Genomic DNA, 239,584 nt, shown 5'->3' with positions numbered 1-239,584 from the left:
CCGATTGCTATAAGAAAAACCCCGATTTTTAAATGTTAACAAGGAATTTAAAACACTTTCAACCGCGGACTACAGGCATGAGCCACTGGTTTAAGAATTTGCTGGGTCTGGGAAGGTGGCTCAGTGGTAGAGTGCTTGCTTCGCACGCATGAGGCCCTGGGTTCAATTCCTCAGCACTACATAAACAGAAGAAGCCGGAAGTGGGCCCTGTGGCTCAAGTGGTAGAGCGCTTGCCTTGAGCTGAAGAGCTGAGGGACAGCGCCCAGGCCCAGAGTTCAGGCACTACGACCAACAAAAGAAAAAAAAAAAGAATTTGCCATCACTTCTGATGATGGCTTTCCAATAAAGTCTCCTTGGCACAGGATAATCCAGGAAGGTTTCTGATATTGTGAAAGAATCGTGTGATGGTTTTTTATTTTTCTCGTATTCAACATGTCCTTGGGCGGGACCTGGCCCCCCTGCTGGGTTGTGATGGGATTCAGTGGAAGGTTTGGAAGAAAAGGTGAGGAAGAAGAACCCTCTGAGTGTACCCTGAATCCTGGGACACCCCTGCCCTAGCAGAAACGTGCCCCAGAAGGTATACACCTCCACAGACACAGATTGAGCAACTGCTGTGTACAAGGATCAGAATTAGGTGCTACGCAGGCATTGTGGAACTACACCCTTCTCCAGGGCTGGCTGAGACATGGATTCCTGTGCTAACTTGCCTTCCTCTAATTGCCTGGCCTTGTCTGCTGTTTATCATCTTTCTGAGATTGGACACTCAGCCTCAACGTTGACACTCACGAACTAAATCCAGTGGAGAAGGTTAGGAAGAACCTTGAGCGTCTGCTTAGAGAATCTGATCTACATCTGAAAGGCAGCAGGAGCCACTGGAGGTTCTTAAGCAGGGGAGTGACATGCTGAAAAGGAAAATGGAGAAGGCCACCTGGGCAGAGATAACATAAACCACCCAGCTGTGCTGCAAAAGACCCAACTGAAGCTTAGACAAATCAGGAGTATCACCACTAGCTCACCACAAAGCTTTCTTTCTTACTCTAGTCCATGGACAGGGGCCCTAGCAAGGCCTTCAACCTGTGCAGATGCACTGGGCCCCACACTTACTTTAATGCTCTGCTGCCACCAAGCTTGCAATTCTTAAGAATTTTGAACAAGCCAGGTGCCAGGGCCTCATGCTGTAATCCTAACTACTCTGGAAGTTGAGATCTCAGGATCCCAGTTCAAAGCTAGCCTGGGCTAGAAAGTCCATGAGACTCATCTCCAACTAATCAGCAAAAAGCTGGAAGTGGAGCTGTGGCTCAAGTGGAGGAGTTTTCAGAAAAAAAGCTAAGGATCAGCACCCAGACCTTGAGTATAAGACCCATGGGTGAGTGTGTGTGTACGTGTGTGTGTGTGTGGGTGTGTGCACACGCACATGAGAATTTTAAACAAAAGACCCTGTGTTGCTGGGTGCTGGTGGCTCATGCTTTTAATCCTAGCTCAGGAGGCTGAGCTCTGAGGTTCACAGTTCAAAGCCTACCCAGGCAGGAAAGCCTACAAGACTCTTACCTACAATTAACCACCAGAAAACCAGAAGTGGAACTGTGGTTCAAAACTATAAAGCACCAACCAGTCTTGAGCATAAAAGCTCAGGGACAGCACCCAGGCTCTGAGTTCAAGCCCCACAACCACTACCCCGACAACAACAAAAGACTCTGTTTTCCTTTGTATACCTGACTCCACAGATTATCTAGCCAATTCTTCCAACAGGAATCCTTCCTTCTGATCCCTGCTCCCCTCCTCCTCATCTAAACCCCACTCCGCCCTCTCCCTTCCAACTCTAGTCACATCAACTTGTCATCAGATCTTGGTTGTGTTCCTTCAGGACATTAACACAGCTTGTTCCCCTGGCCTGGATCTCCCTCTCCCACTGCACCCCAAGATCAACTCAATTCTTTTTATTTATTTATTTTTTTGGCCCGGTCGTGGGGCCTGAACTCCGGGCCTGGGCACTGTTCCTCAGCTCTTCAGCTCAAGGCTAGTGTTCTACCACTTGAGCCACAGTGCCACTTCCGGCTTTTTTATGTAGTGCTGAGGAATCGAACCCAGGGCCTCAGGCATGCAAGGCAAGCGCTCTATCACTGAGCCAACTTTCCAGCCCCTCAACTCAATTCTTAATTCAACAGATTTTGTTTTCCCCTCCAAGATCTGAACATAATTATCTCCTGAGAGACATCTCCTATGACTTGCCAGGATCATCTACTCAGAAAAACCTTAGGGTTAAGTATAGTTTTGCAAGCCTATAATACCAACTACCAGGGAAGCAGAGACAAGAGGATAGAAGTAGAGGCCAGCTCAAGCAACTGTATGGGGAGAGTGAGTCTAAAAAATAAGCTAAAAAAGGAATAAGAGCCTCACATGCATAAGGCTCTGGGTTCCATCCCAGGTACCAGAAGTTAGAGTAATAGGTCACATGGATGACAAAGAAGGTGAAGCCATCTTTCACTTTTCTTGGCTCTCCCAAGAGGATGATGGGAAATTTTCAGGAATGCTCAGACTACATCTCCAGTAGGCTGGACTCCATATCTAGCCTTATCCAGCAGGAGCCCATTAGACTCTGGACCTTCTTCCCCATAGAAGAACAATCTTAGAGAGGATTGGGAGGGAGGTATATTTTAGAGAACCAAGTTTTGTGAAAAGGAAGCAAGAATGAAGTTATTTCAGATGTCTGTCAGAAATGGGGTCTTGGGTATTTGGGAACTTTATGTTTACAAAGGTTTGTCCCAAGCCAGGTGCTGGTGGCTTAAGTTTACCTAGGAGACTGCAATCTGGAGAATCATGGTTCAAAGCCAGCCCAGGGTTCAAAAAAAAAATCTGAGTCTCCATCTCTAATTAGCTAGCAAAATGTCAGACTGAAAGCATGGTTCAAGTGAGGGCACAAAGCCCTGAGTTCAAGCCACAGGACAGAAAAAAAAAGTTTGTTCATTGACTACTATCAACCAAGGGAAGAAGTATTTCCTTCTTTTAACTACCAGAGATAGAAAGAAAGGACAAGATTTATCCAAAATCTAGCCTCTGGTCAACTTTATTTATCCTGGCAAAATAAGATCAGAAATAGTAAAACTTTTATTTTTTTGTCAGTTGTGAGGCTTGAACTCAGGGCCTGGGTGCTATCCCTGAGTTTTTGTGCTCCAGACTAGTGCTTTATCGTTTTGAACCACAGTACCTCTCCCAGTTTTCTGGTGGTTTATTGGAGATAAGAGTCTCACAGATTTTCCTGCCCAAGCTGGCTTTGATCTGCGATTCTCAGATCTCAGCCTTCTGAGTAGCTAAGATTATGGGCATGAGCCACCTTGTGCCTGGCAGAAACAGCGAAACTTCTGACTGGCTCATTAAAAAGATCCCATACACAGCACAGGGATCTGAGCTAAGTTGTGCTCGTGTGTGTGTGTGTGTGTGTGTGTGTGTGTGTGTGCGTGCATGTGCGTTCAAATGTAAGGCCTTAAGCTTGCTAGGCAGCTTCTCTATCATTTGAGCTGTGCCTCCAGCCCAGCATTTTGCTGGTTAATTTGAGATGGAGTTTCAAGTTTTCTGTCTGTGCTGTTTTTGAATTTCAATCCTCTGGGTCTCAGCCTCTTGAGTAGCTAGAATTATAAACATGAGCTAAAGAGACTAAGCTCTCAGCTCTTTTTGGCTTTGGTTATCTTCAGATCGGCTCTCACATTATCCCCATATACCCAGATCAGCTTGGCCCTCCATCCACCTCGTTAGGCTATTTATGCCTCCTGCGTAGCTGGGATCTCAGAGGTGCATGCCAGTGTCTTCTCAGACTCTCTTCCACATGCAAAGATGTCAGAAATGGGAGGGTTTGAAGGAGGGTGGCCTAAGAAAGCCCCGTCTGTCATCAGATGCCACACAGAGAAGAAACTCTGGACTACAATGGAGATAATGTGATGTGTTAATGAATTATCACTAGTGACGTGGAAGATGCTTAGCATGGTGGCCAGGAGGGACTTGGGTCATGCTTGACAATTTCAGGCTGCACACTTCATCTTGTCCTCAGGAGCAAGTGGCTTACTTCTGTATGCCTCAGTTTCTCTATCCATTAAAAGGGCTCATCATAGCTGGGCCTGTAATCCTAGCTACTCAGGAGGCTGAGATCTAAGGATCTCGGATTGAAGCCACCCCAGGTAGGAAAGACCGTGAGAGTCTTATCTCCAATCAACTACGCAGAAAAAGCTGGAAGTGGGGTTGTGGCTAAAGTGGTAGAGTGCTAAGTTGAGGGACAGCACCCAGGCCTTGAGTTTAAGCCCCCGAGGGCATGTGCAAACACACACACACACACACACACACACACACACACACACACACATTAGAGTTCTGAAGCCTGTTGGAAGTCAGTATGAGTGGAATGGGGTCCCCCGCCCCCACCCTCCACCCCCAACACACACACACACTGGCCATGGCTCCAGGAAGTTCCTCTGCTGCCACTTGCTATTATTAGGTCAAGCAGTCTTCATGTCAAATCCAGATGGGGAGAAGAGCAGGGCCTGGCCTGGCCTAGCAGGCTGAGGGCTGGGAACATGGCTGGGAGGCTGGGTTTGGGTCTGAGCCCCACCCTGCTCCTCTGCCCTCCCTTGCCTGCAGCTGGTCCAGCAGCCACGTCTACACTTGGCTCTGAGGTTGGTGCAGAGAATTCCCTCCGCCCCTCCTTCTCTCCCTCCCTCCCTCCCTCCCATCATGGCCGCCTCCTCTGAGAAGCTACTCAGCCCTTCTGCAGCCTCAGCACTTTCCTGCCCACTCCCAAAGAAGCCAAGCCTGCAGGGAGCTCAGAACCCGACACCGCTGGCCTCTGGATGCTGCCTGCCTGGGCGAGGGGACAGTCGCCTTCTCATCTGTAGGTCTTCCTGCCTCCACTGAAGCTCACTGACTCAGCCCGGGGTGTAAGGCCCACACACCTGGTTGGCATCTCAGCCCTACCAAAACATGCTCAGACAACTTGGACCAGGAACTCTCCCTCTCTTTCTGAATCTGTTGCTTTCTCCGTGTGTGTGTGTGTGTGTGTGTGTGTGTGTGTGTACGTGTGTCTGTCTGTCTATGTGTACATGTACTAGGATTTGAACTAGGGCCTCATGCTCACTCAGGTTTTTCTGCTCATAGCAGATGCTCTACTACTTGAGCCACACCTCCACTTCAGGCTTTTTGGTGGCTAATTGGAGATAAGAGTCTCATAGACCTTCCCTTCCCCCGGCTGGCTTTGAAACTGTGATCTTCAGATCTCAGCCACCTAAGTAGCTAGAATTACATGTATGAGTCACCTGCACTGGGCTGGAACCTTTCAGTTTTACCTAGAAAATAGACATAATCTTGGCACCTAGTTCTCAGAGCTGTGGAGAATGAGTGGATGGCATGGGGGAGGTACTTGTGTCATTTATTATTGTTGCATCACATTGGTGAGCTAGGTCTGAGGAAGACAAAGGCAATTTGGGAAGCTGGGGATCTGTGTGTGGACCTGTCCCTCCCCCTCTCTGAGACTCAGCTTAGCTGTCTGGATCATGAAGAGACCATCTAGGAGTCCAGCTGTAGTATTTTCAAGTAGTGAATGGGGTCATTTAAAATAATCTGACAAGGCCAGTACAGACAGAGCACCCAAACAGTTACTGCTGGTGTACAGTGACTAAGAACAAAGTTGGGAAGCTGGGCACTGGTAGCTCATACCTGTAATCCTAGCTACTTAGGAGGCTAAGATCTGAGGATCACGGTTCAAAGCCAGTTGGGGCAGGAAAGCCCCAAAATTAACCACCAGAAAACCAGAAGTGTATCTGTGGCTCAAACTGGTAGGGTGCTAGCCTTGAGCAGAAAGCTAAGCTCAGAGACAAGCCCTGGGTAAAAAAAAAAAAAAAAAAAAAAAGAACAAAGCTGGGTACAGTAGCTCACACCTGTAATCCCAACAACTAGGGAAGTGAAAATCAGGAGGATCTTAATTCAAGGCTAGCTGAGTGTAGTGGTACACTCTGGTCATCCCAGCTATGATGTTAAACATAAGTAGGAGGATGGAGGTCCAGGCTGGCCTGGTTTTGCAGAAATGCAAAACACTGTTCCAAAAATATCTAAAGCAAAAAGGTCTGGGTGAGTGGCTCAAGTGGCAAAGCACCTTCATAGAGAATGAAAGGACCTGAGTTCAACTCCAGAGGGACTAAAAAACAAACAAGTCACGGATGTGGCTCAGCCTGTGACTTATAAGATGCAAGCTAGCCGGGCGCTGGTGGCTCACGCCTGTAATCCTAGCTACTCAGGAGGCTGAGATCTGAGGATCGTGGTTCAAAGCCAGCCCGGGCAGGAAAGACCGTGAGACTCCTATCTCCAATAAACCACCAGAAAACCGGAAGTGGCGCTGTAGCTCAAGTGGTAGAGCGCTCGCCTTGAGCTGAAGAGCTGAGGGACAGGGCCCAGGCCCAGAGTTCAAGCCCCACGGCCGACAAAAAAAAAAAAAAAAAGATGCAAGCTACAAGGACCACAGTGACAAATTGCCACACGTGGATTACAAAGGATGTGCAAGTGAGGATCCGACCCACCAGATGACAACTGCACGGTGCCCCTGCCATGGACCTAGATTCTCCCCTCACCAGACACCAGGGGATCCTTTAGCAGTCATAGAAGTCCAGCCTGGCCCAGCCAGAGTTGTCTCCTTGGTCTATGATGCTGTTCTGGAGTCCCTTGCTGCCTAGCAGGCATTTCAGGACCCACTTCCCTTCTCCAACACCGGAAGTTTGAGTGACAACGTTGCCCAGAGCAACAGCAGCTTGATGACATCACGGAGGCCATGGCCTTGCCAAACTGGTTTGAGAACGAGGTCCTTCCTCCATCCTCCTCCTTGGGCTGTGACCTTGGGAACCTCCAGTTTTGCTCACGAGGAGGCTCGCACATCTTAGACCCATACCAGCAAGAAACAGTTCTAGGCCCGATGCAGTGGTGCATGCCTATAATCTAAGCTATTCAGAAGGTGGAGATAGGAGAATCAAGATCCAAAGCTGACCTGGGCAAAAAGCATGAGACCCTATCTGAAATACAAGCTAAAAGCAAAATGACTTGGGGGTATGGCCCAACTAGTATAGTGCTTGCTTCCCAAGCAAGAGGCCCTGAGTTCAACCCCCAGTACCACCAAATAAAACAAAACCAGTTCTCCTCCAGGGCCTCTGTGTTCTGGCCTCACCTCACTTGCCCAACCTCCCTACAAAGTCCTCACCACTCTGCCTCCCTTTCTCTACTCACACTCTTCCCCAAGCTGCAGGTCTTAACTTCTCTCCACAAACCAAAGCAAGTGAGGGCTCCGCTCTCCATATCTTCTGGAGTCCAGAAACCTTGTCTCCATGTAGCCACTGCGCTGTGAGACTCCAATCCCCCACCCCCACCTCACTCCACCACTTGAGCCACAGCTCCACTTCCGGCTTTGTGCTGGTTGATTGAAGGTAAGAGTCTCATAAACTTTTCTGCCCAGGCTGGCTTCAAATCTTGATCCTCAGATTTCAGCCTCCTGAGGAGCTAAGATTCCAGGTCTGAGCCACCAGCACTTAGCATATAGATCCACATTCTGATCCACCCGCTTGGTATGATACTCATTCCAAGACTAGAGTCTGGAACAAAATTTTATCCTTGGCTCCTAAGCTGCTCCAGAGACCCTCCACTCAGCCAGTCTGTGTCTGGAAGAATCAGAAGCCTTCCTGTTGTAACCCATTGTTTTAGGATGACCTGGAACTGACCAGTGCCATCCCTTCTTTTTCTAGACAAGCAGCTGGAGGACTAGGCCTCCTCCTTCAAGTCATTCACCCTGCTCACTTGGCATTCAAGGCCCTTCACAGATAGATCTAACCTTCCCCCAATTCCTCCACCCATAGCTCCTTCTCTTCCTTTTCCCATTTACAGTTCTTCTACCAAAATACCCTTCCATGCCTTTTTCCCTTATCTGTGGAGTTTCTTTTGCACTCATGTTTAAGATCAGTTTACACATTAGCTCTTCTGATAAGCCTTCCAGGATTCCTCCAACACCTCCCAACACACATACTCATCCAAGAAGCAGCAAGGTAGAAAGAAGCATCTTCAGCTTTAGGTAGAATTCAACTGTTTATGTGTCACTACTGGCCCAGGATGTCTTCATTTCCTTAACCTTCCACTTCCTCCTCTGTTGGATCAGACTCTCTCTTGCAATGGTTGTCTGACATGCAACAGATGCTGGACAAATATCTCCTGATGTTTACTCTTTCCTGGGCTGTGGCTGTAAGAGTTCTCAGTTTCAGCACTAGAGTGCCCTTTGATCTCTAGATTACCGCTATCACCAGTCACCTCACTCCCTCTCCTGGCATCACCCCCTTGCCAGGAGGAAAAGAAAAAGGCACACAGCTGGTTTGGGCTGGATACCAGCCCTAAAGGGCTTATCTGTGATCTGCATTCCCACAGTGGCACAGCCAGCAGTGAATGAATGCCAGAGTGAGACACTAAATCCATGCAGACAGACACCTGTACAATTCCTCAGCAGAGTTACAGAGCTAGTATGGAGATGGCCATTCATTGGAGCCTACAACTGCCACTCAAGCAGGCCCTGAGACTCTTAAGGGGAATATAGGTGTGCCCTACAGGAAAGGGCGGTCCCAAGAGGTATGCAGTTCAACACAGTTGGCCTTGGAGGGCTCTCTGAGGGCCTGGGACCTTGAACTAATCCTCCAAACTAGGCTCTGTCTGAGGCTGGGCACTATTGGCTCATGCCTGTAATCTTAAGTACTCAGGAGGCTGAGATCTGAGGAGCAAGATTTAAAGCCAGGCATGAACAGGAAAGTCCATTAGAATTTTATCTCAATTAACTATCTAGTAGAGCATTAGCCTTGAGCAGAAAAGGGACAGCAAGCATCCAGGCCCTGAGTTAAAGATCTGGTACCTGCACCCAAAAACAAAAAAAAAAAAAAAAAAAGAAAAGAAAAGAAGGGGATGGAATTAGATGACAGATGGGTGGATAACAGTCCTTTCCTTGGATGTCTGTATTGGAAGATTGTTTTAAGGTGAATCATCCCAGAAGCCACATTTTAAAATATCCAATATTGGAGTCTTTATTATATAGTTAACAGCTGCAGGTAGCCAGTTGTTACAAAGGCCTGCAGCACTCAAATACACATAACACAGCTAGCAAACATGCTAAAGGGTAAAGAAATAACAAAAACAATACCAACAAGCCAATTCAGCTTCAATGGAGAGCTGAGTCGGGACGCCATGATGACTGGAGACAGGAGACAGGACAGGATCTCGGAGACACGTGTGACATGGAGCAACGGCAGCTAGGCTGGTCCGGGCCTAAATAGGTCGACGGAAGGGTCAAATCCTCAGGAAATTCCCAGTCCCAGGCACTGGACTGACAGATTTGGTAACCTATCAGCCAAGAGCCCGCCCCTGCCTCCAGGGATCCGGACACACCCATTACCTGGGAGGCAGCTGATGGCAGGGGGTTTTCTTTCCCCAGCGTGAAGATGAGATTCCAGACCCTACAATCCAACAGGTGGCCAATATAGGGACTTCCAGACCTGGCCTCCTTACTTCAAGATCATGATGGATCTGAACCTAGGGTCTTCAACAGGAACATGGCCCCACAATCCTGTGCTACAAAGCACAGATGCTAGACTCAGAAGGTGGCATGAATCACAGCTCCACTACCTGTGGGCCTTTGTCCTCATATGTATAATAGAACAACAATGCAGGTATCACTTAATTATGACGATTCACACGCTTGGTGCATGACAAGTTCAAATGAAGTGAGTTGCTATTTTTATTGTATGTATTTGACAGTCAGGACTGCCCCCGACTCCATCAGCCTAAGCTCCACCTTTCTTTGGTCGCCAGTCCTCACCCTAGGGTGGCTTTCCCTAGTGGATCTAAGCTCCATTCTCCCTGATTAGACTCCTTGTTTGATCGTGGAAATGTTCTCTCTCCCTCCCCCCTCTTTCCCTTCTTCCTTCCCCCCCTCCTTCCCTCTCTCTCTGTCTGTCTCTGTTTCTCTCTGTGTGTGTCTCTCTCTCCTTCCCCCCCTCGGTCCCCGGAGGTTCAGCCCGGTGTCAAAGTGCAGCTAGTCACTCAGACCCTGCTCTCCAGGGACCCAGACCAGGTGTCCCCAAAGTGGCCACCTTCGAGACAGAACACTGACGTCAGAAGTGGGTGGAGTCGGGGGGGGGGAGACAACTAGTTCTCACGAACAAAGGGGAAGGCGGGGAGGAGCCATCCTGATGGCTTCGGTGCTCCTACGATTTCAGGTCACTTGTCAGCTGAGGGAACCCACCTCGACCTTGTAGATCCTGCATCCAACCTCCCGCATGGACGCCCATCCGACCCCGCCAGACACAGCACAGCAGCTCCAAGACTACAATACCCGACATCCTTAGCGCCGGAGGGCGGGGCCTCTTCTCGGGGAGTGGCCTTCAAATTGAATTTCCCCAATGAATAGCGAGCGTGGGAGGGGCCAAATCAAGGATTGGCTGGGGCGACGGGACAGGGCGGAGTCAGAGAGGCTGCTGGCGCGGCTGGACAGGCGGCTGTAGCAGAAGTCCAGCGGACGGTTGCTGAGCAGACCTGGGGTGCCAGGTCGCGGCGCCTCCCGCTGGACCGTCGCTACTCCATCTATCGGTCTCCAGCGAGCTAAACCGAGCCCGCGCCGGACAGGCAGCCTGGACTGAGAGGTGGGTGTGCGGACATCGGGGCAACACTAGAACCCTCACCCCCGACGGGTTCAGGGAGGGTGGAACATGGATATCTAGACGGGGCTCTTGGAACCCTCAGACCTGGAAGCCCTCTCCCCAGCCAATCACGGGAACTCTGAGCCACAGAATATTTGGCGGGGATCTCTCACAGGCTCTACGCCCCCCAGGGTTGTTCATTTATGGGGGGCAAACACCTTCAGGGAAGCTCCCACAGACAGATTCACAAGCCCTCTTCACAATCTCCAGGGGACTCAACTGTATGACAGGGAAACCTAGGACTGGGCAGGGGCAGAGGTGGGAATCCCTAAGGAAGAAGAGCCTTCTCACAGTCCCCTAAATTAGATACTGTCCTTCAGAAGAAGAAGGAACAAGCCAACAGAAGAACATGCAGAATGTCCACAGAACCTAAGGCTTGTGACTCCGAAGGGACGCTTTTGGTGAGGCAGGATTACCCAAAGTAGGGAGAACAAGACACAGGGACCCTAACGAAAGAGTTTGGGAAGTTGACACCCATCTGAGCCTACCAGGATGGAAGAGGTAAACAGACTTAAACAGGCAGGACCAGGAAACCCCAACTGTGTGGATTTAGGACACCCCCAGACTCAGTCACTCAAGATGGGGTGACTCGTCAAATGACTGTTTGGGAGAAGAAAGAAGGGGTGACTGAAAGGATGAATCAACTGGGAAGTGGGGGGGGGGGGAATCCTGAGGCCATTTCAGTCACTTTATATTAACTAAGCTGATAGGTATGCTGGGCCATGGGCTTTCAAATTTCACAAAGACATTGGGGCTCAAGGAAAAAGGAGAGAATTGCTCTGGGAGCCTGGAGTGGGGTTTAGAGGTCCCAGAGGATGGAGATGGGACCAGAGGGAAGTGGTGGATTGGGGTGGGGGGACTTCAGAAGGCGGAAGTCTGTATGATTTTTATTAGGTTCCTTCCTGCCCTTTGAGTTTTTGAGTTCATCCTTCCTACCCCACTCACCCTATGACAAATCTCTGGCCCTGTTTCCCATCTTCTTAAGTTTGCCTGAAGACTAGAGGTTGAGGGGGTGGGTCAGTTTCTAAAGGACATACCAGCTGGGAAATGAATTGGAGGTGTGTGAACTGGCAAAAGGAGCCGAGTGGCTTCATGAGATCAGGACAGTTGGGAGGAGGGAAGAAGGGTGTGCTCAGTGGGCTGGCTCCAAGAATTGATAGGTAGGTATGTAGCTCCCATACCTGGGGTGAATGGGAATGATCAAAGCAGATAGGACTAGGCTATGGGCTCAGCCCATAGCAGATGGTGAGCATATAGAGTGAGGGAGGGGGTAAAGGGGAGACTGGGAGGGCCCTAAGAACGGGTGGGTGGGGCAGGAAACTGTGGAGACTGGCTGTGCACCCCCTGGTGGTGAACACGGCTTGGGTGGGCCTCAATGGATCCGGCTTCTCAGTCCAGGTTTATGCCCCTCTCTTTCCTGTTTGAGGCTTAAAACAGAATGCCAGCCTAGACCACACAGCAGACTGGCAGTCAAGCTGGCAAGGCTAGAACAGGGACACCTATTCTTGAAACTGAATTGGTGCGTTTTCCAGGGAACCACCCTAAGAGAGGAGACCACTCCCAGCTTGGAGCCACATCACAGGACAAACTCATGGGTTAGAGGGAAATGCAGGCACCAGAGCCCAAGTGCCTGTGGTTTCTAGAAGCCTCAGCAGTCCTAACTCCTGTCTGTCCCCTGCAGAATTCTCTTGAGCTGGTGTCAGGTGCCATAGGCCCTGGGATCTCACCAGGAGGTGATACACACAAAGCTGGAGGCCTGCAAGATGGCAGATGATGCCTTGGCTGGGCTGGATGAGGGAGCCCTCCGGAAACTGGTAAGTGGCCCCATATAACACTATTGTGAGGCCAGAGATGGTAGTGGGCAGTCAGCTGACAGAAAGAGGTGATGTAGAGTTGTCTGAAGGGAGGGTCAGGGGACCAGGGTCATGCTAGTTCCGTTTGGCTGATGCAGAGGCCCCTGTGGCATGTGCCTCCTGTCCATGCCAGGTGCTAAGGCCTGGTACCTCCCAGTCCCCCCACCCCCACCACCTGTTTAAACAGTAACTGCTGGGGACTCGCCCATGTGCAGCCACAGGTGTGGGGAGGCTGAATCTGCCTCTACCCAGCAACAGCCTGGGCAGGACCCACCCCTGGACGGTGGCCCAATGATAATGATTAATAATAACAGGGCACAGCAGGGGGTAGGCTGGAGGCTGGGACCCCAGCTCACAGAATGCTCACAACTCCAGAGAGCTGAAACCACCTGCCTGAAGGCACCCAGTTTGGAGTCGTGCCAGGATCCAAACCCCCGAGCGAGGGCCATGGGGTAACCAAGAGAAAGACAAAGCTGGAGGAACCCATAAACAGACTGTGCGCGGTGTGACTTTTGGTCCGACATTTTCCCACTCTGAACCTTTGTTTCTTTACCTGTAAAATGGGAGGGAGAGGTGTGTGAACACAAAAATCTAGGTCCCAAGATTGGCATACGAGTGGAACAAGGTATGGGCCCAGGTTTTAAGAAGCAGGCGGAAAGGATCCCATCCATCCCCCAACACACACACACACACACACACACACACACACACACACACACACACACGCGCGCGCGCGCGCGCGCGCGCGCGCACACATAACTTCTTCCCATCCCGTGCTCGGAGGGCTGTGGGGTAACCCAGTATGGCGGGCTGTGCCCACCAGCAGAGCCAGGCAGCGGATGACTCAGAGGAGCCCAGGGCCCCGCTGCCCAGTCTCTGACCCTTGCCCAGAAAGAAAATTAAAGATTTACTTTCCCTATGTTAAGTGATCCACTCCACCCTCATACCATATTCCACTGGAAGCAAAGGCTGGAGCCCACTCACCCCTCCCCAGCAACTGTGCCTTAGGCTCAGGGGGCTGGGCAGGCCATGGGGGGTGGGGGGGGGGGGGAGACGTGCAGAAAACCTGTTGCCTCCCCTTGGGTATCTGTGGCCTCCAGCTGCCCCTGCGGGCTAGCAACCTGGAGGAGACGGCGCTGCGTTTCCCAAGGTGCCCAGCGGACAAGGCAGCTCCACCTCCAGAAGTGCAGAGTCTTTTAACCGGGGTAGCAGAGCCAGCGGGCTTCAGACACAAAACCAGGCCGGGTCTCCGCGCATGCCCATCGCTCGGGATCCACCCTGAGGCTCGGGGTTCTCCAGCCGCCAGACCCCCCGCCCGCTCTCACGCAAGCTCAGGGCGCTGGGTGATTTCCAGAAGAAACCGGAGCGGTGATTTAAATCCAACTATTCCGCCCCCCGCCCCTCGGACTCGTGACCGCCTGTAACCAAAGCCCTTGCCCACCCCGAGATCGAGCCCCGCGCCGCCCGCCGCCGGTGCGCCCCGGCTCTGCCCTCCGAGCGCGGCCCAGGCCCCGCCGGCCTCGTGGCAGGAACCGGGGCGTCCCGAGCCCGACTCCTCCCCGCGGGGCCGGGCCTTATAAGGCAAAGCTGGGCCCGCTCCGCCCAGCTGCGCCCCCGCCGGCTTCAGGATCTCGGCAGCTGTTTCCGGCCGCGGCTCCCGCACATTCCTGAGGACGGGGCGGGGGGCTGCGCGGGATTGGGGGGCGCTCCTGAGGACGCCCCTCCGCCCTGGGCTGCAGCGCCAACGCCCCCGCGGGGTGACCCGGGGAAGCGGCCGGGGCTGTGGGCTCGGTTTCCCCTCTAGACTGGGACATTAAGCGGGGGGTGGGGGGGGGCTTCCTGTCTGCCCCCCCACACGCCCGCCGGGCGCCCCGCTGAGGCTGGGACAGGCGGGGAGGGGGGGCAGGCCGGCAGCGCCCCCTGGAGGCGTCGTTCCACGCTCTGCGGGTCCCCCCCCCCCCCACGAGAAATCAAGGCCCTGGGATGGAGCGGTGGGTGCAGATGGGGAGACTGAGGCCCACAGGGAAGCTGGACCTGCCAGGCGTCCCCAAGCAAGGCCAGCCGAAAGCGCTCGGAGACCCTCCTCCCTTCCCCGGGAGGAGGAAGCACCCTCTTTCCTCCCTGGAGAATTTCACTAAGGCAGTTTCGGAAACCTCCCTTTTCCCCTTCCCCTTCCCCCTGGTGGACAATGGCCCTTTGTACTTCTTCCCTCCCTCCCACAGCCCCCTCCACACACAGCCGCCCCGTGCCTGACAGGGTGGGGTACGCAGGACACAGCGGAGACACTGTGGTGTGACCTTAGCCTGCAGGCCCAAAGAGAAGGGTCATTCTGGGAGGTGACCAGTGGGGCTAGATTCATCCCTCAGCGCTGCCCAGGCCAATTTGAGGGAATCAGAGGGAGGTTCCCAATTTCCCCATGGAGACTTAGGTTCCCAGGGATTGCAGCAATGGCCAAATTTCCAGGTTAGGCTTTTTTTGTGGGGAAGGGCGGAGGCGGGAGAGAGAAGGACCTCCCCTTTGGAGCTCAGAGCTCAGGGTTTGGGGAATGGGGACCCAGGAGGCAGAGGGCTAAGCATTGTACCTCTGGGCCTCTACCCCCCAATCTCTAAGTCTTCTGCTGAGCCCCCTTCTCCCTCACTGCTGAAGTACATCCCCTTAGGCAGGCTTTGCCATTCTTAAACTAGACGGGAAGGCTCCCCAACATAACAAACAAGTCTAAGACAGGTCCTGGGGGCCGAAAACCTGGATTGATCTTTTGCTTCTGGTGATTTGACCATGAGCAAATGACTTCTCCCCGAGCCTCGGTTTCTTCTTCTGTCAGATAGCATAAAATATGTAGGGATTTTGAAGAGGAGGACAGGGAAGGGCTTAGCAAAAAGTCTGGCACAGTTTCTCAGTCAATATGCCCTGTCCTTCCTGACCTCCCTTTGCTCTCTCTCCCTTTTCCTGATTGGCTAGCATATATATATAAGGGAGATTCCCCGCCCCCCTCCGCCAATGCCCCCAGGTCCTGCTCCATCCCTATCTAAAAACTCTTGAGTTAGGGGCCATTGTCCCATATGACTAATAAAAGGATATGCCCCTGACCACCCAGCCAGAGCTGAACTGGGACTGATAGGGGGCCTGAGCTTCAGGGGACCCATTCATAGTTTCTCAGCCATTCAAAGCATGGAGGGTTCAATGTCACAAACTCCACACTCTTCACACTTACCCAGTTGGCTCTTGGAAGTGTTGGGTCAGCACGTACTTTATTAAAACCTGTCTATCTGGGATCTTTACCATCTGGCTACCTACCCCATAGAGCAGGAAGGAAGGATGATGGAGGGGGAAGCCAGAAAGGAAGAGGAGAGGGGGTTCCTTGGCTCTGAACTCTGAATGATTTGGGGCCAAGTGGAGGCAGAGGAAATCTGCCTTTACTCAGGCCTATCTGCCTATCAGACCCAAACCGGAAGCATAGCACTGGGCTGCCTTCCTGGAGGGGCCCAGGCCAGTTCTCTCTCCCTTGAGCAACACAGGATCCCTGTAAGACGGTTCTACCCAGTGATTTGGGGGAGGCACCAGGATTGGCTGACTCGGCTCAGAGAAGTTACCCTTTTGCTAGACCTGGTTAGACCAGCCACACCTCACATCCCAGAGACTTGAGAAGTGAGAAAGGGGTGGGAGCTCCTGTCCCCCATAAACAAACACCTTCTCTGCAGCTCTGGTAGCCAGAGAGCCAGCTGCAATCTCTCTGGGAGATTGATCCTCCCTGGCTCTGCTCCCATAGTGACTAGTGCTAGGCAAAAGACCGTGCAAGGAATATCTATCTATCTATCAATTGATCGATCGATCGATCGATCGATCGTACCCCAGGCAGGCAGGGGGACAACTCTTGAGCACCTGCCCCTTTCTCACTTCCCTTTCTGTCATCCTCTCCAGCAGGGCTGTGGTGCTGAGACTACTTCATGGAAACAGCCAAGAACCCTTGTTAATATAGGGGTGGTCTTCCCTCCTTCTGCCTTTCCTGGCTCTTGGGGTTTAATGAAGGGTTGGGGTGGGTGGGCAGGAGTCAAGTCACAGGAAAGGGTGCCTAGCTGCTTGTTACCTGATCAGGTGGGTGGCTGCTGACTGAGCACTCACAAAAGGTGCTCTGCAAACCACAATGCACAGCAGCCTTGCCAAGATCCCCGGTGCCCTGAGCTGGGTCACCCCTCTGGGACTCTGGGTGGGTGGGCAGGCACGTGAAGAGCTTGCAGCAGAGGGAGTAGAGACAGGCCACTCATTGTGCCCTAAGCAGAGTAGTGGGCAGCTGGTGCCAACCCTTCTCTGATCCCCACCCCTCTCCCCACCCCTTCTATGACCAAAATGACCTGCCTCCCTCTCCCCTGCCTCCCTTCACAGCTAGAGGTCACAGCGGATCTGGCAGAGCGGCGGCGCATCCGCTCGGCCATCCGGGAGCTGCAGCGGCAGGAGCTGGAGCGAGAGGAGGAGGCCCTGGCATCCAAGCGCTTCCGTGCGGAGCGGCAGGACAACAAAGAGAACTGGCTTCAGTGAGTGACAGGGGGGTGGCTGTGCAGGTGTGAGAGGGAATGCGTGCTGGGCAGGTGTGGGCACAGTAGAGTATAGACACTTGAAACACACAGGGATTTGGTGGCCCTGGTGGTGATTGTCTGGCCCTGGGGTGTGGTTAGCACATCTGGGCAGTGGTTTTATTTACTTCTGGATGGATGCATGCATGCATGCATGGATGCATGCATGGATGTCAATCATGGGGCTTGAACTCAGGGCATGGGCGTTGTCCCTGAGCTTTTCTACTCAAGGCTAGTACTCTACTACTTTGAGCCACAGCTCCACTTTCAGTTTTCTGGTGGTTAATTAGAGACAAGATTCACATGGACTTTCCTGCCCAGGCTGGCTTTGAACTGTGATCCTCAGATCTTAGTCTCTTGAGTAGCTAGGATTACAGGCATGCACCATCAGCGCTTGGCTCTGGGCATTGGTTTTGGTACCCACATCAAGAGTATAGATGAATCAGTGTGCAGCCAGAGGGGCTACAGAAACAACTCTAGGCCCCTCTGCCAAGGCTTAGGGTACCCCCACTTGGCCATGGAAGTGGCGATTACAATCATGATGTCCCCACAGCTCTGAGCAGCGGGAAGCTGAGCAACGGGCTGCCCTGGCACGGTTGGCAGGGCAGCTGGAGTCCATGAATGATGTGGAAGAGTTGACTACACTGGTGAGGCTCAGGCCAGGGCAGGGGAAGAGGGGACAGGACAGGCGAAGGCCTGTGATCACTGACCTGCCTCTCACCCACAGCTGCGGAGCGCCGGTGAGTATGAAGAACGCAAGCTGATCCGAGCTGCCATCCGCCGTGTCCGGGCTCAGGAGATTGAAGGTGAGTGTTTTGTCTTGGTCCCACTGCTGAGGGATGCTTACAGCATCTCCCAGCCCTCACCTGACACTTGCCTCTGCCCTTCCAGCCGCCACCCTGGCTGGGAGATTGTGTAGCGGACGTCCCAACAGCAGCTCCAGAGGGGACAGAGAGGAGCGGGTGGCACGCAGGCTGGACCGGCGTGAGGTAGGGAGTGCCGGCATGGTGGGAGGTGGACAGTGTCATGTGCTCATAGACGCCAGTAGTACAGAATGCCCATGTGTCTTTGCTGCACTGGTATTTGACTGTGAGGGGGCGTCCAGCCTGTGTCCGGGGGGGGGGGGGAGGGGGGGGGGGCGGGGAGGGGGGGAAACACTGGAGCTTTTTCTCAGGCCTCTGATCACTTTCAGGCCCCTCTCCCACCTCTTCCTCTTTGTACCCCCACCCTGCCATCTTACCTGAAGCCAGAAAGATCTCCTGAAATTCAAGTCTGACTTAGAACACCCTCTGCACCCCTAAACCTGCCCCCAGGCAGCCCCTCACCCTCCAGACAGCCCGCACATCCTTACCTTGGCTCAGCAGGGTCTCAGCGTCAGGCCCCAGTGCACTGTTCCCAGAGTTCTTTCTGTTTGCCAAGAGTATGGGAAAGAAGCCAAGCCATAGTTCCCCAAATGACCAGCAGAGGTCGCTGGATTTCCAGGCCTGGCAGGGGCTAAAGCCAGAACCAGGAGCCTCTCTGCTCCAGGCATCTATTGGGGAACCAAAGTCTCCATGAATTTCCTCGCCATCCCCAGCCATTGGCATGGCTGACCCTGTCTGAACCGCCTTGTCTAGGCCGTGCCAGGAGATTAGAGGAGTAGGGGTCAGAGACTACGCCGTCCTTATGAAGCTGTACTCACAGGAAGCCAGGCCCCGCCCCTCTGCTTTGCATGCCCTACCCTGAGTACCTGCCAGCCTGGCCCTCCATAGGCTCGAGTAACAGTAGAGATCAGGGAAGCCTCGGTTGCATTTTATGGGTCCCCCGCAGGTGCCTGAACAGGAAGAACAGGAGCAGCAGACAAAGGTCCCAGAGTCAACCCCAGCCCCTAAGGACACCAGCCAGGATGTGCTGAGGGCCCCACCTGAAGACACACCCAGCTCACCTGCCTCCCCCGACAGTACACCCACGGTGGCTTCTCCAGAGCCTCTGCTTGAGCCTGCTGGGGTCCCTTGTCCTGCTGCTGAGGCTCCAGGAAGTCCTGAGCCACCTCTCAGCCCACCACAGGCTCCCAGCCCTGAGCCTCCAGTGTCACCATCACCTTCCAGCCCTGAGAGGCAGCCGGAGGACAAGGTGAGTTTGGACGAGGGACAGGGTTTCCAAACATCTGAGCCAGCCTGGGACACTGCCCTGCCTACGTTATGTCTCCTCTGTAGCTCCTGCCTGGCTCCACAGAGTTTCCAGCTACCCAGAGTCCCACCAGGGGCCCCTCCAGTACCAAGAGAGCAGGTGAGGATGGATCTCAGCATGGGTAGTCACGGGCATCTGTCTTCCCCTGGCCCAACCTCTTTTTCTGCCTGGACAGCTCCAGCTTCCTCAGGTCCACACAGTCCTGGACACCCCCCCCCCACTGCCCCTGTAATGTCCCCGCCCCTGGCCAGGCCCACCCCTGCCACCCATGGCCAGAGGCCTCCCTGCAGCCTTGAAAGGCAACAGGCCTTAGGCACATTCTTCTCCCCAATAAGGGAGTGCACCCATCTCCCAGCCAGATCTCATGGGCAGTGCTGGCTGGGGGGGGGGGGGGGCTGTCCCCTATTCCCATCCCTAGGGAGGACCTGGCCACCTTCCTCCAGCCCAAGCCTAGCCCTAGCCCCTAAGAGTACCCAAGTGCCCCTGAGGTCAGTGCTGGAGGAGAAGGAGGCCCTGTAGGGAGAGATGCCATTGAGCAAGCAGGCCTGAGCAATGGATGATGTAGGGTGTGATGGGAGGTCGTGGGATACAAGGGGATTGGGGGGTTATGGCCATGTAGCAGGGAGACATATGAAAAGCGGACCTGTCCCCATCATTCCCTTTCCTTTCTCTCCCCGCCAAAACTGCCAGACCTAGCTGGACCCCAATCCTGTCAACGCTCCTTGTCTGTGCTCAGCCCCCAACAGCCAGCCCAGAATCAAGGTACTGCCCTGCCTATTCTTCACCAGCCACAATCTCTGGGCAGTCCTGGTCCCATCCAGCCACTGACAGAACCTCTTGTCCCTTCCAGTATCCACCCCTCTTGCCAGCGGACCTTCTCCCTTCCAGCGGGCTGGCTCTGTGAGAGATCGTGTCCGCAAGTTTACCTCAGATTCTCCTATGTCTGCCAGGCTGCAGGATGGCCCACCCCGGGCAGCTCTCACTTCCCTGACCCCCACAAGACTCCTGGGCCCCTCCCTCATCAGTACCACTTCTGCCTCCTCCTCCAGCAGCTCCTCCTCTCAAGGCCCTAGTAACACCTCCTCCCGATTCAGCAAAGAGCGAGGAACAGCTCAGCCCCTGGCCCAGCTTCAGAGCTGCCCCCAGGCGGAGGGCCCAGAGGGGCGGAGCTTGGCTGCCAGGTCCCTTGAAAACAGAGCAGGGGGGCCCAGGACCTGCTCAGAGGAGCCCAGTGCCCCACTACCCGCCAGCACTGCAGAATCAGGGGGCAGTATGAAGACCACATTCACCATCGAGATCAAGGATGGCCGTGGCCAGGCATCCACAGGTCGGGTGCTGCTGCCTGCAGGCAACCAGAGGGCAGGTAGGCCTCCCCCCCCTCCCCCCCAGCTCTGCACATGGGACAGGTGCTGCTGGCCAGGGCTCAGGGTGTCTCCAGAGGGTGCACTAGGGACAAGAGTGCCATTGACCTTGGCTGGCACCACCCCATTACCGCCCCTGACCCTGACAGCATCCCTTCTCCCCATTCCAGAACTGACACTGGGGCTGCGGACGCCCTCTACCCTCCTTAGCAGCAGCAGTAGGAGCAAGAGCACCATCACCCATGTCAGCCACCCTGGGCCCCAAGCCCGGCTGGGCAGTGTCACCCGTGTCACCACCTTCAGCCATGCCTCTCCTGGTAGCCGAGGAGGCTACAGCATTAAGGTGAGCCCGTTGCTTCTCGCCTCCTCAGCCATCAGCGTCACTTATAGTGCTTTAACGGTATCACAAGGTTCCTCTGTTTTGCTTCTCTTCTACTGGACACATAGAGAAACTGAGGTTCAGATCTGGAAGGAAAGTGGCCACAGGCAGTTAGCTGGTGCCAGAGCTAAGATGAAACCATCAACTATCTGCCACCAGACTTTCTTCTTCCCACCATGCTGAGCTTTGATCTTGTTTCAAACTTGGTTGCTTCATGCCAAATAAACAGATGGGAAGACCGAGGCTGAGAGAGGGTGGCTAGGGCTTGCTGCCCCTTGCTGCTTCCACCCCATGCTGGCCATCATTCCTGAGTGGCTGAGCGGCTCATCGGCTCATCCAAGATCATCCATTAGAAGATTAGAGATGCGTGATTAGCATCTGCGTCAGAAGCATTGCTGGGGACTGCCAGGCAGGGGGGCAGCAGTCAGGTGAGGCAGCAGCCTAGCAGGTGCCACGGGAACTGAATACACCTCATCCTTCCATTATTCATTCCCAAGCGGGGAATGGCCTGGCCAGGAGCTCAGCTGGGGAGAGGATCCCCAACAGGCCACCCAGCTGCCCAGGTAATGTCCTCTGTGCTGAGCTGGAGACTGAATGGTTGAGGTGAGGTACTAGAAATATCTTTGGGTCTTCTGAAATGACCTGGAAAGAATGAGGGGCAAGAAAGCTCTCTTCCTCCACCAAAGCAGGTCCCAGCTAAGCTGGGATGTGGTGGCAGGAGAGGTGGTTGCAGCTAAAGCCAGTGGAGTGGATGGAAGGTACCAGAGTAAGATTTGAGTCTGGCATCACCAATTTGCCTCAGTTTCTCAAACTAGGGGAAGCAGATGGTGCATCTATAAGGAATTTGCTAAAAATCTGGAGTTGCATCTGAGCACCGTGGGCAGGCTAAAGGACATTTATCTTAGATCCAAATCTATTGTAAAAGAAGATCGCTCAAGAGCTGGCTTCTCTGTGCCTCTGTTTCCCCCAGCTATTCAAGACTTTCTAACAGCTTGGTATGAGGGCAGAGTCAGGCTGTGGAGTGTGGTGGACTGCATTAATATACGCAGTTGCTCAGACAGATCTAGTTGCTCCTCCCTACCTCAGTTTCCCCTACCTGTGAGGCACAGGGTCCAGGTCACACTATTCCATCAGAACCCACGCAGCTTGGCTGTGCTGCAGGTTTGTGATCTCTGCAGGGGCCAAGGCCAGGCCTGGCCGTCTGCCTGGTTGAGCAGGCCTCCCCTCCCCCACTGTCCCCCTCACAGAGGCGCCCAGAATAGGTTTCTATTTGGGCCGCAGCCTCCAGCTGGCTGTTGGCGGGCTGAGAGGCCGGCAGGGGCGGGGCAGGCCGGCTGCCCTTGCCTTCGCCCTCAGACCAACTGCAAAGACTCCGACACTGCCAGCCTAGACAGCAGCCCCTGCCACCGTCCCACCATTACGCCCCACAGAGTCCCCCCTAGTGCTATGCCGGGGGTGCCTGGACCTGGGCCTGGGCCTGGGCCTGACATGGCTATGCTCTTGGAGGAACGATTGAGCCAGGCGTTGCAGGAGCTGCAGGCAGTGGCTGAGGCAGGCCGGGCAGCAGTGACCCAGGCAGCTGATGCAGCCCTAGCCACCATGCAGCCAGTAGCCCAGGCAGCTGAAGAGCTGCAAGCAGAGACTGCAGCCCTGAGCCGGCGGCTGGATGCGCTGAGCAGGCAGGTGGAGGTGCTGAGCCTACGGCTGGGGGTCCCACTTGTACCGGATCTTGAACCTGAGCTGGAGCCCAGCGAGCTCTTCCTGGCTGCTGCAGACCCAGAAGCCCTGTTTCAGGCGGCTGAGGATACTGGGACCCCCGTGGCCCACCCGCCTGCCTTCAGCACCCGCCGCCGCTCCTCCACCGGGCCCACCCACACCAGCAGTCTCGTAAGTCCCACAGTAAGGGGAGAGGGTGGATTTGATATAGGCCTGGCTTCTGCTCAGTGGCCTTCTCTGAGCCTCAGTTTACTTCTCTGTACAGGGGACTAGAGCACTAGAGCTCCAAGTCTGAAATAAGATGTCAGGCTCTTGCCCTGAGGCACGTGTGGGAGCTGTCTTGGCAGCTCCTGGCATAGCCTAGCCCCTACCCCCACCCTTGTATGCATCCTCTCCCCCCCCCCAACCCCCGCATCCCAGCCAGAAACAGCTGCCATCTTGGCTCTCCTTAACCGGGTGGCAGACAGAGTGTCCCTGCCAGGAGAGGCGGAGCTGTAATAGTTGGCCTGGGACCTTGGCTTCGAGGGGCTGGAAAGATACCTTGGGATGTGGGGGGTTAGGCTGGGGCAAGAGGACCATTAGTGTATGGTTCCTAACAGGGGTGGAGGATGGGGGCAGATGTGGTACAGAGGAGAGCTTCAGCAAGGTCTTGGCTGAGGGCAGCCCCCAGTCAGACACCTGGCTAAGAGCCCTAGGGCCTGGGTGCAGCTCCCTTGACAAGGGAGTACGGATAGGGGCCTGCCAACATGGCCTAGGACCTGGTAGGATGCAGCGAAGCCTGACTACAAGGGAGCTGGAAATGAAGCAGTAAGGGGGAAAATGAAGTTAAGGAATTAGACTGCTTCAGCTCAGACCCCAGGCCACATTGCACACATGGTGGGACTGTGAACAAATCAATCAGAGGCCCTGAGCCTCAGCTTTCCCTTCTGTTGAATGGGAATAAGAAAAGCCCTAGCACTTGTACAACTGATTGCTACTGATTGGAAACTATATCGCTGCTGCTACCAATAGGATTCCTGTGATTCTGGCTGTGTGGGAAGCTCTGGGATAAATTGTCACTGTCTCTTCCCTCGGTTTGACACCATTGTATAGCCACCCTGGGGCAGGCAGGCTGGCAGGCTATGATGGGTTTCAGGTATATACCTGTTTAAAATCCATACACTCTCCCCATCCCCAAAGACGGAGCCAGAGCCGGTGGAACCCCCCTCTACAGCAGTGGAAGTGGCTAATGGCACAGAGCAGACCCGTGGGGACAAAGCCGCAGAGGGACGGAGTCCCCTGAGCCCTGAAGAGTTGCTGGCCATTGAAGATGAAAGCGTCTTAGACAAGATGGTATGGCGGATCTGTTGGGCTAAGGACTGGTGGGGGGTGGGAGGAGAGCCTTGGTCTCTGAAGGCCCCGGATGTAGAACGATATCTCTATCTGCAGCTAGATCAAGCTACGGATTTTGAGGAGAGGAAGCTCATCCGGGCTGCACTTCGTGAACTACGACAAAGGAAAAGAGGTAGAGAGACAGTTGCTTAACTTAAATTTAGCTGCTTGCTCACCCAGCTGTTGTGCTCATTCATGGACATACCAGCAACATAACTGCCCTGTGCAGATTCTCCCTACACCCAGCCAGTCTTTGCTCCTGCAGCTCCCTCCCCTAGCTGCTTCTCTTCTTCTGAGACTCAGTTACTGTCTCTCAGCTCCTCTCCTGTGGCCCATTTGCTCTCCCATTTTTGTCAACCAACAACTCCTTCCTTGAATCCAGATCTTTCTCTTCCTCCTATTCCTCCTCCGTAGTTACTCTTCCCTCCCCAAGAGCCATTCATGGCTACCTTCACCTGTGTCCCTACCCACCTTTCCCTTTCCTGAACCCAGCTCTTTTCTCCCCCTGACCTTTCCTCCCTGGACTTTGCTGTTCTCTTCCTGGTTCCAGATTTATTTACTTCTCCAGATACTCTCTTATTCCATGCTTCTTCCAGGGCCACTGCTGGCCACTCCAGCCAACTGTGCTCCTTTCCTAGCTTCTCTGTCAGCTGCTCTTTCTTTGCATTTGACTTGTTTCTCAGATACCTCCAACTTGTCCCTCCCTAGATCCAGAGAGCACTTCTTCCAGCTGCACTTTTTCCCTGTAAGGCCCATTTGACATCCTATTCAACCATGGTGCTCACCCAACTCCTTCCTTGGAATCAGCTAGTCCCTCCCTAGGATTAGATACTCCCACCAGCCTCAGCTTCTCATTCCCATAGAAACATGGATCCAACTACCCTTTGGCGGCATTCCATATTTCCAGCTGTCCTATATTACCTGCATCCATCACCACCACCACCCCCATTCACACCATGCTCTGTTCCAAGCTATAGCTGCTCCCCTCCCCTTCCACCATCCCCAGAGCAGCCTATGTTACCTGTGTCCTTGGTGTTTCTAACAAGCTGCCCTCCACCCCCATCTTGTGTGCCCTGTGTGCTGTGTGGGCACTGGGCGGCCCTTCTGGGGATGCATGGGGGCATTCCTACCCAGACCAGCGAGATAAAGAGCGGGAACGGCGGCTCCAAGAGGCCCGGGCCCGGCCAGGGCAGAGCCAAACCAACACAACCACAGAGACTACCACAAGGCACAGCCAGCGTGCGGCCGATGGCTCGGCGATCAGCACGGTGACCAAGACTGAGCGGCTCGTCCACACCAGTAAGGGGCTAGCCTGGGCTCCGGGTGGGTTCACGTTGAGTCCTGGTGCCTCTCACACCTGTCCTGTCATCTCTTCTCTCTCCAGGTGATGGCACAAGGACAGCCCGCACCACCACAGTGGAGTCCAGTTTCGTGAGGCGCTCGGAGAGTAAGGCCACCAGACAGCGCCCCGTGCCTTCTCCTCTCACCTCTTCGGGGGCTCTTCCTCAAGTGCTCTCTTTGCATCTTCAACTGCCGTTACTTGCTCTTCTCTGCCTGTGTCTATACCACCCCTCCCTGATACCTGATGTGCACCCCAGGCCCTCAGCTCTCTCTCAATTCCTCTTTGTTGCAGATGGCAGTGGTAGCACCACAGTGCAAACTAAGACCTACTCCTCCTCTTCCTCTTCCTCTTCCTCCAAGAAAATGGGCAGGTAAGCACTAGTACCCACGCTGGGGTACAGTTTCACTGCATATTCATTCTGTAGAGGGGCAGACGGATGCTAGGCATACAGTCAAGCAGGGGAAAATCAGGTCAGGCCACATCTGCTTGCTTTGTGATCTCATTTAATCCTCAGCCACCCCACAGGGGAGGTGGATGCTCGGAGAGGCTAGAGTCTTGCTTATGGCCTGAGTGGCAGCCATAATATTGAGCCCTTGATGAGGCCTATCTACAACACTGAGCTGCCTGCAGGTCATAGAGCACCTTTATGCCTTGAAGTGTTCGTGAAACAGTAGATCTCCATGCTCACGAGGATGGTGGAGCCTGGCAGAAGGCAGGAACTGGGGTCAGGTGTCATGGCACATACCTGTAACCCCAGCTAACTAAGAGGCAGAGGCGGGAGAATCAAGGTCCAAGATCCTGGAAAAAGCACAAGACCCTATCGGAAAAGCAAACGTAAAACAATAAGAGCTTTGGGGGGAATGGCTCAAGTGGTAGAACACTTACTAGTAAGCACAAGGCCAAGTTTGAGCCACATTGAAAAAGAAAGGAAGAAAAGATGGAAGGAAGGGAAGGAGGGAGGGAGGGAAGAAAAGGAAGGAAGGGAGGGAGGGAGGGAGGAAGGGAGGGAGGGAGGAGGGAAAGAAAGAAGCAAGGACTACATCAGTATCCAGCAGAAAATCCTAAATTCTAGGGTCTTGGATTTTGGGACGTTTGAGTTCCAGCTCTGTCCTCCTACCTTCTGAAATCTTAGGCAAGGTCACCTCAACTTCTTTAAGTTTAGTTAAGAAATAACTTGAATCCCTCTCTCCTCCCATGAAGTTGAAATAGTATACTAGGGGGTTGGAGGCATGGCTCCGGAAGAGAGAGTTGCCTAGCTTCTGGTGAGCCTGGACTCCTTCCCTAGGTCAGCAGAAAAGAAAATGGCACACAAAAAAGACTTAAGGGGGGCTGGAAAGGTGGCTCAGTGGTAGAGCGCTTGTCTTGCATGCATGAGGCCCTGGGTTTGATTCCTCAGCACCACATAAGCAAAAGGAAAAAAGCCGGAAGTGGTGCTGTGGCTCAAGTGGTAGAGGGTTAGCCTTGAGCTGAAGAGCTGAGGGACAGCGCCCAGGCCCAGAGTTCAGGCCCCATGACCGGACCAAAAAAAAAAAAAGACTTAAGGCATTGAGCTACTATTATGATGATGATTACTGGTCTTGTACTGGTCATTTTTATTCATTGATAGTGCCCAGATCCTGAACTCACCTGTGTCAATGCAAAAGACCTTCTCAGAAAGCTGCAGGGGGCTAACCTGAGTGGTAGAGCTTGGCTCCCCAACTTCTTGTCCTTTGAGTCTCAGTGCGTATGTGAAAATGGATGTTATGAGAACCTTCCTACCTCATTGCCCCAAGTTGCTGGTGGTGAAGATGTGGGGGGCTCTTGACACAATACCAGGCCCCTCCATCAGCAAGCAGTAATGGAGCTGCTTGCTCCTCCTCTTCTGGCCTAACAGCCATTTTCCCACCCTCCAGCATCTTTGACCGAGAGGACCAGGCCAGTGCTCGGCCTGGTAGCCTAGCAGCACTTGAGAAACGCCAGGCAGAGAAGAAGAAAGAGCTGCTGAAGACACAGAGTCTGCCCAAGACTTCAGCATCCCAAGCACGCAAAGCCATGATTGAGAAGCTGGAGAAAGAGGGCACTGCAGGGTGAGTAACAGAGGGGTAGGGGGCTGGGCAGCATCTTAGGGGATGGGCAGTCTTAGAGGGTGGTGCCTGATGACATCAGAGGAGGGGCCTGAGTGGTGGTGGGCGGAGCCAGAAAAGAGCTGCTGGGTTTTGTGGTGGGACTGTCATGAGAGTTCAAGCCTGTGTGCCCACTCTGGTGATGACCCCTGAAGTCTTGTAACCCTAACCCAACACCTCTTCCCTCATCCCAGCAGCCCAGGAGGGCCCCGCACACCTGTGCAGCGCTCCACTAGCTTTGGGGTCCCCAATGCCAACAGCATCAAGCAGATGTTGCTGGATTGGTGCCGAGCCAAGACTCGAGGCTACGAGGTGAGCTCTAGGAGACCCAGTGGTCCAGGGTGCCCCCCCCCCGCCCCGCCTCCAGTACCAGAGCTTAGGACACCCATTCCAGAAGAATACGCCCTGCTGTAGCTGCCCAGCCACCCCATTCACTGTGGGGAACACCGAAAGCCTTTTGGGGATGGGGAAATTGAGGTTCAAAGTGGACATGTCAGGGGAAGGGAGCTCAGGTGCTTGAGAACCTTATGTTCTATCCCCAGTCCTGCAAAAAAAAAAAAAAGCAAAAGAAAAGTCAAGCTTGGTGTGTAATGATGTATAAGGAGCTCCTGTTTTTTTTTTTTTTTTTTTTTTTGTTGGTCATGGGGCTTGAACTCTGGGCCTCGGGGCTGTCCCTCAGCTCTTCAGCTCAAGGCGAGCGCTCTACCACTTGAGCTACAGCGCCACTTCCGGTTTTCTAGTGGTTTATTGGAGATAGGAGTCTCACGGTCTCTCCTGCCCGGGCTGGCTTTGAACCGCGATCCTCAGATCTCAGCCTCCTGAGTAGCTAGGATTACAGGCGTAAGCCACCAGCGCCCGGCGGAGCTCCTGTTTAAAAGGAAGAAAAGGAGGGAAAAGATACATGGTGTGCCTTAAATTCCAGAATAAGGTCAAGTGGCAGGGTCCCTTGGATCAGGGGTGTGGTTCGAGGTCCAATTCCATTCTTAGAGTTCCCTCCTTACACTGTGGGAGCACTGGGTACATTCTGTGGTCTTGAATGACACTAGGCTTCTTGGTAGTTCTGTCACCCTAAACCACAGACATGGGAGCTGATAAACTGAATTGGAGGCTGCTGCTCACTTACTGGGCAACCTTGAGTAAAGTTTCAGGGCCTCTTTGAGCCCAGGTCCCTAGGTCAGGTATGCTGATACAATGGGTAGGGGCAGCGGGCATGGAATTGTTGCCCCTCCCTCCACCCTCATTCCCTTAACATCTCCACACACACACACACACACACACACACACACACACACACACACACACACACACACACACACCCCACCGTGGGGGAAGTCCTGACCTGTCCTCCTACCACCTGTAGCATGTGGACATCCAGAACTTCTCCTCCAGCTGGAGTGATGGGATGGCCTTCTGTGCCCTGGTACACAACTTCTTCCCTGAGGCCTTTGACTATGGCCAACTGAGCCCACAGAACCGGCGCCACAACTTTGAGGTGGCCTTCTCATCCGCTGAGTAAGTGGGGGCCCACAGCCCAGCTGCTGTCGCCTGGGCTCGGCTGCCCCAAGACCTTCCCCCTTCCTGGAAGGGACCAGCTGTACTCTGGGTCTGCAGCTGAGGCCCCCTTCCCCAGAGAGCCCCTGTCCTTCCCCGCCCACCTGCTGCTGAGTGTGCCCAGTGCCCGCCGGAAGGAAGGAGCGGCAGGCCAACCTACCAGCCCAGGCCAAAGCCTATCAGGTGGCCCTGCCCATCTCCCCTCCCCTCTTTCTGCTCCTTCTCCTTCCTTTCTCCCTTCCTCTGTCCTGCTCTCCTCCAACTCTCACAAGAGCTTCCTGCTCCCACGGGATCCCGGCGGGAGATTCCAAAAGGAGGCTCCTGACCCTGGGCACCGTGCCCGCTCAGCCTATATAGATGCTGCCAGAGCTTATATAGGACATAGCAAGCCCTCCACTTTGGAATCGTTACCCCTTCTGCTCACCTCACCCTAGCACCCTCCTCCATCTCTTTAATTTCTCTCCCCCATTCTCGTTCTGGTTCCTTCCAGATTTTTTCCTCCTCCCCCACTTCCTCTCACGCCTCCCTCACCCCCCCCCCTTCCCTGGGGCACAGCCCTTTCCAACCTCAACGCCAGTATCATCCTTCCCTACCCTCCTCATTCCCGCTTGTCCCAAGAATTCTTTGCACCTGTGACTGGTTTGTCCCCACCCCTGTCTGCATCGCGCACCGTTAGTGATGGGTAGTGAGCAAGCACGTCCACTGTGTTGGGAAGGGGCATGCGGGGGGCTGGCAGACTGCGGCACTGAGAACGTAACTGAACTCTTGTCTCTGTGTGTGTGTGTGTGTATGTGTGTCTCTGTTCTCCTCCCTTTTCTCTTCTTGGCCTTTCCCTCCCCTCCTCCCCTATCTTCCTCCCACTGGGCCCTGTCCTCCCCTGCCTCCCCTTCCTGGCCCCCTACCCTCCCCAGGACCCATGCGGACTGCCCGCAGCTCCTGGATACAGAGGACATGGTGCGGCTTCGAGAGCCTGACTGGAAGTGCGTGTACACGTACATCCAGGAGTTCTACCGCTGTCTGGTCCAGAAGGGACTGGTAAAAACCAAAAAGTCCTAACCCCTGCTGGGGGCCCCACGGTGAGAAACGCCACCTCTCCCACCTGCCCTGTTGCACTGGAGTCTGCTCATCAGGGGCATAGAGAAGGGGCTGGGAAGTGGGGGGGGGGGGTGCAGGGAGACCCTTGTAAAAGCCAGAGGAGGCAGACAGGACCCTGTTTTCTGGTACTTCAGGGCTCAGCAGGTAAAACCATTTGGTTTTAGCAAGGATCATTGATAATGAGCTAGGTGAGGAGGATTATGATGGGGAAGATCGGGAGCCCAAAGGGTACCCAATCCCCTGTGCCCACGTGACCCCCACAGGCTGCAGGCTCAACTGCTAGACAGAACACGGCAGTAGGAAAGGAAGTGGAGCCTGGGTATGAGGTTGGAGGAAGGGGCCACAGTTACAGCATTAAACTTCCTCCTGAGGACAGCACAAATCCTGAAAGCTTTCCCAACAGGGTGGCTGGCTGGCTGGCTTCAGCTTAGCATTCTAGAACAATCCTTGGATGAAGAGAAGCCTGAGAAGAACTAGATGGCTAGAGTAGCATCAGAAGTAGAGGGGTCAGGATTCCTGATAGGTCTGTTTGGGAAGGGAAAGGTGGGGGGGGGGACCAAGAAGCTGCTCAAGCTGGTAATATGGGGTTCTGGAGATTTGGTGGTGTCTTACCCCCCAAGGTGAGGCACTTGGGAACAACGGCCAGTTTGACAAGAAAAAGTTTCTGGCTAAGGATTATGGATTTTCCCAAGTCAGCTACAGCTTCCTTCTGTATCCCAGTAGAGAATTCCAGACAAATTCAGAGAAGGGGAGAGGTAGGCTCAAGAGGATCCCCAGGGGTGGAGGGTTCCAGATCAGATCCAGGGCCCCAAACTGAGATTCCAGATATCTTCATTCAGTGACTCTTTTTCTCATCCCAAGAGTTTCCCCAACAATTTTCTAGACAGAAAAAAAAAAAATAGAGATCCATAAGGGAGTAAAGGGCTTGCCCAAAGTAATGAGTCGGGAGCAAAGCCAACTAGGGTGCCCTCAGATGCCTTTCCACAGGCATGGGTCATTGTGGGAACAGCCCACGCATGCACCCATAGTCAGAGGTGCAGGTAAGGGAAGATGCACTTGGTACCGTGTCTAGGTCATATATGGACTGAAGAGTCGCTGCCCAGTAACCTAGAGGGGGAAAAGACCTATTGTGAACCCCAATCTACTTGGAAAGTGTGACTCAGCTGTACTGTTGTACTGTTGCTGCAGTTGCCTAGTGTTTGGCCTGTCACTGGGGCAGCCTGAGCCCTGAGCCATGCTGCCCCAGTGTAAACAATGGCTTTATAAGGTCTCCAGGGAAGGCACCAGGGGTGGGAGGGAGCTCCAGGTTGGGGGAGGGAGGCCTTGGGATCCCTGGGAAGATAGCCACCGCTGGAAGACACTTCAGAAAGAGGCTGCCTTGGTACCATGATACAGCTGGAGAAACAAGCCCAGTGGTGGGGCAGGGATGACCCTAAGGGCAGGCACAGCAGCAGCAGAGCCAGGTACTTGTCACTCATGTGAAGTGTTTTCAAGGTTTCAGATAAGGTAGGGAATGACTATATTGTTTATAAAAAGGTGGAAAGAGTCCCAGAACAGAGCACATTGTTATCCAACAACCACAGAAGGGAAGGTCAGAGTTAGAACTTGAAGAAGGAAAAAAAAAAAACACAGAGGTTCTCCGCCTCCCAGGTTTCTTCCTTGAAAGAATCCAGTGAAGCTAAGAGAAGAACCCAGCCCCACCACAGTGCTAGGTTTGGTTGTGAAGGTCTGAGGCTCTTCCACATCTTGGAAATGGGAGTCTTCCTTGCCCTTGCCTTTCCTGCCGAAGCAAACTCAGTCAGCAGCAATGACAGGCTGCTTGCTGTGTGCCAGGTGTGGTGGGCAGAAGAGCACAGGGAATAAAGGGGAAGAGGTCTTATTGGCAGTATGGTGATGTAAGACCTGGAGGTAAAATCTGGAGGCAGACAGATACTAGATTTGAGGTCAGCCTGGACTACAGAGTGTGACCTTATCCAAAAACAGAAGTGAGGAGAAAAAAAAGTCTATGAGAGAACAGGAAATAGAGCCAGAGAGCCCACTCTGCTTTTAGAGTTCTGGATTGTCTATAAGCCCCAACCTACTCCATCTAAGGACAAGGGGTCTTGAGACATACAGCATCTAGGGCTGGGGCCTGTGTCCCATCAGGGCCAGCCCTGCATCAATTGACGAGGCTTGAAGCAGAACAGCTCTCTCCTCTGACTCAGTTTCCCTATGTGTAAAGTATAGCTGGCACTCTTAAGGATGATCAGATAGGCCATCACCCCGAGTATAGATGGTCCAGTTGGGTACTGGTAGGGGCCCTCAGTCTAGTGAAAGCAGGTGACAAGGGTTAAAGATCCACTTCACACACACGCACACGCACGCATGCACGCACGGCCTCAATTTCCAGCAGCAGGGCTGTCCCTAAGGGAAGGAGAAGGGCTCTACCACCTCTTGGCAGAAAGCACCAGGTCATACAGTTGGTAGATAATCATCAGGGGCCCAGAGGATCATGGGAGCGAGTCTTGGTGCTGGCCATGGAGGAAGATTTGCCAACAGTGAATGCCCCCGGGTTGTACTAGCCCAGCTGACAGGCCTCTGTCAACTGGAGTGCGCCATGAGCGTGAGCAGGAAGCCTTCTTCCAGAGGGAACGTGGGCTAGGTCTGTAGCCAGGACTGGAGGGCTGACTCTTGCCTGACACGGGTGGAACACCGCCTTTTCCCCCACCTCACCGGCCTAGCTTCTCCTACCAGCATGGTTGCCTTTGGGCTTGGGCTGGTGGGGTCGGGGCTTGCCGCCTTCCTCCAACGCTTCATTGATGAAGACTGGAATGTAAGAACAGCTGGCTGCCGTACTTTCGGGGTCGAGGGGTGCAGAAGGCTGGCTGCGCTGACAACGCCCCCTGCTCCCCGCTTCCCGCAGGATGCTGGTGGACTGTGTACCCCTGGTGGAGGTGGACGACATGATGATCATGGGCAAGAAGCCGGACCCCAAGTGCGTCTTCACCTACGTGCAGTCCCTCTACAATCACCTGCGGCGCCACGAGCTGCGCATGCGCGGCAAGAACGTCTAGCGCCTCCCTCCCGCCGCCGCCGCCGCCCCGCCCTTCCCGCACTGCCCGCTCTCCGCGCGCCTGCGCACCGCCGTCTCGTCGGCCGCGACTGCCTTCCCTGCAAACACACGCCGCGTTTTGATAAATTATTGATTTTCAACGATCCGGACTCCACTCTCTCTGCCTCTGTCTCGAGGAGGGGGGGGGGGTCCCCCAGCTCGCGTGCCCGGGCTGGTAAAGCTATGCCGGGTCTCCGGATGGTCTTGCCTGTGCTCGATTTCTCATCCCCGCCCGGAAAAGGAAAGCGAAGAAGAATCTCAGGAAAGGCGGGAGCGTTTTAATGGAGCTGGACCGGGGCGGGGGGGGGGGGGGGGTGTGGCGCGGAGAGACGGGAAGCGGGAGGAATGTCCCCAACCCCGTTCCTGCCCGGCTCGGGGACCCAGCGTCGGCCCTCAGCGAAGGAGCTGCTCCCGGGGTGCTGAGCGCTTCATTCTGTCTCCGGGGCTCAGGCAGGGTGGTCCTAGCTCGCCGTGGCTCGGGACTCCACTACAGGTCGGCGCGGTCCGAAGCCTCCTGGGGGGCCTTAGCCGGCGCCCACACGTACTCGGGGGGCACCTGCGCGTCCGGCGACGACTTGCGGTAGAAGCCGAGCTCCTGCACCAGCGCGTTGATCTCCTCGCGGGTCATTTCGCTAAGTGGGATGCGCTGGGGTAGGGGAAGGGGCGGGGTCAGCGCCCAGGCCACGCCCACGGCCCCGCCCCCGCCCGCCTCTCCAGGCCTCACCTCCAGCTCCGCGAAGCGTCGATCCAACAGCACGAGCTCAGGGTCTGCCCCAGGGAGGTGTTTCATCACCAGGTTGTGGCTGGAGGGGTTGTTAAGGCGGGTGGGAGTGGGCAGAAGGAGTTGGTTTGGTGATGTGAACCGAAACTGCCTCTTCTGCGCGCACACTGGGGCCAAGATCGCCATTTACAGGGAGAAGATTTAGGATTTAGAGCTATAAAGGGCCCTGCTCTCCATCAGTCAGCCTCTCTTGCTTATCCAGTTTGGACACCATCTCAGAATCCTCTGGACAGTCAATGTCAGTCAATTCCATTTGCCAGAGGAAAACCCCTGCCATCTCTATCTTCAAAGGAGTTTCTCCCTGGTGCCCTCCTTCTTCCCTTCTTCCCCCAAACAAAAGGATACTAGAGTGGAATGTCCTGGGTGACGAAGGCCTTCACCTGAGGGAACAGAGGAACAAAGATCATGACCCCTAACCCCTTCCCATTTGGAAAATAAACCCTGCGAGGTCTTACAGCAAGTCAGGCCGAGGCTCCTGACTCCATGAATTCTGCCCCCGTCATTGAGACCACATTGCCCACTCCACAAGAGGCTCAGGGTCACAGAAGCGGGGACCTCGTCCTTCAAACTCACCTCCTTTAGGCGATTCAGCTGTCATCCTCCACAGGTCTGGTGACAAAAAAAAAAAAAGAGGCATGTCAGGAGGCCCATACACATCTGCAGCCCAGCACTCCCCACCCAAGACCGTAAAGAGCAATTGCCAAGGTGAGAAAGAGACAGTGGACCCTTGTGCACAGGAGCTCTGTTGCACAGGAGCTCAGGCCTAGAGACACCAGGGAAAATGGGAGTAAAGCCAGAGACCCATAGGGGGCTTGCCAGCCCTGGGGCACTTGCCTACACACCCTATTTATTCTTGCCACTCAGTACCCAAGAGACAAATATAATGACCCTGAGCCTCTCAGGCCTCTCTAGTCCTGACCTTTGGTCTCAGAAACCTCAGAGGATAGGCAGACTTGAAGGAAATAGCTCAGAACTGCCTAGGCAGCTCCCATTAGGAGCACCTGCCATCTGGTCCCTACCCTACCCTAGACTAGCTCTGCCAGCCACCTGCAGCTTGGCCCCACAGACCATCTGGTTGCTTCCCTGACTTGGGAGGATGGGAGGACTCCTTCAGGGGAGTCCACTTCCTAACAGGAGTCAGGACCCCAGGACTACCCATTCCATACCTACCTTATCCTATCATCTTTTGTCAGAAAAGGAAGGGGCCCAGAGAGAGGCTACGGTGGACTGCGAGGGGAATTTCCTGGGGGCAGCTGTGAAATGAATTATTGGTAATCAAGTTCTCAGTGCCCCCCGCCCATTTCCCAAGCTCCTGCATAGTGGAGGAGGCACCCAGAAAGACTCTCTTTCAGAAGAAGGGAGAAAGACTCCATAGAGCTCCAGGCCCAGAAACTGGGCCAGGGTAGGAATCCCGGAGGGAGGGGGGGGGAGGATTTGGAGTGATGGGGTTGGGGATGAAGTTGGGTTCTGATGGGCAAGTTTGAGAGAGTCAACGCCTGGTAAAGAGGGTATTGGGTCCAATGTGTCAAGGGTCCACTGTGAGGCCAGATTGTGTCCAAGGGCCTGCAGTCAGACCAGATTAGAAGCAGAACAAGGGTTCAGAATGCAGGGCCACAAGATCCACAGTCTCAGCCTTCCTCTGTGGAGACTAAGCATCCTAAGGCTGGAGAGGGAAATGGAGGGTCTCAGAACCATGGAAGAAAAGAGAGGGGAGACTGGGAGGTCTGAGTGTTTCTGGGGCCAGAACGAGCCATGATCCCAAGAATATGATATTGCAGGGTTGTGGGCCCCGGGTGTTGGGAGCTGGGGGCTGGCGAACTCACCTCCACCCGGGCCCGGGCCAGGCCTTGAAGGCGATTCCAGTCCGGCCGGTAGCTGGTGGCGGCAGTGGCTGGAGCCACAAGAGCCGCGAGAAGCAGTAGCAGAGGCGGCGGCAGCAGCAGCAGGAGGTTCATTGGTACCTGGCCGGCAGTGAGTGGATCCGCAGGCTGCAGGAGAAACCACCCGGCCGCTGCGCCACGTCTTGGCCCTCAGGCTTGGCCCCGCCCCTACCAAAGCCACGCCCCGCGCTAGCTAGGTCTCCGGGCCGCCCCGCCCCCTAACACCCCCCCCCCCCCCCCGCCTCCCCCCTCCCCGGCGGCCTTCCTCCCTCCGGACTCACGTGGCTTTCACTTCCCAAGTCCCAGAAATGTCCCTGCTTGGTCCTCTGCGGACTGTGGATGCGTCGAGACAGAGCCACCTCGCGCCACCAGAGGGTGCAGGCAGACCGTGGGCTTCAGATCCTTAAATTAGGACAGGGAAAGTGAAGGCTGGGGGAATCCTGGTTTGTACTTCTGATGTCTCTGGATGAAATTTCTATCCAAGTTCCTTTCCATTGCTCAGAGCACCCATCATAGGAGCAATAGGAATATTGCCTATTCCGTGGGGAGGCGGGGGGGGGGGGGGGGGGGGGGGGGGGGTGAAGGAGGAGGCTCAAATAAAAGAGTTACTATGTAATAAAGCTCATTGGAACAGTATCTAGTCCTCCCTGGCTTTCATTCTTCCAGACTTCTTCAAGGCCCCTGGAACTCTGTTTTGCAGCCTTAGGAAGCAGGCTCAGAAAGGTGAATGAATTGTATTGTGGAGATGAGATTTAAGCCCCAAAACATTCCTACACTCATCTCCCCAGATCAAAGATGAAGAAATCTAGGTGATGTTTTGCTCCTCATGTCTCCCACAGACACAGAAAGTACAGTCAGTCCTTTGTCACAGCTGTGAGTCCCGCCAACCAGGACTTGAAAATCTTAGAAGTTAGATTTGCATCTGTACAGAACACACACACACACACACACACACACACACACACACACACACACACACACACACATCATTCCAACCAATAAAGTGTAACAATTACTTTATAGCATAAAGTTACATGGGAAGATGTATGAATGGATGTAGGTTATACACAGATACTAAGCCACTTTATATAATGGACTGAAGTCCTTAGATTTCAGGTTTTTGGATGGGGAAAGGGCAGAAAACCAAACCTTGGCAGATACCAAAAGATCACTTAGCTCTTTCTCACTGGATCTAGAGACTCCTCTCAACATTGAGCCAAGACTGCATTACGATTCTTCTAGATTAGGTATTTCTGCATATCTGGGCCTCTTCTATTTAAAAAATAGACATTAAAGGGCAGCAATGTGGTTCGGTAATAGAACCCTGCCTGGCAAGTGGGAGGCTCTGAGTTCAAACCTAAATGCTGCCAGAAGATGGAGGAGGAGGAGGAGGAGGAGGAGGAGGAGGAGGAGGAGGAGGAGGAGGAGGAGGAGGAGGAGGAGGAGGAGGAGGAGGAGGAGGAGGAGGAGGAGGAGGAGGAGGAGGAGGAGGAGGAGGAGGAGGAGGAGGAGGAGGAGGAGGAGGAGGAGGAGGAGGGAAGAAACATTGAAAATGTGATTTTAGCCTGGTGCTGGTGGTTCACACCTGTAATCCTAGCTATTCAGGAGGCTGAGATCTGAGGATTGCGGTTCAAAACCAGCCCAGGCAGGAATGTCCGTGAGACTCTTATCTTCAATTAACCACCAGAAAACCCAAAGTGGCACGGTGGCTCAAGTGGTAGAGCACTAGCCTTGAGCTGAAGAGCTGAGGGACAGCGCCCAGGCCCAGAGTTCAAGCCCCACAACCAAACACACACACACACACACACACACACACACACACACACACACATTCATGATAGACACTGGTAGCTCATACTTATAATTCTAGCCACTTAGGAGGGTAGGATCTGAGGATAGAAATTCAAAGACGGCCACAGCAGATACATCCAACAGACTTATTTCAAATTAATTGGCAAAAAGCTGAAAGTAGAGATATGGCTCAAGTGGTAGAGCTCTTCCTTGAGCAAAAAAGCAGGGAAGAGTTTGAGACACTAGTTCAAGCCCCATTGCTATCACACACACATTCCGAGAGACAGAGGCAGAGACAGAGAGAGAAAGAATACTGAATTTTATAACTACTTTGGCAAAAAGATGAACAGAATCCAGGATGGGATCATTTATTATTATTGTTGTTGTTGACTTCCAATATTAAAAAAACAATTAAGATAAAAACATATTTTATGGACTCCTGAAAGTATTGTGGGCCTTCAACACGGCACCTACCATGCCTCGGGGATAACTCAGGGCTGACTGAACTCTTGTTTTACACCTCTTCCCTTTTCTAACTAGACTGTATAAACATAAAAATAGCAGACTTAGGTACCCTGAGTGCTTGGACTTTGATCTTCCCTGCGTGTTGCTAGGAATGCTAGGCACCTACCACTGCATCCAGGTATTTATTGAGATGGAGTCTCAAGAACTTTTATGCCTCTCTGGCTTTGAAATTCAGTCCCAATTTCTGCCTCCTTAATATCAAGGATTACAGACTTGCGCTACTGCACTGGATCCTGTTGTACTTCTCATGGCATCGCCTTGTCCTGCATAGTGGCAAGATAAGCTGAATCAAGAAGCCAGTAAATGATGAGGAACTACAGCCTTCTTCTTCATTTTTGTCTAACAGATAGGAAGTCATCTTTAAAAAAAAAAAAAATTGTCAGGAAAGAAACCAAGCTTTCTTTCCCAAATCCTCAGCCAAAGTGTCCTTATATACTCCAATCAGATGTCACAGGATTGTTCATTGGCTTAACTAATTGAGGCTGCGGCGTGGGGCAGGGAAGCATATTCCAGTTTCTGTGAAGAGAGCAGTGGAGAGTGGGTGTGAAGGCACACACCTGTAATTCCACCTACTTTGGAGGAAAATACTGAGAAGGTCAAGGTTTGAGGGCAGCTCAGGCTAAAAGGAAGACACCACCACAAAAAATAAGCTGGGCTTGATGGTTCATGTCTTTAGTCCCAGACACATGATTGATGTAGGTAAGTAGGATTGTGGTCTGGGACTGGCTCTGCGAAAACTTGGTGCCCAACATAACTAAAGTTAAAAAGGGCTGGGAAATGGCTGACCCTGACCCTAGCTCAGGATCCTAAGTTCAAACTCCCATGTCAAAAAAAAGTAACTTCAATGGATTTTGTGACATATAGTAGCCAATAAATTTTATAAAATACATATATGTGTGGGCATGTGTACACATAAATAAACATATATATATATAGGTATGTATATAGGTACCAGTGGCTCATGTCTGCAATCCTATCCACGCAGAAGGCTGAGATGCAGAGATCTCAGTTCAAGCCAAAATGTGCAGAAAAGTCTGCAATACTACATCTCCAAAACAACCAGCCCCCCACTCCTCCCCCTCCCAAAAAAAATCAGGGTAGAGTGCCAGCCAAGCAAGCAAGCTGAATGACAGTGTGAGGTTTTGAGTCCAAACTACAGTTCCAGCAAATAAGTAAGGAAAAAAGAAAATAAATAAATATAGGTGTGAGTAGATCCCCTCACCTTTGGGGGGAAAAAAAAAAAAACTCTGAAAGAAAACAATTAAAAAATGATCATGTTGGTATCTGAAATTTATATGTAGATTTTTGTCTTTTATTCTTTTTCTCTGCATTTTCTAGAACAAGTCAGTTTTAGCTAAACCTTGTTTACACAACAATGAATTGCTCTACCTCAGCCCCTACCTAGCCCAGCAATGGCCCCAGAGTCCCTGGAGCCAGAGGCCCCACAAACCTGTGGTTTTTCTGCTGACAGAGGCCCAAACCCCAGTGCCCTGAGGGCCCTTGCTAATCCACTGGACAGATGCCACCAAACCACTCTCGTTGCATTAGTCTTGACACTGTGGCCTGTTGGGGCCACAGCTCAGGCTGCTGAGGGTTGACCAGCCTGCCACTGGAACCAGAGATGGAGACAGTAGCCACAATAGTAAGTAACAGGAACATTATGTCTTCAGCAGCAGGAGAGGCCCAAAGCCTCTCAGGATAGAGCTCTGCTCGTAATCCATGCCCCTTATTATAGGCACATGCCATCTAGGTCAGCAGCCTTCCTCTGGGGAGGCCCAGGACTGAGGTTTAGTTTGTGAAGAGGTCAGGCTTAGATAGGACCATGGTCAGCCCTCAGCTTACCAGCAGGTTTAAACTAGTCATGGTGAAACACACCAATATTGCCAGTTGTGAGGAGGCTAAGGCCAGAGGATCGCAAGTTTGAGGCCAGCCTGGGATAGAGTGATAGTTTGCCTGAAAACTAACAAACATACAAACAAATTAAAAACAAAACAAAACAAAAAAATGTAAAGCCAGGTGCAAGTGACTCACACCTGTAATCTTAGCTACTCAGAAGGCTAAGAGCCAAGGATCATAGCTCTAAGCCCAGCCCAGGAAGGAAAGGCCATGAGACTCTTATCTCCAATTAACTACCAAAAAGCCAGAAGTGGCTCAAGTGGTACAGTGCCAGCCTTGAGCAAAAAACCTAAGAGACAGCACCCAGGCCCTAAGTGCAAGCCCCAGGAATGGCACTAAAAACAACAAACAAACAAATAAAAACACAAGGTCAGCTGATTTAGAACTAAGTTAATTAAAACTAGGCTCAGTTTATGATTGTGCTTAGTCTCCAGTCTGTGCCAGGATTAAGGCTCAGTTTGTGACCAGGATCTTGGGTTGGTCAATGGCTAAGATCAAGGCTAAGTCTTTGACCAGATTCAGGGTACAGTCTGAGATCAAGGCTCAGTATATGACCAAAGTCACCAGAATTTACATGACCCAGGGTCAGATTCAGTCTTAGATTGGGGTGAAGTCAATGATTAGCAGAGCTTAGGGCTCTGTTAGTGATCAAGATAAGGCTAATGTTCCACTAGAATCAGGATTCAATCTAAAACAAAAGGTTATTCTGGATTGTGGTTAGAGATCAATGTATGATCTAGGCTCAGTCTTAGGTAAGGATCAGTGCTCAGTCTAAGTCCAGAGTCGAGATCTCAAATTGAAATGGGCCTTTTTTTTTTTTTTAAATCAGGCTTAGATCTGGGCTCAGTATGTTATTGGAGTCACAGCTCAATTCTCAGGTCATAGACCTCAATCTGGAGCTGGAATAGAGGCTTAGTCTGGTCATGAGATCAAGGCTCAGTCAACACCAAGATTAGTGTTCCAATTAGCTGTGGGATCAGGGCCATGACCAGGGCTTGTTCTGGCTCTATGCTGTCTTCTGAGTTCCAAGAAAGAAGTTTCTGGAAACATGGGAGCCTGGAGAAGGCAATGCGAGTCCCCCACCACTTTCCCCCAGGCAAACTGAGCAAGAGTCTGGTCCCTGCAGGAAGTTTCCCCTTGCTTGCTGAGGCTGGGTGTCCTACAGTCTTCTAACCTACATGGCTCTGCTGCTTGAGATCCCCTGCACTAGAATAAAAATAGCCACTCACTTCAGAGCAGCTGACAGCGGGTGCTGGGCTGCCTGGGAGGAGGGGGAGCCAGAGAGGGAGGAGGGAGGCCTGTGCTCAGCCCCAGCTGTGTGACCTTGGGAAAGTCACCCCTCCTCCTCCAGCCCATTTCCTGAGTGGCAGCCTTGGGAGGTGCAGATGACACCTGCCCCAGAGGGTGGGAACCAGCCAAGCTGGTCACTGACAGCATATGGCACTTGTTACCAATAGGGAAACTTGGTGTGAAGTCTCAGGGAGAAGAATTGCTCTTTTGTGCCCAATTCCCTTCATCCTGCCACTTTCCCACAACCCTCTCCATCTTCCCTAGGCTTTTTCCACAGTGACCACAGCATGACTTTCGTGGTGGGTCAGGAGCCCCCCTGGAAGGAATAAGGGAGAGGAAGGAAGGGAAAGGATTGTTCTCAATTCTGGGCTCCTAGTAGATCTAGTCTGAGCCAAAAGGCTAAGAGGGCATAAGTCCACCATTTGCATTCTTTCCATGCCTGCCCAGCCCCACCCAGACCTTTGCACCTGCCATTCTCCCTGCTTCCCCAGGCATTTCTTCTCTTCCATTTGGCATCCTAGACTCTCTTTCCAAGACAGGATTCCATATTCATCTGCAGGGGAGACTTGTCTACTGTCTCCCCACAAACACCAGCCACTACTGGGCTATCATTACTTCTCCGATCCAGTGGGAGACTATGGCCAATCTCACTGTGATGGTCTGTCACCCACCCGTGTCTCCCTTCCCCTAGCTTCGCTGAACCAAACAGCGAGCCCCAAGAGTTTCAGGAAGGGGTTTCATGAGCTGTAAGGCTGTGTCTTGGTATACTGCCTCGCCCTGCAGTGGGAGGGGAGGGAGGCAGCCAGAAGGGGCTCTCCACCCCCAAGAGACAGCCGTCTCCAAGGGGGCGGTTCTCCCTGGCAGCTGCCCCCGGCCTGCCGCCCTGAGCCCCAGAGTCTGTTATCAACCCTCTTAGTCATCAAATCAGGAACACAAATATAGCTCCTACCAGGGCTCAACTCTCTGCAGGGGTCCACCCCCCACCACCCCTTCTTTCTCCTTCCAGGAACCCAGTGGTTTACTCCAGGCCTCAGTTTCAGAATCCACCAAATGGATGAGCTGGAGTAGAAGATGATGGTGATGATGGTGATGATGGTGATGATGGTTGTGAAGATAGTGGGGATGGGCAGCAGTGTTTACCTGACCTTGCTTGTTCTGAGCTCTAAGCTAAACATGTCCTATGTGTTCCCTTGCTTCATCTTCACCACAAACTTAGGAGGTACCTACTGTTTTCTTTTGTTTGTTTGTGAGGGGTTTTTTTTTGGTGGGGGGGTTGGGGGGGAGGTCATAAACTCTGGGCCTGGGCGCTGTCCCTCAGCTCTTTAGCTCAAAGCTAGCGCTCTACCACTTGAGCCATAGTACTACTTCCAGTTTTCTGATGGTTTATTCAAGGTAAGAGTCTCAGGGATTTTCCTGCCTGGTCTGGCTTTGAACCTCAGATCTCAGCCTCCTGAGTAGCTAGGATTATAGGCATGAACCACCAAAGCCCAGTGTATCTAATCTTTTTAATGTTTTATGCAAATCAGGACCTCAACCAGGTAAGTCAGTGGCCAGGCCAGAAACAAAGTCCCTGATGGCCATTCTGCTCTCCAAAGAGGGGGATGATGGGAAATTCTGTGTTCTTTTTTTTTTCTCTCCTCCCTGGGGCAGAGGAGTCCTCTGCAGCATCATGTGCATGGCATTCGCCTGTGTTCCAAAGGATGCTAGTGTCGCTGTCCCAGCCCTAGCATGGTCCCTGGGGCCTGGATCTGCCTCCCATGTACTCCAGAACTGACACAGAAGTTAGCACTCTCCTGTGGGGGAGGGGAACAGTTGTATTTTGCTCATTTGTTTTTGTTTTTAGTTGCACCTTTTGTGAAATGGGAATACAAGGACTGGGCAAGGGCAATTTATCTTTCTTACTTCTATGGAGACCTGAATGTCACCACAGCATCCACTCTCCCGTTCAACTCCATCCTCTAGTGTGTCCACTAGAGTGTCCTCTAGTATGTCCACTAACATAACCCTCTGCCCCGCTCTCTTTCCTGTTCTCTTCTCCATCTAACCACCAGCCTCCTTATCTATCAGCTGATCACCTGATCACATCAGCCCTCCATCTTCACAGTCATCGAAGTCATCAGATCCACTGTCAGTCACCATCTCTGCCATCACTGTCCACAAAAGTGTCTACCCCAGCACCCTGACATGGCCTGTATCTTTACCACACTGCAAGCTCCAGCCTCACAAAGACCTTCCCGCGGTGACCCTGAGTACGGACAGTCCAGCCAAGATGGGAAGCCCACTCAGGAGACAAGCCTGAGGCATCTGTCTATGTGCTTTTCATAGAGGACTAGAGGCCCATGACTGCTGACCAATAGGGAGTGCAGGGCACCCAACACAGAACTCACAGCATTTTTTTTTTTTTTTTTGGTTGGTCGTGGGGCTTGAATTCTGGGCTTGGGCGCTGTCCCTGTGCTCTTCAGCTCAAGGTGAGCACTCTACTGCTTGAGCCACAGTGCCACATCTGGTTTTCTAGTGGTTAATTGGAGATAAGAGTCTCACGGACTTTTCTGCCCAGGCTGGCTTTGAATCGTGATCCTCAGATCTCAGCCTCCTCAGTAGCTAGGATTATAGGTGTGAGCCATTGATGCCCAGCAGTCACTTTTTTTTTTTTTTTGCCAGTCCTGGGGGCTGGCCCTGAACCTGGGGCCTGGACTCTGTCCCTGAGCCCCTCTGTGCTCAAGGCTAGCGCTCTACCACTGAGCCACAGCACCACTTCCTGCTTTTCCTTTTTATGTGGTACTGAGGAATTGAACCCAGGGCTTCATAGATGCTAGGCAGGCACTCTACCACTGAGCCACATCCCCAGCCCTCACAACACTTTTTATGTGAACTGAGTGAGATTGGTCCTCTCTAAGGAATCTACCATTTGTGTGTGTGTGTGTGTGTGTGTGTGTGTGTGTGTGTGTGCACGCATGCACACACATGTGCACCAGTACTGGAGCTTGAACTCAGGGCCTGGGTGCTGTCCCTTAGCTTTTTCACTCAAGGATGATGCTCTACCGCTTAAGCCACCTTTCCATTTACAGATATTTAGTGATTTATTTTTGGTGATTTATTGAAAATAAGAGTCTCTTGGACTTTTTTCTGGGTTGGCTTTGAACTATAATCCTCAGATCTTAGCCTCCTTAGTTACTAGGACTGTTAGGCATGAGCAATTGGCATCAGGTGAATTAATTTTTATTTTAGATAGGAAAGGATAAAAGATAGAACTAAAGCCCATAGGGCTTGGGGTTTAGCCCAGCAGAAGGGTGCCGGCCCGGCGCACACAAGGCCCTGGGTTCGGTCCTCAGCCCTGGAGAAAAAAAAAAGAAAGAAAGAAAGCCCATATCCATTTGGCCAAATTTGCCTTCATAACTCATTCACTCTTCTATTTCATTCATTCATTCAACAGACATTTCTCTAGGTCTGTTGGGGACCATGTTGTCTTCCAGGTCTTGCCCATTCGAGCTCCAAGGCCTGGTATTTGTGATTTTACTTCATTGCTGTTGTTTGTGCCAGTAGTGGAACTTAGGACCTTGTGCTTTTGCTCAGCTTATTTGCATACTCAGCACTCACGACTGGGTGCTGTACCACTCAAGGCACACCTCCAGTCTGGCCTTTCGCTGGTTAATTGGAGATGGACTTTTCTGCCCAAGCTGGTCTGGAACCATGATCCTTAAATCAATATACATGAGCCACCAGCGCCCAGGTCTAGGTCTGTTTTGGACACCTCTGCCAAATCGATTTCCCCAATGCTAGCCTTTTCTCCACCCCACTTTCCTTCCCTCACACTTGGCTCAGGCTAGACTTGGATTGGAAAGTTATTTTTCTCCCCGAACCTTAAGAGATGGTCACTGAGTAAGTACCTTCCAGGACCATACATACCTAGTGAGTGCTGGACTGAGGAGAGCTGAGCGGAAGGGGGCGGGACAGGCCTCGTGTGGAGGCATTTGAACGCAGTGAGGGCTGTCTGCAGAAGAGAGCTGGGGCTGAGATGGGAGAGCATTCCAATGGCTGGAGCCTGGCTGTCTGGTTCTAAAGTGGGAAGAATAGAACTGGGGGGGGGGCATGGAAGGAGGGGGAGCTAGAAGTGGTACTGAGGCTGGAAAGTGGGGCAAGGGTACCTCCCCACACCCCGCAGCAAGGCCTGGAGTCAGAAAGGCTATGGGATGGGGCAGGGCCTCGGGTGTCTCTGAGGCCTTGGTGCTGTACTACTTGTCTCTGCCCTACCTGTAGGTGGGTCAGTACCCCTCCCTGGAGCCTGCAGCCTACTGGCTGGAGGATGAGGGGGGGGGGGTAGAGAGCCTCCTCCCACCCCCAAGCCTCCATTTGGGACTATGCCAAGGCTGATGGGCACTCTCTGTTCTGCATGGCCATTCCGGCCTCAGCAGCCAGCTTGAAAGACTCCCCAGGGAGGAACCCACCTTGCCCTGGCCACCTCCACGCTGGGAAGTGGGCGCCTGTGCCTTTAAATTCTCAGCAGGTTGAAACGGGCTGATGACATCACTGGTTCCTGGGAGCTGCGGAGCTGGAGCCTGAGCCCAAGGGAGCCGGGCTGCCTGCCGGGGGCTGCAGAAATGGAGGGCCGGAGCAGTGGGGACAGCAGGAGGCTAGGGACCCCGGGGAGCTTGGGCCCCTCACCTGTGCTCCATGGGCCTTCTCAAACTGGTACACCCTCCAAGGTAAGAGACACCCCCTCCCAATCTAGTCCTCCAATCCCTGATCATTGGGCTCACACCCCCACACACACACTGCAGGCACCCTGCTGCCCCTGCCTAAGGGATTGGCACTCCTCTGTGCCCGCCAAGCAGGAGCTAGACAAAGAAGTCGCCCTGGGGAGGGTGGAGGGCACTGAGCCAGCCATCTCCAGGAAAGCACACGAGAGCTTTGGATGGAGGGTTCGGAGACTCAGTCATTCTCCGGCTTTGCTGTGTGACCTTGGGCAAATTGCTCATCCTCTCTGAGCCAATGCAGACACAAGGGGGTGGTGGGGTCTTGTTTCTGAAGACTGGAACTATGTGATGTCTGGGGTGTGTTAGGTTGTGAGTGCTGGAGGCGGTGTGGTGGCTGGCGGGGAGGGGGGGGGCAGGCACAAAGTGGGACACTTGCCTCCAAGAAGGACGCCCCAAATGCAGACTCTGTAAGAGTTGAGTTTGAGAAGGGAGGTATGTGGAGGCAGAGTTCCAGGTTCTCTGAAGCGAGAAGGACACGGGACAGACAGAATTGCGTCTCTGGAGGCAGAGATGAGGCCACTGGAGGGTGAATTTAGACCTTCTTCTTTCCTCTCTGGCAAAGGATGCTTTATCCAAGGACCTCCAAAAGACAGGATGGATGGGCTGTGGAGCACCCTGCTGCTACCCCCTTGCCAGACACAAGGGCGAAACCTCGCTTGTTGTCCTTCCAGACTTGGGAGAGGGTGGAGGGGTTACAAGGGCACAGCCTGGGTATGGAGGAGATGTACCAGGATCAACCATTCTTGCTACAATAGACTCATTCTTCTCCATGGAACTCTTAGAAATACTGGGCTCGTACATGTAGAGGTGATGACACTAAGGACCCTTTGCCCAGATTGTTCATTTTACCAAGAGGGAAACTGAGGCCCAGGACAGAGAAGTGTTGCTTGAAGTCACATGGAACGGGCCAGCTCAGTTCCCAGTTCTTGCTTGTGCTTGGAGCTTTGGGAATGGCGGAGGACAGGCAGGGGACAGGAGTTGGGGGATCTGGTGCCCTATTGGAGTGTGTTGGGAGGGAGGGGGGACGGAAGCTGAGTATATTTGGGCACTGTGGAGGAGGGGAGAGAGATTTAACAAACTGAGTTCTGTGTCCCCCTTGGGTGTGAGGTCAGTAGCCCTTGCTCCAAGTACTGGAGAAACTGGAGTAAGAGACCTGCCCAGAGAGGCTGCCCATTGTAGGCAGAAAAATCAGGAAAAATTCGATCTCATATGCTGCCTTTAAAAGAAAAAATCATTTTCTCTATCTGTGAAAGAGATTTTCAAGTGTGAGGGGCCAGGATGTTGCGTCTTTTCTCTTCCCAAAGAGAAACTGACCTGCAGCAGAATGGATTGGCGTGAGATAGTAGGAAGGACTTCCTTGTGCCTTGTTGGTTGGTTTGTTTCAGTTAGATAGGGTGTACTAGTGGAAGCTGAGGTTCCACCCTCTAGTTAGGGACACTCTGAGTCATTCATTGACTTGTCCTTTCCAAGGTGGACTCAAGTTTTCAGCACCCAGCCAAGAACACAGCCCCGGTACCCTCAGAACCCAGGCTGGCTCTGGCACCTGTGGGACCTCGAGCAGCTACATCACCTTCCTCAGAGGGGCCAAGGCTGGCTCTGGCATCTCCCCGGCCCATCCTGGCTCCACTGTCTACCCCTGGGGGACAGAAAAGAGCCCCTGCCCCCCACAGCTCCAGTCCGGCCCCTACATCTGTGAGCCAATTGGTGGTATCTGCCTCAGCGGGCGCCAAGCCTCCCCCAGCCACCTCAGCTTCAGTCTTAGCCCCCACATCACTGGGGCAGCTTGTAATCTCAGCCTCAGCAATGCCAAGGCAGCCACCAAGCTCTCTGGGACCCAGTCAAGCTCCAACCTCCAAGGACCAGAAGCCATTGTCACCCACCTCCATGGGATCTAAACCAGCACTGGCAGCCTCGGGCCTAAGCCTGGCCCTGGCTTCTCAGGAGCATCCTCTTCCATCCCCCTCCAGCCCTTCCCCGGTGCCTAGTCCAATTCTGTCTCCTTGTCAGGAGCAGTCTTTGACTCCAGCATCTGCAATATCAGCCCCAGTTTCTATGGGATGGACACCAGCTAAACAGAGGGATGTCCCAGCCCCTAGACCTCTTCCCCCTTCTGAGGGTCGTCTCCAGCCTCCAGCTCAGGCATCTGCTCCTACCAGCTCCCCAGCCTTAATCCAAACCTCCCCAGACCCCCGGGTTTCTCCTTCCTTCCGAGCCCGGCCTGAAGCCTCCCGCAATAGCCCTGAAGATCCTGTCCTGCCACGCCCACCCCACACCCTACCCTTGGAGGTGGGTACCAGCCTTCCAGAGTCTGGCACTCGCTCCCCTGGACTGTTGTCACCTACCTTCCGGCCAGGAACCTCCTCAGGCCAGACTGTGCCCCCACCTCTGCCCAAGCCACCCCGGTCTCCCAGCCGCTCCCCAAGCCGTTCCCCAAACCGTTCTACCTGTGTTCCCCCAACCCCTGAGGTGGCTCTCCCCAGGCCTGGCACCCAGGGTGCGGGGCCTGACACCCAGAGACCAAAGTCTGGCACCCAGAGTCCAGGGTCTGGCACCCAGAGTCCAGGGTCTGGCAGCCAGGGTTCAGGGCCTGGCACCCATACTGCAGGGGCTGGCAGGTGCCTGAGTCCTAAGCTTCAGACCTCAGAAGCCCCAGTCGCCATCTCTCCTACATCCATCTCGGCACCCTCCTCTTGGTCAGCTCAACCTACCTGCAAGAGCGACCCCGGATTCCGGTGAGGGGTTCTTTCTCAAGAACAGTCATTGGGGCTTGTGCTTGCAACACTAGCCAGTCTTTACAGGGTGGTGATGTATTCTCCTGGTTTCCTTTTAATGATTTCTCCTTGGGAGGGCTGTAGGCCCCAGTGGGACTTTTAAAAAGACAGCATCTCTTTCTAAGGGATGGCTCCTTCCTGTGTTTGTTTCTCCAGGGAGAGTCTAGTAGGAGGGGTGCTGGGCCCACTGTGGGTAACAGAGCCCAGCAGTGAACCTTCCTGTGCCTCTACCTCCCCAGGATCACTGTGGTTACTTGGAATGTGGGGACCGCCATGCCCCCTGATGATGTCACCTCTCTCCTCCACCTGGGTGGCGGCGATAACAGTGATGGTGCAGATATGATCGCCATAGGGTGAGGGGCAGGGGTGGGGGGGGATCCTTTCCTGAGACCCTGGGGCTTCCTAGACCCTCACCTAGTGGCAGGGGCTTCTAAATTGCCCCTCCAACCCGATGGCCACCTCTCCCTCATGTCCTCAGGTTGCAGGAAGTCAATTCCATGATCAACAAGCGCCTCAAGGATGCTCTCTTCACTGACCAGTGGAGTGAGCTCTTCATGGACGCTCTAGGGCCCTTCAACTTCGTGCTGGTAATGCATCCACTCCTCCCTCCCTCCTCCCAAAAAAAACCTCCACCCTTTGGACAAGCAGGGACCCCTGTGGAAATCCTGGCCCGTTTCTGCCTTGATTCATCAGAATTTGACGAGCAGGAGGAAAAGCAGAGGTGGGAGGGGGCGGGGACACATCGTCCCCACACCTTGTCCCCTTCCTCCTGCAGGTGAGTACAGTCCGGATGCAGGGTGTCATCCTTCTGCTGTTCGCCAAGTACTACCACTTGCCCTTCTTGCGGGACGTGCAAACAGATTGCACGCGCACTGGCCTGGGTGGCTACTGGGTGAGCATGGGAGCGGCCTCCAGAAGGGGTTTAGTGGGGAAAGAGGCCCAAGGATTGGCCATTGATTTGTCCCGCGATCACCAGGCTTCTGCAAGGTCCCTCCAGAACTCTGCACGCCTTGGCCCCTGCTGCCTGCCCTGCCCCTAACACCACGCCCCTTCTCTAGAACACGCCCACGTGTCTAGGCCACGCCCCTTCCCTCCCCGCCCTGCCCCAGGGCTCTGCCTCTTTCCCTAGGATCTAAGCCCCGCTCAACGCCACGCCCATGCCCTAGACCACGCCCCCTTCGCCTCACTGCCCTGCCCCAGGGCTCTGCCTCTTTCCCTAGGATCTAAGCCCCGCTCAACGCCACGCCCATGCCCTAGACCACGCCCCCTTCGCCTCACTGCCCTGCCCCAGGGCTCTGCCTCTTTCCCTAGGATCTAAGCCCCGCTCAACGCCACGCCCATGCCCTAGACCACGCCCCCTTCGCCTCACTGCCCTGCCCCAGGGCTCTGCCTCTTTCCCTAGGACCCACCCCGTCCAAGCCTCGTCCACCCCTTCGCCCCCCCAATTCTCTCCCACCTCTGGCCTCGCCTCCTTGCCCAGGCCACGCCCATGACCTGTCAACCCCCGCCTCCCGCCCCATAGGGTAACAAGGGTGGAGTGAGCGTGCGCCTAGCGGCCTTCGGGCACATGCTCTGCTTCCTGAACTGCCACCTGCCAGCCCACATGGACAAGGCCGAGCAGCGCAAGGACAACTTTCAAACCATCCTTAGCCTTCAGCAGTTCCAGGGCCCCGGAGCGCACGGCATCCTAGATCACGAGTATGGACCCGGCCGGGACTGTAGCAGGGATGCTTGATGCCTGTCTGGGAGGAAGGGTGGGTGGCAGGTGGCATTTTGATGGAGAGGGGTGGAGCTTCGCTGAGGGGCAGGATCTTCCTGGGGATCCCAACCGAATTTCCTCTAGACCCCGCTCTCCCCACTCCCCTCTGCTCCTTGGCTGGCTGGAGGGTCTGGTGCCGCCCACCCATCCACTGCATCGCCAGAAGCGCCAGTGCCATCGTGTTGGATGGGGCCCAGGAAGGATCTAGACTGAGCCCTTCCATCCCATGGACCTCCCCCAACTCCCATCTGTGAACAGCCTTGTGTTCTGGTTTGGGGACCTGAACTTCCGCATCGAGAGCTATGACCTGCACTTTGTCAAATTCGCCATCGACAGCGACCAGCTCCATCAGCTCTGGGAAAAGGACCAGGTAGGGAATCCTAACCCCTACCCCACACTCCCAAGCACACAAAGCATGTCCCGGGATACACGTGGACCTTAAGTTTTGGTCCTTGCCCTCACCAGCCACCTCCCACCCCCAACACACTCAACTTCCAGATGCTGGAAAGCCTAAGCTGTTGTCCAATTTTGCCCTTCTGGAACCCCACAGCTCAACATGGCCAAGAACACATGGCCCATCCTGAAGGGCTTCCAGGAGGGACCCCTTAACTTTGCTCCCACCTTCAAGTTTGACGTGGGTACTAACAAATACGACACCAGGTGAGCAGCTGGATGAGGTGAGGGCATAGGCTTTTGTTTGCTTTGTGACCGTCCTGGGACTCCAACTCAGGGTCTGGTCACTGCCCTTGAGCTTCTTTTGCTCAAGGCTAGTAGTGCTCTACTACTTGAGCCATAGCTCCACTTCTGCCTTTTTGGTGATTCATTGGTAATAGGAGCCTTACAGACTTTCCTGCCTGGTCTAGCTTTGCCCCCACGATCCTCAGATCTCAGCCTCCTTGAGAAGCTAGGATTACAGACATGAATCACCAGTGCCCAGCTGGGACATAGGCTTTCGTGTTCTAGAAAAGGGAGACTGTAAGGAGAGGGGCAGGAGGCAAGGCTGGGCCTGTGCTTTGAACACTCTCTCAAGTCCCTTAAACTCAGGCTATGACCACCCACTACAGTGCAAAGAAGAGGAAGCCAGCCTGGACAGATCGTATCCTGTGGAAGGTCAAGGCTCCAGGTGGAGGCCCCAGCCCCTCAGGACGGGAGAGCCATCGGCTCCAGGTGACCCAGCACAGCTACCGAAGCCATATGGAATATACAGTCAGTGACCACAAGCCAGTGGCTGCCCAGTTCGTCCTACAGGTGAGTTCTTAGCCCCTCTCACCTCTCTCTCTCTCTCTCTCTCTCTCTCTCTGTCTCTGTCTCTCTCTCTGTCTCTGTCTCTGTCTCTCTCTCTCTCTCCTGAACTTTTTGCTCAAGGCTGGTGGCTGGTGGTGTTCTACCACTTGAGCCACATGTTCAACTTATGGCTTTTTGGTGGATAATTGGAGATAAAAGTCTCACTTTCCTTCCTGAGGTTGGCTTCAAACTTTGATTCTCTGATCTCCACCTTCTCTGAGCACTAGGATTACAGATGCAAGCCACCAGCTCATCTTTCTCTTCCTCTTAAGATGTCTTTGGACTGAGCTGAGCATCCAGCTGCACACCAGTCAGCCTTTGCACTTGGCCTGTCCTTAGGTGAATCATGGGGAGGGGAGGATGTTATGATCTCTTATTTTTATATGAGGATGCTGAGGCTCAGAGACACATACCTTGCCCCAGGGTCACACAGCCATTATAAGGAAGAGTTAGGAGGCAAGAAAAAAAAAAAAAGGTGAGTGGTAGTAGAACATTTGTCTAACAAGTGTAAGGCCCCAAGTTCAAACCCAATGTGTGTGTGTGTGTGTGTGTGTGTTTGTGTGTGTGTGTGTGTGTGTGTTATCAGTCCTGGGGCTTGAACTCATGGTCTTGGCACTGTCTGTCCTTTTGCTCAAGGCTAGGGTTCTACCACTTGAGCCACTGCTCTACTTCTGGCCTTTTGGTAGTTTACTGGAGATAAGAATCTCCCAGACTTTTGTGCTTGGGATGACTTCAAACCACAATCCTCAGATCTCAGCCTCCTGAGTAGCTAGGATTATACTCATAAGCTACTAGTGCTTAGCTTGAGATTTAGGATTGAAGTTCCTGGTTGCCAACATAAAAAGTGATCATCTTTCCAGGGCCCAGGCCCTGAGTTCAAGCCCCAGGACTGGAAAAAAAAAAGTGATACTATTAGAATGTTAGAAACCAGATGTCAGAGCTCATATTAGTCCAGCTCTCTCTTTTCTTCTCAGGGAGAATCTGGGGCTCCTATTGAGGTTGGTATGGGTTCCATGTTACACAAAAGCTCAGTGACAGAGCACAACAGGGTAGATTCTCATCTCCCAAACATGAAACCCAAACTCTGGATTCTCCGAGTCACTGGATCTGATAAGAGTCCTGACTACTGGAGAAGGTTTGCCTGGTAGCTTTGTCACGTGGTCAGTCAGTGGGACACTGGCCAAAATCCTCAGCTAGCAATGGAAATCTGCCTGTGCCTGGCTTCCTGTGTCCTTGGATAGTTTTAACCCTCAGAGACTTCCCCTTGAGAATTACTTTTTTTTCTCTCCACATTGTCCTTCCTGCCTTGTCCAGACTTCCTTCCTTCCTTCTTTTCTTTTTTTGAGCTATATCCCCAAGTAGCTTTTTTATTTTATTATTTTATTCTGGTGCTTATACTGAGGCTTGAACTCAGGGCCTGGGTGGTATCCTTGAGCTTTTTTGCTCGTCTAGTTCTCTACCACTTTGCGCCACAGCTCCACTTCCAATTTTCTGGTGGTTAATTGGAGATGAATCTCGTGGACTTTCCTGCCCAGGCTGACTTTGAACCATAATCCTCAGATCTCAGCTTCCTGAATAGCTAGGATTACAGGCATGAGCCACCAGCACCCAACTAAGGCCTCTGTTCTTGAGAAAAGATTACCTAGCCAAGCTCCAGTGGCTCAGGCTTGTAAGCCTAGCTACTCAGGAGGCTGAGGCTGAGGATCACGGTTCAAAGCCAGCCTGGGCAGGAAAGTCTGTGAGATTCATACCTTTAATTAACCACCAGAAAACCGGAAGTGGCACTGTGGCCCAAGTGGTAGAGCGCTAGTCTTGAGCTTAAGAGCTCAGGGACTGTACCCAGGCCATGAGTTCAAGCCCCATGACCAAAAAAAATTACCTAAAAGGGAAGCTGTGGCTCAAGTGGTAAAGCATGAGCTGTGAGCAAAAAAAGCTAAGGGACAGCACTCAGGGCCTGAGTTCAAGCCCCAGTACCAGCACCAAAATAAAATGAGAAAGCTACTTGGGGTTGGGAATGTAGATCAGTGGTAGAACATACCCCTAGCATATGCCCCAGTGCCACAAAAAGAAAAATGAAGACAAAAGTGATACAAGTTTTGTTTGTTGCTGTTATTAGGATATGAAGTCAGGGCGATGTGCTCTCGCTCCCAACTGTGACAATCAGCCATGCCTAGTGTTATGGATTTTTGCTGGTTAGTTTTGGAAATAAGAGTCATTCAGATTTGTCCGCTTGAGCTGGCTCTGAGCCTTGATTCTCAGATCTCAGCCTCCCGAGTAGCTAGGATTACAGGCATAAGCCACTCAGCACCTGGTTGTTTGGTTTATTAGTTCTGCTGAGGGAGATTTCATTGTTACTCTACACATTTACAATATGTTCCAGTCAATCTTACTCCTTCTAAAAAGAAGAGTTTTTTGTTTTTAAGTTACCATGAGCCAGGCATGGTATGTATTCCCAGCAGTCTGGAGTCTAAAGGAGGGAGGATTGAAAATTAAGGCTACCTACTAAAGACCTACTTTATACCAGGTGCTTTACAGATGTCATTTCCTTGAATGCTGTAAGGACCTGGAGATGTGCACGTTTGCTTTCCTGCTTTCCCAGCGAGAGAAAGCGAGGTTCTGAGAACATAAGCCTCTACCCAAGATAACACAGTCAGAATAGGCCTGAACAGCTTTGACCTTGCAAGGCTTTGGAGGACATTTTCACATTGGTTAGGAACCTAGGGACAGAGAGAGAATGTACTGGTTTCTTCTGGAACAGTTTCCCTGAACAGAAGCTGAGGGAAAGAAACTTGAAACCAGATCAACAGGGGAGTAGACAAAGACCTGAGCTGGCACCATCTGAGGGCCCTTCCCCTAGGGACACAGGTGGCCAAGGCCCTGGCTGCCACCCCAGAAACACTACTACCAGTCAGGACACACACACACACACACACACACACACACACACACACACACAAACACACACACAGTCACTTAGCTTGGCCAGTCTTCGGAAACACATATTCATGGTTATAATTTGTCTTCATGTGTTGGTAATAGATCAATTGTTCATTGGACTTTCAGACTTTATATAGCCAAGCACTAGTGGCTCACACCTGTCATCCTAGCAAATCTCGAGTCTGAAATTCAGAGGATCACAGGGTGAGGTCAGCCTGGACAGAACAGTCTGAGAGACTCCATCTCCAATTAACCAGCAAAATCCTTGAAAGTGGAGGGGTGTGGCTGCTCAAGGGTAGAGCGCCAGAGTTCAAGGCCCTGAGTTCAATCCACAGCCACAGCACAAAACAATGCAAAAACCTTCAGATAGGAAAAGAAATATTGGGATGTTCACACAGGACTTTAGTAGCAGAGCCTGAGGCCTCTAGATACCCACCCAGAATGTTGTCTATTTTGCTAGGACCACAGGCAAATCATTTATTCAGTATATTGTTAGATGGGGGAAGTTTATGGGATATCCAGTAAAGCAGAAGAATAACCGCAGTGTTAAATAAGAACCCTCAAGTTTACAAAGAGCCCTGGGTTCAACTCAGAGAGGCTGAGGGATTTATTTGTCCATTATATAACCTGACAATGACAGAGCCTGGGCTAAATCAAGGGTTTGATAACTTCAAAGCTGGATTGCAGGGCCAGGCATGGTGAGTCACGCCTGTAATCCCAGCTACTCAGGAGGAAGTGGTAGGAGGATCCTAATCTGAAGCCAGCCTTGGGCAAAAAAGTGAGACCCTATCTGAAAAAAATAAGTTAAATCATAAAGGGCTGGTGGGGGGTACTGCTCAAGTAGTAGAGCACTCACCAAACCTAGCAAGTAGGAAGATCTGAGTTCAAAACACCAGTACAGAAAGAAAAACAAAAGCTAAGTTCTTACTCACCTATTCAAGAGGCATCAAATAGAAGGAACCCTGGACTGAGAAATAGAAAGTTTGACATTTATCCTAGACCTGGTTGTTGTTGTTGTTGTTGGTGGTGGTGGTGGTGGTGGTGGTGGTTTTTTTGGTCATGGGGCTTGAACTCTGGGCTTGGGCGCTGTCTCTGCACTCTTCCGGTTTGTAGTGGTTTATTGGAGATGATTCTCGCAGACTTTCCTGCTCCTGAGTAGTTAGGATTACAGGTGTAAGCCACCAGCGCCCAGCCTAGTGTTTTGTTTTTTTTTTAAATTTAATGCCAGTCCTGTGGCTTAAACTCAGGGCCTGGGTCCTGATAGACTAACAGTCTACCACTTGAGCCATAGCTCCATTTCTGGGGTTTTTTGAGAGGTAATTAATTGGAGACCAAAAGACATGGGTTTTATTGCCTGGATTGGCTTCAAACTGTCACCCTCAGATCTCGGCCTCCCAAGTAACTCGGACCACAGATGTGATCCTGGGTGACAGCCCCGGGATCTTAAACCTGTTTCCCCTCAGTTTTGCATTCTGTGAAATGGGCTCACATGCCTTCCTCTCTGCTGAGAGTCTTCGGTGCATGGGATGCTACAGGATGTCCTCTGATGTCACCCTCTGATCCTGTTTTTGCCTGGGCAGTTTGCCTTTAGGGACGATGTGCCATTGGTGCGGCTGGAGGTGGCGGATGAGTGGGTGCGGCCAGAGCAAGCTGTGGTGAGGTACCGCATGGAAACTGTGTTCGCCCGCAGCTCCTGGGACTGGATTGGCTTGTACAGGGTGAGAGGGGCGGGGCTGGGTGGAGCCTGGTCCTAGGGGAGGAGCGGGCCTGGCGGAGCCTGGTGCACCGTTGGATGTGACATCTGATCGGATGCTGGCACTGGGGCTCAGGGCCCTGCTCGCTCTCTCTTCAGGTGGGTTTTCGGCATTGCAAGGACTACGTGGCCTATGTCTGGGCCAAACACGAAGATGTGGACGGCAGCATCTACCAGGTGATTCAAAGGAGGGCAGGGTGGGAAGGCGAAGTCCCCACACCCTGGTGACCTCAGGACTCAGCTAGGGGTTGGGGGGGGTGTCTTGAGGCTGCTCACCTGACCCCCAGCTCCGGCCTGTCCCTTTGCCCCCCCCCCCCTAGGTGACCTTCAGTGAGGATTCCTTGCCCAAAGGCCATGGCGACTTCATCCTGGGTTATTACAGCCACCACCACAGCATCCTCATCGGAGTCACGGAACCCTTCCAGGTAAAGGGGCCTGAGTGGGGGACCCAGGGGGACCCCTTCACTCTGCTGCCACTGACCAATAGGCCGACCTCCCGTGATCCACCTCCGGACCTCGGGGGCCAGGCTGAGGAGCGGGGTGCCTCGGTGATCAGTGTACCCCAACTCGCCTTTCCCCCCCGCCCCTCCCCAGATCTCGCTGCCTACCTCAGAGTCGGCCAGCAGCAGCACCGACAGCTCTGGCACCAGCTCGGAGGGCGAGGACGACAGCACCCTAGAATTACTCGCACCCAAGTCCCGCAGCCCTAGTCCTGGCAAGTCCAAGCGCCACCGGAGTCGGAGCCCGGGCCTCGCCCGCTTCCCCAGTCTCGCCCTGCGGCCCTCCTCGCGAGAACGCCGCGGTGCCAGCCGGAGTCCCTCGCCGCAGAGCCGCCAGCTGCCCCGGCCGGCCCCTGATCGGGGCAGTGGCGGTGGCAGCCGGGGCAGCAGCGGAGAAGGATCCTCAGGGCTGCCTGGCCCCTGGGCCTTCCCCCCGGCGGTGCCCCGAGGCCTGGGCCTACTGCCAGCCTTGCGATTGGAGCCCGTCGACCCCGGTGGTGGCTCCTGGGGACCCGATGGGGAGGCTCCCAACTCGGACAGCCTGTCTCCCAGCCCCCAAGGCCGGCATGGGCTGGAGGAAGGGGGTCTGGGGCCCTGAGGGTAGACAGCAGGGGCGCCCAGGTGGCCACCCGCCCCCCTCCCTGCCGCCTCGATGGCCCACAAACCTGCCTGCCTCTCCTGCTGCTGCCCCAGCTGCGTCCCCGCCCGCCACTCCGTCCTGCCCAGGAGTGGCCAGCTGGGGTCCCTTAAAACTCAGTTCTGGCACCTCAACTGTGACAATCAGCAAAGCCCCGCCTGAGCCCCCATCTGGGTTGGGGGGGGGGGGATGTTGGTAGATGTCCCAATTGCAAAGGTCAGCCATTAGGAATTAAATTCTCCAGCTTCACTTTCTGACTTCTTCCAGATTTCTTAGCCGTCTGTGGATGAGGATAGCTAGTATAAAACGGGCTGAAAAGCAAGGGAGTGACAGCACTAACATTTACTAAGCACCAGCTGTATACAGGATATGTGTCTGGTCCTTTAATCTGAACCATAACCCTGTGGGTCGGTGCCCTTCTTTACACCTAATTCTCAGGTGAACAAAGACCTCAAGAGGTTTTACCAGTGTGGGTGGCTCACGCCTATAATCCTAGCTACTCAGGAAGCTGAGATCTGAGGATCACAATCCCAAGCCAACCCAGGCAGGAAAGTCCATTAGACTCTTATCTAATGAACCACCAAAAAGCCAAAAGTGGTGGTGTGGCTCAAGTGGTAGAGTGCAGCCCTTGAGTGGAAAAAGCTAAGAGTGCCCACAGATCTGAGTTCAAGCCCCAGTCATGGCAAACACAAGAAAAGGATGCCAATGTCTCAAAACCAGAAAAACACATTGGCTCAGTGCTAGAGGGAATCAAAGTTTACTATGTGCCAAGCCCCCCCCCCCATAAGTTCATTTATCCTCAGCAATTCTATGAGGTAGCTCATGGTTATGTTTGCGACCCTCTTTTTCAGAGGAAGAAACTAAGGCTCATCATAAGGGAGGGCAGTCCTCTGCCCAAGAGCATAGAGGAGGTTTGAATTTAGCTTTAGGGTAGAAACAATGGTATAGGTCTGGCTAAGAAGGCTGCAGCTGGGTTTGAAGTTTTAGCTCGGTGGAACAGCACTTGCCTGGTAAGCGCAAGGCCCTGAGTTTGGGGGTCTCAGCTTTGAAAACACAAAAAGCCATAATAGTTATTAAAGGAAGGGGTTCCCTGACTGGTCACTGGTGGCTCATGCCTCTAATCCTAGCTACTTAGGAGGCTGAAATCTGAGGATTCAAGGCCAGCTGGGGCAGAAGCATCCACAAGATTCTATCTCTAATGAACCAGCACAAACGCCAGACAGGAAGTGTGGCTCAAGTGGTAGAGCGCCAGGCATGAGCGAAACAGCCCAGAAAGAGCATCAGGCTCTGAGTTCAAGCCTTGGTATCAGTACAAATAAAGAAACTGTAGCGGCACCAAAGAAAGGAGTTGAGATGGCCTCTCCAGTGTCCCCTACCCCAGTCTTGGGTTCAGATTCAGGCAGTGAACATCTTTAATTTCCCCCCTCTGCCCTAAAGTGTCATAGCCAAGGTTCTGGGGTTTTCTTAGGGAGATTTTTGGCTCATGTATGTATCATCCAATGGGTACCTCTTCAGGGTACTGCAGTTAGTTACTGCCCCCTCTGCCCCAATTCTATCAGTATGGAAAGGTCCCTACATCAGAGTGAGTTTCCTGATTATCAACCACATGCAAGAACGGAGGAGTTGTTTCACCAGCAGAAGGTCACTCAGCAGAGCAGGCAAGGTTCCTTCATCCAGCCTCCTGGTTTCTATACTCCAGGTCTAACCTAGGGAGAGGAGGCTAATATTCCCTAGGACCTGGGACAAGAAATAGCTGGAACTGAGATTCCCTAGTTCTAGAATCATTGCTGTCCTTTGCTGCTTTGGGCTGCCTCAGTTAGCTGGAGACATTTGTTGTAAAATGACATGGAGGTCCCTAGGGGCTCTGAAAGCCACATCTGCCCTTTGTCTGGGCTTTTAGAGCAGAGCTGGAGTCGTCTCTGCTGAAGCCGCTGTAAGTGCCGAGCTGTCACTTTGATGGCCTTAGGGACTCTGGAACAGCTGTGGGGAGGAAACAGGGGGACAGTGGTCAGGGCCAGAAGAACCTTACTCTGCAGAGTGAGGGTTTGATGCCCAGAGAGGATCAGGGCTGGGGCCAGGGTTGCCAGCAAGGAAGAGGGGATGGGGGAGAATAAGCTGAGCTGGTACCCGAAAACTTTTGCTACACTAGTCAGCTAAGGAAGCCTGAGCCAAGGACTAGACCTCAGTCCTCATTCTGCAAAATGGGAATTATTAGCGATTCGCTTGAAGAGAGATTAAATGTCAAAGTCAGATCAGGATAAGGAAGGGCTCAGGCCCGCTCAGGAGGTAGAGGAGGCTCAGGGCCAATCGGGGCAAAAAGTGAGCCATCTCAACCAACAAGCCTGGCAGGGTGGAATGTGCCTGTAATCTCACCTCTGTGAGATGAGTGTGGTTCCAGGCTGGCCTGGGACAAAACTCTAGACCTTCAAAAAATAACTAAAGTAAAAAAGGGCTAAGAGCATGACTCAAGTAGTAGAACACCTACTTAGTAAGTGAAAGACCCTGAATTCAAACTGAATTACAGGCATGAACCACCAGTGCCTAACTTGCTTTGTGTGTGTGTGTGTGTGTGTGTGTGTGTGTGTGTGTGTGTGTGTGTGTGTGTGTGTGTTGGTACTGGGGCTTTAACTTAGGGTCTAGGCCATGTCCCTTAGCTTCTTCCACTTAAGGCTAATGCTTTACCACATGAGCCACACTTCCAGTTCCTTGCTTTGTTTTTTGAGATAGGATCCCACTGTGTAGCCCAAGCTGGCCTTAAACTCAAGACCCTCTAGCCTCAGCCTCTTGAACGCTGGGATTACAGAAGTGTACCACCACACCCAACTTTCCTATAACCATTTTACAAATAAGAAAATGGAGTTCTGGCAAGGGGAACTACCTAGTCAAGAATACCCAGAAATCAAATGACACAGCAGCCTAGTGTTGGTGGCTCACGCCTGTAATCCTAGCTACTCAGGAGGCTGAGCTCTGAGGATCATGGTTCCAAGCCAACCTGGGCAGGAAAATCCATGAGACTCTTATCTCCAATTAACCACTCAGAAAAGAACTGGAAGTGGTGCTGTGACTCAAGTGGTAGAGCACTAGCCTTGAGCAGAAAAGCCAGGCAAGAACTCAAGGCCCTGAGTTCAAACCCTAGCATTGGCACCAAAATAAATAAAATAAATGACAGTGAAGATGCATCCTCCTATATGCCAGACGCAGAGCTGGCCTGGGAGTAGCATGTATTGGGGAGGGGCCAGGATAATGGCATCTGAGGCTCCCTGGGCCCAACCCAGACTGGGGAAAAGCCGTTGATTTCTGGTTCTGCCATCACTTACCCTTTGACCTCTGCACAGTCCACTGGAAGGGCCAGCTGGAAGCAGGTGGTGCCCAACAGTTCCCAAAGCACGTTGGTGCCTGCAGGTGGGCTGTGCAGCCTCAGGAAGCGTGCCACGCTGAGAGCAGAGGGCAGGCTCAGGTGGGGACAGGATCTCATCAGCCCAGAGCCCCTTCACAGAGCCTGGCAGCAGACAGCCCACCCTATGCGACATATAGCAGGTCTCACCGGCGTGTGCAATTGCAGGAGAAGAGGGGACTCCGGGCACTGTTGAGCAGCTGAAACTTGGTTTCCTGGGGTCCAATCTGATGCTTACAGCGGTCCAGGTACCGGAAGCTGCGGCAAGCCTGGTGGGCATCTGGGGGGCAGGGGTAGGTAGTGAGTGGTCAAACCAGGAGCTCCACCAATGTTGGTTATCGTTGGTGGTTCATGCCTCTAATCCTAAGTACTCAGGAGGCTAAGAACTGAGGATCATGATTCAAAGCCAGATGGGGCAGGAAAGTGTGTGAGATTCTTATTTCCAATGAATCATCAAAAAGCTAGAAGTGGAGCTGTGGCTCAAGTGGTAGAGTGCTAGCCCTGAGTACAAAAGCCCACGGACAGTGTCCAGGACCTGAGTTCAAGCCCCGGGGTTGGCACAAAAACAAAAACAAAATACATCATTCTTGATTCACTTTGATTTCGACTTGAGCCATGCCCCAGCCCTTTTTTGCTTTACTTTTTGTTTTGTTTTGTCTTGTTTCGTTTACCGATAGGGTCTTGTAGTTTGCTCTGGCTAGCCTCAGTCCAAGATTTTCCTACCTTCACCTCCCAAATTGCTATAATTACAAGCGTGTACCACCATACCTGGCTTTTTGTTTGTTTTCAAGTGCTAGGGATCATACACAGGTTCATTGTTACAGATAAACAAGTGCTCTAACCACTGAGCTCCACCTCCATCCTTTTGCATGCTGCATTTCAGAAACCAAACAAGGTTTGTGAAATTGGAGTTTTAATCGGAAGGTAGGGTCTTTAGGGTCTGAGCATCTCCGGGTGATGAGACTTTGTTAGTTGAGATTATAAAACAAAAATAAAAATGGAGCCCTAATGGCAGGGGAAGGGGTTTAGTTTGGAATGAATGACCCATTCTACTTGGTGGGCTAATAAAATTCTTCCTTGCAATATATCCAGTATTACTGGGATTTGAACTCAGGACCTGGTTGCTGTCCCTTAGCTTTTTTTTTTTTTGCTCAAAGCTAGCACTCTGCTATTTGATCTACATCTCTACTTCTGGGTTTTTGCTGGTAAATTGAAAATAAGAGTCTCATGGACTTTTCTATCCAGGCTGGCCTTAAACCATGATTCTCAGGTCTCAGCCTCCTGAGTAGCTAGGATTATAGGCATGAGCCACAGGTACTTGCAGTATATTTTGATGGGAAAGTTGAAGCACTTGGAGTAGGAAAAGAAGCTACACATTTTCCCTTCCTACCCAATATTCTTTGCACACTGGTAAGGACACAGCTGAACTTACCATGAAGGCTCCAGAGGCCGGGATGGGAGTCCCCCAGCTGGGCTGTGATGGTCATGTCACTCCTGGAGGCCACAGGGACTTGAAGAACTGTGGTGTTAGCTGGGCTGGGCTGCCCAGACCTTGTGTGCTGTGTTCGCCTTTTCCAAGGACGTTGGTCCCTTCTCTGTTTGCTGGGGGCTGGGCTCTGGGGACTGGGCGTCAACGAAGTGTCTGGGGAGTTCCAGGAGGCATTATAGCGAGTCCTAGGCTGGAGGTGGGCAAGGGGCACGAAGCCATAGGTCTTACACCTGGAAGGTGGTAGTTGGAAGCAATGGATGACTCAGAATCATTGATCCCAGAAGCCCCCAGGGTGGTCTCCATGGAGACCAACCCTCTGTCAATTCCATCCACCATCCTACTGGGTTGTCAGGAGGCACTCAAGAAGAGACTCCACCCTGGGCCCCACCCCAAAGGAAGGATGAGTCTGCCAGACCCCAGTGGCTCACATCTGTAATCCTAGATACTCAAAAGGCTGAGATCTAAGGATCCAAGTTCAAAACCAGCCTGGACAGGAAAGTCTAGGAGACTCTGATCTCGAATTAATCTAGCACAAAAGCCAGAAGTAGACAAAGAAAGGGCGAGCCTGACAGAAAGGACAGACAAATGGACAGCAATGCCCCCTCCCCCCCAGGCTTTGGAGCCCCAGTTGCCCACTGGTTAGGAAAAGAAGTGGGGGAAGCAGACACATACCCACCCCACCAGTACCACGCCACGCATGCCTCCTGCTCCTTCAGCACAAAGCAGGGAATCTCCAGCACATTGAAGAAGGCCACGCCCATGATGTCAGAGATGGAGTCGCTGTGGTTCTTCAGGCATTGCTGGAACCTGCCCAGAGCTGGCATTCAGGTCACTGGATCACAGAAAGCCTCTCCTTCCTCCTGCAGCCCATCCTGCCACCCAGCCCAGTTGGTTTGAATTCACCAAGAGTTCCTTCACCTTGGGCCTCAATTTTGCTCATCTGCACAATGGGATCTTGGGGTTTTCCTTGGAATCCTATCTTATACCTGGGAACTGGGTAAACTCTGTTCTGTCCCTGAGCCCTGGGCCCTCCTTGCCTGCCACCCACCTGGCATCACAGTCGCAGTGGGAGATAGTATGGAAGCGGAAGTTCCGGATGCCATAGTTGTACTGCAAGGGTGAGATGGTATGTGGGCAGCGGTCATGTTCACGGCAGCAGAAGTCTGGGCCCCGGAAAATTCCTGTATGGGAAGGGGGTGGTGGAGGGGCACACACTCAGCAGTGAACTGGGCACTTTTAGAAGATTTGCCCATCTGGCATCAGAGGGGAGAATCCTGGTTCTCATCCCAGCCCTCATATAACCCCTTTCCCACCCCTAGACATTTTCCTGTGAGACCCCCATAGTTTCAAAGCTGACAAAATTTGCAATCTCTTCTGGGCAGCTCCCAGTGCCAGCCAAGCCACCAATAAATACAGGAAAACAATTTCATTGGATAAACTATACCCAGGCTTCTCAAGTTCACACCCTAAATAAAACTACAAAGCTATGATCGTGTGGATAATGGGAGGGTGAATGGGAAGGGTGCAACCTTATTAGCACAATGAGGCATGGGATGGTTAAGATGCCAACCTGTCTCAGGTGCCAAGTTCTCTCACCACCCTCCATGCAGACAAACAGCAATCCGTCATGATCCAAGCAATAATGCCCCATTTACTAGGCATTTCCCACATGCCTGGCACTTCCTATGTCCAAACTCATGGGAGCCTGCAAAAAGCAGTGTCACCTTCGTTTTACAGGTGAGAAAGCCAGGCATGGGAATACATGCCTATAATCCCAGCACTAGGAAGGATCATGAGTTGGAGGCCAGCCCTGGGCTACCTAGAGAGATCCTGACTAGGGTGGAGGATTCCAGTTTAGCAAAGGGAAGTGACGTCCTCAGCTTGAATGAGCTGACCTGAGATTTGAACCCAGACCTTTTTTTTAAAAAAAAAATCTAGTACCTACCTCTCTTGGGTACTGGCTTTTTAGCTTAGCAGACCCTGGACTCTCTCTAGTTACCCTTTTCTTCATAAGGGTGATTAACGAGGGCTCCTGGGTTTGAGTAAGACCTCTTTCTCTCTCTCTCTCTGCCTCCCTCCCTCCTTCTCTCCCTCCCCTCCCCCCCCCTTTTTCTTTTCTTTTTTTTTTTTTTTTTGCCAACCCTGGGGCTTGAGCTCAGGGCCAGGGCGCTGTCCCCGAGCTTCTTTGAGTTCAAGGCTAGTCCTCTACCACTTGAGCCACAGCACCATTTCTGGCTTGTTCTGAGTAGTTTATTGGAGATAAGTCTCATGGACTTTTCTGCCCCTGCTGGCTTTGCACCACAATCCTCAGATCTCAGCCTCTTGAGTAGCTAGGATTACAGGCGTGAGCCACCCGGCTGAGTCAGACCATTCTAATCCATGCCTTCATGTAAATTCCCACGGTGACACTCATAGTCACCCCCATTTTACAGACAAGGAAATGGAGGTTCAGAGTGACTAAGTCACTCCCCTAAGGATACAGCCTGGGAGAAAGGGAACTAGGGCTGAAGCCTGTACCTTCTCCATCAGACACCCAGCTCACACCCCCCAGGGCTCACCCAGCTCCGAGGTGTTGGTGGCCGAGTCCCCAACTCCACACCACAGCGTGCCAGGTACTGTCCAGCCTCTCTTCCTTCGCAGGTGCCCTTTGCCAAATGTTCCCTTCTTCTCTGCTGCCCGCTTCTCCCTAAGCCCTGTGGGGCTCCCCTGGAGTCTTCTGCAGGCCTCCCACTGGCTCTCAAGAGTGGCCAGGGCTCTCTGTACCTCAGGTCCAGGGGTGTGGATGAAGGATCCTCGGGTGGGCTCATGAACACAGAGGGTCTTGAAGGTGGTGATGAGTTCTGGTTCACCCAGCCGGTTACATACCTGCAGTCTTCCGTAGTCATCCCACTGGGCTTCGAACAGGGCCAACCCCTGGGCATCCTTGCTCAGAAAGCTCAAGGAACCCAGAGGTCTGCCGGGGGTGGGCCTGGCCAAGTGGCAGAAGGTGCTGTCCCAGCGGAGGGTAAGAGAACCCCCCGGGAGTACCCCTAGGAAGCCCAGCACCCCTAGCAGTACTCCCAGAGCTCCCATTCTGCACCTGGGCCAGCCTGGCCAGACAAAGCCCCCGGGATGCTTTTCCCACGAGGCAGCAGCAGAAGTGGCCGGGGCAGCAGCAGCGGAAGCGATGCCCTGTGCGGCGGGGCCAATGAATGAAGCTGCAGGCGGAGGAGGCAGGAGACTGGGATATGGGGTGATCTTGGGCTTGTAACCAAATCCACCGGCCGGGCAGGCTGCTGATTGGCTGAGGAATGCACCTGGCAGGCTTCTGATTGGCTGAGAAGTGCGCCGGGCAGGCTGCTGATTGGCTGAGAAGTGCACTTGCCAGGCCCACGCCTCCACTCACCCCGGCCCTTCCCCACCCGGGCAAGTCACCTGCTGCCAGCCCTGCCTGGAGTGGGGTCTGTGGGAGGCAAAGCCCGGGCCTCTGAAAACGGGGATTGAAGGTGGGAGAAGACTAGCAGAGGGGATTCTGTGTCTCCTTAGAAGGAAGAAGATTTAGGAATTTGGAGGAGATCTTCCCAATCTGTGGTGACTGCCACACCCAACTCCATCCCTTTGGCAGGGCGAGGGCTCTAGGGCAACCTATCTGGGAGTTCACAGGGATTCTGGGAAATAAAGTACCTGTCCCCAGGCCAGGCCCTGCTCCTTCCTAGTCCTGGTTCTTAGAAAGGCTCTGGGATCAGCTAGAGGACAGCACCCTGGGACACAGCTGCAGTTCTCCTGGTATGAAGGGTTAGGACACTGGAACAGAAGTTGAAAACAGCCTAGGCTGGACACTGCTGGCTCACACTCATCCTAGCTACTCAGGAGGCTGAGATCTGAGGGGACTGTGGTTCAAAGCCAGCATAGGCAAGGAAGTCTAATCTACAGTTAACTACCAAAAAGCCAAAAGTGGAGCTGTGGCTCAAGTGGTAGAGTTCTAGCCTTGGGCAAAAGCACTAAGGGACAGCACCCAGCCTCTGAGTTCAAGCCCTGGTATTTTCTGTCTTTGTGTCCCTAAGTCTCTGTCTCTGTCTGTCTGTCTGTCCTCTCTCTCTCTCTCTCTCTCTCTCTCTCTCTCTCTCTCTCTCTCTCTCTCTCTCTCTCTCTCTCTCTCTCTCTCACACACACACACACACAGACCCTATCTGAAAAACAGTAAAAAAGATTGAGGTATGGCTCAAGTGGTAAAATGGTTGCCTGGCATACTTGAAGTCCTGGAGTTCAAACTCCAATACAAAAAGAGGGAAGAAAAGACCATCATTTTGGCACTTTCTCCCACCATAGAAACTGTGGCTACCCTGTCCCATTTTTCTTTACCCTACTCAGCCCATCCACCACCCCCCAGGAAGGGTGGGGGCTAGCATAGCAGGGACTCAGTTCTCAAGGTAAGACAGATCTAGCTTGGGTCCTGGTCTGTTGTGATGCTGGACTTCAGAAACCAACTCCTCTGAGCCTTAGTTTCCTCTTCTGTATAATGAACATAATCATAGTAATTCATCTCATAGCATGTTGGGTAAGACTCTTAGCAAAGGGCCTGACATCCAAAAGCACTGTCACTGAAGCCTCAGGACATCCTGAGCAGGAGAAAGCAAGTCCCAAGGTTTCATCTTCCTTCCTTCCTTCCTTCCTTCCTTCCTTCCTTCCTTCCTTCCTTCCTTCCTTCCTTCCTTCCTTCCTTCCTCCTCCTTTTCTTTTTTTATTTTCTTTCCTTTTTTCTGTGCCAATACTGGGGCTTAAATTCAGGGCCTGGGCACTGTCCCTTAGCTTTATCACTCAAATCTGGCATTCTACCACTTGAGCCACAGCTCTACTTCTGTTTTTTTGGTGGTTCATTGGACATAGGAGTCTCACAGACTTTCTCACCCTGGCTGGATGCTAGGTTTACCAATGTGAACCACCAATGTCAGACAAGTCCCAAAGTTTCTGAGCCACCATATATCCAGTGTCTACCAGCTCTGTCAGGACAGGGTCTGTGGGACAAGTGTTGAGGCCACTGTGGTTGATCTGTGGAATTTGGGGCTTGTCCCATCCCCCTACTTGGGCCTCAGTTTCCCACTCTGTGTAGTGAGTGCCACAGTGAGGTTGGTACCTGAGATGTCTTCCTGTCTGAGAGACAGGCTGGGGCCTGCTCAGGCCTCCAGGAAAGGGTGTTGCTGAGATTTCTATTCATATTCCAGGCAGCCAGGCAGCCTACACACCAGGCCAGGTGCAGTGTATCCCACTAGGAGCCCCTTAGAAGACACAGGGGCCAAACCAGCAGGACAAGATGGGCTGGGCAGAAAGGGATCTAAGGTTTTTTCTGGGTCCCTACCCACCTTTGGTGAGGCTAGGTACAGGGCAGGTGCCAATGGGGAATGGGGGTTATGGGTCTTAGGGAGAAGACATCCCTTTCCTTCTCCATCTCCCCGCCAGTTTTCCTTCCTTCCTTCCTTCTGTCCTTCCTTCCTCCTTCCCTCTCTCCCTCCCCACTCCCCCACCTCTTTTGGAAATAAGGTCTTTATGTAGCCCAGGCTGGCCTCTAGCCAGCCTCCTGCCTCTGCCTCCCTCTGCCTCTCTAAGGCTGAGATTATGCACAACCACACCCAGCCTCATCACTCTGTGTCAAATTTGGCTACTATCTATCTCTCTGACTCTTGGCTTTTTTTTTCCTTTTTGGTCGATCTTGAGCCTTGAATTCAGGGCCTGGGTATTGTCCCTGAGCTTTTTGGCTCAAGGTGAGTGCTCTACCACTTTGAGCCACAGCTTTACTTCTGGTTTGCTGGTGGTTAATTGGAGACAAGAGTATCACAGACTTTCCTGCCCAGGCTAGCTTTGAACCACTATCCTCAGATCTCAGATCTCAACTTCCTGAGTAGCTAGGATTATAGGCATGAGCCACTGGCTCCTGGCTCTCTTGCCTGGTGGTTATCATAATTTCCCTCCCCCTCCCCTCCTTTTTTTTTAGTAGGTCGTGGACCCTGAACTCGGCCTGGGCACTGTCTCTGAGCTCTTCAGCTCAAGGCTAGTGCTCTACCAATTGAGCCACAGCGCCACTTCTGGCTTTTTCTGTTTATGTGGTGCTGAGGAATCGAACCCATGGCCTCATGCATGCAAGGCAAGCACTCTACCACTGAGCCACCTTCCAGCCCTGTGTCCTCTCTCTTTTCCTCCTCTCACCTTTCTGTCTCTCTAACTCTACTTCTCCATCTCTTTTCCATTCCTTTCTCTTTCCTCTGTCTCTTTTGATAGTTTTTCACTGACTTTCCCTTTAACTCCTTCTCTTCTTTCTTCTTCCCTATTTCTCTTTATTTTTCAGCCTGTCTGCTCTAAGGCTGTCTCTCTGCTTCTTTCTCTTTCTGCTTTTCCTTGTCCCTCCTCCCCCGTTACTTCCTCCCCCCCCCCTCCCCAAGCTGGGATTCTTAACCAGGTCCTCATTCACGCTAGCAAACTTCTGCCATTGAGCTAAACCTCAGCTCAGTCCAGATCTGTTTCTCCAACCTCAGTACAAGCCTTTGAACACAGTGCTTTGCCTCCCTCAGCCTGCTTGGCAGTCACTCTGCCCCTTGAGCCACATCCCAGAAGTGGTCATTTTGCTGGCTACTTTGGATATAGTCTTTTAAAAAGTCTCAACTGGTGGCCAGGTGGCTCCCAGTCATACTCCTAGCTACTCAGGTTTGAAGCCAGCCTAGGCAGGAAAGTCCCCATGAGACTCTTATCTCCAATTAATCACTCAAAAACCAGAAGTGGTGCTGTGACTCAAGTGGTGAGCAAAAGAGTTCGGAGAAAATGCTCAGACCCTGAGTTCAAGCCCCACAACTGACACACAAAAAAAAAATTCTCATGGACTTTTCTGTTTAGACTGGCTTCAATCCTTGACCCTCTGGATCTCAGCCTCCCAAGTGGCTAGGATTACAGGGGTGAACCACCAGCACCTGGACCGTATTTTTCTTCTCCCTCTCCTTAGCTCATTTCTGCCACTCACCCTGCTCCCCGTTTGCCTCAACTTCTGATGCTTTGTTTTTCCATCACTCTCCTCCCTTTCGTCTCTCTCTTCCCTCATTGCTCATTCCTTTCTCCATCTCCTTTTGTCGCCTATCCTTTGAGCGTGCACACGTGTGCGCGTGTGTGTGTGTGTCCCTCTCTCCTTTCGGGGTCTCCCCTTTTCCCTCTCTCTCTCTGCCATCTTCTCTCGCCACACCTTGGCCCTCCTCCCAGTACCTCACAGAGTTCTAGGTATACCCCACCCTTCCTTTGCATTTGCCAGAGACTGAGACTCAGCGCCTGACCCTCCCTGGGAGGGGACTTCTCTTTAGTAGTTGAGATGAATGTATTGGAGGCTCAAGAAGCAGGGTGACTTGCTGGAAGCCCTTTGACAAACCAGGAGAGAAATCAGATCAGACTTCCTTGGCACCTGGAGACACCTTCCCAGGACATCCCCCCCCCCCATGCCCATCCCCCTCTTCTGGCCTTCCCACCTCTGGGCCTTGCTCCCCACTGGTCCTCACAGGGTGCCTTCCCTCTGGGCTTTGGAGCTGGCCCTCCCAGCCTTACCCAGAAGGCTCTGTGCGTGCTCTGTGTGGGAGAATGGGGCGGGCAGTGCCTAGCTCCAGACCTTGCTGTGTTCATTCAAAAACCAAGCAGTGACTGCATTTCCTGTGTACCAGGCACTGGGTGAGACCCTGGAGAGGGGCAGGGAGGGGGAAGGGAGGGAAAGGAGGGGAAACACATCCCCTGGGAAAATGGGGTCTGCCAAGCCCTGAGAAGGAACAGCCCCCAATCTAGTGTCCATTGGATCCTTCAGGAAGACACTGCCAAGTATCACAAGAGATTTATTGAAGGAAGTGCTTGGAAAAGATGAAAGCGCAGGAAGCTGGACTGGGCAGGGAAAGCCTCCGGATCATGCTTCAGTGCTGACATCTCTGAAAAGAGAGGCCAAGGGAAGGAGGTTGGGTAAGAAGAGTCTTGCATTGAGAAAGTCCCCAGCCAGCTAGCTGGGACAATGCTGCCAGGATTTCCCATGGACAAATCCCAGGCCCTAGTGACCCCATTGTGGCCAGTCATTGGCCAGGGGGCTTCTCAAGAAGACTGTGGTCTCTGCCTCCCCTCCCCCCCATGCTGTTTCAGATCCTAAAGGGGCTCCTGCTGGAGGTTGTCAGCCAGCTCTTCTCTTCTCCTGATGGCTGCTGCGTGTGGGAATTTAGCCACCCGTGGACTAGGGGGAGCTTTCGGTACAGACCAGGAGAGGAAATGGGGAGGGAGGGAAGGAAGGAAAAGAAGAGGAGGAGGAGGAAGGGAGAGGAGGAGGAGGAGGGGGAGGAGGGAGGAGGAGGAGGAGGAGGAGGAGGAGGAGGAGGAGGAGGAGGAGGAGGAGGAGGAGGAGGAGGAGGAGGAGGAGGAGGATGCAGCCTAGAATGCAATTTTCTTCAATTTTCCAGGTTACCTGTATGACTCCCAGGTAGGAGTTTGCCCCTTGCCTGCCTGATCTCAACTATACCCAGCCCTAGATCTGAGGCATAAAAGACAAGACCCTTCCAGATATCCAGTTGATGGGGGAAGGAACCCAATAGATTCGATCCAACCGCCTTTTTTTTTTTTTTTGGGTCCGGTCGTGGGGCCTGAACTCTGGGCCTAGGCGCTGTCCCTCAGCTCTTCAGCTCAAGGCTAGCGCTCTACCACTTGAGCCACAGCGCCACCTCCGGCTTTTTTCTTTATGTGGTGTTGAGGAATCGAACCCAGGGCCTCAGGCATGCAAGGCAAGTGCTCTACCACTGAGCCACCTTCGCAGCCCCCCAACCCCCTCTTAAACTAAAATAGAAAAGACAGGAAGTCAGAGAGATTGTGGAAACCATTTGACCATCAGCAGGCACTGTGGCTCATCCCAACAGTGATCAAGAGGACTGCAGTTGGAGGCCAACCCTGGGAGGAAAAAAAAAATTAGCAAGACCCTACCTCAATCAGTAACCCAGGCTAAACACCGATCATCCCAGGTATGTGGCAAGTGTAAATAAGAGGATCATAGTACAAGCTGGCCCAGGTGAAAGTGAGACTTTATCTCAAAAATAACCAAAACAAGCCCTGTGCTGGTGGCTCACACCTGTAACCCTAGCTACTCAGGAGGTTGAGATCTGAGAGCCCAGTTTGAAGCCAGCCTGGGCATAAGACTCTTATCTATGAGACATTTATCTCCAATTAATTCCCCAGAAAACTGTAAGTGGAGCTGTGGCTCAAAGCAGTAGAGTGCTAGCCTTGAGCAAAAGAGCTCAGGGACAGCACCCAGGCCCCAAGTTCAAGCCTCACAAATGACCAAAATAAAATAAAATAACCAAACAAAAAAGGGCTGGGGGTGTGGCTTGAGTGATGAGGGCCTGCCTAGCAAGTATGAGGCTCTGAATTCGATCTCAGTGCTATAAAGAGGAGAAGAAGGAGGAAGAGGAGGAGACCATTTGACTTCATTGGGCAACATTAGAAACTGTGGTGATTGAAAAATATGCACGCAATGCCAGGCACCAGTGGCTCACTTCTGTAATCCTAACAACTCAGGAGGCTGAGGATGAGATATGAGGATTGGGATTTGAAAAGTCCCTGAGATTCTTCTCTCCAATAAACTTCTCTCCAATAAAGCCAGAAGTAGTGATGTACACAAGTGGTAGAACACTAGCCTTGAGCACAAAGAGGTTCAGGGACAGTGCCCAGGTCCTGAGTTCAAGCCTCTGTACAGGCACACAAAAAGTAAATAAGTGGGGCTGGGAAGGTGGCTCAGTGGTAGAGCGCTTGCCTTGCATGCATGAGGCCCTGGGTTCGATTCCTCAGCACCACATAAGCAAAAAGAAAAAAGCCAGAAGTGGCACTGTGGCTCAAGTGCTAGAGCGCTAGCCTTGAGCTGAAGAACTGAGGGACAGCGCCCAGGCCCAGAGTTCAGGCCCCACGACCAGACCCAAAAAAAAAAAAAGTAAATAAGTGTACAAGGGCCATAGCTGTACAGCCATCACCACTATAGATTTTTCATTGTCCCCCCCCCTAAGAAATCTTGTACCTACGAACAATTATTCTGCTTCCCTTATAACCCATAGTAACTAAGAATCTTTATCTCCATAGAGTTACCTATTCTATACATTTCATATAAAGTCACGCGTTGTTTAACAACTGGGCTAGGTCCTGATGAATGTGTTATTAGTTGATTTTGGTCATTGTGCAAACATCATCGGGTGTACTTATACAAATCCAGATGTTACAAGTCCATCACTTGATGTAGTCTGTTGATGCAATCAAGAGACGTGTTAAAAATGGGGTGTGGTGGCTTATGCTTGTAATCTTAACTTCTCAGAAGGTGGAGATCAGGAGGATTAGAGTTTGAGGCCAGCCCAGGCAAAAAGTCAGCAAGATCCTTACGTCAAGGAGCAAAGCTGGACCTAGTGGCACATGCCTGCCATCCCAGCTACATGGGGAGAATAAAGCAAGAGGATTAAAGTCAGGCCAGCTCAGGAGAAATAAAACAGGACCCTATTTGAAAAGTAACAAAAATGATAGGGATTGATGGAGCAGTTCAAGTGGGAGAGCACCCGCTTAGCAAGTCTGAAGTCCTCAGCTCAAACTCCAGCACTGCCAAAAAAGAAACAAAAAAATGAGGTCTAGGTATTGGCCTTCCATGGAACAGGGCTTTATTATAGTAAACTCTTTTTGTAAGTAAAAGCACTAATAATATAATGATAAACGGTGTAGTAAATACACGAATGACTAACAAATAAGATCATCATTTATCAAGTTTCACATGTGTGCTATATTCTCATAGGATTTGCTGTGCTGTAGGTTTAGCTCCACGATCAACTCCAAAGTACACGAATAACACATTGTGCTACAACTTTATGATGGCTGCACTATTGCTAGGCAATAGGAATCTTCCAGTCTCATTTTCATTTTATGGGACCATTGTGTTTTATGCAGTCTGTTGCTCATTGTTATGTGGTACTTAGCTAACTATAGAAGCATGTGATTTGTAATCATTTTCTTTCTTTCGTTCTTTCTTTCTCTCTTCATTTCTTTCCTTTCTTTTTTTTTTGCAGGGGTGGAGGTGGGTGGAGGCAGCACTGGGAATTGAACTTAGGGCATCTTGCTTGCTAACCAGGTTCTCTACCACTTTTTGTATTGGTTATTTTCAAGATAGGGTCTCGCTTTTTGCAAGGACTAGCCAGGCATGTGATCCTCCTATTTTTACTTTCTTTTTGCTGTGAAGATGACAGGTATGTGCCTCTGAGTTCCCATCATTGTGCTTTATCCCACTGTGCACAATGCGATCATAGATGAAGTCTCAAGAACTCTGTGTGTGTGTGTGTGTGTGTGTGTGTGTGTGTGTGTGTGTGTGTGTGTGTGTGTGTGTGTGTGTGTGTGTGTGTGTGTGTGTGTGTGTGTGTGCCAGTCCTGTGCTTAAACTCAGGGCCCTGGAGCTTTTTTTGCTCAAGGCTAGGTTTCTACCACTTGAGCCACAGCTCCACTTCTTCTTTCTTTTTTTGGGCGGTTAGTTGGAGACAAGTGTCTTATGGACTTTCCTGTCTAGACTGACTTCAACCCTTGATCCTCACCTCTCAGCCTCCTAAGTAACAAGGATCCACCACTTGTGGCCTGATAGGTGGCATGTTATGATTGGCTTTCACATTAGCATAATGTCCCTGAGAGTTCGGTCTGTTGTAGCATGCAACAGTGTTTGATTCCTTTCTATGACTAAGTCACAGCTCATTGTATGCATACTCGACTTTGTCTATCAGTTCATGAGCTGGTGAACATTCAGGTTACGTATGTTTTGGCTCCTGTGAATAATGCTGCTGTGACTATTCGTGTATAAGTTTTTATGGAGACATATTTTGTTTCCCTTAGTTATATTCCTGGGAGTGAAATTTTTGTTGAGTCATATGGTCAATCTATATTTAAGCTTTTTAGGAAGTGCCAGACTGGTTTCTAAAGCGGCAGTGCCATTTTGCATCCTCATCAGCAGTGTATAAGAGTTTTGGTCTCTACATCCTTGCCAACATGCGTAATTGTCTGTCTTCACTGTCCTGTGGGGAAGTGGTGTCTCATTGTGATTTTTACTGGCATTTTCCCGATGGCTTATGTTGTTGGGCATCAACACATGGCTCATCAGCCATTTGTATATCTTCTTTGAGTAAACATGGCTAGCATCATTACTGTAACCAAATTCTAGATCAAGATCAAAAGAAGCCTTGAGCCAAAACCACTCAATGAAGAAACTCTTGAATTCTTAATCTTCAGAAACTGCATGAGGAGGGGCTGGGAAGGTGGCTCAGTGGTAGAGCACCTGCCTTGCATGCCTGAGGCCCTGGGTTCGATTCCTCAGCACCACATAAGCAAAAAGCAAAAAGCCGGAAGTGGCACTGTGGCTCAAATGGTAGAGCGCTAGCCTTGAGCTGAAGAGCTGAGGGACAATGCCCAGGCCCAGAGTTCAGGCCCCACGACCGGGCCCCCCCCCAAAAAAAAGAAACTGTGTGAGGATATGTGTGCATGCACACACCCTTACATTTTACAGTGCTGAAAACTGAACTCAGGGCCTTGTGCACACCAGCTACCAGAGAGCTATACCGCCAGACTTGTTTTAAAACAAGTTGGTCCTTTTTTTACATAGTAATAGATGACTAATATAGAAATCATTTCATTAAAATAAGGAAGACATCACAAGTGCCTATAATTAATGCTACTGAAAGCCCCAGCTCATGCAATAGCATAAGAAAAATAAATAGAAAATTGTGTGTGTGTGTGCGTGTGTGTGTGTGTGTGTGTGTGTGTGTGTGTGTGTGTGTGTGTGTGTGCATGCCAGTCTCAGAGCTTGAACTCAGGGCCTGAGTGCTATCGCTGAGCTTTTTTTTTTTTTGGGTCTGGTTGTGGGGCCTGAACTTGCGCCTGGGCGCTGTCCCTCAGCTCTTCAGCTCAAGGCTAGTGCTCTACCACTTGAGCCACAGTGCCACTTCCGGCTTTTTTTCTTTTTGCTTATGTGGTGCTGAGGAATCGAACCCAGGCATGCAAGGCAAGCACTCTACCACTGAGCCAACTTCCCAGCCCCTCCCTGAGCTTTTGTGCTCAAGGCAAGTGCTCTACCATTTGAACTACAGCGCTACTTCCAGTTCTCTGGTGGTTAGTTGGAGATAAAGAGTCTCACAGAGTTTCCTGCCCAGGCTAGCTTTGCAACATGATCCTCAGAGAAAGATGTACTCTGTGAAATTTTGGGTTGGTATGATCAGAGGCATAAGCTCACATTCCTTCCTTCCCTTTTCAGAAATCCTGAATCCTGGGAGTCTAACTCACACCAGAAGAAAAGCATTAAATGAGGACCAGGAAACCCAGAGAAACGTCTGATTATAGAATCTGAGCATCTGGTAGACTAAGTGTTAGCGAAATGAGCTCCCTTCCCATAGCTTAGTACACTCCTTCCCCTCTCCACATCTTAGCATGCTCCCTTCCTAGGCAACCCTAGGCCCACTTAGTAAAAGCAATAAATAATCAGACTCCAACTCCCTTCACCTTGGGATGGCACTTCTCTGGGGCAGCTACCACCATACAAGGCAACAAGAGCCCAGTAGAGTGACCTTCAGGTCTGGGCAGTTGCAGGGCCCCTTATCTACTATTTGGATAGCAGCCATAAATCCTAATTCACCATGATGAAGCCCCTGGCCCACACATCCACACCAGGGTCTCCGCCTCCTAGCCCTTTCTAGCCCCTCCTAAGCCTCCTAGGTTATATAGGTCACCTCAGTCAATACCCAGCACTTCTTCTCACTTCTCCCTTGTGAGAAGGGGTCTTGCTGGCCCCTTTCTCAGCAATAAACCTTTCTTTGTTCTCTGTACCTGGTGTCTGCGTGGTTCTCTGACACAGTCTGAATAATCATTAAGCAATCACTCAATCATTCCTATTTCTATTGCTAAGTTCTATTCTAAGTTCTCCAGCATAATTTTGTTGTTGTTGTTGTTGTTGTCGGTCATGGACCTGAACTCTGGGCCTGGGCACTGCCCCTCAGCTCTTCAGCTCAAGGTGAGTGCTCTACCACTTGAACCACAGTGCCACTTCGGGCTTTTTCTGCTTACGTGGTGCTGAGGAATCCAACCCAGGGCCTCATGCGTACAAGGCAAGCACTCTACCACTGAGCCACTTTCCCAGCATAATTTCAATCTTTGAATTTGCCCAAGATCAGGGGAATTGAATAGCTTGGACCGTCCTCTCAATCTTTTGGGGCTTAATCAAGGCTCTCCTTGATTTCCCAAAGTGGAGACCAAGGAGATTGGAACAGGAAGACTTTTGGGAAAGCATTTGGATCCTGCAGGAAATCCCTGGAGTTTGAATAGCCTCTGCTGCCACCTATTGGCCATCGAATGCCAACACTTTCCCTGAGAAACAATTCAGCTTCTGGGGTCCCTTAATGACTGCCTAGTCTTTGCTCTACCTTCTGACTTGCTATGTGACCTTGAACAAGCGATTTGGGGGGGTTTTGGCTCTCAGGTTTATCTCTTTAAAATGCTCTTTTATATACTTCCTGTCCCAAGTGGCAGCAAGTCTGATCTTTCTGAAAACAAAACAGGCCAGATCCTTTCTCTGTCTAAACCCTTCACCCAGTTGAAGTCTGGCAAGTCCCGTGTGGAATCTGAGCCTGGGTGACCTTATTCACGCCTCGCTCCTCTGTACGAACGACACAACTACACTGACATCCCCACTGACCAAGCTCAGTGCTATTCTCATCACCTAACGCACTCTTCCCTGTCCTTCACCTACCCCATCCCTCCTCATCCCTCAGGTGTAGGTTTAGCCACCCTTACAGGAAGTCCTCCATTCCACCCTCATGTCCCCACAGGACATAGTTCAAGTCTTCATTGAATACTGGTTAGTTGAAGCCTCAAAAGAGGGTGTAAGACTAGACATGTAGGGCAGGAATAGAGAGCTTATTTAGCAATTATGAGGACCTGGGTTCCATCACCAGCAACAAAAAGGGGATTCCCACCTATAATCCTATCTACTCAGGAGACAGAAATCTGAGGATCTCAGTTTGTAGCCAGCTCAGGCAGGAAAGTATATGAGATTATCTCTACTAAACTACAACAAAAGCTGGAAGCTATGGCTTAAGTGGTAGCAAAAGAAGTTCATGGACAGCGCCCCAAGCCTTGAGTTCAAACCCCCTCCTCCCCTAAAAAAGGAGGGCTTGATATTACGCAAGGAGAGAGTTATGACCTTGGGAGAGGTCAAATGTCAGGTCAGATGATGCTGAGGAACTCTGTATACCTACAGAACCCATAGGTTTGGCACCTCACCTGATTTCCAGTTCCATTCTACCATGATTGGGCAGAAGTTGTGACTGTTAGCCATTTCTCCAAGCGCTTATTTTACTGATGAACAGTCTACATCAACCCTCAACAACAGAACATAAATGTACATTCACACGTTCTAGCCATAGTTTAAAAAGTAAATGAAGGGGCTGGGAATGTGGCTTAGTGGTAGAGTGCTTGCCTAGCATGCATGAAGTCCTGGGTTCGATTCCTCTGTACCACATACACAGAAAAAGACAGAAGTGGTGTGCTGTGGCTTGAGTGCTAGCCTTGAGCAAATGAAGATCAGGAATAGTGCTCAAGCCCTGAGTTCAAAGCCCTAGGACTAGCAGGGGGGAAAAAAGTAAATGAAATGTGTCTGACAGGGTGATTGAAGCTTGTTTTGATGACACTGGAGATTGAACTCTGAGCCTCACATTTGTTTGTCAGGCACTCTGTCATTTGAGTCACACTTCAGCCCCCTTTTTCTTTTCGTTGGTCATAGTGTTGTATCCCAGCTCCCGGAGCCAGTGAGACTCGAACCCATAATCGGGGAAAGAAGTCACCAGCACTCAGTGAAACTGGCTGGAAGCCTTTTTATTAGCCATGTGGTATCTATCCCCAGCTTACAGAACTAGAGAGCAGCCCCGTTTGGTTTTCATGGGTGATCTTTATAGGAAAGAGTTTCACATAGGTGATGTTTACCAGAGCAAGCAAGCAAGGTTACACAAGCAAAACTTAGCTTTGAGTCACAAGAGCACAGGCAAAACATAATTTTGACTTAATCAGCATGGTCAATACTATCAATGCTGTTGACATTATTCCAAACAAAACATAACCTTGGGAAGGGGTAGTGTATTTTAAATCTCAAAACATTAGAAACTTATTTGCATGGTTGGGGGTGCACTGAAGTTTTCTTTACAGAAATGATTTGGGGAGGGGGTCGGTTGTGGGGCCAGAAATGATTTTTATTAAAAACTCCTGACTAATACAGTAACCCAGTACAGCTGGTGATAAGCCTCAAGGTTGTCAGTGGCCTTCAGCAAAATTTGTAGTAAACTGCAATGCTACCAGCCTGGGACACAGGAGAGAAGGAGAGGTGTTTGCTTTTTTAGCAAGGGTGTTTCTGCCTTTTCCAAGCGAAAGGGACTCAGAGGAAGAGTAAGTTTCCTACAGCAGGAGGGACTAAGGCTAGACAAAACAGAAGGAACTTTCTGCCACTCAGATATCACAATGAGGCTTCAACTCAGGGCCTAGGCTCTGCCCCTGGGGTTTTTTGTTTGTTTGTTTCTGCTAAAGGCTAGTACTCTACCACTTTGAGCCACAGCACCATTTCGGAGTTTTCTGGTGATTTATTGGAGATAAGAGTCTCATGGCCTTTCCTGCCTGGACTGGCTTTGAATTGTGATCCTCAGATCTCAGCCTGCTGAGTAGTTCGGATTACAGGTGTAAGCCACCAGCACCTGGCTATTTTTCTTGCTAGTATTCGAGGTTTGAGTCAAGGCTTTGTGCTTGCTAAGCGTGAATTCCACATTTAAAGCACTCAGTATAGGCCACCATCTTAGACAGTACTGCTTTATATCCCAATTCATGTGGTGAGTGGATATGAGAATATACTTATTTTTGAAATCCTACTTTGGAGGGTGACGATCAGGGAATTGAAGCTCGAGACCACCCCAGGCATAGAAATTCTCCAGACTCCTTCTTAAACAATGGTTGAGTGTGGGAATGCACTCCTGTTATCCCATCTACAGAGGAAGCACAATAGCTGAGCACAGTGATTTGAATCTGTCATCCCTGGTAACACAAAGGAGCACAGGAGGAAGACTACAGCCCAGGACTAAAGCGAGATCAGACCTTAAACATAACGAAGGCAAAGCCAGCCGGGCAGGGAAGTCTGTGAGATTCTTATCTTCATTTAACCACCCCAAACTCAGAATGGAACTGTGGCTTGAGTGGTAGAATACAAACCTTGGGTAATAAAGCTAAGGGACAGTGCCCAGACCCTGAGTTCAAGCCCCAATAGTGGCACAAAAAAATAAAGAAAGAAAAGAAAAGAACTAATGCAAAAAAGACTGAGGGCATGGCTCAAGTCATAGAGTACCTGCTAGCACTCTGAGTTCAATCCTTAGTACTGAAAAATAGGTGATGGATGATAGAAGAAATGTAGAGAAAGAAAGAAAGAAGGAGAGAAAGAAAGAAAGAAAGGAAGGAAGGAAGGAAGGAAGGAAGGAAGGAAGGAAGGAAGGAAGGAAGAAAGAAAGAAGGAAAGAAAGAAAGAAAGAAAGAAAGAGAATCCCAGCCTCTGCCTGTCCTTGCTCTTGAGGGTGTAGGCTTGACCCTAGCAAGCCAAACATTCTCCGGTTACTGTGGCTTATGCCTGTAGTCTGGCTACTTAGGAGGTTGAGACAGGAGGATTATATGAGTTTAGGAGTTCAAAGTCATTTTTGGCAACATAGTAAGACCTCTTTATAAAAAAATAAAGTGAAGCCAGGAGCCAGTGGCTCATGCCTGTAATCCTAGCTACCCAAGAGGCTGAGATCTGAGGATCACGGTTCAAAGCCAGCTTGGACATAAAAGATGAGATGAGACCCATCTCCAATTAACCACTCAAAAACCAGAAGTGGCACTGTGGCTCAAGTGGTAAAGTGCTAGCCTTGAGTACAAAATGGCTCAGGGACAGAGCCCAGGCCCTGAATTCAAGCCCCATGACCAACAAAATAAATAAGTAAATAAAAATGAAGAGGAAGTTAAGCCAGGCACTGGTGGCTCACACCTGTGATCCTAGCTACTCAGAAGGCTGTGATCTGAGGTTCACAGTTCAAAGTCCAACTGGGCAGAAAAGTCCATAAGACTCTTATCCCTAATTAACCACAGGAAAGCCAGAATTAGAGCTGTGGCTCAAGTGGTAGAGTGCTAGCCTTGAGTACAAAATGGCTCAGGGACAGAGCCCAGGCCCTGAATTCAAGTCCAAGGTCTAGCACAAAAAATTAAAAAATACAGTAATATTTGCATAAAATTTGAATTTGAGATAAAAAACAAATATTCAGTATACATATATCCAAAGTGATATTGGGATGTATTTATTCTAAAAAAAAATTTTGAGCCTAGTATAGTATGTGTGTGTGTGTGTGTGTGTGTGTGTGTGTGTGTGTATGTGTATGTGTGTGTGTGTGTGTGTGTGTGTGTGTGTATCAAATATCTGGTATTTATGTAAAATTCAGATTTTACTGGGCCTCCTGCATTTTACTTATCTAGCAACCCCCCTTCTAGTTCATCCTTCAGAAGCCCAAGGAAACGGTGGAGGGGGGAAGATTCCTAGCTGTTTTGGGGGCAGAGGGCTTGATAGTAGGGTACAATGGGCTTTGAGCTATCCTAGGACCCACATGAAGAGGACAGGAAACCGAGGGTCTGGGAGTTAGGTGACATGTTTGAGAGCACAAAGCAAAGGCTTAAGTTATTTGCCTGAGATCCAGTGACTAATATTCATCTAGTCCTGCTACTAATCTGCCCACTTTTTCTGAGGAAGAGCTGAAACTGGGACTCTAAGAGTGGTTGAAGGCTTAGGTTCACTCCTATTCACATACATGCTCTTCCTCTCATGAGGAGAGACTCACTGCAGGGGATGGATAGGGTATGGTAACGTTCAAAAGCATTTCCCTCCAGTCCCCAGGCACCAGAGAAGGGAGGAGACTGCTTACCTCCTATCCGGGCTCCCCCCCCCCCCAACTTGGTGGCTATTGAGATGCTGAAATCTCTCTCCCTGCACTGAATAGATGAGAAGATGAGACCCAGAGAAGATACAGGATGGCGCCTAAAAAACATCAGAGATGGGCACCGGTGGTTCACACCTGTAAGCCTAGCTACTCTGGAGGCTGAGAGCTGAGGATCGCAGTTCAAAGCCAGCCTGGGCAGGAAAGTCTGTGGGACTCTTATCTCCAATAAAACACTTCAAAACTGGAAGTGGTGCTGTGGCCAAAGTGGCAGAGTGCTCAGGGACAGCGCCCATGAAGTTTGGCCATGAAATTAAAAAAAAAAAAAAAAAAATCAAGCAGAAGGGGCTCAGGCCCCTTGAGCGCCCTCTCCTGGCAGATGAGTGTGAGCCTTTAGGTCACCACCCATCTAGATCTTCAATCTTCCTGTTCCCCAAGCCCTGTGGCCTTTGCTCCTCCTAAACCTGCTCAGTGGCTCCTATTTGTCTCTCTATCCCTCTCTTTGTCTCCCTGGAGAAGTGGGAATGGCTGAGTGTGGGCTCCCATCTCCCCTGGTCCCAGCCCCTTCCTTTCTTTCTAGTTCCAGCCCCTCAGACACCCTGCTGTCTGTACCAGGGAAGCAAAGCAGCATTTCAACAAGAGCTGATTTTGTAGGCTGAGTCTAATGGTGAGCTTGAGTCTTGCTAGCCCAACAACCTCAGGCATGTTACTTCACTTCTCTGGCTCTCCAGTGCCTCATCTGTAATAATATATTACTCACAAATGCTGGGCCAGCGATTGCTATTAAAGGAATATGGAGGGAGAAGAGAAGGATGGAGAAAGAAAGTCAGGGCTATTAAAATGAGAACCTAGATCTGGGTACCAGTAGCTCATAACCTAGCTACTAAGGAGGCTGAGATCTGGAGGATAGTAGTTTACAGCCAGCCCAGGCAGAAAAGTTCACTCAATTCCCATTCCAAAATAAGAGCAAAAATCAGGACTGGAGGTATGGTTCAAGTGGTAGAACATCAGCCGAGCAAACAAGCTGAGCACGCCCAAGGCCTTAAGTTCAAACCCCAGTACCCACAAAAGCAAACAATAAAGAGAACTCAAGATATTCAGATCAAACATGAGAAGAAACAAAAATATTTCAATCTTTAAATTTCTTTCCTACCAAACTGTAGTATTTTTAGTTTTGTTCTGGCTTTTTTTGTTTGTTTTGTTTTGTTTTTGTTTTGTACCAGTGCTAGGGCTTGAACTCAGAGGACCTGGACACTTTCCCTTAGTTTTTTTGGCCAAGGAAACTGCTCTATCACTTGAACCACAGCTCCATCTCCTGCCTTTTGGTGGTTAAAGAATCTCTTAGACTCCCCCGCTCTGCCTGGCTTTGAACTGTGATCTACAGATCTCAGCCTCTTGAGTAGCTAGAATTATAGGTATGAGCTGCTGGCACCCAGCAAATCTTGTCTTATTTTGTTTTGATTGTGGTACTGGGGTTAAAACTTAGGGCCTCATGCTTGCTACCATTTGAGTCCCAGCCCCAGAAGAAAGCTTTTAAATCAGCACAATTTGTTATAAATGTCAGACATCATAATCTGTGCCAGGACTTGGCAGGATCAATGCCAACATCACCAACAGGGCTTCCAAGATCTGTAAATGCCTTCAGGAGCTAAGCAGAGGAGTTATTACTCAACATATTTTGAGGTTGAATTGCTTCCAAGTTTGATAGTTCTAATTCTGTCATTTCTTGGGGAAGTTTTTCATAGCAAGATGAAATAAATAGTGCTGGTTTCCTAATGGTCAAGCTTCAGGACTTGGGTGATTACTTTCCAGAAAAGAATGGCCTCATTTCTTTTCTTCTTCCTCCCTCCTCCTCCTCCTCCTCTTCCTCCCCCTCCTCCTCTTCCTCCTCTTCCTCCCCCTCCTCCTCTTCTTCTTCTTCTTCCTCCTCTCTCCCTCTCTCTCTCTCTCTCTCTCTCTCTCTCTCTCGTTGTTGGTGGTGGTCATGGGGCTTGAATTCAGGGCTTGGGTGCTATCCCTGAATTTTTTTTTTTTTTTTGTAGGTCATGGGGCTTGAACTCGTGGGACTGGGCAGTGTCCCTAAGCTCTTCAACTCAAGGGGCGTGCTCTACCACTTCAGCCACAGCACCACTTCTGGTTTATTGGAGTTAAGAGCTTCACCCTTTCCTGCCTCAGTTGGCTTTGAACCATCGTCCTCAGATCTCAGCCTCCTGAGTAGCTAGGATTATAGGCGTGAGCCACTAGCACCCAGCTTGTCCCTGAACTTTTGTGCCCAGGCTAGTGTTCTTACACTTTGAACCACAGCCCCACTTCCGGCTTTCTGGTGCTTAATTGGAGGTAAGAGTCTCACGGACTTTTCTGCTTGGACTGGCTTCAAACCACAATCCTCAGATCTCAGCCTCCTGAGTAGCTAGGATTACAAGTGTGAGCCATCAGTGCCCAGCTTTTTTGTTTGTTTTTTGGTTTTATTTTTTTGGGGGGGTTATGAGGGGGGTTGAACTCAGGGCCTTTTACTGGGTAAGATGCTCTACCACTCAAGTAGAGATGAAGGCTCCACTTGAACTCAGGGCCTAGGTCCTGTTCCTGAGCTTCTTTGGCTCAAGGCTAGCATTCTAGAGCTTGAAACACAGCTCTACTTCTGGCTTTTTGGTAGTTTATTGGAGATAAGAATCTCACAGACATTACTGCCCAGTCTGACTTTGAACTGCAATCCTCAGATCTCAGCCTCCTGAGTAGTTAGGATTACAAGCGCGAGCCACCACGCACTGGCTCAGCAAGTTTTTCTTAATCATGGCTAATAGGCTCAACACCTTCATATCTTTTCAGACTTAAAACAAAATCTTTCCATAATGATGATGCTCTGAGGTTTTCAAAGGAAATACTAGCTCAGATAGGATTTTTTTTTCCTTTTTGTTGTTGCTATTGTTGAGACAGGTGTGAGTGAGATGAGTCCCTTCCCATAGCTTAATCCACTCCTTCCGTTCTCCACAGTTTAGCATGCTCCCTTTCTAGGCAACAATAGGCCCAAGTAGTAAAGGCAGTAAACAATCAATTTCCAACCCCCTTTACATTGGGCTGGCACTTCTCTGGGGCAGCTACCACCACATAAGGCAACAAGAGCCCCTTAGAGTGACCTTCAGGTCTGGGCAGTTGCAGGACCCTTATCTACTATTTGAATAGCAGCCATAAATCCTAGTCTGCTATGAAGAAGGCCCTGGCCCACACGTCCACACCAGGGTCTCTGCCTCCTAGCCCCTTCTAGCTCCTCCTAAACCTCCTAGGTTGTATAGGTCACCCCATTCCTCCCTTCTCATTCCTCCCTTGTGAGAAGGGGTCTTGCCAGCCTCCTTTCCCCAGAATAAACCTTTCTTTGTTCTCTGTACCTGGTGGTTCTCTGGCAAAGTTTAATTAATCTTAATTTGCCAATAACAGGGGTCTTACTATGTAACTAAGCAGGCTGGCATTGAATTCTCTATCCTTCTGTATCAGCTTCCCCAGTGCTGAGATTACAAGCATGAACCCCTATGCCTGGCTCAAGCAAGAATTTTAGTTTGCGTCAGTCCTGGAGTTTGAACTTAGAGCCTTGCTTTCTCACTCAACACTTAATGTTGACATTCTACCACTTAAACCACAACTCCACTTCCAGCTTTTTGCTGATAAATTTGAAAGAAGTCTGTGGGATTTATCTGCCTGATATGGCTTCAACCTTCAACCTTCAGATCTCAGACTCCTGAATAGGACTATAGGTGAGAGCCACCAAGGCTAGCGCTCTACCACTTGAGCCACAGTGCTACTTCCAGCTTTTTCTGCTTATGTGGTGCTGAGGAATTGAACCCAGGGCCTCATGCGTGCAAGGCAAGCACTCTACCACTGAGCCACCTTCCCAGCTTTTTTTTTTTTTTAATGTACATTGAAGTCGGGTGCTGGTGGCTCATGTCTATAATCCTAGCTATTCAGGAAGCTGAGATCTAATGATCACAATTTGAATCCAGCTCAAACAGGAAAGTCTGTGAGACTCTTATCTCCAATGAACCACCAGAAAACCAGAAGTGGCATGGTGGCTCAAAGAGCTAGAGTGCTAGCCTTGAGCAAAAGAGCACAAGGACAGCACCCAGGCCCTGAGTTCAAGCCCCATGACTGACCCCCCCCACCACCAAAAAAAAAGTACATTGAGAAGTTCCTGTGTGCTGAGCCTATTCCACATTCCTCATAATAAGTCAGAGCACACTGTGGTTTATGGAGTTGGCTTGTCACTTTTTTTTGCCAGTCCTGGGCCTTGAACTTAGGACCTGGGCGCTGTCCTTGAATTACTTTTGCTTAAGGCTAGCACTCTACCACTTGAGCCACAGTGCCACTTCTGGCTTTTTCTGTTTATGTGGTACTAAGGAATTGAACCCAGCGTGTCATGCGTACTAGGCAAGCACTCTACCATTAAGCCATCTTCCCAGCCTGGTTTGTCACTTCTTATGGGTGGGAGTTGAAGCAGGATTTCAATCCTGAGGAACATCTCACCATAGACTATTAAAAAAAAGTGGTGGGCTGGGAAGGTGGCTCAGTGGTAGAGCGCTTGCCTTGCATGCATGAGGCCCTGGGTTCAATTCCTCAGCACTACTTAAGCAGAAAATAAAAGCCGGAAGTGGCACTGTGGCTCAAGTGGTAGTACGCTAGCCTTGAGCTGAAGAGCTGAGGGACAGCGCCCAGGCCCAGAGTTCAGGCCCCACAACCAGACCCCGCCCCCCCCCCCCAAAAAAAAATAAAATAAAAGTGGTCTGTGCTGGGCACCAGTAGCTCACACCTATAATCCTAGCTACTCAGAAGGCTGAGATCTGAGGATCATGGTTCAAAGCCAGCCCAGGCAGGAAAGTCTGTGAGATTCTTTTTTTTTTTTTTTGGGTCCGGTCGTGGGGCCTGAACTCTGGGTCTGGGCACTGTCCCTCAGCTCTTCAGCTCAAGGCTAGCGCTCTACCACTTGAGCCACAGCACCACTTCCGGCTTTTTGCTTTTTGCTTATGTGGTGCTGAGGAATTGAACCCAGGGCCTCATGCATGCAAGGCAAGCGCTCTACCACTGAGCCACCTTCCCAGCCCCGTCTGTGAGATTCTTATCTCTAATTAACCACTCAGAAAACTGCAAGGGGAACTGTGGCTCAAGTGGTAGAGTGCTCCCCTTGAGCTGAAGAACTGAGAGACAGTGTCCAAGCCCAGAGTTCAAGCCCCACGACTGACAGCAACAACAACAAAAAAGTGGTCTGTGTCAGGTGCTTCGCTGGGGAAGGGAGGATGAGGAAATGGGGGCTTTGCTTTGGATTTGCATGCTACCCAAGAGGAGATCCCATGAGAAATCTGACCTAGAAGGAGGAAAGAGTGGGCTGAGGGTACAGCTTTAATCTCATTATGGGCCATGATAGCCAATTATTTTTGTTTCTCATTTCTGTGGTATGGATAAGGCCTATATTCAGACATCATTATAGAGGCTGTTTGTTCATGTCTTGAGCCATAAGGGTTCCAGCATAGCCTTGTTTGGTGTGTTCTTTTATTTTTCTTTCAGTCTGAGACTGGGACTCAAACTCAGTACCTGATGCTTTCATTCATTGGCTAGGTAGCCAGTGACTGACCAGGTAGCCAAAAACTGACCCACATGCCTCCAATCACAATGTGGATATTCTTTGACTTTTGTTTTGTTTTTTTTCTGGGGCTTGAACTCATGGCCTGAGCACTGTCCCTGAGCTTGGCTCTCTACCACTTGAACCACAGCTCCACATCTGGCTTTATGGTGGTTAATTGGAGATAAGAGTTCATGGACTTTTCTGCCCAGATCCTTTGAGCTGCAATCCTCCTGAGTAGCTAGGATTACAAGTGTGAGCCACCAGTGCGTAGCTTCTGTGACATTTTTATGCTCAACAGAAGGATAATAAGGTCCACCTGTGTCAGACCCACTCCAGGAAGTCAGCAATGGGTCTCAAATCTGTGTTTGTGTGATGGAAATATCCCCCACGACACTTCTGTCCACAGCTGGCTGATTAGGCATAAAACACTTATGAGTTTATTTTATCTACTATGAGTACTTCCTGCTCAGACTCAATCCCTAACAGTCTTTGGGTTATTGTTAGGTCCTTACAAAACGTTTATTAAGTGACTTAAACAATGAAAGACTTTAAGGATTGCTGAGTACAATTCTTAATGTGTATGATTTAATATAGTGTGTACTAACAGTGAATACATAAAGCCATAAGCAAAATGTTACTTCACTTCAGGCCAAGATACAATTTGGAAATCACACATCAAATTTTGTTCTCCTGTCTCTTTAGTCTCCTTGTCTAGGTGGTACTGGGTTTGAAATCAGGACCTCAAGCTTGCAAGGCCAGTGGTCTACACTTTGGCCATACCCCCTAGCCCTTTTGGCTTTAGTTATTTTTCAAATAACATCTCTTACTTTTGTGGGGTTGCGGGGGGGGGGGTGGTCTCAGACTACAATTCTCCCATATAGCTGGGATGACAGGAGTGAACCACCAAGCTTTGCTCTGGAGCTAGAAAAATTCCTCAGTTTTTCATGACCCATAAAACTATTTTGTGGGTTGATCTCATAATTTCTCATGAGATGTGTGTGTGTGTGTGTGTGTGTGTGTGTGTGTGTGTGTGTCTCTGTGTGTGTGTATACCAGTATTAGGGCTCGAACCCAAGGCCTGGATGCCATTACTTTGCTTTTTCACTCAAAGCTGGTACTCTACCACTTGAGCCATACCTCCACTTCTGCCTTTTTGCTGGTTAACTGGAGATGAGTCTCATGGACTTTTCCTTCTCTGGGCTGGCTTCAAACTATGATCATCGGATCTCAGCCTCCTGAATAGTCAGGATTTCAGGCACAGCCACCAGTTCCTGGCTGTCATGACATTTAAATCATGCACTTTCAGGAATGCTAGGTAAATACTCTGCCACTGAGCCATACTCCTGGCCTGACAAAAGAGATGTGTGTTCTCTGAGTATTTCATTGGGAGGCACACAATCTCTACCTGACCTATTATCAGTCAAGTTGGCCTTGATCTTTAGGATTCATTTGTTCTACTGGGATACAAATACTCTGTCATTTTATCAATTCCCTTTGTAACCAATGAATAATTTGTAGACGACATTTCTGTGTAACTATCCTGTTTCTCATCTCTTTCTTGGGGGTGGGGGTAGGGGTGACCACTGGGGAATCAAACCCAGAACACTGCATTTGTGAGGCAAGTGTTTTGCCACTGAGCTACATCTCAGCCCAACACCCTATTCCTCTAGTTCACTATTCATTTGTGATTTGTCTAACTCTATCATGTTTATTAATGGGTATTCTAATGAAATGAAGAGCCTGCATTTTTCCTATTGTTCTTTTATGTCAATTAAAAAATCATAAGCCGGGCGCCAGTGGCTCACACCTGGAATCCTAGCTAGTCAGGAGGCTGAAATCTGAGGATCATGGGTCAAAGCCAGCCTGGGCAGAAAAGTTTGTGAGACTCTTATCTCCAATAAACCACCAGAAAACCAGAAGTGGCACTGGGGCTCAAGTGGTAGAATGCTAGCCTTGAGCTGAAGAGCTGAGGGACAGTACCCAGGCCCCAAGTTCAAGCCCCACGACCATCACCACCAACAACAAAAATCATAAACCAACCATAGGTGTTTTCCCTTCCTTTTCCTTCCCTCTCCTCCACTTCTCTTTTTTCTCTTTTCTTCTTTCCTTCCTGACTGCTATGAGGTGATCTGCTCTGCTTCACCATGCTTTCCCTGCCAAAGCAGGCTGGGAATCCAGAACCAAGAGACTAAGGTACTGGAAGAAAAAGAGGACAAGTTGCAGCTAATGAGTCCATTACAGCCCAGGTATAGGATGGAAGTCATCCTGCTGTGGAGAAGCCTGGTGGAGAAGGAATGGCTCTGGCTGAAAGCCAGTTCTGTGCCACTTCTTGGCTGATAAGACTCACCCATTGCCCAGGACACTGGCTCCCACTGCCCTCAGGTGTCAGCGTCTGGCCAAGCATCAGAATGACAGCACACACAGAAGGGTGTGAGGGCGAATACTTTGAAAAGGCAGAACAGACAATTAGGAATGCCTCTGGTGAGGCTGTTACTGAGAAGTTCCAGGAAGAAAGTGGACTGTTGACAAAAGGAGGTGATTAATGTGGAAAACCTCAATGCTAAGTGGCAGTAATGCAACCCCAGCTGGGACAAGTACATGAGGTGTGTGTGTGGGGGGGGGGGGGGTCTATGTGTTACTAAGGGGGACTGCAGGTCTCTTAAAAGCTTGAGCAGATGAGATAGAAAATCTCCAGGCTCAACAGACAGAGAGGAAAGGAAACAACTGAGCAGAAGAGAAGCTGGAGGGGCTGGGAAGGTGGCTCAGTGGTAGAGCGCTTGCCTTGCATGCCTGAGGCCCTGGGTTCGATTCCTCAGCACCACATAAAGCAAAATGAAAAAAGCCGGAAGTGGCTCTATGGCTCAAGTGGTAGAGCGCTAGCCTTGAGCTGAAGAGCTGAGGGACAGCGCCCAGGCCCAGAGTTCAGGCCCCACGACCGCCCCCCCCCAAAAAAAAAAGAGAAGCTGGAAGTGGCAGCCATGACAATGGCCCACGACACTGCCCTGAAGCAGGTCTACATGGTGAGGTAATAGATCCTTGCTCACCAGGATGACTTCATGGCAGAAAGATTAGATTAGTAATGAGCTCAAGGTAGGGTTCAGGAACTGGAGAAGTATACCTCTTTCTTGTGCTGTAGTCATTCTGGGAGGAAACCTACCAAGTACAGATGTATTAGAGATTATGGGACTTGGTGATTGGAAGCTTGGGCCTGCATGTTATGGTGACCTTCAGTGCCTTCATTATCTGTGTGTACTTCAGTGACCAGCAAGGCCAAGAGTTCCTCAGAAGTGTGCCAGTGAGCTGCCTAGAGTAGCCATCATGGGGGACAATTTGGGTACTCACAGACACTGTCCCCAACTCAGTGGGTTAAGCTCTATTGGAATCTAGGGTCCCCAGAATAAAGTAGGGGGACTCTGAGAGAATTCACTTTGGTCCTCTTTCGGTCCTGGATAAGACTGGGTTAGAGAGAACTAACTGCTGGTGGGAGCTGAGGTCAGGTGCATTTGGAGCAGAGGACATTTTGCTGCTTACCAGAAAGAAATAACTGCGCACCAGAGCCACATGGCCATGAACCAGTATGGAAGGCTCAGCTTGTTCTATAGAATGATGGGTTCTCTATGTTCCACCTGTACAGCAGTGCCTCAGCTACACGGCACACTAGGGGCCTGCCCAACCTACAGCAGAGTCAGGTGTCTGAACTGAACACACCACTGTACTGTAATAACTTTTATCATGTAACCAGAAGTTAAAGCAGTTTGTGTGTGTGTGTGTGTGTGTGTGTGTGTGTGAGAGAGAGAGAGAGAGAGAGAGAGAGAGAGAGAGAGAGAGAGAGAGAAAATGGGGTTTAGAACTCATGGCCTTGTACTTGCCAGTTGGGAGCCCTACCACTTGAGCCATGCTTCCAGTTCAGGCTTTTTGCTGGTTAATTGGAGATAAGAGTCTCTGAGATATGTCTGTCTGGGCTGACTTCAAATTGGCATCTTCAAATCTTAGCCTCCCAAGTAGCTAGGATCAATAGGAATGAGGCACCAGCACCCATCTCATTTCATTATCTTTCATAGGAATTTGATCTGAAGCAGCAGCCCACCCTCCAGGATTGGTAAAGTTCAGGATTTTTCGGTAAGAAAGTTTGTGCAGGTCCTGGGGCTTGAACTCAGGTCCTGGGTACTGTCCCTGAGCTTTTTTGGTCAAGGCTGGCACTCTACCACTTGAACCACAAAGTCACTTCCAGCTTTTTGGTAGTTAATTGGAAATAAGTCTCACAGACTTTCCTGCCCAGACTGGTTTCAAATCCTGAACCTCAAAGTCTCCTCAGTAGTTAGGATTTCAGGCCTGAGCCACAAGTGCCTGCCTCCCATCCTTCTTCTTAGCATCCTTACACTTGTGCAGAAATATGTCCCAACTTTATTCAGTACTTCCATGACCTGAAATACTGGGACTAAGCAATGCCATCTTGTTCCCAACGCCATCTTAAGGCCATACAGGGGAAACTTCACTCAGTCCAAAAACAGTAGATGTGAAATAGGTCACTCATTGAATTGCAGATGTGTCATGTTTAGCTCCAGGAAAGTCTTGCTCCAAGGTTTTCCTGCCCTAAGCCCCTTGCCGCCACCTAGCTTGCTTTGCTTATGTAACACTCTTGTTAGGTTTAGTTCCCTATCTGCATCAGGTGGTTTTTGCTTTTATTTATTTTTTTTGGGGGGGGGGTCCGGTTGTGGTGCCTGAACTCTGGGCCTGTCCCTCAGCTCTTCAGCTCAAGGCTAGCGCTCTACCACTTGAGCCACAGCGCCACTTCCGGCTTTTTCTGCTTATGTGGTGCTGAGGAATCGAACCCAGGGCCTCATGCATGCAAGGCAAGCGCTCTACCACTGAGCCACCTTCCCAGCCCCTGGTTTTTGCCTTTATAAGCTTTGTGCTAACAACATTTGGAGCTGCAGGTTCATTGAGCCATCAATGCCAGCTTTCTTCTAATAAAGACTCCCGATTCGATCTCTCAAAACGTGGCTTCTCTTCCCAGGCTCTTGGAAAAAGCTACTGAAGGGTCACTGGGTTGTTCTGCTTCCGGTCCCCAGGCGGAACCTTAGAATTCCAGTCCGGAACCGAGCCCACAGAGTGGAGAACCAACCTTTTCCGGTTGTTTCCGGAAGTCCCTCCAAACGGGGGCGTGGCCGCGTCAGGTGACCGGAGTCGGCGTAGGAGGGGTCGGAGGTACGATCTTCCTGACTGACGCGGCGGTCTGTCTGTAGTCAGCGGACGTACGGACCGGCACGGGCGGCTTTGGCAGGTATGTGAGGGGCTTTGCGGGGGACAGTGGGGGGTGGCGCGGCAGACCCCGTTCCGCCTTCCCGGAACTAACGGACCGAAACACCTGAGCTCCGGGGGCCCGGAGACCGCAAAGCCTGCCCGGCCCGGGACTAGAAGAAAAGGGGGACCGACGTTGTGTTTTCCTGGGCCAAGAGTAGAGACTGGAGAAGCTGAGGCCTTAGGGAAGGGAAGGGAGGGGGTCCTGCGGGTTCTCTTTCTAGGCAGAGAGCCCACCCCGACTCCTTGCCACTCCCCCCTGGGGGACCGCCTATTTCAGGGTCGTGCTGGGAGCGACTTGGCCCTGTGTGGAGAGCTAGAGGGACCGAAGAGGGTGGGAAACAGATTTGGGGGTGACCTGGGGTTCGACCTCGGCCCTTCTCCCATGACAGCTAATTGTGCGTCCTAGGCCAAATCTCTCACCTGTGCGCTGAACCTGAATTTTCCTTATTAAACGGGGCTACGTGTCTCGATCTTAAACCCCGTGGCTTCGAAATTGCCTAGGATGCCGGCTTTGCTTCTGGACTTTTTTTTTTTTTTTCTCTTACAATCGGACCACTTGCTGAGAGACTGGGTTTGGAATCTAGGAAGCGTTGTTCTGTACAATCCCTTTGCGATTGGGTTCTGTCCCTACTGCTTTTTTGGAGCTTCCTTTTCCCGCGGTGACTACTAGACGGCCTTTCTTCGTTCGAGTGGAGACAGTTCAAGAACTTTGAAAGAAGTGGAGTGTTTCGCCTGGGAAAGAACACTGGACAGGAAATAACTGTCTTTAAAAACTGGTTGGGGGTGTGTGTGGAATGTTATGGCCCAGAGGGCTTCCGCTTCGTCTTTAAGAATTAAACCGAGGTAGAACTTTACGGGAAGACCAGGTTTTGCTTAATGTAAGAAATTTTTAATGGGGGGGCTGGGAAGGTGGCTCAGTGGTAGAGCGCTTGCCTTGCATGCCTGAGGCCCTGGGTTCGATTCCTCAGCACCACATAAGCAAAAAGAAAAAAGCCGGAAGTGGCACGGTGGCTTAAGTGGTAGAGCGCTAGCCTTGAGCTGAAGAGCTGAGGGACAGCGCCCAGGCCCAGAGTTCAGGCCCCACGACCGGACCCCCCCCCCCAAAAAAAAAGAAATTTTTAATGGAAAACTCATTATAGGTGACTAGTAATGGGCCAGACCTATTGCCTCCTGTGTCTCTGTTTCTGTAATTACGTTTAATCTATCTGGTGCTCAATCTGCCCTCAAAGTTAATGTAACATTTCTTTGCCCTGCTTTCTTTTCTTGACACCTCCATCCCACTAGCCTACATCTTCCTGTAAGTAAGGTCAGCTCTTGATCTTATGTAAAATCTCTTCCTGGTTGCCCTGTGTGCCATCTTTCTCTTTAAGGACTTTGGAATGACCCATCTGATAGCGGTGTCTGAAATATTGTTGGCTGGATAACTAGACAGGAACCATTTCACTAGTTAGTAGCTTATTTTCTGAAATGTCTCCAAGATTTTGTGTACCAGAAGAAGCTGGTAAACTCTCACAAACAGAACGGAGGGTTCTTTGAAGTTGTTCCATCCAGTCTTCTCCTTGGAACAGAAATCCCTCTTTAATCCTTTCTGGAGCAGGTTGTGGTTGTATGTAACTGAGAGAAATTTTGCAGTTCATAGCCTAGCCAGCACATAAGAGCAGTCTTTTTATGAACTTGGCCTGCGTGTCAATTTACAAATGTTGCTTATAGAATTTTTTTCTAGGCCTCATTTGTTTGTTTGGTGCCAGTCCTGGTACTTGAACTCAGAGCCTAAGTTCTGTCTCTGATCTCTTTTGCACAAGGCTAGCACTTTACAACTTGGGCTACAACTCTACTACCAGCTTTTTGTGGTTAATTAGAGATAAGAATCTCATGGACTACTTCTGCCTGGGCTGGCTTCAAACTGTGATCTTCGTATCTCAGCCTCCTGAGTAGCTAGGTTTATAGGCAGGAGCCACCAGTGCCCAGCTTTTAGTTTACTAATCAAATGCTAATTTTCCTTATTTTGTGCTTTATGAAACTTATTTTTTCAGTACCTGATAGAATGTTTAAGAATGCTTTGTTGTCTTGTAGAACAATGATTCTATATTATGACCCAGTTCAGCTGACTTCCCTAAACAAAGGTGGAGGTCAGGCCAAAAATTCTTGCCTGTGTTTTTCAACTTGTTTGTGTTTCTCAAGATTAAAAAAAAAGTTGTGAATATTTAGTTTCAGATGTTATGAGTGCTGGATAAAATGCTCTTAATTTGTTAGAGTTTTTTTAACTTCTTTAGAGAAATAATCTGAATTGGCGTTTTAATATGTGTATTCTTCAGGCCACTAGCCTGAGGAGAGACCTATGACAAAAGATCTGATGGTAAAAATGAGTTTGGAAACAGCTACATATCATTATTCTTTCCTAGAGCATCTAAGCCTATAATACCATTTTTTATAATACCATATTAAAGGCATTGATAGGACCTGAAATGAAAAGTAAAATTTACGTGCTAGGATAATAACTTGTTTAACCTAGTGTTGCCAAATTTATTTGAGGTGATTTTTTTTCCTTTATACACATTGTGGGCCAAATCTAACCCTATTGCTTGTTTTTGCATGGCCTATGAACTAAGAATGTTTTTTACATTTTAACCAAAAGAATAGGGCTCTGTGGCGTGCATGCTTGCAATCTCACCAGTTCAGGAGATGAAGAAGGATTGTGGTTTAGCCAGTGCTGGTGGTTTACACCTGTAATCCTAGCTACTCAGGAAGCTGAGATCTGAGGATCCCAGTTCTAAGCTGCCCAGGCAGAAAAGTCCCTGTGAAACTCTTATCTCTAATTAACCACTCAAAAACCCAGAAGTGGCACTGTGACTCAAGTGGTAGAGCACTAGCCTTGAGCACATAGAGGCTCAGGGACAGTGCTCAGGCCCTGAGTTCAAGCCTTACAACCAACAAGAAAAGAGGATTGTAGTAATGGCCAGCCTTAGAAAAAAGTGAGACCCCCCCATCCCAGCAAATAAACTGGGCATGATGATACAGTCTATAATCTCAGCTACATAGAAAGCATAGGTAGCATCAATTCATACCCAGCTCTGGGAAAAAATGCAAGAACCTATCTGGAAGAATAATTAAAGCAAAAAAAAAAAGAAAAATGACTGAAGGCATGGCTCAGAGTATAAGATCTCAAATTCAAATTCTCCCAAAGGAGAAAAGAAGAAATTAGACATTGATAAAAATACTACTAATAATTTATATATTTTATTCAATCTGTGCACTTTATTACAGGCTCATGCCTGTAATCCTAGTTACCCAGGGAGTTGAGATCTAGAGTATTATGATTTGAAGCCAGTCTTTTTCTTTCCTGACTGTAAACTTATTTTAGTCTTGTGAGTTCAGTCTTACCTCAAACGCAACAATCCTCCCTCTTCAGCCTCCTTAATATTTGGGATCACAGGTATGCTCCATGGTGCCCAGCAACTGCAAACTTTTGAACCATGCCTAACCAATTATTTAGTAGAATACACCAACTTTTTCAGATTTAATTCACATATCACACAATTTGCTATTTTATTTTATTTTTTGGGGCCAGTCATGGGGCCTGAACTCTGGGCCTGGGTGCTGTCCCTCAGCTCTTCAGCTCAAGGCTAGCACTCTACCACTTGAGCCACAGCGCCACTTCTGGCTTTTTTCTTTTTGCTTATGTGGTGCTGAGGAATCGAACCCAGGGCCTCATACATGCAAGGCAAGCACTCTACCACTGAGCCACCTTCCCAGCCCCACAATTTGCTATTTTAAAATGTCCAACATAGTGGCTTTATATACAAGGTTGTATTCATAGTCATCACCAGTATGTAATTCCAGAATGTCTTTATTACCCTCCAAAAAAAAAAACTGCATACCTTGATTTGTGTATACTGGACATGTAGCAAAAATGGAACCACTGTGCAGTACTGGCTCTTGCCTGCAATCCTAGCTACTCAGGAGGCTGATATTTGAGGTTCAAAGCCAGCCTGGGCAGGAAAGTCTGTGAGACTCTTATCTCCAGTTAGCCACCAAAGCTGGAAGTGGAGCTGTGGCTCAAGTGGTTGAGTGCCAGCCTTGAGGGAAAAAGTGTGAGGAACAGTGTGAAGGCCCTGAGGTCAAGCCCCAATACCAGCACAAACAACAACAACAAAGTTTACAACGTGTGGCTTTTTGTGTCTAGCCTCTTTGTTTAGGCATGTTCTCAAGGTTTGTCCTTGTAGCAGTATGTGAGCATGTTTTTAATTTTTTGTTTTTCTTACTCCAGTCTTATGCCTAACAGATATGAAGTACTGTCTTGCTATTATTTTCTCTTGCTGATGCCTATTGACTGATGATATTGTCTTTTTCATGTGCTTATTGGCATCTAGATATCTTATCTGGAGAAATAATATTTTTTCAGATCCTTGCCATTTTGTAATTAGGTTCTCCGTCATTGTGTACAATTTTGAACTGAAATGTTCAGAGAGCTTGCAGATTCCCCTGAAGGCGCTGGAAGTGAAGTGAGAATGAGCTGAATGGCAGGATGGGGTAATGCCGGCAACTTCCTGACTGAATACTGTTGGATTTGGACATGCTGAAGCACAGAGTAAGTTGTCCATTTGAGACTGCTGACCAGGCAGGGTTTGGCACTATCCCAACCACTGCTGACCATGCAGAGCTGGGAGCCTGGCAAGCAAAAAGAGCACTAACTCGTACTCAGAAACAACAGCAGCAACCCAGAAGTGATGGGGTCCTTTGGTTGGGGAGCTTGTCTGGCATTTGTTTAGGGGCAGATAGCAGAGGAGCTTATGATGGTGCGAAATGCTCAGGACTGGTAAACATCTTGGCCAGCTGTTCATGAGTACAGAACGAGTGGTGTGCTAGGCTGTCTCTCACCTTCTTCCCTCTCTCCTTCCTTTTGTTTGTTTTTTCAGTGTGAGACATTGATTGCACAGAAGGCTTTGCACGAGCTAATCAAGTACTCTAACTTAAGCTAAGCCTCCAGCCACCTGGACTTTTTTTTTTTTTTTTTGGCTCTACAGCGTTATTTGGCTGTAGCCATCCCATCTTAGACATACACTTGCAAACAACTCACTTCCCAGTAATTTAAACTCTAAAAGTACTATATGCTTATTTTAGATATTTTGGAAATATAGACAAGCCGCCTCCTCCCCATTGCAATCATCCCTCAGTCCATTATCTGAAAAGAGCCTTTGTTGCCAGCCACGGCTGGCTCACATCTATAATCCTAGCTACTCAGGAGGCTGAGAGCTGAGTACTGAGATAGGAAGCCAGTCCAGGTGGACAAATCCTTGAGATTCTTATCTCCAAATAACCAGAAAAAAGAGAAGTGGAGGTGTGGCTCATGTGGTAGGGTGCCAGATGTAAGCAAGAGTGAGAGGCCCTGAAGTTCAAGCCTCAACACCAGCACATATGTACACAAGAAGCCTTTGTTACAGTAGCTCTTTTTCCTCCTGGTTGCTTACCATTGGGTAATTTTTTTTTTTTATTTTTGCCAGTCCTAGGGCTTGAACTCAGGGCCTGGGCATTGTCCCTGAGCTTATTTTGCTCAAGGCTAGCATTCTACCACTTGAGCCACAGCACCACTTCTGGCTTTTTCTGTTCATATGGTGCTAAAGAATTTGAACCCAGGGCTTCATGCATGCTAAGCAAGCACTCTATCACTAAGCCATATTCCCAGCCCCCATTGGGTAAATTTTTAAATGGTTGTATCATTCATTGTACACAGTTCTCTCTTACCTTTTCCTGTCACACCTCAACCATTCCTCTGGCCCTTTCCACTTAGTCATTTTTTTAGATAGGGTCTTGTGCTTTTTGCCTCGATCACCAATCCTCCAACCTACATCTGCATTGCTGGGACATCTGACTTTTTTTTTTTTTTTTTTTTTTTGGGGTCCAGTCGTGGAGCCTGAACTCTGGGCCTGGGCGCTGTCCCTCAGCGCTTCAGCTCAAGGCTAGCGCTCTACCACTTGAGCCACAGCGCCACTTCCGGCTTTTTTCTTTTTGCTTATGTGGTGCTGAGGAATCGAACCCAGGGCCTCAGGCATGCAAGGCAAGCGCTCTACCACTGAGCCACCTTCCCAGCCCCCATCTGACTTATTTTTTGAGATAGAGTCCTACTAATTTTTTGCCTGATTGGCCTTCAACCACAGTTCTATCTCTGCTTCCCAAGTAGGTAGGATTACAGGTGTGAGGTATCTTAATACTGTTTTTTGAGATTTGAGATAGGGGTTTCACTCACTATGTTCCCTGTACTTCTGGATTCAATCAATCCTCCTAACCTAGCTCCCAGAAGGTTTAGTCTCCTGAGAAGCTGGAAATGCAGACAGGTGCAACTGCCTTTGCCAGGATGCGTCTTAACATTTTATTGTAGATGCCTCCAATCCTAAAAGTTTATTTATTTCTAGGCTATTTCCTTATTCAGTAAGCCAATAAGCTTTATTCAACATGTTCTCTAGTAAAATGTAATTTTGATTTTTTAAATAACATTTAAAAAGATCTTTATTGAGCCGCATGCTGTTGGTTCATGCCTGTAATCCTAGCTACTCAGGAGGCTGAGAGCTGAGGATCATGGTTCAAAACCAGCTTGGGCAGGAAAGTCCGAGAGACTCTTTATCTCCAATAAATCACTGGAAACAGGTAGTGGCACTCGCCTTGAGCCGAAGAGCTGAGGGATAGTGCCCAAGCCCAGAGTTCAAGCCCATGACCAAAAAAAAAAAGCTCTTTATTGTGATAAAATGTATACAAAAATTGCCATTTTACTCATTTTTAAAGTACAGTTCATTGACATTAGGAGAAAAACAATGTTCTGTAATGGTTATTGCTATTCCAAAATATTTTCATAACCCCAGAGTAAACTCTGAACTTGTTTAAGCAATAACATTCCATCTCCATCTTTCACACCTCTGGTAACCATCAGTCCCTTCCCTATCTCTGAGTCTGCCTTTCTAGGTATTTCCTACAAGGCAATGTACAATAGGTTATTTTTCATGGAACTGTAAGCACTTTTCCCCAATTTTTTTGTGTTAAGGTAGAAAACATTAAATCTTTTTTTTTTTTTTTTGATGCCAGTATTGGGGCTTGAATGCGGGGCTTGGGTGCAGTTCCTGAGCTCTCTTGCTCAAGGCTAGCACTCTACCACTTGAGCCACAGCTCCCCTTCTGGCTTTTTTAGTGCATAATTGGAAATAAGAGTCTCATAGACTTTTCTGCCCGGGCTGGCTTTGAACCATGGTACTCAGATCTCAGTAGCTAGGATTACAGGTATGATCCACCAGCCCCTAGGCTCATAAAATCTATGTTTAAGTGTACAGTTCTCTGGTGTTAAGTACTTTGATCTGTTGTGGAAACATCCTATCTATCTCCAGAACTTTTTGCATTTTGCCACACTGAAACTCCATACTCACATCCCCGCAAAAAGTTTGAGACAATACTTAACCTTTTCAAAAAGTACTGGCTCAATTATGTAGTATTTCCAGGTGTAAAGAACATCTGCTGAAGAATGTTTCGTCCTTGTAGGATACTGGTGTTTCCAAACCTTTACTACATTGATCTGTGTTGATTGCTCAGCTTAAAGTGCTCTTGGGTCAGATCCAGCCACTTGTACTTGCTTGTAACTGCTGAGGTGCCTAGCCCTGTGCTGAGTAAGGCACCTGGAAGCTGGGAGTGAGTAAACACAGAGTATTGGAGCATGGCCTATTAGGTATGTTGGCTGGGATTGGAAAGCTTTGCCTCTGACTGTGTCTGTGCCATGAGTAAGTGACCTAACTACTCTGGGCCTTAATTTCACATCTCAAGGGATGCAAATCATGGTACAGTAGTGTTTGCTTCAAGGCAGGCTCAAGAGATTAAATGCAAAAACTAATTTTAAATACAGAACGGACTGTTAGCTGATGTTGTTGTAGTGCTAAGAACTACAACATAACCCTGATTTTAATACTTTAGGGAGGAAGATCTGACCAGTCTGGATCAAGCTGTCCCATTCTGGATTTCCTCTCAGGAAGTAAATATACACAGTTGAGATGTCTGGCCTAATCTTTTTTCCAGAAAGGATGCTCATTCAGAGAGGGACGTTGTGACTGCCTCAGTTAAGTAGTAGCTAAGCAGTAACTTAGTATCTGTTGGTGGTGACTTGGCTCTGTGGGGAAGCAGGGCACCTTCAGTAAACTCCAGAGAGACCTTACTGCAGAGGCAAAGAGGGGTTGACGTTTCTTGAACATATCACTTTGAACCAAGCACGGTGCTACCCTTTACTGCTTTCTGTCTTCACTACAACTATTTTGTGAGGAAGGTAATGGTCTCATTTTCACAGATAAGTAAAGCAAAGACTGAAATAGGAAATAGCTTGTCTGAAGTCATAGAATAAGTGGCAGAACTGAGATTTGAACTCAGAGCTATCTGGGTTGTACCATGCTAGTCATTATACCATACAAGTCTGTAGTCTAGAGTTTTTGGTTCTTTTGGCAGTACTGGAGTTTAAACTCTGGGTCTAGTGTTGCTAAGCAGAGATTCTACCACTTGATCCCTCCTTCGCTTTAGTTTTCACATAGGGTCTCACATTTTTGTTCAGAGATGGCTGAACTAAAACTAAAACTAAACTAAAACCACAACTACAACTACAACTAAAAGTCTTCTATCTATAGCCTCTCACATAGTTGAGACCACCCACTAAATGATTAACATGGGGTCTTATTGACCCAGCTGGACTCAAACCATGATCTCCTGGGGCTGGGAAGGTGGCTCAGTGGTAGAGCACCTGCCTTGCATGCCTGAGGCCCTGGGTTCGATTCCTCAGCACCACATAAGCAAAAAGAAAAAAGCCGGAAGTGGCGCTGTGGCTCAAGCGGTAGAGCGCTAGCCTTGAGCTGAAGAGCTGAGGGACAGCGCCCAGGCCCAGAGTTCAGGCCCCACGACCGGACCCAAAAAAAACCAAAAAAAAAAAAAACATGATCTCCTGATCTCCACCTCCTGAGTTGCAAAGATTACAGGTATGGGCCACTGTACTGTACCTGCATGCTATTTTTTTTTTTCATGAGGCTTGAACTCTGGACCTGGGTGCTGTCCCTAAGCAATTCGGCTCAAGGTGAGTGCTCTACCACTTCAGCCACAGTGCCACTTCCAGTTTTGTGGTAGTTATTTGGAGATAAGAGTCTTAGGGACTTTCCTGCCCAGCTGGCTTTGAACTGTAATCCTCAGATCTCAATTTCTTGAGGAGCTAGGATTACAGGCATGAGCCACCAACACTCAACCTACATGCTGTTCTTTAAAGGCAAAAGTCATAAGAAGTTAGGGAGTGGGAGTCAAAGATACACAGTGGGAAAAAAGCCTTTTCAGTCATTGATGTTGGGAAGAATGAGCATCCATATGCAGAAAACTAAAAGTGAATCCCAGTTTGTCACCATGCGCTTGTACCAACTCAAAGAGGATCAAAGACCTCAACATCAGACCTGAAACTTTAAAATTACTGCAAAAGGGAGTAGGAGAAATACTAGAACTCATAGGCATAGTCAGAAACTTTTTGAAAAGAGTCCCAAGGGGCATAGCAGACAGGTGAGAGACTTGACAAATGGGATTAAATAAAAACAAAAAGTTCCTGCACAGCTAAGGACATAGTTACTAACTTAGAAAGACAGCCAACAGACTATGAGAAGATCTTTACCAGCAATACATCTGACAAAAGCCTAATAGGCAAAATACACAAGGAGCTCAAGAAATCAACTCCACCAGAGTTAATAAACCCATCACTAAATGAGCAAAGGAGCTAAGGAGAGAAACTTCTCAGAAAGAAAGTTTAGAATGGCAAAGAAGCAAATAAGGAAATGCTCATGTTTCCTGGCCATAAAATAAATGTGAGCTTCTATCTCAACCCAATTAGATTGGCCAACATCATGAATTGGAACAACAAATGTTGGTGAGGATGTGGGGGGAAAAGGAACCCTGTTGTACTGTTGATGGGAATATAAACTAGCACAACCACTCTGGACAGCAATCTGAAGGTTCCTCAAAAAACTAAACATAGATCTATCTTCCTTATGACCCAGCCATACCACTCCTGGACATCTACCCAGAACATCACAAGCCAGGATACCAGAGAAAAAGACCAGCGCAGCCCCCCTGGAAAAAAGTTACTCCTCTCTTGGTCATAATATTTGAAGGCCAGAACTCAGAGGGCTAACCTAAGGACTTGAACACTGTTCAGACTATTAAAAAATACTACTTTTTTTTTGGTACCAGTCCTGGGTCTTGAACTCAGGGCCTGGGAACTGTCCCTCAGCTTTTTTTTTCTCCCTCAAAGCTAGTGCTCTACCTCTTTGAACCACAGCTCCACTTCCAGGTTTTTGGTGCTTACTTGGAGATGAGTCTCACAGACTTTCCTGCCCTTGTTTGCTTCAAACTGTGACCCTCAGATCTCAGTCTCCTGAGTAGCTAGGATTATATGCATGAGCCACCAGTGCCTAGCTCTGTCTCAGATTTTAAAGTTAGTTTCTGTAACGTCCCAAGTTCCAATTAGCCTACTCATTTCTCACTCCAACCTCCTATGAGTGTGATGTAGGCATTCATAGAATTTGAGCTCGTCACTGCCAACATGTGGTTTGGTGGCACTCTAGACTTGCACAAACAGGCTCAGGTTGTCATGGGAATAAATATGTGCCCACCAGGGATAACCTATGTTGGGATTATGTCAGCTATTTACCACCCAGATTTGTAATATTTATTTATTTGCCAGTCCTGGGGCTTGAACTCTGGGCTTGCGCACTGTCCCTAAGCTTTTGTGCTCAAGGTTGGCGTTCTACCACTTGAGCTATAGCTCATATGGTTAATTGGAGATAAGAGTCTCACAGACTTTACTGCTTGGGCTGGCTTTGAAGCAGGAGCCTCAGATCTTAGTTTCCTGAATAGCTAGGATTATAGGTGTGAGCCACCAGTGCCCAGCTCAAATTTGTCATCTTTGTAGCTAAGATCAACACTTCTGGGCACCTCTGTGTATTCTGGTCCAGGGATTCTTTTAAAAACAAACAATTCCTAAATTCCTACAGTGCTCTAGAACCTAGGATCTGAACCCCAGAGTCCTCCAAAGAGACTTCTTCATGAGGACAAGTTCCTCTGTGGCACCTGCAACAATACTCAGCTCTTGTGTTTTCTAGCTTGTCTGGTTCCTGAAGGGCGGACCAAAGGTAATGAGAGTAAGGATGCTGGGCTCATCACCTTTAGGCTCTGAACTCCTAACAGATTATCAAGTATTGCAAATCAGGGTGCCTTAGTTTTCAGCACCGTATTGTCATCCTAGATATCTCAAATTGAGAAATGTTTTTCAAAACTAGGTGTGTACTTGTTTCTTAAGTGATCAGCAGTATCCCAAATGGACCAGATGCTGGCTGGTATAAGATCTCAACAAGCTTGTTCCCTGCCCCAATTTATATCATCTCTCTGTAGCCACTGGGGCTTGTGGCTTAGGGCTGTGCATTCTGAAGGACAGGGCTGAGGTTTTCAGTCCCTTTCAAAGACTCTCTTCTGTTAATATTGCTCTTGTGGTAGTGTCTCATTCTAGAGCTGGGTTTCTGAAGCTACATTCATTAGAAAATGGCCTAGGATGGGGGGGGGGGGCAGGGTGCATATTTAAGCAACAGGGATTCTTAGGCCTGATCTAGCTCCTGTTTAAATCACTGAGGGGAGCTCAGAATGATACACTTTTTTGGGGGGGAGCAAAAATCAGGTGCTTTTGTTGGAGCCCCTTATGAAGAATTCTTATCCATGTGCCTCTTTAGCTCCTGTGCTAATAAACTTTAGGGCCTGGGCTTGACCTTGCTTTTTGTTGTAAGCCATCCAGCTAGTAGCACTAGATAGGGAATGTAGTTGCCAGTGAGGAAGTGAAGGAAGAGGTGGCTGTGTGATGAGTTTGCTCTCTACTCATTTGGAAGAGCACAAGTTACAGCGCTGCACAACGAATTTGAGGAAAAATGAGCCTAGGCACTCACTTTAGTAAAGCTGTATGTTAATGGGATAGTTTGTAAAAGTATAAACAGTGCTGATGTTGTGTTGGAAAGTCTGTTTGGCACTGAGTGGCAACATGGCCTTAGGCAGTCCTCTGCCCTCTCTGGCCTGATGTCTTTATTGTTAAAATGGAGTAGCAGAAACTGAATAGGCTTTGAAAACTAGAACATAGGTCAGGTCAAAGTAAAGAATGGCCATGCACAGTGGCACATACCTATAGTACCAGCACTCAGGAAACAGGTAGGAAGATCACTTGAGCCCAGAAGTTGGAGGCTAGCTTGGGCAACATCGTGAAACCTTGTCTCAAAAAAAAAAAAAAAAGACAGGGACACACAACTCACCACAGTGAGGTTGCTATATAGTCGTCAAAGCTCTTTAAGGACAGGATGGCAGCCTAGTATTCAGGGCCTATTTCCCTTTAGCTCTGTCCAATTTCTGAGCCACCCAGCACCCTCTATTCTTTAGCCACTAGCCTAGTCTGTTGGGCCTTTGAAGGCTGTAGCCACATTCTTTTATTCTGCAGGCACTCAGTAGTAGTAGGTGCTCTTATGTTCCCAGGTGAGGCTACTCATCTCTTCCTTGTCATCCTGGTGTAGCAAGGGCCTGCTCAGGGTCAGGAAGGAGGTCAAGAGTCCCCGGGGTGTGTGTGGGGGGGGCGGGGGAGGGTGTGTAGCAAGGTCCTGCTCAGGGTCAGGAAGGAGGTCAAAAGAGTCCCCGGTGTGTGTGTGTGTGTGTGTGTGTGTGTGTGTGTGTGTGTGTGTGTGTGTGTGTGTGTGTGTGTGTGTGTGTGTGTGTGTGTGTGTGTGTGTGTGTGTGTGTGTGTGTGTGTGTGTGTGTGTGTGTGTGTGTGTGTGTGTGTGTGGCAAGGTCCTGCTCAGGGTCAGGAAGGAGGTCAGGAGTCCCCGGGGTGTGTGTGTGTAGCAAGGTCCTGCTCAGGGTCGGGAAGGAGGTCAGGAGTCCCCGGGGTGTGTGTGTGGGGTGTGTGTGTGTGTGTAGCAAGGTCCTGCTCAGGGTCAGGAAGGAGGTCAAAAGAGTCCCCGGGGTGTGTGTGTGTGTGTTTGTGTGTGTGTAGCAAGGTCCTGCTCAGGGTCAGGAAGGAGGTCAAAAGAGTCCCCGGTGTGTGTGTGTGTGTGTGTGTGTGTGTGTGTGTGTGTGTGTGTGTGTGTGTGTGTGTGTGTGTGTGTGTGTGTGTGTGTGTGTGTGTGTGTGTGTGTGTGTGTGTGTGTATAGCAAGGTCCTGCTCAGGGTCAGGAAGGGAGGTCAAAAAAGTCCCCAAGGGTGTGTGTGTGTGTGTGTGTGTGTGTGTGTGTGTGTGTGTGTGTGTATAGCAAGGTCCTGCTCAGGGTCAGGAAGGGAGGTCAAAAAAGTTCCCAAGGGGGGTGTGTGTGTGTGTGTGTGTGTGTGTGTGTGTGTGTGTGTGTGTGTGTGTGTGTGTGTGTGTGTGTGTGTGTGTAACTCAGAGTCATCAGCTATATGCAGAGAGGTTGTGAGAGGCTGGCTTAGCCAGAACCAGAAATGCATGCCTGCACCCACTCATGCAGCAGATACTTACATAAGATTCTTGAATCTGGAGAAGGAACCACAGGGTCAGGTCAATCTAGATTTGGAACCTATAAACCAATCCCAATATCAGTCCTGAAGCAAACACCAAGCCAACCTGTTACTATCTCCCGACCATTCTCACCTGCCACCTACCATCACCCTTATTTTCTCCTTATACCTGGGTATGGGAGGTGCAGAATCTTGCAGGCTGTCCATGTAGGGTGGTAGACCATGCTGTATGGTAATGATAGCGCCTTCCCACTTTGGTATGACAGCCTGATTCTCAATGGTCTTGTAGAGTTCACCTTTAATGGAGCCATGAAATTCAAGTCATAGCCAGTCTATAGTAGAATCAGGATTTGAACTTGGAAAACTGGAACAATGGGGAAAGTTGTTTTTTTTTTTAACTGTATGACTGCTATTTGATTTCAAAAGTAATTTATATGGAAGTATCAGCTTCATAAACCTAAAGGACTTAGAAAACATATCATTACTACTAAGCCCCTATGGATACAGAGATAATCACCACTAACAGTTCAGTATATTCTTCCATAGTTTTAGATACTTTCTTTTCTTTTATTTATTTTAAAGTCACAAACATTTTTTAATCTTCACAATGATAGTGATAGTTATCTCAATCTATATTGCTTATGAACTCTATGGCCCTTAACAATAAAACTATTTTTTACAAATTGGTAATATGTACATTTTTTTCCTTTTGCTTAATATCGGCTGTTCCCTCTTTCTCTCTCATTCCCTCCCTCCAATCACTGCCCTTGAGTTGCCAATGCAGCTGATGGCCCCCTTTGCAGTAATTTTTCACCTGCTTTCCACTGATTCTGTGATCTGCTCACACCTTCCCTCAGGTGTGCATGTGTATACATCATGTATGAGGTAAAGAATACAGAGTCATCTAAAAATGATAGGACAAATTAAGAAGAGGTCCTTTGTTTCCTTATCTTTGGGGTTCTTTTCCGTATGCTTATTATTTTATATACAAATGAAGGGGTGCTTGGATATTGCAATTTGGTGCTTTTCTCCTGAGACTCCTCTTTTGGTCTCACTGTTTATGGGTAACTTGAGTCCTGTTTTACTTGGTCATTGCATTTTAATTTTAACATCCATATATCAGAAAACATGTGCCATTTCTCTCTCTGATCTTGGCTTACCTCATTCAACATGATTTGTTCTAGTTCCATCCATTTCCCTGCAGATGCCATTATTTTATCCTTTCTAATGGCTGTGTAAAATTCTTTTTTTATTTTTTATTGTGAAAATATTGTACAGAGGGGTTACAATTACATGGGCAAGGTAATGAGTACATTTCTTATCAAGCATTGTTGCCTCCTCCTTTGTTTCCCCTTCCCATCCCTTCCCATTTCCCCATTCCCTCCCCCCAGGCTGTGTAAAATTCCATTGTATATAGGTACCACAATTTTTGGAGCCATTCATCTGTAGTGGGACATCTGGGTTGTTTCTATATCTTGGCTATTGTGAACAGTGCAACAAATGAACATGGAAATACAGGTGTCCTTGTCGTATTCTGGTTCCTGTTGCTTGGATGCCTCGGAGTGATATGTCTGCATTGTAGAGTCTGTCTACATTTAGTTTTTTGAGGAACTTCCAGATTGCCTTCCAGAGTGACTGTATTAGTTTACATTGCCACAAGCAGTGCAGTAGGGTTCCTCTTTCCCCACATCCCCTGAATTTAGGATATGGGCTATTCTAACTGGGGTAAGGTAATCTCAGGGTTGTTTTTGTTTGCATTTTCTTTACGGCCAGGGTTGATGAACAATTCTTCATGTGTTTCTTTGCCATTTTAATCTCTTCTGAGAAGTCTTGCTTTATCTCCCTTGCCCACTTAATGATTGGTTTGTTAGATTTGTGAGGGATTAGTTGCTTGAGCTTCCTGCATATGGTGGCTATTAGGCCTTTGTCTGATATATTGCTGGTAAATATCTTTTCCCAATTGGTTGGTTCTCTTTTTAGTTCGATAGTTATGTCTTTAGCCATGCAGAAACTTTTTTATTTTAAGCTAGTCCCATTTGTCGAGTCTCTTTCCAATTTGTTGTGACCCTGGGACTCTGTTCAGGAAGTTCCTGCCTGTGCGTGTAAGTTCTAGTGTCTCTCCTACTCTGTCCTGCAGTAGTTTCAGAGTTTCAGGTTTGATGCTGAGGTCTTTAATCCATTTTGAGTTGATATTAGTGCATGGTGACAGGCTGGAATCCACTTTTAGTTTTCTTCATGTGGCTGCCCAGTTTTCCCAGCACCAGTAGTTGAAGAGGCTATGTTTCTCCATTGTATGTTTTTGGCTCCTTTGTTGAATATCAGCTGATTATAAGTATGTGCTTTTATTTCTGGGTCTTCTATTCCATTGGTCTTTGGGTCTATTTTGGGGCCAATACTAAGCTGTTTTTGTTATTATGGCTCTATAGTAGCTTGAAATCTGCTATTGTGATACCTCTTGCATTGTTTCTTTTGTCTAGAATTGCTTTGGCTATTCTAGGTCTTTTGTTGTTCCATATGAATTTTTGGGTTGTTTTCTCTATTTCAGCAAAGAATGTCATTGGGATTTTGATGGGAATTACATTGAATTTGTATATCATTTTTGGCAATATGGCCATTTTCACAATATTGATTCTACCTAGCCATTGAAGTAGAGGTGTGGCTCAAGTGGTAGAGCATAAGCTTTGAGAAAAAAAAGCTAAGCAAAAGTTCCAGGCTGGGAATGTGGCTTAGTGGTAGAGTGCTTGCCTAGCATCTATGAAGCCCTGGGTTTGATTCCTTAATAACGCATAAACAGAAAAGGCCAGAGTGGCTCAAGTGGTTGAGTACTAGCCTTGAGCTCAGGGACAGTGCCTGGGCCCTGAGTTCAAACCCCATGACTGATAAAAAAATATTATAAATATGCTATTTTGTAACAAATGCCTACACAGGAGGTTAAAACCTAGAAGATTGCAATTTGAAGCCTGCCTGGGCAGAAAAGTTCATGAGACTGAAACTCAGCAAAAAATGCACGTCTTAGAGGTTTGGGTCAAGCAAAAAATCCAAGTGAGAGCACAAGGCATTGAGTTCAAACCTCAGTACCAACACATACCCAAGTAGTAACTTGTTTGTTAAGAAACATTAAAGCAGTATAAGAATATAAAAATTTAAAGTTCCTTGGTCCTCATACTATCAAGAATAACTGTTATCAACAGTTCGTTTTATACATTCTAGACATTGATATTAACAGGTTGACTTGGCGTTTGCAGCAGGACAGATACTGGGATAGGTTTATAGGTCTCAAATCTAGATTGACCTGACCCTGTGGTTCCTTCCCCAGGCTCGACAGCCTCATGGAAGAAGGTACAAATGGAGTAACATTGGTTTAGATGAAATAGGGAGGCCACTGCTAATTAGATCTCACACTTCTGCATCTGAATCTTTGAACTAGGCTGGACCCACTGCCAGATGGGTGTTGATCTTTCAAATATTGTTAACCTCCACTGACAGTTTTCTATACAGGACTCTTTCCCCCAAACTACCCAGAGACTGACACTATACGCAGTCCATTTCTTATAAGACAGTGTAACTTCTAACAGCACCACTCCTAATTCCTGAATAATAAATGATGAGTGATGTAGTTTTCAATCCCTGTGCAGTTTAAAGCTATAAATACAGTTGCCAATTGTAAAACCTTGGGGGTACATTTTCAAGACCACTTGAATCTGCCTTTTCCTAGATTATGATCCTACTTAGCCTCAAGTAAATGTACTTTCTCTGTTGGCAACTAGGTTAGTTTTACTTTGAGTTGACAATTCCTTAAATATCAGCAATATACAAGCTAAATCCAATTTTTGTCACTTGTTTTACAAATTGCAGTTTCCAGTTGATTTGTTTGCATCTGGATCTAGTAAGATCTATGTAGTGCAATAATTGGTATACCTCATTATCTCAACCTGTAACTCCTAGCCCATGTTATTTACTTTTTGGTGAACTTCGTTTATTTGTCCTGAAAATGGGACTAGTAATTCATTTTTGTGGCTTAATTAAAAGTCTTAAGTTTTAGCCAGGCATGGTAGTATGTACCTATAAACCCAACACTGAGGAGGCAGAGTGAAGTAAATTGTGAGTTGCAGGCCAGCCTGGTTCCAGAGGAGACCCTGTTTCAATAACAAAAGAGCTGTCTATGTTTTCAGGCAAAGATACTTCATTGGTAATGCTATGCACACCCTATTGCATCACTACAGAAGCTATGGTTAAGATTGATAGATATACTTGCCTAACTTTATGGTATCTCTCCTCATCTGTTTATGTTGTTGGGGAGTTTCCTTGTTTGTTTGTTTGTTTGTTTATATACACATAACTATATGTATACCAGGTCACCCTCAAACTTTAGATCCTCCTGCTTCAGCCTCCAGAATGTTGGGACTATAGGTGTGTGCCCTGTACCTGGATAGTTCTTAGTTTTTCTTTTAAAGGATAGGAAAGTTTGTTGGGAAAAGAATACACTTTCAATAGACTAAAAGCAGGTCATCTCTAGAATAAGAATAACCTAGTTCTAGATTTGAAAGGTTGGGGACAGGGAAGCACTGAGGCTGGAAATACAGCTCAGAGGTAGAGTGCTTACCTAACCTATATGAGGCCCTGGGTTTGACCCTCGGGGGATCCACAAAGGGGAAGAAAGAAAAAGACCTAATTCAAGTTCTTAGGGCTATAATGACTAGAAAAGCAGGCTCTGTCTTTATATGACAAGAGCAGATGTATATGGAGGAGAAAGTTTGGTCAGGGAGAAGGTTGTGGAGTTGAGTGAGACTAGCAAGCCACTGCTCATGACAGCAGCCAGCGCTCTTCTGGGACATCACGCAAAATGATGTAACTAAGTGAAAAAGTGCTAGAGAGAGGCTCCTCTCTCTGCTCAAGTCACTAAGGTGCTGCTGTAGTGAGAGATACTCAACACCAAGCTCCAAGGCTGCCCTGTGAAAACTCAGTGGAAGGCCTCTTGGACTAAGGAAAATTGGTCCTCATCTCTGTGTACTTGGGGAAGCTGAAATCAGGGTGTTCTACAGGTGTTCTGGTGGTGAGTCCTAGATTTGTGGAGGGGCTGTCTGCTTTGGGGGCAGTGGGTGAGATCACCTGGAGCACACAGTCTAAGCTGGAAAGAAGTGGGCACCTTGGAGACTATGTCATTCCGGGCCTCATTTCGCAGATGGGAGAAGAATGGTCAGGGCAGGGGAACTTGGTTCCTCCTAGCAATCTGGAGGCTGGCAAGGTCAGCATGCAAGCCTTCAGTTCTCTGAGGTAGCCAGACATAGTAGCTATTTCCTTCTTTTGCAATCTCTGAGATGATGAGGATGACAGATCAGTTTTTAATGTATACCTAGAATTTCTAGGTATCCCTGGTGTTGATGTCATCTTCCTGGTTCTACCCTGGCAGGACTCAACAGTACTCTGTTTCTGCTGCTATTTGGTGGTCAGCTTGATCTGTGGTGATAAAGTGGGTTTTTTGTTTTTGCTGTTGTTTTTGGTTTTGGTGTTGCCCCTAGGACTTGAACTCAGGTCACTGTCTTTGTTTTTTATGCTCAAAGCTAGTGTTCTACCACTTGAGCCACAGCTCCACTTCCAGCTTTATTGGAAGCTAATTGGAGATAAGAGTTTTCAGGGACTTTCTTGCCTGGGCTGGCTTCAAACCACGATCCTCACTTAGCTCTCAGCCTCCTGAATAGCTAGGATTACAGGCATGAGCCAACAAGGCCTGGCCATAGTAAAATGGTTTAAATACAAATGAGCCCTGGTCTCATCTCCCTGTGTGAGTCAGCTAGCCAATATAACTCAGGCTGCACTTTTCCAGGAGAGAGTGGATCTAATCAAGATAGCCCAGAGCATAGCATGAGTTACAGATGACTTCAGGTGGTATGAGAATAAACAACTCTTTCTTCATTACATATGTATTTATCTTTCACTTACAGTGAGTAATCCTGATTTTCCCTTTATAATAAAAACATAAACTTTGTCTTTAAATGTGTTGAGGATAAAATGTTGACATATTTAGACAAAATAAGGGAGGTTGTATTCCAGCATGGCAGAAGGAGGCATGTAAAAGATTTCAATGAAGAAGGCCATCATCTGGTTCTTCCTTGCTTCCTTTCACAGTTACAGGAATTGCTTTATATTCTGCCATTCACCAGTCACCATCCCAAGGAGATAAATCCCCTTCTGAATAACACAGAGGCTGTCCAAAGTCAGAGGACAGCCTGAAAGTTTGTCTTAGTTGAGCATATATTTATCATCTTGGTTGGTTATTGCATATGAATATAAAAACAAGTAAAACATCTTCAATTGAAACCTTCTGGAGGCTGCTCTGTTGCAATTTGTGTATTTGTGAGATATCTCTGGGCCATGTTCAAGAGAAGTTTCCATAGCTGTTGTTCCTGTAGCCCCTGGGAAGTCTATTCAGGGGTTCAGTCATAATCAGCTTCTGGCATTGAGAGAAGATGTGGGTGTTGGCATGGAATCCAGGGGAAGTATGCTGCAGAAATGGGCAATTGAGGGCTTTCTGCCTTTCAGGATTTTCCTGGGAAAAATCTTCACTGAGCACTTTGCTGACAACCAAGGATGGCAAGCAAGGGGCCCTCAGCCTCTGCATCCCCTGAGAACTCAAGTGCAGGGGGACCCAGTGGGAGCAGCAACGGCACTGGTGAGAGTGGAGGGCAGGACAGCACCTTCGAGTGCAACATATGCCTGGACACCGCCAAGGATGCTGTCATCAGCCTGTGTGGCCATCTCTTCTGGTCAGTACCCCTGCTGCTATCTCAGAGGATACACTGGCAGCTTTAGAGAAGAAGACTTCTTTGTGTCCACTTTGTTTCAGGGGCAGAGATCTCAGTTCCCATCCCTGCTCTGGTATTAATGAGCAAGTCCTGTCTCTAACCTAGGCCTCTCTCCCATCTCTCCAGTAAGAATCTTAACTGTTCAGAGAGCATTTACTACCTGTCCCTTGCTGTGTTGAAACTAAAGTAAATGTAGCATAATGATTATAAAACTCAGACTGCCTCTGCCATTTCCCTACTAGATTACGTTGGACAGGGTGCTTACACATGCTGTCCCACTTGTAGGGTTGTTTGCCAGTGATACCCCAAAACATATAAAAAGCTTAGAAGAACACAGGGCATGCAGCAGATAGTGTGCGTTTGCTATGACCATAGTTATATATGTGCGTATAACAAGTGCAGTGGCAGGGTCAGTGTCCTGTCCACCTCCATGAATACAAAAGCCCTGGCTGGCTCTGAGAATCTAGGTGAAAATTAAATTGGTTCATTTTCTATTGAGATTTTGAACTGAACCTTTAAGAGTAGGGAATCTTTGAACATAGAGAGGAGAGAGTGGCAGGTAAGGTGAAGGAAGTGTGCCTGAGGGCCAGGCTTGGGCGCTTTTGGGCTCATCTGAGTCCATGAGGCTATTGTATGCCCCTTCACTGCACCCTGAATAGGAGATGGATATGTTAGGAAACAAGAATATGGAGAGTTAGGCCAGATTATCAAACCTTGATTTAACTAAAAGGACGTAGAGGTAATTTACATCTTGAGAGAAAAGTGATCCAAAGTGGATTTATTATTGTATTAAGAGAATAGGACAGACATTGTGTTCCTGTATAAAGAAATTACTGGGGCTGGGAATGTGGCTTAGTGGTAGAGTGCTTGCCTAGCAGGCATGAAGCCCTGGGTTTGATTCCTCAGTGCCACATAAACAGAAAAGGCTGGAAGTGATACTGTGGCTCAAGTGGTAGAGTGCTAGCCTTGAGCACAGAGAGTTCAAGCCCCAGAACTGGGGAAAAAAAATCACTATGATCAGCCTTATTCTAGAAACAGGATCATCAGGGCATCATAAAGCAAGGGACAAGGTTAAGACTTAGAAGACCAGGTACTGTTGGGAAGAACATAGATTGTAAACTAAAGGGTGATGTCCGTAAGTAATTCTGTTTTCTCATCTGCGGAGTGGAAATAATTGTACTTTCTAGTAAGGTAATGTGAACATCCCATGACATTAGCAGATGAAAACCTTTTCAGTCATCACCTAGTACAGTAGTTGCTTAATAAATTGGAAGAATCCTTACCATTGTTCAGTTCCTGAACTTTCCTCTGAGAGTCATTCATTCATCTCCATTTCTTGCCCTCATCCTTTAAGGAAAGCTGACAGTGGAGGTCTATTATATATGGGGTGTCCCCTACTGCCTTCCAGTGACATCATGGGTCCATGTGGGAGTCAGATGTGAGGCATCTGTTGTGTTTAGAAAGATTGTATATAGCCGGGTGCCAGTGGCTCACACCTGTAATCCTAGCTACTCAGGAGGCTGAGATCTGAGGATCGAGGTTAAAAGCCAGACCAGGCAATAAAGTCCATGAGACCCTTATGTCCAATTAACCATGAGAAAACTGGAAGTGGTTCTGTGGCTCAAGTGGTAGAGTGCTAGTCTTGAGCTGAAGAGCTCAGGGACAGCATCCAGGCCCAGTGTTCAAGCCCCATGACTGACAGAAAAGAGGAAAGGGAAGGGAAGGGAAGGAAAGGGCAGGGAAGGGAAGGAAAGGAAAGGAAACAAAAGGAAGAGAGAAAGGAAAGAAAGAGAGAAAGAAAAGGAAGAGAGAAAGGAAAGGAAGAGAGAAAGAATGAGGGGGGTATGGGAAGGTGGCTCAGTGGTAGAGTGCTTGCCTTGCATGCATGAGGCCCTGGGTTCAATCCCTCAGCACCACATAAGTTGAAAAAGCTGGAAGTGGTGCTGTGGTTCAAGTGGTACACCACTAGCCTTGAGCTGAAGAGCTGAAGGGCAGCACATTCAGGCCCCATGACCAAGGATGAAGGGGAAGGAAGGAAAGGAAAGGGAAGGGAAGGGAAGGGAAAGGAGGAAAGAAAAGAAAGACTGATTGTAGATCTGGGCTGCAAAGATAAGCTGGCTAAGGAATTGGGAAAGGAGCTATCTCTGAGTGCAAGATTTACCCAGTGAGAGTAGACTCATGGTATGTGAGGCAAAGAAACCACTTCTGCATTTTCTAATCTCCTGGTACTTAGTAGGAGTGCAGTCAGTACTTGTTGAATGAATAAATGAATGAATGAAAAATACTAAAAATCTGGCATTGTACACCCTTTCTTTCAGTTCTGTGTCATTTTTTAATATGCAGTGTTAGGTTTTTAAAAGAACAGTGAACTAGAAGTGCAAAGACTTTTTTGCCCAGTCCAAGTAGTTGCATGTTTTTTTTCTTTTGTTTTTTTTTTTTTTGCGGGGGGGGGGTGGTCTGGTCGTGGGGCCTGTACTCTGGGCCTGGGCGCTGTCCCTCAGCTCTTCAGCTCAAGGCTAGCGCTCTACCACTTGAGCCAAAGAGCCACTTCCGGCTTTTTCTTTTTTGCTTATGTGGTGCTGAGGAATTGAACCCAGGGCCTCAGGCATGCAAGGCAAGCGCTCTACCACTAAGCCACCTTCCCAGCCCTACTTGCATGTTTTGTTGTTGTTGTTGTTGTTTGTTTTGTTTTTTTGTCGGTTGTGGGGCCTGAACTCTGGGCCTGGGCACTGGCCCTCAGCTCTTCAGCTCAAGGTGAGCGCTCTACCACTTGAGCCACAGCACCACTTCCAGTTTTCTAGTGATTTATTGAAGATAAGAGTCTCACGGACTTTCCTGCAGGGGCTGGCTTTTAACCGTGATCCTCAGATCTCAGCCTCCGGAGTAGCTAGGATTATAGCATAAACCGCCAACGCCCAGCTGTTGAATGTTTTTGAGCCTGGGTTTCATCTTTTGAAAAAATAAAAACATTGAACGACAACAATAATAATAAAACATTTGGCAGCAGCTCTGTAAGCTGAAAGTAGTCAGCTCCCTGTCCTTTCCATTACTTAAAAATGTTTTTAGAATAGAACTGAACTTTTGAGTTGCTCCCTGCTAGCACTGCTCTCAAGACTGAGGGAAGCCTGAACATTTTGTTAAAGTGGATTTGCCTACCTGGAAGTCCACAGGACTCTTTGAACTCAAGGAACCCATCCACTTCAGGCATAAGACAGTATGAGTGTGCACGCATGCATGTATCCTCTACATGACAGAGCTCCCGTGAATCCTCAGGCCAAGCGTACTTAACTTTTATATTGGATTCCTTCAAAGGCAATAACTTCTCAAAGGCTGACTTGTAGATAAATTGAGTGTGAGTGGTTTGGGGGTCTGTACATATAGAGAGATTCCAAGAGTGAAAACTAGATTCTTAGCTGAACTGTCTTGTTTTTCCTGTGATTGTAGCTCAGTAATTCTACAGAGCCTCAGTGTGACCACAATAGCTTTCCCATTCTAATGTTCCCCCACTTACTCCTCAAGTGTTTCTGCTAATAAAAATATTTTTCTTTTTTTTCCTCTCCTTCCTCTTCCTTGATCACTGGTTGCCCTGGGGACTCACAGTTGGCCATGTTTACATCAGGTAAGATGAATTTCATTTTACTCTGTCTTTCATCAGCTGTGGTTGCACAAGACAGCCCTAGTCTCAAGAGACTTCTGTCAGAAGCTGCAATCTCCCTTTACCTGGACTCATTTGCATACTAACCCTTTTTACACACCTGTCCAGTGACAGGCACTTGATATAATAAGGGGGTCATTCTGGTACCTGAGTTGGTCCTCACTCTGCTACTGGTGGCCATCTTGGCTTTGGTCACTACCTGTCTGTGTCTTAATTGCTCATTTGTAAATTGATCTGCATTTGGTAATATGTTAGCTCCTTTACATTGTAAGAACTTGCCTCTATAAAAAGCATCTCCTTGAATATCAACATTCACCCACACACGCACTCTGAAAGATCTTGAAAATGTTAAGAAAAAAGGAACTTTTTTGGTATCCAGAGTTTATATAAGCGAGCAAAGTCTGCTTTCTCAGCTTTGGCTTCTTATGAAAACCAGTTGGTATTTACCCAGGACCCAAACTGGCATTCACAGCTGGGTGTGAATAATCATCACTGCCAGCAACTTAGCTCCAGGGTTGTTGGCAGTAGAGTGCCACCCTTATAGGAATGTAGGGGAAGGACAAGCTTTAGACTGCTAGAACCTCAGAGTCTGGATGGGAGAGAAAAGGAGAGCTATGGATAAACATTCTGGCCCCAATGGAACTGAGAGCCAAATGTTTGCTGCAAGGTGAAGAGCACTTATGTTTTGAAGCCATTGCCAAATAAAGAAGGATATAAAATGATTAAACACTTATCTAAGTGTTAGATCTTAGATTCACATTCATATAAAGCTTGAATCTTTGGATGCAGTTTATGTTCCAAACAAATATTGAGGCTCTGGGGTATATCTTAGAAGTACTAATATATACTTAGAATGTGCAAGGCCCTGGTTTTGATCCCTTACACCAAAATAAATCAAGATTGAGAAAATGTACATGTAAAATTATACATTGTCTAGGAAGGCATTGTAGCTGTAGCATAGTTTTAATCATCTTGTGTGTGTTTTTAAGAAAGTTAAGGCCAGGCGCCAGTGGCTCTCACCTGTAATCCTGGCTACTCAGGAGGCTGAGATCTGAGGATCTCGGTTCAAAACCTGCTAGGGCAGGAGAAGTCCCTGAGACTCTTATCTCCAATAATTCACCAGAAAACCGGAAGTGGCCCTGTGGCTCAATTGGTAGAGCGCTAGCCTTGAGCTGAAGAGCTGAGGGACAGCGCCCAGGCCTAGAGTTCAAACTCCACGACTGATAGATTTAAAAAAAAAAAATTTTGCCGGGCGCTGGTGGCTCACGCCTGTAATCCTAGCTACTCAGGAGGCTGAGATCTGAGGATCGCGGTTCAAAGCCAGCCCGGGCAGGAGAGACCGTGAGACTCCTATCTCCAATAAACCACCAGAAAACCGGAAGTGGCGCTGTAGCTCAAGTGGTAGAGCGCTCGCCTTGAGCTGAAGAGCTGAGGGACAGTGCCCAAGCCCAGAGTTCAAGCCCCATGACCGACCAAAAAAAAAAAAAAAAAAAATTTTTTGTTGATTGGTTCTGTTTTTGGCCCTGGGGATTGAACTCAGGTATTGTACTTGCTAGGCAGGTGTTGTACCCTTTGAGCCACTCTGTCAGACCTTTTGGCATTGGTTGCTTGGAATTGTGTGTGTCTGTGTGTCTGTGCGTCAGTGTCTGCCTGCACACGCACACACATGCATTCATATGCATGCATGCATGTGCCAGTTCTGTAGCTTGAACTGAAGATTTGATATTCTTTTTTCATTGTGAAAATACTGTACAGAGGGGTTACAATTACATGGGCAAGATAATGAGTACATTTCTTATCAAGCATTGTAGCCTCCTCCTTCGTTTCCCTTTCCCATCCCTTCCTATCCCCCCACCCACCTCCCCACCCAATCCTCCCTGCTCCCCCTCCCCACCCCAAGACTTGATATTCTTGACAGCCCCAGGCTTGTAGCTCCTTCCTACTATATGACTAGTAGCCCCTCAAAAGAAACAAAGCATGAAGGAGCCTGTTTAATTATGTGTTACTTAAACACAATTTTGATCTCACCATTATTTATTGCGTGTTAGAAACAGAGTCAGTTTCCTCAAGGTATTTCCTGCTCGTGTACTTTAAGGCATCTGGCCCTGTTCTCCTGCTTGCTGCCTCTGACTGAAGATTCTGTGGTGGCCGTGGGCCTTTCATGCATTTTTCTTCCTTGTTTGCAGTGGTTGGAGACCAGACCTAACAGGCAAGTGTGTCCAGTATGTAAAGCTGGCATCAGCCGAGACAAGGTCATTCCTCTCTATGGCAGGGGTAGCACTGGGCAGCAGGACCCCAGGTAAGATCTTGAAGCACATCACATACTCCCTTCTGTTCTTGGATATAAATTCACTTCTACTCAGCACCTTCTAACCCTTCCCTTTGCTTGATTCTTGATGACTGCTCACTCACTTTTAAGGCAGTCTGATCCCAATAACAGCTGGCTAGGAAGGACGGGATAGGGGGGACGGGAGAGAAGCCAAGTTGCTTCTTGCTGGACTATAGTAGTAGTATCTAACGTATGTGATGATCTGCTAGCAGACAGGCAGCGTGCTGGGCCTGGGGATGCAGCAGTGCCTGAGACGACATCACCGTTGCATGTGCCAAGTGCTGTGAGAGAGCACTTGTGTATTAGGAGAGTCTCCAGGGATTGGGTTCATCAGCAGTGATGAAGAAAAGTATGGCATGACAGGGAACCAGGAGTCTGGATGGCTCGCTCTGTGGCGTGTAGGATTTGGAGTTGTGAGTGGGCTCAGAATACTCCAAGCACAAGTACTAAAGTTCCTTAGTGCTCTGGTACCCCAAACCTCTCCAGAAGCATCTTGTCCCTTTTCCAACCATACTCCAGACTAGGCTTGTTTTAAAGGGCTTGCCCTTTCACTTTTGCCAGTCTTTGTACTGTGCTCTGCTGCTTCTGCCTTCCCCAATCCTGCTTAGACAACCACTGCATCCTTGCCCTTCCTTTGCTAATTAACTTCTGCCTGTCTTTTATGGGAGCCCTTTTATGGGAGCCCTTTTATGGGAGTCTTTCTTCCTCCCTTGACTCCCTCTCACTCTGTTCCCCTCACATTCTGCTAATCCTTCCCACCTACTGGCTAATGGGTAATAAGCCCTCAGCTGAGCATTGGTGAGATGGGTGGTAGGAGGGGCATGGAGTATTGGCCCAGAAGTAATGGGAAGTAAGACTGAGGCAGATGAAAGACACCCTGAATCTCCCTCATTTCAGATTACTCCACTCTGCTTCTCTTGGAACTTGGGATTTCTGGTGCCTATGAGCAGGGAAAGAAAATGGGAAGGCGACTTCATCTCTTAGTCTGGGTCAGGATCTCAGTTGCAAGAATTAGGCTGTGGTGCAAACCTGATAAATATCTGTTTTTCTTCCTGTTTCCTTTATATGATGTTGAGGAAAACAGTTGCATATAAAATAATGAGTTAGTTTTTGGTTTAATTCCGCATAAGTTTATGTGCATGACAAGAAAGATCTTGACCTTCTGGATGAAGAGTTCCTAGCTATCACAGGTAGCAGCTCAACACAATTCTGTGGTAGACTTACTTCATACCATTTCTTTTCAGAGAGAAGACCCCTCCTCGTCCCCAAGGCCAGAGGCCAGAGCCGGAGAATAGAGGGGTAAGCAACATTCTAGAAGCTTCTAGAAATGAGCCTCTTAAAAATTTCCCTTTTAACACATGGTTATACATGTAAAACTAATTTACAAAATATAAAAATGAAAAGACTAGAGGAAATCACTTATAGTCATACCATCCAGAGATAACTACTGGAAACATTCTGACCTTCCTTCCCTTCCCCTCCCCTTCAATCTCTTTTCTCTCTTTTCTCTTTCTCTTATAAAAAGTATTATTTAGTTCATGTCTTGTTTTGTTTTGTGCCAGTCCTGAGGTTTGAACTCATGGCCTGGGCACTGTCTCGGAGTTTTTTTGCTCAAGGCTAGTGCTCTATCACTTGAACCACAGCTCTACCTCTGGTGTTTTATGAGTTTCACAGACTTTCTTGAGAGGGCTGTCTTTGAAACATGATTCTCAGATCTCAGCCTCCTGATTAGTCAGGAGTACAAGCATGAGTCACTGGTACCTGGCTTCCTGTATTTATGTATGTACACTAGTATTGGGATTTGAACTCAAGGCCTGAGTGCTATCCCTTAGCTTTTCTGCTCAAAGCTAGTGCTCTACCATTTGAGCCACAGCTCCACTTTAACTTTTTGGTGGTTAATTGGAGATAAGAGTCTCATGGACTTAGCCGGGCGCTGGTGGCTCATGCCTTTAATCCTAGCTACTCAGGAGGCTGAGATCTGAGGATCGCGGTTCAAAGCCAGCCCGGGCAGGAGAGACTGTGAGACTCCTATCTCCAATAAACCACCAGAAAACCGGAAGTGGCGCTGTAGCTCAAGTGGTAGAGCGCTCACCTTGAGCTGAAGAGCTGAGGGACAGCGCCCAGGCCCAGAGTTCAAGTCCCATGACCGGAAAAAAAAAAAAAAAGAGTCTCATGGACTTTCCCACCTGGACTGGCTTTGAACACTGATCCTCACTCAAATCTTAGCCTCCCAAGTAACTAGGATTATAGAGCCACTGATGCCTGGCCTGTTTTTCTATCACTTTTAAAAAAACAATATGTGGCTCCTGTTTTGTAACTTTTAAGATTTTTCTTTTATTCTACAAGTAGTAAGTCCCTTTTGCATGCTGCTTATTATTCCAGGCAGAGGTGATTTATCAGGGGACACAGATAAACTCCCTGCTCTGTTAGAGATCACACACTTGGAATAGTTTCAACAATACAGCTTAAGATGTTACTGCAAATATATTGCCAAGCATATTTTATTTAATGGCTAGTGTTCAGCTGTGTGGACTTACCATAATTTATAACTAATTCATTGTACAATGGTTAGTAGCTGCTTTCCCCCGCCACCTTTGGCAGTATTGTGGTCTGAACACAGGGCCTCCACTTGCTAAGAAGCTCTTTACCACAGAGATATACCTCCAGCCCTTCTTTTTTCTTAATTGAATGGGGACATTTCTTAGAATAGGATTTTATTTTATTTTTTATTTTTATTTACTTATTTTTGTCGGTCATGGGGTTTGAATTCTGTGCCTGCACACTGTCCTTCAGCTCTTCAGCTCAAGGCGAGCACTCTACCACTTGAGTGATGGCACCACTTCTGGTTTTCTCGTGGTTAATTGGACATAAGAGTGTCATGAACTTTCCTGCCTTCGCTGGCTTTGAACTGCGATCCTCAGATCTCAGCCTCCTGGGTAGCTAGGATTACAGGTGTGAGCCACCAGCACCCAGCTAGAATATGATTTTAGAGTCAAGGGCTTGGATAAAAATTGAGGGTCTCTTTGTCAGCTCTTGTTGAATGATTATTATATGGGCAGAGCAATATTTTAAGAGCTTTATATATATGATTTCATTTAAGACATACTATTCAAGGAAACTGAGGTGCATATAACATGAGATGAATGCCTTGTACAGGGCCACAGACAAGGCTGGAACCCAGGTGATAATGGAATCCCTGCTTCTGACTACAAGACAACAGCCTTTATCCCTCTCAGGCTCTGGTTGCATTAGCAATTAAAAGAAACCAGAAGCTCAAGGAAGCCAGAGGCCCTGGCATACCAAAGTTCTAGCATTCATTTGCACCTGCAGCTGTTAATACTTTTTGCATATTCTGTCCCAGGAAAATAAACACACCAATGAGATCTTTGTGGGATCTTGTAGATACTGCTAGAAGGGATGCATGGTCAGTCTTCAGGACTGTACAATAGAGCTGTAGTTCCTGATGAAATAATTGCACCTTCCCCGGTAAGATAGCCTTAGTCCCAGGAGCCCTGGGACTCAGCCATGCTGGGTCTGAGCAGGAGACATTTCTGCACTGAGGAGATGGAAACCAGTTGGTGTTCTTCCCAGTAGGTTTGCCCTCTTGCAAATCATCTGCTAGGTCTTATAGGTAGTGCTGCTCAGCAAGAAGTGTTAGGGTTACTAAGTATGGGACCAGTATGCCTGCCCACTTTTGTGACCTGTAAGAGATCTACAAATGTCACTTTTATTATTTGTCCTGAAAAAAAATCTCACCAATAATACAGGGCAGGAGAAAAAAAAACTTTGAAAGACATGCACAGTAATTTAAGAGCCAAAGGTTTTTGTTTTTGTTTTGTATTTTTCTCCATTAAATGACCTAGTTTTAGATCTAAACTCTACCTCTTGGTCAAATTATGTCTCCAGATATGAATGGGGCATCAATAAAATGCACGTGATGCTAATATAAGAGCCACTTGCTCATGCCTGTAATCCTAGCTACTCAGGAGGCTGAGATCTAAGGATCACAGTTCAGGTGCTGGGAAGGTGGCTCAGTGGTAAAGCGCTTGCCTTGCATGCATGAGGCCCTGGGTTCGATTCCTCAGCACCACATAAGCAAAAAAGAAAAAAGCCGGAAGTAGCACTGTGGCTCAAGTGGTAGAGTGCTAGCCTTGAGCTGAAGAGCTGAGGGACAGCGCCCAGGCCCAGAGTTCAGGCCCCATGACCGGACCAAAAAAAAAACAAAAAAAGCTAAGGATCACAGTTCAAAGCCAGCCCAGGCAGGAAAGTCTGTGAGACTCTTTTTTTTTTTTTGGTCAGTCATGGGGCTTGAACTCTGGGCCTGGGCGCTGTCCCTCAGCTCTTCAGCTCAAGGTGAATACTCTACCACTTGAGCTACAATGCCACTTCCAGTTTTCTAGTGGTTTTTATTGGAGATAAGAGTCTCACAGGCTTTCCTGCCTGGGCTGGCTTTGAACTGTGATCCTCAGATCTCAGTCTCCTGAGTAGCTAGGATTACAGGGTGAGCCACTGGCGCCCAGCTTATGAGACTCTTATCTGCAATTAATCACCAGAAAAACAGAAGTGGCGCTGTGACTCAAGTGGTAGAGTACTTGCCTTGAGCTGAAGACTTGAGGGACAGTGCCCAGGCCCAGGGTTTAAGCCCCATGACGGACCAAAAAAAAAGGGCCAGGCCTGGTCATAGACACCTGTAAACCAAGCACTTGAGAGACTGAAGCAGGAGAATGGCAAGTTTGAGGTCAGTCTGGGCTACACAGAGAACACAATCTTAAAAATAGTAAGGAAGGCTAGGTGCCAGTGGCTTACACCTTTCATCCTAGCTACTCAGGAGGCTGAGATGTAAGAATCACAGTTCTAAGCCAGCCCAGGCAGGGAAATTCATGAGACTCTTATCTCCAATGAACCACCAGAAAACTGGAAGTAGAGCTGTGGCTCAATGTAGTAGAGCACTAGACTTGAGCTGAAGAGTTTAGACACAGTGCTCAGACACAGAGTTCAAGCCCTATGACTGGGGAAAAAAAAGAAAAAAAAGGAAGGACTGGGAATGTGGCTTAGTGGTAGAGTGCTTGTGTAGAATGCCTGAAGCCCTGGGTTCAATTCCTAGTACCACACAAACAGAAAAAGCTGGAAGTAGCTCTGTGGCTCAGGGACAGTGCCCAGGCCCTGAATTCAAGTGCCAAGAGAAAGGAAGAAAGGAAGGAGGGAGGGAGGGAGGGGAAAGAGGAAAGGAAAAGGAGGAAAGCAGGGTGCTGGTGACTCATGCCTATAATCCTAGCTACTCAGGAGGCTGAGATCTGAGAATTGCAGTTCAAAGCCAGCCTATGCAGTAAAGTCCATGAGATTCTTATCTCCAATAAACTACTCAGAAAAAAAAATGCTGGAAATGGCGCCGTGGCTCAAGTGGTAGAGTGCCTTGATTTCAAGTCCAGGACTGGGCAATGGGGAGAAAGAAAAAGGAAAGAAAAGAGGAAGGGGGGCTGGGAAGGTGGCTCAGTGTTAGAGTGCTTGCCTTGCATGCATGAGGCCCTGGGTTCAATTCCTCAGCACCAGATAAGCAGAAAAAGCCAAAAGTGGTGCTGTGGCTCAAGTGGTAGAGCACTAGCCTTGAGCTAAATTGCTGAGGGACAGCACCCAGGCCCAGAGTTCAAGCCCCACGACTGATCAAAGAAAAAAAAAAAAGAGGAAGGGAGGGAGGGAGGAAGGAAGGAAGGGAGGAAAGGAAAAAAGAGAAAAACACAAAACAATATATATATCCAAGCATTTAACCCTGTGCTCAACAGAGTTCACACTTGGAAAACCGGACTTGAGCTACGTATGGTGACTCAAGCCTATAAACCTGCTTCTTGGAGCAGAGATTGGGTGAGATCTCATTTTGAGGCTAGCCTGAACAAAAGGAGGTTTATGAGACTATATCTTGACCAAGGGCTGAGCACAACTGTGTACACTTGTCATCCCAGTGATAGATGACATTCCAAATAGATCTCAGTCCAGACAGGTCTGGGTTTAAAGTAAGACCTTACCTCAAAAATAACCAACAGGGGCTGGGAAGGTGGCTCAGTGGTAGAGCGCTTGCCTTGCATGCTCGAGGCCCTGGGTTCGATTCCTCAGCCCCACATAAGCAAAAAGAAAAAAAGCCGGAAGTGGTGCTGTGGCTCAAGTGGTAGAGCACTCGCCTTGAGCTGAAGAGCTGAGGGACAGCACCCAGGCCCAGAGTTCAGGCCCCACGACCGAACCAAAAAAAAAAAATACCACATAAAGGGGCTGGAGGCTTGGCTTAAGTGATAAAGTACCTGCCTAGCAAGTGTGAGGCCCTGAGTTCAAACTCCAGTACTGCCAAAAGAGGGTAGGTAGGGGCTTGCTTATTCCGTCTGTGGTTGTTCCTACTGAATCCTTTCATGAGAAAGATGATGTGATGAGACATAAGCAGAGGAAAGAAGCTGACACTGACACACTGATGGTGGTTATTTGGGAGGACCCAGGGAGGTGACTATGAGATGGAAAGGTGGCGAATAGGAGGCATGTCTTTATCAGTTATTCCTCTGATGTGTGAATTTCTTACAACAAGCATAACTCTTTTAGCAGAAAAAGTAGTTTCTCGTCTTTTGGCAGTATTGGTAATTGAAATCAGCACTGGCTGATTTTTTAATATGATTGTATTATTATTAATGTGGTATATAGAGGGGTCACCATTTCATAAGTTATGTAATTAGTTGTTTTTTTTTTTTAGTCAGTCATGGGGCTTGAACTCTGGGCCTGGGTACTGTCCCTTCAGCTCAAGGCAAACGCTCTACCACTTGAGCCACTTCTGGTTTCCTGGTGGTTAATTGGAAATAAGAGTCTAATAGACAGACTGGGAAGGTGGCTCAGTGGTAGAGTGCTTGCCTTGCATGCATGAGGCCCTGGGTTCGATTCCTCAGCACCACATAAGCAAAAAGAAAAAAGCCAGAAGTGGTGCTGTGGCTCAAGTGGTAGAGCGTTAGCCTTGAGCTGAAGAGCTGAGGGACAGCGCCCAGGCCCAGAGTTCAAGCCCCACGACCAGACCCTCCCAAAAAAAAGTCTCATAGGCTTTTCTTGCCCAAGCTGGCTTTGAACCACATCCTTAGATCTCAGCCTCTTGAGTAGCTAAGAGCCACTGGTGCCCAGCTTACTTTTTTTTTTTTTTTTGACAATATCATCCCTTTCTTCACTCTCCCCCAGTTTCCCACTCCCATCCCTGCCCACAAGTTACATAGTTCATTTTCCATGTAGTACATCCTAAATAGCATGATGGCATTTGTTCACCTTTCCTCCCTCCCTTTCTGCACCCCTTCGTTTTTGTTGGTTGCTTTTGAAGTAAGATTTCACTTTATCATCTTGTTAGTGGAGCCTGATTTATGACCCCCTCTTACATGTACTTCTCTGTGTAGTTGGGGATGACAGGAATGCAACACTGTGTCCAGCCATTGATTGAGGTGGAGCTTCACAAACTTTTATGTCCAGCTGGCCTCCAACTATGATCCTCTGATCTCTACCTCCCAACTACCTAGGGTTACAGGCTTGAGTCACTACACCCAGCAGAGTTTCACATATTTAAAATTCTGTGTGACAATAGAAAAAGAAAAGAGTAGTAACTTTTTTTTTTGTCGGTCATGAGCCTGACCTCTGGGCCTGGGCTGTCCCTCAGCTCTTCAGCTTAAGGCTAGTGCTCTACCACTTGAGCCACAGCGCCACTTTCAACCTTTTTTTGCTTGTGTGGTGCTGAGGAATTGAACCCAGGGCCTCATGCATGCAAGGCAAGCGCTCTACCACTGAGCCACCTTCCCAGCCCCAAGAATTATAACTTTTTTGTTGGTAGTTCTGGCCTTGTTTTGAGACAATGTCTCATTATATAGACTAGGCTGACTTCAAACTCAGGATCACTCCTGCCTGAGCTCCCAAGTGCTGGGATCATTGATGGGTACCAACATGACCAGCTTAAAAGACAGTTTTCTTAATTCATTTAGTTTTGGGGGGGATCATGGGGCTTGAACTCAGGTCCTGGGCCCTGTCCCTGAGCTTTTCTGTTCAAGGTTAGCACTCTACCACTTTGATCCACAGCTCCCTCTGGTTTTCTGGTGGTTAATTGGAGATAAGAATCTCATGGACTTTCCTGCCTGGGCTGGCTTTAAAATGATATCCTCATATCTCAGCCTCCTGAGTATATAGAATTATAGATGTGAGCCACCAGTACCTGGCCTTAAAAGAAAATATACGGGGAGGGGAGGTGGGAGGAGTATGGGAAGGGATGGGATGGGAAGGGGAAACAAAGAGGAGGCAACAATGCTTGATAAGAAATGTACTCATTATCTTGCCCATGTAATTGTAACTCCTCTGTACGGTATTCTCACAATTAAAAAAAAAAGAGAAAATATACTTAGATGTTGTCATGTGTTTGTCACAATACTGAAACAATTTTATCTGATAACTTAAGACTTCTATTAGTCACTGACAGTTTTTTTTTTGCTATTACAGATAGTGTATAGTTTATTTTGATGCTCCTTCATAATTGGAAGTGATTCCCAGTTGTGTTTTATAAAGCATGCCTAGAAAACAACTTCAAGCCCTATGAACCCTAACGACTTTGCTCAGCAGAGCTTTTGATAGGGGCTCATCCTTGTTGGCTCATTTAAAGTTAAGCTAGGAGGGCAGAGGCCCCACCATAGTTACTCTGCATTGGGATCTAGATGGGTGGAAACAGGTGGCAGAGGGTAGGGAGAAGGCATGGGTGCCACATGTGTTAGGACATGTGAGATGTTTAAACATTTTTAGTTTTCTTCTCTGAACTGCATTTCTTCCACACAGGGGTTTCAAGGATTTGGATTTGGAGATGGTGGCTTCCAGATGTCTTTTGGAATTGGGGCATTTCCTTTTGGGATATTTGCCACAGCATTTAACATAAATGATGGACGGCCTCCTCCAGGTAAGCCTAACTTCCTTGGGAAACCAAGAAAATACTAATCCTGCTTGAAATCTCCTTGGAATTTGGTAGTATCTAAATTACAGGTGATTCTTACTCTACAAATAACCAGCCTTTTCAAAATGTCTTATTTCCTTCAGACTACTAGTACTCATGCCAATGATAGTGAGCCCTTCTCAAGTATCAGGTATCTGTATAATGCTCTCCATTCCAAACTCAGGGAATCAGCACAATCTTCCCATGAGCATGTAGCTGTGTCTCACAGGTCAACATTTTCAGAAATGTTTACCAGGATCTAAAGTCCATAAAGTAAAAAAATATCAATGATACTCAATTGAGAAAAAGCCTAGTCCTCTATATGTACTCCCCACCTTGACCCTGTGGAGGCCATGAGGGATGAGGTGACCCACCAGAGTGAGGACCTCTGTGCTGTGATGTCTCATTAGCTTCCCTCAGGACACAGCATATGGCTCACTCCAAGCCTCAGCCCTTTGCGAACTGTGCTTTTGATGCCCTCGCTGCTGTTTCTCCCTCCAGCCACTTGCCCATCCCAGCTGCATTCAGAGTAGAGCAGAGCCGTGTGTGGGGAGCATCCTGGGTTTTTAAGACATTGACACCCCTGCAAGATCTGTGTTATGGAGTCTACACTTTGGAAATAACCAGTGTATGGATCTGGTCAGGACCGTATAACCCTGAGATGAAATTCCACTCAGAAGTTATCTGCCTTACTCTGATCCTTGGCACATAGTAGGTGATCAGGAAGTCTTTATTGACTGTCTGCCTGCATGAGTTTATCAGAGCACCTAACTAGGGAGGGCGTAGTATAGCACCAAGAGAGATCAAAAGCACCCTTCATGCTTTAGAACATGGAACATTTTCCCCTGTTCATGTGTTATCTTCTCAAGAGGCCCTAGGAGGGGCCTTCCTCAGGAGGAAGGTCAGATACCAGTAGAGCCAGCCAGAGCCATCCTGGTAGTTTGCTTCCTTCTAACATAGTCCAAGGCTTAGCCTGAATTCCCAGTCAGTTCCTTAGCCAGGCTAGATTCTGGATCTCCTTTTACTCTACCACAATCACATTTTCTTCATCATGTTCGGTACAGTTCGCCCAGCCTGGATGATGATTCTCTTGCCCTTCTTCCTCCAAAGTCAGGACAGGGATCTCAAAATAGCAGCTTTTCTCTGAAGGAAGAAGAGGAGAGAGATAGATCCTCACCCCAGTTTTACATCTGTGTTGCCGTGGGGGTCTGAGTCCTATCCAGGAGAAGGCAGGCTCGGAGTACCCCTGGGCAGTGTGTAGAGTGGCAGGAGGTTGCTGCTGCATCTCTGCCACTGCCCAGGAGCCTCTCATCTGAGCAGGACATGCTCTGTGCTTCAGCAGCTGCTTACTCAAAATGGGAAGAATAATACCTACCAACTCACATGCAGAACAGTACAGAGATGGTGCAACAAACCATAGCTTTTAATTACTCTTGTTCCCTCTAGGACTTTCCTGCTAATCAACTTGTTTATTTGTATTTGCTGGCCAACCCTCTTTTGGGATAATGGGAGACCTTGTCCTCATTATTCTATTGCTTCACATATTTTTTTTTTCTTTTGCCTCCATTCATTTGAGGGTTGGAAGTAGTTCTAGTATGCAGGAATCTGTTGTAAGGAAACAGAACTTGCAGCCCTCTACTTGTGGCCCAAAGGGGCAGTGTTACCCCACAACCTTCTGATAGCCTTCTCTCTCTTTTGTCTCTCTAGCTGTCCCTGGGACACCTCAGTATGTGGATGAGCAGTTCCTGTCACGCCTCTTCCTGTTTGTGGCCCTGGTGATCATGTTCTGGCTCCTAATTGCCTAATGCTGGGCTCCATAGCCGGGCCTCTGGTCTGGTAATGTGCCACTTGTTCTCCTGGATAATCTTGACCCCTGAACTCAGTGGGGTCAGTAACCCTTCAAGGAGTCTTGCTTCTCTTAGGCACATGGAACTCAAGACCAGTTGGCAAGGACCCCCACCGCGTGTCCCTACGCATTAACACCCTTTCGCAACCTCAGGCCTTGGTGCTGAGTCCCTCTCATGGGTGGCACCATGAAATCCTGTTCCAGCTTATTCAGCAGGTCCTGACTCTTGACAGGGAAGAGATGGGAGGAAAGAAACTGTGAGGGTTTCTTTCACTGGAGTTTTATATTACAAAAACAAAGGGATGAACCAAATGGTATTTATGGAAACTTTTTTCATCTCTAAATATCCCTTGGTAAGTGACGCCCCACAAGCCAGCCAGGGCTCCTCGCACAGGGAAGTTCTGCCTCCAGATCCCAGTGCTGCTCTGTTCTTCTCCCCTCCCTTTCCTCAGCCCAGACACAGGAAACTGCTGGCCCATGAAGAGGATAATTGCATCAGCAGAAGCTGAGGTCACTTCACGAATCCACCAGAGATGCGAAGATCTGTTCCAGGCTGTGGACCTTGCTCAGTGTGTGTGGTTCCAGAAAAGAGCTTAAAGGACCTCTTGCAGAGCTTGTCCCTGAGGAGACATGTTTCACTCTCAGGTGTCCCCCTAATCAGCTGTCCCCTCAAAATTGTGGGCACTTGTTCCCCTCTTCCAGAGGGCAAACAGTCAGATTACACTGAAGCTGAGATTGACTGCCTGCGTTAGGAAAGACCTCAAGTTCCAGCCTTTGGTGGGGTTCAGAGCTCTGGTGCAAGAACCACCAAACATGTAGCACAGGCTCTGAATGCATCCTCTCTCAGAACTTGCTCAGAGGAAGCTGGAGGTTTTCCCAGCTGATATAGAGGACCACCAGCGTCAGAAACCAAGTTGTTCTTTATAATGAGGCAGGGAGTGGGGAGACCGCCACCCTGTGACCCTGCTTTGAGTAGGGCTTGATAGAGCTCCCCGAAGGCAGGGAAGCCTGGGACTCTCAGCAGCAACCCTCGATGCTCTGTGAAGACAACATGGCAGGGCCACCGACCTTCAGGACATGGATACGATATGGTCTTCCTTCCTCTGGAGTCCAGATGGAATTATCCTTTCTAAACCCTTGATTTTTTTTTTTTTTAATTTCACAAGCTTTTTCCTCTGCGTCTATAGTTGTGAATCAAACAATTAGGTCACTGGCCAGGCTCATCAGAGAAATTTCAGCTTCCTTGAGACCTTGGTGGTGATGGAAGGAAGACTTCCACTAGGAGCCTCTTGCTCACTTCTCTAACCCACTCTGCTCCTAGCTCGCCCTGCAGTGCTCAAGAAATAGGACAAAGCCTTCCCTCATGTTTTGTTTTTGTTTTTCTCCCAAAAAATTTTGACTCAAGACCTTGGATGACACAAGAAGCCCTCCTCCCCTCTGCACAGTGATGTCCCCCTCCGTTGCACCTGCCAGTGCCCGAGTTCAGTGTTGAAACAGACAAAATACAAAGTATTGAGTAGGTGATTCGTTCATGAGTCCACTTGGTAGGAATTAGCCACCAGCTTTACAGTGTGCTGCTGGATTTTAAACATTCTTAGGCATCTCCTCAAGTATGTTCTTCTTATTACCTGAAAGCCAAAGTTTCAGGGGCCATTGGAATGTCTCTGCTCTAAAGAAAGAATTGATGAGATCCCTTTGCAGTGGCCCCAACCAGTAGAGGGAGAACTTCAGCCCGCTGAGCTCAACAGAAATGGATTTGTAGAAGACTTGTGGGTAGGAGGACAAATCATTTGGATTATGATGAAATGGAGTGAGCTCAGGAGAGCACCAGCAAAGGCATTCAGAAACACACTGGAGCAAAGCTAGGTTGGCTGTTTGCCCTTTGATTGTGAACCTTGTAAGTCCCCACTCTTACCCTGTGCCAGGAGCTGGGTCAGGAGAGCCAACTTAGGACTGCTGGCTCAGCCCTAGCAGGCACCTTCCCGCCCCTTTGCAGATTCACCACCCAGCCCTCTACCAAGGCATTTTTCTTCTTTCCTTCTGTGTGTGTTGTCTGTGTTCTTGCCCACCTCCTACCCCGCCCCCAACCACTCTTGTGGACAAGGACCAGGTCCCGACCACAGTCAGAAAATGCAATATGTATAGCAGCACACTTGACCAGTCACTGATTTTTCACTGTTGTGAAAGTGATTTGATTTAGAATTAAACAGTTTTACACTACTTTGAGTTTGGACTTTTATCTGTATCATGGAGAAAAAAGTATTTGGGGAGTAGGTACATCGATCTGGCTCTGGAAAGCAGCTCTGTCAGCCTTGCTAATGTTCGTGGTAACTGAGGCTGAAAGTCTTCAAACAGCTTTGGATAATTAGATATGAAAAGTATGAGCTGGAGGCCTGGCTTCATTCGCAGTCCTGCCCAAGGAACAACCTGTCCAACAGGCAGCCCAGGTCCTGACAAGTTCATGAAATTCCTAAGCTTGCCAGCAACAAGCTGCTGTCTGCCATGGCCACTGAGAGCCTTGTAGGGAGTCACAATTCAGAGTCAAACTTCCTATGTTGAGTGACAGGGTAGGTGGGCCCTCAGCCACTCCCTCTCTCTGAACAGAGGCTGTGCCCTTTCTGAGGTCCTTCAGAAGCAACGTAGTGTGAGATGAAAAATGTTGAAGTTATGAAGTTATGAGTTTGCCTCAGCCACTGGCTCCAAGGCACTGGAGCCATAGGTCGTCTTAACACACAACACACACACACACACACACACACACACACACACACACACACACACACACACACACACACACACACACACACACACACACACACACACACACACACACACACACACACACACACACACACACACACACACACACACACACACCCGCTGCTGGAAGGAGTTCCATTCTTCCATGTAGACCTTGACCTAAAAGCTCTCAAGCTGAAAAGTGCCAAATGCAGTGGAGAATGCAGAGGTGAGTGAACTTCAGGAATTCATCAGCCCAATAAGAAAAGAACAGAAGTTCTTTTTTCAATGGAAAACAAAACACAGTAAAAGTGGACAATGAGGCCTCCATGTACCCATCACCCAACCCCAACAACCACCAACTTTTAAGTCCAACTATTGTGTTGTCCCATATCTCCCTATCTAAGTTGTTTCAAGCAAATCCCAGCCATGCCATCTGTGAATACATTTCAAAGATAAGGATTTTTTAAACATAGCCAACATACTATTTACATACTGTAAAAATTAATAGTTCTCTAATCTCATATCCAGTCATTGTTCAAATTTCCCCAGTAATCTTATGACTCATTTATATAGCTTTTGACCAGATACAGTAGTGCACACATGGATTCCCAGCTTCTTGGGAGACAGGTGAGAGGAACTTGAGTTCAAAATCAGCCTGGGAAATATCACAAAACCTTGTCTCCCCCCCCCCCCAAAAAAAGGGTGCTGGTGACTCACGCCTATAATTCTAACTACTCAGGAAGCTGAGATCTAAGGATAGCAGTTCAAAGCCAGCCCTGGCTGGAAAGTCAGGGAGACTCTTAACCTCCAATTATATACTCAGAAAAAGCTGGATGTGTCACTGGATCAAGGGGTAGAGTGCTGGCCTACCCCATGCCCTGAGTGCAAACCTCAGTACTGGCACACACAAAAAAAGTCTCAGCACTCAGTATGCTAAGGAAAAAAACATTGGGACTGTGTAGTAGGACTCGGTCTCAAAAGTTAAATAGAAGCCCAGTGCTGGTGGCTCATGCCTAGCTACTCAGGAGGCTGAGATCTGAGGATTGCAGTTCCAAGCCAGCGCAGAGAGGAAAGTCTGTGAGACTCTCCAGTTAATCATCATAATATCAGAAGTGCAACTGTGGCTCAAAATGGTAGAGTACTAGCTTTAAGTGGAAAAGCTCAGGGACAGCATATAGACCCTGAGTTCAAGCTCCACAACCAACAACTGTTAAATGGATACTTAGAATTGAGATCCAGATCACTTGTTCGTAAATTTTTGTTTGTCTGAAATTTCTTCTTTGTTTGGTTGTTTTTCTTGTGATAGGGTCAGGATGTATACCCCAAGCCTCCAACTTAATGTTGTCCTGCCTCAATCTTCCAAGTGTCTATATACTTCCAAGTGTCTATATACAGTGTGTGTGGGGGCGAGCATGTGTGCATGCATGCATGTACATACTGGTTCTTGGGCTTGGACTCAGACCTGGGGGCTGTCCCTGAGCTTGTTTCGCTTAAGTCTAGCACTCTGCCACTTGAACTACAATTCCACTTCTGGCTCTTCGGTGGTTAACTGGAGATAAAGTCTCACAGACTTTCCTACCCAGGATGGTTTCTTACCATGATCCTTGGATCTCAGCCTCCTAAGTAGCTAGCATTACAGGTGTGAGCCACCAGCACCTGGCTCATAGTTTATCTTTAAAAGAGAACAGGTCATTTGTCAGATTGCATTTCCCATTGGCTCGGTTTTCCTGTTTGGACATCATAATGTTATTTGATAAATTCCTCTTATCTATATGTTTCCTGAAAATAGCTTAACCCAATTCAACCTTATTTGTGGAAGAGGGCAAGTAGGACTATGTCTTAATAACATATACTTATTCCATCTTACCAGGAAGTAGGTCTTACAGTTCCTCTTTATGCTGTCAGCATCTATAAATTATATTTGTCTTCATGACATATTTGTCCAATAGAACTTTACAATTATATAGATATTCTGTATTGGTTCAGACTAGCACATTAACCTCTAGTCACATGTAATTATCCAGCACATGGAATGTGGCTACTGGACCAAACATTTGATTATTTCCCATCTGTTTCCATAGTTCCATTTCATCTTTTTTTTTCTTTTTGTCAGTTAAGGGGCTTGACTCAGGGCCTGGGTGCTGTCCCTGTGCTCTTTTTGCTCAAGGCTAGCTCTCTACCACTTTGAGCCATAGTGCCACTTCTGTTTTTGTTTGTTGTTGTTGTTGTTTTTGTCGGTCGTGGGGCTTGAACTCTGGGCCTGGGCACTGTCCCTGAGCTCTTCAGCTCAAGGCAAGCACTCTACCACTTGAGCCACAGTACCACTTTGGTTTTCTGGTGGTTAATTGGAGATAAGGGTCTCATGGACTTTCCTGCTTGGGCTGGCTTTGAACTGTGATCCTCAGGTCTCAGCCTCCTGAGTAGCTAGGATTACAGGCATGAGCCACTGGCACCTGGCACACTTCTGGTGGTTAATTGAAGATAAGGGTCTCATGGACTTTCTTGCTTGGGCTGGCTTCAAACCACGATCCTCAGATCTCAGCCTCCCAAGTAACAAGGATTACAGACATGAGACACTGGCGCCTGGCTTCATCTTTATTTTTTTCTCCCATATTAAATAGCCACATGTGACTCTCATAGCAGACAGTGTAGATTTACATTAAATTCATAGGAAGAATGTAAAATGACATAATTGAAAAAATATTTCTAGAGTTGAGAAACAAAAGGTATGTTTGTGGCCAGAGTGGGACACTATCATTACAGAGGATTTGGGGGGCTCGTGGGGAGCTGCTTGGGGACCTGGTGGCTGTGGAAATGGTGGGAAGAATGCAAGGATAAAATGTGCTTAGGGAAAAGCAAAGACCTAGAGTGAAGGAATAGGCTGCAAAAGAAAATGTATTCCTTCAAGAAGACTTTGGTCTTTAATTTATAGACAAAGGGAGAGAGTGAAGGGTTTTGGTTTTTGGTTTTGGGTTTTTTTTTAGGCCAGGAACTGACAGAATAAAAAATAGTTTTGGAACATTAATCCATCTTAAAAGAGATGAGGGCTGGGAAGATGGCTCAGTGGTAGAGCACTTGCCTTGCATATATATGAGGCCCTGGGTTTGATTCCTCAGCACCACATAAGCAAAAAGAAAAAAGCCAGAAGTGTTTCTGTGGCTCAAGTGGTAGAGTGCTAGCCTTGAGCTGAAGAGCTGAGGGACAGCGCCCAGGCCCAGAGTTCAGGCCCCACAACCGGACACCCCCCCCGCCCCTCCTCCCCCACCAAAAAAGAGAGAGAGATGACTCCTGACTAGAAGGCAGAGATTGGCTCAATAGGAAAACAAAATGACTGGAAGCATCGGACTAAGGACAAGTAGAACAGTACCCTCAAGGTGGCAGAACCTTGAGGTGTTTTTTCCTTTTTTTTTTTTTCTTATTCTTGGTTGCCTGTTTTGTCTTGAAACAGTTTCTTGCCCTGTTGCTGTACAGCCTGGCCCTGAACTCCAGAGCTCAAGCAGTCCTCTGGCCTCAGCCTCCAAAAAATAGCTGGGACTATAGGCATGCAACACCAAGCACTACTTGAGTTGGTTTTCAAGGCTCAGGTCTTCAGAATGCTAAACACAGAGACTTCATTGTGAATTAGCCTTGATATTCTGACCTTGGCCACTGACCAAGCTACAATCAGCTAAATTAACTAGACAAGTGCCTTAAGTTCTAGAAACCCAGTATATATCTTGCTAGCCCTTTCTTTCCCTCTAGAAATCTCCCTTGATTGCACAAGCGATTTTGGAGTGTTCTTTGGGTCCACAATGGAATGATATCTCTTGACTATGTCATTTCTACAGATGACTGTTTCCTTTACATTTCATCTGGGGAAGTAAGCTACCACCACTCTGGGCTGGTGAGGATCATGAGGATGGAGTTAGGAAGGAACAGAGATGGAAGAGCCTGGCTGTAGAACCTAGGAACAAAGAAGACAGCGAGGGAACCTGATCTCAAGGCTGCCAACATCTCAATGTCTGAGAAAATACAGTGCCACCTCTTTTCGTATGCAGGGTGAATAAAATCCCTGCCCCCCTGTTTGCTAGTTATAAGGTGGCATGCCACAAGAGCTTCATAGATTCCTGTCACTTTAATTCAGTACACATCTGTGTTTACTATAAATCACGAGATTTCCTGAGGAATCATAAAACCAACTGCTTAAGAGAGTTCCCAGGAATTAAATGAGGCACAGCCCTCCTTCCCAACACAGGATATCAGGAGCTACCTGCCGCACCCAGAGGAAAAAAAAAAGTCTCACCTGTATCTGCTTTGACATAGCTGGTCTGGGCAGGAAGGAAGAGAATTGGGCTGGCCTTTGCTTATCCAGTTGCTGAGATCAAAGGCAGTTGTGTTGAACTTTGTCTGTGGTGAGCGCATGGGGGCAGAGGCAGGACCCCTTTCCCTGGGTCCCATCCCTACCCCTTCCTGATCAGTCAGATACTTTTCCCATGACCCATATCTGATTTAGGGGAAATAGCAGTTGCCAAAGACCCATCATGAGAAAATCACATGGGAGGGTCATCAGGGACTAGCTGAGGAGGCCAGCCTGTCATTACATGGAGCACCCCAATCCCTGTCCAAACCAAAGAAGTATCTGCTGTCCTAACTATGATGCTCTGTCAGTCTGCATGGCTATTTAGTTCCAGGTGTGTTTCTTTTGGCTTATGTGGAAGGTTTTGGCTGCTACCAACATTTGTTAAATGGGAAAGTTCACATAAATACTAGAGTTGACGTATACACCCCATATCCACAGTTTAGCATCTATGATATGAATTTAACCTAGGATCAAAACTGTGAAGGGGGAAAAAGCCTCTATTCCCTAAATAGGACAGTACAACAATTCTATAGCATTTACATTGTTTTAGGGTGTGTGTGTGCTGTTACTGAGGCTTGAACTCGGGGCCTAGTTTCTGTCCCTTAGCTGTGTGTGTGTGTGTGTGTGTGTGTGTGTGTATGTGAGTCTTGGGGCTTGAACTCTGGGCCTGGGCGCTGTCCCTCAGCTCTTCAGCTCAAGGCTAGCACTCTACAGCTTGAGCCACAGCACCACATCAGGTTTTCTAGTGGTTTTATTGAAGATAAGAGTCTCATGGACTTTCCTGCCTGGGCTGGCTTTGAACCTCGATCCTCAGATCTCAGCCTCCTGAGTAGCTAGTATTACAGGCATGAGCCACTGGCGCCCAGCCTCCCTTAGCTTTTTGTATCAAGGCTGTGACTCTATCACTTGAGCCACAGCTCCACTTTGGCTTTTTGCTGGTTAATTGGAGGTGTCTCTCATGTACTTTCCTGCCTGGGATGACTTCAAACCATGAACTTCAGATCTCAGCCTCCTGAATAGCTAGGATTACAGGTGTGAGTCACCAGTGCCTAGCTGTATTAGGTGTTTTTTTGTTTGTTTTGTTTTGGAGGGTTGTGTGTGTGTGTGTGTGTGTGTGTGTGCACCAGTCATGGGGCTTGAGCTCAGGGTCTGGGCACTGTCCCTGAGTGTCTTTTGCTCAAGGCTAGCACTATCACTTGAGCCACAGCACTACTTCTGGCTTTTTCTGTTTATGTGGTACTGAGGAATTGAACCCAGGGCTTCATACATGCTAGGTAAGCACTCTACCACTAAGCCACATTAGCAGCCCTAAACTAGGTTTTATGAGTAACCTAGAGGTGGTTCAAACTAGGATTGTATATAGATTTCATGCAAAGAGTATGCAATGTTATATAAAGAACAGGAGCATTCCCAGGACCTTTCTTATTCATATTTATTCATACTCTTGGTCCAAATACTACTTGCAGTGAGCTTTCCACTGGGAGTCTAGGGATCAGTATTCCCATCCAAGATCTGCATCTAATAAATCAGAACCATTTTGAAGTCATTGAACTTGACCTTATAACCCCTCAGATTTCCCCACGTGTAAAATAGAGCACTACAGGTGCACCAGAGTGTGCATTCACACCTGCAGCCTGTCCATAACCCAGACACCCGGAGAAACACATCGCTTGAGCTAGGGGGCGCCAGAGAACACAGCGGATACCAAGCCAAGGAAGGTGGAAACCTGATGTCAGGGGCGGGGCCTTTCAGAGAGGGGCGGGGAAGGTCTAGTTTCGGGGGGCGGGGCTTAGCAGGGCGGGGCGGGGCTTAGCAGGGCGGGGCGGGGCGTCGGGCCGAAGGGCGCCTGAGTGCCAGGTGCGGTTTGGTCCTCACGGAGTGCCGTAGGCGGCGCATCCGCTGGTGCCGGGGGGCTAAGAATCCTGCGGTACCTCAGGCTGTGGCGGGAGCTGAGCCGCGGCGGGGGTGGGGGAGGAGAGCTCCTGCAGCTCCCCCTCTTCCTTCACCCCATTTCCGCGCCCTGGAACGATGGCCGCGTTGGCGGGTAAGGAGAGGGCTGCCCCACCCGGTCCCTCCGTTATCTCTGCAGGGCGCGGGGCCCTTGGCGCCGGCGGAGAGTCGGCAGCCTCGCGGGGTTGGCCGGCTTGGTTGGATCCTCCGGGGTCCTCAGAGGGGCACTGCTCTCCCCGGGGACTTGGAGGTCGGGCCGGGGTGGGGTGGGGCGGGGAGCCCGGGAACTGGGGACAGAGGGAGCATCCGGAAGACGCTGGGCGCCCCCGGGGGCGGGCGGACGGCTTCCTAAGAAGCGAGGTCCCCCCCCCCCCCAAGCCGGCAGGAACCCGGCTCTGCCCGGAGTCCACGCTCAGGTTTCCCCCGATTAAAATCCTCGACGAGAACGTTTGCCAGAACCGAGATTCCGTCAGGGTTATGGAGGGTATGAAAAGGATCCTCTTAGGGTTTGGGATCTTTAGGGAGAGGCAAAGTTTTTTTTGTTTTTTTTTTATCAGGTTCTGGGGGGTTGGGGTGGAAAAAGAACGAAGAGGGTTGTGACCAAAAAAAAAAAAACTCAACTTCTAACGGGATACCTTATCTTGAGATACCTGGGGATTTCTTTCTTGGATTCAGTAGCTCTTTACTACAAGAACTAGAGTCAGAGTAGTAGGGCTTCCTTGGGGTTTAGGACCTGGACTGCGAGGAGAGAGATTGGATCATTCTTCTTGGGATTCAAAGATAATCAGCTTCGAATGGGAAAAGTAAGACCCTGAAGTTCCAAGTTCTTTGGGATCTTGGCCACCAGCGAGATGTGGACCAGACCTTTCCTGGAAGGAAGTTGCTTAAGGGTGAAAGGTGCCTCTAAGAGTTGGGTTACGGGGTGCCTTGGTGTAAGACTCCACACCACACCCGCTGTCACCTCACACATCGCCTCTTCCCCTGCCCCAGGAACCCTGTGTCATTTTTTCCCAGCCATCTATGTGGAGGCCCAGCATCGGATGATCAACTTCTAAGAGCTTTCTAGAGGTGCCAGGAGGGAACTGAGAAGGAGGATGTGTGGATATCAGCCTCCACTTCCTGGCTTTCGGCCTGTGGACAGTCACTTCCTCTAGCCTGAATACAAGGACCAGGGAGCCAGTGGGGTCACTTCCTCACCATGGGAGCATGGGATTTTCCTTCCCACTGCTGCTGATAATAGGCTTCTCAGAAAATTGTGAAAAATTTCAAAATGCAGTAGTTTCAGGGGAAGGGGGGTGGCTTGGAATCCTTGTGCTCTACTACTGAATTACATCCCTAACAGCCCTTCAGTGCAATTCGCCCTACCTTGACCCCAGACTGGGCTCTAATTTGGTATCGTATGCTTTTGCTTACAGCTGGCACTCCACCACTTGAGCTGAGCCTCCAACCCCAGTACTTTTATTTTTTTAAATCAGATTTTCTCTGAAAGAACAAGAAGCCTTCTGAAAGCTTTTGGATGTAACGTGCATTCTTTCACACAATAGTATTTGTTGTATACTTTTCTGTGACTAAGGTAACAACTGAGATACTCTACTAGTTGAGATAAACCATTGAGCGCCCCAGGGCTCAGAAGTGTGGATAGAGAATTCTTTCCATGTAAAAGGGGGTTTTGCCCAGGTACTGGTGGCTCACACTTGCAATCCTAGCTCCTCAGGAGGCTGAGATCTGAGGATCACAGTTCGAAACCAGCTAGGACAGGAAAGTCCACGAGACTCTGCAATAAACTACTCAGAAAAAGCTGGAAGCAGCACTCAAATTGACCAAAATGAAAGCTTAGAGACAGCGTCCAGGCCCTAAGTTCAAGCCCCAGGACTTGTACACAAATGTGTGTGCACGCACATACACACACACATACACATACATGGATGGGGGGCAGATCTTTAAGGCTGTCAGTTTAGCAAGTTTATGCTGATTCCTGAGGATAAGTAAAAGTTTGTGTAGCAAAGAAAAGAAGAAAAACATTCCAGGCAGCAGCAACTGCATAAAAAGACCTGAGGAGCCTGTGGCTTACACCTGTAATCCTTGCTATTCAGGAGGCTAAGATCTGAGGACTGCAGTACAAACCCAGCTGGGGAAGGAAAGTCCATCAGATTTTTTATCTCCCATTAACCAGCAATAAGCCAAAATGAAGCCTTGGTTCAAGTGGTAGAGTTCTAGCCTTGAGCAAAAGAAAAGCAGAGCAAGAATGCAAGACTGACTGGCAGCCATGGAACTGACAAAAACAGAAAGAGATCTGAGGTTGGAAGGTATATGTTGCACTTCAGGAGCTGGAGAAGTTCAATTTGTTGTTGTTGTTTTGTAGTATGGGAGATTAGACTTAGGGACAGGCTGTAAACTCCTGGATTCAGGCAGTCTATCTGCCGTAGCCTCTCAGCTAGCAAAAACTATAGGTATGAATCATTGTACTTGATTTAAAATGGCTTTTTTTTGTGCTTTTTCATGCATGAAAGAAAAAACCTGCATATTGGAGAGTGGAAGGTATAATAGAATGCGGAAAGATTGTCAGGAAAATCCTCCTTAACAATATTTTGTTCTCACTCAGTCTCCAGTTCCCCAGGATTGAGAACGAATTTCAAAACATTTAGCATTGTATTACTTTGAATCACTTATACATTTAACACCAATTATGAGTAATACAATCTTGGCAACAGTACCCCCAATTTATTTTTAAACATAGGCATATGCATACATGACCAGTAGTTTAAATTTATATTGAAAACCATGAATTTTTCATATTTACAACAGTGCTTATTCCCTTCCCCCCAATTCTTTCCTCATAAATTTAAATGACCCTTAAGTAACCCTAGTTGATTTTATTTTTTATTTGTTTTTATTGCTAAAAATACAAATGAGCAGTATGTGAATTTTTAAAATATTTTTTTTTTCTCAAGACAATATATCGCCCTATTACTTGAGCCACAGCTCCACTTCCAGCTTTTTGGTAGTTTATTGGAGATAAATAAACACATGGATTTTCCTGCCTGGGCTGCCTTCAAACCACGATCCTCAGATCTTAGCCTCCTTAGTAACTAGATTACAGGATTGGAGCCACTAGTGCCTGGCACATATAAAAGATAACACACACACACCTTTTACAGAGCTAGGAATTAAGCCATGGGGGTTTCTATCTCTGAGACCTTTAGCTTTAAAAAAAAAAAGAAACAACAAAAACCAGGGAGGGGGCTGTTTTTAATATGTAGAAACTAAGGCTTAGACCCAGCTTGTTCAAAATTTCATAGCCAAGTGGGATCAGAGTTCACATTTTCCAATTTGAAGTTAGTGCTTCATTTGAAGTTAGTGCTTCATCAGGACTGTATCACACTGAAGAACAAGTTGGTTGCCTGGGTACTCAGAGCAGGAAGCAGGACTTAAGCTTTTACTTGTTATTCTGTTCAAGTTATGTTCTAAGACACCTCAGATTCCTCTTGTGTAACCAGAGAATCAACAACAAAGAAAGCAAATATTTACTGAGTGACTGTGTTGTCTACAGGACTGGGCTGGGTCAGGTTTTACCTCTTCAAATGTTAACAGATGTCAGAGCCAGGAGAGATTTTTGAGATAATGCATAACCTCCTTGTTTTACATCTGAAGTTAGAATGTGAGACTCCAGGAGGAAAAATGGACTTGTTCAGGGGTAAAACAAGACTATTATCAGACTTCCTAGTGCTTTTTCCAGTTCCTGGCTGTTTAAGACATTTACTAAGATACATAGTGAGTCCTTCATAAATATTGTTGGACATAAATAATGTGGAATTTGTACCTTTGAGAAATTCACTGTCTAGTTAGGATAATAAAGAAACAAACTAGCCACATACTGGTGGCTCGTGCTTGTAATTCTAGCTAATCAGGAGACTGAGATCTGAGGATCACACTTCAAAGCCAGTCCAGGCAGGAAAGTCCTAGAGACTCTTACCTACAACTAACTACCAGAAAACCAGAAGTGGTGCTGTGGCTCTTAAGCTGTCCTTGAGTAAAAGAGATCAGGGTCAGCACCCAGGCCCTGAGTTCAAACCCCATGACTAGCCAAAAACAAAACAAAAAACCCGTTGCTGTTTGCCCATGATTCATGCCTGTAAAATTCTGGCTACTCAGGAGGCTGAGATCTGAGGAGTGGGGTTCAAAGTTGGCCTAGGAAAGAGAGTCCTGAGACTATATCCATTTAACTTGCTGAAGAACAGTACCCTGGCCCTGAGTCCAAGCCCCAGTATCAGCACGTGCGCACATGCATACACACACATACGCACACAAATCTTGTGAGGCCTATATGTAAAAATCATACTATAGAATATCACAACTGAGGGAGAATTCTGTTCATGCATTATTTCACAAATACATATAGAATACCTACTGAGTGTTAAAGGAGGGAGGGGACGGTCAAGGGAAGCAGAGGAAGGCTGAGAGGGTAGGTGAAGTCAGGCTGACGATTGTGGAAAGCTACAGCCTGCAGTAAACTACTTTAGAGCCATGGAGTCACAGTGTAGTCACAGGGTACCAACCTGGAGATGGGTACAATGGTCTTGAGTTGAGATTCGTCATAGCAGTGGAGATGTCAACACTGTCCAATAGGAGATGCCATAGCACACGATTAATTCGCTGTGGATGTGGATGGGGTGGAAGGACCAAGATAGGATCTAAGAGATCTACAGGCTTCAAAGCCTACCCAAAATCACTTCATGTTCAAGGGACTCTTTTTTTTTTCTTTTACTGGGGCTTGAACTCAGGACCTGGATGCTGTCCCTGAGCTTTTTTGCTCAAGGCTAGTACTCTACCACTTTGAGCCACAGCTCCAAGAGTCTCATGGACTTTTTCCTGCCCCAGCTGGCTTTGAACCGTGGACCTCAGATTTTAGCCTCTTAAGCAGCTAGGATTACAGACGTGAGCCAACATTTCTTCAGCATTGCAGTGAGAGGACCTGAAGAGCATGCATGCACATGCACTCACACACACACACACACACACACAGAGCTTTATGTGTAATAAAAATGAAGACTCCTTTACCTATCATTTTACATCCTTTAGTAGCCAAGACATAAAAACATTGCCTGTTCCCATTAAAGTCTTCACCCTAGGATTCAATTTGGGGAGGTTTTTCTGCAATAATTTTTCAAGGGAAGTTTTAAACATAGTTAACAGCCTAAGCTTTGAAGTCCTTATCTCATGGAATCTTTCTATTCCACTAATTAATACCTGAATAGTGCTAAGGCACTACTGTCTGGCACAAGGCAAGGACTCAAAGTAGTTTTTGTCTGACAACAAGTTGAGAACCACTGTGTAAGTCTATGGATTGAGTAACCTAATTTCTATGAAAGAGATTCTTTGCAGATCTTCCCCAGATTTAAAAAAAAAAAAAGCATACTCAATCCCAGTTAAGTAAGCATCCCGTTAGAAATGGGAGCCTGCTGGGCGCCGGTAGCTCACGCCTGTAATCCTAGCTACTCAGGAAGCTGAGATCTGAGGATCTCCGGTCAAAGCCAGCCCGGGCAGGAAAGTCTGTGAAACTCTTATCTCCAGTAAACCACCAGAAAAACAGAAGTGGCACTGTAGCTCACGTGGTAGAGTACTCTTCTTGAGTTGATGAGCTGAGGGACAGCGCTCAGGCCCAGAGTTCAAGCCCCACGACAGACAAAAAAAAAAAGGAAAGAAACGGTAGCCTGAAAGTCAGGAACCTTCTGTCTCATTCTCTCCCTACAGTGTGTCCTATTACAGTGCAGAACTGGCTCTGCCCCCAACATGTGGCTTGCCCTATCTGACATTTTTCTACATGTCCTGTCCCTCACAACCCAGGAGTATGTACCGAGGTTCCTGGTAATTTCTGGTCTAACCTTGCTTCACACATAGTAAAGATTTGCTACATTTGTTTGGAAAGTATTCCCTTCAGATTATTTTAAATGTATTTTTTGTGCCAGCCTGGGCTTTAACTCAGGGCGTGAGCACTGTTCCTGAACTTTTTTGCACAAGGGTAGTGCTCTACTATTCAAGCCGTGGCTCCACTTCTGGCTTTTTAGTAGACAGTGCCCAGCTTCCCTTAAGGTTTTCGCTTATTCAGCTCAATCTTTTGCCTGGCCAACCCTGTAGATATACATGCAAGAAAGAAGAGAGTAATCTACAAATATATCCAAACAGGTGCCCAGCACTATAGAAGGTGTTTGTACATGGATTATGATACTTCTTTAAGTCTGCTGAGAAAGATATAGTATTATGCTTTTTTTGCAGGGAGGGGGTGGTGGTGTGGTGCCAGTTCTGAGGTTTGAACACATGGCCTGGGTGCTGTCCTTGAACTTTTTTGCTCAAGAGTAGTACTCTACCACCTTAGCCATGGCTCCACTTCTGGCTTTTTAGTAGATAATTGGAGATAAGAGTCTCCTGGAAGCTGTGCACAGGTGGCTCACACCTATAATCCTAGCTACTCAGGAGGCAGAGATCTGAGGATCGAGGTTCAAAGCCAGCCAGGGCAGGAACATCCATGAGAACACTTATCTCCAATACACCGCTAGAAAACTGGAAGTGGCACTGTGGCTCAAGCAATAGAGTGCTCACCTTGAGCTGAAGAACGCAGGGACAGCGCGCAGGCCCAGAGTTCAAGTCTCACGATGGACAAAAAAAAAAAAAGATAAGACAAGCTCAAAAAGGATGAATAATCTGACTTATGTAACTGTAATCTCTCCGAACATCACCTTTATAATAATGTTAAATTTTTTTAAAGGATGTATAGGGGCTGGGAAGGTGGCTCAGAGGTAGAGTGCTTATCTTGCATTCATTAGGCCCTGAGTTCGATTCCTCAGCATCACATAAGTAGAAAAAGCTGGAAGTGGTGCTGCGGCTCAAGTGGTAGAGCACTAGTCCTGGACAGTGCCCAGGCGCAGAGTTCAGGCCCCCTACTAACCTCCCCCCCCAAAAAAAAGGATGTATAAATTGCCTAAGGACCTAGAGTTGGTAGCAGAGCCAGGCTTCAAATCCAGCTCTTAACCAATTCTTTTGTTTGACACTCACAATATTTTCCTAATAAGCCAAAGAAGGGAAGAAAGAAACAATAGCAAAAATTAAACTATCCTTAGGCACCAGTGGCTCCTGCTTATAATCCTAGCTACTCAGGAGGCTGAGATGTGAGGATGGTGGTTCAAAGCCAGTCTAGGCAGGGAAGTTTACAAGACTCTTGTCTCCAACCCCCAGAAAACTGTGTGGCTCAAAGTGGTAGAGCGCTAATCTTGAGTGAAAAAGCTCAGGGACAGCACCCAGGTCCTGAGTTCAAGCCCTATGACTGACAAAAAAGAAAAAAGCAAAAGCATGAAACTTTTTAAGATGCCTGTCTGTGCCTTCACCTGAAAAGTGAGAGGCCCATGGTTTGGTGTTGTAGACTCTGAAGGAAACATTGATCCTTCCTTTTAATAAAGAAGAATCTAAGGTCCAGAGAAGTTCAGAAGCTCCTTTGAAAAAAGATAATAAAGTCATCTGATCTTTTGTCCTGAAACACCACTCCCTTTGGTAATATTTGGTGAGCTTGTGAGGAAGCAAACCCTTTGGGATACAGAGTAGAGTATGTGGAATAATGTGAATCATTACTATTAGCCTTGCCAGTAATCACCTCATTAAACATCTTTTTTTTTTTTTTTTGTCGGTCACGGGGCCTGAACTCTGGGCCTGGGCACTGTCCCTCAGCTCTTCAGCTCAAGGCTAGCGCTCTACCACTTGAGCCACAGGGCCACTTGCAGCTTTTTTCTGCTTATGTGGTGCTGAGGAATCGAACCCAGGGCCTCAGGCATGCAAGGCAAGCGCTCTACCACTGAGCCACCTTCCCAGCCCCCATCTTTTAAATTTTTTCATTTTGGTTGCTGCCCTGAGATTTATACACCTGAGTTGCCAGTTCCCAAGGGGTCCAGCAGTTGCCATTATTGTTGTTTTATGCTGCCCCAGGTTGGCTGAGATTTGTTCCTGGTTCTCATTGTCTTGGGGGAATATGAGATTCTTCAAAGATTTTTCTCAAAGGAAAGGGTAGGATGTATGCGTGTTGGTTCAGGCTGCAGCATTAGAATCTCATGAGCTCTCAGTCTTGGAAATTTCTCATCACTTTGAGTCTGAAAACAACTATGCAGCAACGCAACTTAGACCAAGTTTGAGGTGAGTGTTAAGCACTGGCTTTGAGCTGAGGTGCCAGGCCAAACACTTACAACTGAATGGCTGTGAGGTCTCGAATAGATTTGAAGTTGTCCGAAACTGCACAGGGTAATAAAAATGCAACTGGCCTGATAGTCTTGGGACATGGATTTGAGTTCTTATGAAGACCAACTTTCACCAGCTGTGTGATGATTTGGCAGATGTTTCCTCCAAGCCAAAATGAAATGGTTGGATTAGATTAGGTTATTTTAAGTGTTTAACAGGCCCAGATGGTGATACATATACCTGTGACCCCAGCTCTTTGTGAGGCTGAGCAGGGGCTTGAAGAGTTCAAAGCTGCCCTTTATATTTAAAAAAAAAAATAGAATAGAGTGAGAGAAAGATGAAGGGAGGGAGCGAGGGAGGAAGGAAGGAAGGAAGGAAGGAGGAAGGAAGAGGAAGAGGAAGAAAGGGCACGCAGGCAGGCAAGCACTGGCACTCTAGCCATACAAACAATTTTGTCATCCTAGTGTTCTCTAGTAAGATTTCAAGATTGTTCTTGTAGGTTTAATCATATAGCTGATTATTAACTTGGGCAAGAAAAGGCATATGTAAAGTAAACATAACAAGATTCAAAAGACCCTAACAGAAGCTTTGCAGCGAGGCATTTGTAATAGTTCTTGCTTGGTTCCTTTTCTATCTTGTTGTTGTTGTTGTTCTGAGACAGGGTCTTGCTATATAGCCCAAGCTAGTCTTGAACTCAGGACCCTATGTCACCCTCCCAGATGCTGGATTACAGGCATGCAGCACTATGCCTAGTTCTCACCTTGTTTGTGTTGCACATTTAAACTACCCAACAAGCCCAATAATAACTGAAGGTAGGTTTTTTGTTGTTGTCATTGTTATTTTTGGTGGTTGTGGGGCTTGAACTCAGGGCCTGGGTGCTGCCCCTGAGTGAGGTCTTAACCTAAATGCTAATACTCTACCACTTTGAGCCATAGCACCACTTTGGGTTTTTCTGGTGATTAATTGGATATAAGAGTTTCATGTGAAGTTGCACTGTAGCTCAAGTGGTAGAGCGCTAGCCTTGAGCTGAAGAGCTGAGGGACAGAGCTCAGGCCCAGAGTTCAAGCCCCATGACAGACAAAATAAAATAAATTATTAAAAAAAAAAAGTGGGGCTGGGAAGGTGGCTCAGTGGTAGAGTGCTTGCCTTGCATGCATGAGGCCCTGGGTTCGATTCCTCAGCACCACATAAGCAGAAAAAGCTAGAAGTGGCGCTGTGGCTCAAGTGGTAGAGTGCTAGTCTTGAGCTGAAGAGCTGAGGAACAGCACTCAGACCCAAAGTTCAGGCCCCATGACTGGCAAAAAAAAAAAAAGTGTCTCACGTACTTTCCTGCCCAGGCTGGCTTCGACTCATGATCCTCAGATCTCAGCCTCCTGAGTAGTTAGGATTACAAGCCAGCAGCACCAGGCTTGAAGGTAGGTTTTAGTTTCTTGTCTATTGTGTGTCGGACTCTGGGCCTGGGCACTGTCCCTGAGCTCTTCTGCTCAAGGCTAGTTTCTAGTTCCTTCCTTCCTTCCTTTCTTTTCTTTCTTTCATTGGTCGTTGGGCTTGAACTCTGGGCCTGGGCTCTGTCCCTCAGCTCTTCAGCTCAAGGCGAGCGTTCTACCACTTGAGCTACAGCGCCACCTCCAGTTTTCTGGTGGTTTATTGGAGATAAGAGTCTCACGGGGGCTGGGAAGGTGGCTCAGTGGTAGAGTGCTTGCCTTACATGCATGAGGCCCTGGGTTCAATTCCCCAGCACCACATAAGCAAAAAGAAAAAAGCCGGAAGTGGCGCTGTGGCTCAAGTGGTAGAGCGCCAGCCTTGAGCTGAAGAGCTGAGGGACAGTGCCCAAGCCCAGAGTTCAGGCCCCACCACCAGACCCAAAAAAAAAAAAAAGAGTCTCATGGACTTTCCTGCCCGGGCTGGCTTTAAACCTCAATCCTCAGATCTCTGCCTCCTGAGTATCTAAGATTACAGGCGTGAGCCACCAGCACCCGGCAGCTTCTAGTTTTCTAAACACCTGATGTGTTCCTTATGTGTTCTTTATTATTAGAGGATGCTGTGGAAAATTACTTAATCAGGCTACCTTTCCAGACTCTGTCAAACAGTACTCACTATAGATAAGTTTGCAAATAGGAGAGGCAAATACTGAGGGAGAGGTGAATAGCCTGGTACAATGAGATTTTTTGTAGAGAACAAACTATCTGGGCAGTCTGGGCTTCACAGAAATCCTCAACATCACATTTCTCTCTGTCTCTGTCTCTCTATCTTGTGTGTATGTCTCTCTCTGAGACAGGTTCTCACAATACATCCCTTGCTGTCTTTAAACTCAAAATCCTCCTGTCTCAGCCTCCCAAGGTCTGGAGTACAGACATTCACTAGTATATTCTCTTATATTTTCTGAAATTAAGGTTGTGAGAGATTCAAGATCATTGGTTATCAGGATTGTGAGTCAAAGAGGCCCAGGAGCTGGGTACAGTAGAACATACTTGTCTTCCCAGCTACTCAGGAAGCTGTGGCAGCAGGATCATGAGTTTAAGGCCAACCTGGAGCCACACAGGAACATTTTATCTTTAAAAAATAAAGCAAGCAAGAAAGATGGATCTAAGGAGGTTGAAGGTTCTGTGTGAATAGCTTTACCAGAGTGCTTTCTAATAGAAAAGCAATGTGAATGTATAACAGAGAAACTGAAGCCAGGTTTACCCACTTACCATAGGTTGTTATACTGGGAGCCAGAACATTTAACTCTGCAGTGAAATCGTCTCAGATGACCTTTGAAGATTATCTTGAGAACTCACTTTTTTTTTTTTTTAAATTACTTGGGCTTGAATTCAGGATCTTGTGCTTGTTAGGCAAGTTCTCTATCATTTGAACCGGAAATTGCTTTTATAGCTAGCGATTAGATCCAGCCTTTCAGTCAAATTTACTTCCAAGGGAGTAGCTATTCAGTACCAGCCTGGGCTAGGCCCAGAGAGAAGAGATGGTCATGATGCAGTTCTTGCCCCATAGAACTTAGTGAGGAATTGGAAAAGAGCGAAAGAGGACAGGAAGAGATAGATATATGCATAGCAAACTATAATTAAAGAACACAGGGTAGCTAGGTGCCAGTGGTTCACACCTAGAATCCGAGCTGCTCAGGATCTGAAAATTGAGGTTTGACGTCAACCTGGGAAGAAAAGGCAATGAGACTCTTATCTCCAGTTAACCACCAAAAAATCCAGAAATGGAGTTGTGGCTCAAGTAATAAAGTGCCTGCCTTGAGCAAGAAAGCTCAGGAATAGTGTCCAGGTGCTGAGCTTAAGCCCCAGTGCCAACACACACACACACACACACACACACACACACACACTAAATGGTGTAAGGCAGATACAGACAAAAGGAAGCAAACATTGCTGGGCTAAGTATAGTAAAGAGTGAATAATTTGTGTGACTCTCTGGGTGCAAGTAACTGGAAAACAGAGCAACTAAATGTAGCTAGAGTCCTTTTGGAAGGGATGATGAGAGAGAAAGTTTCGTAGAGGTCACTGGGTGAAAGGTGTTCACTGCTTTAATAAATATTAATTGAAGTTCATGGGTCACACTTGGTTCCTCTAGTCCTTTTTGTTGTGCCCATATTGGGGCTTAAAATCAGAGTCCAGTTGCTATCTCTTAGCTTTCTTGCTCAAGGCTGGCACTCTACCCCATGAACCACAGCTCCACTTGTAGCATTTTGGTGGTTAATTGGAGATTAACCTGCCTGAGCTGGCTTCAAATCATGATTCTCAGATTTCAGTCTCCTGAGTAGCTAGGATTACGGTTTGAGCCGTGAGGGCTTACCTGTTTCCTCCTAGCCCTTTCAAAGTAAGAATAGTCAACTTTAAAGATGTGTGAGTTTTTGTTCTTGTCCCAGAGCCTTTGAACATGTGTCCTGTCCCCAGCCCCCATCTCCAGTGTTCTCATTCCCCTCTCCCTTTTTTGTCCAGTTAATACAAATTCATCCTTTAGAGCTCAGCTTGGAAATCACTTCCTGAAGGAGTGCTTTTGCTTCACCCCTGTTTTCCTAGGTGTGAACTTGATATCTCCTTCATACCCTTGCCTCAGTTATGAATATAATTCCATTATTGTTTTTTGTGTGTTTAATCTCCCTCTGTTTGCTGCCTCTTTCCTTCCCCAGCAGTGTTTGACGCATAGCTGGCATGCAGTAAATGTCTGCTGAAAGAATGGCTGGAGCATGTCCATTGAATTTAGCAATAAGCACTCAACTGGTGACCTTGTGTGACAGTTACACAGAAATGGTGGGGGTGGAAGCCAGGTTGCAGTTACAGTCAGTGAGTGGGAAATGAGGAAATGCGAGCAGTGATAGGTAGATAGCTTTCTCATGGGCGTGGCTGTGCAAGGGAGTGAGAAAAATGAGGTTCAGAGTTGTTTTTAAATGGGGAAGACTTGAATGTTTTGTTTTGTTTTGTTTTGCTGGTACTGGGGCTTGAATCAGGGCCTGGGCACTGTCTCTGAGCTTTTCTCCAGTCAGCCTGTCATCTTACCACTTGAGCCACAGCTTCAATTCCAGTTTCTGCTAGTTAGTTGGAGTTAAGAGTCTCATGAACTTACCTGCCCAGGCTGTCTTCGAACTGTGATTTCCAAATCTCAGCCTACTGAGTAGCGAGGATTATAGGCCTGAGCACTGGTGCCCAGCGTGAGCTTATTTAAATGGTAATGAAGAGGAGCCAAGGCAGGGGTACAGGTAGAGAAATACTGAAATTGGGCATCTTCCAAGAGATGGGATAGGATGGAATCCAGAATGGGAGGGGCCATACTTAAAAGAGCCCATGCTCTGTAGACACTGGAGAGTCTTGACTTCTGGGCTGGGAGTCTGGGTGAGCCAACTAAGATTGTCCTACAGACTGAGAAAAGGAGCCTAAGACCTGAATTAGGACCAGAGTGAAGGAGAGAAGCCTACTACAGAGACACTTAGTGTGTATCAGGGAGCTGGGGAGAGGTAGAAAGGGTCCTTGATTTTTGTGTCCTTCATGCTTGAATTTCAAAAATATGATTATATTGCTATTATTAAGGTGTCATACAGAGAGATTACCATTTGTTGATTGAATTTTTGATGTTTCTCTAGACTGGAGAAAACAGGCTCTCAGAGGATGTGGCAATTACAGGTTTTCTCAAATAGCTTCACAGTGGAAAGTCCTGATCCTTTCAAATTCTGGAAATGGCCAGAAGTAATTCAGAGCCAAGATGTTATATTGTGGAGAAAAAGTGGGTGGTCAGGTTAAACACTATTCTTCGTGGGTTAAAAAGTAAAAAACAAGGAACAAAGTGTTGGCTCTAAAATAATGAGATTTGTTAGGGTTGTGGCAGGACAGCTCATAAACTAACACTGATAGTTTTTCCATGTAAGGAAGCCAACAATGTTTCAAGCAGGTATTTCAGAATTTGGAAGCTTCACGTCTGTGTTCATTAAAAACCTTTTCACTGGGGTTGAGGGTGTGGCTCTGTGGTAGAATGCTTGCCTAACATACCTGAAACCCTAGATCTGATCACCAGCAATACACACACACACATATTCATTGTCTTATTCAGTGTGTAACCTGACCTGGGCCTGGTTTGAATGAGACTTACCTTCACCTTGGAGTTTTGTAGAGTGATGGTATGTTCTTTGACCCTTGACATTCTGCCCTCCAAAAGGCAGAGAGGTCCCTCTTGAGAGCAAGAATTTTATTTTTTTAAATTCTATTTTTTGGTACCAGTCCTGGGGCTTGAACTCAGAGCCTGGGTGCTGTCCCTGAGCTCTTTTGCTCAAAGCTAACATTCTTACCATTTGAGCCATAGCTCCACTTCCAGCAGTTTTGCTGATTAATTGGAGGCAAGAGTCTTACGGGCTTTTCTGCTTGAGCTGGCTTTGAACTGCAGTCCTCAGATCTCAGCCTTCTGGGTAGCTAGGATTATAGGCTTGAACCACCAGTGACTGGCAAGAGTAAGAATTTTAGATCCAGGAAGAATGATTGATGAGCTATAGAAGTTTTATTTCTAGGGGAGTAGTGGAGTCCAGCAGATTTTAAATTCTGTTGGCTCCTTTAATTCTCCTCTGGCATCTGAGAGCAGCTGTCTGTGCACTGGCCGTCTCAAATGGTACAGAGCTATCTTGAAGTGCCCGGAGCCATGCTTTGTCTATTCATGGCTCCTGTGGCTGTGAAACAGGGTTCAGTGACTGTCACTGTGCCTGTAGCAGTCTGGAGTTACCCAGAGAGAACAAAGCTGCATACACAGCATACAAGGGTGTCTTATAACCATCTTTCTAGGGCTGAGTCAGGTACCACAGCTTGATTTCAGCTGCCCTCTTTATTTCAATAAGTAGGCATTAGAGCGACACCAAAAATGTTTGGGGTGTTTTGTTTTGTTTGGGGCAGGGGGCGGAGGGAGGAGGACTTGCACCAGTCCTATGCTTTTGTCGATAGCTGAGCTCAGTTCACACAGACCCTGAGCATCTTTTCTCAGCCTTTGATAAATCTTCCCCATCTTTCAAGGTTCAGCTCAAGTGTTCACATCTTCTACGGAGGGATGAGCAGGAGTTCCCATGGGGGAATGGAAAGAGCTGAGGTTTTCATGAGCCAAACCTCAATGTGAATGTTCCATCAGCCACTTAATTTGTCTTGTACACACCCCGGGTCCCAAGCGTCAGTTCTTACTCCATTAAATAAGTATGGTATTGTGGTCACAAATAAGTTGTTTGTGATAGCAACCAGTACAGTTCTTGGCATGCTTTTATACCCATAACCTGACTTCCAATGAACTAGATATTTTAAAGTACTTTTACCTCTGAAATAATATACAAGTGAAAAAATTACACTATGGGCCAGGTGCTGGTGGCTCACACCTGTAATCGGAGCGACCCAGGAGGCTGAGATCTGAGGATCACAGTTCAAAGCCAGCCCAGGCAGGAAAGTCCATGAGATTCTTATCTCCAATTAACCACAGCTCCACAGTGGAGCTGTGGCTCAAAGTGGAAAAGTGCTACCCTGAAGTGAAAAGAGCTCAGGGACAACGCTCAGAATCTGAGTTCAAATCCTGTGACTGACCAAAAAAATAAAATTACAGTATGCCAGGTGCCAGTGGCTAATACCTGTAGTCCTAGCCACCCAGAAGACTGAGATCTGAGGATCAAGGTTCAAAGCCAGCCTGGGCAGGAAAGTCCTTGAGATTCTTATCTCCAATTACCTACCAAAAATCAAGCTGAAAGTGGAGCTGTGACTCAAGTGGTAAAGTGCCAGCCTTAAAGCTAAAAAGCTTAAGGACATTAGCCCATACCAACACACACATACATATACACATGCACACGCACCTGCACTCATGTACGCATGCGTTACAATATAGAAAAGCAGTTTTGGTTTTTTTCCAGGAGATTGGCTGCTGAAAGAGCAGAGGTGATGTTATCTAGCCATTTGCACTGTAGAACACAGTGAGAAGGGGACTAATAATGTTGGTTGAATGAAGAGCTAGATGATGAGAAATCTGAGAAATAGTAAAAGGCAAAAACATGTTTAACTCAAAAGAGAAACTTCTGATATTAGCTGGGGACACAGGAAGGGCTGACACAGAAATGAGGGAGACTTTCTTCATCTGCTCAGAACTCCAGCATGGGCTGGGAATGTGGCTCAGTAGTAGAGTGCTTGTCTAGCATGCATGAAGCCCTGGGTTCAGTTCCTCAGTACCACATATACAGAGAAAGCCAGAAATGGCACTGTGGCTCAAGTGGTAGGGTGCTAGCCTTGAGCAAAAGAAGCTCAGGGACAGTGTTCAGGCCCTGTTCAAACCCTATGACTGCCAAAAAAGAACTACAAAGAAAAGGTAAAAGTTGTATGAAAACGGTGTTTTGTTTCTTTGAGGCAGGTTCCTTTTTTTTTTTTTTTTAAACAGTGGAAACGGGTTATACTGTGGGGGGATGAACATACAAAGAAACAAAAAATCACATGGTACATTATAAATACGTTTGAAACAATAGCAAGAAAGAAAACACAACTTGTGTCCCTATCTTGGGGTTCATTTTGAGTCTGGTTCTTTTATGTAAACCTAGGTTATCCTCAAACTCATGATCCTCTGCCTTGGCCTCTCAAGTGCTGGTATTACTGACACTACCATTCTTGGCCAGAAAGGCTGGTCTTGTTTCAGTAGTACAATAGACACAGCTGTTTGTTATTATTATTGTTATTATTATTGTTATAGTGGGTCATGGAGCTTGGACTCTGGGCCTAGGCACTGTCCCTAAGCTCTTCAGCTCAAGGCTGGTGCTCTCTACCACTTGAGCCACAGATCCACTTTTGGTTTTCTGGTGGTTTATTGGAGATAAGAGAGTCATACAGGCTTTCCTGCCTGGGAATCACAATCCTCAGATCTCAGCCTCCTGAGTAGCTAGGATCATAGGTGTGAGCTACTGACGCCCAGCTTATTTTATTTTTTTCTGGTACTAGGTTTGCATTCAGGGCCTTGTACATGTTAGACAGGCATTCTACCACTCTCCCAGCCCTGCTTTGTTGTTGTTGTTTTTAAATAAATTGAAACATTTTTTCCCGGTTATGGGGCTTGAACTCTGGGCCTGAACACTGTCCCTCAGCTCTTCAGCTCAAGGTTAGTACTCTACCCCTTGAGCCACTGTGCCACTTCTGGTTTTCTGAGTGGTTTATTGGCGATAAGAGTTTCATGGACTCTTCTGCCCAGGCTGACTTCTTGAACCATGATCCTCTGATCTCAGCCTCCTGAGTAGCTAGGATTACAGGCATGAGCCACCAACACCCAGCAAAGTGAAACTTCTGAGGCTGTAAGTTCTCTGTGTCTCTAAAGATAGACTTAAGTACTTTCTAGAGATCTTGTCAAAAGGGACATGTCATTGAGTGGAGCCGTGGCCTAACTCTTTCAACAGGAGATTGTGTTGACTCAGTCTTATTCTTCATGGTCAAATCCCTTCCCTCTGCTCCCTGCTACCTCAGGCCTCTAACCCGTCTTGTTGTTGTGTGCAGGTGAAGAGGCCTGGAGGTGTCCAGGCTGTGGTGACCACGTCGCTCCTAGTCAGAGGTGGTATAGGACAGTCAATGAAGCCTGGCATAGCTCCTGTTTCCGGTAAGTGAATCTGCCCTCCTCTCTTTACCTGTGTACTACTGGCTTCAGACGATCTTGAAACAATTTTCATATTCTGAAAAACAGAGAAACAAGCTTCTGACTTAAATGTCAAATTTGAGTGGGGGGGACGAGCGGGGGGACACAGTGAGAGAAGTGTTCCAAGGAAGAAGAACTCCAAAACCAGGTTGAAGTAGAAGAATCACTACCCTGCCAAGTACTGCAGGTATGGGGAGCCCTTTCCAAGGTTTCCCCCATCACCTTCCCTTGATACAGATGAGGAAACTGAGACCCGGAGTCACTTCCATGTATGCACTACTGCTTATATTAATGCTCAAGGGTTGTTTTTAATGTAGTGGGCAATACTGGATACCTCCCTATGTGCCTTTTTCTTTTCTTTTTGTGCCAGTCCTGGGGCTTGAACTCGGCCTGGATGCTATCCCTGAGCTTTTGTGCTCAAAGCTAATGCTCTACCATTGGAGTCACAACTCCACCTCTGTCTTTTTTGGTAGTTAATTGTATGTAAGAGTCTCACAGACTTTCCTGCCTGGGCTAGTTCAGACTGCACCCCTCAGATCTCAGCCTTCTGAGTAGTTAGGATTCCAGGTGTGAGCCACCAGCCCTGCCTTTTTTTTTTTAAATGCCAGTACCAGGGCTTGAACATGGGACCTCTTGTTCTTTCTTGGCTTTTTTCACTCAGAGCTCATGCTCTACTGCTTGAGCCATGCCTTCAGTCCAGCTTTTTGCTAGTTCTTTTGGAGATGGAAGTTATAAACTTTCTGCCTTGCCTGGGTTGACTTCAAACTGAGATCCTCTGGAGCTCAGCCTTCTGAATAATTTAGATTATAGGCACAAGCTACCAGCACTCAGCTAGAATCCTGTTTTTTGTTTTTTGTTTTTTTTGGGGGGGCGGGTATCCGGCCGTGGGGTCTGAACTCTGGGCCTGGGCACTGTCCCTCAGCTCTTCAGCTCAAGGCTAACGCTCTACCACTTGAGCCACAGCACTACTTCCGGCTTTTTTCTGCTTATGTGGTGCTGAGGAATCGAACCCGGGGCCTCATGCATGCGAGGCAAGCACTCTACCACTGAGCCAACTTCCCAGCCCGAGAATCCTGTTTTTTAAATTAACTTTACTATAGCTCAGATTATTGTATAGAAGTATCTCAATTTCTTGAAACAGATTTAAAATGTTACAATTGGCTCATTCTCCTTATTTTGGACTATTAATAGTCTATTGCATAGACTTGTTGAGATTGATTTGAATGATATATGCAAAGCACGCTGTACATGGTAGGCACCCACCAAATGGGTCTTCCTTTCCCTGTTCTGTTGGAATCCTCAAAGGCGGGTGCTTGTTTTTGTCTTCCCCAGAACCTAAAAGACTGCCCAGCCCACAGGCATTCCACATTGGCAGAATGCTCTTCATTCTGCCTACTGGGGAAGCTGAGTGGGCATGTCTGGCCCCCAGGGTCTGAATGGGTGGGACTACAGTGGTGTCCTGAGAATAAGTGAGACTGTAAAAAGGCCCCCAGGGCTGTAGATTCCAGCTCCCACGCACAGCTCTTGTCGTAAAGCATCCCCTGTGCTGATATCAAATAATTGAGGTGACCTTTAAGTACTTGGCCTCCCCTTGGGAGCTAGGGGGCAGAGGGCAGAGGAGGAGCCTGGAAAGATCTGGCTTCTAAAATTACTGGAGGCTAGGAATGTGGCTCAGTGGTAGAGTACTTGCCTAGCATGTATGAAGCCCTGGCTTCGATTTTCTCAGTACCAGATAAACAAAAAAAGCCAGAAGTGGCTCTGTGGCTCAAGTAGTAGAGTTCCAGCCTTGAGCAAAAGAAGCTCAGGGACAGTGCCCAGGCCCCAAGTTCAAGCTCCAGGATTGGCAAAAAAGAATTTTAATTAAATGAAAGAGCTGGAGAGGAATCAGCATTCCCATGCTCTCTTAACTTTAACTCGGAGCTGTCATCTTCTCTGTGGTTCTGATTTGCCTTCATTCCCCCTCCTCTCACTCCTGGGGAAGTCACTTGGACTTTTTCTGTGCTATTTAGTATGACAGGAACAGAGTGTCAGAGTCCTAAGGGACCTTCTGGAGAAAGCCTTTGGTTTGCCCTTTCATTTTAGAGCTGAGGTTGACAAAGCAGTAAAACTGACTGAGTTCCAGGAATGGGTCTTGCCTTGTCATCTTACTCTCATGGTCCAATTTGCTCCTGCCATTTGCCTATTGGTGCAATTACTTTCTGTCCAAAATGAGCAGGACAGAGTAGAACAAGCTTATCCTTCGAATTTCTGGATTCTTCCCAAGCTAAGGAATTTCAGAACTAGAAGGGACTACTTATCTGTATGATATAACCCATTCACATTATAAATAAGAGGATTGCTTGGGTCACTCAGACTGTGGGTGACAAAGTTGGCCTTAACACAGGTTCTGGATCATTTATAGGTTGAGTCAGATGTTAGCCTCTGAGAGGTTGTGTGTGTGTGTGTGTGTGTGTGTGTGTGTGTGTGTGTGTGTGTGAATGAATGTGAGAGAGAAAGAGGGAGACAGACAGAGAAAGAGAAAGACAAACATAGAGAGACACAGAGAGATACAAATGCATGGACATAAGAAAAAAAGGCCAAATGCTGGTGGCTCAAACCTGTGATCCTAGCTAATCAGAAGGCTGAGGTCTGAGGATCAGATTGAAGCCAAACCAGGCAGGAGAAAGTCTGTGAGACTCTTTATCTCTAATTAAGCAGCAAAAAGCTAGCCTGTATAAAAAAGCTGAAGTATAGAACACAGGCCTCAAGTTCAAGCCCCAATACACACACACACACACACACACACACACACACACACACGCACGCACGCACGCACGCACGCACACATTACTCAAGACATAAGGGCACTTATAATCCCAGAGGCTAGAAGGATCATGAGTTTAAGACCAGCCTGGACTGGGCAAGAAATAAAAGGAAAGAAGTAAGTTGTGTTAGCATGGTGAGTATAAGTGGTAGAATGAGGGTGTCTGGTTTTAACTCCTGACCTTGCATCTTATTACCTGACCTTATGTGACTTCCCTGAGCTCCAGACACTACGTTTGTAAAATGAGGATACGAATATCACTCATCTTACATACTCTTTAGGAATAAGTCAATCATGATGCCCTAAATAAAGTGCCTAGCAGATGACTCGCCACTTCAAAAAAAAAAACCTTGATAATAATGATCAGCTGTCACTTTATATTGTTTCATATGTATCTGTTTACATTTATTTCTCTTATTACACAGTCATTGCTCATCTGGTATTAAGGGCAATTTTGAACTATTTTGGCACAGTTAAACCAAAGATCGTGCCTGAGGGGAAGGTGGAGCATCTAGGTTTTATCTCCTGGCTATAGCTTCATGTTGAGGACAGAGACTAGAATCCAGCTCTTTAGAGTGTCTTCCAACTCCTGAACTTTCCCATGGTAAATTCAGATTAGATGACATGGCTCCCTCCAGTGGAGCTCGCTAATTTGCCCTGGGGAGAATGGCTGTCTTTTGGAGCCAATTGGACTTCTGCCCAAATTGGAGGAAGATGTTCAGGGCTGGGAAAGAACTGTGTTTGTTCAAAGCCAGAGGTAACTTGGGTTATAGGGCATGAGCCTGAGTGATTTTTTAAGATCTCTTCCAGTCCAGCTTGTCTGTGATGCTAATAAAGTTACTTAGATGTGTGGGTGTAGGCCTTCTGGAAGTCGGACTTTCCCTTCTGAGCTGTTTGCAAAGAAATTCAGACTCCATGGCTCCCTTCCAGCCTTCTCTTACCCAGCTGAACTACAGTTACCATGAAGGAAATGACTTTTCTTCTTCCCTTCCCCTAACACCTTTGTTTTCCTAGTGGCAGGGTGGGGCTGGGTTTGGAATGGAGACCTTGCTGGGGTCTGGCCCAACGCTCCCCCCATTCTTCTCCCCTACTCTGCAGTCACATCCGTGATTTTGCCTCTGATAGCATTCCACAAGAATCTCAGGTCTCCAAGATAATAGGAAATCTTCTTATGGCTTTAAGGCTGGGACTTGGGACTGTGTGCATAGAAGCCAGCAGACAACCCTCCTGAAACTAGCCCTGTTTATAATTGTGCTGCTGCAGTGGGGCACTTTGCCAGAATCCTTCCGAACTGGACACATGGGTAGCCAGTCCTGCTTCCTCTCCCCTATCTTCCCACCAGGCCTATTTAAACTCTGAGTCCCTCTGGCCTTGCTTCAAACAATGCCATTGGTTTTAGATCTGGAATCATGCTCTCTGAAGTTCTCTGGACCTGGCTCCCTGTCTTACTGGGGAGGACAGGAGAGCAATCAGAGTTCATGACATCTGTAGCTAAGGTTGAAATGTAGAGCTTTCCTGACTGCTTGATTGAGTTTTGGTTGTTGCTGTGGATATGGTGTTGGAGATGGAAGCTGGGCCTTTATGTAAGTACTCTACCACTGAACTATATATCCTTGACCATTTTTCAGGTTTTTGTTTTTGTTTTGTCAGTCATAGGGCTTGAACTCTGGGCCTGAACACTGTCCCTTAGTCCTTCAGCTCAAGGCTAGTGCTCTACCACTTGAGCCACTGAACCACTTCCAGTTTTCTGAGTGGTTTATTGGAGATAAAAGTCTCACAGACGGGGGGGGGGGGGGGGGGGGGGGGGGGGGGGGGTGCGCGGGGGGGGGGGGGGGAGGCTGGGAAGGGATGTGAAGGGTAAACAAAGGAGGAGGCTGCAATGCTTGATAAGAAATGTACTCATTATCTTGCCCATGTAATTGTAACCCCTCTGTACAGTATGTTCACAATAAAAAAAAAAAAAAGTCTCACAGACTTTCCTGCCCAGGCTGGATTTGAACCCTGATTCTCAGATCTCAGCCTCCTGAGTAGCTAGGATTATAGGCATGAGCCACCAGCACCCAGCTAGGTTTTTTGTTTTGTTTTGTTTTGATTTTTTGTCAGTCATAGGGCCTGAACTCTAGGCCTGGGCGTTGTCCTTCAGCTCTTCACCTCAAGGCTAGTGCTCTACCACTTGAGCCACAGTGCCACTTCCAGCTTTTTCTGTTATGTGGCCCTAAGGAATTAAACTAGGACTTCATGGATGCAAGACAAGCACTCTACCACTGAGCCACCTTCCCATCCCTTTGTTCGCCCCCATATCTCCGTTTTGTTTTTAATTGATACATAAAACAGAGTACTCTATGACATTTCAGTACATGTATACAGTGTGTAATGTTCAAATCAATCTCTTCAAACCTTTTTTCATTTCTTTGAGGTGAAAACATTTGAAGTTCTTTCAGAAGAAAGAACATCCTGAAAATATGCAGTATTATCATCACCTGCAGCCACCCAAAAGTATCAGTTCAGTCCCTTGTTTTGTTTTTGTTGTTGATTATGGAGCTTGCTCCAGGCCTGGGCACTGTCCCTCAGCTCTTCAGCTCAAGGCTAGTGCTTTACCACTTGAGCCACAGTACCATTTCCAGTTTTCGGGTCATTTATTGGAGATAAGAGTCTCATGGGGGCTGGGAAGGTGGCTCAGTGGTAGAGTGCTTACCTTGCATGCATGAGGCCCTGGGTTCGATTACTCAGCACCACAATAAGCAAAAAGAAAAAAGCCAGAAGTGGCGCTGTGGCTCAAGTGGTAGAGCGCTAGCCTTGAGCTGAAGAGCTGAGGGACAGCACCCAGGCCCAGAGTTCAGGCCCCATGACCGGACCCAAAAAAAAAAGTCTCACGGCCTTTCCTGCCTGGGCCGGCTTTGAACTGTGATCCTCAGATCTCAGCCTCCTGAATGGCTAGGACCATAGGCATGAGCCACCAGCGCCTGGCCTTTTCAGGTCTTTTGTTGTTTGTTTTTTGCCAATCCTGGGGCTTGAGTCTGGGCCTGGGCACTGTCCCTGAGCTTCTTTTGCTCAAGGCTAATGCTCTACCACTTGAGCCACAGCACCACTTCTGGTTTTTTCTGAGTAGTTGATTGGAGATAAGACTCTCGAGACTTTCCTGCCTGTCCAGGCTGACTATGAACTATAGTCCTCATATCTCAGCCTCCTGAGTAGCTAGACAGTTTTGTTTGTGTTTTGGTTTTTTATTGTTATTTTTTGTTGTTTTTGTTTTTGGTCAGTCTTGGGGCCTGAACTCTGGGCCTGGAGCTCTTCAGCTCAAGGCTAGCGCTCTACCACTGAGCCACAGTGCCACTTCCAGCTTTTTCTGTTTATGTGGTGCTGAGGAATCGAACTAGGGCCTCATGCATGCAAGGCAAGCATTCTAATACTGAGCCATCTTCCCAGCCCTCAGTTTTGTTTTAAGATAGGGTTTCAGTATGTTTCCCAGGCTAGCCTCAAACTTGGGAATTCTTATGCCTCAGTCTCCTAAGTAGCTGGGATTATAGGCATACCACACTATGCCTCGCACTTGGCACATTTTTTTGATGATCATTCCTGCGCCATCATCACAGGTGTTTGAACTAGGAGGAAAGATCCGAGGAAGAGGAAGAAGTTGCTCTTGTCTTTGTTGACCCTAACTTTGGTCACATTGCCAGATCTCATTCCCGTGAGCATTGGCCAATTTAAGGCTCGTGTAAACTTTCAGACCTCCTTTCTCAGAACCAGAAACACAGACTATTTGAGCTTTCTCTTGTGAGATATAATTGATTATGCCTGTGGTCTGTAAAGGGGTAGTGCCCACAGAAGACTGGTCATTTCACCAAGTGATAGACCATTTCCACTCAATTTGTGAAAACGGATGAAGAACAGGCAGATGTAGCAGCAGTATGTTATAATGGCCAGCTGACAGCAGGGTACATTCATTCTGATGCTTTTTGAAGCCACATTCAGGTTGCCTTCCTCTCACTGATAGAATCAGAATTACAGTAATAGCAATTTACTGAGTGCCACACCATGTCCTTATTAGCATTTTGTATGGCTTATCTCATTTAACCCTTCCGACATCCCAGTAAATGTAGTACTCATCTTACCTATTTTAAAGATCAGACACTTGAGCCGTGTGTGGTGGCACACACCTGTAATCCTAGCACTCAGGAGGCGCAGACAGAAGGTTGTCACCAGCCTGGTGGTCTAATAGCAAGTTTGAAGACAGCTTGGGCTACATAGTCATACCCTGTCTCAAAATATAAACAAACAAACAATAAAGGAAAGTTACTTTCTTCAAGTCAGAGCTAGTTAAGAACATATCTGGGATTTGAACTCATGCATTTTGCCTCCTTCTTTTCAAGAGTCTTAGCATTCCTGAATATGAGCATGCCCTTTAACCTCAGGCTCAGTTTCCTCTTCTATAAAAAAGGGTGAAAACCCTCAGCCTGTCTGCCACATGCTGATATAACCTCAGGTAACAGTGATAAACTTTCTAAAGTGCTGGTGGAAAGTGCTGGTGGATTTTTCTGGGTCTCTAGTGGTAGGTGATGCAACACTGCCATCTGCTGTTGAGCTGTGGGCACTGCTGCTACATTTATTGGCTACATTTTGATTCAGGCTATGACCTTCTCCGGAAACTGCTTGTTTGTCCAATTTATCTCAAAGGAAACAACCAGCCAGTAGATCATTGTAGTTGCCTGGAGCCTGCTTGACCGAGGAAGGAAGGACAGGCACCTGGATCTTCCCTTTGTCCTCACAAGAAATTCCCGCTTAAACATAGCGTGGGACTCTTCTGTTGTAGTAGCAGCACATGACCTTCAAGGTCCATTAATTCTGCTCCCCCAGAGAAACCCTGCAGTTACTGTCCTGAAGAAAGTATAGAGGTGGAGAGAGCTGGATCATTGACATTAAGCATTATATTAAAAACTTTACTTACTGATTTAACCCTCAAAAATGTCCTGTAACTTTACACAAAGCAGGAAGGTCTAGAAGGTAGAGTAGTGTGTATGTGTTGTATGCATATATGTCAGCTAGGAACTGAATCATGCTAAGCACATACTCTACTACTGAGATGTACCTCCACCTCACCCAGCTGACTTTGGCTCCCAAATTCTTTTTCCCTTCTCCCACTGAACTCCCATGAAAGAACAGTAAATTTAAAGTCAGAATACCTGATTTTTGACTGAGCCAAGCTAGCTATATGTGTTGGCAAGTTCTTGAGCCCCATGGAGCTATCTCTCTCTCTCTCTTTCTCTCTTTCTCTACCTCCCTCTCTTCCCTCCCCCCTCTCCCTCTTCTCTTCTCTCTTCCCCCTCTCTCTCCTCTCTTCAGCTGGTACTCTACCACTTGAGCCACGCCTTCACTTTCAACTGGTTCATTGGAGATTATAGGTGTGAGCCACTACTACCCAGCTTACTTTCCTGTCTTGAGTATCAGATAGATCCTTATAATGCCAAATCCAAAATGTTCCACAGTCAGGCACCAATAGCTCATGCCTGAAATCCTAGCTACTCTGGAGGCTGAGATCTGAGGATCATGGTTCAAAGCCAGCCTAGGCAGGAAGGTCCACGAGACTCTTATCTCCAATAAACTACTTAGAAAAAGACAGAAGTGGTATAAAATGTTCCACAATCTGAGTACCAGCATGATGTCATAGGTTGAAAATACCAGATCTCATATGACATTTTAAAAAATGAACACGTGGCCGGTAGCTTACGCCTGTAATCCTAGCTACTTGGGAGACTGAGATCTGAGGATTGCAGTTCAAATCCAGCCTGTACAGGAAAGTCCGTGAGACTCTTGTCTCCAATAAACCACCAGAAAACTGGAAGTGGTGCTGTAGCTCAAGTGATAGTGCACTACTAGCCTTGAGCTGAAGAGCTCAGGGGCAGAACCTAGTCCCAGAGTTCAAGCCCCACAACTAACCAAATTAAAAAAAAAATAAACATGTGAAGTTGGCAGTAGGACATACAGATATAGAGCTCAGTAGATGGTCTAGAGCAAGAGATTCTGACTTCAGGATCATCCATGTATGAGTGGAAGCCAGGGTTGTACATAGACAGCCTAAAAGTATTACATGAAACTACCACACACTCTGGTTACCCAGGAGACTGAGATCTGAGGATCACCATTTAAAGCTAGTGTGGGCAAGAAAGTCTGTGACATTTATCTCCAATTAACCCCAAAAAAGACAGAAGTGGAGCTGTGCCTCAAGTGATAGAGCCCTATCCTTGAGCAAAAAAGCTAAAGGACAACATCTAGGCCCTGAGTTCCAGCTCCAGGACTGGCACCAAAAAAGAAAACAAAAAAATTTCTTGAAACTATCTTTAAGCTCAGTGTGTAAGTTGTATATGCAATATAAATGAACTTTATGGTTAGACTTGGGTAAGATTTCTCATCTATCCAAACATTCTAAAGCATTGCTAATCCTAAGCATATTGTTTGTGCTGGTCCTGGGGCTTGAACTCAGGGCCTGAGCACTGTCCCTTAGCTTTATCATTCAAGGCTAGCATTCTATCACTTGAGCTACAGTTCGACCTCCCCAAGCATATTGTTTAAGGATTACTCAACCTCTAGTAGCAGAGGAAAAGAAGGGGGGTAGGGGTTGGGTCAGGCTGTGTCCCAGCTTCACTTGCCAACCACCTGACTGGAGTCAGCTGCTTAACTTTTCTCTGTCAGTTTCCTCATTTATAAAAGAGGATGGTTTTCACCTCCAATGATTGTGATACAGATTCAATTTGATCCTATATTCAGAGTCCTTATCACTTTGATAGAACACAATCAGTGTTGGCATTTGTTATTTGTGTCTGTCATTCTTGAACTGTTTTCTTCCCTTGGTCTCCATAGCATTCCACAATCTCCTGGCTTCCCCCTACATTTCTGGTAATTCCAGTTTGCTTCTCCTGCTCTCCCCAGCTCTGATATTCCTCCAGGTTCACTGTGCACTGTCTAGGGCACACAGCCCTAAGCTGCTGCTGTTGTTTTTTTTGCCAGTCCTGGGGTTTGAACTCAGGGCCTGTGTGCTATCCCTCAGCCTCTTTGTGCTCAAGGCTAACATTCTACCATTTGAACCACAGTGCCACTTCCAGCTTTTTCTGAGTTTATTGGAGAATAGAATCTCATGGGCTTTTCTGCCTGGGCTGGCTTCAAACCATGATCCTCAGATCTCAGCCTCCTGAGTAGCTAGGATTACAGGCATGAACCACGTCTAGCCCTAAACTGTTTTATGCACACCTTTGACTTCCATTTGCCTCCATCTACTGCTGATCTTGAAATTAGGGTGTCTTGTCCAACCTGTCTATTGAGCTCCATTCCCTGTCTCCTACTGTCAACCTGACATATCCATTTTTCTCTAATTCTTTTTTTTTTTGGGGGGGGGGGGTAATGTGTGTGTGATCTTAGATGTTAAATCCAGGTCCTCACAAATTCTGAATAAGCACTTCAGCCATGCCCCAGTCCTGATTTGGTCTGTTATTGTTGTTACTGTAGTTGTGTTTTGTGATAGGATCTTAAGACTGTGTTGCTCACACTGCTTCAAACTCCTGAGTTCAATGAATTGTCCTGTCTCAACATCCCTAGTAGCTGGAACTACAGATAGCATGTCACTGTAGCTTGCTCTGACATGTCCAGACACCTCAGATTCAGCTGCACTCTCCATCTGCTTCCCTAAAACTGGCTCCTCGTCCTGTAACATAACTCATTAGGTCTCACTAGTATCTATTCACTGCCTAAACAGGAACCTAGGAGTCCTTGGTACTTTCCTCTCATCCTCCGTAGCCAGGCCTGTCAGTTTCACCTCTAGCTTATATTCTGAATTTCTTGCCATTTCTTCCTCCACTAGCCTGTTACAAGCTACCATCGTCACTCACCTGGACAGCTACAGTAGCCACCGTCTTCCCTGTAGTCTGCCCAGTGACTCAGGACCTCCCATGCCATCCTCTCCAGAGCAACGACTATAAGAGATTTATCTATATTTAATTTTAGTTTTTTAGTTCCAGTACTGGGGCTTGAATTCAGGGCCTCACTTGCTTACTCAGCTTTTTCACTAATAGCTGACACCACCACTTAGCTATATAGCTCCACTTCTGGCTTTTTTGCTGGTTAAGTGAAGATAAGATTTACAGATTTGTCTGCCCAAGCTGTCTTTGAACCTCAAGCCTCATATCTCAGCCTCCTGTGTAGTTAGGATTGTGGATGTGACTCACTGGTGCCTAACAACAACAGTGTGTGAGCTTTTTAAAATGACCACATTCACACACAGTTATCACTTTTCCTTTTACATTTCCATGAATTTCCAGTATTACTGGATAAAGACCAAAATTCTTTTTGTTTGTTTTTGTTTTTGGTCAGTCGTGGGGCCTGAACTCTGGGCTTGGGCACTGTCCCTCAGCTCTTCAACTGAAGGTTAGTACTCTACCACTTGAGCGTCAGCCCCACTTCCGGCTTTTTCTGCTTATGTGGTGCTGAGGAATCGAACCCAGGGCCTCATGCATGAAAGGCAAGCACTCTACCACTGAGCCACCTTCCCAGCCCAGGACCAAAATTCTTAACATGACCTCTAGTAAAGTTGCCATTGTCTGGCTTCTGTCCGTGTGTCTGAGCCTCCTGCTCTCTGTACTGTACTTCATTCTCACTGATTTTTTTCTTTTTTCCTTTTTTTTTTTTTTTTTTTTAGTCAGTTGTGGGGCTTGAACTCAGGGTCTAGGAGTTGTCCCTGAGCTTTTTGGCTCAAGGCTAGCACTCTACCACTTTGAGCCACAGTGCCACTTCTGGTTTTCAAAGCCAGCCGTGGCTGGCTTTGAACCACAATCCTCAGATCTCAGCCTCCTGAGTAGCTAGGATTACAGGTGTGAGCCACTGGTACCCGGCTTCACTAATTTTCTTTACACAGCCCCGAACACACCGTCTTTCCTGCTGACAAGGGCTGTGCCATGTTGAATCCACAGTCTGGAATGCTACCTCACTCTCTATTTGCCTAATTAACTCCTACTCATCATTCAGATCTTTCATAAATGGCTCAGAGACATAGCTACTCCTCACCCCTAAAGAATAGGTCAGCTCCCCTGTCTGGCTCTCCAGGGCTTTTCCTTTGAAGCTTTTCTTGCGGTTTCAGTTACCCGTATATTCATTACATCATGGGATATCTACTAGTAAACATCACTTGGTCGGGGAACACAGGGCTTTTTTGCCCCTCATTGTGTCACCTCTGATACAGCATTGACACAGAAGGGAAAATCATTGAATGACTTGCCAAAACTGACCAAGAGATATGATGTAAGTGCAGCCTTTACTGCGCTTCTGCTTCCCCACGCCGTCCTTCCTTCCCTTTGCAGCTACTGTGGCTGCAGTTCCTGTAAGGGGCAGGGAACCATTGGTTCCAGACACACAACCTGCAGGTGTCAAGGTGAGAAGGTAAGCTTTATCTTCTGCCTCCAGAGGAATCATCCCACAGTGAGAAGCTGGCCCAGGAGTCATCAACTCCAGCAGCAGGTCTGGAGTTGTATTTCTCAGTAACTATAACCCAGACAGAAATACGGCCTGAGTACCTGGGTATCTCTGGAGAGAAAGGCAATGAAGAGTGAATTCAGTTACTCTAGCCCAGAGTAATTATGAATGGCCCTGAAATCTGAAAAATCTCAATTCCAGTGGTAAGTTAGTTTGGTTGTTTTTTGTTTTGTTGTTTTTGGTGCCAGTCCTGGGTCTTGAACTCAGGGCCTGAGAGCTGTCTCTTAGCTTTTTTGCTCAAGACTAGGACTCTACCACTTGACCACAACTCCATTTCTGACATTTTGGTGGTTAATTGGAGATAAGAATCTCATAGACTTTTCCTGCTGAGGCTAACTTCAAGCCCAGTCCTTAGATCTCCATCTCATTAGTAGCTAGGATTACATATAGGCATGAGCCACTGGTATCAGCTGGAAAGTTTTTTGTTGTTGTTGTTGATGTTATTTGATTTTAAAAACTTTATCTCTGGGCTGGAAGTGTATTGTAGAGTATGCACTTAGGACCCTCTCAGGTCCAACCCCTAGTACTGTAAAACGGTAGTAATAATAATTTATCTTTGAAGGGTCACCTTAGCTAAAGAGACCCATTAGGTACAGAGTAGAAAATATGGAATACTAGCACATTATCTTTTACTTACTGGGACTACAGTTGGTTTACAGTGGAGAGTGACAGTGATAAGCTGACAATTTCCAAGAATTTGAAAATGAAAATTGTCCTCTGTTAATGAGATTCACACACACACACACACACACACACTAAGAACATGGGCTGGGAATGTGGCTGAGTGGTAGAGTGCTTGCCTAGCATGCATGAAGCCCTTGGTTCAATTCCTCAGTACCACATAAACAGGAAAAGCTGGAAGTAGCACTGTGGCTCAAGTGGTAGAGTGCTGTTCTTGAGCAAAAAAAGTTCAGGGACAGTGCCCAGGCCCTGAATTCAAGCCCCAGGACTGGCAGAAATAAATAAGAGCAATATCATGTGGTAGTTAAGACCACAGACTCTAGAACCAGATTACTTTGGGCTCAAATCCTGGTTCTGCCATCTATAAGCTGTGTACTTTGGGCAAGTTACTTATCGTTTCTGTACTACAGTTTCTCATCTATAAATGGAGTTGCTAATGTCCTGCCTCCTAGTGTTACAGGGTGAGTGAAGTCAGGTTTAGCTCTAGAAACGGGGCCTTGCACAGATGGGCACTCATGGGTGATAGGCATTTGTTATTAGCTACTAATGAACCATAAGTCTGCTGGGACTGAATTATATGTGGATTGGTGTTTGTACCTAAAGAAGTAGTATTTTTTCAAATTTAAAAAAATAAAATTTAGCTTACATACCAATATAACAATGAATAGGTGGTCAGTTGTGAAATGGAAGGTGGGAAGGCAATGAGGCGAAACTAGTGAATTGTCCAGGAGAGATCTTGAATCTGATTTGGACTCCAGAAGGCAGGGCTAATTTGTCTGACTCACCTCTGCCCGGGATAAAGTCTCTTCCTGGCTGTTCCTTTCCCTTTAAGCCCACACTTAAGCAGTCTTCTTATCCCTAAATCAGAAGGCTGCTTCTTGAAGCCTATTTTACAGGGTCTTCCTATGTTGCCCATGCTGGTTTTAAACTCCTGGGCTAAGCCAATCCTCCTACCCCACCCTTCCAAGTAGTGGAGACTACAAGTATGTCCAACCACTGTGCCTGGCTATGAGATTCTTGATCAAGGGAAGCATCTGGAAGCAGTAACTGTAGGGGAGGTGGGTACTTTGATTTCATCCATCTGTTTGTAAGTGGATAGTGAGGTTGTACCTCTTAAGTGTTATGAAGTCCAGTTTCTAGGCCTAAAGGCCAAAAACCAGACCTAGACAGGGTCATTCACAAAGTTGCCAGCCTTAAAGAATCTCTGGGTGGTCAGTCATTCAACCTTCCTTCTTCTGATCACCCCTTACATCTTTCAGCATTGACATGCTAGTTAGTGGGTTTTTTGTTTTTGGGGGGTTTTTGTTTGTTTGTTTGTTTTTGATTGGTCGTGGGCCCTGAACTCTGGGCCTGGACGCTATCCCTCAGCTCTTTAGCTTAAGGCAAGCGCTCTACCACTTGAATCACAGCGCCACTTCCAGCTTTTTCTGCGTATGTGGTGCTGAGGAATCAAACCCAGGGCCTCATGCATGCAAGGCAAGCACTCTACCACTGAGCCACCATCCCAGCCCATTGTTTTGTTTTGTCTTACTTAAATCCTTCCTTTTACCAAGAAAAACTTTACCCAGAGAGATTCAGTGGTTTGAATAAAATCACACAGCAAGTTTATTGTGAACCCAGACAGGTTTTCCAATCTCTGCTGACAAGGCTTTTCATAGAGCTTAGAGTTCCTTGAGGTGTCCAAAGGATTTATTCCCCAATGCATAAGAATGTTTGTGAACTAGCAATTGATACTTAATGTCAAATATTTCATATTTTCTTATTTTATTTAATGTCAAACATTGCATTTTTTATTTACTCTCTCCCTTTTTCCCTTCTTCTTTAGCTTCCTTCCTCCATCCCCTCCCTCCCTTGCTTCTTCCTTCCTTCTTTCCTTCCTTCCTTTCTTCCTTCCTTCCTTCCTTCCTAGTGTTCTGGGACCAAACCCAGAGCCACATGGAGCCCTTTTATTTTCTGATATTAGTGTCACAAAGCAGCAGTAAGTAGATGACATTACCTGTAGGGGTTGTGATCTCTTTAGCAGTGCTTACAGCCCATTCAGACAAATCTCAGCTGTTAAAATGACAAGTCAGTAGCTATGTGACCTCAGGATAGAAGCCTAGTCTGCTGGTAGTGACTGTCGCTTAAACTTCGTGTGGACATATACACAGCCAATTGTGGACTTTTGAGGCATAAGTATCCATTCTAAAAGCCAAACTGGCATCTGTAAACCAGTGTTCTCTGGTGTCTCAGACTTTGTGTCCTATCCGTTGAGAACTTCTATTCACTTAAATACCTCTAATAACCCTTGGAATCATTCACCAAACAGGTGTGTGTGTGTGTGTGTGTGTGTGTGTGTGTGTGTGTGTGTGTGTGTGTGTGTGTGTGTGTGTGTGTGTGTGTGTGTGTGTGTGTGTGTGTGTGTGTGTGTGTGTGTAAAAATACCGTACAGAGGGGTTACAATTATATGGGCAAGGTAATGAGTACATTTCTTATCAAGCATTGTTGCCTCCTCCTTTGTTTCCCCTTCCCATCTCCCCCCCCTCCCCCGCGTGCCCTCCCCCCCCCCCCCGAAGTCTGGTCTTTTATGACTTATTCCTGTTCTCTGTTACCATCTCAAGCTCCTCTGATCCCTGGCCACATGTACCCAGTACTATAGCTTATGGATAGGCTCACTGTTATATGATCATACCAGGCTCCTTTATGCCTCAGTGCATTTGCACATGCTGTTCCTTCAAGCTGGAAGCCTCTTGTCTGTCTGGCAATCAGCCTCTGTTATAGTCAACGAATACATCCTGTCCTCTGTGGAGGACTCCCCACTTCTTCCCCCCATCCACCCTCTTACCTACCACTCCTCACCAATCAGAGGAGAGTTTTCCTCCATTCTTTTTATCTTCCTCATATTTCAGTTATAGCCTTGGCGGTATTTGTTTACACATCTAGCTGTACTCTTAGAGTATAAAATTCTCTTAAGGGTGGAGCCGTATCTAATTCATCTTTCTGCCCCAGAGCTTAGCAGAGGATGTGGGATACAGCAGGCACTCTGAATGTTTGCAGGGTGAATGATGTATTTGTCCAATGACTCTTTGGATACTTGAATAAAACTCTTCCAGCCTGCCCTCTGCATCTCTTTGCCCTACAATGCTCTCCCAGGCAATGGGCTTTTCCTTTGAGGTAGCTGATTAAACGAGACCTCAGTCTGTAAGTGTCAAAGCCAGGAGTTCATGAGATCGCCTGCCTTTGTCAACTACAGCAGTCCACTGTGCTGTTTTTGCTTTGTTCTCTACACACATACACACACACACACATCGAGAGCTGGAGGGAAGCTAACAAATTCTTTTTCTTCGTGCTCCTCACCATTACAAACAAAACAAAACAGTACTTTATGCCACCCTTGAAGTTGCTTTTATTTTCCTGTGTGTCAGACATACTCTGTGCCTTCCTGACAGTGCTCTGAACCATGCACCATCAGATCAGAATGTGCTCCACTCTACTCAATGCTTCTAGAAGCAACATCTGTTTCTGCAGTTGGCTAATGTGTGTTGTTTGAACTTGAGTTAGAACCCTGAGCCTCACAAATGCTAGGAAAGGACTCTTCACTGAGCCAATCCCCAGTCCTAGAGATAGCTCTTAAATAGAATGACCTTTGTGTGAGTGTGTGCCAGACCTGGGGCTTGCACTCAATGCCTGGGTGCTGTCCCTGACTTTTTTTTTTCCTAAAGGCTAGCACTTTACCACTTGAACCACCACTCCCCTTTAATTTAATTGGACATAAGAGTCTCACAAATTTTCCTGCTCAGGTTGGCTTCAGATCTCCACCTCCTGAGTAATTAAGATTGCAGGTGTGAGTCGCCAGTGCCTGTTTAGAATCGTCTTTTTATCATACCCTATACTACTACAGTAAGAAGGGTGGGAAGCAGCTACTACAAGGTTACAAATGAATAAGAATGACACCAGGAAGGCCAAAGTGCCCAGCAATCCAAGGCTTAACAAAATGTCAGTCACCAAACATGAATTTAAGCAGTATTCAGAACAAGATGAACAACCTATCTGTACATTCTAATTTGTAATAGTAGAATAATGATGATCCTTTTGGTTAGAAAAAAAGGTACAAAAACCCTTAGGAAAGAATAAAGCAGGGCTGGGAAGGTGGCTCAGTGGTAGAGCGCTTGCCTTGCATGCCTGAGGCCCTGGGTTCGATTCCTCAGCACCACATAAGCAAAAAGAAAAAAGCCGGAAGTGGCACTGTGGCTCAAGTGGTAGAGGATTGGCCTTGAGCTGAAGAGCTGAGGGACAGCACCCAGGCCCAGAGTTCAGGCCCCACGACTGGACCCAAAAAAAAAAAAAAAAAAGAATAAAGCAGTGGTTTTCAAGCTTCAATGAGTATTGCAAACACGGGCTTAGGGCTAAGGGTGTTGCTCACAAGATAGGTAGTGCTAGGCCCTGAGTTCAGAACACCTCTCTTCCCTGCCCCCTGCCCCCACCAAAAAGGAAAAAGAAACACTGAGGCGCCTAGTAACTCTGGTTCTGTCTGCCTGCGATGGAGTTTCGGAATCTTCCTTTTTAGCAGGCTGTGCAAAAGAGTTCATGGTACCTATTCCTTCAGCTACACTTTGAGAAACACTATGTGTATCGTACAGTAAATATAAAATAGATACTTGAAGCAGTTTTAATTTAACACATGGGTTAAATTCCAGTTCTGCCAACTCTTAGGCTGTGACCTTCATAAGCAACAACCTTCTCTATTGGGGAAGAACCTTCATTCCATCATATATAAAAAGGAGATGACAACTTCAGCTCCCATAGTAATGAGAATTAAATGAGAGCATGCATCTACAAGCCCAGCTCTGTGCCTGGCTCATGCAGTTCAGTGTGCAGTGAGAGCTAAGTATCCACCAGCCCTAAAATGAAGCATCTTTTCTAGGAGTTCTCCGTGGAGGTTTCTAGAACTCCTAGTGCCCAGTTTGTTTGTTTATACTGCATATTGTACACTTTCTTTGAAACTTGGATTTTTCTTTTTTTCTTTATTTTTAATAATTTTATTGTGACTAAGTGATTACATAAATTTCACAAATTTCACAATATTGTGAGATAGTGATACTTAGTTAAAATCACAAATGCATTGTAACCTTTATGAAGCAAATTGTCATTATCGTAGTCTATAAAGTTGGTGAATCCTATGAGCTTTGACAATACAACTATTTCTTCCACATCGGTGGTATATGTACATTTCTGTCCTTTTGCATAGTGCTAGCTGTTCCCTGCATCCCTCTCATTCCTTCCCTCCTATCACTGCCCTTGAGTTACTTAGTTCATTTTCATCACTGTCCAGTACAGCTGATGGGCCCCTCTGTTGTATGTTTTCCCCTGTTTCCCTCTGGTTCTATGTCCTCACTCCTAGCTTCCCTCATATGTGCACATGTGTGTGTGTTTGTGTGTGTATATCATATATGTGGTCAACAACATGGGGTCATTTAGTAATGATACGACAGGATGAGTGGAGGTACTTTGTTTCTTGAGTCCTGTTTACTTTGTCATATCTCCTTGCATTTTATATTTAGCATCCAGGTATCAGGGAGACCTTGTGCTGTTTGGCTCTTGGCTCTTGGCTTACCTCTTCTTTTTTTTTATTATTTATTTATTTTTTGTTGTTGTTGTTTTGTTTTTGGGGGGGTCCTGTTGTGGGGCCTGAACTCTGGGCCTGGGCGCTGTCCCTCAGCTTTTCAGCTCAAGGCTAGCGCTCTACCACTTGAGCCACAGCACCACTTCCGGCTTTTTTCTTTTTGCTTATGTGGTGCTGAGGAATCGAACCCAGGGCCTCAGGCATGCAAGGCAAGTGTTCTACCACTGAGCCACCTTCCCAGCCCCCTCTTCTTTTTTTTTAAATTATTGTTTTAGAGGTGATATACAGTGGGGTTACCTTTACATATATTGCGTGATAAATACATTTCTTTCCTTTTGCTTAGTATCAGCTGCTGTACTTTTTCACCTGCTTTCTACTGATTGTGTGCCCTCCCCCCACCCTCCCCCAGATGTGCACATGTATACACCGTATATGAGATAAAGAATATAGAGTCATCTAAAAAATGATAAGACAAGTTAAGAAGAGGTCCTTTGTTTCCTTACTTTGGGGTTCTTTTCAGTCTGTATATTACTTTATCTACATATGAAGAGGTGCTTGGGTTTTACAATTTGGTGCTTTTCTCCTAAGACTACCCTCTTTTGGACTCACTGTGTATGGGTATCTTAAGTCCTGTTTACTTTGTCATATCTTGTTGCATTTTAAATCTAACATCTGCATGTCAGGGAGAACATGCACCATTTGTCTCTCTGATCTTGGCTTACCTTACTCAACATGATTTGTTCTAGTTCCATCCATTTCCCTGCAAATGCCATTATTTTATCCTGTCTAATGTGTGTGTAAAATTCCATTGTATATAGGTACCACATTTTTTGGATCCATTCATCTGTAGTGGGGCATCTGGATTGTTTCCATATCTTGGCTATTGTGAACAGTGCAGCAGTGAACATGGAAATGCAGTATCCTTGTTGTATTCTGGTTCCTGTTGCTTAGGGTAGATGCCTTGGAGTGGTATGGCTGGATTGTAAGGTCTGTCTACATCTAGTTTTTTGAGGAACCTCCAGATTGCTTTCCAAAGTGGTTGTATTAGTTTAATTCCCACCAGTAGTACAGTAGAGTCCCTCTTTCCCCACCAGCATTTGTCATTGTCTGAATTCAGAATATTGGCCATTCTGACTGGGGTAAGGTAGTATCTTAGGGTTGTTTTTATTTACATTTCCTTTACAGCCAGGGTTGATGAACATTTCCTCATGTGTTTCTTTGCCATTTTTACCTCTTCTTCTGAGAAGTGTCTGTTTAAGCTTGGATTTCTCACTTAACGTTTTACTCAGGAGACAATGTCTATTTCAGCCTCTAGGAGCAACCTGTGCATAAGAGCCCTTCCTTTGCACATTGTAAATGCTTTCTACACATTAATTCTCATTGCACGTTAGTACCATCAATGCACATAATAGGGGGCTAACAATTGTGTTTATTGTGTAGACATCTGTGGACATCTGGTGTGGGCCACCCCTATGCCAGGCACCAGGAGTACCCAGCACCTGTTCTCATGTAGTTTGGCCTGAAAGGAGGTAAAAGTGGGCACAAAAACCTTTGTATGTGCTGAGCTTCAGATGTGTTAAAGGAAACCTCCTTAAAGGAAAATGAGTAGTCCTTTGTAGTTGGGTTGTAAAAAGAAAAGACAGCTGCCCACTAGACACATAAAGGGGCTGCAGAATGAGTTAAGAGGAGAGGTTCAGGGACTAATGGGGAGATGTATGTGATCTAGTCAGGAGAGTTGGCAGGAGTTGCCAAAGTAGCAATCCTGATAAGAAAACTAAAATGGCAGCTCCAGGCTCCTGAGTATCATGTACCTGGGTAGGTATTTACACACATACACACACACACACTGAGCAAAAACAGACAGTAGGGGAAAATGCAATATTCAGATGGTAGAAAATGCATATTCTCCCCTTCCTGCATCTTGTCTCACTACTGTAAAGGAAAAACTGATAACTCAGTGTTTTTCATGGGTTTATATGGGTTGTTTCTTTGTTGTGGGTTATTTGTTTTGTTTTGTTTGGGGAGATGTTTTGTTGTTTTTCTGGGGGGGGGTTGTTTGTTTGTTTTTGGTCATGGAGTTTGAACTCAGGGCCTGGGTGCTATCCCTGAGCTCTTTTGCTCAAGGCTCATGCTCTACCACTTTGAGCCACCACACCACTTCAGTTTTTCTAGTGGTTAATTGGAGATAAGAGTCTCATAGACTTTCCTACCCAGGCTGGCTTGGAACCATGATCCTCAGACCTCAGCCTCCTGAGGAGCTGGAATTCCAGGCATGAGCCACTGATGCCCAGATTGTTTGTTTATACAGTTGGATTACTGCATATTATATACTGTCTTTGAAGCTTGGATTTTTCATGCAGGAATTAATGTCTATTTCAGCATGTAGGAGCAACCTGATTATTTCTAACAACTGTGGCGTCCTCTGTTGTGTAGGCATGTTGTACTTAGCCCAGTGTTGGGCATGGAAATTGTTCCTACTCTAGCATTCAGCAGTGCTGCACTGTTTGAACATGCCTGCCTAGCCATAGAAATATTTCTCTAGGCAAAATTTCTAGCTCTGGAATTTCTGGGACCCTGTTTTAAAAAGACAACTGCTGCTGCTGCTATGGTTTAGAAAAGTGATATAGAGAGGAGGAGCAGAGGCAGGCAAGATGGCCAGTGGCAGGGTATCCCTGTGCTGACAGAATGTCTGTGTGCTCAGGATTCAGAGGTTAGAGTCCCCCGAGTTCCTTTCCCTGGTTGGAGTCCTCCCGTCCAGTAGATGGCCTCCCACAAACACAGTTCTCCAGGCTTTGGATTAGTTCAGCATAGCCTTCTTCCCAGGAGAGGTTGAGGTGATTCATTCATTCACCACTCCTCCCAAGAGCATTTGCTGGAGACCGCCCGCTTTGAAGGCTATTGTTCTCAGGCTTGTCACCGACGCCCTGAAGCCCCAGTCTCAGCTAGTTCCGAAGAGTCCCTTTGCCCGGCTCCTTGTCAGGTTTCCAACTTGTGAAATGTGCAGGAGATTAGCACCTCTCCTGCCATTTCAGCCCAACTGAAACTGCCAGTCCAAGGATCCCTGCAGTTGCCTCTGGCAGCCATAGCTGCTGAATCCACTGCCAGGAGCTCCAGGGACCAAAAGAGGTGTTCTCCTTCTCTTTAGGACCAGAAGAGGGCAATGTGATGTTTTACCTCCCAGTTCTGCATAGTTTGGGGTCTTTGAAGTTAGCCCTGAGCAACCACACACTTGGTCTGAGCAGCCAGCAGCTTATCACATGTGAGGATCAATCCTTCAAAGGTTTCTCCAGAAGGCTGGATTTATGGGGGTCAAATGGATTCCACTTGGGAGGGGCTTCCACTTCAGCTCAGGACCTGGGGTGATGGCTGTCCATCTTCGAGGTGGGGGACACTTTTTGTGGCACTAAGAAATCATCTCACCAATTCCCTACTGAATCCTTTGTAAGGAGGGGGGGGGGGGGCGGAGAGAAGGCCCGCAGCCTCCCGTTCACATTCCTAGACACCGACTCACTGTGTACGCCGCCACTGGAACAGCAAAGCTGTGTGAAATGTCAGGAGGAGTTATGCTCATGTGCTCCCTGGCCCCCGATCTCATTGTGGCTTTCATTTGCTTCCATCTGTACTCTGTTCATCAGATAGAAATCAGAGGGTACAATTAGAAGATAATTTGCTAGTTCCAGACTTAATTTGGGACCCTTTCCTTGCTTGATCGAATTACAGGGAAACATAATAGATTTGGGGGAGAAATAGTTGGCTCTGTAGCTAGAAGGAAGAGAGCTCCCAGCCCTCTAGCTAGGTAGTCCTTTCAGTATCTCCCCTCTTTTCCTCTCTCCCATCTCCCACCACCTTCTCTGTGGCTCTTATGTGGCCTCCAGGCCAGGATCTCAATCCCCCTTAAGGCTAACTCAAGGTTTAAACTCCACTTGAGACACAAGGATAACAGGGAGCCCCCAGGAACCTCCTATGACTGAGGCTAGAAGCTATTTAGAGACCAAACCAAGGCCCAGACAGAGGCAGGACTTGCTAATGGCCACGTAGCTAGCCATAATAGTTGTAACAATAGCCTTAATGATATTAACAGCTAACATTTACCAACCTTTAATGTGTTCCAGACTGGATGCCAAGGACTTATATGCAGTGCATGGTCACATTTAAACCCAGACAGTCTGGCTGTAGGCCCAGGTTGAGCTGCAATGTAGCATGATAGAGTATAACCTATCCTGTGTAGCCTAGGTTCGAGTCCTGGCTTTATTTCTAAATTATATATCTAGAAGACTTCAGACAAGCAATTTAGCCCCACTATACCTCAGCCCCTTTCTCTGTAAAGGAAAGGGTGTCACAGAACTATATATCATAGAGGTTCATTCATTCATTAACAGGTAGTGTTAATTCATTCACAGATTCTAGTGTGCCTAGAGTCTGATACCTGCTAAGCCTCCCCTCCCCCCCACCCCCCACCCACCCACCCACACAGCCATCTACCACTTACTCTCCTCAGTTGCTTCCGGCTACCAAAGCCATTCTTTACTATTAGAGACAGTGAACAAAATGGTTGAACTCTATGGCTCAAGAACACAAACTAGTGGACAAACTGGCCCATTGCCTGTTTTTTGTTTTTTCCGGTCATGGGGCTTGAACTCTGGGCTTGGGTTCTGTCCCTGTGCCCTTCAGCTCAAGGTGAGCACTCTACCACTTGAGCCACAGAGCAACTTCTGGTTTTCTAGTGATTTATTGGAGATAAGAGTCTCACGGGCTTTCCTGCCCGGGCTGGCTTTGAACCTTGATCCTCAGATCTCAGCCCCCTGAGTAGCTAGGATTACAGGCGTGAGACACTGACCCTCAGCTGTTGTTTTTTGTTTTTGTTTTTTCGGTCATGGGGTTTGAACTCTGGGCCTGAGCACTGTCCCTGAGCATTTCAGCTCAAAGAGAGTGCTCTACCCCTTGAGCCACTGCGCCACTTTATGGTTTTCTGGTGCTTAATTGGAGATAAGAATTTCACAGACTTTCCTGCCCGGGCTGGCTTTGAACCGAAGTTCTCACATCTCAGCCCTCTGAGTAGCTAGGATTACAGGAGTAAGCCACCAGCGCCCAGTTCATTGCCTGTTTTTGAACTGTCTATGATTTTTACATTTTTAAATGGTTAAGTCAGGCAGGGAAGCAGACTAATTCATGACATGTGAAAACTATATGAGATTCAAATGGCAATGTCCATAAAGAAAGACTTACTGGAACACAAGCACGTCTGTTTGTTCATGTTTTCTGTCTGGCTGCTTTGGCAGTGAAATGGCACAGATGATTATCTGTGAGAGTCTGTATGACCTAAAGAACCTAAAATATTTATACCCTAGCCCTTTACACTAGACCACTGGTCCTCTTACCCTGACCTAGAGATTTCCCTGCTGGTTTTGAAACCCAGCTTCACTTCTTACCAAGTATTTGTTTTTAGGCTAGTGACTAAACCCCTCAGAATTTTCTCATCTGTTAAATGGGTACTGATTCTACTTGCTGAAAACAAAACACAACAGCGAGCACTTAATTCAGGTCCTGGAAGTGTCCAATAAATGTGAACTTGTTATCAGGGTTACAAACCCAATCTCTCTTTTCATACTCATTATTGTCCCTGTAGCAAGTGGAAGGAACGGTAATCCAGGTACACCAGCTTTCTAATGGGCTTTTCCTGCTATGGTTCATAGACAATGGTTGCTAGATGACCCAGGTTCTTTCCAATGGGGGGGGGGGGGTGCCCAGTGGAAGAGACTTAAATGTCTGCTACCCAAAATCTTAACAGTGAGATGTTGGTGTAACCCAGGCTTCTTTAGCAGTCTTTTTTTTTTTTTTTTTCCTTTCACAGCCCTGCAGGCAGGACTTTTTCTTTTTTTTTTTTTTTTTTGGCCAGTCCTGGAGCTTGAACTCAGGGCCTGGACACTGTCCCTGAGCTTCTTTTTGCTCAAGGCTAGCACTCTACCACTTGAGCTACTGTGTCACTTCTAGCTTTTTCTGCTTATGTGGTACTGAGGACTTGAACCCAGGGCTTCATACATGCCAGGCAAGCACTCTTATCACTGAGCCTGATGGTGGGCTCTGCTTTGGTCAGCCCCGCTGCAAGGGCTCTTCGGGTGCTCCCATTACAGACACTATACACACTATTGTGCCCAGGTTTTTAGTTTGAAAAGAAGCACCACTGCCCCCTAAAACCAGTGGATGGCATCTGGGAATGCATGAATGAATGAATGAATGAATGAATGAGAGGGCACAGGTGACCTGAGTTTCAATCTATTGACAGAGGGCTTTGACAGATGTTTCTTCTTAAAGAGGCAGAATGAAGCCTCATAGCTCTAGAGTCCCATGGGCCGCCATTCAAATCCCAGCCCTGCCTCTGACTACCCTCTTTCTTTTCTTTTTCTTTTTGTTTTTTAATGTGTGTGTATATGTGTACTGGTACTAAAGCTTGAACTCAAAACGTAGGCACTGTCCTTTAGCTTTTTCACTCAAGGCTGGCTGCTGTGCCACAACGAGCTACCGCTCCACTCCCAGCTTTTTCAAAAGGTGGTTGATTAGTGGTTAACTGTGCTCATCAGATCCCAGCCTCCTGAGTAGCTAGGATTACAGGCCTGAGCCACTGGCAACCAGCTCTGACTGGCTTCTTGACCTTGAATGATTCACTGAGTCTCTTGGCACCTCACTTTCCTCTTGTATGAAGTGAGAACAATCCCCATTTCAGGGAACTTACTGTATGGGTATTTGTATTGCTTGCCACATGAAGACACATCTGTAGCATAGTCCTGCCCCAGAGTAGAAGTGACACCCCCGGACGGTCACTGGGACAGAGCAGAGGCCAGCCCTGAGCTGAGGGTGGCTCTGTGGAGCTCCCTCACCAGTCAAAGGTTCTCCCCCACCCCCATCCCCAGGGGGCGTGGCTCTGCCTGGAGCTGGCATCTTGTGCTTTTCTTCCCCTCTGAGCAGAGTTACTGTCCTTTAAGCAGCTCTTGAAGCTGAGGGTGGTTGGAGTCAGATATGCCAGTCCTCTGTCCTGTGCTGTCCTGCGTGCAGGGATGGACACTGGGCCAGCCCTGAGTTATTGTCTGCTGCGCCTGCCTGCAGCCTCGCTCCTGTCGGGCTCCACCCCTTGCCGTAAGGTCTGTTTCCTAACAGCTGCTCCAACCACACACCTCGGTTCTGCAGGAGCCCCTCCTCTTCCTCCCTCCCTCCCTCATTCGGGGTGGGACTGAAGGAGGCTAACTTGACAGCAACGCTTCTTTCTTAGCTAGTCACCGGCCCCTGCCTCAGAATGCCTGCCTGTGTCTAGCCACCACCGAGGTAGCTCTCCCACAGTCCCCAGGGGCCGCCCCAGCTTCCAATAGCTAAGGAGGAGCCATCCCAAGCCATGAGCCCTGGTGGGAGTTTGCCAAGGGGCAAGTGGCCTGGAGTCCTCACGCTCCTTCTGCAGCTCCAGAGGGAGAGGTGAGCGCAGGGCAGCCCGCCCCAATCAGAGGTGCCGGGACGGGCCTGTCATGGTGGCCGCCTGCAGCCAGCCTAAGGCACTCCCAGTCGGGATTGCAGCTGAGCCTGATTATCTAGAGTGGGAAGAAGATGGGGAGTTACTTGTCCGTTCCGGCTTACTTCACCTCCAGAGACCCCTTTCGGTGAGTTGGTCTCCGTGTCTCCTCCCTACCTCTTCTCTTGGCTGCTGAATGTCGGGGGAAGGTCCAAGTCCTCCCCTCGATCTGTTTCTCCCAGCTCATTTATCCTACTGCCATTGGTTCTGTCTGGTGAGGGCTCTACGCCCTCTTCCTCCCACCCCCCATTGTGTCCTGGAAATGATAAGGTGAGGAATTAGCACCGAAGGGAAGTTCCTGGGGACCCTGAATCCCCTTTCTTACACACACTTGGAAGTGGTCTCCAAATGATGCCTCTAACCTGGCTTGCTCTTGCTGGGGTGGGGAGGGGCGGGGGGGGGGGGGGGTGTGGGGGGGGGAGAACACGGCACAAATAGGGTGCTGTTCTTCCAGCTTCCACATGTCTTACCTGCAGGCCATGCTGCTTGCCCAAGAATTTGTCCCAACAAGCTGGATGGGCAGGTTTTGCCAAACAGTGGGAGCTGGTAGGACCTGGGTGTGGATAGCCTGGTACACAGTGGGCATCCTATAAACGTTTATTCTCTTAGGGCTGGCACATTTGCCTTTGGCCTTGAAGGGCTCTGAGCTCCCAGGTGAATGACATTACTGGACCAGCGCCTCCCCCCCCCCCCCCCCCACTCCCATCAGTCCACAGGCCTGAGTGCCTGTAGGGGCCTCTCTGTGTGGGGCTTCTCAGAGGGAGGTGTGGAAACTTTCTTCCTCTGACCTGCCTGTCTTAGCTCACTGCCCCACCCCACCTCCTATAGAAACTCCCCAGAGGGTTTCTGGCCCTCTAGGTCCTCTGTGAATGGAGCCATTCCTAGCTGGGGTGGAGCTTGTTTTTCTTCTTTGGGAGAAGTTTGTTGTTCCTTGGGTTGCTCCCCCCCTCACCAGTGGTCCTGTAGGTTGACTTTTTTCTTCAGATTTCCCTAACCTAGCTCCTTCCCTAGATCTGGCTGCTGGAATATTAGTCAGGTGACAGATTATACTATATGGTTTCACTGACTGACTGAACTCTACTAGAATGGTGGGAAACGTCTGGATTGAGGGAAATTGGAGACTGCTCCTGAATACTGTCTGTACCAGGCATTTCACTGGGCACTTTACCCCTTAATCTCTCAAGCCTAAATAGATGTTTGTGTACCCATTTTACAGAGGAGACAACCAGTTTCAGCTGTAGTAACAGGCAAGATCTGCCCCAGTTTCTCATCCTTGGGGCCACGGGGACTATGGTATCCTCTCTTCACATCTTGCCTAGGAGCCTTCTCAAATTTGCTTTCTTCTCCCAGTCAGAGAGCAGGAAAAGGGATAGGTTTGTCTGCCCTGGTGATCAGAGTCTTTTCTGAAGAGCTAATGGGAACTAGTCTTGAATTTAAGAGGGTTTTACCATGTGGAATCAAGATGCTAAGAGTTGTAATAACCACTAGTTCAGGCCTTCATTTGTCTTCGAACTCTTAATCCCAGAAAGACAGCTTGGGGGATGGGTTGTTCCTGTAGGCTCCAGGAACACTGTGCCCCTTTTCATCCTTGGAGGTGAAGACATGACTCAGGGGCTGGAGTAAGAACAGATAATGAACTGTGAGCACCTTTGAAGGCCAAACCCCTTCATTGCCACCCAGATCCTTTGTCTTATTCTGCCTCAGCCCCTCTAGGGAACCTGATGATTTCACCCCAATCCCCCAAACTCTGTTTGCCCAGCTGGTATGGGGGGGGGGGCAAGTACTGATTCACTGACTTACTATAGACCCTCTGCCCTATCCTAAATGAGAGGCCTCATTCCTTAAGCTATCATCTGAAAAGATAGCCAGCATTGTGCCCCAGGGGAGGGACCACCCAGAACCTCTGCTCTCCCAGATTTCAGGCTAAGTCACTACCTGATTTTTAAAAAAAGAAAAGAATTGCTCCTTCTTCTGTGCACTGGTAGCTCATGCCTATAATCCCAGCTACTCAAGAGGTTGAGATGTGAGGGCTGAGGTTGTAAGCTTTTCCAGTTAGGAAAGTGTGTGAGATTTTTATCTTCATTTAACCACCAAAAGGCTGGAAGTGGAACTGTTGTTCAAGTGGAAGAGCACTTAGCAGAAAAAGCCAAGAGACAGCACCGTGGCCATTAGTTCAGTACCAGCACATACATACATACACAGATACAGACAGACCCACACAGTTTCTCCCATCTATTCTAGTACATCTTCAAGGGTTCTTCTGTAACAAGTGTCTCTTCCCTCTTTAGGCTTCAGTGTCCTCCTTCACAGAAGTAGAGACTAAATTTTCTGGTCACCTGAACAGTGCCTTTGCCAGATCCTGTCAAACAAATTAAGTCCTTTCTCAGGCCTCTGGAGGAGAATGAAGTCCACAGGAGTTCTGGGGCTATGGGTGCAAGGAAAGTGATGCAACCAGATGCCACGGGGACATGATCAGGCGTGACTGAGGGAGGGAAGCAGGCACAGGGAATGAAGAATGTAATGTCTGTGCTCTGTACACCCTGCCTGGCAGGCCACACTCAGCAGAATGTGCACTGTCTTCCCTGCCGCTGCCCTGTGCCCCTCCTGTGAGGCTGCTGTGCAACCACAGCCACTCTGCTCTCCTTTCTTTCTGTTCTGGGTAGGGATTGAACCTCATACATTTAGAAGCAGAGGCACACTCTACCACTTCCCCACTTCCCCAGCCCAACAAGTAACTTTGGCTTGATATCCTTTTCTTTTTATAGAATTTCTCTTAATGTCCAGCAGTGATTTAATGAGCTTGATTTTACACATTATCTCTGGAAGAAAACAAGTGCATCTTTGTATTCTAAAGCAACCGACATTTAAAAGGAAAAATTATTCTTAACCCTGCCCAGTTTAGCAGTAACCTTTGGCAGCTGCCTTCAGTCCTTGGGGACTCTTTTTTTTTTTTTTTTTTTCATTGAGTCTGAAAAATGAAGGACTTGGATCAGGTGAACAGTTCCCAATTCTGCAACTTATATGGCTCCTCAGAGGCACGCAAGTTCCATTCCAATTTTTTTTTTTCCTCCAAATAATGGAAGCCCTATCTTTAGCTACAGTATGACTGCACAGATGACTTGAAACTACAAGCTTCCTGGCTTTTGATTGGAACTGCATCAATGCATTCTGGTAATGTGTATTTCTTGCTGATCAGAGGATCATTCCTTATGTGTTTGGTTAATTGTTTTGTTTTGTTTTTTAAACAGTAACAATCACAATTCACTTTCATTCAGCAGGGTCTAGGAAGGAGGAATAATAAGGGGATCTTTGATACTTTAAAAAAAAAAAAAAGTAGATTCTAATGGATCAGAGTCTCTAGGTTCCTATCCTATCAGCCATTTGGGGATCTGGGGGAGTATAATCCCCACTGTTTGGTACTCTCAGGCTATAGAAAAGGGAGCTTCCCTTTCTCCTGCTTGGCCCAGTCAGAGTCAGCAAGAAGCTGGAAGCTTTGCCATGACTTGATGCTCTCATGGCGATTAAGAATGAGCATCCAGCCTGGCCCTCCTCGAGGACATGGGAGGTCTTGTTCTATAGCATGTATAAATCCACCGTAATGATGATTGTTCACTTCCCTTAGTAAGGTTGAGAATTTACCTCTAAACGTGTGGTCTGAAGAATCTGGAAGTGTAGGAGGTTGGGGCCTAACTCATTCAGTTTCTCCCAACAGAGCATCTTACCTGCTTATATTGGGCATACATATTACTATATCTTGATAGATAGGAATTGGTTAGAATATCCATTTTAGAAAGTTTCTTCCTAAACTTTAGGAAGTTTCTGTTTGGCTCTGGGTAAAAAAGCAGATGGATCCATGTTGCCTGGCCTTGGGAAGGGTAAGGGTCAGTCTCTATTTGTGTTCTTAAATTGGAGAGGAAAGGACTATAAACCTAGGAAACTGAGATCTGAGGATTGAGTTTCAAAGCCAGCTCCCTCAGGAAAATCTGTGAGACTCTTATCTCCAATTAAACACCAAAATCCCGGAAGTGGAGCTATGGCTTAAGAGGTAGAGTGTTAGCCTTGATCAGAAAAAGCTCAGGGATAATGTCTATGGTCCTGAATTAAAGCCCCAAGAAAAGCGCACACGCACACCATGGGGCTTGAATGTGGCTTAGTGGTAGAGTGCTTGCCTAGCCCTGGGTTCAATTCATCAATACCACATAAACAAAAAACTAGCCACAAGTGGTGCTGTGGCTCAAGTGGTAGAGTGTTAGACTTGAGCAAAAGAAAGCTCAGGGCCAGTGTCCAGGCCCTGAGTTCAAGCCCCAGGACTAGCAAAAAAAAAAAGGGGGGGAGGAGAAAGAAAATGAACCCATCCTGGGTGTCTGTGAGGCAGACATTCATACTATAATTTTCATAATCCCATGTTACAAGATGCTCAAATCACTATTGCACTGTCCATATGAGGAAACTGAGGCTCAGTGTCATGAAGTAAACTGCCCTTAAGTAGCAGGTAATAAATGAGTTACTTGTGAGAAAACTCGGCTGGTAATCCATGTGTTTTCTGCTGACCCAGGTCTCAGTTTGGATCTCAGCTGACCCCACTGAAGTATCTGCCCAAGCCTGCTGTAGTGTTTTGGAAGTATTTGGAAATTGTCTTTAGTGCATACGGACTTCTCAGGGATCTTCTCTGACTTGACATTTCAGTTCTGTGCACCCTGGCTTCTTGGGAGACCCAGATCACCAAAGCCTTAGTCTTGGGTTCCAGCCCAGATCTAAACCTGATTAGCTGGGGATGTCCTAGAGCCTGCAGCCAGGGAAGATTTTTTTTTTACTTTCACTTGAAACTTTCATGAATTGAAAGGTGCAGGGAGGGAGGGAGCTAGGGGAATGCTTTGGCTTTGGGAAGGACACATGATGGCCTCTGAGAATCTGAGTGGAACTTGGAACTATGATTTGAAATCAGAGTCTTGTGCTTGCTTGGCAGGCACTGTAGTGCTTGAGCCACGCTCCCAGACTACATGGAGTGTTTTTCAGTCGTACCTTACATTTTTTAGAATATGTTTTGAATTTTAAATTCTTTGTTCATTTGTTTTTGACAGTATTGGGGCTTGAACTCAGAGCCTAGGTACTATCCTTCATTTTTTCTGCTCAAGACTAGCACTTCATCACTTGAGCCATAACTCTACTTTTGGCTTTTTTTTTTTTTTTTTGCAGGGATGGGACTTGGGGGAGGGGGACACTTAATTGGAGATGAGAATCTTGCAGACTTTCCTGCCTGGGCTGGCTTTGAACTTCAATCCTCAGATCTCAGCCTCTTGAGTAACTAGGATTACAGACATGAGCCATCATCGCCTGACTAGATTCTCTTATTTTAAGGATAGAGTGTTCTGCTGGGGACCAGAACACTGGAACACTGGAATCAATGGAGGAGGAGAATCAATTAACATTCCCTACTTGAGCTAAAGGGAGAAGCATCACAAAGCATTGCCACCCAAAAGACTTGAGAGCTATCAGGGTTCCAGCCTCTTTATTTTCACAGGTTAGAAAATTTTGAAGCCCCAAAATGGTATCATTCAGATGATGTTGGGCATTACTTCCTAGCCAGGTTCACAGAGGTTCAGCTTCCAGCATCATCACTTCTATGTTGGGCAGCTTTGCAAAATTACTTGACTTCGACTTCGTTTTTCAGTGTTTTAATCTGTAAACCGGAGATAATCCTTGCATCTTGCATGGTTCATGTGAGAATTATAGGTTATATAAGGAAGATACTTTATACAGCAGCTGGAATATGGTTGGCATTCAAGCTATAGCAGATGTTGTTAATACTGAGCTAGATCTCCAGTATCCTAAGAACCTAATTATGCTCTATGGCAAACAGAGCGTATGGACCCAGAACCAATCCTCCCATTTTCACATCTCAATTCTTAGCCAAGTGCCAGTGGCTCACTCCTGTAATCCTTGCTTCTCTGAAATCTGAGGATCATGATTTGAAACCAACCCAGATAGGAAAATCCATGAGACTAATTAATCACCAAACAGCCCGAAGAGGTGCTGTGGGTAAAGTAGTAGAGGGCTAGCCTTGAGCAAAACAGCTCAGGCCCTGAGTTCAAACCCCAGGACTGGCACACACCAAAAATCCTCCATTCTTCACAGATACCTGTGGCATTGACTTTGGCATTGACATTGGCTGTACCCTTCAAAGCTATTCCTTGACCCAGATGTGTGCCTTGGTGTTGTCACTCTTCAGCCAGGTGTTCTTCCCAGCAGGCTAGTGTGTAGCTGTCTCCTACTTGCCTGTACTCGTTTCTCTGCCCGCTCCCTCTCCTGGACCTGGCCAGGGCTACTTGCAGTGAACAAAAGCAGGATATTGGCAATAGAAAGAAGGGTGTGTTCTGGTGCTCTCCTATGCTTTGCGGTGGTGCACATACCATTGTGAGAGCGTAACAGAGCCCAGGTCTGTAACTGGGTGCAAATATGTCTGCACCAGCTTTTCTCTGCTACAGACAGGAGAAAGACAGGGCCTGGTGACATGCTACCAGTTCTTGCCACTCGCAGGCCATTTTCAGGAACATTTGCTAAGTGCTTGTTCTGTTGAGCACTGGACTTAGATGTGAAAGTTCATCAGGAGTAAATAAAACGCTGTCCATACTTCAGGAAGCTCATAGTCTGGTGACAGAGAAAGGTGGTTACCAAGAAATATGAAAATCAGAGGGTGGGAGACACGAAGGAAGTCCTTGCTTCGTAGCTAGCCCACTGCCAGACATCATTCAAAATCACACTTAATCCTTGCTGCTGCCCTGGGAGGTGACAGTGTTATGTCTTACAAATGAGGAGGGAATGAGCTGGCTCAAGATTACTTAGATTGGGGAAGGGGGAAGGGAGGTGTCATCTAATGAAAAACAAATGTACACACAGTTAAGGGAACCTGTCTATTTTACAAGTTGGAGAAACAACACACAGAGGGAAAGGGGCTTGTCTAAGGCCATGCAGCAACCTAGAACCCACACCTCCTAACTCAGAGTTCATCCCATGTGTAGCTTATTTTGAATTTGAGCCATATGCCCAGAACTGCCTGTGTTCTCCACCCACTTCTAGATAATTCCTATCCATATACTCCACACCATGCCCAGAGCTCAAGACTCTGAAGTTGAGCTGGGACTGTCGCTCTGTGGGACATCACTTACCTAGCGTGTGTTAGACTTTGGGTTACACACACACACACACACACACACACACACACACACACACACACACACGCGCCACAGAACAGGAATACACACACACACACACACACACACACACACACACACGCCACAGAACAGGAATAGCCAGTAGTATCTGGAGGAATTTGGGCACTCCAGAAAGATAAAGGGATTTTCAGCATCCTGCTTCTCTAGCCCTTCTTAGCTCAGCAGCTTCCCACAGCTGCTTCAGTCATCCCTGTTTCTACATCCTGCAGCATTCTCTGTTAAGTTTTGTTTAGACCTTGTTTTCAGCAAGGTATGGTTGTGTTATATAGCTTGTATAGCTATATGTCTTTATTGCTTAGCAAATTACAATACTACGCTTACCTTGTAAAATACTTTCTCCTACTTTAATTGATTTAGTCTTCACAATTGCTATTTTTAGTTGCTTTTATTTGTTTATTTGATGCTAGTGCCTTGCACTCTTAGTTGGCTTTTTCTCTTCAAGGCTGGTGCTCTATCATTTAAGCCATACCTCCACTTCTAGCTTTTTGCTAGTTAACTAGAGACAAAAGTTTTACTATCTTTTCTGTCCAGACTGGCTTTGAACTGTTATCCTCAGATCTCAGCCTCCTGAGGAGCTAGGATGACAGACATGAACCACTAGCACTGACTTGTAGTTATTAGCTAAATTTTGTCAGTAAAGCTATAAGAAATTATCCAAGCCTGGTGCCGGTAGCTCATGCCTGTAATCCTAGCTACTCAGGAGGCTGAGATCTAAGGATCCAGGTTCAAAGCCAGACCAGGCAAGAAAAGCCCTGAAACTCTTATCTCCAATAAACCACCAGAAAACCGGAAGTGGCGCTATAGCTCAAGTGGTAGAGCGCCAGCCTTGAGCTGAAGAGCTGAGGGATAGCAATCAGGCCCAGAGTTCAAGCCCCACAACTGGCAAAAAAAAAAAAAAAGCAATTATCCAAAGCTACCCAGTTAATAACAGTAGTAGCCAATAATGTAAACTACCATTACATTATCATTATCATCTTTAAGTACAGTTAACATTTATTGAGTTCCTACTGTACTAAGTTTTTATACATAAGCTATCAATCTATACATTTAATAAGTATTATTTCATTAATTTTCAGAGCAGTTCAATTTACAGATGTGGCAACAGCCAGAGAGGTGAAATACCTTGCCTAAGAAGGTACAACCATTTAAATGTCAGAGCTAGCGTTCCCACCAAAAGGCAGCCCCACGCTTCCTCTGAGAAGCAAGAGTGTGGCAAGGGTGGTTCGCTCAAGGCCTTGACCAAAATAAGAATAGGGAGAAGCCGGGCACCAATGGCTCACACCTATAATCCTACCGACTCAGAAAGCTGAGATCTGAGGATCGCAGTTCAAAGCCAGCCTGGGCAGGAAAGTTCATGCGGCTCTTACCTCTAATTAACCACCCGAAAACTGGAAATGGTGCTGTGGCTAAGTGGTAGAGTGCTTGCCTTGAGCTGAAGAGCTCAGGAACAGCACGCAGGCCCAGAGTTCAAGCCCCATGACAAAAAAAGAAAAAAAAAGAAGAAGAAAGAGAATAGCTAGGACAGTGGCAGAGGCTACTTGGCAGGTTGAGACAAAAGGATCCTTTGAGCCAGGACTGGCCTTGGCAACATTGACACCATCTCAGAAAAAACATAACAATAGAGTCTAACTAGAAGGAGGTGGTATTGGCCAGGGAGCTTAGCTTTGTGTGCTGGGAGTCTCAGAAGAAAGAATAAAATTATACAGACATGGCTGAAAACACACTTGACCTAACCAAGAACAGGAGCTTCTCAACCGGATGACAACTATCATTATCACATGGAAGAAAATAACAGCAATTTCATAATATAATCTAGTCCAAATTAAAATTTCCTGAAGTGTCCCCCAAATGTCACTCATGGCTATTTTTTTTTAATTCAAAACTGAATCCAAACTTGAGGTATTGCATTCGTTACTGTGTCTCTAAACTTTTCAAACCTCTGTGTAAGAGCTGAGAATAGTGGACACCAGCTGTAGTCCCAGTTACTTAAAGGCTGAGAAAGGCAGATCACTACAGCTCAGGAGTTTCAGGCCAATTTGAACAACACAGTAAGATAACAAGATGAAAGAGATGAGAGAATATGAATGAGAATCTTTATATTTATTTTTGGGGGGGATGGGGGGGGTCCAGTGGTAGGCCTGAACTCTTCAGCTCTTCAGCTCAAGGCTAGTGCTCTACCACTTGAGCCACAGGGCCACTTCTAGCTTTTTTTTTTTTTTCCTGCTTATGTGGTGCTGAGGAATCGAACCCAGGGCCTCATGCATGCAAGGCAAGCGCTCTACCACTGAGCCACCTTCCCAGCCCTCTTTTTATTTTTTAAATTATTACTATAAAAGTGATGTACAAAGGAGTTACAGTTACATAAGTCAGGTAAAGAGTGCATTTCTTTTTTCTTTTTTGGGGGGTGGGGGTCCAGTCCTGGGACTTGAACTCTGGGCCTGGGCACTGTCCCTCAGCTCAAGGCTAACGCTCTACCACTTGAGCCACAGCGCCACTTCCAGCTTTTTTCTGCTTATGTGGTGCTGAGGAATCGAACCCAGGGCCTCATGCATGCGAGACAAGCACCCTACCACTGAACCATCTTCCCAGCCCCAAGAGTGCATTTCTTTTGGACAATGTTACCCTTTCCCTAATTCTCTCCGTTTTTCCCTCCTATCACCACCCACAGGTTGTATAGTTCATTTTCAACATAGTGTCTAGTGAGTACCACTGCTGCATTTGTTTACCCTTTGTCCCTCCATTTCTGTGTCTCCCCTTACCCTCCCAAAGATACATGAACAAACAAGACATAAGGAAAAGAAAACCAAAACAGCAACAAAGAAAAAAATCTTTTGTTTCCATTTTCTGGAGTTCATTTAGATAAATACTGTTTCATATGATCAGAGGCACATAGGCATTGTGCCTTTGTGTTCCTCCCCTAAGTATCCTCCTTTGGTCTCACTGTATGTGAGTGCCTAGAGTCCTGTAATTTATCATGTCCCAGTATATTTTAGATCTAGCTTCCACATATGAGAGAAAATATGCACCCTTTGTCTCTCTGAGCTTGGCTTACCTCACTGAACATGATTTATTCAAGGTCCATCATATAAATGAGAATCTTAAAAAAAAAAACAAAAAAACTCTGCTTTCCTCCCCCTCCATGCTAACTGTATAGAAGAGTCAAGGCTAGTTGTCTTAGAGTGACCTATGTTCTAGATTTGCATGAATTTTTCTTTTTGGTTGGTCATGGGGGCCGAACTCTGGGCCTGGGCACTGTCCCTTAGCTCTTCAGCTCAAGGTTAGCACCCTACCACTTGAGCCACAGCACCACTTCCGGCTTTTTTCTGCTTATGTGGTGCTGGGGAATTGAAGAACCCAGGGCCTCATGCATGCGAGGCAAACACTCTACCACTGAGCCAACTTCCCAGCCCTGCCTGATCTTCTTTATGCTTAACTTTTTTTCTTATTTTTTTTTGACCAAAGCACTCCATCAATAATACTGTTGATGATGAATAGATTTTAAAGGGTAGAAGTAATTATGCTTATTCGACCCAGTACCTGTCTAGATCAGAGTTTATCCTAGCACGTGCTCACGCATATGCGCTCTCTCTCTCTCTCTCTCTCTCTCTCTCTCTCTCTCTCTCCCCCTCTCTCCTCACTTCACCTGATTATATGTACATTTTCTTTTTGGGGGGCTTATGTAAAAGATTTATTTCATTTTTTAAATTATATTTTTATGATCATTAACTAGTTGTACAAAGGAGTTATAATTCAACATGTCAGTTTCTGAGTGCAATGCATCTTTTTTTTTTTTTTTTTTTTGGGTCCGGTCGTGGGGCCTGAACTCTGGGCCTGGGCGCTGTCCCTCAGCTCTTCAGCTCAAGGCTAGTGCTCTACCACTTGAGCCACAGTGCCAGTTCCGGCTTTTTTTCTTTTTGCTTATGTGGTGCTGAGGAATCGAACCCAGGGCCTCATGCATGCAAGGCAAGCACTCTACCACTGAGCCACCTTCCCAGCCCTGCAATGCATCTTTTAACAATTTGATTGTTACTGTAAAGGTGATGTACAGAGGGGTTACAGTTATGTAATGAGTACCTTTCCTTTTGTCATCTCTTCCTTCCTTTTCTCCCAGGTTTTTCCCTCTTGAACCCCTCCTCTCCCCCAAATTGTATAGTTCATTTTCAACATAGTGTCTAGTGAGTATCACTGCTGCATTTGTTCACCCTTTGTCCCACCATTTTCAATATCATCACCCCTTTTATAATTCTTCCTATCTCTCCCAACCTTACCCATTCCCTCAGTCATGTGTAGAATTTAGAGTTAAAAAACAAAAAACCATGAAATTAGAAGGCAGACAATGGAGGAAGGAATAGGGGACCAGTGAGAGGGAAGGGGTACCAGAAAGGTTAACAGGGGTCAAAGCATGTTATAAACACATATGACAATGTCTAAAGAAACCCATTAGTTTGTATAGTTTGTATTAACTAATTATGAAAAGGAACGACGGAGGCACAAAAGTCATCCGGCTTAACAAGGTGGGCCTCATCACCCAGCAGATATATTAAACGTTATGCACATTTTCTTTAAAAGTTCACTTCTCTGGCTGGGCACCATTGGCTTATGCCTTAATCCTAGCTACTCAGGAGGCTGAGATCTGAGGATTGTGGTTCAAAGCCAGCCAGGGCAGGAAAGTCTTTGAGACTCTTATTTTTTTTTTTTGGGGGGGGGGTCCGATCGTGGGGCCTGAACTCTGGGCCTGGGCGCTGTCCCTCAGCTCTTCAGCTCAAGGCTAATGCTCTACCACTTGAGCCACAGCACCACTTCCGGCTTTTTTCTTTTTTTCTTATGTGGTGCTGAGGAATCGAACCCAGGGCCTTGAGCATGCAAGGCAAGCGCTCTACCACTGAGCCACCTTCCCAGCCTCGTCTTTGAGACTCTTATCTCCAGTAAACTACTGAAAAAAGTCAGAAGTAGTGCTGTAGCTCAAGTGGTAGAACACTCACCTTGAGCAAAAGAAGCTCAGGGACAGTGCCCAGGCCCAGAGTTCAAGCCCCAGGGCCAGCAAAACAAAGTTCACTTTTCTAGAGGAGTCTTCTTGGCTCCTCCTCGATTCTCAGAAGACTCTTAAGACCCAATGTCTGCTCCCAGAGGCAGGAGGCAGGCAGCACGAAGCTGGCTTCTGGAGTCTTGGACACTGACCCGCTTTCCCTGGGGAGATGGCACTACTCTGTAACTTCCTCCGTCCACCTTGATGTGGGAGAAAGGACTGTCCATTTTGCTGTCAGACTTGGAGCCAGAATGGCCTGGTTCCAGAGATCCCAAACATTTCTTTTCTTGTCTTGTCTCACAGGTGTTCAGAATGTCAGGATTCCCTCACCAACTGGTACTACGAGAAAGATGGGAAACTGTACTGCCACAAAGACTACTGGGGGAAGTTTGGAGAGTTCTGCCACGGGTGTTCCCTGCTCATGACAGGGCCGGTCATGGTGAGCAAGATCCTTCTATGTCTTCCCTCCTTGAGCATCACAGTCCTTTGACAGTGCTCCCAATTTTCCCTATAGCCCTTCTTCTTTCTCATGCATTCATTCATTCACTCAATTATCAGTGTCTGTTGAGCACTTAGTGTCAAGTCCAATAAAAGATTTGATACTCCACGCATCAGTGGTTCATGCCTGTAATCCTAGCTACTCAGGAGGCTAAGATCTGAGGATTGTGGCTCGAAGCCAGCCCAGGCAGGGAAGTTTGTGAGACTCTTATCTCCAAATAACCATCAAAAAGCCAGGAATTGGAGCTGTGGCTCAAGTAGTGGAATGTCAGCCTTGAACAAAAAAAGCAAAGGCCCTGATTTTTAAGCCCCACTACCAGCACTCAAAATAAAAAAAAAAAAAAGTTAACAGTCCAGGTTGGAAGTGGGGGAAGATAGGCAGGGAGAGGACAATGCAGCGGGATACAGACCTTAAAGGACACTGTCACAGTTTGAAAACAGGATACACCTAAGTTGTGCTCAGGGTCAGGGAACCTGGAATGGATTAGCAGAGAGGTTCTGCCTCCCCTCCTTGCTTTGAACAAGGGATTTTAAATTCAGCTCTCCTGGAGAAACTGAGCCTTTCTTGTAGGGATGATTATTTCTGGGAAACCTGTTCTCATTGACTTGAGTCTCTGATTAGGTCACACGCCTCTACCTCCACTCTTAGCAATAGTGATTATTTGCTTCCTCCCTTTATACTATTTCTCCCCATCTGCTTACAGGTGGCTGGGGAGTTTAAGTACCACCCAGAGTGCTTTGCCTGTATGAGCTGCAAGGTGATCATTGAGGATGGGGATGCATATGCCCTGGTACAGCATGCCATGCTTTACTGGTAAGACCATGACCTCTGTCCTCCCCAACATGAGTGGACAGAAGGACAGGTGGCAGTGTGAGTTGGGTGGAAAGATATTGGGGTAGATCCTATCCCAGCACTGTAGTTTTTAACAACTCTCTGTAAGCAGAGCCAATAACTTCTCTCTGTCCTCCATCCTTACCCACTATGAGAATAACCTCACTCTGCTCTGTAATCCCTAGAGGGACAGAGTAGCAAAAGATACTCTAAGAAGGAGCCCACAGCCAAGCACAAGTGTCTCACGCCTATAATCCTAGCTACTCAGGAGGCTGAGATCTGAGCCAACCCTGGCAGGAAAGTCTGTGAGACTCTTATCTCCAATTAACCACCAGAAAATCCAAAGTGGCACTGTAGCTCAAGTGATAGAGCGCTAGCTTTGAGCCGAAGAGCTGAGGGACAGCGCCCAGGCCAAGTTCAAGCCCCACGACCAACCAAAAAAGGAGCCCACATTAAAGGAAAGGCATGGAGAGCTTACCAGCTCTCCCCATCCAACTTAGCTTTGTTAACAAAGGAAGCTATCTGGGTTGGCTGGGAGAGAACAGAGGCTGGGGCAAGTTTCTCACTATGAGTCAAAGGCACAGCAAGAAAACTGAGTTGCCATCAAGAATCAGCATAAACCAGGTGCTGGTGACTCATACCTGTAATCCTGAATACTCAGGAAGCTGAAATCTGAGGATTGCAGTTCCAAGCCAGCCCAAGCAGGAAAGTCTTACCTCTTATCTCCAATAAACTACTAGGAAACCAGAGTGGAGCTGTGGCTCAAAGCGAGAGAGCACTATCCTTGAGCACAAAAGCTCAGGGACAGTGCCCTGAGTTCAAGTCCCATGACTGACCAAAAAAAAAAAAAGGTGGTGAGACAGGGAGAAGAGTAGCCGGTATGTTATTTAAAGCCAAAAGGTTCAGTAGTTACTAGGTGGCTTCCAGGTAGGCCTCCAAGATCTCAGCTTGCTTTGTGCCCTCTCCCTAGTGGGAAGTGCCACAATGAAGTGGTGCTGGCACCTATGTTTGAGAGGCTCTCCACCGAATCTGTTCAGGACCAGCTGCCCTACTCTGTCACACTCATCTCCATGCCAGCCACCACCGAGGGCCGACGGGGCTTCTCCGTGTCTGTGGACAGTGTCTGCTCCAACTACGCTACCACTGTGCAAGTAAAAGAGTGAGTATCTTGCAGCAGAGGTTCTTGCGCAGAGCCCACAGATGGGCCTTGAAGGACTCTAAATTCTGGCACACAGAGCTCTCTTCATCCCCATCTTCCACTTTTCTCCTGAGCTCACTGTGCTGTAACCACACCCGGGTCTTGGCACTTGAGTTCTCTGTTCTTTAGCTGCTTTCTGTCTGATGCTCAAAGCCAGAACCTCTCACCTGTCAGGTGTTGGGTTTCAGATCATATTTGCTCCTTGAAATGATCTTGCTTAAGTAATGTGTATGAGTTTATCATATGTCCTTCCAACTAGATTGCAATCTCCAGAATGAGCTTGCCTTGTCCATTATTGCATGCCAAAGACCCAGTACATCTGATTATTTTCTTTTTCTTTTCATTTTTTTTCTTTTTCCTTTTTTTTGGAGGGGGGAGGGGTGTTGAATTCAGAGCCTAGATGCTGTCCCTAAGCTTCTTTTTGCTCAAGGCTGGTGCTCTACCACTTGAGCCACAGCTTTACTTCTGGCTTTGTAGTAGTTTATTGAAAACAAGAATCTCACAAACTTTCCTGTCTAAGCTGGCTTCAAACCAGGATCCTCAGATTTCAGCCTTCTGAGTAGCTAGGATTACAGACATGAGCCACCAAGTACCTGGCTGTAATTCTTGCTTTATTGGGTAAGAACATAAAGTGGAGGATGGTGGAGAAAAGGAGGAAGGAGGTTAAGACTCTGGGCCAGGGATCAAGGAAATTCCATGGATAATGAGACAATACTGGCTTGTTGCCTTATAAATGATTGTAGACCTCCAGTATAATGATCATGAGGCTGGATCTTACAGTATAGACAAGAGGCACTGAGGCTGAAGAAATCAGGGAGGGATGGAAGATGTCTACTGTATTCTCCTCAAAAGATGAGGAGGGGAAGGGATTGTGTTCAGGGCAGAGGGAGACCAGATGTCTCCAGAGATAGTATCTAATGTAGATCGAGAGAGTAGCCAAGAAGGGACTATTAATTGTGGAGGGCCTGGACTATGAGAATCCCACAGGTCTGCGGAAGATAACAAAACCAGGTTGGTGTTTTAGAGGGATCATGAGTACACAGAGGCTGGATGGGAGAAGAGAAAAGCCCAGAGCTGTAGAGACCAGTTAGGAGGCTTGTTGAATAGGTCAAGGTGGGAGATGTTGGTAACTATGGTGATGGAAAGAAGGAAGAATTGCTAAAGGTGGATGAGGGGAGAGGAGCGAGGCAGGGAGGAATAGTGGGAACTCCAGATGGGCAGATATTATCCAGGTTTCTAGCTTGGGCCGCTGGGTGAGTGACAATACCCTTCACTGAGATGGAGCATCATGGGAAGAATGTAGTTCTTTGTGTGGATGGCCTGAACCTTGTGGGCCAGTGGGTCCCTGGAACTTGAAGAGGCTTCCTTGCACAAGCAAAACTGCACAGGTGAGTTATTAAGAAGCCTTCATCCTGCCTCAATTCTCATCTGTCATAGGGTAAATCGGATGCACATTAGTCCCAACAACCGTAACGCCATTCACCCTGGGGACCGCATCCTGGAGATCAACGGGACCCCTGTCCGCACTCTCCGAGTAGAGGAGGTACAGTGTGTGTCACCTGTCTTCCCCACTCCCAGCCTTTTTTCTTGACATAAGCCTGTGGTCACTAGTGCGACCTTCTATGTTAGCCTACAGGTGCCCAGGTAGCAGGGGTGACCTGGCAGATGGGAGGAGGTGATAGGATGTCAGGCTGTGGGTGGCCTGAATTGGGGAAGCCAACGGGAATGAGCCTTACACTGCTTTTGACCACAGGTGGAAGATGCAATTAGCCAGACCAGCCAGACACTTCAGCTGTTAATTGAACATGACCCCGTCCCCCAGCGCCTGGACCAGCTGCGGCTAGATGCCCGGCTCTCTCCCCACATGCAGAATGCCGGACAATCGCACACCCTCAGCACTCTGGACACCAAGGAGAATCTGGAGGGAACACTGAGGAGACGCTCCCTGAGGTGCCACCTTCCACCCCAGTCCTGTCCCATGTCCACCCTCAGAGGATGTGATGGCTTTTGGAGGCCAACAGTGTTAGGAAGAGAACCAGCTGGCATGGGGAAAGGCTATGAGGATTGTGCTGACCCAGCTATCCTGTGGGACTCACAGTTCATAGCCAGGGTCTGTCTGCCAGGTTTCCTTGGAAACCAGAGGGTCAGGCTCTGTCTACTAAACCCAGAGCTGGACAGGAATCAGTGATACTGCACCATAAAAGGCAACATGGAGGAAGAACGGGGCTCAGAGCTAGAAGTAAGGGCACAGGTAGGGTAGACTAAACATCCCATAAGGATTTTGAAAATGATAAAGGGAAAGATGAACCCAATCTGTTCTCAGACTTGGATCAGTAATCTCACACCTCAGAGCCTGTCAAGGAAACGGGAAAAGCAGTCACCTTGTGCTCAAGTCCCAGGTAGAGACTTACAGAAAAGGAGTCAAGAGCACTGGCTGTCAGGCAGAACTACCCATTCCAGGCCTTCAAGCTGAGCCCTCCATCTTCATAAGTCACTTCATCTCTCTGAGCCTCTGTGTCTACATTTGTGAAGTGGGGTTGCAAGATAAAAGTGGCTGTGTCCCACCAATTACCGAAGAATTAAATGTAGGAAAGGGCACAGTTGTACAATGCCAGCAGACAGTAGCGAACACTCAGTAAACGTGAGATAGGAGCCGGGCGCCAGTGGCTCACGCCTGTAATCCCAGCTACTCAAGAGGCTGACATCTGAGGAGCACGGTTCAAAGCCAGCCCAGGCAGGAAAGTCCCCTTAGAACTCTTATCTCCAATTAACCACTCAAAAACTGGAAGTGGTGCTGTGACTCAAGTGGTAGAGCACTAGCCTTGAGCACAAAGAGGCTCAAGGACAGCACCCAGCAACCTGAGTTCAAGCCCCAGAACTGGCACCAAAAAAAAAAACCAAACGTGAGATAGGCTGTTGAAGAATCTTGTCCTTTATCCACTCCTGGATCAAACAGGCTGATTAGCCAAGTCCTTCTTGGGGGCTATCTGTTGCAAATAGGGCCCTCCCTGTAGATCATTCCTGCCACTCTTGGCTGCCTCTCAGCAGAGGACAGAGAAGGGCTAGAAATGCATGGCTTGGGAAAGAGAAGACGTGGGATTGCTGGAGAGCTGCTCAGATACTTGAAGGGCTGAGAGGGTAACTCATCTTCCAGGCTCTGATGAGCACTATCCGAGGGAGGCAAAGCAAAAGAACAAGAGCAACCAAGCCTGTGGTGTAAGTCAAGTCAGAAACTGCTACAGCAGTCTGTAGATGGTCCAGCAAAACTGGAGCTTACCACAGAGAGGTTTTAAGGGTTACAGCTCACCTGCAGTTCTATGGTCTTCAGCCTTCTTGTCCTCCTTTCAAAGTAACAGTCATCAGCCAGCCACTGGTGGCTCATACCTGTAATCCTAGCTACTCAAGAGGCTGACATCTGAGGATTGAGGTTTGAAGCCAATCAGAGCAGGACAGTCCATGAGACTCTTTATTTCTTGTTAACCATCAGAAAACCAGAAGTGGAGCTATGACTCAGGTAGTAGAACACTAGCCTTGAGCCCAAAAACTCAGGACAGCACCCTAGGCCCTGAGTTCAAGCCCTGCTACTGACAAAAACAAGAAAAACAAAGTAACCATCATTAATTATTACTATTACTGGTTGCTTTTGGAAATATAAACAGATTTATTGCTGGAAAAAATTAAAGGTGTTTAATATCTTAAAATTTAGAAAATATGGCTAGGTGCAAGAATATACAAAACAGCTGGGCATTGATGGCATAGGCCTGTAATTCCAGCAGTTGGAAGATGCAGGCAGGAGGATTGAGAGTTGGAGGACAGCCTATCTAATGAAACCTGGCTTCAAAGAAAATAAAAAATAAAATGACGAAATGCCTGTATCATCTAAAATCCCATTGGCTCATTTTTTTTTGGAACAGTAGCATGCTGTCACTCTAACCTAGTTAGTACCTTGAATCAAGCGGATGGGGAGGTAGTAGATTGCTCTCCCTAGTGCTGTCCCATGCTGAACATTGTAAGTTAGTAGACTCTAGTTAATTGTTCCAGCTGCAAAGAACCAAAGTCTTATGTCCAGCCTACTCCACAGTGCTGGGGAGATGCCCTAACTCTCATGTGTGCTCTGCCACTGAGCTATTTCTCCACCCCAGTTCCCAGAGTTCCCATTATGAATGTGTTTCTCCTATGCTCAAATAAACTGCTGATGTATGCAGACCTAAAACAGCACATCTGTCTGATGTAAGATCCCTGTCTCCCAATAATAGCACTTGAATTACAGACAGTGGAATGAGCAGGTATGCCTGAGGTTCCTGCCTTTGGTATTCTGGCTAGTCTCAGAACTACTTATGTCTCCTCCCTCCCCCACCCCATCTTTCCTCATCCTCAGGCGCAGTAACAGCATCTCCAAGTCCCCTGGCCCCAGCTCCCCCAAAGAGCCCCTGCTTCTCAGCCGAGACATCAGCCGCTCAGAGTCCCTCCGCTGCTCCAGCAGCTACTCCCAACAGATCTTCCGGCCATGTGACCTGATCCATGGGGAGGTCCTGGGGAAGGGCTTCTTTGGGCAGGCCATCAAGGTGAGCAACAGCAGCAGCCGCTGCCCCCCCCCCCCCACGCCTGTCTCACCTTTTCCAGAGTTCTCATCCCATGGCCTCACCCCACACCCTACACGACACCAGGCCTCCTTCCCTACTCCAGGTGATGGTGGAGGAGGTGCCCACTCTACTACCCAGCCACCTAAGGGCAGCAGTGAACCTGTGGCTCTGGAGATACAGCTTGGGATGAGCTGTGCCCATAGCCCTCCTGCTGCCAGGCTGTGGGTATGTGTCAGGTGCCCACAGACCTAAGTACTGGGAATGCTGCAGGGAGTACAAGTGGCTCCTGCCACCCTGGTGAAAAGTCTCAGGGACTAACCTTCTCTTCTCTTTCTCTCCTCCTCCTCCTCCTCCTCCTCCTCTGCTGAGAGCTGGGAGGGGGGGTCAGGTAAGCCATGTATGTAAGCTTTGTGGGGCAGCAGGGCTGGAGAGCTCACCCCCCACCCACTCGACTCCCTGGTGCATGTCTGTGGCACTCACCCTCCTGCCCCCAGACTTCTGTTCACCCAAAGGATTCACTCCTACGCCACATGACCAGAGCCCCTGCTTGGCTTGGCAGTGTCCCCTCCTGCCTCCTTCCCCATTTGTCTGATTCTCACCTCTCTGTGCATGCTCAGCTCTCCAGAGAAGAGAGTGTGCTTTCCTCTGAGTCCCCTGTTCTCCTATGCTGTGTCTTCTACACAAAAATTTTCCATTTGATCTGATCTCATCTCCTCTGGCCCAGTATGTCTTAACAAGGAATGAGATGGCCAGTTGCATTGATTGACTGATTGATTGAGTGGATGAATGAATTAATAATTGAATGAATGATTCAATGATTTTGTGGTGCTGGGGTTTGAACTCGGGGTTTGAACTCAGGTTCTTGCGCATGCCAGACAAGCGCTTTGCCACTGAGCTTCATCCCCAGCTCATAGATTTTTCACAAGAAGTTCTCCAGTACTACTACTTCTTATCTTTACATCATTAATAATCACCCTCCCTGTAGGTGACACACAAGGCCACGGGCAAAGTGATGGTCATGAAGGAGTTAATTCGATGTGATGAAGAGACACAGAAGACTTTCCTGACTGAGGTAACAAAGTGGGAGTTGCCACCATGCCTCCTATAATCCCAGCTACTTGGGGAGGCTGAAGCAGACAGATTGTATGAGCCCAGGAGTTCTGGGTCAGTGTGGGAACACAATAAAACCCTGTCCAAAAAGGGGAGGGAGGGATGGGGGGGAAGAGAGAGAGAGAGAGAGAAGAAAAAAAGAAAGAAACTCACCTTTAGAATAGAGAAAATGTTACAAATGAATGGCTTCAATAAAAAACTTAAGGACTGCCGGGCGCTGGTGGCTCATGCCTGTAATCCTAGCTACTCAGGAGGCTGAGATCTGAGGATCGTGGTTCAAAGCCAGCCCAGGCAGGAGAGACCGTGAGACTCCCATCTCCAATAAACCACCAGAAAACCGGAAGTGGCGCTGTAGCTCAAGTGGTAGAGCACTCGCCTTGAGCTGAAGAGCTGAAGGACAGCGCCCAGGCCCAGAGTTCAAGCCCCACGGCTGACCAAAAAAAAAAAACTTAAGGACTTGGGGCATAGCTTCAGTGGGCTCTGAGTTCATCCCCATACTGCAGTGAGAGGGAGGAGGGCAGTTGGCTTGGAATCACTGTCTTAAAGACTGAGGGAAACAAGTGAGAGAGGAAAAGTGACATCAATCAAGATGCATTATACTTGCAAACTGATTTGTTGAATGGTAACACCTTTGTGTAACTACTTAAAGATTAAAAACATATATAATTTTAAAAATTGAGTGATAGAACATCCCCACTCCCTCTAAATCAGGGCCTGGGCACTGACCCTGAGCTGCTTTTGCTCAAGGATGGTACTTTACCATTTGAGCCACAGCACCACTTTTTGGCTTTTTCTGTTTATGTGATACTGAGGAATGGAACCCAGGGCTTCATACATGCTAGGCAAACACTCTACCACTAAGCCACATTCCCAGCCTATCAATAAACACTTCTTCAAGACGGCACAAGCCATATTACAAGGGATGCTATTCCAAAGAGTTCTCAGATTGCAAGCGTGATGGACATGAAAACAGACCAGTTTAGTGCAACTCTATATTCTAGTCACCTGAAGGCCCTCAATGGTGCCTGGAGTGGGGCTCCTCAAGAGCTGTCATTCCTTGAGCATCTATACAGTCCTACTCCTCCCACCTGGATCTGATGGAGAAGCTGCAGTCACCTGTGACCCAGGTGATGCCCTCTTCTTCCTTCCTGCCCCATCCCCAGGCCTTTGTTTTCACTCTTGGCCTTACCACTCCAGTTCCCCAAAGCACTTCCTAGAAAGGCTAGGGCCCAAGGGAGAGACCTGTGAAGCCATCCCCACCCATGTAGTGGTGATCTTCTCTCTCCCCGATCCTAATGCTTGAACACATCACACTGATAGAGGTTGAGAGGCAGCTAACTCCTTTAGGGAGAGAAGACTGGGTGGGAAGTTAACCATCTTCCTCTCCCCACTTGGCATCTCCCACTCTTAGGTGAAAGTGATGCGTAGCCTGGACCATCCCAATGTGCTCAAGTTCATTGGTGTCCTATATAAGGACAAGAAGCTGAACCTGCTGACAGAGTACATCGAGGGGGGTACCTTGAAGGACTTCCTGCGCAGTGTGGTGAGCATACTGGTCCACAATCCCCTGGAGTCCTGATTAGTTGTCAGAGGTATACCTATGCCCCCACTACCAGGAACTTTAAGCCCTTAGGCTTTAAGGTTTGCCCCCAAAGGACCATCCATGCTAGGCAGGACCAGGTACAAACGGGGGGGGGGGGTCTCTTCACTGGCACACTGTACTGACCCACAGGGCCTGGACTATGAGTGGCACAGGAAATCAACAGCCTCTGATAGGCATTCTCTCACCCTGCAGGACCCGTTCCCCTGGCAACAGAAGGTCAGGTTCGCCAAAGGCATCGCTTCAGGAATGGTAAGTACAATGGGAGAATAGAGAGAGGTGTATTTGAAGACAGACATCCATCCTGGGTGACTTGTATGGGTTGGATCATTCAGCAGTTATTTACTGAGTTTCATCTGGGCCAATGAAATTACCCTGGCCAACTGTCCTCAGCACTCAGCCTTGTTCTCAAAGGATTCCAGTTCTCTAAGAGAAAGCTGGATATGGCCAAGGCAAACTGAAGGGACAAACCACAGTACAAGGGCCTGGTCATCCCTATTACAGAAACTTCTGGGTATTGAGAGCTTTTAAAGCAAGTGAACATCTCACTGCCTTGTAAATCCAGTTGCACTGATCGTAAGAGCCAACAAATACTAAGTGCTTTCTGTATGCCAGGCACTGAGCTCAGAGATTAACAGGCAGGATCATATTTACTTCACATGACAACAGTTGTTTCTAGGTAAGAAGCTGAGACTAGAACAGGACAGAGTTAGGACCCTGGGCTTTGTCAGTCTAGCCTCTACACCATTTCAGCCATTCCTCCTCTCACAGGGTTCATGAAGACAAGATGTGTGTGGAACAGTAGATTGGATCCCTGTGTTTCAAGCTAAGGAGCCTGAACTTATAGGAAGTTTGTGTCTGTGAGTGTGTGTGTGGAATGAAGTAGTTATACAGTTGTACAAAAAGGTTATAATGCCATATAAAAAAAGATTTTTATTAATTTGTTTTGCCAGTTCTGGGGCTTGAACTCTGGACCTAGGCACTGTCCCTGAGCTTTTGTGCTCAAGGCTAGCACTTTGCCACTTAAGCCACAGCTCCACTTCTGGCTTTTTCTGTGACTAATTGGAGATAAGAACTTCCCAGACTTAGCCAGGCGCTGGTGGCTCCCGCCTGTAATCCTAGCTACTCAGGAGGGTGAGATCTGAGGATCACGGTTCAAATCCAGCCCAGGCTGGAAAGTCCTTGAGACTCTTATCTCCAGTAAACCACTAGAAAACCAGAAGTGGCACTGTGGCTCAAGCAGTATTCCTTGAGCTGAAGAGCTAAGGGACAGTGCCCAAGCCCCACGACCAACCAAAAAAAAAAAAAGAATTTCCCAGACTTAGCCAGGCATCAGAGGCTCACGCCTGTAATCCTAGCTACTCAGGAGGCTGAGATCTGAGGATCAGGGTTCAAAGCCAGCCCGGGGTGGGGCTGGGAAGGTAGCTCAGTAGTAGAGTGCTTGCCTTGCATGCATGACACCCTGGGTTCAATTCCTCAGCACCACATAAACAGAAAAAGCCAGAAGTGGTGCTGTGACTCAAGTGATAGAGCACTAGCCTTGAGCTGAAATGCTGAGGGACAGTGCCCAAGAGTTCAGGTCCCACTACCGACAAAAGCAAACAAACAAAAACAAAGCCTGACGAAGCAGGAAAGTCTGAGAGACTCTTATCTCCAATAAACCACTCAGAAAACCAGAAGTAGCACTGTGGCTCTAATGGTAGAGTGCTCGCCTTAAGCTGAAGACTGAGAGATAACGCCCAGGCTCATGAGTTCAAGCCCTACAATCAACAACAAGAAAAAAAAAGAATCTCCCAGACTTTCCTGCCCAAACTCACTTTGAGCTTCAATCCTCAAATCTCTAGACTTCTGAGTAGCTAGGATTACAGGCATGAGCCACTTGTGCCCAGCCTAGAAAAGATTTTTAAGCAAGAAAGTTTTGTGATCAGAGGTGATCTATAGGTTGGAATAGAGTTGAGAGATCCTCAGGCAGGGACAACTGGATAGAGAGCCAATGAAATACTTTGAGTTTCTAAATTAAGGTAGTAGCAATGGTGACAGAAGACTGGGAGACAGGGTGGCCTCAGAATGGAGCAACTGGATGGCAGTGAAGGCACACAAATGGGAAGAGGAGTCACAGTGGCACCTTGTGCCACCATTTACCAGATACTGATGGTCAGGAAGAGGCTTGGGAAAGTCAGGATTGGTGCATGCTGAGAATGATCTACTAGCTGAACCTCCAGCTCTCTGAGCAGGAAACTGGCTGGAGCTTGGAGAGAGACTGCTGGTCCCCAGAGAAGGGGCCACTAGAGCTGTGAGACAGAAACACATCCATGTGGAAAGATGGCTTGGAGCGTGGCTGGTGCTGAGGAAGCTGCTGGGTGGGAAAAAGACCCACGGGGTCTCAGGAGCAGGAGAGATGCCGACAGCTTTGAGGAAGGGATCTGCAGACCACCAGATTATGAGTCATGGCACACAGGAAGAGCTCCAGGGCTGTGTTGACCTGAGCGTGTGAGCAGTGTCTCCCATATTGGCAGGGGAAGGACAGGAAAAAGCAGTGGCCTTTGACACCAACAATAGCTTGTTTAGAAACAAGTTTCTAAATAGAAATTTGTTTAGAAACATTTAGATACAGAGAGGGACTAGTTCAAGTATAGACCTGGAGGAGAGTGATGTGAACAGCAGGAACATGGAGCTAATTCAACCAGGAAGGACTCAAAGTTCCTGAACCCCGAAATGGTGTGGGGCATGAGAGATGGAGCTGTCAGTACCTCGGGGTACTCACTTCAGAAGGCCTGGGCAAAGGCGTAAGGGAGGCTGCAGGGACCAGAGCCCAGTAATGGACTTGGAGACTGGAAGGAGGAGCTGTGAGGACTGAGGTCAGCCCTGAGCTGGTGACTGTTGAACTGAAGGATGGGCTGGAGTCAGCAGCTTTCTTTTGTTGTCCCTACAGGGAGCCTGGCCCCATTTTGTCCAGGCTGGGTTCTGAGGTGGGCGGGCACAGCCTGCATAAAGGAAGAATAGGTTTTATGGCCCCTAATTCCAGAGTCAGGATCTGGTTGATTTACTGGCCCTTTGGCTTGTATTTGTGTTCCAGGCCTATTTGCACTCCATGTGCATCATCCACCGGGATCTGAACTCACACAACTGCCTCATCAAGTTGGTATGTCTCACCCTGCAGCCTGGCCTGAGCCTCTTTGAGGTCAGCTGTCCTGGCTTCTTTGTCACAAAGGAAGCTGGCTGTCCCCTTGGCTTTAGGCCAAAGGTATTGCCTAGGGGCTTCTCTTGTCCTTCCTGTGGCTTCCAAAGCTATGTGTCTTCCGAACACTCCCAGACTGCAGCACACACATACCTGTCTCACCTCTCAGTAGCAGCCCTAGCAATCATTTGATTAGAAGTGACCTCGGGGCTACAGATGCTCAGATGCTCCGTGATAGAATACTTAATCTATGCAAAAAGAGAGAGTTGACCAGAAATTCCTTAGTTATATATAGAGAGTCCTGTCGTTCTGCTGACCCATTTTTCTGGCACATGAAATCTCAGCCTAAGGCCACAGACATAGTGAATTCACTGTGACCAGTTGGAAGCCATTATTCCTCCCACTCCTACCCCACCCCCCTCAGCTCTGATTGCTACAGTGTTGTTTCTCCTGTTGATTTGTAATCTTGCTTCCTGGGTATCCACTACTCAGCCCTGGCTCTACCCTCTGGACTCACATCAAACAATCTTAATCCCTTTCACATGACTGCCCTATAGTTATCCAAGGAGCTTATCTCCCCAGATTCCCCAGACTGACTGCCTCTGCCTTGTCTTTTTCTCTTAACCCTAGTTCAGAACAGTTACCCTAAGTCTTTTTGAGGAGTAAGGTAAGGCACCACAGGATAAAAACAAAACACAATCCTAGCTACTCAGGAGGCTGAGAGCTGAGAATCTCAGTTCAGAGCCATCCAGGGCAAGAAAGTCTATGAGACTCTTACCTCTAATTAGCCCCCAGAAAACCAGAAGTAGTGCTGTGGCTCAAAGTGGTAGAGCGCTAGCCTTGAGCAGAAAAAGCTCAAGGATAGCACCCAGGCCCAGAGTTCGTGTGTGTGTGTGTGTGTGTGTGTGTGTGTGTGTGTACGTACACACACATACACACACACACACACACACACACTCCAGACCCCACCTCCGAGTTTTACCCTCCATATTGCAGAGCCCTACCCCAGCTAGAGTTCTGTAGTGCAAACTACACTTCAGCTTGTGGGCAGATAGCAGACTGACAGAAACCCAACTACTTGAACAAATCTACTGGCACTTTCTGCTATGACTCTCTTTCACTATGTATTTACTATGTATTCCCCTTGTCCATGACTTTTTTTTTTGGGGGGGGGGGTTTATCCTAAGGCCTTGACCTCAGGTCCTGGGCACTGTCCCTTAGCTTTTGTGCTCAAGGCTACTTTGAACCACAGCACCACTTCTGGCTCTTTTGGTAGTTGATTGGAGATAAGAGTCTCTCAAGCTGGGCACTGGTGGCACATGCCTGTAATTCTAGCTACTCAAGAGGCTGAGATCTGAGGATTAGCTATTCTGGGAAGCCCAGGCAGGAAAGTCTGTGAGACTCTTATCTCCAGTAATCTACCCAGAAAAAGCCAGAAGTGGCACTGTAGCTCAAATGGTAGAGCATTAGCCTTGAGCACAGAGACTCAGGGTCAGCACCCAGGCCCTGAGTTCAAGCCCCAGGATCAGCAAAAATAAAATTAAAAAGAGTCTCACAAACTTTCCTGCCCAGGCTAGCTTTAAACTGTGATCCTCATATCTCAGCCTTCTCAGTAGCTAGGATTACAGGTGTGAGCCATCAACACCCCAGTAGTCCACGACTTTTCTTGCCTATGCCCACACCCTAAGGCCAGGTTCAAGGACTTCCCCACCAGGTCCTGAACTAGACCTTGTCCTGCCAGGACAAGACTGTAGTGGTGGCAGATTTTGGGTTGTCACGGCTCATAGTGGAAGAGAGGAAAAGGCCCCCAGTGGAGAAGGCCACCACGAAGAAGCGCACCTTACGCAAGAATGACCGCAAGAAGCGTTACACGGTGGTGGGAAACCCCTACTGGATGGCTCCTGAGATGCTGAATGGTGAGTCCTAAGCCTGGAGGAGACACTCCGAGGGGGAACAGAAGCCACTTCTGACAAGGGAGCCCTGGGAGACTAGTTAATGATGGTTTTTAATCCTTGCCAGCGTAGGCCTGAGAAACTACTTGTTCCCTGAGCTCAAGAATAGGAACTGGTCAGAGTATCAGGCTGGTCATAGCATAATGGATTTTGTGTCCTAAGGGTAGCTAAGAGGTCAGATTATGCATTGCTCTAGCTTTAGCTTTTGCTTTCTCCTAACTAGGAACTGAATTATGGTGCCCCCTGGTGGACACTGCTCAAACTATCAGAGACACTTTGACATTCTTGAAAGGCAGAAGATAGATGTCAAAAATGGTCTAAGCACTAGGCACTGATGGGTCTTGCCTGTAATCCTAGCTATTCAGGAGGCTGAGATCTGAGGATCACAGTTCAAAGCCAGCCTAGGCAGGAAAGTTCGTGAGACTCTTATCTCCAGTAAACCACCAGAAAACTGGAAGTGGCGCTGTGGCTCAAGTGGTAGAATGCTAGCCTTAAGCACAAAAGCACAGGGACAACGCCCAGGCCCAGAGTTCAAGCCCCACAACCAACCAAAAAAAAAAAAAAATGGTCTAGGGAGCTGGGAAGGTGGCTGAGTGGTAGAGTGTTTGCCTAGCATGCATGAAACCCTGGTTCGATTCCTCAGTACCACATAAACAGAAAAGCCAGAAGTGGTGCTGTGGCTCAAGTGGTGGAGTGCTAGCCTTGAGCAGAAGAAGCTCAGGGACAGCGCCCAGGCCCAGAGTAAAAAAAAAAGACCTAGGAACAGCACTTTTCAGTTCAGTGGCTCCCCGAGATCACACAGCTGCCAATGGCAGAGCCTAGAACTGGGGTGCAGTTCTTTTCCACTGTGCCATACAGTTACATCCTGAGCAATGCATTTATAAGGTCCCTTCAATACAGGCCTTCTAGGGCTGGAGAAGGATGATACCAAAGTGGTGCCTCTCCTGGACCACTTTGAGACATCCCCTCAGAACCTGTTCTAGCCTTGGTTCTTGTCTGTGACTTGGCTTCACCCTATACTCTTGCAGAGCAGGTAAAGGATGCCAAGTTAACAGTTGCTTGCCTCTGTTTCCCAAGGAAAGAGCTACGATGAAACCGTGGATGTCTTCTCTTTCGGGATTGTACTCTGTGAGGTGAGCTCCCACACAGAGGCCATTCAGGCCTAGAAGCTTTGCCCTGCTTCACATCTGGGCTTCTCCTAGGGGTAAAAAGGTTATTATAAATTTGACATAGGTAGCCAGGCACTAGTGGGTAATGCCTGTAATCCTAGATGGTCAGGAAGCTGAGATTTGAGGCTCACAGTTTGAGTCTGACCAGGGCAGGAAAGTCCATGAGACTCTTATCTCCAGTTAACTACCAAAAAAAAAAAGCCAGAGATAGAGCAGTGGCTCAAGTGGTAGGTAGCCTTGAGCAAAGAAGCTCAGGAATGGCACCTAGTCTCTGACTGGATATGATGGATGCCTCATTTGAATCTTAAGGTCCCGTGAAATGGAGGCCTAGAAAGGCTCAAATAGTTTGTAAGTCACAAAGTTGCATGGCCAGTAAGGGACAAGTCAAACTCAGAATTCCAGTAAGAAAGGTATGACGTCCATCTAGCTCTTAAGCCTAGTTGCAGTTCCTTTCTGTTCCCCGTTTCTAAACCCAGCAAATAGAAGTTGCCACTCCAGGAAATACCAGCTCCATGATAGGCACCATAGAGGATACAGTAAGTCCTGGCAAGATTCCAGCCATTAGTAGCTTAGCATTCAGGTGGCAAAATAGCTCAGTATATCTCAAAGCACTCCATCATACACACATTCAAAGGCTTCTGTGATTCCCGTAAATCTATGAATGGGATAGGCAAGAGAAACAAAAGGTGGTTAGAATAATGAAGGACAATTTTTATGAAAGTTGTTTCCTTTTCATAGATAACAATTGTTGTACTAAGTATTAAGCTATATACAAAGTATTAAGCTGGTGCCAAGATCTCAAACATGAATCAGACCTAGCTCCCTGCTTCACAGAGACTTGACTCTAGCAGAAGATGGACATAGGCAGATAACAGCCTGCATGCCAACTTGGAACATTACTTTTGCTACTGTGAAGCCAGTCAGTCCTAACCCACCCTCAAAAGCCAGGAGAGAGAAGACTAGATTTTTACCACTCTCCTGTGTCTCCTTCTGTTCACACATCAGCATTCCTTTTCCCTGCCATCTCTCTGTAGCATCAGAGCACTTCCTGACCAGCTGTCTTCTCACCTGCAGATCATTGGGCAGGTATATGCAGATCCTGATTGCTTACCCCGCACACTGGACTTTGGCCTCAACGTGAAGCTTTTCTGGGAGAAGTTTGTCCCAACAGACTGTCCTCCTGCCTTCTTCCCCTTGGCCGCTATCTGCTGCAAACTGGAGCCTGAGAGCCGGTAAGTATTTCACCCCTGTCTCCAAGCTCCAGGCACAAGGGATGGCAGAGGTTTGAACTCAAGCATGTAACTGTCACTCTTTAACATGCCAAGTTTGATAAAGGTGTAGTAACTGGATAAGGTACAGAGACACAGTTCCTAAAAGAAAGTTCAAACTGGGTGCCAGTTGTACACACTTACTCCTAGCTACTCAGGAAGCTGAGCTCTGAGGATCACAGTTCAGAGCTAGCCCAGACAAAAAAGTCCATGAGACTCTTACCTTCAGTTAACCAGCAAAAAGCCAAAAGTAGAAGTGTGACTCAAGTGGTAGAGCACCAGCATTGGGTGAAAAAAACAAGTGCTTGTGCAAGGCACTGAGTTCAAGCCCCAGAACAAGCACCGAAAATAGTGTGTGTGTGAGTGTGTGTGTGTGTGTAGTGTAGACTATGCTTTAGGTGTTGTTCTGAGGTGTCAGATCTCAGGAAACTTGCATTTTTTCCAAGGCCCAGAGCTCCAATTCTGGAGGAGCAGACTAGCAAGTAGAATAAAAAAATACAACATAGTGGGGCTGGGAAGGTGGCTCAGTGGTAGAGTGCTTATCTTGCATGCATGAGGCCCTGAGTTCGATTCCTCAGCACCACATAAGCAGAAAAAGCCAGAAGTGGCACTGTGGCTCAAGTGGTAGAGCGCTTGAAGAGCTGAAGAGCTGAGGGACAGCTCCCAGTCCCAGAGTTCAGACCCCATGACCAACAAAAACAGCATAAATAAACTATGCTGAATATTCAAATAGGACAAATGCTATGGGAAAAGTCTAATAAAGAGGTTTATTATCAGACACTAGTGGCTTATACCTATAATCCTAGCCACTCAGAAAGCTGAGATCTGAGGATCACAGTTCAAAGCCAGCCCTGGCAGAAAAGTCCATGAGACTGTGACCTCCAATTCACTGCCAAAAAGCTGAAAGTGGAGCTGGTAATGACTCACTTGATAGAGCACTAGCCCAGAGCACAATCCCACATTTACAGCCTAGTGTGGAGGGGGGATATACATCTATATGTATATGTGTCTTTAAAATCTCGATTCCACAAGTAAGTAAACAATACAGCATTTTGAGATTGGCTTAAGGGGATACTCTCCAGCTCCATCCACTGTCCTGCAAATGATATAATTTCAATTTTCTTTATAGATGAGTAATACTCCAAGTACATATGTAACGTGTGTGTGTGTGTGTGTGTGTGTGTGTGTGTGTGTGTGTGTGTGTGTGTGTGTGTGTGTGTGTGTGTGTGTATACATACTTTTTTTGGGGGGGAGGGGGGGGTTGGTCATGGGGCTTGAACTCTGGGCCTGGATGCTGTCCCTCAGCTCTTCAGCTCAAGGCTAGTGCTGTATCACCTGAGCCACAGCACCACTTCCAGTTTTCTGGTGGTTTATTGGAGATAAATGTCTCATGGAGGGGGCTGGGAAGATGGCTCAGTGGTAGAGCGCTTGCCTTGAATGCCTGAGGCCCTGGGTTCAATTCCTCAGCACCACATAAGCAAAAAGAAAAAAGCTGAAAGTGGCACTGTGGCTCAAGTGGTAGAGCTCTAGCCTTGAGCTAAAAAGCTGAGGGACAGCGCCTAGGCCCAGAGTTCAGGCCCCACAACCGGACCCAAAAAAAAAAAAAGAGTCTCATGGACTTTCCTGCCTCGGCTGGCTTTGAACCACAATCCTCAGATCTCAGCCCCCTGAGTAGCTAAGATTACAGGCGTGAGCCATCAGTACCCAGCTACCATGTATTCTTTATCCACTCATTGGTTGTTGGACACATTGGCCAATTCCACAGTTTGACTATTGTAAACAAAGATGCAATAAACATAGGGATGCAGGTGTCTTTCTGGCGTATTAATTAACTCTTCCTTCAGATATATGCCCCCAGAGGAAATGTGGTGTGATCATTAGGTAGATCCATTTTAGTTTTTTAAGGAGCTTCTATACTGATTCCATAGTGGTTGCACTAATTTACATTCTCACCAGCCATGTATGAGGGTTCTTCCCTTCATCCTCGCCAGGATTTGTTTTCTTGTTAGATGGCATTCTGACTGAGCTGAGATGAATCTGATGTTTCTCTCCTAGCCATTTGTATTTCTTCTGAGAATTGTCTATTTGTCCATTTATTAACTGGGTTATTTGTTCATTTGTCCACATATTAACTGGGCTATTTGTTCTATTGTTTCAGAGCTTTGTTTAGTCTAGATAATAATCCTTAATCCATTGAATAGCTGACATTGCATAGCTCCTATTCCATGGGTTGCCTCTTGGTTCTGGTGGTTTTCTTTAGCGGTGTAGAAACTTCTGGTCCATTCTTGCTATTATTTTCTTGGAGTCTTATTCAGAAAATAATGACCTGTGCCTTTTTTCTTCCAGATTTTTCCTATGGTAGTTTCAGGTGTTACATTTCAATCTTTGATCTGTTTAGAGTTGGTTTTGGTACAAGATGAAAGGCAAGGGTCAAGTTTCAGTCTCTGGCAAATAAATGATCAGTTTTCCTAGCACCTTTTTGTTGAATAGGCTGTCTTCCACAGCCTTTTGACTCCTTTGTCAAAAATTAGATGGCTGTAACTATGTGGTTTTATTCCTGGGTCTTCTGTTCTGCTGTTCTTTTGTGTCTGTTTTTTGTGCTATCACCAAGCTATTTTTTTTTTTTTTGCTACTATGGCTCTATAATATAATTTGAAGTCCAGTATTATGATAGGTCTTGCATTTCTCTTTTTTGCTCAGGATTACTGTTACTACGAGCTACCACCACTAGCCAGGCCAGACTCCTTAGCCAGTTACCTTTTTTTTGGTCAGCCCTGGGGCTTGAAGTCAGGGCCTAGGCACTGTTCCTGAGCTTTTTTGTGCAAGGCGAGCTCTACCACTTGAACCACAGCACCACTTCCAGTTTTCTGGTGATTAATTAGAGATAAGTCTCATGGCCTTTTCTGCCCGGGCTGGCTTTGAACTACAATCCTCATATCTCAGCCTCCTGAGTAGCTAGGACTACAGGCATGAGCCACTGGGAGCCAGCCTTTACCTAGTTATCTTTCATCTTTGTACCAACCCTGTGAAGTTATGCTAATATCATTTCTTGGAGAGGCAAATATAGGCTAAGGAGTTTGCCTGAAGAGGTAACTGAGCACCAGGCCCGGGTCCTCCCTTACCACCTCATAGTTCACCTGCCTGATTCACCTCTTTTCTTTTCTTTCCAGACCAGCATTTTCCAAACTGGAGGACTCCTTTGAGGCCCTCTCCCTGTACCTAGGAGAGCTGGGCATCCCACTGCCCGCAGAGCTGGAAGAGCTGGACCACACTGTGAGCCTGCAATACGGCCTGACCCGGGACTCACCCCCCTAACCCTGGCCCAGCCCCCTGCAGGGGGGCCTTCCACAGCCAGCATTGCCCCCTCTGCGCCCTGGCCCTGCTTGTGAACAGGGCTTTCCCGGGCTTCCTGTGTTCCTGTGGATTGGTGGCACATTCCAAGGCACAATGAGCCATCCCTACTACCTCCCCAGGAGGCGAGCGGGCGCAGCGCCAGCAAAATGTATCTCCCCCCGACATTTGGGTGGCCTGGTTACTGTTGATAAATCCAACACTCACCTGAAAGCTGTGAAGATATAAACTACGAACCTGAACTCGGGGGCCAGGAGGAATCTGTTACTTGGCCCTACCTGGGACCCCTGGCTTACACTAATCAACGTGACCTGGGCCTGCTGGGCAGGACCCCGGGGGAGCCTGCCTGTAGCCTCTAATGACTGGTTTAGCGGGACTTCAGTTGGGATTGTGGCCAAGAGAAAGACTGGTGACCCACTTGCACTCAAGAAGTTTCAATGACAGTCGATCCCACTTCCCGGAGCAGAGGTGGAGGGAATAGGTTTTGAAGCCTCTTAGTGTATAGTGGGACCCACCAGCAATCGAGGCTGTTTATCCACTTGCCTGGGGGTGGCTCCAGCCAGCCCAGGGACCACACCAATGTGAGCAGGAAGTTTGCACTTCGCCTTCTCAGCCTCTACTGGAGATCAGCCAGAACTAGGCGACATCTTCTTTTGTCTCAACAAGAAGATGGGAAGAAAGAGGCTCTGCCTTCTAAAAATAGCATCTTCTAGCTGCTGCCACTCATACTCTGATGGGCTTAGCCAAAAGGCCGAAATACTGCCTAGAGCTAGATGGAATCTGCGGACTGTGGCCTGTTGCAGGCCTAGGTTCTAAGGGAAAGGAGGCTCAGAAATCTCTTGCCCACCTCCCTGTAGCAGCCACTGCTCATCCTCCAACACACCTGCTCTAGACAGCAACATGGATTGAGAAAACGTGGTGAGACAGAGTCCCAGAGCCGAGGGGCTGAAAGGGAACAGCTCCCTGAGCTGGACCACTGGCTTCTACCTCCCTTGTTAGCTGGCCCAGCTCATAGCTCCTGGCTTACAGACTTCTGAGCCACACCTCGGGGCCACGGGCATTGGAAAACCTGGGGACGCTTCCCACCTTGATCCCCAGACCTCCAGAGACTCCATAGGACACCTCAATTTGCCTAAATGTCTCTGGGATTACACCCTATTTAACAAATTGGGAATGGGTTCGGGTTATAAATGCAATGTGTGGTGGTTGTATTGGGGGGAGGTGGGGGAGTGATCCGGGAGAATGGTTGCTGTTAATATTACCTTCTTATATCTATTGGGTGGTATGTGAAATATTGTACATAGACTGGATGAGTTATGAAGTGGGTGGTTATCTCTGGCCAGAGTTTACTTGCTGTGTAGCCTGTACTTACATGTGGACTTTGCACGCTTGCTGTAGGGTTGAATCCTAGGCTCCTGGCAACAGCATGGTTCAGCATCCTGTGGCTGCTTGTGTTTCAGCTGTCCCCAGCAAGCGTGGGAGTGGCAGGCCCGAGCCCGGCTATTGATTAGACTAAATAAATTAAGCAGTTAACAAAAGTGATCATACTGAGAAGGAAAAGCGACTCGGCGCCTGACTCAAGGGAATAAATATGGGGGGGAGCATCTGCTGCCCACCTTCAGGACCTACAAGACTTCCCACAGTAGGGAGTCTCCCAGGTGTAATCCCCCTCTCAGACCCCCAGTTTGTTCATACAAGTCCACTGAGGCAGCCCTTTCCCTGGGTCAGGTCTCTGATCTCCATCCCTACAAAGCTGCTGTGTGTGGCTGCTGTATCCTAGTTTTTGCTCCTTGTGGCTCCTTGGGCTCCTTGAGTGGGGATGCACAAGCCACCTCAGCCCATGTATAAGAAATGCTCAAGAACATCTGTTGCTTCTGTATATGGGGAGACAGAGAACTGACCACTAGCAGAGGATGTTATCTGGTTAGTGGGGCCCTAGGACACAATCCCAAAGGTCATTTCTCCCATGCAATCCCAGAGCTTGAGAGAAACGAAGGATAGAATCTGATTCCTGGTGGTGGTGGGGGGGGGGGGACCCTTGAGCTGGCACTGGTAGTTCATGCCTGTAATCCTAGCTACTCAAGAGGCTGAGATCTAAAGATCATGATTCAAAGCCAGCCTGGGCAGGAAAGGCCATGAGACTCTATCTCCAATTAACTACCATTTCTGGTGTCCATGGCTCAAAGAGGTAGAGTGCTAGCCTTGAGCAAAAATTGCTCAGGGACAGTGCCTAGGCCCCAAGTTCAAGCCCTATGACCAACTAAGTAAATAAAAAACCAAACTGATGATCTGAGGTCCCCATTGCTAACAAAATTAAACAGCACTGTCTGAGCACAAGCTGAGGTCACCCTGGGTATATATCTAAGAGCCTTTGAATCTACAATTGAAGTTCCCTGCTAAAATCCAAGCTAGCTGATAGTTGACAGCTTTACTGCTACAGCCCTAGCCCTGCTCTGAGCAGTCCCTTGACCCCCTCAGCCCCTCCCCTCACTCCCCCCCCCCCCCCCAAACACACACACAACTCTTCTTTGCCTATGGCTTCACAACCTATTTGGGTGTTCAACTCCCTCTACCTTGGAAAGACTGCTGGAGGGGAGAATATTTGCAGTGACCAGCTCCCTCCTTGGGAAGTCCACACGCACTGGTCCTTCCTGTAACTTCAGTCTCTGCAGGATTCCTGGTGGTGACAATCAGGATGCAGACGCTGCAGTGTTCAACTCTTCAACTGGTTCCAGGGTCAGAGTGGGTGAAGAGAAGTTGGACCTCACTGCACAGGTGTGTTGGGTGAGGGGAAGTTTCCATAACTCACAAGAAGTAGGCAACATAGGAGGCTTGTTTTTTTCTTGTTTTTTATAGAAGTCAAATGCAGAGCAATTTCCTGTACTTTATACACAGGTGTCAGAATGAGGTATATCAAACATGTATACAGAGAAATGCTTTTATAGAAAAGTAGAAACCAGTAATGTTCTCATCTCCATCATCGCTAACACCAAGGGACTCTAGACCTGAGGTCTAGGTTCCCTCCGCAATGGCTCTTGGGAGTAACCTGCTGATAGGAATGGACACCCCCCATTCACCCACCTCCTCCACATCAGGCAGTGGCAGGGCTCTGGGCAGGAAGGCCTATGGCTGGGGAACATTGCCAAGGCCTCCGAGTGTGACATCAGAACTTGGAAGCCTCAGCTTCGAGCACAGTGCTGTGTACGTACAACCACACGCAATTCCAGAAACTGGGCTCTCTTGGCCATGTCGGTAGCTTGCTCTCTACCTGTGAGCCCTACCAGGGCCCTACATCCAAAAGGCTTGAAGAACGAGATCCTTTCCAATGGTTCTGTGACCATTTTACAGATGGTAGGAAGTGCTGGCCTGGTGGTGGTAGTAGGGCCACAGGGCTACCTGCAAACTAGGGCCCAACTGAAGGAAGGCAAGCCCTGAAGTGCTTTATTTTCCTTGTCTCTGAGCTTATTTCCCAGGTTCCCCTCTAAGCAGCTGCTCAACAAACATCCAAGTTATGTCATTGCCATGGGTGCCCAGCTGGCTACTCTCTTATCAGTGCAAAATGAAAGGGGAGGTCACTGTCCACCCCAGAAGATTTAGGGCATCCCCAGCCCCATTTTCTGTCCTGAGGCCTAAGGCAGGAGCAGATCCTTCTCTATCCTCTTCCTAAGTGGAATGTTTAGTGCAATTCTTCCCTTCCTTTCCTTAATGAGACAGGAAGAGTCCTTGGGCCCAGGCCTGGCCCATGGTTGTCAAGGCACATCCTGCCCTCGAGCTGGATCACACCCGCTAGCCCCAGCCTAGATTTCATTCAGTCCAAAGTTCTGGCTTTCATCCAAACTCATTTCCGGTTCTCAGAATAGGGAGTTCCCTTTCAAATATTTAAAAAACTATATATATATATATTTTTTTTTTTCAATGCTGCCTCCTGACCTGCTTAACCTTAACTATGAATAACAGTGTGCGCCATTCAAGCTCATGAAGAACAAACGGGAAAGGTGGAGTAGGCCATCTTAGATGGTAAAGCACAGAGGAGTCTGGGAGAGCTCCCCCCTTGTCTGTCCCTGGTTCAAATCTGGAGGGGGGGGCGGGGCACAGACAATGTTTGGAAGCCCTTGTCAGCAGCACTGCTGTGGGAGCTACGCTGCTATCTCCACCGGCAGGAAAAGTCCTCTGCTCCAAAGAATGGAGGAGAAACACTGCACTCTTCCCAGCCTCACCCTCAGCCCACAGTGCTACCTGCTTCTGTCACGAGGATTCCCAAAACATAAAAAATAAAACAAAAACCAGTGGGGGTAGAGTCTGTAACCACAACACAAGATGTAGATCCTCCTAGCTGTAGGAAGTTGGGCTGTTCTGCACAAGTATCTGCATGGGCTTCTGCCCACTGGAGAGGCTCAGGCCCCAGGGGTGCCAGCCTGGCCCATGAGGGGGGTGCTTCCCTCTTGCAGGTCCACAGGAGTCTGGTTGGTGTGCACCACGATGGTCTTCTCATCCACGATCTCACAGGTGGGGTTGGTAAAGGCAGACAAGGGCAGGGTGATGCGCTGCAGCTCCCTCTCACACACTTTCTGCTCATGCTGCTCTTTCAAGTCCTTCCCCCTGCAGAAGAAAAAAAGGACAAGTTGAGTACTTGAAAAGGGTAGAGTAGGGTCAAGAAGAGGGGGCGGGGGCGGGGGGGGGGGGGGAGTAGTGGGGGGGAAGGGAGGAGGTAAGTAGATAAATGAAAAGGGGGCAGAATACAGCCAAGAATTCCATGTAGACTGGATACCAGTGGCTCACACCTGTAATCCTAGCTACTCAGCAGGCTGAGATCTGAGGATCATTGTTCAAATCCAGCCTGGGCAGGAAAGTCCACGAGACTCATCTCCAATTAACCACCAGAAAACCGGAAGTGGCGCTGTGGCTCAAGTGGTAGAGCGCTTGCCTTGAGCTGAAGAGCTGAGGGACAGTGCCCAGGCCCAGAGTTCAAGCCCTACAACCACCAAAAAAAAAAAAAAAGAATTCCATATAAACCATCACCAGTGGCTCACGCCTATAATTCTAGCTACTTAGGAGGCAGAGATCTGAGGATCATTCCAAGACAGCCCAGGCAGGAAAGTCCATAAGACTCATTTCCAACTAACCTCCAAGTGGTAGAGTGCTAGCCTTGAGTGAAAAAGCTCAGGGACAGTGCCTCGGCCCTGAGTTCAAGCACCATAACAAAAAAAAAAAAAAAAAAATTCAATGAAGCCCAGCACCAGTGAGTGGCTCATCTCTGTAATTCTAGCTACTTAGGAAGCTGAGATCTGGGGAGAAAAGTCTGTGTGACTATTTCTAATTAACCACCAAATAGCTGGAAGTGGAGCTATGGCTCAAGTAGTAGAGTGCTAGCCGTGAGGCAAAAAAGCTCAGGGACAATGCCCAAGCCCAGAGTTCAAGTTCCAGGATGGGCAAGTAAATAATAAATAAATTCAATGTATAGTCTACAAAATGAAGAAAAGTGAGGGAAAGGGTGGTTTGGGATGAATAGGTGAAAATGTTGAAAGGGTGACATATTAGGTTGTTGAATGGCAACTGCTTTGTACAACAACTTAAAGATAATAAATATATAATTTTAAAAAGAATTTTAAAAAGGTCAGGTATTCAGGCTGGGCCTACTCCCTGAGGCCCAGACAGGAACAGGTCTGTCTGGTTACAATCAACCAAACATTGGCCTAAGCAGAACTGACTAACTCAGGACCTCAGTCAGATTGCTTTTAAACTCAATAAGGAGCTCCTCCTGCACGTCTGGTCTCTGCTTTCCCATGTACAAATTAAGGATGATGCTAGTCTGAGTCTCATAACAGCAGTGGAGGGAATGTAAAAGAAACAGACTTAATCGAGCAAGATTAAACTGGGCTCCAACACAGAGAACTATCTCAGCTCCAGCCCCAACCTCTAAGATGAATGAGAAAACTGACTTTCTTATCCCCAAGTCCTAGGTGTGAGCTAGACTAGAAACACACCATATGCAAATCATATAGGGAAAATCAGGGCTACTCAGGTCAAGGGAAACAGGACTTTCTGGGCCTCTCTGAGTTGTTACTTGCCTTTGAATGCTCATGATATTCTGTTACCCAATCCGACCATGGTGCTACTGTTTAACTTTATATACAAAATATCCCTTCTTTTTTTTTTTTGTCAGTCATGGGGCCTGAACTCTGGGCCTGGGCACTGTCCCTCAGCTCTTCAGCTCAAGGCTAGCACTCTACCACTTAAGCCACAGCACCACTTCTATTTTTTTTTCCTAGTGGTTTATTGGAGCTAAGAGTCTCATGGACTTTCCTGCTCAGGCTGGCTTTGAACTGTAATCCTCAGATCTCAGTCTCCTGAGTAGCTAGGATTATAGGCGTGAGCCACCAGTGCCCGGCTATGAGCCTCTTATCTCCAATTAACCACCCAAAAAGCCAGAAGGAGAGTTGTGGCTCAACTTGAGCCTGCTGCCAACTTGGCTTTTTGCAGGTTATTTGAAAATGTAGTCTAGTGGACTTCCCTGCGTATGCTGGCTTTGTTTGAATCACAAACTTCCATATCTCAGCCTCCTGACTAGCTAGGATTCGAGGCATGAGCCACCAGATCTGACTGTTTTGGTTATTTTTAAGGTAGACTCTTGTTTTATACTTGAGCCAAGCTGAGCTGTGATTGTCCTTCCCCACCCCACCCCACCCCAACCCTAAAATCACTGGAATAAAGGGCATGTACTACTGTGCCCAGCCATTGTGTTTCTACCGTATCTGGAATAACTGGTCCCACCAGCATGCCAAACCCTTGGCTGGTTGTGATAAGAGTCTCATAAACTTCTCTTTTGCCTGAACTGGCCTCAAATAACAAAACACACACACACACACACACACACACACACACACACACACACCTCTGCCTCCCAAGTAGCTGGGATTTCAGGCTTTAGATATGGTGCCCAGCTCTTACTCATTTTCTAAACAAGGAAATGACACAGAGATGGAATGCTCTGGAGGATGTGGTGGGCTCAGAACAACTCTGTTGGGCTCTGGCTGGAGCTCAATGTTCTGACCTGATTAAAGTTATCCCTCAAAAAAATAGTAGAGCAGCCTACTCTGGCTGTCCATGTAAGGTGCATTTCCCTCTAGCCTTCACACACACACACACACACACACACACACAGTGCCAACTAAAGGGTTTGGTGAGTGCCTAGCACACTGAAGAGCAAAACTAATACCCAGAACCCAGGGCAGTAATCCTCTGAGGCCTACAACGTGGACTTAATCAGGGAAAATTCTCTCAGGAGAAGCCCTGAAACCGTCAGGGCTTCTTGTTGGATGACTTGGTGAAACAAGGCAGGGACCAGTTTCAGCTCTCCCCAGGGACATAGCTATAAACAGACAGATCACTTGACCAAATGGGTAGGGTGGGGGATTGGAGAGTAAGGGAGAGTTTGCATAGGTGCCTCTGAATTGTCTTTTCTCTGTCTCTGTCTTTCTCTTTCTCTCTTCCAATTCCACTGTGTGAACTCTAGGCCTCATGCTTGCTCTACTGGCACTCTACCATTTGCGCCATTCCTCCGGCCTGATTTTTCCCTAGTTACTTTGGAAATAGAATCTCTGACCAGGGTGGCTTTGAACTATGATCCTCTGGATCTCAGCCTTCTTTTTTTGTGCCGGTCCTGAGGCCCGAACTCAGGCCCTGGGCTCTGTCCCTGAGCTTTTTTTTTTGCTCAAGGCTAAGCTGCTCTACCACTGAAGCCACACGCAGCTCCACTTCTGGATTGTTTTGGTAGTGTACTGGAGATAGATTTTGCTGCCCGGGCTGGCTTTGAACTGCACAGAATTCAACCTTCTGATTAGCTAGAATTACAGGCAGCCCTTCTCACTCAGCTCTCCACTCCTTCGTATCCGTACACAGCCAGCTCAGCCTGTGATACTTGGCAAAATGGATTCTCTGTGCCTCGCTTTCCTCAATTGTCTCACACAAGGTAACAACTGTGAGGATCATTTTGAAAAAGAGTGAAGCTGGGCTGGGAAGGTGGCTCAGTGGTAGAGCGCTTGCCTTGCATGCATGAGGCCCTGGGTTCGATTCCTCAGCACCCCATAAGCAAAAAGAAAAAAGCCGGAAGTGGCGCTGTGGCTCAAGTGGTAGAGCGCTAGCCTTGAGCTGAAGAGCTGAGGGACAGCGCCCAGGCCCAGAGTTCAGGCCCCACGACCAGACCCAAAAAAAAAGAAAAAAAAAAAAAGAGTGAAGCTGTAGTAAACACTCAGGAGGCTGAGCTATTTTCTCCTGGATGACTTGACTCCCTAAACAATGTTATCTTAATTTGGTTTCTCCAGAAAACTGGTACTGACTGGCCCAGGCAAGTATTGTTTTTATGACCTCAGTAATTCCCTCCTCTGGACCTTAATCTCATCATCTGGAAATTAAGGAGTTGGACGTGGTCATCTCCAGGGCCCTGAACATTCTGTGACATCCCTCACATGGCCTAGGCTGATGGCCTGTTTCTCATTGTGAGGCTACAGGGGATAAGATTTGTGAACTCATCCCCCTGAGTCACCCTGAGGGCCTGTGGATGACAAAGTTTCTGAACACACAAGCGAAGGCTCCTTACCCCACCCTTCTCATGAGCCTCTGTACCAAAGGCCAACAACTCCCACAGCAGAGGCACTCCAGAGGGGAATGGAGGCACAGTTTCCATGGGGAAAGGGCTATGTGGACCAAGTGCTTTCCCCAAGTCACATCCTGACACCCAGTCTTTGGAAATCATCAGTTGCCACTGCCCAGAAGAAAGCCCAACCTCCCTAATGAAACAGCCAGATTCTAAGCCAAGCACTGTGGCTAATACCTGCAATCCTACCCACTCAAAAGGCTAAGATATAAGGATTGCAGTTTGAAGCCAGCCCAGGATAAACAAATCCATGAGACTCTTATCTTCAGTTAGCCAGTAAAAAAAAAAAAAAAACCAAAAAACAAAAGTGAGCTCTGGCTCAAGTGGTATAGTGTCAGCCTTGAATAAAAAAGCCAGAGCCCAGCACTAGTAGCTCACACCTGTAATCCTAGCAATTCAGGAGGAGATCTGAGGATTGTGGTTCAAACCAAGCCCAAGTAGGAAAGTCTGTAAGACTCTTACCTCCAATTAACCACCAGAAAACTGGAAGTGGTGCAGAGGCTCTAAGTGGTAGAGTGCTAGCCTTGAGCAAAAAGAGCTGAGGGACAGCGCCCAGACTGCCAGTTCAAGCCACATGACCAACAAAAACAAAAGAAAAGCCTAAGCAAAGGCATGAGAGCTTGAGTTCAAAGCCCCAGTACTGGCACAAAAGAAAGAAAATAAAAGCCAGATTCTTCCAAGCTGTCCATACAGGGAACAAATCTAGACTTAATTTTAGTAAGAGAGCCCACGAGCCAACAAAAAGATCAAAAGGCAACTTTATAAAAGGAGTAAACAGGGGCTGAGAAGGTGGCTCAGTGGTAGAGCGCTTGCCTTGCATGCATGAGACCCTGGGTTCGATTCCTCAGCACCACATAAGCAGGGAAAAAAAAGCCGGAAGAGGTGCTATGGCTTAAGTGGTAGAGTGCTAGCCTTGAGCTGAAGAGCTGAGGGACAGTACCCAGGCCCAGAGTTCAGGCCCCATGACCAGACCAAAAAAAAAAAAAAAAGGAGTAAACAAGTGTCTTTCTCCAAGGCCTGAACTTCAAACTTGAAGGGGCTGGAGGAAGAAAACCAGAAACTCAACAACTTCCTGGGTACCTACCAAATTAGCAAGAAATGGGTTTTCCATCTGTCAGGATGAGTATAGGTACCTACTAGCTGCCATGTATCTCAAATATACACCATCTTTTTTGTTGTTGTTGTTGTTGGTCATGGGGCTTGAACTCTGGGCCTGAGCACTATCTCTCAGCTCTTCAGCTCAAAGCTAGCGCTCTACCGCTTGAGCTACAGCGCCACTTCCGGTTTTCTAGTGGTTTATTGGAGATAAGAGTCTCACGGAGTTTCTTGCCCTGGCTGGCTTTGAACTGCAATCCTCAGATCTCAGCCTCCTGAGTGGCTAAGATTACAAGCGTGAGCCATGGGCACCTAGCTAAATCATCTTTTAATTTCCAACCTTGTTAAGATAATATTCTCCCCATTTTATGGATGAAGAAACTGAGACTTTGGAGTTTAATCCTCCCTTCTTTAGCTACCTCTTTTTTTTGTTGTTGTTGCTGTTGTTGTTGTTGGTTGTGGGGCTTGAACTCTGGGTTTGGACACTGTCCCTCAGCTCCTCAGCTCAAGGCTAGCGCTCTACCACTTGAGCCACAGAGCTACTTCCAGTTTTCTGGTGGTTAAGTGGAGATAAGAGTCTCATGGACTTTCCTGCCAGGTTTTCCTGCCCAGGCTGGCTTTATACCATGATCCTCATATCTCAGCCTCCTGCATAGCTAGGATTACAGGCATGCGCCACCAAGCGCCTGGCCAGCTACCTCCTTTACTAATTTACAGCTGTGGGCCACTGAGTTGCTCCTAATGGACACAAGTCTTGGGGGTGGAGGGGTGGTCAATTTGTAGTAATCAGGCAGAACAGGGTTGGAAGAACTGCCATAGATAAAGGAAGCAGATGCTGGGACTAGTCAGGATTTGTAATGCTGCGTGTCCCGCTGATAATGGTGCCCCTGGAGCGGCTGCTCCAGCTTCCTTGGGAGATGGGAGAGCGGCCACAAGGCACTGACCATCAGGAAGCCCAGCCACCACCTCCCACACTCCCTTGCGCGTGCAGGACAGCCTGTGGCAGCTGTCTGGCAGCCAAGAAAGAACAAAAGGCTTATTCACTGACTCAGCTCCTCTCCCAAAGGGGGGTGGGGGAGTGTTGCCTTACTTGTTTTTCCCCTCCCCATTTTATCAGAAAAAAAAAAAAAAATAGGAGCTCCCTTCAGAGCTAGTTAAGACACTGCTGTTCATAACAGGAATAGGGAGCTACCCAATTGTATAGTCTGGCCAGATGAGCCCGAGGGGGCTGAAGAACTACCAGAACAAAGATCCAGCCCAGCTGAGCAACCAGTCCACCCCCATCTTCAGCCCTTCCTCCCCTGAGAGGAAGCCTGCTGCCTGCCCACCCTACCCAGCCAAGGGAAGCTCCCCATCCATTAGCCAAGGCCTCTGGCAGAGTTCAAGCAGTGCAATAATTAATGACTGCTCCAGGGTTGGGAAAGAGAGCTAGCTAGGCTGGCCAGAGAGAGCAGGTGTGGATGGAACTGCTGCCTGCCGTGCTGCCGACTTCCTCTCCCCCAGCTCCACTAGACAGAGCAGGCTTCTTCCGTGAAAATAGGCTATTATGCCACCGCGCTGCACAAGGCAGGCTTCCGGCAGGCTTCCCGAGGCACGGGCTATAGCTCCAACCACATTAATTCCGTCCTTACAACAAACCTCTGGTGGTGTCTATTACGATCTCTTTCTCAAACGAAAAAGCAGCAGAACACCTGTGGCTCACGCCCATAATCCTAACTACTCAGGAGTCTGAGATCTGAGAAATGCAGTTCAAAGCCAGCCTGGGTAAGAAAGTCCATGAGACTCTTATCTCCAATTAGCCACCAAAAAAGCTAGAAGCGGAGCTGTGGTTCCAGTGGTAGAACACTAGCCTTGAGCACAAAAACTCAGGGATAGTCTGAAGCCTGAATTCAAGCCCCAGCACTGGCATCAAAAAAATAAAAGGCGGAAATAAAAAAGCAGATGTAGAGAGCTTACATCATCTGTTTTGGAGCAAATGGCAGAACTGGGATTTGAATCAATATAGATACCACTGGGCAATATGAGCCTTAAAGGAAACACCAGAACTAAGAATCATTATATCTAATTCCCTGTCCCTGTCTAATAGATGCGTAAACTGAAGCACACAAAAGGTAAATTGCAAAAAAAAAAAAAAAGAGGCTGGGAAAGTAGCTCAATGGTAGAGTGCTTGTCTTGCATGCATGAAGCCCTGGGTTCAATTCCTTAGCACCACATAAGCAGAAAAAGCCCGAAGTGGCACTATGGCTGAAGGGGTAGAGTGCTTGCCTTGAGCTGAAGAGTTTGGGGACAGCGCCCAGGCCCAGAGTTTAGGCCCCACAACCAACAAGAAAAAAAAAAGAAAAAGAAAAGGTAAATTGCTTGTCCATTATCACATCTAAAATTGATGGCAGCTCTAAAACCAGATTTGTGTGGCGGGAAGAGGGGGGAGAGGTACCAGGACTTGAACTTAGATGCTTAAGCTCAGTTTTTGTCAGTTGTGGGGCCTGAACTCTGGGTCTGGGCGCTGTCCCTTAGCTCTTCAGCTCAAGGCTAGTGCTCTACCACTTGAGCCACCCCACCACTTCCAGCTTTTTCAGTTTATGTAGTGCTCAGGAATCAAACCGAGGGCTTCATGCATGCGAGGCAAGCACTTTAGCACTGAGGTTTCTTTTTTTTTTTTTTTGTCAGTCGTGGGGCTTGAATTCTGGGCTTGGGTGCTGTCCCTGCGCTCTTCAGCTCAAGGTGAGCACTCTACCACTTAAGCCACAATGCCACTTCCAGTTTTCTAGTGGTTTACTGGAGATAAGAGTCTCACGGACTTTCCTGCCCGGGCTGGCTTTGAACCGAGATCCTCAGATCTCAGCCTCCTGAGTAGCTAGGATTACAGGCGTGAGCCACCAGCGCCCGGCTACCTTCAGGTTTCTTGATCACAGCTCATGCTCTACCACTTGAGCTATTTTTTCAGCCTAGCATTTTGCTGCTTTATCAGAGTTGAAATCTATAGGACTTTTGTTTTGTTTTGTTTTTTGGCCTGGGCTAGCTTCAAATTATAGTCCACTAAATTTCAGCCTATTAAATAGCTAGGATTATAGGCATAAGCTACCAGCACATAGCTGATTCTTTTTTTTTTTTTTTTTGTCAGTCATGGGGCTTGAACTCTAGGCCTGGATGCTGTCCCTGAGCTCTTCAGCTAAAGACTAACACTCTACCACTTGAGCCACAGTGCCACTTCCGGCTTTTTCTGTTTATGTGGTGCTGAGGAATTGAACCCAGGGCCTCATGCATATGAGGCAAGCACTCTACCGCTGAGCCACCTTCCCAGCTCCTAGTTGATTCTTTTGACTTCTAAACCCAGACATTTTGGGGGAAAGTTTCTATTTTTCCTGTGGTCTTTTGAAAATCAAATTTCCAAGAAGTTTGAGGACCTTGGTGGACTTTTGGTGACATTTGTCTTTAGACATACCTTCCTGTCTAGGCCTCAGTTGCTCACTGTAAAGCAATGTGCGAAGACAGGTATCAGTGGCTCACGCCCCTGATCCTAGCTACTCAGGAGGTTGAGAGCTGAGGATCGTGGTTCAAAGCCAGCCCAGGCAGGAATGTCTGTGAGACGCTTATCTCCAATTAAGCACCAGAAAACTGGAAGTGGCGCTGCAGCTCAAGTGATAGTGCTAGCCTTGCGCTAAAGAGCTGAGGGACAGCACGTAGGCCCAGAGTTCAAGACCAATGATTGACAAAAAAAAAAGTGAAAAAAACCAACAACAATGTTGATAGCGCTTCCAGGATGGTAAGTGAGGCTTAGCAAAGAGTATTGTAGAACTACAGTACTTGGCCGGTGGTGGCTGGTGGCTCACTCACACCTGTAATCCTAACTACTCAAGAGGCTAAGATCTGAGGATCACAGTTCAAAGCCAGCTTGGGCAGGAAAGGCCATAAAACTTTTATTTCCAATTAACTAACAGAAATCCAGAAGTGGCACTGTGGCTCAAATGGTAGAGCGCTAGCCTTGAGCTGAAGAGCTGAGGGACAGCGCCCTGGCCCAGAGTTCAAGCCCCAAGATCAGCAGAAAATAAAAAAGAACTTCAGTACTTATTCTGTGCTTTCTCTTTCTCTTTGGTCTTCTCTTGGTTCTCTCTCCAAATGTAGAGTTTCTGCTGCTTTTCTTTCACTTTCATTCTTTTTGTGTTTAAGTCTGAGATTGGAACTCAAACTCCGTACCCACCGCTTTCACTCATTGGCTAACAGTCTACCATTTGACTCACGCCTCCAACCCTTCTTTTACTTTCAAATAAAAAAAAAGGAAAGAAACCATAACTGGGTGCAGTGGCTCACATCTGTAATCCCAACTACTAGGGAGGTGGTATCAGGAAGACTATGATTTGAAGCTAGCCTGGGCAAAGAGTTAACAAGACTTCATCTCAACCAATAGCTGGTCATGGGTACCATGCCTGTCATCCCAGCTATGCAAGACATACACAAGATGGCAAGACTCAGTTCCCAAGAGTAACTAATATGAAAAGGGCTATGAACATGGCTCAGGTGGTAGAGTGCTTGATGAGCACAAGTTCTGACTGATGCCTTGTCCCAGAACCCAGCATTTTGGGAACTATAACTTTACAGGGTTGGAGGCAATGGAGCCTTGAATGGAACACACTCTGCCTACGAGGCCACAGCACACAGATACTTGGAGAACCTGGCTCCAACCTGAGCCTCTCCCAGGACAAGGTTTAAGCAGGCCTGGGGAGGACACCCAGCCAATATCACAGATTACTTGGGTTACCATTGGCTTTTCCCTCACTCCCCATGATCCTTTGTGCTGGCCCATAGAAGAAATGACAGCAGTAACAGTGTCCATAGCTGGCCTCACCTTCTCAGCCCCCAAGCTGGAGAAACTAAGCAAGGGAGTGAAGGAAGGAAGGAAGGAAGGAAGGAGGAAGAGAAGGAAGGAAGGAAGATAGAAAGGCAGGCTGCTGTTGTGATTATGACCTGATATCTTATGGCTTATACACAATTAATAACATTGGGTGAAGTAGTTCATACCTGTAATTCTAATTATTCAGGGGGACTGAGATTTTGAAGCCAGCCCAAGCAGGAAAGTGTGAGAGACTCTTATCTCCACGAAACTACCAAAAATGCCAGAAGTGAAGAATGGCTGAAAAGGTAGAGAGCTACCCTTAAGCAAAAGAGGCTCAGGGGCAACATTCAGGCTCTGAATTCAAGCTACAGGAATGGAACAAAAATTAATAAATAAATAAATTGGTGAGTGGGTGGGTAGATGTAAAGGGGAAATATATTGCCATTTAACAGGCAGGTTCAGAAAACACCTGACACTTTGTTCTCTGGGGAGGGAGTGGGGAGCCGAGAGCTTCTCTCTAGCCTACATGTGGTTTCCTGTTGTACAAACTGTTCTCAGAGCATGTTTGCAAAGGAAAAGGGTGGTCTGGTGGCTGGTGATCAGGCAATTTGGTGACTTGGTGTCTTTCACTGAATTTATAATAAAAAAAAATTCAAGGCCACAGGGCAGTGCCTTTGACAACCTAACAGAGCGAATCTAGAAAAATAATAAACAAATAAATAAAGACCTGGCTTTATTGTTGAGCTTAGAATTAAGATCATAATCAAGTTCAAGCACCAGCAAGGCCTGGAAATTGTCAGATTGGAGGACAGCCAAACATTATCCAGTGGCTGAGAATGGAGGAAATATTTCAAGGGGCAAACTCTGCCAACATGAAGGGTCTGCCTATGAATTGTATGGGCACAGCCCATGACACCATTTCCTCTATGTCTCTCTCTGAACCAAGTAAGCAGATGTCACTGGACCTGCCATGCCAACCATCCCACTGCAGGCCACAACCTCAGTCTGGGAGTCCGGATGCCCACTCAGGTCAATACTTCCCTTCTCTGGACCGCTGTTTCCTGAATCACAGAAAATCAGAGAAGGAATGGGGGCCTGGGAAGCACTCATCCAGCACTCATGTTTTATACAAAAGGAAAACAGCTGTTGTTTACCTACCATTTCCTATGGGCCATGTGCTGAGTGACACAGTTGCCTGCCTTAGTCCCAAGACAGCATAGAAAGTAGAAGGAACTTTCCCAGAGTCACACAGATAGATAGATATTAGTGGCAGGCACAACTTCTCTCCATCCAAAGCTAGGTATATAACCTTAAGGTGCATGCTTTTCAGTCTCCTCATCTGAGGAACAACAGCATTTACTTCTTAAGAGTAACTGTGAAGAGGGACAAAGGGTGAACAAATGCAGCAGTGGTACTCACTAGACACCATATTGATAATGAACAACTTGTGGGTGGGAACAGGAGGGAAAAACTGGGAAAGACCAAGGGAAAGGGTGACATTGTCCACAAGGAAATGTACTCATTACCTGACTTATGAAACAATAACTCCTCAGGATATCACTTTTATAATAACAATGAAGATATTCAATAATTTCTTTTCAAAAGACCCAGGCACTGGTAGCTCACAACTGTAATCCTAGTTATTCAGGAGGCTGAGATCTGAGCATCATGGTTCAAAGTCAGCCCAGGAAGGAAAATCCATGAGATTCTTTTTTTTTTTTTTTTTGGTGCTTACAAGGCTTGAACTCTGGGCCTGAGTGCTGTCCCTCAGCTTTTCAGTTCAAGGCTAGCACTCTACCACTTGAGCCACAACGCCACCTCCGGTTTTCTGGTGGTTAACTGGAGATAAGAGTCTCATGGACTTTCCTACCCAGGCTGGCTTTGAACCACGATTCTGAGATCTCAGCCTCCTTGAGTAGCTAGGATTACAAGTATGAGCCACCAGCCTGTGGGACTCTTATCTCCAATTAACTAGCAAAAAGCTAGAAGTGGTATTGTGGCTCAAGTGATAGCCCTGAGCAAAAAAAGCTCAGGGACAGTACCCAGGCCCTGAGTTCAAGCCCCAGCAAAAGCACAAATCATCATCATCATCTGAGAAATGTATTGGAATATGCAAAAAATTTGAAGCCAGGTAAGGCCTATGGTAAATGTTCACTATTGTTGGATTACTCCCTTTGTCATATGTCAGCACCTGTAAGCACATTCTAGGTTTATATGCTGCTGAGCGGATCTCCCTAGACTGTGGGTCATACATGGTTCTGAGAGGGGGAAATGCAGGCCACTATATCCCTTGCTTCCTTACAGGAAGACTTCTCAGACCAGAGGGCTGGGAGTTCAATCCCTGTCTTTACCCAAGAACAGCAAATAATTCTGCAATGTTGCCTAGTACTATAAAAATGACTTGGTTCTTATCACTCATCACTGAATTTGAGCAGCTTTCCCACACGGCATTTCAGACCTTTCAAAATAAGCCTTCCTAGCTGGGTGCAGGTGGCTCACCCCTGTAATCCTAGCTACTCAGGAGGCTGAGATCTGAGGATCATAGTTCAAAGCCAGCCCAGGCAGGAAAGTCCGTGAGACTCTTATCTCCAATTAACCACCAGAAAACCAGAAGTGGCACTGTGGTACAAGTGGCAGAGCACTCATCTTGAGCTGAAGAGCTCAGGGACAGCACCCAGGGGGAGTTCAAGCCCCATGACAGACCAAAATAAATAAATAAGCATTTCTTTCTTGCTGCCTCGGCTGCAGGTAATGGCTCAGCTTCCTCTGTCTTTCTGTCTGTCTTATTCGTACTATTGAGTTTTAAAACCCAGACCTATATAGAAATCCAAGTCCCCAGATCTTTTGATTACTTACTTATCATACTGGGGTTACATTCAGGGCCTTTCACTTGCTACCACTTGAGCTAAACCCCAGCCCTTTTTGCTTTATTTTTCAAGTATCATCTTACATGAATGCACAATCCTCCCACTTATGTCTCCTAAGTGGCTAGGATGACAAGTACGGGCAACTGCACACAGTTTTATTTTGTTTTGTTTTTCTGGCAGTACTAGAGTTTGAACTCAAGGCCTCACATTGGCTCAGCTGGTGCATTTTCACTTGATCACACCTCTACCCCTGCTTTTTGTTGGTTAATAGGGGAAAATAAGTCTATCAGCATAGGTTGGTTTTGAACCAGTATCCTTTGAATCTCAGCCTCCTAAGTAGTATTACATGCATGAACTACCATACCAGCCCCTGGCTTATTGACTGAGATGGAAATCTTATTAACTTTTTCGCCTGGGCTGGCCTCAAACTTTGATCTTCTTGTTCGCTACCTGCTAAGACACTGGAGTTACAGACGTGAGCCACTAGCTCATGACATTAGACTCACTTTTCCAATTCATTTTTTTCCTTCTTACTCTAGAAGAGACACCTCATTATGCTTAAGCCCCAAATGCAACTCCAAAAGGTTGGAAATCTTTTCTAATAGAAGGATTTTGTAATTCACAAAAAGAATTCCATTTCCAGATCCCTGAACTAAATGTCCAGCCTAATTTCTATAGGACTACACGTTTCCCTCTGAGATTAGATAACAAGAGGTTTGTTACCAAAGGATATGGGTTTGAACACAGGTTCGGCCATTGCCAGGTAATATGGCATTGAACAAGTCACTTTACCTTTCTGAAAAAGGTTTTCTCATTTGTCACCAAAAAAAAAAAAAGGTCAGGAGCTGGTGGTGGCTCATACCTGTAATCCTAGGCTGAGATATGAGGATCACAGTTCAAATCCAGCCTGAGCAAGAAAGTCCATGAGACTTTTACTTCCATCTCCAATTAACCACCAAAAAAAAAACAAACCATAAGTAGAATTCTAGCTTCAATGGTGAAGAGCGCCAGCCTTAAGCAAAAAAGTTAAGGGACAATGGCCAGGCCCTGAGTTCAAGCCCAATAAAAAATACTGTTGGGTGAAAAATCAAGGGTATCAATTGATTACTAAGAATGTATCTCATGGTTTGGCTGTGCTGGCTGCAGTTTGATGTACTGCTGTTGTCAATAAATAAGTCAAAGTTAAAAAAAAATCAAGGGCATCAAAGGAAAGGGTCTTCATATCATTGGCTTTTTTTTTCTCTTTCCTTAACTCCTTGCTTCATTTTAGGTAAGAAAGCCATAAAGAAATGTACCAATCCATTCACCTCCTCCCATAAACCCAGAAGAGAAGCTACTGACCTCTTGTAGGTGTAGCCCAAAATGATGCCGGCTCCAATGGCAATGATGATCACCATCATGGTAATGCCCAGCACAGAGCCTGCCAAGGACACAACAAAAAATCCAATTAGCCACGACCCAGAAAATCGGTAAATGACATCAGTTGATGAGTCCCAACAAGGGCAGTGGTAGAGGCAACCATACCCAGAGTTCCCAGGTCCTTTTTCTCTTTGGAACTCATCCGAACCCGCTGACTGATCCCAATCACTGGCTGTACTGCAGCTGCTTCCCTCCTGGCTGGCAGGGCGTTGGCAGGAGGGAATGCCTGCACCTCCTGGTCATCTGACACTTTTTCAGATGGCGCCTCTGGCTCTGTTGTAGAGGTTGGGGCTGCCTGGGAAGTGGTTGCTGGAGATGAGATGAGAAAGAGCTCACATAAGAGACTGCCTTGCGTGAATTCCACAGCTAAAGCTGAGCCTGGACTTAAGTGCTGACCAAAATGGGGAGATGCACCTTAGAATGTTCGGCCATGCTGAAATCAAACCTTGCCCCAGAGGTAAGATTTAGTCTTGAAAGAGTCAGGCCATTCTCTTCAAATCTTTGCTATCTTCCAAGATCCAGCTTAGTTGCCATCTTCTCCCCACCTCCAGGAGACAATCTCATGCTTTTGTTGCCTTACCTTAATTAGTCCATTTAATCTGAGGAAAATTTGGTACTCAGGAACGTCTGCTTTCATTTGTGTGTGTGTGTGTGCTGTTCATGGAGCTTGAACTCTATGTGTGTGTGTGCTGTTCCTGGGGCTTGAACTCTAGGCCTGGAAACTGTCCCTTAGCTCTTTTCACTCAAGGCTGGTGCTGGACCACCTGATCCACGGCTCTACTGCTTTTTGGTGGTTAACTGGAGAAAACGATTCTCATGGACTTTCCTGCCCTGGCTGACTTTGAACTACGATTTTCAGATCTCATCCTCTTGAGTAGCTCGGATTACAAGTATGAGCCACTGGTAACCAGCTTTCATTTACTTATGTATTTATTTACTTATTTAGTCATTTAGTGCCAGTACTGAGCTTGAACGCAGGGCCTAGGCGCTGTTTTTTACTCAAGGCTAGCACTCGACCACTTGAGCTCCCCTTCGGTGGAGGCTGGTGCTGTACCTACCACCTGATCCACAGCTCCAGTCTGGCTTTTCTTTTTTTTTTTTTTGCTGGTTAATTGAAGAGTATCACGGGCTTTCCTGCCCCAGGCTGGCTTTGAACTGCGATCCTCAGATCTCAGCCTCTTGAATAGCTAGGATTACAGGCGTGAGTCGCAGGGTTAAATGCAACTATGAACTCTGCCATCGCCTTTAAGTCCCCGGCAAGTTCTCAGTGGCTCAGATCCCTGAAACAGCTTCTTCCCCTTCCGGGTCTTGTGAGCCATAAGCCTAGCACACAAGACGCCCCACCAAGGATGACAGACGGCGACACGCGCGGCGGACCCGCCCGGCCGGCCTCCCACGGTTGTTTACAAGCGCTCGGGGAAGATGAGCTCACTCGGAGCGGCATCAGCGACCAATGGGTTTGGAATCCTGCGGCCTGGAGACAGTTCTGACCAATCATGTGGCGCAGGGGGCGGGACTAGCGTCGTGCGGCCGCACGTGCGCTCGGGGTGTAACCCGCGGCTCCTCGTCAGGCGCCCCCCCAGACGCCCAGCGCTGAGGCGCGCGGAGCTTCCGGAGGCCCGCGGGGCCGAGGGCGGCGGAGAACCTGAGGCGGGCACGCGTACCTGGGCAACGCAGGTCCTCGCAAAGTCGCTTTTCAGGGGCACCGGCCTCGCTGCTGATGTAACACCAGGGCCCGCGGGGATCCCGGTCTGGGTTCCGGCAGTAGTTGTGGTTGTCGATGCCTGTGAGGAGAAAGTGGGCGCCGTGAGTTCACGGGTCCGGGCCTGGATGCCGCCGCCGCCCCCCGGCCCCCTGCTCCCCGGGGGAGCACTCACCCAACTCCGGGGCTGTGGCCAGGGCCCGGCCGACCGGTGCATCCCTCCAGTTGAGACAGAGGAGGCCGGGCGCGGGTGAGGGCTGGTCCTCCCGGTACAGGTGGCCGTTGTCCCAGAGGCAGCCTGTGGGGAACAGGACCCCAGCCCCAAAGACCCCCTCAGGACTCTTGGATTGGGGTGACCCACAGAAGGCAAGGAGCATGGCATTCAGGAGAGCTCCCCCACACCTCGCTGAGGTGCCCAGTGGAAAGAAGGGCGCCCGGCCCCCACCCGGCGCTCCCAGGACGATGGTAGTAGCTCTTCGTTTGTTTTCAGTTATTTAAATTTGCCCAAGTGTAAGGAGGCTGCCACTCTGGAACTTTGTAGATTGGAGCAAGTGGCCTGGCTGAAGGTGGAGGTAGATGGTGGGACATTTGAGGATTGGTGGACAGCCGGACTTGAAAGTCATCCCTGTGTTGCAATGTCCATGTTACATAAACTCTTCCCGTTTTCTCCTCCATGGACACGGCCACCTAGTGTCACTTCTAACAGGGGACCCTTCCCTCCCAAGAGAATTCTACCAAAACCTTGATTCACGAGAGAGCCTCAAGCCAGAGGGAATCTGGCTCCTCACTGACTGGATGTGACTCTCATCTCCCGTTGCTTCCTGCAGGAGGAGGCTGGGGATGGACGATCTGCACCCTAACCACACTATAGGAGAGGCTTCAAAACGCCAGGACTTAGGGTGCAAGGGTTGGGGTGGGCAATGCACTCCCAAGCTCCATCTACTCCTGATCAAGAAAAGAGAAAGAGAAAGTGGCTACTTGCCTTTGTTCTTAATGGCAAAGATGGAGCTATATGCCCCTAGCAAGGAAGAGAGAGACAGAGGGAGAAAAAGCTTTCATAGCTACAAAAACAACAACAGCAGCTAGATTTGTTTCCCATTATCCTGGCCATTTGGGAGAAATCGGAGGTAGGGGGTAGGGAGCTGTATCCAGTCTTCTTTATTAAGTTCCTGCAAGAAAGGAAAAGATTGTAATCTCACCTCCAGATCCGTAGGCATCTGTTATGAGCGTGGTGCTGAGGAGGAATGTTTGTACCCAGATCAACAGCATCCTCCCCTCCTCCTGTGGTATAGGTGATCCGGACAACCAGTATTCAACTGGGGTCCTTTTCGGCAGTAGCTTTGCCTCCCAGTCTCAGTCTTGCAGTCAGACCAGCCCTTGTTATGCTTGTTCTGGTAAACAGCCTCTCTTTAGAACTGGGAGCTTCCCAGCTAGCTCGCTGCAGCACTGCGAGGTGTTTTTCTGCCACAAGGCGCCCCCTGGGTCCTAAGCCTCCTATGCCCTGCAAGATCACTCACCCACAGCCAAGACAGGAACTCAGCCAAGGGAAGAAGAGGCAGAGAAGTTCGGGTTGTGCCCGGGCAGTGGATCCATTTGAGACCTGCATAGCTGCCATCCCTAGGGGATTTTTTTTTTTTTTTGGTCGTCTCTTCTATTTTCATTTGTGTGAGTACAGAAAGAATTCCATGGAGAGGCATCCAAGAGGGATGGGGGTGGGGATGATCAGCACTAAAAGCAAAGAGCAGTTTAATCAGAGGGAATTCAAGACCACATAGGTGTACAAGGGAGAGGATCTGTTTGGAGTAACTATACCAATCCTTGAACACTGACATTTTTAAAATTTAAACAGTGTTCATTTTGCCAGCATCAGATTCAGTCCTTTACTTGCATTTGGGGTACCCATATATAGTAGGAGTACAGAAGGGGTATCTTCAGTTGAAAAATACATGTTAGGTAAACATTGGTAATTTTGCTCATCGCTATTGGGTGCCCTTTTTTTTTTTATCATCCCTGAATTTATACAACGGAAGGTAAGTAAAACATTTGCTCCCTCTCTTCCCCACTGTGGGAAATACATTTGTAGTGATTTATTTCTGTCATGAAATCGCACCACATCCATATGACTTAGACCTTTTGGAGTTAGGAGAAGGGCCTTCTTCCTGTTTGGCTGGCAGTTGAAGTTCCCAGGCAGCCTCAGTAAATTGAGAGATAGAACAGAGCGATTCGCCAAGACTACCTTGTGACTCAGGCAAATCCCAAAATAGAAGTGGGAGACTCTTTCCATCCACAGGCAGTAATTTCAAGAGGGGGGAAAAAAGAACAAAACAATAACTTGTACAAGGTTTGTCATAGGGGAAAGCTACTGTGAATACAACTAATTTAAAGTGAATTTGAATTTGCTGTATATAAATTTTAAGAAAGGACAAGGATCCACTGAACTTATGGCCATTTGTAAGAGACATGAATTGGTTTTTGCAATCACTCCCCTAGCTCCTCCCAAAGCTCCTGACATGGGCTGTACTGGAAGTTATGTCTGTAAATGTATTCTCTCTCTCTTTCTCTCTCTCTCTCTCTCTCTCACACACACGCACACACACACACACATACACACAGCAAAACTTTAGAATTTAACAACTCTAATTTGTTAATTTTATATTTTTAAGAATGTATGACAGGGGCTGGGAAGGTGGCTCAGTGGTAGAGTGCTTGCCTTGCATGCATGAGGCCCTGGGTTCAATTCTTCAGCACCACATAAGCAAAAAGAAAAAAGCCGGAAGTGGCGCTGTGGCTCAAGTGGTAGAGCGCTAGCCTTGAGCTGAAGAGCTGAGGGACAGCACCCAGGCCCAGAGTTCAGGCCCCCCGACCAGACCCCCCCCCCCCAAAAAAAAAAATGTATGACAGGCCAGGCACCAGTGGCTCACACCTGTAATCCTAGCTACTCAGGAGGCTGAGATCTGAGGATCACAGTTCAAAGTCAGCCTGGGCAGGAAAGTCCCTGAGACTCATCTCCAATGAGACTCTTATCTCCTATATACCACCAGAAAACTGGAAGTGGCGCTGTGGCTCAAGCAGTAGAGCGCTGGCCTTGAGCTGAAGAGCAGCGCAGGGACAGCACCCAAGCCCAGAGTTCAAGCCCCACGAACAACCAAAAAAAAAAAAAAATGTATGACAGGCTGGGAATGTAGCCTAGTGGTAGAGTGTTTGTCTAGCATACATGAAGCCCTGGGTTTGATTCCTCAGTACAATATAACAGAAAAAGCCAGAAGTGGCACTGTGGCTCAAGTGGTAGAGTGCTAACCTTAAGCAAAAGAAGCTCAGGGAAAGTGCCTAGGTCCTGAGTTCAAGCCCAGGACTGGCAAAATAAAAAAAAATGTATGACATAGTCATGCCTGTAACTCTATCTACTCAGGAGGCTGAGATCTGAGGATCATGGTTCTAAACCAGCCTAGGCAGGAAAGTCTGTGAGACTCTTATCTCCAAGTTAACTAACAGAAAGCCAGAAGTACAACTATGTCCTAAATACTAGAGTGCTAGCCTTGAGCAAAAAAAGCTAAGAGACAATGTCTACGCTGAGTTTTAGCCCCGGTACTAGTACACATACAAACACACAACACAAGTTGAGAACTATTTTCAGGGACTATGTGGGGATAA

The 239,584-nt window shown here is 47.9% G+C and overlaps 7 protein-coding genes and 1 long non-coding RNA gene across 17 annotated transcripts; 4 read left to right on the top strand and 4 right to left on the bottom strand.

Annotated features, from left to right (window-relative positions):
• Positions 1–9,181: 9,181 nt before the first annotated feature.
• LOC122095843 lies at positions 9,182–10,372 on the bottom strand. The gene is made up of 3 exons (XR_006145223.1): positions 10,295–10,372; positions 9,446–9,621; positions 9,182–9,318 (listed from the first exon to the last, which is right to left on the bottom strand). It is a non-coding gene; the product is annotated as an uncharacterized LOC122095843 (long non-coding RNA).
• Positions 10,373–10,559: 187 nt separating this feature from the next.
• Positions 10,560–33,450, top strand: Smtn (smoothelin). 4 transcript variants are annotated; one of them, XM_042666351.1, is made up of 21 exons: positions 10,560–10,691; positions 12,430–12,562; positions 16,982–17,130; positions 17,723–17,816; positions 17,897–17,975; positions 18,061–18,158; positions 18,979–19,281; positions 19,365–19,437; positions 20,029–20,100; positions 20,189–20,701; positions 20,870–21,042; positions 23,974–24,126; positions 24,223–24,298; positions 25,300–25,464; positions 25,550–25,612; positions 25,799–25,877; positions 27,400–27,573; positions 27,804–27,921; positions 28,970–29,121; positions 30,072–30,236; positions 33,158–33,246. In XM_042666351.1, exons 2-20 carry the CDS (start codon positions 12,512–12,514, stop codon positions 30,214–30,216), a joined length of 2,730 nt encoding a protein of 909 aa, XP_042522285.1. In that variant the 5' UTR covers positions 10,560–10,691; positions 12,430–12,511; the 3' UTR covers positions 30,217–30,236; positions 33,158–33,246. The 4 variants fall into 4 exon arrangements, with proteins under 4 accessions (XP_042522285.1, XP_042522284.1, XP_042522283.1 ...); XM_042666350.1 differs by lacking the exon at positions 30,072–30,236 and having other exon boundaries at positions 27,807–27,921; positions 33,158–33,450; XM_042666349.1 differs by lacking the exon at positions 30,072–30,236 and having other exon boundaries at positions 33,158–33,450.
• A 171-nt stretch (positions 33,451–33,621) lies between these two features.
• Positions 33,622–36,168, bottom strand: Selenom (selenoprotein M). Its single transcript, XM_042666353.1, has 5 exons — positions 35,951–36,168; positions 34,701–34,736; positions 34,473–34,507; positions 34,071–34,149; positions 33,622–33,992 (listed from the first exon to the last, which is right to left on the bottom strand). Exons 1-5 carry the CDS (start codon positions 36,080–36,082, stop codon positions 33,834–33,836), a joined length of 441 nt encoding a protein of 146 aa, XP_042522287.1. The 5' UTR covers positions 36,083–36,168; the 3' UTR covers positions 33,622–33,833.
• A 9,579-nt stretch (positions 36,169–45,747) lies between these two features.
• Inpp5j (inositol polyphosphate-5-phosphatase J) lies at positions 45,748–57,971 on the top strand. 2 transcript variants are annotated; one of them, XM_042666347.1, is made up of 14 exons: positions 45,748–45,762; positions 46,011–46,212; positions 47,734–48,995; positions 49,274–49,387; positions 49,513–49,621; positions 49,810–49,926; positions 50,557–50,732; positions 51,052–51,163; positions 51,344–51,453; positions 51,858–52,041; positions 56,595–56,732; positions 56,867–56,944; positions 57,088–57,192; positions 57,362–57,971. In XM_042666347.1, exons 2-14 carry the CDS (start codon positions 46,108–46,110, stop codon positions 57,863–57,865), a joined length of 3,114 nt encoding a protein of 1,037 aa, XP_042522281.1. In that variant the 5' UTR covers positions 45,748–45,762; positions 46,011–46,107; the 3' UTR covers positions 57,866–57,971. The 2 variants fall into 2 exon arrangements, with proteins under 2 accessions (XP_042522281.1, XP_042522282.1); XM_042666348.1 differs by lacking the exons at positions 45,748–45,762; positions 57,362–57,971 and having other exon boundaries at positions 45,861–46,212; positions 56,844–56,944; positions 57,088–57,180.
• Positions 57,972–59,685: 1,714 nt separating this feature from the next.
• Positions 59,686–65,859, bottom strand: Pla2g3 (phospholipase A2 group III). The gene is made up of 7 exons (XM_042666191.1): positions 65,346–65,859; positions 63,836–63,968; positions 63,460–63,594; positions 62,731–63,017; positions 61,449–61,578; positions 61,222–61,338; positions 59,686–59,884 (listed from the first exon to the last, which is right to left on the bottom strand). The coding sequence occupies exons 1-7, from the start codon at positions 65,857–65,859 to the stop codon at positions 59,686–59,688; spliced, it is 1,515 nt and encodes a 504-aa protein (XP_042522125.1).
• Positions 65,860–92,594: 26,735 nt separating this feature from the next.
• On the top strand, positions 92,595–132,073 carry Rnf185 (ring finger protein 185). 3 transcript variants are annotated; one of them, XM_042666307.1, is made up of 7 exons: positions 92,595–92,685; positions 112,790–113,013; positions 116,653–116,671; positions 118,894–119,006; positions 120,281–120,335; positions 127,857–127,974; positions 129,715–132,073. In XM_042666307.1, exons 2-7 carry the CDS (start codon positions 112,838–112,840, stop codon positions 129,810–129,812), a joined length of 579 nt encoding a protein of 192 aa, XP_042522241.1. In that variant the 5' UTR covers positions 92,595–92,685; positions 112,790–112,837; the 3' UTR covers positions 129,813–132,073. The 3 variants fall into 3 exon arrangements, with proteins under 3 accessions (XP_042522241.1, XP_042522242.1, XP_042522243.1); XM_042666308.1 differs by lacking the exon at positions 92,595–92,685 and adding an exon at positions 97,206–97,293; XM_042666309.1 differs by lacking the exons at positions 92,595–92,685; positions 116,653–116,671 and having other exon boundaries at positions 112,960–113,013.
• Positions 132,074–138,803: 6,730 nt separating this feature from the next.
• Limk2 (LIM domain kinase 2) lies at positions 138,804–216,901 on the top strand. Of its 4 annotated transcripts, XM_042666244.1 has the most exons (16): positions 138,804–138,978; positions 156,080–156,179; positions 194,931–195,066; positions 195,830–195,939; positions 196,928–197,116; positions 198,593–198,698; positions 198,909–199,105; positions 201,534–201,720; positions 202,724–202,810; positions 204,260–204,391; positions 204,644–204,700; positions 207,525–207,590; positions 209,368–209,542; positions 210,656–210,711; positions 211,822–211,979; positions 215,186–216,901. In XM_042666244.1, exons 1-16 carry the CDS (start codon positions 138,963–138,965, stop codon positions 215,328–215,330), a joined length of 1,917 nt encoding a protein of 638 aa, XP_042522178.1. In that variant the 5' UTR covers positions 138,804–138,962; the 3' UTR covers positions 215,331–216,901. The 4 variants fall into 4 exon arrangements, with proteins under 4 accessions (XP_042522178.1, XP_042522181.1, XP_042522180.1 ...); XM_042666247.1 differs by lacking the exons at positions 138,804–138,978; positions 156,080–156,179 and adding an exon at positions 168,603–168,674; XM_042666246.1 differs by lacking the exons at positions 138,804–138,978; positions 156,080–156,179 and adding an exon at positions 182,032–182,457.
• Positions 216,902–218,198: 1,297 nt separating this feature from the next.
• Positions 218,199–237,368, bottom strand: Pik3ip1 (phosphoinositide-3-kinase interacting protein 1). The gene is made up of 6 exons (XM_042666319.1): positions 237,133–237,368; positions 236,109–236,231; positions 235,896–236,015; positions 234,337–234,540; positions 234,154–234,232; positions 218,199–219,965 (listed from the first exon to the last, which is right to left on the bottom strand). The coding sequence occupies exons 1-6, from the start codon at positions 237,200–237,202 to the stop codon at positions 219,761–219,763; spliced, it is 801 nt and encodes a 266-aa protein (XP_042522253.1). The 5' UTR covers positions 237,203–237,368; the 3' UTR covers positions 218,199–219,760.
• Between the last annotated feature and the right edge of the window lie 2,216 nt (positions 237,369–239,584).

The sequence above is a fragment of the Dipodomys spectabilis genome, unplaced genomic scaffold, assembly GCF_019054845.1.
Source record: "Dipodomys spectabilis isolate Male_0828 unplaced genomic scaffold, ASM1905484v1 ptg000363l, whole genome shotgun sequence".
Lineage (NCBI taxonomy): Eukaryota > Metazoa > Chordata > Mammalia > Rodentia > Heteromyidae > Dipodomys > Dipodomys spectabilis.
Note: the sequence above shows the minus strand (reverse complement) of the source record. Positions and strands in the feature narration are given on the sequence as shown.

Coding starts and splice junctions, on each gene's coding strand:
- Smtn (XM_042666352.1), top strand. CDS start 12,512: ATGGCAGATGATGCCTTGGCTGGGCTGGATGAGGGAGCCCTCCGGAAA. Junction 20,702..20,869: donor TGCAGGCAACCAGAGGGCAG/GTAGGCCTCCCC, acceptor TCCCCATTCCAG/AACTGACACTGGGGCTGCGG. Junction 27,574..27,803: donor GAGAAAGAGGGCACTGCAGG/GTGAGTAACAGA, acceptor CCCTCATCCCAG/CAGCCCAGGAGGGCCCCGCA.
- Pla2g3 (XM_042666191.1), bottom strand. CDS start 65,859: ATGGGAGCTCTGGGAGTACTGCTAGGGGTGCTGGGCTTCCTAGGGGTA. Junction 63,595..63,835: donor CACTGCGACTGTGATGCCAG/GTGGGTGGCAGG, acceptor AGCTCTGGGCAG/GTTCCAGCAATGCCTGAAGA. Junction 61,339..61,448: donor TCCTGCAATTGCACACGCCG/GTGAGACCTGCT, acceptor CTCTGCTCTCAG/CGTGGCACGCTTCCTGAGGC.
- Inpp5j (XM_042666347.1), top strand. CDS start 46,108: ATGGAGGGCCGGAGCAGTGGGGACAGCAGGAGGCTAGGGACCCCGGGG. Junction 48,996..49,273: donor AAGAGCGACCCCGGATTCCG/GTGAGGGGTTCT, acceptor CTACCTCCCCAG/GATCACTGTGGTTACTTGGA. Junction 51,164..51,343: donor AGCTCTGGGAAAAGGACCAG/GTAGGGAATCCT, acceptor GGAACCCCACAG/CTCAACATGGCCAAGAACAC.
- Limk2 (XM_042666244.1), top strand. Junction 156,180..194,930: donor TGGCATAGCTCCTGTTTCCG/GTAAGTGAATCT, acceptor CTTGTCTCACAG/GTGTTCAGAATGTCAGGATT. Junction 195,940..196,927: donor CAGCATGCCATGCTTTACTG/GTAAGACCATGA, acceptor CCCTCTCCCTAG/TGGGAAGTGCCACAATGAAG.
- Pik3ip1 (XM_042666319.1), bottom strand. CDS start 237,202: ATGCTGTTGATCTGGGTACAAACATTCCTCCTCAGCACCACGCTCATA. Junction 236,232..237,132: donor AGATGCCTACGGATCTGGAG/GTGAGATTACAA, acceptor TGTTCCCCACAG/GCTGCCTCTGGGACAACGGC. Junction 234,233..234,336: donor AAAGGACCTGGGAACTCTGG/GTATGGTTGCCT, acceptor TGTCCTTGGCAG/GCTCTGTGCTGGGCATTACC.
- Rnf185 (XM_042666307.1), top strand. CDS start 112,838: ATGGCAAGCAAGGGGCCCTCAGCCTCTGCATCCCCTGAGAACTCAAGT. Junction 120,336..127,856: donor CAGAGCCGGAGAATAGAGGG/GTAAGCAACATT, acceptor TCTTCCACACAG/GGGTTTCAAGGATTTGGATT. Junction 127,975..129,714: donor TGATGGACGGCCTCCTCCAG/GTAAGCCTAACT, acceptor TTGTCTCTCTAG/CTGTCCCTGGGACACCTCAG.